General features: G+C 39.5%; 1 protein-coding gene across 4 annotated transcripts; it reads left to right on the top strand.

The window, feature by feature from the left end:
- The first annotated feature begins 44,589 nt into the window (after positions 1 to 44,589).
- LOC149246146 (HECT-like ubiquitin-conjugating enzyme (E2)-binding protein) lies at positions 44,590 to 168,880 on the top strand. Of its 4 annotated transcripts, none has more exons than XR_016266520.1 (5): positions 44,590 to 45,331; positions 68,846 to 68,927; positions 119,138 to 120,148; positions 139,982 to 140,079; positions 144,225 to 144,388. XR_016266520.1 is itself a non-coding variant. In XM_089457836.1 (5 exons), exons 1-5 carry the CDS (start codon positions 44,896 to 44,898, stop codon positions 168,259 to 168,261), a joined length of 2,073 nt encoding a protein of 690 aa, XP_089313962.1. In that variant the 5' UTR covers positions 44,598 to 44,895; the 3' UTR covers positions 168,262 to 168,880. The 4 variants fall into 4 exon arrangements, 3 of the variants coding, with proteins under 3 accessions (XP_089313962.1, XP_089313964.1, XP_089313963.1); XM_089457836.1 differs by lacking the exon at positions 139,982 to 140,079 and adding an exon at positions 168,102 to 168,880 and having other exon boundaries at positions 44,598 to 45,331; positions 144,225 to 144,608; XM_089457838.1 differs by lacking the exon at positions 139,982 to 140,079 and adding an exon at positions 168,102 to 168,880 and having other exon boundaries at positions 45,196 to 45,331; positions 68,803 to 68,927; positions 144,225 to 144,608.
- Positions 168,881 to 288,358: the final 119,478 nt, after the last annotated feature.

Raw genomic sequence — 288,358 nt, forward strand, 5'->3', positions numbered from 1 at the left:
ATATCGGTGATCAGCATATCGCTCGGCCCGATCTCATCGCAACTCTACTCCGACTGCCTCCGATGGCCACCACCGATGCGATTAGCCGCTTAGATCTGGGCCGTTGATCGGCCAGATCTAACGGCAGCTGTGCGTTGCCATGTTTATGCTTGCAATACTTTGTTTTTTCACTGTTTTGGAGTGTTTTAGCCTCCCAATAGTGTTTTTCCGCCCTTCCAAGGGCTCTCCTCCCTCACTTGTTTCAATCTTTGGATGATCTTAAGCACTTTTGAAGAATTAGGGAGTGCTTTGGAGCATATTTGGATCCATTTGCATGATTTTAAGCAAACTTTTGAGACTTTGGGAGTGTTTTGGATCCATTTTTGGGCCAAACACCAACAAAGCTAACAAGTCCCAAGTGGGAGATTTTTGGGTGTGGAGCCTGATTATCTTCTTTATTCAGAGGTATCACCACATTGGACCCCAGTTCGTAATGTGGTGGCAACACCGCCCGTAATATTTGCGCAGTAAGGGTGGTCAATCTGGGTCATTCATTATGCGGAGATCTGACGGTAGAAGTTATGTTTAATTTAGGATTTTTTGCCCTAGAAGGCAACCCCTCACTATATATGAGGGAATTGTATTGTGTCTATGTAGATCTATATTCTGAGTGAGAAAGAGAGAGGAGATTGTGTGAGAGCAAAGAGGGAATTACAACGGATCTGTTGTAGGTTGTATCTCTTCAGTTTGCTGGATAATATAAAAGAAAGGACTGGTTGTTTCTCCGTGGACGTAGCCCAAATTGGGTGAACCACGTATATCTGTGTCTCTCTTGTTTTATGTGTTTTCTGTGTTTATAATTCTACAATATATTTTATTTGTTCCATTGCTCTGTAATATATAATTTTCTAACACTCTAGACTAACTGAAGGGGGCAAAATATTTCAGCAAGATCGACTTGAAATCAAGATATCATCAGGTACCAATCAAACCCTCCGATGTGTGGAAGACTGCCTTCAAAACCAAGGAGGGCCTTTTTGAATGGTTGGTTATGCCTTTCGGGTTGACGAATGCTCCTGCAACCTTCATGAGGCTGATGGATGCCATCTTGCGGCCATTCACCAACTCATTTATAGTAGTATACTTGGATGACATCCTGATCTTCGGCCATAGTTGGGAAGAGCACCTCCACCACATCTGACAGGTGCTCCAAACACTGCGGCAACACAAGCTATGTGCCAATTTGGAGAAATGCACTTTTGGCATGACACAGGTTCAATATCTGGGATACATTATTGATGAACGGGGGGTGCATGTGGATCCAACCAAGATCCAAGTCATTTGGGATTGGCCAACTCCAACCATGTTGACAGAGCTCCACAACTTTTTGGGTCTTGCCAATTTCTACAGCAGGTTCGTGTTGGGATTCTCTCATATCACTCGACCCTTGAGTCAAGTCACCAAGGGAGGAGAGAAAGCAAAATTCTTTTGGTCTGAATCTCAACATAAGGCATTCATAGAATTGAAACATCGCCTCTGCTCTGCATCAGTGCTCACATTACCAGACTTGCAACAACCATTTGAGATCGAGGTAGATGCCTCTGACTATGCTATTGGGGCAGTCCTTACTCAACAGGAGCATCCAGTGGCATATCACAGTGAGACACTTTTAGACACAGTCCGAAAGTATCCCACTTAAGACAAAGAGATGTATTCCATTGTGCAGGCCTATCGACAATGGAAGCATTACATTTTGGGGAAGGAAATGGTTATCCACGCAGACCACCGTCCCTTGCAGTTCATACAGACGCAAGGGAAGTTGCAGAATGATCGCCATCAGAAGTGGTCCACATACCTGCAATAGTTCCATTTGAATATCAAGTATAAGAAGGGCAACACTAATAATGTTGCAGATTGCCTCAACCGACCACCGATCATGGCATTAACCACCGCGCTCAACTCTTGTGGGCATGAGACTTCTGATTGGACACTTGTTTACAAAAGCGACCCAGAATTCGGCCACACATATCAGACGCTCTTGGAGAGTCAACAAGTTCCAGATTTTCACCTCCAGGATGCCCTATTATGCCACCTAGGACACCTTTATGTTCCTTCACGCAAGTGAGCCAAGATGATTTGGGAAGCACACTACAGTCGAGCTGTTGGGCATCTCAGGGTCGAGAAAATGGTGGCAGTACTGTAGAAGTATTTCTATTGGTCGAATCTTCGACAGAATGTCGGGAAGCACATCAAATCCTGCACTGCATGTGCCATTGCCAAACCGACAATAAAGAAACAAGGCCTCTATACTCCGCTACCTACCCCTAGTCGACCTTGGGAATCCATCTCCATGGATTACATCTTAGGCCTTCCTTCTACTAAGCATGACAATGATTGTGTTTTTGTGGTTATCGACAGATTCTCGAAGATGGCCATTATGGCTGCCTACAAGAAGAATATCACAACGGAAGCCACTGCTAAACTCTTCTTTGAACGAGTGTGGGTACACTTTGGGATCCCACAGTCTATCATCTCAAATCGGGACAACAGGTTCCTTAGTACATTTTGGTCCAGTCTCTGGTCGATGCTGGACACCAAGCTCACTAAGTCCATAACTTTCCATCCCCAAACTAATGGCTAGACAAAGGTCGTCAACAAGATGATCATACACATTCTGCACATGTACAACTCAAAGCATCCACGCACATGGGATGAGAGCCTCCCCTATGTCCAACACAGCTATAACCAGGCTCTCCACAACTCGACTGGCCACAACCCTTTCCAGGTGGGCTTAGGATTCCAACCACTGTGTCCCATTGATGTGGCCATGCCATTCGCAACTGCTCAGGTAGATTCAACTCATGTACAGTCCGAAACCAATAAGGCAAACAACTCCATTGAGCACATCCAACATATCTGCCAGCAGGTCCACGACATTTTGGAGAAATCAAATGCCAAGTACAAGCAGCAACATGATCAACATCGGGTGTCACACAAGTTTTAGGTGGGCGACAAAGTCTGGTTGCATTCGCAAAAGGAACTCCTTACCGGAAACTCAGACCACTCCGATATGGTCCTTACACCATTACAAAGGTTGTGGGAGACAATGCATTTGAGCTCAATATTCCCCCATTCCTTGGCCTGCACCTAGTGTTTTTAACGTGGACTGCCTTCGACCATACTTCCCGCCATTGCTAGACACATCAGACATTTAAGAACAACTCACACCTATAGAGTTAAAATCCAGATTGCATAGAACAAGCCACAACTGATCAGATTAAGGACACGCAGATCAAGCACACTCGCCAGCAGACGATCCAACTGTATCGAGTTGTCAAAGCATACCAACTCCTTCACTAGGGCAAGTGGCTCACCAGGGACCAAGTTCAACAGAAGTTTCCCCATCTCATGGAGGAACTCAACGCATTGGGGAACATTGCTTCCTGGGGGGGGGGGGATGATCTAGGTAGATATTGGTGGCCACCCGCCAATTCCGCTTAGACCCCCACCATTGTTTCTTTACTTTTTTTTTTTAAGTTTCCTTAATTTTAGCACAATTTACTATTTTTAGTAGTTTTTTGGGTCCTAAACTTCTGGAGCCATTTTGAGGCCCTAAACGACGTTTTTTGGAAAAATTGGGAGCAACATTGCTTTTAGATTGATGTTGCTGAATCAAAAGTTGTAGTCCTCGGATATATCTTTCTAACGAGGTATTGTGTGCGTCAAACGAAGATCGTATGCCAAAGTTACGACCCCGGGAAGTTGATGTACCAATTTACCCAAACGGGGCTCACAATTTGGCATTTCATCTCTTAGGGTTAGGTTTTTGGATGTTTAGGGTTTTCCATTGTTTCTCAACAATAAATAGGCCTTCAAGCCTCATTGTAAGATAATTCAGAGGCATGTAGTTGCCACATCTCTTCTAAGAGATAAGCTACCATCGCCCGAGCTAGTCTTATTTCCATTCTGTTTGTAAGCATATTTCAGTGTTTGATATTAATGAAATGAAGTGTTATTTCTACTGCATCTTTTTATTTATGGTTATATCTGTAATTTGTTGCGTTCCTATTTAAATCCGGATCAACAGAGGATGCCATTGCGCATAATGGGTAATAAAGGGTTTGGTTAGCTACTAGTCTCCATCCCCCACATTCCCTATTAAAAATTTGGCTCTATCCAAAAAGAATTTGGATTGACTAAGAATTATGTTTTGTCCAAACAAACAATTATGATTTTCCTTTCGTCAAAATAAAACTACCAATAACTTATTTTTTTCAATTATTTTTTGGTTGTAAATGATAAAATATATACATTATATCATTGGACATTTCAAATCGTTATCATTATTTTTCATAATTTAGAATAAGAACAATAACATGTGAAGGAAAAATGTATTATATCATAAATTATATAAACTAAAAACTAATAATTGAAAATAAATCGATTATCATTTTATTTTAAAACTTAAATTGCAAGTAATATTACATTGCATTAATAAAAAAATATAACTCATACAAATTAAAATACAAAATCATAAAATTTGTTTAAAAAATGTGGATTTATCACTAACCATTTGTAAAGTTCAATATTTTTTAAAGCCACTTGTGTCACGATAAGACAAGTTTAATCTCAATTAAAACCATTTGTGCAAAAGGTACATGATAGTTTACAAAACGGGTGGCTCTATATATATATAACCATTTGTAAAGTTTGACTTTTGTCAAAGTTACTTTTGTCCGATGAATCGTAAAGTTCAATCTCAATTAAAACATTTGTGTGCAAGGTACGTCATAGTTTACGAAACAAATGACTTTATAAGCGCGCATGAGTGCGCCCGCATATATATAGGTAAGTTGTTGGAGTAATTTGAGTTTGAGGTCCAACATAAAATTTGACAAATGTCATTATAACACCATGAGTATATCCAATAGTCAATGATTCACATATACTAAGAATTTATGACTTAGCAAGAGCTAATATTCCAAGAGGATGGTGGAGTCTACTCCTCCAGCTTTATCACAATGGGTCAAAGATGCCTCCCGTGGGATTTGAAACTAGGTGGAGGGATCCCCTCGACATAGTTTCAAATCCCATGGGGGATACATTTGGCCCCTTGTGATAAGGCTCAAGGAGTAGGCTCCCCCACCTTTATGGGTCCTTACCCAAATTACTTCAACAAATAATCAATTCATTATAATAAAATTGATCGATCACATTTTGAATATGATTAATGATATTAGACACATTTTGAATCTACATGGTATAGTTTGTAAATTTTCACTTTATTGACAAACAACTTTTAAGGTATCTCCAATGGAATTGTTTGTGATATTTGAAACACTTTTGTTTAGTTTTAGTGGCATCTCCATGTGAAATCATTATGTTGAGATGGATAGTTATACTAGAGGAGTTGGTAGTAGTTAGGTATTTAGTCATTTATAAGCATTTGCCAATATTAATTTTTTGTTGTTGTTAGTGTATATTACATTTAGTATAACATGTCAAATGCTTATAATATATAAGAATATAATGTTAATTACTTTTAAGAATTAGCATTCATACTTATGTCATATTTTAATATTAGTAATTTTGTGGAAAATTGGAATTTTGGATATCATTCTTAAAATGAAATAGGATTTGAAAAGCAATTAATTGTTTATGATTATTGGATGAAATGTGATGGTTTATAAAAGGAAGTAATGAGTGTGCTATATTAGTTATGAACAACTAATAATCTTCCTCTGGTTGGAGACACATTGCTACAACCTAGAAAATGTAATAAATTACACATTAAATAGGAACAAACAAGAAAAACTTTTTAAGTAATATACATGATGTGATTAATTAACTAATTAATTAATGAAACCTCAATTGTTTTTTAGTAAAGGGGATTATCTACATCACTCTCATGTACGTTGGGACTCCCACATTGAATATATTGGTGGATAAATAGATTTTTCCATTGGCAATACCCATTGCATTAGTAGTAGTTGTTTAAACATGCCTTGCCTAATTTTTATTACTATTATTAGCTTTATTTTTAAATTTATAATTAAAGCCATGTTTTATAATGTTTTTATTTCTGAACTATTTTTAATTACACCAAAGGTGCTTCTTTGTGGTATTGGGTTAGGAAGACATTGTTCATCCCAGCCAATAATATCCATCCATTTTTGCCTGCCTCCATCAAACCATTTTTGACCACGTGGCACTCTGAATAGTGCAATACTAAGAAAATGACACGTGTTTGCATGACGTGACGACAAGGTTTGTCAACACTTTGTGCTCATGCATAGTTTGTGAGTAATGCGCTGGCCTCATGACACTTACATTGAAGAGTTTGGTAGACCTTATGCCCATGCATTCAACAATGGGTTGTGTTCATGGCAAAATGATCTCTCCAAATCTTCTATTCGTGGCAAGATGATCTCCTGAAATCTTCTATTCCTTCGGTGTACCTTTGAAGATGATCTCCTCAAATCTTCTATTCCTTCGGTGTACCTTTGCACCTTTAGGGAATTGAATCGGTGACTTCATATCAAGGAGTGCCTTAACATATCACTGGATCACTGTTCACAAGACGTGTGGACAATTTTTTTTTGGATGTAATTTGACTAAGTGAAAATGTTTTAATTAATAATAATAATAATAATTATTATTATTATTATTATTATTTGTTTTAGTTTATTTTATTTCTTAATTTATTTTTTTTGTGTGTAACTTGACTTAATTAAAATGTTTAAATAATATGACACAATAACATCTCTTCCATATTAGGTTGGTTATTTTTATTTTTGTCTAATTTGACTTAGTCAAAATGTTTACCTAACATACCAAGACAAGACAACATCTTTTCCATTCTAGATGGAGAGCTAGCGCAATAACATAACACTAGCCTAGCCTAGATCCATCTTAACTCCAGATCTACAAATCAAATCTTTTTTACTCTAAAAGAGGTTTGTATCTCAAGAGATTTGATCCCTTCCAACCCTTTTGGTAGATCTAGAGTTAAGAGGGATCTATGCTAGTTTAATTCCCCCTTTAAATAGGCTATATTCCACATGAATACCATGGGTCAATAACATGGGTTCTCTAGAGCTCAAAAACCACTGTTAACTTGACCAAAATAAATATATACTAATTAAATAAACCTATTCAAATTTAATATATATATATATATATATTAAAAAATTTATTTTAAATTTAAATTTATTATTATGTAATTTGATATATATATCATTTGTTTTTTCATCTTTTTCATATTGTGTTGGAGATTGTGCAATAACTTTATAATATAAGTTGTTTGTCATAATTAAATTAAAATTCTAAAAATACTATTTCATAGAAAAATTAAATTAAACTCTAATTGAAAAAATTGTAGTCTAACTTATAGATTAAATGACTTTTTTCAACACATCTTTTCTAGTTAATTTTAATCAAAATCGAACAATTTATTTTTTTAATCTTGAATTTAAGTTGTTTAATTTGTAGAATCTCATTTTTAAAACGCTGAATCTATTTATACATCTAAAAATACATTTTAAATAACAAAAAATCACCCGATGCTATGAGTGTTAAGTAGACTATTCAAGATGGCAACCAGACCCCAAGTGGCACGCTCTCTGGAGCAGAGGAACTTGGCCCAAAATAACCCTGTTCTCTTGGCTGGTCCTGCATAATAGAGCGCTTACTTGGGACAATTTACAGAGACGGGGTTTCATCGGGCCCTCTCGATGCGCCCTCTGCGAGAATGATCAGGAAACGCTCAATCACATTCTCAACACATGCCCCACTGCTTGCGCTCTATGGGATGATATGGCCTTTGTATTCAGACAATCTGACAGAAACAAAAACTTGATCTGCCTCACCCTGAGCAATTGGCGATCCTCCATATCCCCCAATAATCTGGTCAACAGGGCATGGAACCTCATTTCGGGAGCCATGGCATGGATCATATGGAAAGAGCGAAATGCTCGAATCTTCAAGAACTCAGCGATGACAGTGGACAGGCTAACAGGAAAATTGTGGCAGCTAATCACAGAATCGATCCATGCCATGGACATAATGCCGCAAGAGGGGAACACGTCTCCGAACGACCAAAGGATAGTCCAAATCCTCAATCTCAAAGCCCGGACCACTCCCACAGGACAAATGGGGTATGCCTCCATTTCCATCATTCAAACTGAACTTTGATGGGGCATTAAAGCAAAACCCGAGAAAAGCTAGGTATGGTGGAGCAATCAGGGATCACACCGGGAACATCCAACTTATCTACCATGGCAATCTAGGCACAAATACCTACAAATTTTTCACAAAAATAGAAATACCTACAAATATCTCTAATTTTGAAAATAAAATTTTAGGAACTCATTATTTACAAGCAGTTCCAACAATTCACCATCTAAGTTTTCTAGCATGTAAGTGTTATTTCCCCTTTCTTCTATAATCTTGAAGGGGCCGAACGATAGCAGATCAAACTTCCCATGTTTGCCTTTGTCTTCTCGTCGGACATCCCACCTGAGAACTAAATCTTCTTGTTGAAGAGGTATGTCCTTAGTGTTCTTGTCAAACAGACATTTCATCCTTTGCTGGTAGTTTGGCAAATTGGTCCCCACATGCTCTTTTTTCTCGCACAGCTCCACCAACTTATTTATCTTTCTAGTCAAGGTGTTTGGCTCTTCCTCGACTTCTTGTAGTGTAGAAATTTTGAATAATATGACACTTATTCACAGAGATTATCCCGATTATACACTATTGCGGAATACATGCATAATACATAACCTCCTCTACGTTGATAATCAATTTTGCGGAATTAAAAACAATGAAACATCAATCGCATGCGCACATTAACATAGTATGTAATCCGGGGAAAGCATACAGCTGAAAACCCCACACTATCTGTATATTATAATGATAGAGAACATGTAACAATACATAGTAGAATACTCCTCACAAGTACTCAGTACAATCTCTACTTGCTACACATAAAACTAGCTGAGATCTGAACAAGTCACAGGTTCAAATCTCCTCCGCTACTTTGCCTGCCTCCACTGCGCAATCCTGCATAAGAATAGATGAGAATGGCTGATCCAAACTCGTATTTCCCTTGGCTAAACCACACAATCCTCATTGGCAATACTCAATCCATTGATTGTGCAAATCTCATGCACAACTATAGTCACAACTGATAGCAATCTCAACCTCTAACACCTGTCTCCACTGAACTGTCCATGCACTGAGTTAACTGATGTATTCTTTAGTTGCTTTATGAGTTAATAATTAGTGAATTAATTAATAATCAATTCACACAACTCATCACTAGTGTATTCTTTAGTTAGACTAAATACAACTAGTTCAACTAAGTCAAACTGAACACAACTCCATCAACTCCACATCCAACTCCACAGAACTCACATGCATGAGTTCTAACTGAAGTCCTCCATGCAATAGCTCAACTAACACATAAGAAACCACGTGATTTCTTTTGTCAGATGCATGTGCCACATCCGTAGCTCGAACTAAAGTGCTCCAAGAGAATAAGATAATGTTTAGAGTCCAAATATTACTAAGGGCTAATAATATTTGATTGTTTCTATTTTTAGCCTGGCAGTCTAAAAATAGACTCTTATCACTCTGCTGTGAACCAAAAATAGAAGTCCATCTATTTTTCCCAACATGACCAATCATCCATAAATAGCATCCTGCAACTCATAGACCATGATCCATATGTCTAAAAATAGACTTTGCGCCAAAAATAGCCTACGGGCCCACTTAGTGAAGGCGACTCCTTTCCACTAAGCTCCATCATCTTGTTGCATTTTCAACACTCCCTCTCAACAAGATATGGATTATCTGCAACCCCTATCCTGTAACTCTGGATTGTTCTGCATGCAACACATTTGCCCAGTCCACTTGCTCCAACAACACTTGGAACAAAAACACTCCCAAATGACCACTCTAATGGGCTAGGAACATACTCTGATGCTGAAGCTCTACCTGCTGCTGACAAGTGCTCCCTCTCTGACATTTGCGCTACTGCAACATCTCCATGCATATCGCACCATTGCACACTTCTCTGTGCCACCTAGCACTGTGCAAAACACTTGTGCCTCTCGCATTGCTGCAACCTACTAGCTATGCGCTGTCCTGGGATTCCCTACACTGCCGCTCTCTCTGCTACTCCATCCGCATCTATCTCTACCCAATCAGTCAATTCTTGCTACTCCACATCGGGGCTCCCATAGCAAGGTCTCATCCAAGAGGTTGGGTACCTCAAGGATCCTGCCCCTCTTCCTTGGGACGATCAATCCACATCACCCCACCTCCTAGCTGGAGGTATGGCTGCATGCGATCCCTCAGCCCACCTGGCTCGAAGTTTCCCCCTACTGGAGGTATCTGCATGAGTAGATGTCTCTACTCGATCTCCTCTCAGCTTCCCTTGTTGTGGCTGCTCCACAACCTCCTGAAGTTGCTGCACCAATCGTGGCTCCTCCACAATTGTCTGAGACTTCTTCTGGCTCTGCATATTGAGAGGTAATATACGCTCCCTCTCAACCACCAAGTCTCCATCAGTTGCCTCGCTGCTCAAGGCTTTGCATGCATCTTGAACCTCAAGAACATACAGGTTCTTGACCCGTGAACCAATCTGCTTCACCTGTCTAGTGATGATGTGTCTAAGGAAAACCTTTCCCTTACTGAAGACTACATCATAGACTCTGTCTTCCAGCATCGCGATCGACACCAAGTTTCTCTTCAGTCCTGGTACATACTTGACATCGGTCAAGGTAAGGCGAGCTCCATGCTCCCTCTGAAAAATAACCGTGCCTACACCTGAGACACTATACTTCTCATCATTACCCATCGCTATGAGTATCTGGAGATATTTCTCCTCCAAAGTACTGAACCAACTCTTGTCACCAGTCATGTGGAAAGAAGCTCCACTGTCAAGAAACCATCCACTTCCCACCATGGATGAAACCATGCATGCGAAGAGTGTGAAATCCAACTCAAATTGTGAAGCAAGTGCCTCACCTTCAGATCCTTCCCCGGATCCCTTCTTGGATTTCCTCCGTGGACAATTTGCAGCATAATGGCCCACCTCATGACAACGAAAGCATCGCACTTTCGATTTGTCAACCTTCTTCCCATCATTGGAAGAATTGGATTCGGAAAGAGAACCCTTCTCCTTCCCCTTTTTTGCTTTGGCAGCCAAAGCACAATCTTCTTCATCAGATGCCTTTGATGAAGATCCGTCCCTAGTATTCCGCCTGATCTCCTCTTGCACAAGATCTGACCAAAGTCTCTCCCATCCTGGCAATTTCTCCCGACCATTGACAAAGTCCTGATAGGAATTCCAACTCTTCGGAAGACCAAGGAGGGCCAAGCTCACCAAGTCCTCATCATCGACAGTCACCCCCACACTTCCCAGCTCATCCCGGCATTGGGTGAACTTCGTGAGATACCTGGGCATACTGTCTCCATTCTCACACTTAATGTTTCTGATTTTATCCTTGAGCGCCAACTTCCTCTGGTCGCTCTTGCTTTGGAATAAATCTTTCAACGCTTTCCACATCAAGTATGGAGAAGCCTTTCCATGCAGGCTGGATACAATGTGATCCTTCACGCCCTCCAACAGAATCCTTCGACACTTTGTTGTCTTCTTTTGCCAAGCCTCAACGTGAGTAGCATCAGTAGGCTTTAGGACCTCAGCCTCTATGAAAACCTTCAACGCATTATCATCTAACACGGCCTCCATCCTGTCTTTCCATGCAATATAATTCGAGCTGCCTTCAAGAGCATACTCCAATCGCAATCCGTTGAAAGACATTTCAACTTTGACACCAAGAAAACAATCCTGCAAATTCGAATTCCACCAGCTCAAAACTCAACTGCTTCTCATCTAAAATTCGTGAGAACAAAGTATTTCTCGTACAGAGATTGACTGTATGGGCTTTTACCGGATATCTCACCTTCCAAAGGAAGGATGAATCCAGAGGCTACCTGGCCCAATTACAGACTCTGCCTGAAGAAATAAAATGTAATTGCTTTCTGAATAATAGATCTGATGATCAACCTCGCTCTGATACCATGTAGAAATTTTGAATAATATGACACTTATCTGCAGAGATTATCCCGATTATACACTATTGTGGAATACATGCATAATACATACCTCCTCTATGTTGATCATCAATTTTGCAGAATTAAAAAACAATGAAACATCAATCGCATGCGCACATTAACACAGTATGTAATCCGAGGAAAGCATACAGCTGAGAACCCCAAACTATCTGTATATTATAATGATAAAGAACATGTAACAATACATAGTACAATACTCCTCACAAGTACTCAGTACTATCCCCACCTGCTACACACAAAACTAGTTGAGATCTGAACAAGTCACAGGTTCAAATCTCCTCCGTTGCTTTGCCTGCCTCCACTGCGCAATCCTGCATGAGAATAGATGAGAATGGCTGATCCAAACTCAATCCTCATTGGCAATACTCAATCCATTGATTGTGCAAATCTCATGCACAACTATAGTCACAACTGATAGCAATCTTAACCTCTAACACCTGTCTCCACTGAACTGTCCATGCACTGAGTTAACTGATGTATTCTTTAGTTGTTTTATGAGTTAATAATTAGTGAATTAATTAATAATCAATTCACACAATTCATCACTAGTGTATTCTTTAGTTAGACTAAATATAGTTCAACTAAGTCAAACTGAACACAACTCCATCAACTCCACATCCAACTCCACAGAACTCACATGCATGAGTTCTAACTGAAGTCCTCCATACAATAGCTCAACTAACACATAAGAAACCACGTGATTCCTTTTGTTAGTTTCATGTTCCACATCTGTAGCTCGAACTAAAGTGCTCCAAGAGAATAAGATAATGTTTAGAGTCCAAATATTACTAAGGGCTAATAATATTTGATTGTTTCTATTTTTAGCCTGGCAGTTTAAAAATGGACTCTGATCACTCCATTATGAACCAAAAATAGAAGTCCATCTATTTTTCCCAACATGACCAATCATCCATAAATAACATCCTGCAACTCATAGACCATGATCCATATGTCTAAAAATAGACTTTGCGCCAAAAATAGCCTGCGGTACCACTTAGTGAAGGCGACTCCTTTCCACTAAGCTCCATCATCTTGTTGCATTTTCAACATGTAGCAACTTAGCTACTGGCATTGCTAATTGGATCGAGAAGATAACAACCTTGCCATATACTAGCTGAAAAGGTGATTTCCTAGTAGATCATTTCGGCGTTACACGGTTAGCCCACAGAGAAAACTTTAGTTCGAAGTCTCAGTTCCTTTGATTTTCAGTGATGATATTCTTTAGAAACCTCACCACAGTTTTATTAGAAGACTCATCCAAGCCATTCCCTTGAGGGTAGTATGTAGTGGAGTGTCCAATAATGATATTGAATTTATGGCAGAAGTTGGTGAACTTGGCAGATTTGAAGACCTGTGCATTATTAGTGATGATTTTAAAAGGACACCCAAAGCGGGATAGTATGTTTTCTTCCATGAATTTTATCATCACTAAGTCAATAGCATTTCTTGCTAGGATAGCCTCTATCCACGTGGTGAAACAGTAAGTGGTTGTTAAAATCCATTTGTGTTGGCCACTAGATGAGGGGTTTATTTCTCCAATGAAATCCAATCCCCACTATCTAAAAGGCTCCTCTACATGCACAGGAATCAGGGGGGGAGGAGCAAACAATTGGCATTTTCGGCATGACCTGACCTGAGAATAAACATCTCCAAATAGCGTGGGCCAGTAGAATCCTACCTTGAGGATTTTTTGTGATGTTTCCTTCCAACTGTGGTGTCCTCCATAAACTCCCCCATGGAAATCATTAATCATTTCATGGGTTTCTCCCTCCACCAAACATAGTAGCAATACCCCCAACGGATCCTTCTAGTAGAATTGTCTTTTGGACATAATGTATTTCTATGCTTGCAATCTTAGACTCCGATATTTAGATATATCTAGTCCCAACGAGCATCTTAGGAATAAGAGGTAATGAACAATGTTCTTATACCTGGGTGATCCCTCATATTTGGCATAGATCTTCTGCTCATCTATTTTAATTCCGCTCTGGTGATCCTCTGGTCTGCCTTCCTCTGTGATCAGGCTTATCCCTAGAGCTTGGCAGTTGGATTCAGATAAAATCTTGGCCAACCCCTAGCCTTTGATGAGCTTGGTAGGCTTTATTTCTAACTCATATTCTTGTATTTTAGCTATCCATCTACCCCTCTTTCCTTCGTTGTCTCCTTGCACTAGGATGTCCTTGACTGCAGTCATTGGGACGAACGTTGTGATTCCTGATTGCAACACATACATGTAGAATGACTTCAACGCCTTGATCAATGCATAGGCTTATTTCTCCAATATATTATACTTCAGCTCAGTGTCCCTTAGGACTTGGATGAAAAATGCAATGGGATGCTTGTAACCTTATTTATTTTTCTGTAACATCACAGCAGCAATGGTATGTGGAGAGGCGAAAGAAAAGACGTAGAAAGTCACTGAATAGTCGGGGCTGACTAGCACTGGGGCCTCAGCCAAAGCTTCTTTGATCCTAGTGAAAGAATCATGGGGGATAGAGCTCCACTTAACTTCATTCTCCTTCTTGAGCATGTTTGTGATACCTTTAACTATCTCAGAATAGTTGGGTATGAATCACATTAAGAAATTTATCCTCCCCAAAAAGGCTTGGACTTCTTTCTTGTTTCGGGGCAAGGGAATAAGGTTGATGGATTTGACTCGTTCAAGATAAATATTTACTCCTTCCTGCATTACTATGTGTCCAAGTAGCTTCCCCTCACTCAGGGCAAACTAATATTTCTTAGGATTCAGGGAGAGGCCATACCTCGTGCACTTCTTGAAGGTAAGCTTTAAATGGAGGATATGCTTTTCATCAGTCTTAGAAAAGACCATGATGTCGTCTAAGTAGACTACCACGAATTTATCTTGCTCGCCCATGAAAGCTATGTCCATAGCTCTCTGAAATGTGGCCCCTACATTTATCAACCTGAATGGCATGCGAGTGTACATGAATGTTCCCCACGGGGTGGTGAAAGCAGTCTTTTTCTGCTCCTCAGGGTGGACCGCCACTTGGTTATATCTATAGAATTCATCCATCATGGACATTATGGCTGCACTAACTACCTTTTGCAATATATTATCCATGTTGGGCAGAGGGTAGTTATCTCTTAGAGATGCCCTGTTTAAATTCTGGAAGTCCACACATAGCCTTCTCTCTGTTCTTTTTCTAGACAGGGACCAAATTAGCTACCCACTTAGAGTATTTTAAAGGTACTATGATATTAGCCCGCAGTAGCTTCCTTACCTCCTTTTCAATGGAGGGGAGTAAGAGTGGATTTATATGTCTGAGTTTTTGTTTACATAGCTTTATCCTACTCTTCAAAGAACTCTTATGGTGAATAATATTTGTATCAAATGATTTCAAATCATAATAATACCAAGAAAATATAAGTTTTGAATATATCTAAATACCTATGTCTATATTGAAAGGGGATTCCTTTGGACAACCTGATCGTCTAGGGTTCCTCCTCTGATCCGATGTTGCAGTCTTTTACTTTCTCACCCTTCTATGGGGCCATTGGTTTGGACAATATGTCATCTTTATTGAAAATTCTTTCTGGTGGAACAAATCCATGAGGGATGGTGTTCCCTTTTAGTTGATTTTTTTTTTTCCCAGCCATTGTCTCTTTCCATGAAATGCCTTCTTGTTCTGCTTCTTCTTCTTCTTGATTGATGGAGGAGTGGGCAAACTCCCCAATGACTTCTATGAATCATTTTGCCTTCTCGCCATCTTCGAATACCTGCCAGGGTTTAACATTATTAGGTATTGAAGGCATGTGTCTGACTTCTATCTCATATCTGAGGAGTGAACTTTGTGGGGGCCTGAAAGTGCTTGCAGCTACCGTAAGAGAGTTAGCCATTCTGTTTTCCTCCTTGAGCAGAAACTAGATGTTAAAGGCCAGGAAGAAATTGTCGATTAAGTCCCACACTTCATTTTGGTACGTCCTCATCCTGGGGTGTTTGTCTTGGCATTGGTCTCAGATCTTCCTTACGATTAGCTCAGAGTCTCCATAGACTGATAGGCATTAAATGTTCACATTTCTTGCCATTTGTAACTGCAAGAGCAATGCTTCGTACTTCGCCACATTGTTGTTTGCCTCAAATTCGAGCTTGAAAGAGAGGGGTATCATGTTGCCTTCCGGAGATACCAACAATATTCCAGCTCCATTCCCATATTTTGAGTTTTCTCCATCGAAGTATAATTTCCATACTTCGTTTTCATTTGCTCGCAAGTGCTCTGACTGCCTTGTCAGGTGTATTGATGTTTCCTCTAGGAAGGTATCATCCTTTTCTAGGAACAGATAAGAGATGTCGCTATCCTTCCCATGCACTGGGGAGTTTTCTGAGCCTTTAGCTGGGGTCACAGTTTTCACAAACTTGGATTCTTTGTATAACCTCCTTTGCTCACCTCCAAAAGTGGGAATGGTGGCATAAGTCAGATCTAGCTTGATAGAGCCACCCACCTTGGAACCCTAAGATCTGGATAAGAGCATTCCAAAGCGAGGAGGTATATCAGCCACCACTATATCCATTACCACACTCTTCACTGAGATCTGACCCAGGTTTACCAACATATCCTTTATCATTCCTAAGAATTTGACTCTCTTGGAGTCAAAGGAGTACAGGTCCTTATATGGTCTGGTGATCTCTAAACCCACTTGCCCCATTACTGATAGTGGAATGAGGTTGTGCGAGGCCCCAAAATCTAGTATGAAATTATGCAAAAAAAGGTCATGGATCACCAAAGTCACATAGAACGACGCATTAGAAGCGTCCAACTCTTCCACATGTGGCTCGAAAACAACCTTGGGCCTCTCTTCTTGAAGGTTCAAACTATCATGGGATAGTGTAGAGGTGGTTGGATGCATGAATTGAGAGACTTGAGCTTTGAAATGAGGCTTCTTTATAATCTCAGTCAGAGGAACAAGAATTTTTACCTTTTCCATATCCTTCTCGATATTGAATGTATGTTGGGGCTTTTTTGTATCTCCTGGCTTTGTTCTTTCTCCCTCCCTACAAGCAGTTGTTGGCAAAATAGGTGCCTCCTTTTCTGTGTGCCCCTTAGGACCATTTCTCTCCTTATTTGCAGGGACTTTTGTCTTGGGTGGGTCAGGATGGAGCTTACCTTTCCCTTTGTCTGGTGCCAGAGGAACCACTTGGGGAGCAACTTCTCCTTGTTGTTATGGTTCTCTCGTCCTCTTCTTTGAAGATCTTAGATTATACTTATGTTGTGGATATGTTTGCATGAAATTTGAAAACTATTTGCATGCGTTGGTAGGCAGTCCTGTGAGAGTGACTTTGAGTTGTTGGTCGCTCCCTTGCCCATAGCATGAGAGTGACTAAGGGCTAAGAGCTGCAGAATATCAGTGTGACCCAGGGACAGGTTGTTTGAGTAGTTGACTTGTCTCCTGAGAGGTCTGTTGATGATGTTGGATGATTATATGTGTTATTCCGTCAGTCCCACTTCCTTAAGGTGACATAGGAGGTCAAATCTGATTGTAGAAGCATCTCTCTTCATGTTTACCCCAGTTGGCTTGGTTTTTTTGGGTAGACCTGGGAGGGGGTGTTACAAGCTTTGGCATGTACAGTTGTATCCAAGCTCAATAAGGGGGTTAACTAGGACCCTTTTAGGTGGTTTCAAACTCTAAAGTGGGGGACATGTCCATGGTACATCCATCAAGTGGTATGTGGCACATGATATAATGATGGGATGGAGTGGGGCATCATGGGAAGGCTCCAAGCCACATGCCACAGTACAAGAGTAGATACAATAGGTGAAGCCCACACTTGGGTATATGAATGTAGGAGGGAGAAATCGTGGTACATGAGTTACCCCGACCTTTTTTCTTACACCCTTATTCATATGCCTTTTGCCTTTAATTGATTTTTATTCATAAATTTTGGGGGCTCCAGGGGTTGAGAGCATGATGTGTAGGATATAACATCAATTACCCTCTTAAGGTGGGGTAATTCATCACCCACTAGGGGTTGGGACAATCATGGGTTCCTTAATGATAAAAGGGGTCAATATGAGGGACCCTAGGAACCAGGGTGACAGCCATAATGATAGGGGTAGATCTCTTGTTTGGAATTTTCTCACATGATAAATATGTATGTCCCAACCATCTTTTGAATTTTATGGTACATTTCTTGTTAAGAGTAGCCAAATTGTGCTTTTTCCTTCTCTTTTTAGCTGCATCAATCTTCGTGGCATCGTTCTAGACCCAAACCAAGGTGTTGGAAAACGGGATGGGAAAGCTAACTCCTTATGGAACAAATGTACAAATGTCGACCTGGATGGGAGAAGTGATGAATGGGTTAAATAAGTGGAGGGGATGTGATGTATATGGTGTCAGGAAGTGGGACCACGCAACCAAAATAGAGTTTTTCCATTTAGTGCCAACCCTAAAGTTAGTAGTCAGTAAAGGAGAAGCTCGAACCTTGACCTCTAAAATTGCATAATTCATCCCTCAAACCTAGCCTCAACTGTGCATTGTGCAGTCTCTAAGCTCAAGCCAAGCCCTTGATCTCCTGATCTGCGCGATTGCACAAACACCAGGTCAACTCTACCTCCCAGAACTGCATAATTGGCTAAAACTGTGGAAAACCCCTCAGCCCAACTCACTGAGTCTCAAAATTGTGCAATCTACATGCCTAGTCCAACCTGAACTATGCATTGCACAGTCTCAAGGCTCAAGCTTCAACCCTGAATTCCTTAGTTGTGAAACTGTGCAGTCATTAAGCCCCTCCCTCAGCCTGTCACCCAGTTCCAGCTTAGTTATTGGATCAACATGCAACATCTTAGACTAGGGGTTTATCATATTAATGTTGTCTTGTCATGAGTGGATTACAGATTTAGGTACTCTAGCATGTTATGGAAAGATGATGAAGAAGGATATGGAGGAGGAGGACATGCTATAAGATACCTAAGGAGTTGAGGAGATGAGATGATTATCAGGAAAGAAGACGAAGGAACGCAAGACTATAACAAGGATGGAAGATCAAGACCACATTGAAGACTCCTTATCTTCAAGTCATAAGGAGGAGGAAGAAGAAGAACACGCACCATCTTTTCAAGACAACACAAAGCAAGCAACAACAAAGAATGACTTGACATTTCCATGTCATCATGCAGTCTGTGTCATCAATGTCATGTCATGAGTCATCGTGTTCCACATCATTCCGTGGAATATACGTAGTTCAATATTGGAGAAATATAATGTAAGGTGGAAGTCCAAAAGTCATTCATGTAATGTGAAAAGTCATGTAGGAAGTCGAAAGTTCATAGAGAAGTCGAACAATAATGAGGGTTGCCTAAGAGTCACAAGGGAGGTGAAGGATCTTCCCATTTGTTATATATACACCCTCATGGTACAAGCAAAGGAATTTTTGCCTTGGCTTCTACCATAAGTCATCAAAGAGACAAAATTAGTACTTTTGGGGTGAAAGTCGTGGCTCCGATGCTCGACTATTGGGGCTAGTAATGCTCATTTTATTCATGTATCTTGGGAATTTTACTTAATACTTGAAGCTTGACAACTGACATATTTTCATGCATAGATTATGAATATTTGTAAGATTTTTCTATGAATATTTATGATTCATGTTTCAGTTATTTTAGTGCTTATCTAATTGAAGATGTGTTATAATGGTTGTAACAATTGTCACATCTATGTGAACTATTATGCTTGATGTTAGGCAGTTATCTTTTCATTTGTGTGCGCTTCTACTAGGGTGGTACTATTACCTATCTTTTAGAGGCTCACCTTTCCTCCCTCTGTAGTAGAAAAACTCGGATACACCTGCAACCGAATATTCACTAGGAACACTTGCTTTTCACAAAGGCACATATATGCTTCTCTCTCTTGCCGATAGTTAAATACAACGAAAATCTATAATAAAATATGGCAACTGGGCTGATACTCCAGATGAGGCTCCTATGCCAAACGATGTGAGGTCTAATTGGGAATTCACATCAAGGAGACCCCCTTGGTTGACAGATTTCTAGCATTGTCAACAAATGGCGCTATAAGGAGGGCTAGATGACAAGTTGTGCATGTTGAATCTGTTCTGAACCTCTGATCTAAAATGTCTCATCCTTAAATCTTACTCCAGGGGTGTTTCTCTAATCTATCCATTTGTCAATTTTCAATCCCCGATGAACCTTTTTATCACTTGTCCCCATTGAAGTTTGATGGTGAGGATGGAACATCCATAACTGAGCACATTCATAATTTTCTTAAATTTTGTGAATATTATGGAATCAATGATGAATATGCTTGTGTGGCTTTCTTCCTCACCCTTGAAGGTCGTGTTAATCGATGGTGTTATACCTTACCATCTGCTTCCATCCATTCTTTTCGTCATTTCCTACAAGAGATTTATCAAGCCTTCCATATGTATGATTACCGAGATGTTCTTAAAAGAATTAATCAATTAAGAATGAAGCCTAATGAATCAGTTGAGGATTTCTCTGATCGATTCCTTCACCTTTGTTGTGAATTTCCTAAAGAAGATACAGATTGGGATTTCTTCAAACAAAATTTTCAGTGCTTGGTTCACATTTCTTTGCACAGTGAACCTAAACCCCTTGGTGTTTCTACTTCCCTAAATCTTATGAATTACGAGACACCTCTAATTTTATAGGAGCAATTCACTACTCCTTTTGTTCCTTTTCCTCCTCCTTTTCCAGTTCCGATGAGGGTGCCTCTGCGCAATGATAAAAAAGTTGGGAAATTTCCAGATCAAATTCCTAATCCATCTCTTCATCCTCCCTCCTCTTTTCATGACTCAGATCTAATGGAAGAAACACTGGAATGGCTCATGGAGCCTAGGGCGAGGGCTAATTATTTCATTCCTCAAGATGAAATTAGCACTCTTAAAATCAACCTTGAATCTGGTTCCATTGAAAGTGTTACTTTTTCAAGGGACATGTGTCATCCTCTATCATATACATTTTATGACTTTGCGTATCATGATCTGCTTAACCAAGTAACTCTTTATGCTCTCTTGATTTTCGAGTTGTTGGTTCAAATTGCGACCAGGTTCAAGGCAGTCACATTACACTAGTAGAGGGGGAGGAAAGTGGAGAGACTATTGATCTCTCTTCCCTTTTTAAAAGTCCCCCATGTCAAGACAATGCGCTTCCATTCTTGGATATTTTCACTCTGCTAATCTCAGTAGTGAATCAAATGCAATCAATTCTTTCAATCAACCCATAACCTTGGGAACCAATCATTTTGATGGTGATGACTTTGTTGATATACGATCACGAATGCCCAGTTGCATCAGTTGATCTTTTGGTTTCTCATGAAGATTTTAATTTAGTTCTAGAATATGATATAGTGAAATAAGATGTTCTTATCGAAACTTCCTCTTCATCTCACTATCCCTCGTGCTCTACCATTTGTGATTCATTTATTTGTGACGGAGACACTCATGCTCTTCAAGTTCTTCATTCGACGAGTTAACTTCTCAATTGACTTAAGGTGGTAAGGTTATCCATGATGAAAATGAAAACAATCAAATCATTGAGTACTCTTCCCATCCCTTATCATCTCTTATCTCACATGAAGAAAACTCTTCAAATCATTCCCCCAATTCATTCATCTTCGAATTTGCGATCAAAAGAATATTTCAATTTGAGTAATCTGGTTGTTGAATTTGAAAAAATCGATCAAATCAGTGACAAAGATGATTTCCATTTGGTGAGAATTGGTCTTATTGACACCAGTGATAGCAACTATTCTCACATCATGCATGATCTGCTTCAATCTTCAGGATGTGATTTTACAGTCCTTGAAAAATTTGGGACTTGTTAGGAAGTAGAGGCACTTCAACTTCCGTTGATGGTTATGTCAGGATCTTGTGACTCTGGTAAGCACTCCGAACTAAGTCAGATTTGGTTTCTCTCGCATAATCCTTCTCTTTGCATGGTTTCACTCGATGTAGATATCTTTTTGAAAGATGTTTGGTATTTTTCAGATGTAATATTTCAAACTTTCAATATTTTGTTTCTGATCACATTCAAGATTTTATTTCATGATTCATCTCCATGCAAGGCTCTTGCATCAAACTTGAGTTTGGAATGTGTATCTCTCATAGAGTCACGAAACTATGAATTTGACCATCTCAAAGATCGTCTTTGGCCAAAGGAATCATATCAATCATATTTATTTCATGATGAGCAGCTCCTAGTTTTTCTTGTGAACATCATATCGAGAATCTTGTTCTTCATCGCACCTAAAATCCTCTTGAGTGAATATGAATGCATGAGTTATTGTGTGAATCAAATTCTTCTCCGTTCACTATATTCTGACTAGTCTCATATGTTTGCTATACTAACTTTCCTTTTCACTTCTTTCGATGATTACGATGCTAGTGCAGTATGTTACAAGCTACAAAGAAATAGTTATTACATTCATCACACGAAGAAGATGATTCTATTATTCAGAGCATTTGTGAAGATGTTCAAACTAATCTACCTTTGTTATTTTCTAAATCTCATGCCAAAAACGGTCCATCTGATCATGATATTAAATTTCATGTGTTTTATCATTTTGTTGCCAGTATATTCAATAACCGTTGTTTTACATCCTTTAATCTTCATGGCTCAACATATTCCTATTCGGATACTTGTCGAGCAGTTGAGGCACTTCAACCTTTGTTGATGGTTATGTCAGGTCCTCACTATCTTGGCATGTCTATTGAATATGATCAGATATTTTTTCATCATAAGATTCTCATCCCGATACCGCGCTTTTATTTGAAGATTCATTGTTTCAAAGTTTTCAAGGTTTTCAAGAGAATTGTTTTGAATTTCATGATCCAATCGTTGAATCGTTAGAGCAATATTACTTGGAAAGCTCCATTGCAAATAATAGGTTTCATCCTTTTCTCATGCTTGCTAAGCAAGATGACACAGAAGAAGGTGCATTCACAATAAGTTTTTGAGGTTTGTTTGATTATGGTTTTTGTCGAAAAGGTAAGAATGTGAACTGGTTAGAAGTAGTGGTTGTGACACACCTTTCTGCCCATAGGCAAGACCTTCTTTTTGTTATGCAAGTTCTTCAATCTCTTATCTTTTCTCTTGCACATTACTTTATATCAGTTTTAATCGATCGCATCATTATGATTGCAGGTTGGGAACAACTATGGTGGCTTCACTTGAAATTTCATTATACATGACCCTAACTTTCTAATTGTTAGGTTAGGAGTAGGACTAGTTGCATTCTAGTTTCCCCTCCCTTACACTCATTCTGAATTTGTTCTCTTTAGTCTTTCTTGTGTTTTTCTATTTCTGTCTTACATCGTGTTTGGGTTAGCCTCCCTTTGTTTGTGCTTTGGTTTTTCTTACTTGTTCTGTCGTGTCTTTTCCTTTTGTTCTATCAATAAGACTTTGCATGAATGGTTTCCTATTTGTGATCAAAAGATAATGTGGCAAAATAGAAAAGGACTTTGTGACACTGCAACATTTGGCTAACTCTCTATCCTCCTTTTATGTCTTGGTTACATCTATTGGTCATTGAAGTTCTGACGAAAAATATGATTTGTCCGTAAGGAGAGTTTTGTGTCAAACCATGATACCTATGTCTATTATGAGAAACCTTATGCCCGCACTTGGTTCTTTATGTTTCAGTGTTTTCACGCTTATCCAATACGTAGAGGAGGAAAATGGGAAAATTTTAAATGAGCAAATCTAAATCAGAAGTCTTTATATGCTTCTCTGAAGGAACAACCTCTTCTGCCTTCAATAAGTCAGGATTCCTCTTTTGCCCATAAAATGAATAAGTGAATATCCACAGTCCTCTTTAAATATAGAAATAAAGGTGAAATAAGAGAAAGACTTCCTACGTAAATAGGTGAAGCAAGCAACTCCTCCAGGGTACTGTCGAGGTTCGTTGACAACAAAGCAATGTTTGTGTTCCTGTAGTGACTCCACCGAGGTACTGTCCAGGCCTGTTGGCAACGAAGAAACACCAAAGATGAAAAACCATACTCTGGAAATCTAAATCTCGTGAGCTATACTACCCTTTCCCATTTCAAACATTATGATATCACAAATGTTATGTTTGTGTTCAACCGAGAAGGAACCAAGGGGATCATGTTTATTCACGTGGTAAGTAGGGAGTCCAAAGTAATCTGCACAATGAATCAATACTCCGTGAATAACTAAGACCCTATATAGAAGAACTGGCCAAGGTAGAGAAGTTGGAGTTCTTCCAGTGTGTCACTAGGTGTTGTTGCTGCGACAACCACCCTCCAAAATTTTACCTACACTTGAATTCTGGAGCCTACTGTGGATCTTGCGATCAGTTGTTCTGTATTCACTTCTTGGTCAATTAATGCTTTTGAGCTCCCTTTTGGATTGGAAGTGTCGAAGTCACTTTCTCACACATGCCCAATCTGTAACAAGTGCATGGGCGCATTCTTTTATGCAAGCTTGAACAAGCATAACATGGTCCATCAAGATTGTGCCCATGCGATGTCCAATCCATGTCGACAGTCAGTGCGCATTAACATTGACAATTTCTCACTTCTAGCTGCGTTTGTACTTCTATTTCAGTGAGTTTTGCAAACTTTCGCTTCACACACCTTTGTTTTAGCGAGTGTCATCTTCATGTTTTCGGTTGTCACTTCTACTTGATTTCCCTTTAATTAGTGATCCAAATGGATCCTAGAATACTCTTTAAGTCTTCAAAATCATTCAAAAGATCAAAACCATCGCATAAGGGGAACCTTCAAAAAGGCGAAAAACACTATTGGGAGGCGAAAAACACAAGAAAACAAGGAAAACAGGGTTATCAGAGGCTTCAACAGTGAATGCACAGGAGCCATCGAATCTGGCCGATCAACGGTCCAGATCCAATCGGCAAATCGCAATCGCGGTGGTAAAGGGAGGCTATCGACAGAGACCCCATGATATATGCGACTGCGATGAGCGGGGTCAACAAGGACCGTCGATCAAGCGCACAGATTGAAGGCCCACGTTGCATCGCAAAATCGCTATCAACAATTACAATGGAGCGGGGTTATATACATATACATATATGCGATGCAATGGCCGGACCCAATAACAATTATAAACGAAGTTTGATATATTTTGAAATCGGGAAACGTCAATTTCCTTTGTATTTGCGATTTTTGTTAAATAAACGAATATAAAGAATCAAGCGCTGATGCGATGAACCAGACTTGAAAAGGGTTTATTAACGTTGTTGAACACTATTTCAAGCTTGATAAAGCGGGTTTTTCAATGTTTTAACGCATTTTTAATATGAAAGGGAAATAATAAAACATGTAGGATTTCGGGAGGACCCAAAGGCAGTAAGTGGTTTGGGCCGGGTTCCACCCGATCCCATACAATGGCTTCCATGTGTCCAGGTTGAGGAGAGAGAAAACCACCCTCATTGGGCGGTTAACCCTCATACGAAAGAGCCGCCCGAAATGAACCACAACCGTTGGATCTGTATCTCCCAGATCAACGGTGGAGATGTGACGTCGATGTATAGGCGGATTCCATAGGAGTATAAGGCAGATTGATGGATATTTGAAGTCCTATAGGCAATGTTTGGCGGACTTTTCCTATGTTTGACTGTATTTCTCTATGTAAACAGAGAATGGCCGTTTCAGGGATTTCAAAGGCCCAATGCACTCATCCATTGCAGAACAGGTGCCTACCTCCCCTGAATGTGTTATGCAATGATTGTTTAACGTTAGAAGAGGGATTCGAGTGGACAAGGGCCGGGAGACAGAAAGACGAGAAGGTGAAATGAACAGACAACACAGATTGGCTTTAAAGCCACAGACAAAGAGCAAACAAGGCAAGCAGTATGGAAGGCAGTGCCAAGATAGAGCAAAGACAGAGATAGAGAGTGATTGAGAGAGTCTGTGTACTTAGAGAGGCTTGAGAGGTTCAAGCAAACTCTTGTTGTTGTATCTATTGTGTGTTGAGTCTCAAATTGAGCTCATACTGTTGTAAAACTCTGTTTGAAGACATAATAGAGAGGTCACCACTGTAGGTTGGACCAGGAGATGTAGCCCAGGAGTATTGGGTGAACTCCTTATTAAATTTGTTGTGTTTATGTGTGTTGTCTATTATGCTTCTTTATTGCTTCATTGTGTGTGTATTTCGCAATCTTATCAATCCCTTGCATAAAATAACATAGGAAAATCCATGCACATGAATCTATAATACCTTAATAATTATCTTAGATCTCATTCCCAGATCAAGTGGTATCAGAGCTTTAGGTTTGCTAAGGTTAGACAAGCTTGTGCTATATTGTTGAATGTTATCTAGGTCAAAGATCAAATTAGGAAAGGGAGAATTGGTTGAAGCTAACCCAGAAATTGGTAGAGTCTATCCTAGGAGGAAAATGGCAGAAGAAATTCCCTTGGAATCAGACTCTCAGTTCATGGACAGTTTCATGACCATGAGAGCCATGGTAGAAGAGATGTAACAAGAATTTAAGAAAGGTCGAGGTGAAGATACTTCAACCTCCAAACAAGACAAAGGAACAGAGGAACCTATTCTAGATGACCGTTTTGAAGGCAAAGGGAAAGGAAAAGAGCCTCCTCTATCCACACATCCTGATAACCCTGAAAATAAAAAGAAGAAAACATCTTTGAATAAGTTAGATGTAAAATTTGATTTGCCAATATATGATGGAGAATTAAATGCAGAAAAGCTAGATAACTGGATTAGACAGATTGATGTGTATTGCATGGTGCATAACACTGATTCATACAGGTGTAAAATTCAGTTGGCCAGCCTATGACTTGGAGGAACTGCCTTAGTATGGTGGGAAGGCAGGACACAAGCTGATTTGAAGAACCATGGTAAAGTTCTTTCTGCCTGGAGTGAATTTGTTTTTGCCATTAAAAAACAGTTATATCCACCAGCTTATATGCAACAAGCTATGATGATGTGGCAAACTCTTCGCCAATTAAAGGGGCAAAGTGTACAAAGCTACACCCAAGAATTTAGAAAAGGGATTTAATTCTAAGCATTTCTTTAGAATCACCTGAAACTTTGTTGAAGTATATAGGTGGTCTACATAGTTATTTGAGGCACACCATTCTCATGTTCAATCCTATTAGCATAGATGAGGTATCCGTTCAGGCTACACATCTAGAGGCTATAGGCAAGAATGTGAACCCAGAGATTGGGGGATCATCAAAACTCATTGCAAGCAAAAACAAGGAAAAGAGGAAGCAGAAATGGAAAGAGAGGAAGGCAAATTCTGTACAGAAAATAAACCTTCATGCACTCATTGCAAGAAGGATGGACATGATGATGAACATTGCTGGTCTTTGCATCTGGAGCTGAAACCCAAGAAGTTTGATGGCAAGAAGAAGAAGACTGCTGCTGCTATACAGAAGGATTTGGGGTCAGACTCAGGTGATGAAACAACAATCACAACTACAGGTATAAAAGGTAAAAATTCTGAAGCATCTACTAGTAATTCTGCACAAACTATTGATAATGAAGAAAATGAGAGGAAAAGACATGAGATTTTTCATATTAGAGTTATTTCCAAGCATCAAAAGATTGATACTTTATTTGATAGTGGCTCACAAGTAAACTTGATTTCTGAAGCAATTGTAAAGAAGTTGGGATTACTAACCACACCTCACAAGAAGCCATATCCATTAGGTTGGGTATGTGATAAAGCAAAGCTACAAGTGACTAGACAATGTAAACTTAAGTTTTCTTTTGGGTCAGCATTTGTAGATGAGGTTGAGTTAGATATCGTTCCTTTGGATATATGTGGAATTGTTTTAGGAAGTCCTTACTTGTATGATAGAAAATCCATTTTCTATAGAGTTGAAAATAAGTATCAACTCACCAAAGATGGAATAGAATATATTGTAAGAGCTCATAAACTCAAGAATAATTATACTCTCATAAACTTAGGGCAGATGAAAAGAATTGTAAATTCATGCAAGAAATTTTTACTGATGGTTGTAAAGGAAAAGAAACCTGATAAAACCAATGTATTTGAGGGTTGTGATGCTAAACAGAAAGTTGATTTAGAAAAAGTTGTTTCAGAATATGATATCCTATTTCAAGAACCTAAAGGTCTGCCACCCAAAAGGGAAATTGTACATGATATTCATTTGCAGCAAGATGCTCCATTGCCTAACATCGGAATGTACATGTTATCCGCTTTAGAGAATGCAGAGATCAAGAAGCAAGTACAGGAGATGCTCGACAAATGGTTCATAAGACCAAGCACATCACCATGCGGATCTCCAATCGTGTTGGTGAGAAAGAAAGATGGTTCATGGAGGATGTGCATTGATTACAGAGCACTGAATAAAATAACGATCAAGAATCGTTATCCCCTTCCTCGCATTGATGATCTATTGGATCAGCTGAAAGAAGCTGTTTATTTTTCAAGTTGAACTTACGTAGTGGTTACCATCAGTTCAAAGTAGCAGAGCAAGATGCATGGAAGACTGCTTTCAAAACAAAGCAAGGGCTATATGAATGGCTAGTTATGCCTTTTGGCTTAACTAATGCTCCTGCCACTTTCATGAGAGTTATGAATGATGTACTCATGCCTTTTATTGATGATTTTGTAATTGTATATTTAGATGACATTCTTGTTTTCAATAAAACATGGGAGGAACATTTGAAGCATGTAAAGAAGACTCTAGATGTTTTGAAAAAAGAAAATCTCTATGTTAAGTGATCAAAATGTGAATTTGGCAAAACATCTTTGAATTATTTGTGCCATATTGTAGGGGGTGGTGAATCGAAGATAGATACCTCTAAGGTCGAAGTCATTGTAAACTGGCCTAAACCCAAGTCTGCTACAAAAGTTAGAAGCTTCCTAGGAGCAGCACAATGTTGGAGAAAGTTTATTGCTAACTTTTCCTTAATTGCAGCTCCATTACATGCTTTAACAGGATTGAACAAGGTGTTTCAGTGGGGAGGCAAACAACAGAAAGCCTTCGACACGTTGAAAGAAAAAATTAGTACAACACCAGTACTAGCATTGCCAGATCTTCAAAGACCATTTGAGATCGAAACAGATGCCAATGATTATGCCATGGGAGCAGTGTTGATCCAAACATGGTAAAACCATATGCTACCATTATGAGACATTTAATTATGTAGTAGTTAATTATCCCACATATGATAAAGAATTGTATGCATTAGTACAGAGTGTAAAGAAGTGGAAACATTACTTAATGGGCAAAGAAACAATTATACATACTGACCATCAACCACTTCAATATTTGCACTCACAAACTAAATTGCAGCAATCAAGACACTATAGGTGGATGGGTTTTCTACAACAGTTTCATCTAGTCATTAGATATAAGAAAGGCATACACAATAAAGTTGCAGATATGTTGTCCAGACCAATCATAAATGCATCTACTATACTTAAGCATAACTCAGTAATGAATGAAAACTACATTGAACAATATGCTCAAGATATAGACTTTAAAGATGTATATGCGACTTTAAGTCATGGCAAACAAGTAGAAGAATTGGATTACTATGTCAAGGACCAACTCTTGTATCATTTGGGAAAGCCATGCATTCCACAAAGTGAAGAGTTAACATAATTAGGGAAGCACATACTTCCCTGATATCAGGTCATTTTGGTGTAAGTAAAACAGTTGCACAACTATAGAGATTCTGCTATTGGCCAAAAATGCATGAAACAATTTCTAGATATGTAAAAGGGTGTACCATGTGTGCTAAAAGCAAGCCCAGCAATAGAAAACTAGGCTTGTACACTCCACTTCCAGTTCCTTCTCGTCCTTGGGAAAGTGTTTCCATGGACTTTGTTGGGGGATTGCCAAAATCTAGAAAAGGTCATGACTATTTATATGTTATTGTGGATAGGTTTAGCAAAATGTGTATTTTAATACCTTGTAACAAGCAGATTACAGCTGAACAAACAACGAAGTTGTTCTTTTAGCATGTCTGGGTGAATTTTGGGTTACCCACTTCCATTGTATCTGATCGAGATTCCCAATTTATTGGGAAGTTTTGGTCAAGTCTATGGGAATTGATGGACACCAGACTGAAGAAGAGCATAGCCTTTCATCCACAAACAGATGGCCAAACAGAGGTGGTCAACAGGACAGTGATCCAGTTACTCAGGGGCTATTGTAGCAAGCATCCTAAGCTTTGGGATGAACACTTATGTTATGTGCAACATGCTTACAACCGTGCTAAACATTCTTCTACACAAGGATCTCCTTTTGAGTCTTGTTTTGGTTTTATACCAAGGTCTCCCTTGGATTTTGTCTTTGAAAAATACATAGCAGTTGATGGACACAGCGATGTGGACAAAGCAACCAGGTTCATTGAACAGATCCAAGAAATTCACCAGGTAGTGCAGGAACAGCTGGAAAAGAGCCAAGCCAAGTACAAGGCAAGGCATGATAAGCATCGGATGGAGCATAGCTTCCAAGTTGGTGATCAAGTCTGGCTATATATCAGCAAAGACAGAATGCAAGGTGAAGGAAAGAAGCTGAAGCCAATAAGGTATGGGCCTTTCAAGATACTTGAGAAAATTGGTGAGAATGCTTTTCGCCTTGATTTGCCAGCTTACATGCACATCTATTCAGTGGTAAATGCAGAAAATTTAAGACTGTTTGAACCTTCATTAATTGAAGATCCCGAAGAGCAAATTCAATTGCCTTCTATTGATGATTTGTTGCCTGAATATCTCAATGAGTTGCAGGAAGATACAGTTATGGACAGAAAGGTGAGAACCACATGTAGAGGGGATGTCGAGCACCTAAGAATTGGACTCAAAGGTTCAAAACCGAGCAACGCTCGATGGATGGAAATTGGGCAAGTGAGGAAGTTGTATCCTCACTTGGTTGATGCTTAAAAACCAACTTTTGGTGGTCCAAAAGCCTTTTCAGTGGGAAGGCGTGATCCAAATGGATCCTAGAATACTCTCTAAGTCTTCAAAATCATTCAAAAGATCAAAACCATCGCATAAGGGGAACCTTCAAAAAGGCGGAAAAACACTATCGAGAGGCGAAAAACACAAGAAAACAAGGAAAACAGGCTTATCGGAGGCTTCAACAGTGAATTCACAAGAGCTGTCGGATCTGGTCGATCAACGGTCCAGATCCGATCGGAAAATCGCAATTGGCGGTGGCAAAGGGAGGCTATCGACAGAGACCTCATGATATATGCGACTGCGATGAGCGGGGTCAACAAGTACCGTCGTTCAAGCGCGCAGATCGACAACCCATGTTGCATCGCAAAATCGCTATCGGCAATTACAATGGAGTGGGGTTATATACATATACATATACATATATGCGATGCGATGGCCGGATCCGATAACAATTATAAACGAAGTTTGATATATTTTGAAATCCAGGAAACACCAATTTCCTTTGTATTTGTGATTTTTGTTAAATAAACAAAATATAAAGAATCAAGCACCAATGCCATGAACCGGACCTGAAAGGGGTTTATTAACGCTGTTGAACACTATTTCAAGCCCGATAAAGCGGGTTTTTCAATGTTTTAACGCATTTTTAATATAAAAGGGAAATAATAAAACAGGCAGGACTTCGGGAGGACCCAAAAGCAGTAAGTGGTTTGGGCCGGGTTCCACCCGATCCCATACAATGGCTGCCACGTGTCCAGGCTGAGGAGAGAGAAAACCACCCTCATCGGGCGGTTAACCCTTGTACGAAAGAGCCGCCCGATATGAACCACAACCATTGAATCTGGATCTCCCAGATCAACGGTGGAGAGGCGACGTCGATGTGCAGGCGGATTCGATATGAGTATAAGGTAGATTGATGGATATTTGAAGTTTGATAGGCAGTGTTTGGTGAACTTTTCCTGTGTTTGACTGTATTTCTCTGTGTAAATAGAGAATGGTCGTTTCAGGGATTTCAAAGCCCGATGCACTCATCCGTTGTAGAACAGGTGGCCACCTCCATAGAATGTGTTATGCAATGATTGTTTAACGTTAGAATAGGGATTCGAGCGAACAAAGGCCGGGAGACAGAAAGCCGAGAAGGTGAAACGAATAGACAACGCAGATTGGCTTTAAAGCCACAGACAGAGAGCAAACAAGGCAAGAAGTATTGAAGGTAGTGCCGAGACAGAGCAAAGACAGAGACAAAGAGTGATTGAGAGAGTCTGTGTACTCAGAGAGGCTTGAGAGGTTCAAGCAAACTCTTGTTGTTGTATCTGTTGTGTGTTGAGTCTCAAATTGAGCTCATACTGTTGTAAAAATCTGTTTGAAGACATAATAGAGAGGTCACCACTGAAGGCTGGACCAGGAGATGTAGCCCAGGAGTATTGGGTGAACTCCTTATTAAATTTGTTGTGTTTATGTGTGTTGTCTATTATGCTTCTTTACTGCTTCATTGTCTGTGTATTTCGCAATCTTATTAATCCATTGCATAAAATAACATAGGCAAATCCATGCACATGAGTCTGTAATACCTTAATAATTATCTTAGATCTCATTCCTAGATCAATTAGTGTCATTTTCATGTTATCTTCACCCTGGCATGTGTTGTTTTCACTGTCGTTTGCATATCACAAGTGTTGTTCGCACTTTTATTTTTATATAGCAAGTGTCATCTTTTGGCGTGGGAATTGTCACTTATCATGTAAAGTGGAGTTTTGGTTTATTTCAATGGAAAATCTTTGAGATAATGAGTTGTTCTTATCATATAGACATGTTCCACACTCTTTTCCAAAGTTTCAGAGATTGTCACACAAGTGTCATCATTGTCGTCGCAAAGTGTATTTTTAGTGTCACACTTGTCATAAGTTGCTGCAAAGGTTGTCACACTAAGGGAAGTATGTATTTATGTGTTCCAAATGATCTATGTTGCATCGTCAAGTACTCTAAGTGTGTGATCACAATTAAGCCTTATCACTGTTCACATCAACTTCATCGATCCCACACTTAGTCGAATTGCAGAAGATCTCAAGTCACTTAGCCTCATCTGACCCTCCTGAATTGCGCATTGCACAATTCCAACACTCAAGCTACAACCCTGCCTCTTAACACTGCAAAATGTGTAGTTCCTACATCCAGGACTGTGCACTGCACAGTCTTAGTGCCCAAGCCCAGACCTTGACCTCCAAAATTGTGCAATTCAACCCTCCAGCCTGGCCTCAACTGCGCATTGTGCAGTCTCTCGGCTCAAGCCCAACCAATGATATTTTGAGATACACAATTGTGCAATCACCATATTAGCTTTGCCTCCCATAACTGCACAGTTGGCTGAAACAATGTAAAACCCCTCAACCTGACTCACTAAGTCTCAAGACTGTGCAATTTGCCTGCCCATTCCAACCTGAGCTACACATTGCGTAGTCTCAAGGCTCAAGCTTCACCCTTGACTGCCTGAGCTACGCAACTGCACAGTCACTAAGGCCCTCCCTCGACCTGTCACCTAGTTCTGACTTAGTCAGTGGATCAAATGAAACATCTTAGACTAGGGTTTTATCAGACTGATGTCATATTTTCATGAGTTGATTGCAAATGTAGGTACTTTATCATGCTATGGAGAGATGATGAAGAAGGATATGGAGGAGGAGAACATGTTATAATACACCTAAGGAGTTGAGGAGATGAGATGATCATCAAGAAAGAAGACGAAGGAACATCACACTATAACAAAAGATGGAAGATCAAAACCACATTGAAGACTCCTTGTCTTCAAGTCATAAGGACGAGGAAGAAGAAGAACATGCACCATATTTTCAAGAATACACAAAGTAAGCAGCAACAAAGAATGGCTTGACATTGCCATGTCATCAGTGTCATGTCATGAGTCATCATGTTCCACATCATTCTGTGGAAGATGTAGTCTAATATTGGAAAAATATAATGTAAAGTGGAAGTCCAAGAGTCATTCATGTAATGTGAAAAGTCATGTAGGAAGTTGAAAGGTCATAGAGAAGTCGAACAGTCATCAGGGTAGCCCAAGAGTCACAAGGGAGGTGAAGGATATTCCCATTTGTTATATATACATCGTCATGGTACAAGCAAGGGACTTTTCACCTTGGATTCTCCCGTAAGGCATCAGAGATAGAGAGAGTTAGTACTATTGGGGAGCAATTCGTGGCTCCAATGCTCCACTATTAGGGCTAGTGATGCTCATTGTATTCATGTATCTTGTAGCCAACTGCACTAACCAAGACTCTACATGCACTTATTTTCTCAAAACACACTTATCCACCAGGTCAGGGTTAACACAACTGTAATTAGATCTAGACTCAATCAAAATAGAAACAACTTGATCACAAAGCTTATCGTCCATCTCAATAATAGATGCCTAGTGATCCACCTGCCTACTATCAAATGTTGCATAGATCCGAGGAATGCTCTTCCCAGCATCCCCACGTTTTTTTTTTTTTGCATTGTACATTTGAGGCCTACCACCCTAATACGACAGACAATCCTTCTTGAGATGCTCCTTACCACATATCCAACACTGCAATTGCCCCCCCCACCGCCTCTATTCTGCTGTGACCCATGTCCCTTATCAACTGCATTAAAATTATTGTAAGGAACAAAATTCCCTTTCTCACCTGCATCCTGAGGTCTTGTTCATTTTGGTGGCCATTTACCTTTAGTTTTGTCATTCCCTTTCCAACCTTGCTTAGATTCAGTCTTACGCTTCAATTGCTCGTAACAATGCTTCAATTTCCCAATGACTTCTTCTAGTGACTAAGGCTCATCCTACTCAATACGATCCTTGAATGTTAATGTTAACCCACTAACAAATCTCTAAACTTTGGCTTTCTCATCCTTAAGATACGATACATACCTCAGTAACTCCAGGAACTTAGCCATGTACTCCTCATCTGTCATTGATCCCATCTTTAGCTCATAAAACTCCTTAGCTTTATTGTCATAATACCTCTCTGACAAGTACTTCTTCAAAAAAGCCTTTTGAACTGATGCCAACTCAAGTCCTCTTTCCTAATGTCTCTGACCCGCTTCACATCTTCCCACCAGATGTCCACTTTCCCTTTGAGGATGAAAATAGTTATCTTGGTCTTCATGTTCTCGATGTAATCATGCAACTCAAAGAACTTCTTCATTCCAAGCAACCATCCCTCTGCATCTTCTGACTTCTTCAATTCCCCATCAAATGTAGGTGGTTTGGCTTTCTTGAACTCATCCAACAGAAATCCCCTATCACTCCTCCTGCAAGGATGATAGCGATGATGACCATGATACTTGTCTGAACCATAACTGGAGTAAAGCCCATGTCCATTATTTTTCCTATCAGGTGTATTTAAGAACCTGCCATCTCTAACTGTGTCATCTTTATCCAACCTGTGACCACCATGATACCTACTACCATATGCTCCATTAGTCATGTCCTCATGTCCATAACTGATTTGTGGTTGTCCATGTCTCTGCAAATGTGAAAAGCTATGAAGGATGACTGCATTGACCTCTAGTTGTTTCTTCTGTGCCCTGGCAAGTCTCTCTTGTGACTTAATTATTCTATCATTATCTGCCTTGTAACTTCTTATATCGACCTTAAAAATTATCAAAGTGTTTACTATGTCAGGAGAGTACCCATCACCATGTTGTTCATCTGATATGTAGCGAGAGTCTCGTGAATTCTAATCCACCATTTTGCTAGTCATATTTGATCCTCTTCTTCCTGCAAGTATACAATGTCAGATAGACTAAACATAAACATAACCAACATAGCTTAGTATAGTTTAGGGGAGGATATCTTGTCTGCAAGATCAACTAGATTAGCACGATACATGTATAATCATAATCACATCAATATACTCACACCATGCATGACAATACTAATTGCATAACATGATGTCATGCACGACAACCATAACCATAACAATGCATGCATAACAAACACAACTAACACATACACAATCGACATGCATGCATGATAAACACATTCCGCCCATTTAGTCCAAGTGTTGAACATGGGAGTTCTAATACCACCCTATAACACCCTCCTCCCACACTTACCCAAGTTCATTGGTCCACTGAGGTAAATATGTGATGAAGAGCTACTATGATATGACTCAACCTCCTAGGTACAGTTGAGGAAGTGGAATCAATAAACTGGAACTTTACTGACCTTCCTCATAAGCTATAGGACCCCCAGGAGCTAAACAACCACTCCAGGTGCCCAAACCCTGAGCTAACTTGCTTCTTCACTGACTTGGACTCCTAGTCGCTCACATAACAAGGCAAGCCAACGATTGTAAGCCTCCAATCACATGGATAACCCTGCCTCCCAGCGACTGCAGTCTAAATTACTCAGTTCTGTGCATGTGACCTCGAGATCTGAGCCACTTTTTCAGGGCTAGGATCCAGACCTCTGCCCAGAACTTGATAGAACTTTCCATAGTGATGAATGAGACAAGGACAAAGACATTAATGTAAAACTTAGACAAGAAATTGACCTAACAAGGCCTAACCATGACAAGCATTTTGTCAAACACATAGTGAACATGTAGTTTATGGGTCATAATTACATATCTGATCATATGGTCTCATACTAATATGAGAATCGTTAAGAAGGTCTAATGTCCTCTCACAATAGTTGCATTATCATCTATTAGGTTATACATTCATTAACCATTCATTTACTAATCAAAACATGATGAGAGTCGTAACTAAAGTCTGTCATAAAACCATGCTTATAACCAAAATAATAAGAATGATATAACAACCATCAAAGCCACATAATAACAAGTATAAATACTCATGAAATACAAGAGGAAAGAGCTCTTATTAACATATGAAAATCCAACCAAGATAGGGACTTCCACGTACCACCCGACCATAGATTGGGTTGAACCAAATCTTTCTTTCAGCCAATCACCCTCGTGCCATATTCCAAGCATGAATGTGGGACTCACAACAAAACAACCAGGCTTCCTCAGGCTTTACCGCATATCCCGCCATTACTAGTCAAGGTATTTCTAGGCCTGAAGCAAGCACCTACCCAACCAAGCTTTACCACAATCCTGCCATTACCAATCAAGGGATTCCTAGGCCTAAACAAAGAAACATACACTATCAATCTTTATCGCAATCTCGCCAAAATAGGCCAAGGGATCACTAGGCCCTAAACAAGCATGGATTCATCTGGATTTCTTCACCAATACCTTGACGAATTTTCCTGTCTACACTCTTAGGCTTTATTGTGTATCCCAACATTACCAGTCAAGGGATTCCTAAGCCGTTAGGGAACTTTTTTGAGACCACCCCACTCGGTTCCAAACCATATGACAATCTAAGGCTCAACCAATGAAAGAACCCCATCACACCATGGCTATCCAGAAATGGAAAGGCAAGGCTGGAACCACTATTACACCTGGAAAAACCCATGACATTGACAATGAGAGAACCAAATACACACATGCATGCCAAATCTAGTAAGTAAATCATACATGCAACCTAATACTTGCAAAGTAATCATGTTGTAGTCGCTTGATCCAACTCTTCCTTGCTTGATCTTTACTTCCCTTTGCTTTCTTATCCTTCCTTTTGCCTTCCTTTCTCCAATGCTAGAGTGCTCCAAGAATGCTCTAAGTGTGCAAAAGTATAAGAGAGTGAGAGAGAGTAGAGTGAGAGCTCCAAAAATGAACTGACAAAAGATGTGAACTAATCCTCGTAAGCTTTTTATCAACGAGACCTCTAGTTTCTTCAACTTCCACTATTTTTCCTTCATTTTCTCCTCACATGCAACCTATGAACTTTCACTTTCCTTTTCTCCTATTTTCCATTATTTTCATAAATAAATGCCAACTAATGCCTCTTTTCCTTTTCAATGCCCTTGTCATTGCCTTTGTCAATTTCCTTAGCCATAATAAACCAAATGAACCCCACTAGGATGTTTTTCCCAACATTCAGCTTGGAATAAGTGTCCCATGACCTTGGTCTTATTATGTCTTTATTAACTTTATTACTTGAAATTTTAACCCAGGTCTGTTAGAAAATCAAAGAAAGGATGTTGAGGAATGCTACAAAAACTTGGGCAAGCAAGGGTTAAAAAGATGAAGATCTCAAGGGCTCAGAATAAGATACCCATACATAGGTTAATATGTGAATTTTAGTCCCCAAAATCCCCCCTAGGGGATACAACCTTATCCACGTAGATATGAATAAAAATAAGTGATTATGCTGAAATCTTCTGCATAATTGAATACTAAAGGAACATCAAAGATAAAACTAGGATGAGTGGGGTGAGAGTGAATCCTATAGGATTTAGCAAGACACCCTAAAGGAATATATTCTTAGAGTATAAGGGAATCCACCATCAACTTTGCGAAAGTGATTGCTTTGAGGAGAGGGATGTTTATGGTGAAGGAAATCAAAATAAAACATTTGATCACTAGAAAGGACTCCCAAATTATCGCAAGAGAATACAAGAGAAGGCAAATAAAATCCACCATTAATGTCTCCCTAGTAAATTGGAAATGATCTTATTACTAGAATGAAACACTTTTATGTTACCTTTCTTCCCAAAGATTTTGTTCAATATTAAGGTTAACTAGTAAAGTATTAGAGAATATTGAAATTTGGGAGCAAATTTAGATTGGGGTATTGAAATGGTGTGCAGTAAGGGAACCTTTGAAAGAATACTCCAAATGCTTAGGATCACATAAAATATTATCCATGAGTAATAATCATAGGGTCACTTCAACGTATTGGAGTATTTTAATAGAAGTGTACCAATACATACCACAAAGTTGAGCACATCAAGGATAATTTAATTATCATTGTAAACAATGAGCATCACCACCTACCTTCAGGAGCATGAGATATTATCACACCGTTTGACACTAGAGGGTCCCCTAAGGAAGCTAGGCAAATCAAATATCTCAAATAGATCCCACGAAAGTCATTCTGATATCAACATATAGTTTTTGTGCTTTGGTCCCTTTTGCTCACCTTTTTATGGTACCCATGAATTATCAAATGAGGTGTCAATGTTGGATGTATGAATCCATGAACGAGGCTAGATACTTACATGTTGTCAATGCTTTGAATTTTCTTAGCGTTCCACGAGGATGCATCCCCCGATGTGGGGGGCCCACACTCACTCGCACCATAGGGACGAGGAGGCACCTAGAGAAATGTTTCCCCATGTCCCACTTTGGGGGAAAGTTGGGGAAACATTTCACTAGTGTGGGGGATGTCTGTGTACCCCCCTCCCTTACACGAGGGATGCCTAGGTGCCATCCACCTCCTCCCCATATTTTTTTTTTCCAAAAACCCATGAAGATAAAATTAAAGATAAAGATAGAACTTTGAGGGGTGTGTGACCTTGGTATTAATGGAAATATTAAATTCTTAAAGTAAAATGATAGAAAAGGTAAAATAAAGATAAAAATGGTAATTTTTTGACCAACAATCCATGAAGATTAAAAAAAACATGGGGGTAGGGCTTTGAGGAGTCTATGACCTTGGTCATTAATGGAAAATTGAATTCTTAAAATGAAATAATAGGAAGGATATGATAAAGGGGAATGTTGATAAATGAGAATGAGGTAAAATAATGGAGAATATCAAATGGGGAATAGAAAGGATAAGATACAAGAAAATGTTGATAAATGAGAATAAGGTATAATAAAGGAGAATGCCGATAAAGGGGAATGCCACTTTTACTTACATTTTTAACATTATCATTAATTGTTTCAAGATGTTTGAGAGTGGTTCCAACCTCATCAAACTAATATGGAGAAAGTAGAATTGCATATCCCGTTTAGAATTCAACAAACTTAACAATTTTTAGGATTTCAAGGTTGGTAGGACTATAATGTTTCCATCGAATTGTACAAAGATGAATTTGCATAGGATGATTTGTAGATTTGACAATTTATCATTATCATAATTTTATAATTTTAGAGATGCAAACCCCTTTGTTATGGACCTCAATGTTCTCTTGTCCTATCTAGATTTCCCTAGAACTTGGGAGTGCTCCCACACATTTCCCTTATGCATCTCCCCACTCTCACGCTCCCTTGTCTCGGAAACTTGGTGGAACATAGAATTTTCCTTATTCAATAATATATAAGGTGTTTATTTATTACTGCAAAAAATAAATGTACATGTAACTAGATTAATAAAACATCAACAAATGGTTTAAAACTTTATTAATTTTATTACAAAGAAATCTATAGCTCCAAAGATTTTTTAAGGAGAATAGTGTTCTTAAGATTCAAGTTAATTTAATATGTTTGTTGATGTTACCTTATTTTTATAAATATGCCACTTTCACTTTTAACCAAATTACAAATAAAAAAATGATGATCAATATACATTTTTTGAATCATAATGAAGAAAATTATTATCATGAAATGAAATCTTATGAAAAATCTCTCTCTCTCTCTCTCTCTCTCTCTCTCTCTCTCTATATATATATATATATATATATATATATATATATATATATATATATATCTATATATATATATATATATATCTATATATATATATATATATATATATATATATATATATATATATATATATATATATATATATATATATGCGTGCGTGTGTGTGGGGTAAACACCCACACAATCACGACATCAAGCCCGTAATGATCATCAACATGCAGGGCATAAAACATTGTCTCTTCCACAAGCTAGAACAAAATAACTATGGTGATGAACAGAGCAAAAGATGGTCGTGTAATTAAGAATCAAAAAGACCAACATCACAAGTGAGTAATGCCAAAACCCAAACAACAAACTTTGCAGACAAGAGCACCGTGAATCAATCCACTCAACTTTACTTGAAACTAGCAAAAAGAAGGGACAAAGCAATATGTCTAATTCGTTGCCCGTAACGAGCGAGTGTCGAGCAAGAGCCATAAATCAAAACTAGTGTGAGATAAGAGGCGATGAAAAGCAATTGATAAAATCCACGAGCGAGAGCCATTATGGCCAAAGAGGCAACAAAGACCAACCAAGTAATGTCCCACAACACCATCATTGTATTTCTTGACCAAAAACATGAAGAACAATTGATATGGTAGCTATTCTCGGGGAGAAGACAAAAAAAATCAAAAGCATTCAAGATTATTAATCTGAAGAGATAAATGTAAAATTTTTAGTATTATTAATAGGAGGATCAGTAGTGCCTCCAAGAGGGTTCGACAGGTCCCTTGAAGTAGAGTTTGATACCACATAACCTTCCACCCTACTTAGACGAACATCAATATCATCAATGCAATATCAAATATTCCTAAGAAGTTGTTTTAATATCCTCCTGCCCAACAAAGAGTTTATAATTGTCCACTTGTTTGTCTCTTAAAACCATGCGAAGAAGAGTATCCAATTGCTGGTGAACCGAGAGGGAATGTAGAAAATACAATCTCCTCTTCCTGAACCTTCTTGAGTCTGGGAGCCATTGTAAACCCTTGCCTCCAATTTATGAATAAGAAAAGTAAGGGCATTCTCCAAACTGCTGCGAGTCCAATTGATGAATTTCCTTTCAAATTTTCAAAGGGACAAAATCAAAATACGATGCAACAAATTCCCAAGTGAAGAGTCACTGATGTTGAGGACCAACATGGCTAGCTTCCCTTATTCGACTTGCCTACCTTTGATGAGGAGGCATGGTAGTTGAAGCTAGAGGGTAATTCTAACCACTCAAAATAGAGCCTAGACCAATTCAAAAAACACAAAGATTACACACTAAATTGGGACTGACAAGGCCAAATACTAACAAGTTGTCACCCCAACACCCTAAATGAAGTTCAACATCAAATGAAACAAAGACTTCATAACGCTCACAATGCACCATGCTTAAATTCCACAAACTTCACTTATATAATAAACAACACTCAGAGAAAAAAGGCAGTGGAGGCGCAGACCCAATATATCAAAATGAAAACAAATGGAAAGGAAACCCAATTAAGATTGCAAATACCCAATTCCCCAAAACAAAAGATAACCTGAACTTGTAGAGGGGGACATAGCCCAAAACCCAAAATTGGTTGAACAACTCTAAGCATAATAGTAAAACCCTCGCACTAGTACCAGACAAAAATTACCTGGATACCAACAACTGCATACCAATACGGGACAAGGAAATGAGATACCTGTAGATTCATGAACCTGAAGAGTCGAGATGGAAAGAACCACCACTAGTTCGAAGACTGGCCTGCATTCTGTAGAGTGGAGGAATAAAACGAAGAACGTTGATTGGACACAATCAATAACATAACTAAAACTCATGATGAGGATGCCCTTATAACATCAAAGTGTGAAATGCAACCATCAACCACAAAGCAAAGGCCTGCCACTCCCAATCCCTCAGAATGCACTCCACCAACAATCCTGAAGCAACAATGACAACTACCAACAACAAACTCAGTAAGGGCCTTCACTCTCGATCCCACCAGATTCTAAACACCAAGAAACCAAAGGCAACAAGGTGAGGAGGACTCCTCACCTTCGTTGTGCTTCAACACAAAATTCTGCCACCCTAGCTGTGTTGCATTCATGTATTTAGGTTGACAAGACATAGGTTGACGAACCTGAGCCCGATTACCATTTTGTGCCATGCCATGTTAAAAAACGGACAAATGGGAGCCCGTCACCTCGTTCCTCATTAACAACCATCAAATATCTTAATATAATAATAACTCGTAATTACAAATATTAAATAAATAACCACTCCAATTTTGAGATGACTTATCATTAAGACTATATGTTTCCTCGTAAGAGGTCATAGGTTCAAATCTAGAGTGGGGTAGTGGGTAGAGTATGTACACCTTTGTAGACTTTAGTTAGTAGTCAAATCACTATACAAAAGCAGGTCCCTTATCCAACAAACAAGGAAATTAATACACCAAAGATTACCAACCATAGTAACATAATGGTAACGAAGAACATAGGCATATCAATATAATTGAATTTTGGGTTTTAAATAAACAAGTTTTTGATATAATCCCTTTTTCCTGTATTAATTTTTGAAATTATATATAACAAACCAAAATGCACCAACCGACTAAAAAAAGAAAAAAGGAAAAATCAATAGGTTTGTATTAAAAAGTTGGTTTACATATGTCTGAAAATCTGAACAAAAAACAGTGATATCCATGACAGATTTCTTCCAAAATTCAACATCAACAGGTTTTTGTGTTTTGTCCCACATGGAGACCAAAACCAAAAGTGACACAAATAAACATACTGTCTAATCACTAAAACAAACATAACTATTATAAAGTTCTCATCATGTCAAATTTACTATCTTCAACATATTAATAAGAGCTCATGAATAATAAATCTTGTTAGTGTTTTGTAGTTTGCCCATAACACAAGCATAATACTTGATATCTACCATATGGTATGATAATGATCATCCATAATAGAGTTTTGCTCCCTAAATATATGGGAAAAAGTTACCCTTTTGAAATGTCAGTCAATATTTCGATTCTGCGCATCTAGTTGATTAATAGAGGAGCCCTGAAAGAGGACTTTTTATTGATCCAATCAATAGTGACCTTGGAGTCCTCAAACACATACTGAGCCTCAATAAAAAGCCATCTAGAACATAATAATAAGCCCCATAGTGCAATGATCTTTGCCCTGGAGTTTATTCCTGAGTCGTTGTTCCAACTAAAAAGATAGTATAGCTTTGAGGATAAGATAATATAAGCTCCACAACTACATATATTTAGTTGTGCTGCCTCGTCAAAGAATCCAACAAGATATTTTCCCTTCCAATTTTTTGGTTGAAAGCTTCTATTTTTTCCCATTTGAGCCACAAATCCATATTCCTTGAAGTATGCACATATACTATTGCAATTTCTGTCAATATCATAAGGAATATAGTCAAATACGAGAGCATTCCTACATCTCTAGATGCCCCAAAATTTAAAGAAGGTGTTCTAACTTCCTTGTACTTCGTTTTCCACTCAAGGCATTCTTCAATAGAGGGATAGATCCATGCCACATTGATGTTTAATCTTTGTTAAACACCAATCCAAATGGCCATGACATATAGATGCTTGAAATAAATGAAAAACATCCTCATTTTCATCATGACACATAATACATTTGTTGTGGAAAACCAACTTGCAAAGATTCTCTCATGTAAAAATATGGTTTTGCCACACCAACCATCTGAAACATTTGAGTTTCAAAAACATATCCCAAGACCATCTGAAACATTTGAGTTTCAAAAACATATGCCAAGACCATACTTTCCGGAATCATCATTTCTCTAATGAAACCAATTGTGTAAAAGATATATGTCTATAAACCTCCTCGAAAGAAATAAGTCCCTACTTTGTCTTCCCACCCCATTTACAAGAATTAGCCTCGTTCCTAAATGAAATGCCCTCCACATATAAATTAGAAACATATTTATTCCATATCTCCGCTTATAAACCCAACTCACGAGAACTTATCCATTTTAATATATATACCTATAAAACCAACCAAAATACATCGAACGAACTAAGATTTCTGATATTAATATATATAAAATTTAATAATTTGCCATTACGATTCTAATAGCTTGTAATTATACAGTCTCTTGGAGGCAGTTGTTCTACCTAGAATCGGTCCAGCAGTGATTCCGAGACCAAGCATCACGAATAACAGGCCTAGTTGATCCAGCCACCTCCGTGAGTGAGTTGAAGAATCTGAGTCTTGATATCGAGACTCATATCCAGCAGTTACGGGAAATAAATATTTGTGTGGGGTATTCAATCTGCGAGAGGAACTCGAAAGAAAACAAGAAATACGTCTTCTGTGAAGCACGCTACTTGAACTGGAGCGAATGGGTAATAATGACAGAAGTCCACAGCAATGGCAGTACTCGTGGGAAGCACTATCCCATGTCAAAACCCTTCGCTTATACTTATTTCAGCCCTCAATATCCCCTCAAGCCCAATGCCTGCAGCTGAGTACATCGCTGTGTCCTCCAAGTGCTCACTTCAACGGGTTATCTCTTCTCATAAAATGGACAGAGCCAAAAATTCCTAATGGGGGTTCTGTGCAGGTGTTCGTGAGGGTACCTGTACCACCTGTCGTACTGGACCATTCAATCCCCGTCCAAGCCAAGGCAATGTCTGATCATATTGAGGTTAAGTTAATGCTCATGCTTCCAGTTGATCACCCTCTTGTAAGCAGCCTCTCCTCTCTTATGGGGACCAATGATGGAGTTTCAGGAGACCGGCAGCAGGAAAAACTACCACCATTCTCGCTGGATAACGGTCAGTTAATTTTTTTAATTTAATGTTTGTGAATTTTTTGTTGTTGTTGCTGTTTTAGTTGCATTTGTGAAACAAATATCGGGTGGAAACATGAAAGTTTGCTTGAATATACAGTGCTGACTGCTGAACTCGTTTGCATTTCTTAGTAACTTTGAAATTTAAAATGCTCTTTGGATGCGCATCTCCACACACACAGAAGGGGGAGGGCAGAAGTCATGGAGGAAGAGGAGTGAATGGAGAAAGAGATAGAGGTCCATTCCAAAAATTTAACCCTAGATTTGGAGGAGCCAACAATAGAAACGGGATGTTGGGGGTCACGAGGGATTTGACGAAATCGTTTTCGAACCTGGAGAATCTTTATACTGTTTCGGTCGCGATCGTCAGGTCAAGCGTTTATCATGGGGAATTCAGGGATGAGAACCCACTGAAATCATAATTCTGAATAAAGTCCAGATGTGAAGTTCACGAGCCATCACCAAGAGTAGAGGAAGCCCTTTATATGACCCAAAGTCAGGTCAGAAGGTTTTGTGCGCACCCATGCCTCTCGTTGAGTATGAAGCCCGTAGACGTGGGATAGCGTGACAGCATTGGCAAACAAAGGAAGTTCGGAAGGGAATCAAGTTGAACCTGAAGGAAGTAGTCAGTCTGCTCAGCAAAGGCTAGAGTCTGCTTGCGATGGTCGGAAGCCTGAGGAAGTAGACAAAGGTTCCTCTGTTAAATGTTGTTGAAAACCACTCTGTTTCTTTTCAGTGTGAGTTTGGTTTGGAGAAACTGTCTTTAGAAGACTTGGTAGGAGGAGGAATAAGAGCTTGAGAAGGGAAGGGAGGAAATTTAGGAAAAAATAGTAAGGCAGAGGGAGGATCAGGAGGAAGAGGAGGAAGAGGAACTGCATTAAGCTATTGAAAGAAATAATGAAGTTGATAGTTTGGGAGGACATGGTCATAGACCAGGCCATCTCTATCGGGAAACAACCCTAATTGAAAAATTCCATGGCAGCACAGTCTGTTAAAACTCTGTCCAAGTGAGTAAACAGGATTTGGAAGCAGCTATTGGGATACTCTCCAATCTTCCACATTCTAGCCAAATGACAGATTACTTTTATAGTTGAGAATGGTAGGGAGGAGGAAGTTATAGGCGGGGAAAATGGTATTGGGACAGTCTTACTTTTCATGAGTAAGAAAAATAATAATGCAACGAAGACTTCAATACACGACGATGATCTTTGGAATCATTACAATTGTTGACATGTATCGATTTTTTTAATAAAGAAACTTTCATGGCTTTATCCATACTTCCATTAAAATAATGGTCCAAACTCAGACAACGTGCACTGCCCTCTTCTTCATTACTGACTCAAATCGAGGATTAAGATCCTCAAATTATAGCTCTTTTTTAGCAAAATGCATCTTGATCTTTTGCTTTTGTTGTGGAACTAAAGTTTCATCATAAATTACCAACTATGTTTCTGATAACAAATACAGGACTTTGGGATAAATACACAACGAACATAAGACTTTCAGATAAATACTTTCAAGGACAAAGGAAAAAATACCTGGAAAATGCTAGTTTCCAAGCTTCTGTTGCTTATATTGACAATGGAAGACCAAATTCTTGACTTGGATATCATGTTGTTGCTACCTTAATATCTAATATCAAATTCTATGTGCTTCTCTTCCATTTTTTGGTTGCTTGCCTTCTTTGTGATTTACATTACATTGTAATTGACTTTTACTGTACTATTAACCCTACGAATCAACAATTTATATGATAGTGCTGCTTGCTTTGATCGAGTTGTGGTTTATTCCCACGATAGGATGAAAGTAACCATGATGTCCATAAAAAATGCTGTGTCTAGGCCTACGCTATGTGGGAAACCCCCCACTTTGCTCTCAGATCATGCTTTGAGTGGGAGTGCGCATGACGTTGTTCCTATATTGCTCTTCAGGTGGGAACATATGATATTGCTGCTTGCTTTGATTGAGTTGTGGTTTGTTTCCACTATAGATTTCTCTTGGATGAAAGTAACCACGGTGTTCATAAAAAATGCTATGTCTAGACCTAAGCTATGTGTCTAGAATCTTAGGTTCTTGTAGCTACCTGTAGCCCCTCTGTTAAAGTTGGCAACTAGGGCCAAACTCCACATGGGTCATCTTATTTATGACAACTGATATTTTTCTTGGATTCCTCTCTCTGAGAGGTGTAGGATCGATCTAGAGATCATCCGATTCTGACATGTACAAATGAAGTTATGAATTTATTTTGATTATGGACAAATTGTCAAGGTCGGCCAACAAACTTATGTAGGCTTAGAAGTCCAACAATCACGTCTATTCATCCTCAACGTTTGCTATAAATACATGATGCCTTGTCCTCATTTGGATACACTCATCTACACATCTCTCTCTCTCTCCTCATTGATTGGGTACGCTTTTCTGGGCAACATCCTTCTCCACACGTGTGAAGGAAAGAAGGACAAACTTTATGTTTTGGGCGTTGACCAAGTTTGACCGAATTTTAGACGCTGTTTTTGGGTTGCGTTGACCTCCTTTGATTGCATTTTTGTGAAGGCTATCTTTGTTTGGGTAGGCCACATTTCTGGGCACAAAAATTGAGGCTAAACGTTGACTGCGGCTAGGGTTGACCACAGGTAGACTGTTTGACCAGACTTTGATTGGGCTGATTTCAGACTGTTTTGAGCGGTTGATTCATCTTGCTGTTTGGAGGCTGAAGTTGACTGGAGTTGACCAAATTGCTGAGGGTCAAATCTAGCCTGTTGACTAGCGTTGGCTTTTCTGGTTAGGGCTCTTTTGTTGCTGTTATAAATTATCAGATTTGTAAATTGTACTCTCTCTCTGCTGAACTATTGAAGACTATAAGAAGAATTGATCAAGGGTTTCCCCACATTGGGGTTTGTCCATGGCTGGTGCCACATCTTGTGTCCTCTTGTCTTGGCTTGTCTTCTATTGTTTATGTTTATGTTCTATCTGCATTTTACTATCATGTTGATGTGATTGCTAAACTGGATGTTGATATTGGGCTAATAAAGAAATTGAAGTAAAATTGCTCTAAAAGCATAAAACATACCATTGTTGCATAAAATTAACATGGTATCAGAGCTAAGGTGAAGACAAAGCCCAAGCAAGAGTGAAAGAGCAATCACCAAAGACAATTGGACAAGGACAAAAGACTCAATGGGTTCCTCATCCTACTTCTCGGCTGAAGACAAGCTCCATCATGTGGGACATCTTCGTATCTTTGGATGTCTCACATATTCTTTTATCCCCAAGGAGCAGAGGACGAAGCTAGAACCCATGGCAAAGTAGGGTATCTTTATGGGTTACAGTGAGACTTCGAAGGCTTATCAGATCTTCATTCCTTCTAAACGTAGAGTGGTGATTAGGAGGGATGTGAAGTTTGAGGAGGAGAGTGCCTATCGGAGATCACGAGAGTATGATGAGAGAGAGTCCCAAACTTCTCAGCAGGGAGGTCAAGTACAGGGAGCAGGACCTTAGGGTTTTGGATTGACTGGTATAGGAGGTACTTCAATGTCAGTGACATCTGGGGCAGTAGTGGCGAGTTCACTGAGCACTTCTTTAGGTAGTCCACTGGTACAAAGTTCACATGGCACTTCAGCTGACACAGGCATAGGTGCCAGTACAGGTTCTTCGAGGACAGGTGCTAGTACAAGCACACCGGGGTCAGTTGGCAGACCTTCAGGTTCACCGGATTGGGGAGCAGAGGATGAGGTTCCCTATGGGGAAGCTTCTTCAAGGAAGAGGAGGCCTAAGTGGCTTCAAGACACCTTGAAGGAAGCGGAGCCCATTGGTCCTCCAAAGAGGGTGAACAGGGAGAGTGTGCCACTTGAGAGGTTTTGCAATTATGTAGTCAAGGCTACCAACATTGTTGACTCTGAGCCTACTAGCTATGAGGAGGCTGCCAGCCAGGAGGTATGGAGAGAGGCTATGGTGGAGGAGTATGCCTCTATCATTAAGAACAATGTCTGGGAAGTGGTGCCTAGGCCTGAGGGCAAGTCAGTTGTGACTTCTAGGTGGCTCTACAAGATCAAACATGTTGCAGATGACAACATTGAGAAGTTCAAGGCGAGGTTTGTGGCTAGAGGGTTCTCACAGATAGAGGGAGTTGACTATGATGAGACCTTCACTCCCGTAGCTCGGTACACTCCTATCTAGTCCCTTATTTCTATTGCTGCAGAAATGGGCTGGCAGATCCATCAGATGGATGTGAAGACCGCATTTCTGCAATGGAGTTATAGAGGAGGAGGTGTATGTTGAGCAGCCACAGAGCTTTGAGGTACTTAGGCGGGAGACCCATGTATGCCAGTTGAGGCGAGCACTTTACGGACTTAAGCAAGCTCCGAGAGCTTGGTATTCGAGGATTGATACTTAGTTGCAGCAGAGGGGTTTCACAAAGAGTGATGTAGATCCGAACCTATACTACATTGTTGTAGGGGATGATCCGCTCATTCTTGTGTTGTATGTTGATGACTTGTTCATTACTAGGGCAAAGAGACTGATTAGTGGTTGCAAGGAGGATCTTGCTATGGAGTTTGAGATGAAGGACATTGGGTTGATGCATTACTTTTTGGGGCTTGAGGTGTGAGAGGAGGAGGGGCATATCTTTCTGGGGCAGGGGCAGTATGTTGTGGATGTGTTGAGCAGGTTTCACATGGCAGACTGAAGACCCATGTCTACACCTATGATCACCAACTGGAAGAAGCTTTATGCTTTAGATTCTAGTTTGGTGGATCCCACATTGTATAGGCAACATATTGGGTCCTTGATGTATCTGGTCAACACTAGGCTAGATATATGCTTTGCAGTGATCACACTTAGCGAGTTCATGGTTGAGCCTAGGAGGGTGCAATGGGTAGCTGCAAAGCACATTCTTCGCTACGTGTAGGGGACTATTGATTATGGTCTGGACTATAGGCGGGAGATGGAGTGAGGTTGGCAGGTTACACAGATTCAGATTGGGCAGGGTGTGCTTCTGACAAGAAAAGCACTTCAGGGTGTTGCTTTAGATTGGGTTCGACAGTTGTGTCGTGGTTCAGTCGAAAGCAAAAGTCAATTGCTTTGAGCTCTTCTGAGGCTGAGTATATGGCTGCTAGCTAGGCTAGTTGTGAGGCCATTTGGCTTCACAAGTTGTTGTATGGCCTATTTGATCAGGAGTTGAGACCGACGGTTATTCACTGTGATAATTAGAGTTGCATTAAACTCACGGAGAATCCATTGTTTCATGACAGGTCAAAACACATTGACATCAGATATCATTACATCAGGGACTATGTTGAGAATGGGGCAGTGAAGCTGGAGTATATATCAACAGATGAGCAGGTGGCTGATGTTCTCAGGAAGTCCTTGCCAAGAGGCAAGCATATCCATTTCAAGGACAAGATGGGTGTGGTGAGAAACGCTTTCCTTGGTAAGAGGGAGTGTTGATTTTTAATGTACCTTGGACAAGTGGTTTCCCATGGTTAGTCTCTACCTAGGGAAAAATGTCCAAAATAATTCTTTTCTTAAGTGTGACTTTGTAAAGTGAAAGTGACTTTATAATTGGTAAAGTCAATGTTAAATTATAAAGTGAAAAGTGACTTTAAACATAAAGTACAATGTGGGGTAATTTATTTAATGGGTGAGTTAAAAAATAGAAAGTGAGAATTAAATGCATAGTTATTCTCATCCTTTGATCTCAATGAATCTGAGCCATTAGATTTTAGGGTTGCCCAAAAGTCATTTAGGGAAACAAAAGGGGGGAAAAGAAAAGAGAGATTGCATTCATTTTTCATGAGCAGATTGGAGAAAGGAGGCTGAGAGCTAGAGAAAAGTTCTGAAGGAGAAATTTGTTGCAGCAAGTTGAAGGAGTGATTTGTAGGCAAAGTTGGGCATGTAAATCTAGCCATAGAAGACAACGGAAGGTACAGTACAAACATCATTTAATGCTGTGAGCTGCACACCTTTCGAGAGAAGTTTTTTTGAAAAAAAATGTGTACAATAATACAGAAATCTGTATCCGTACACTACATATTTTCAACTTCAAGTGGGCACGATTTTCAAGGAGTTTTGGGCTGAAGAGATAAGTTGTATTTTGCTGTTTTGTTTTGTCTGCAAATGTATTTTTTCTGAACTTGAAAGATAAATAAATTTGAAGAGTTCTCTAACAGGTTTTCCCTGGAGAAGATTGAAGGGTTTTTGCCTGGATCTAAGTTGACCAAGAATCTGCGTTTATTTTTATGTGTGTTGCTGGTTTGTTTATGTCCATATTTATTTTCAGCATGTGTTAACAATGCCATGTGTTTTAATATGAAAATTTCATTTCCAGAATTGTATATGTTGAATGTATGTTTATGGGTGTTGTCACAAAGTGTCTAGGCACCACGACATCACTCAGAGTAAGGGCTGTCACTCTCGATCCCTACTCACTCCGTTTAGACTCTCTCCTAGGCAAGTCAAGGGGGGTAGTCCCTAGGCAAGTGGATGAGGATAGCCTGTGAAAAACAGGCTCTAGGAGATTTTAATGATGGACAACTTGTTGAAAGTAAACGAATCTAGATTAACTTAGATGAATAGATTAAACGCTAATGTAACCAAGACGCGACCACAAGATAGAAACAATTATAGACCTGTGCCTTTATGCTCAATTAACCATTAAATAAAACAAGCTATCCAAAGAAGACTCATTTGTGTGGCAAAGCCACGATCATGAACAATTAGATGTAAAATGCCCAAAAAAGCTAACATGCAAGAGATTCAAGATTTAAAATAATTTTCATTAAACGCCCAGATCTAGATTCAATTAACTTTCTTTAATAGCCAAATATGATTTAAAATGTTTATCGCACCTTGACCATAGAAGAATCATAAAAATTTATGATTTAGTAGTTAACATCAAAAACACCAAAGGACTTTAGATTAGTGTTTTAATTGTTCTTTAGGCGATAACATTAATGAAGTAAAATGAATCAACGGGTTAAAAAAATTCGAAATTTTTAATTGGCCATAGGCCACATTAAAATTTTTAATGCTTAAGCGAAAACCCCGTAATTTGTTTCATTTTAAATTTGTTTCAGAATTTTTTTAAATGTTTAGTATTTAAAAGTTTTTATATTTTTATATTTTTAAATATTTTAGATTTTTCAAGTTTTAGGATTTTTAAGATTCTCTTTAAATTTTTAGGATTTAAATAAAAAATAAAAAGGGAAAGAATCAAATATCAAAAAGGTTACTTTTTTGAAAAAAGTTTTTATTTTTATTTTTTTATTGTTTTAGATTTTAGAGCTTTAAAGCCTAAATAAAAACAATCAAAATCGAAATCATAAAAAAAATGAAAACAAAATTAAATTTGAAATAAAAAGAAAAACTAAGAAATACGAAAATCAAACTATACAAACCTAAACTAAAATGAAAAATTAACTAAATCTAAACCTAAAAATCAAATGAAACTAAAAAAGATATATATATATATATATATATATTTTTTTTTTTCTTTACATATGCCTATCTTAAGTATATACAAACCTAAACTAAACAAAAAAGAAACTTAACCTAATGTATAACAATAAAAATAAACAAAAAATCAAAATATATGTTAACCCCAACCTAACCCTAACTTAAAAATACAATACAAAACTAAACTAAACGAACGCATATATACAAAGTAAAAAAAAGGGTCAAATGTCTCTTATGTTTTTTGCAGCTGCAGGTTTTTTTTTTGGTTGCAGGTCGACGGATGGAGGAGGGTTCAAGCTGCGGTGATGGCTTAGAGCTTTCAGCCAGTGTTTTTAAAACCGGAACCGGTGACCGAACCAGTCCACCTAGCTAACCGGTTTACCGACTGGAACCGGTCTAACCGGGACTGGTTTGGTCTAAACGAACCGGTTTTTAAAAAATACATTAAATAATTAATTTTTAATGAAAAAAAACTATTTTTAAGATGTAAAACCATGATTCCAAGCCAATAGAGACAAAATATGCAAAGTTTGCTCATTTATATACCATGCAAAGGTGAATATATCAAAATGGCACCGAGTGCAATACATATCATCGACAAAATAGCAAAATACATAAGAAATGAGGCTCTAAATGGCCTATAAAGTCCAAAAACAATGCTGCAAGCTATGAGGCCATTGGCCTACTACAAGTCTACAGTGTACACATGATCAATCATCAAGATCATCACCACTACTAGACACAGGATCATCATCAGGAGCTACATAGACATCATCTGGTTCAGAGTCTGAGGATGCCTCTGCCTCATCTGCAACATCAGTATCAATGCCACCAATGACAATAGAAGTGGACCTAGTGGAAGCACGAGTTCGTCGACCTGCACGACTAGTGCCTTCCATTGGTTCCTTGCCTTTCCTTGATGCCGCTACTGATCCTGGTTCTGATGCCGCCACATAATCTGCCTCATCCTCCGCTAAAGCCATGTCGATATCAAAATCAGCCTCAAACACAGGATCTTCAGTCTCCTCCACCCATTCTGATGTTGGATCAATATCGTCCAACACAATGGGATCTAGATCAGGTGATTTGCTCATCATTTGGTTCCTCCTCAGTCGAAGGTTGTATTGCACAAAAACAAGATCATTTAACCGTTTTTGTTCCAAACGGTTTCTCTTCTTCGTGTGTATGCGCTCAAAAACAGACCAATTGCGCTCACAACCTGAAGCACTGCAAGTTTGATTGAGGACTCTAATTGCAAACCTTTGCAATTGAGGACACTGGCCACCAAATGACTCCCACCAATGTGCTGCAAAGAAAAAGACAATAATTAGTAACTTAGTTTATAATTTGAATTGTAAAGAACGTAAACAATTTTAACTTGAAATGAAAAACAAAATGGAAATTGGAATTGCTTACCTGGTTGGTCCACATCTCTTGCCATCTTTGCCAAAAGTACCACTTGCTTGATTGAAAATAGTAAGCTGTCTATGTATATCCAACTGGTCTACATGGTTAGGGACCATGCGCTCCAAGCAATCAATCAATCCAGCTCTGACCTCCCCATCATGCTGATCTCCTAGCCGATTTTTATAGTGATACCTTGGGTTCAAAAAATACCCGGCTGCATGTATAGGACGATGGAGTTGATTGTTCCATCTGTTATCAATGATCTCCCATATACGGCCATATTTAGCTAACCTGTCATTGTAAGCTGCCCGTATCTGCTCCTTTGCCTGATCCATAGCTTCATAAATGTAGCCCATGGCCAATCTTTCCCCATCCACCAACCTTAGCACCTTAACAAGGGGCTCGGTAATTTTCACAAGCTCTACAGACCTTTTCCAAAAATAAGTGTCTAACACTTTCTTTTTGGTGTCTTTTCCATCTGGTCTACGAGCCCACCGAGATTCAGACCATTCATCAGAGGAAAACATTTTCTGCAAGTTTCTATGTTGACCATTGAGACATTGCAACGTGAGGAAGTGAGTTGCAAATCTCGTAATTGCAGGCCTAACAAGCTCTTTGCCTCCAGTGTGTTTCCTCATTAGGCTCAATACCCATGAGTGGTTGTAAATGTATTTTGTAATGCACTTGGCATGCTCTACAGTGTTTTTTACCCACTCCACCTTGCCTATATCCTCAAGCATGAGGTCTATGCAATGTGCAGCACATGGAGTCCAAAATATGGTCTTATATTTGGCCTCAAGCATCTTTCCAGCAAGAACATAGTTTGAGGCATTATCAGTGATGACCTGCACAACATGCTGCTCCCCAACTTCCTGAATAATGTTATCCAAAAGCTCAAATAGAAGGCTTGCATCCTTTACCCTATCAGATGCATCAACTGATTTCAAAAACATGGTTCCTTGAGGGCAAGAAACAAGGAAATTAATGATAGTGCGGTTCTTTCCATCGGTCCATCCATCTGACATAATGGAACAACCTGTTTTGACCCATGACTCTCTAAACTCAGTCAAATACTCATCAATGGAAGATATCTCTTTTTGCAAAAGAGCTCCCCTCAAGTCATGCATACTAGGGCCTTTGAAGCCCTTTCCTGCAGCTATAACAGAGTCCCACATAGCTTGGTAATAAGGTGAGCGAGCAGCATTAAATGGGATATCTGAATCATACCACCATCTAGCAATGTATTGGTGAGAAGTTTCTTTGCATTGTTTTTTCCAATGCTGATCCAAAGTGGGTTGAGAACTTGGCTGGGAGGAAGTGGGATTAGATTTAGAAGAAGCAATGGTGGCAGAAGATGAGAAATAACTTTGGATGTTTTGTCTCTTTGGTCCTTTTGATGGTTGGCCAACTCCAACAGAAGGATGAACATAGTGAAAGGGGTCATTGGTGGAAGGGATAGAAGTGGAGTCTTGAATCTCATAATCATCATACCCACTCTCTTTCATGGCTTCTAATAATTCCCTCTTCCTTGCAATTTCATCTTGGATGGCCTTCTCCCTAGCCTTATCCTCATAAAATTTTTCAAGCTTGGCAATGTATTCTGCCCTAATAGGACCTAACAGTGCATTTGGTGCATCACATGGCTTTACTTGGCCTCTTACCCCAGCCAAGTGTTGTTTCAACCTAAGAATACCCCCACCTCCAATAGATTTATGGCATAATTTGCATATCATTTTTCCCTCAACTACATCACAATGAGCCCATGCACTGTCCTTTCCTTTTGGAGCCATGTTTGCTTGAAATAATAACAATTTGCAAATAAATCTGCCATTTAAAAAAAAAATTGCAGCTAAGGAACATGGAAAACCAATGATAAATGTAGGAAAAAAAATGCACATGCAAGCTACAAAATTTGATAGCATAGAGCTAGAGAGTTCATAGGCTTAGCATAGATGATAGATCATTGAAATGAGAAGTTTATAGCACAAAAAAATTAATTCATGGACAGCAGACCCAAATGAGGAATTATCAAGTGCAAATCCTTACCTGGAAATGCAAAGTAGCTCCCTTAGCCTCCTCTTGATGATGGCAACTCCACTGACAGCTACACACTATCTCCAAAATAGCTCCAACTCCAACTCCAAGATGACTACTTCAGCAAAAACTCCACTCTCCAAGCTCACAAACAAACTCACAAACACTCACAAACACTCCAAATCAGTTGTGTGAGACAAATGAGAGTGAGAGGGGTGTCTTATAGCAAGTGTGAGGGTGTTTTTGGAGGGAAAATCCCTTTCCCTCACCCCCAAAAACCCTAAACCGCCCTCAGCTGCAAAAAACCGTGCGCTTTTTACCTTGACCGGCGGCCTGTCCCTAAACCGGCCGGTTTAGGACGGAACCGGCCGGTTAGCAATAAACCGGCCGGTTTTGACCTAAACCGGCCGGTTTTTACCGGTTAGGTCTAATTTCTGGGCAAGTGAGGCTTCTAACCGGGTTTTTTCACCGGTTCTGACCGGTGAGCCTCCCAACCGGCCGGTTAGGCCGGTAACCGGTCAGACCGGAACGGTTTTTAAAACTATGCTTTCAGCAGGTCGTTTGACAGGGTTATGGCAACAGAAATGGTAGCGAATATGCGTGGAAGGGAAGGCAGGCCAGATGGGGAAGAGGAAAAGCGATGGCAGGTCCGACGGAGGGAAGGATGAGGAATGCAGGTTAGACGAAGCAGGCATCGTGCAGTTGATGAGGATAGGTGGCTCGGATGTGCGGATGGGGAGCTGTAGCGATGGACAACGATGCGTGGATGGGCAACGGATGAAAACACTGCGGGAGCAGCGAAGGTTTAGAGACAACGTGGAAGGGATGGAGGTTTTAGCGATGGAGTATGGCAACGTGGAAGGGATGAATGATGGGAGTGTGCAGCTGTAGCAATGGACAACGAATTGAGGAGAGATGAAAAACAGAGGTAAAGAGGGCGAGATTAAGATTTGAAGGCAGAGAACAGAGATATGGCAGTCGGACTGGATGCCAGAGGACGAGATAGGAGCTGCGTGAGGGTTAGCAGATTTGGGAAATGTAGGCAAGCAGATAGCGATGATAGGCAGCGTATAGATGCAGAAAATTGATGGCAGAAGGGAGGATGCAGGTTGGGAAAGAAAACTTGGATTATAGGTAGAAATAGCAGCAACGAATTTGATGCAAGAGGATGAGAAAATACAGGGTTTGGTGGCAACGAGGGTCCTGTAATTTTTTTTCGAAATTGCACAATAAACCTCAAAACCAGGCAGCCAATCAATCTGCAAAATGGTGGCCCAAAACTTCCACCAGAACCTCTAACTTTTTTTCCAAAAATCTTAATTAAACTTTTAAATCGCTCTGCTTCAAATTTCTTTGAAACCCTTTTAAAATTTCCAAATTTAAGTTTTCTTTTTTTAAAACTCTTGGATTGCAAAATCTCTGGATAGAAACCCTGCAAAAAATGATGCTGATGGACCCCCAAAGATCCAGATCTTACCCTTCAGGGCTTAGATCTGGACTTTGCACAGCTTTCAGCTTCAAATCTACAGCTACAGGACAACAAGAAACACCCAAACAATATATACAATGACCCAAAAAACTAAAACCCCGAAAACCTAAATTAGAAAACTGAAAATAATTACAGATCTATGTACATGAATGGCAGATCTATCAGATCTAGGGAGTGTGAGCCCAACTCCGCTCTCAGATCTGATAATTTGAGGCCCTCAATAGCCAGATCTATCGATTTAGCACAAAAAATTTAAACATTTTGAATTTTAGAGGAGGTACTGAGCTCAAAACCCTTCATGCATCACCCATAAAAAATATCATATGATAAGCCCAGGATCAAATTTAAGCTGGGCTCTTCAAAAAACACGGACCAGGAGTTGGCTGGTTCAGCCGAGAACTTCCCTGAATGCCCGATGATCTAATAATCAAGGATTTCCTGCAAAACTCAATTTAACCATCAAGATAGAGTGAGAACGATAATAACATTCAGATAAATAGAGATACCTGCTATTATATTCAAAACTCAAATTATCATTCAAACCCCAGCGACTGAGCAAGATACCTATGCTCAAATCACTCTTCAGAAAGCTATCATCAATGGCTAAAAAGAAATCTATGCATGAAAATGACACATCTTACAGTATTTCCATGAAGAGTAACACCAATAGAAATTAACCCTAAAGTCTTTCTTTATTGCTCATAAAAAGATTACAAGAGGGCTTTTCGCTTGGTACATGATCAAAAGATCGGATGAATTGACTGACAAATGACTTCCTATTTAAAGATAAATCCTCCAACGACTAGTTCGAGTGATCTTTGTCAAAGCAATCTCGACTGTTGATGAGGATTAAAATTTCTTTTAATTTCATCCGTCGAAATTTTAAATTATTGAGGAAATTCAAAAATTTCAATTAAATGCATTTTAATTAATTCAAAAATTAATTTTTTTGAATTAATTTCCTCAAAATTTTGACTTTGACTTAACCCCAGGGACCAAAGGCTTAAAATTTAGCAAAATAATTAATTTACCTTAGTCCCTGGACCTCTTAAACTTTAATTTTTTTTAAGAACCAACGAATTTTGCCTTTGGAGAATTTAAATTTACCTAGGACCTAGAATTAATCAAATTTTTGGCTTAGTTTTTTAATTAATTTTGGCCAGAAAATTTAATTAATTAACCTATGAGGGGATAAATTATTTTTTTAACCCTCAAGGCACTTTACATCATGATTTTTACATTCTTTACATCTTAAGGGGAAAACCCATTTGCAAAAGACCCTCACAGACTACTCAGTTCTGTGACACAAAATATAATCTAGCAGATCAAACAATTTGTAATAAAATAACCTAACTAAATAGTTAGGATTATTCTCAAATCACTTTTACATAGACTCGATTTAGAACACTAGCGCTCCCCTCAGATCCCAGTGACAAGATCCATTCCGGCTTTGGGGTAAGGCTGAAGGAAAACTCTACCGACCATTCGAGAATGGATTAGTGAGACAAAAAACCTCCCGGAATGTAGATCGTCACCAGAAAAGTAGGTTTATTTAGGGGATTACATACACGGCACGAATCTGCTGAGATTATTTACATTATACACATGCAGACTCGGTTTACATTATAAGATGATGATCAAGCTGATGATGATAGTTGGATGGCACGAACACATCGATCAGGCGTTATTCCTTTTGCGAAAAAAGGAGGTGTGCTGCTATGGGTCGTTGACACGTAGTGGTCAACATTTGGCTCTACTTGGGGACACGTTGCGGCACTGGAGGAATGTGAGAATCCAGAATCTGCATCCATGCAACACAGAATTTAACATAAGTAGCGTCCATCCAAAAAATCATTATATAACGTTAAGCACAGGAAAGATATAAGCTCTTCATTTATTAACTATAACATGAAAAATAAATCTAATCCTAAAACAGAAATGAAATGCTGAAATGACAAGGTGTAGGGTTAGAAATACAATACATCGAATGCCTCATGGCATTAGATGCGTTCAATATAGTGCATACTGAGCATTTGCCTGCTTTAGGCAAATCTGTCAGCTGTTTCTCAGATGTGCCATGTTCAATCCTACACATGGTAGGACTTCTTCCTATCCAAAAATCAAGCTGCTCGCTGCCATTTGATGCATCAAATCGCTTTCTCATTCTCTTTTTCTTGCGCTTTTTCTTTGTGGCAGGCTGTATCACTGATGACGTGGAACATTCTGCTTCAAAACTCTCAGATGAAGTATATAAGATATGCGTGACATGTCTTTCTTCATTTTTTATCTGATTCTTATCAATTTCCAGTTTATCCGGGTCACCTTCAATTAGCCACTTTTCAATTGAACAAATGACCTCATAATAAGATGGAGCTTGCTACAGCAGACAAGGAGGCTTATGATCTGTTGACGTTTCCTTGTTTCTTTCATGCTCTGACTGATGTTGAAGTTTCTGTACCTGTATTGTTATGGCGTCCATCTGGCTAGAGTGTTCAACCTTCATAGCATTGACTTCCTTGGCATGGTTTTCCTCCATGGTCAATAACTTATTCTGGAGACATATCTGACCAGCTTCCACATCTTTTTTTACTTTTTCATTCATTGCCTTCATGCCCATGAAACAATTTTGCATATAGTTTATCTCTTTCTTATGATTTGCTTGCATGGTAGCTAACTGATTATTATAATCGAATGTCATGATGGTCATTTCTTCATCCATAGTTAATAAGTTTCTTTGCATAGAATTAATTTCTTTGCCATGATTAGCTTTCATGGTTTCAAGTTCCTTCTGCCTATCGGTCCTCATATCCTCCATATTCTGAGCACACTTTTCTACTACGGTGGTTACGTGATCGGAGTGTTTAATTTTGATGATTTCCATCTCCTCATCACGTTTTTCCAGTTGAGTGTATAAAGTTCTCATATGCTTGATGAAATTAGTTACAACTTTTTCTTGATTAAGCTCCATATTTTTTACCAGCTGCGTTTGACTGAACTGCATGTCTTTAACCAACTGCTTTAGTTCTTCTATAATTTGCTTATCATTTTGCCTTTCATTGTGGACACTGATTTGACAACTTGTCCCTGTTTTTCCACTGTCATGGATTTGACTTGCAACGGTACAAGTGGATGGCACATTCTGATATGGAGAATTGTCTTGAAATCTTTCATTGACGGCTGGATCCTTGACAAGATTACTTTCATTCTGTTGCATAATTTTAGGGGCACAAGGCGAGCTACCTTGATAACCATATCTATCTGTAAAAGCATTGACAATGTCTTGTAAAGAAGCAAAAGAATCTTCAGGACAATTATTAAACCAATTCAGAGCATCACCCTCTAAAGAAAAGGTAAATAGACACATTTTAACATCTTCATGATCATATTGGGGAGAACGACAATATCTGAGTATTGTATGAGTAAATTTGCATAGATGCTTTCTAACAGCGACTAAATCACCACCCGAGAACAAAGACAATTTATGGATGGCCACTTCCGGAATATCATGGAGAAAATTAGTAAAATTACACGGGGTAAACGAATCATCCATGATGAATTGCCTGAAGGATTAATGAGGGACCAAATGGATGATAGAGAGAGACCCCTGTTCAAGAAAATCAAGAGATCCACTAGAAGTGAGCTTCTAGTAGAAATTCTTGTAAGAAATGGAAGAAATGGAGTCGCCCCTTGAACATGAATCTAACTTTAGGATCCAAAAAGCAACAAACAACCGAAAATAAGGGAGGGCTTCTTGTGTGAGAAATAATAGATGGAAGAAGTGGAGTTGCCACCCAAACAAAAAACGAACCAGAATGTGTAGGTGTTAAAAGTGCAGATGAAACAATTAATGAGATGACGAAAGATAGGGCGATGAAAAGATCAAATGACGCCAGGAAATGTTGTGCCGCTTGACAGGCTAATGAATGGCGGAAAAGATGAGATGATTAAAACGATGTCGAAGAAACCAAGGACATAAAAAACTCTGTCCCCGGTGGCAATGCCAAGGAGTGTTGACTTTGCCAGCTCAAATGAGAGATGAGAAAGATGAAAGATGAATGTCGAAGAGCCAAGGCCCAATAAATTGGTCCCCGACAGCGGCGCCAAAAAATGTTGTCGCACAAAGTGTCTAGGCACCGCGACAACGCTCAGAGTGAAGGCTGTCACTCTCGATCCTTACTTACTCCGTTTAGACTCAAGTCAAGGGGGGTAGTCCCTAGGAAAGTGGATGAGGATAGCTTGTGAAAGCAGACTTTAGGAGATTTTAGTGATGGACAACTTGTCAAAAGCAAATGAATCCCGATTAACTTAGATGAATAGATTAAACGCTAATGTAACCAAGACACGGCCACAAGATAGAAACAATTATAGACCAATGCCTTTATGTTCAATTAACCATTAAATAAAACAAGCTATCCAAAGAAGACTCATTTGTGTGGCAAAGCGACGATCATGAACAATTAGATGTAAAATGCCCAAAAAACCTAACATGCAAGAGATTCAAGATTTAAAATAATTTTCATTAACCACCCAGATCTAGATTCAATTAACTTTCTTTAACAGCCAAATATGATTTAAAACGTTTATCGCACCTTGACCATATAAGAATCATAAAAATTTAAGATTTATCAGTTAACATCAGAAACACCAAAGGACTTCAGATTAGTGTTTTATTTGTTTTTTAGGCGATAACATTAATGAAGTAAAACAAATCAACGGGTTAAAAAAAATCGAAATTTTTAATTGGCCATTGGCCACATTAAAAATTTTAACGCTTAAGTGAAAACCCCGTAATTTGTTTCATTTTAAATTTCTTTTAGAAATTTTTTAAATGTTTAGGATTTAAAAGTTTTTAGATTTTTATATTTTATATTCTTAAATATTTTAGATTTTTTAAGTTTTAGGATTTTTAAGATTCTCTTTAAATTTTTAAGTTTTAAATAAAAAATAAAAAGGGAAAGAATCAAATATAAAAAAGGTTAATTTTTTGAAAAAAAGTTTTATTTTTTTTTAGAGCTTTAAAACCTAAATAAAAACAATCAGAATTGAAATGTTGATAAAAAAAATGAAAATAAAATAAAATTTGAACAAAAAGAAAAACTAAGAAATACGAAAATCAAACTATACAAACCTAAACTAAAATGAAAAATTAACTAAATCTAAACCTAAAAATCAAATGAAACTAAAAAAGATTTTATCTTAAGTATATACAAACCTAAACTAAACAAAAAAGAAACTTAACGTAATGTATAACAATAAAAATAAACAAAAATTCGAAATATATGTTAACCCCAACCTAACCCTAACTTAAAAATACAGTACGAAACTAAACTAAACTAACACATATATACAAAATAAAAAAGAAGGTCAAATGTCTCTTACGTTTTTTGCAGTTGCAGGTTTTTTTTTTGTTGCAGGTCGACAGATGGAGGAGGGTTCAAGTTGTGGTGATGGCTTGGAGCTTTCTGTAGGTCGATGGACAGGGTTATGGCAACGGAAATGGTAGCGAATATGCGTGGAAGGGAAAGCGATGGCAGGTCCGACGGAGGGAAGGATGAGGAATGCGGGTTAGACGAAGCAGGGAGCATGCAGGTAATGAGGATGGCTGGCTCGGATGGGGAGCTGTAGCGATGGACAACGATTCGTCGATGGGCAATGAATGAAAAGACTGCGGGAGTAGCGAAGGTTTAGAGTTAGCGTGAGGGGGATGAAGGTTTTAGCGATGGAGTATGGAAACTTGGAAGGGATGAGCAATGGGAGTGTGTAGCTGTAGCAATGGACAACGAATTGCGGAGAGATGAAAAACACAGGTAAAGAGGGCGGGATTAAGATTTGAAGGCAGAAAACAGAGATATGGCAGCTGGACTGGATGCCAGAGGACAAGATAGGAGCTGCGTGAGGGTTAGCAGATTTGGGAAATGCAGGCAAGCAGATAACGATGATAGGCAGCATATAGATGCAGAAAATCGATGGGAGAAGGGAGGATGCAGGTTGGGAAAGAAAACTCGGATTGCAGGCAGAAATGGCAGCAACGAATTTGATGCCAGAGGATGAGAAAATACAGGGTTTGGTGGCAGCGAAGGTTCTGTAATTCTTTTTCGAAATTGCACAGTAAACCCCAAAACCAGGCAGCCAATCAATCTGCAAAATGGTGGCCCAAAACTTCCACCAGAACCTCTAAATTTTTTTCTAGAAATCTTAATTAAATTTTTAAATCGCTCTGCTTCAGATTTCTTTGAAACCCTTATAAAATTTCCAATTTTTTTTTTTTAAACTCTTGGATTGCAAAATCTTTGGATAGAAACCCTGCCAAAAATGGTGCTGATGGACCCCCAAAGATCCAGATCTTACCCTCCAGGGCCTAGATCTCGACTCTGCACAACTTTCAGCTTCAGATCTGCAGCTGCAAGGCAACAAGAAACACCCAAACGATATATATAATGACTCAACAAACTAAAATCATGAAAACCCAAGTTAGAAAACTGAAAATAATTACAGATCTATGTACATGAATAGCAGATCTATTAGATCTAGGGAGTGTGAGTCCAACTCCGCTCCCAGATCTGATAATTTGAGGCCCTCAACAGCCAGATCTATCGATTTATAGAAAAATTAAATATTTTGAATTTTAAAGGAGGTACTGAGCTCAAAACCCTTCATGCATCACCCATAAAAAATATCGTATGATAAGCCCAGGATCAAATTTAAGCTGGGCTCTTCAGAAAACATGGATCGGCCGAGAACTTCCCCGAACACCCGATGATCTAATAATCAAGGATTTCTTGCAAAACTCAATTTAACCATCAACATAGAGCGAGAAAACGATAATAAAATTAAGATAAATAGAGATACCTGCTATTATATTCAAAACTCAAATTATCATTTAAACCCCAGCGATTGAGCAAGATACCTGTGCTCAAATCACTCTTCAGAAAGCTATCATCAATGGCTAAAAAAAATTTATGCATGAAAATGACACATCTTACAATATTTCCATGAAGAGTAACACCAACAGAAATTAACCCCAAAGTCTTTCTTTATTGCTCATAAAGAGATTACAAGAGAGCTTTTCGCTTAGTACACGATCAAAAAATCGGATGAATTGACTGACAAAAGACCTCCTATTTAAAGATAAAAATCCTCCAACGGCTAGTTCGAGTGATCCTTGTCAAAGCAATCTCGACTGTTGATGAGGATTAAAATTTCCTTTAATTTCATTCGTTGAAATTTTAAATTATTGAGGAAATTCGAAATTTTCAATTAAATGCATTTTAATTAATTCAAAAATTAAATTTTTTGAATTAATTTCCTCAAAATTTTGAATTTGACTTAACCCCAAGGACCAAAGGCTTAAAATTTAGCAAAATAATTAATTTACCTTGGTCCCTGGACCTCTTAAACTTTAATTTTTTAAGGACCAACGAATTTTGCCTTTGGAGAATTTAAATTTACCTAGGATCTAAAATTAATCAAATTGTTGGCTTAGGATTTTAATTAATGTTGGCCAGAAAATTTAATTAATTATCCTATGAGGGGATAAATTATTTTTCTAACCCTCAAGACACTTTACATCATGATTTTTACATTCTTTATATCTCAAGGGAAAACCCATTTGCAAAAGACCCTCACAGACTACTCAGTTCTGCGATACAAAATATAATCTAGTAGGTCAAACAATTTGTAATAAAATAACCTAACCAAATAGTTAGGATTATTCCCAAACCACTTTTACATAGACTTGATCTAGAACACTAGGACTCCCCTAAGATCCCAGTGACAAAATCCATTCTGACTTTGGGGTAAGGCTGAAGGAAAACTCTGTCGATCATCCGAGAATGGATCGGTGAGACAAAAAACCTCCCGGAATATAGATCGTCACCAGAAAAGTAGGTTTATTTAGGGGATTACATACACGGCACGAATCTGCTGAGATTATTTACATTATACACATGCAGACTGGGTTTACATTATAAGATGATGATCAAGCTGATGATGATAGTTGGATGGCACGAACACATCGATCAGGCGTTATTCCTTTTGCGAAAAAAGGAGGTGTGCTACTATGGGTCGTTGACACGTAGTGGTCAACAATGGGAAAGGGCATTTAACTGAATGGGAGTTATAAGGTGAAATTAAAACTGGGTTGGGATTGCAAGAAACTTTTTAGTCATCAAATTTTAACAAAACCGTGACTTTAAGAGATGAAGTGGCAGAAATAATTCAGGCCTTGAGGCTAGTTACCAGTGTTGCCAACATCCCGATTTTATCTCAATTTTGTGATTTTCTGGCTTTGCTGATGTTTGCTGATTTTTACTGATATTTTCACGTTTTTTATGGTTTTTTGGTTTTCTGGACCCTTGCCGATTTTATCTCGATGCTGATGTTTGCAACATTTCCCATTACAAAGGTTATTCCATGCTTTAATAAATTATAATGTTCCTATTATAGCTGAGGAGTTAAGTTAGTAACTTTATTTGATAAGAAATTCATGTTATAAAGGTATCATGACCTATTGTTGATAAAGTTATAGTTAATAATTTGATATTGGTGTGATCCAATCCTATCATCGAGGCTATGGAAATGACTGACTGTTGAAATACACATTGATTCGAATGGTTCTCTCTCTATTGTTGGCTTTGCATATTTTGCTATTGTGTCTGCAATTTCTGTTATTGTATTAGAGCCATAGAGTCAAGAAGATGATTTTAGGAATCACGATGAAGAAGCTGAAGCGTTGTGAGATTGCATAACAGAGAGTCAACTCTGGAAGGTAGCACAAGTTGGAGACTCTATGAGAGAATTGGAAGTGCTGGTACAAGTTTCAAGATAGGTGCAACACAATTCAAGGTGAGTTTATGGTGAAATTCAAGTGAAAGCATGAAGTTTGAGGAAGTTAACATGCACACTTTCCACAACAGATCTTGGGCACAACAAAATGTATGCATGTATTCCAAGGCAAATGTTGGGCACACATATTGAGGTAGAGGAGTTTGCACAATGAAACCTGGGTGCACATCTCAAGCTAAATATTCTACATAATGAAATATGAAAATAATTCCCAAAATAGAAGATTTGCTGTAGAAACTATGCACAAATGCACAATTCTCGAGGAAACAGATTTTGGAAAATAGAAATATGAAAATAATTCCCAAAATAGAAGATTTGCTGTAGAAACCATGCACAAATGCACAATTCTCGAGGAAACAGATTTTGAAAAATAGACTTTGTGCCCAGATTTTGAAGCACAATCTCCAGGCATTCTTTTTTCCGAAACCCATACTGTTTTTAAAGTTTCATGCAACTTAGATCAGATATCTTTTTTCAGTGTGCTCCTCAGCAGTGTTTTTTGCCCTGTTTCTGGTTTGGCAATATTTGGTTGAATTGGTAGAAGAATATAAAGTAAATCATAATAGACCAAATTTAATTTGGTGGCATTGATTTATGCTGAGGAAAAGATTAAAAAGTTTCATAAACCACTATACTAAAGGCTAAGCCTTGAATTTTGTGTAATAAACAAACTGGACCTTTACAAGATGCCTGCAAAAGGTAGATAATTACGATGCAACGTTCTATTAAGCATGATATTTTGTGGAGTCTGAACACAAGAAGTCAACTTTTAATTGGAGAAATAAGTTTTTTTCTTTTTATAGAATGGTATGATGAATCTTTTTTAAAGCTACGTAGCTAGTGAAAATTATGCCTTAAAAAAGAGGAAATGCATATTATTTCTTCAATTATTGGCCTCATTCTTCAAACAATATTTTGAGGGCTATAAAATTAATCACCAAGCTCATTTGGAATGAAATGAGGATAAGCCAATATGAATGATTTCAAGAACATACCAGTTTGAAAATGAGATCCAGTTCAGAAGTTTGTAACTAATATTTTGCTTTTTAAAGTATTCTAAGTGCTGTGGTCATAGAAAGTTTGAGCCTCACCAGTTTGTGTAAACTCTCCATTTATGTTGATACCGCGACTCCAGCAACATATAGCTTGGTAAGTCGGTGAACGATATAAATTGGATCATTATATTGTTTGTCATCCATCTCGATGTTCTAAGTTAAAATGAAAAATCATTTGAGAAAAAGCTACATGACTGGTACATGCAGACACAGAACATGTATTTATATTGGGTGGGGTGGGGGTTTATGTATATGTATCTTTTTTCAAAGAAATATAATCCCTCACTCATCCATGTATTAATCATTCCAAGTGAGGATGCCGGTACCTTGCTAGTTCCCTGTTGAATTCCCACCTTCCCTAGTTTTCCCAGATAGAGAAGGGTAGAAACTGTCAGCAAAAATACCAGCTGATAACCACAAAGGTCTCAATGGGATTTGATCCCAAGAGCTCTCTTTAACTTTGCATACAAGCATCTATCAATTGAGCCAATTGAGCTAACCTTTAGGGCTTTACTATAAATAAATAAATATATAAAAACTAAATAACACTACAGAAATAAAACATAGACATGAATATGTAATTTTTTCACCATTAACAAAATATAATTATATCAAACATGTCAGGATACACATGAACACAAATTTTAACACTTTTTTGATAATTTGTAAACATTCTGTGCTGTCCTTTGTTGGACATGTCAGGGTCTGTGCTGTCCAAAGTGTTGGACATTGTGGAACACGTGCCCCACATGTGTCTAGCATTGGGACAGTGAGTGTCCAAGTATCTGACACACTGGGTATGCAACATGCAGCGCTGGGAGGGCATGCCCTGATTCAGAGAAAAAGATCAGTTGCAGCACACATTATTGTAGGTCCTAAATATTGAAGTCATGAATCTGTATTTGTAATTTTTAATAGTGAGTGTGAAATGATGATTTTCTAAATTACTCTACTGTGCGAACTAGATAAAAGTCCTGTTGGCAAACCAACTTATGTCAGCACTGTAAAAATGCATTGTCTTATTTACTTAGATCCAAAACATTTGGTCAATTGACTTTCCAGGTTTTGAAATATCACGGTTATCTGTTTCTTGTGAAAATTGAAATATTATGCCTGTGAACGAAATTGAAGTTTCAGAGTGATATAGCTCTATTTTAAGTTTTTTCTAAAATGCAGCAGGCAGGTTCATGTTCAATCTAAGTGAGAGTTCATGATCCAGATACACGATTTCTTGCAATGGAAGGAGAAGTTCACTTTTACTGCAGGAATTGTACAGCAAGGCTTACTAAAGAACCTCTCAGGTAACTGCTTACCTTTTATGTGCTGTGATCAGAGTGCAAATTATTTTCTTTTACTTAGGATTTGAAAAATTCACAAAATCTTTTCCTTTCATTTCAAGTGGCACCTGGGTTCATTAGTGACTCAAGGTGGAATCTTCAGAGGTGATCACTTGGTGGTTATGTAGATAAAAATGATCCTGGAATCATGCTTTTCTGTACAGGAAGAGATGTATGAAGTCACTTTTGTACAAAAGAACTTCAAAATTTTGGATTCTCCAGTAATAAAATGAAATGCTGAAACCCATTTCAACAATGGGAAATTTTTTATGAAGAATCTTCGGCGAAAATCACATAGAAAAACTTATGTCGACGCGTTTCGAACCTTCCAGTGCGGTTCATCATCAGGACAAGTTGAATGAGCAGATCTCATTTAGCACTTTAAATAGACAGGGCAGAGAATCCATGACTCAACGGCTAAAACTAAAAAATAACAGCTAGAAAATGATAACGGTTAGTTTGACCGAGATGGAAATTAATAATAATAATAATATTATTATTAAAAATATTTTCTTTTAAAATAAAATTGATAATCAAAATTAATAATTTTAAATATGTTGAATTTAATAGTTAGTTATACATAACAAACCTATTATTATTATTATTATTAATATTTTCTTTTAAAATTAAAATTACTAATAAGAAAATCAATAAATTCAAATATGTTGAAATTACCAAAATGCGTTTTTGGAATGCAATATAATGCTATTTGCTGTGGAACGTAATGTGGGATTTATTATAAACCAAAATATCTGGAATATTCAAAGGTGACCACTTCTTGGTTCTGCGGAAAAAGTAGTCCAGCAAGCATGCCTTTCCTTAAAGGAAGGGATGCAACAAGACAGTTTCGTACAAAACAACTTCAAAAGCTTGGTTTGTCTGTAATAAAACGATAGAGTGCCAAAATCATTTCTACAATGGGAAATACGAAAATGAATTTCTGGAATACAACAGAATGCTACGAGGTGTTTGGCATAATGTTTATGGCTTTTAAGTTTTAACAGATTCTAGTCTGTGCCTGTGTCATTTCCGGCGATCAAGGATCATTTTTTGTTTTGGTTTTTCGTTTTTTTTTTATCTTTCACTGCTTCCTGGTATTTGAGAAAAGCCAAGTTTTATTGCCTTATTCATGATTGTATCTGTTCATGGTTTAAAATGTTTTCCTGAATCTACAGATCTATCAAGCTCCAAGAGGGATCAAATCTCTTGAGGTGCAAACCTTTCCTCAAGTTTTGCACTCAAAAAAGAGGTTTGCTCTTTTAGAGATCTGATCCCTTCCAGCATTTGATAGATCTGGAGTTAATATGGATCTAGGCTGGTATTTTAGTATTCTGGAGTTCAAAATTCTAAAAACAATTTGCTTCCCTGGTAACTAACCTTTGGAAGATATTCATGATCAGAAGAGGTAAGGATCCTAGTGGTTGGTTGAGACTTGAAACATTCACCAGGAACATTCTTTCTTCACATTTTCATCACTTTTTGAAGGTTCATGATTATTTTTTGCACAAACTAGATATTTCTTAGCATCCATCATATCATAGTGAAAATGTGTTTTGAGCCTCATCAGTTCTTATACTATTCACCAAAGAATTATGGCTTTTTGCTATTGGGTGCATGCTTTTTTTTCCATGTAACAAAGCATCCCACCCTCCAGTTTCTAGGTAAATTTAAGATATCCTTCATGTTAATTTTCTGGCCCCAGCCACTGGCAATTTATTCTTGGGTAAATACCTTGCCGTAAATTTATTAACTGCATTTTTACCGAATAATAGCACTGCTGAGATTTTTAACAGTTAAATAAATAGTAAACAGTGGAAAAAAAACCAATTTTATGTACATGCACAGACATAAAGTATGCCCTTCAAATCTGCTGTTTCATTAATTAAATTCTTCAGCATACAAGGGCTTTCCCAACTGGGAAAATAGATGCCTACTGAAGAAAAATTACAAACAACAAATTCTAGAATTTTTCCAGCTGAGAAACTCTTTCCTTAGCTAATTTTGCAGCCGTACAGCCTGCTGCCCATTCATGCGTGACCATTCAGGGTGGTTTTTTCCCCTTGTCCACACATGTTGACTATACGATCCTGTCTTTGCTGCTGCAGACCTGCCTGTGCCATATTGCTGCCATGCCTGAGCCTTTTCTTGCCATTGCCAATGCTCCTACGGCTTCCTGCCCGTGCTGTATGACCTCTGCAACTTGCATCTGTGAGTTGTACGGTCTCCTGCTACAAAATGACTCCAGGTCAGTCCTTTGATAGTGAGGAGCAGAAGGCTTCAAAGGATATGGGTACAGATGCCTCTAGTCTATCTGTTCATCCTTCAGACTATCATGAGGAGTCAGTAGAGCCAGCAGACCCAGTGGACCAGCCTAGGGATGTTGCAGAGATCAGGAAGAGGCCGGCATGGCTTCGTGACACTCTGTAGGATGCAGAAAGACATGCAGTTCCCATGGGTACTGTTAACCACCACTAGTGGGTGACCCCATAGGAGAAATTTTCTCCTAGATTTGTCTTCAGCCGACAGCCAGCAGCCCTGACAGCCAAGAACCCTGATAGCCACCAGTGTAGCTGATATTGTGCCAGATGTCTCCACTCCCTGAGCCAGTGATATATCCCCTCGCCCATCCGTCGAGAGCGTATGTTTGAAGGTGGGCCATCCAATCCTAAAGGTATGTCTTTCATTGTGCAATCAGATGCTTATGATTGTTTTTCTTGGGCACACTTCGGTATGGATTATTGGGTGACTTGTAAGGAGGAGGGGTTTCCACTATTTTCTTGTTCCCTCACCTTAACTCGGGGGTTAATCCTCAACCCTAGTCCCGTGGGATCTGCCCCAATGGCTTATAGCTTTAGAATGAGCAGCACTTGGGAAACCCTGATTTTGCTAGCGCGGTCCCATTTTCTTGTTCCACATTTTTCACTCCTCTCCGCACATTACATGTCCTATTCATCATCTTCCCTCTTTGGGTCCACATGACCACTGGGTCCACAAGGCTTTGGTACTCCCCCCTCTGCTTGTCCACATGTCTGGGTTGGGCCTGGAATGACGCCCTGGAGGTTGATGTAGCTAAAAAAAAGGTGAAAGCATATCATGGGCCCATTCAAAAGAAAATATTACGACAAAATACAAAAGATGGCCGAGACAATAAAATTTAGCATGTGGGAAAAGATCCTAGCTCTACCCCTTATCATTATGGCCATCACCCTGGTTCCTAGGGTCCCTATGAGTGCCCCCCTTGCATCATTAAGGAACCCATGTATGTCCCAACCCTTGGTGGGCAATGAACTGCCCCACCTTAAGGGGGTAATCTCTGCTATATCATACACATCATGCGCTCATCCCCTGGAGCCCCGAATAGTAAAATTAAAGAACAATCAATAAAAGGAAAAAGGCAAATGAAGAGGGGTGGAAAAACAAAGGCCGAGGTAACTCATGTACCTCGATTGCTCCCTCCTACATTTATACACCCAAATATGTGGACATCCCTCATCATTACCACCCTTGAGCCCATGGCATTTGGCCTTAAGACGCCTGTCTCCCAATCCACCTCATTATTATCCACACAGCACCTACCACTTGAAGGATGTACCTTCAACATGTCCTTCCCTTTAGGGGTTGGGAACATCTAATAGGGTTGTTTATTAATCACTCCTACTGAAGTAGGTAACACTATTACATGTTCAAAGGCCCAAATTTGGAAGGGAAGCCCATTATGAAGTGCCATTTGTGCCCTAGACTAACCAGCTTGATTCACTTAGATGCACTAATGAATGATTGTACCTAAACGTGAGGAGGAGATGTTGGAATTATTGAGAGGGGGGTGAATCAGTGTTTCCCTTATTTTCACAATTGGTTAGTTACTCTTTTTAAACATTCAGTGCATCAAATAAACAAGAAACATCACCGCATCAGTACACAAGAGATTTGCTCAACAAGCTTTGGTTATGTTTGGTTTACATACAAATTTACCAGTTGAACTGGAAAGAAGTAGAAGACTCCCCAAGGGTTTTATCAACAAGGCTGGAAGGAAGCAAATGCTCCTTGGATGAGTTTGGGCTCCCCTACCAGGGACAATGACCCAACTACAATCAACTCCTTATCAAGATGCAGCCTCTACTGCTGCCCTTCATTGCCACTGCTGTCCACTGTTGCTGCTGCTGCTGCTACTTGCCACTGCTGCTATTGTCTACTGCTGCCTCTTACACTGTTGCCATTGCTGCACTACTGCTGTACTGATGCATTACTATCCACTGCTTGTCACTGCCCATTGCTGCTGCACGAGTGCTATCACTCACGATTTCCTCTGTTGCTACTGTTGCCACTTACTGCTGTCACTTTCTTTCACAAGGTCATTGTTGTATGTGTCATACAATCTTACTATCATGAGTTATATGTCACTGTCACAAGGATTCATCTCTCTTAGGTCACTTTCTCTCTGCCATATAGGACACTATGATATCACTGTCTCACTGTCTCATTGTCATTGCAACATAGGAGACACTATCATGCTACTAAAATCACTGTCATGTCAAATCAAAGACACTGCGACTCATCATGGGTTACTGCCATCAAACACATATATCAAGTCATGTTGTTTCATTGGATCGCTGCCATATCATAGACATTGTCATGTCTCTGTCATATTTTATAGGGATTCTGCCAACACAGTCATAAGCCATTAAGGTCACTGTCGTATAAATCACTTCTATACATAGTTACAACCATATTAATTGATTTTTATGTATAAAACATAGTTATTCAAGCTCAGTGTCATATAGGACACCGTCACACATCACTGTAACAACCACTGCATTCCTACTACTCTTACTGTTCATACACAAGAAGCTATATAGTCACAATATGCCTGTCAATTATAAATGACTACAATACAAACTCTAGCAAGCCCTAGCTTCTGCTCAACACTTCATGTCAACAAGCTAATGCCTCACGCAATATCGGAACATAGACTTGGAATGTGCTCCTTGCATATCATATGCAGATAACCATCAACTTGTCCATTCATAGCAACTCTACTTGGTCTGTCGTTCTTTTTAAGCTACGTGCAACAGAACACATGCACTTCGTCTCTTCACACAGACAACTAACAACTTTCTCATTAACTTGCACTAGTTTATTGCACCAGAGACTAAATTAGTGCAGGAAGAATGTATCACCAAAACCACTGGGCTTACGCACTGTTAGGAAGATTACAATCAAAGTCATCAAATGTCGCTGTCATCATCAATAAAATGTCGTCAAGGTTTCACTATTGTCATACAACTAGGTGACTGTCACATTGATTATTGGCTCGCTGTCATAAAGCCTGCTGTAGCCAAGGTCTCTATTCACAGTCAACAGGGTCACCATTTTATTGTCAACAAGGTCTCTGTTTCTATTGTCAATAGGGTCACTGTTTTACCATCAGTTATTTCACTGTCATCTATCAAGGTCTTGTCACTGCTATAAGCAAGTTTACTGACATATAAATCATTATCTCTGTTATACATCATTAAGTCTCTTTTGCGAGGACAATGCCATACTTATCACTTGCTAGCATATATAAATTATTGTCAAGTCCTTCTCTACATATAACACTGCTTCAACATATGTCGTTGTAGAAATAGTCCTCATGCGAGTCACAAAGATTCATTATGAACCATAGAGATTATGTACGCCACAAAAGATATATATGCAATGTATAGAATGTTCCATAAAAATTATGCGACTTTCAGAGGATAAATATGTGATGCACAGAATGAGCCATAGAAATTATGTGAACGTTCAGACCGTAGATAAATATGCGAGCCTCAGAATCAATTCAGCCAAAGAGAATGTAATGTGATCCACGGTGAATAGTAGTGTGCCATACAGAGAAGCTGCAAGCCTTATAATGTGAGCTACTATTGTAGAATGTAAGCCACGAACCATCATAAAATGTGAGCCATAGATTTGGTTTTTGAAGAACGAAAATGCATGAAATGACAGACAATGATACCTGAAATAAAAACTCAGCGAAGACACAAACACATCGTTGATTAACCAAGCCACAGATGTAATACGGACCGAGCTTCAGAATTTAGACCAAAAAGGAGATCAATCTGTCCATATAGTGCTCAGATGCATTGCACCTGCAAAAAGACATTGAACCCCATGAATTCCATCCAAAAACCATACTGTTGAGATCCGTTATATAGTTTTTGGATGGTATTTGTTACCCATCACCCGTGGGTAGTTTCCATAGGAGAAAATTTTGCTCCTAGATGGTCCTTAGCCGTAAGCCAATAACCCCTTGCAGCCACTCAATAGCTCTATGTGTCACTATCTCCGCTACCTGAGCTAGTCGCATGCACCCTCGCCCATTTGCTATGATCATATGTTTGAATGTAGGCCTTACAACCCCGAAGGGATGACTTTTCATTGTGTAGTTGGGTATTTTTGTTTAATTATCATGGATACTTATGGGCATGGATTAGTGGGGGGATTCGACGGAAAGAGTGGGCTTGGCTTGTACTATTGTCTCCTCTGTCCAATTTGATGGTTAACCTTGTATCTTAGTCTCGTGGGATCTCTTTTATTGGCTACTAGCTTTAGGGGTGGCACTACAAGAGAAACCCTGATTTTGGCTGCGTGGTCTCGCTTCCCGACACCATATACATCACTCCCCTCTACTCATTATAACCCCATTCACCATATTTCCCATCCGGGTCCACATTTGTCCATTGAATCCACGAGGAGTTAGACTCCCCCTCTCCTTGTCCACACCTTGGGTCAGGCCTGGAATGATGCCTCGGAGGTTGATGCAACTAAAAGAAAAGAAAAGCATAATTTGGCCACTCTCAACAGGAAATGTACCATAAAATGCAAAAGATGGCTGGGACATACAAATTTAGCACGTGGGCAAAAGCCAAACATGAGCTCTACCTCTATCATCATGGCCATCACCCTGGTTCCTAGGGCCCCTCATATTGGCCCTTTACATCATTAAGGAACCCATGATTGTCCCAACCCCTGGTGGACGATAGGCTGCCCCACCTTAAAGGGGGTATTCACTGCTATATCTTACACATCGTGCTCTCATCCCTTGGATCCCCGAGCACTTACAAAAGAAAAATCTATAAAAGGCAAAAGGCATATGAAGAAGGGTGGAAAAACAATGGCAAGAGTAACTCACGTACCATGATTGCTCCCTCGTACATTCATATACCTAGGTGTGGGCTCTCCTTATTTTAGCTACCCTTGTACTATGGCATGTGCCTGGAGCCGTACCCTAGTGCCCCACTCCATCCATCATTATCTCACACACTGCCATTTGATGGATGTAACATGGACATGTCACCCCCTTAGAGGATGAAACCACCTAATAGGGTCCTTGGTTAACTATCTTCTTGAACTTGGAGACACTTGTACGTTTTGAACCCTTTTGAAATTTGATGACTAAAAAAACTTTTCATGCAATCCCAACCCGGTTTTAATTTCACCTTCTCACTCCCATTCAGTTAAATGCCCTTTCCCATAAACATATATTCAACATATAAAATTCTGGAAATGAGATTTTTAGATTAAAACACATGGGACTGTCAGCACATGCTAAAAATAAATATGGACATAACCAGACCAGCAACACACATAACAATACACATATTTTTGGTCAACTTAGACCCAGGCAAAATCCCTTCAATCTTCTCTAGGGAAAACTTGTTAGAGAGTTCTTCAAATTTATTTATCTTTCAAGTCCAGGAAAAATACATTTGCAGACAAAACAAAACAACAAAATACAACTTATTTCTTCAGCGCAAAACTCCTTGAAAACCATGCCCACTTTGCCTCAATTTCCGTGCTCACTTGAAGATGAAAATATGTACTGTATGGATACGACTGTACGGACTCCGTACAGACTGTACGGATTTCCGTACTGCTATACAGGATGTACGGATTTTTTTTTTTCAATTTGTTTTTGTTTTTGTTTTCAAAAACTTCTCTCGAATGGCCTGCAATTCACAACATTAAATGCTGTTCATACTGTACCTTATGCTGTCTTCTATGCCTTGATTTCCATGCCCAACTTTGCCCAGAATTCACTCATTCAACTTGCTGCAACAAATTTCTCCTTCAGAACTTTTCTCCAGCGCTCAGCTTCCTTTCTCCAATCTACTCATGAAGAATGAATGCAGTCTCTCTTTTCTTTCCCCCCTTTTGTTTTCCTAAATGACTTTTGGGCAACCCTAAGATCTAATGGCTCAGATTCATTTAGATCAAGGGATGATAATAAATGTGCATTTAATTCTCACTTTCTATTTTTTAACTCACCCATTAAATAAAGTACCCACATTGTACTTTATGTCTAAAGCATAGTTTTAAAAACCGTTCACAAAAACCGGTAACCGGTCAAACCGGCCGGTTAGCTAGCCTGCCGGTCGGAACCGGCCTAAAAACCCGGTCTGAACCACCATGTGCCCGTTTTTTTGACCTAACCGGTAAAAACCGGCCGATTTAGGACGAAACCGACCGGTTTGTAGCAAACCGGCCGGTTCCGTCCTAAACCGGCCGGTTTATGGCAAGCCCACCATAACTTGCAAAAAGCGGTTTTCTGATTGTGGTTTAGGGGTTTTGGGGGGGAACTAAGGGTGTTTTCCCTCCAAAAACACCCTCTCCAAGCTTATAAGAGGCCCCTCTCACTCTCATTTGTCTCACACAACTGATTTGGAGTGTTTGTGAGTTTGTTTGTGAGCTTGGAGAGTGTTGAGTTTTTGCTGAAGTAGTCATCTTGGAGTTGGAGTTGGAGCTATTTTGGAGATATGTAGCTGTCAGTGGAGTTGCCATCTTCAAGAGGAGGCTAAGGGAGCTAGTTTGCATTTCCAGGTAAGGATTTGCACTTGATAATTCCTCATTTGAGTCTGCTGTCCATGAATTTTTTTTTATGTGTTATAAACTTCTCACTTCTATGATCTACCATCCAGGGAGTCATCATGCCTCCAAAAGCCAAAGACACTGCATGGGCTCATTGTGATATGATTGATGGCAAAATGATCTGCAAATATTGCCAAAAATCCATTCAAGGAGGGGGTATTAACAGGTTCAAGCAACACTTGGCTGGGATAGGAGGCCATGTAAAGCCATGTGGAGCACCAAATGAAATAATAGGGCATATTAGGGCAGAATACCTTCAGAAGTTTGAGACTCAAGTCACTGAACCAATAGAGAAGTTTGTGACTGCAAAGTTTGGGAGTCGAGACTCAACCGAGTTTGATCATGATGACTGAGACTCACGAGAAGTTTCAACTTCAAGTGATAACGTTGATCACTATTATAGTATTACTATTATCATATATGTAGAGTCTACACTGAAGTCTTGTAGTAGGCCACTGGCCCCATAGTTTGTAGGCTTTGTTTTTGCACTCTAGAGGCCATTTAGAGCCTCATTGCTTATGTATTTTGTCGACGATATGTATTGCACTCGGTGCCATTTTGATATATTCACCTTTACATGGTATATAAATGAGCAATCTTTGCATATTTTGTCTCTATTGGCTTGGAATCATGGTTTTAAATCTTAAAAATAGTTTTTTTCATTAAAAAATAATTATTTAATGTATTTTTCTAAAACCGGTTCGTTTAGACCAAACCAGTCCCGGTTAGACCGGTTCCGGTCGGTAAACCGGTTCATTAGGTGGACCGGTCCGATCACCGGTTCCGGTTTTAAAAACTATGGTCTAAAGTCACTTTTCACTTTATAATTTAACATTGACTTTACCACTTATAAAGTCACTTTCACTTTATAAAGTCACACTTAGGAAAAGAATTATTTTGGACACTTTTCCCTAGGTAGAGACTAACCCATGGGAAACCACTTGTTCAAGGTACATAAAAATCAACAAAGCCCATTATGGAAGGGCATGCCACTATGAAGTGTCCACTTGGTTCCATGATTTGTAAGATCATTTACTCAATTACACTAATGTTTGGTTGTATTGAAAGGTGAGGGGACACATTGGATCTTATACAGGATTGCAGGTGGGTCTTTGTCTAGGGTATGGTCTCCCTATACAGGGTACAAGCCCAACAGAGGGCCATATTGGCATTTGTAGGGTGAGCGTTGAGATCCACGGGTCTCCACCATAGCAGAGAGAAGATTGCCACTTCATGGGATCTCTCAGTTCCACTTGTTGCTTGCTCGTGTTCCACCTATTGGACGATGATGATGCACCCGAATCACCTTGCCCAACCGGCTCTACTCTTGCACCACACACTTGGCAGCTGATCTAGGGCCCAGATGAGGATGTGTCTCGCCATGAGAGACAATGGGAGGGATTGCATCGTTCTTCCAATTCTTACAAATGGGGTACAATCTTGTTCGACCCATTTGGAGACCCATGAGGATGTTTTGTGCCCCCATAACCACTTGGGGGCACCATAGTTTATTTGCTTGGATATCAAGGGCCAACCCCTTTATCACTATGTTTGGAGCTCATTCATTCATCTTGACACACATTGGACTCCACTAGGCCTCCTCAATGGCCCTTCAACCTATTGTATCTATTATTTTTCCCTCTTGGGAGGTTTATTTTTGTATTATGGAGCTATCTTGGTGGGCTTGTCACCAAGGAATGTTATTTTGGCACATTATTTTATTAGTTGGGGCATTATTAGGCCTTATTAGGCAAATCAAACGCCTTAGGGAGGATATTTATTGATGTTATGATCATTTCATTGATCATCACTTGGTTTTGGACTTATATCTCTTTTTGAGAATTTTGCTAGCCTTATTGATGGCCGAATCAGAATCTTGATGCAATTCGATGCGTGGAAGAGCTTGTCTTTAATCTTGGAGCTTCGATTTTTGTCTCTATTGATGATTGGAAGATTTCATTATTCTTGTAGTTTTCTTTTCAGGTTTATTTCTCATGTCTTGCACTTGTATAATGTATGGAAAATTTTCGCTCATGAAGCTAGTGTAACTGCCTTAAATTAAATGTGAATTTGTTTACCTTGTCTTTGTGATGGATTTTTCATAGGTTCATGCGAAGTATAGTGAATGATTGTCCAAGGGGTATATGATTGCCTTGATAAGTCATCAATTGCAACATCAAAGAAGTATAAATTTCCCTAGTGACCTAGTTGTTACTTCTAGGGCCATGCAAAGTTGCTGGGGAACTCCTTGATTGGGCATAAGCATCCTTAAACATTGAATCTTACTGACTCCATTCTCTTAATAGGCTAGGCACTGGTGTAGTCCCAGGTGGTCACCAAATGAACATCTTTCTCACCTCTTTTTTTCTTTCTAAGCCCTAACCCTAGTAGGCTTCCTAGGGCATCACATAAAATCCATTGTAGGCATCCAAAGCTGATGAAACTTGGTCAAGAACTGCGCTGGTGTGTCCTTGAGAGGTCCTCCAATTTTCAAGCCATTCTGGCAGTGGAATCTCAAGTTATCCCAAGCCCTAGCTCAAGAATCATTTCTCCCTAGGCTTCCTTTGGTTAGTGGCTTCATTAAGGGTCATTGCATTGAAAATCCAAGTCAAATCCTATCTCTTTGATCCTTTTCTCCTCCCTCACTTGGTCAAGTCCATTTGTTTGAAGTTCCACCCCAAACCCTTGACCTCGTTTGGGTCCACTAGGGCTTCTTTGTGGTCCCGCAACCTTGTCACTCCAATTTCACAAGGATTGCTTAGAAACCCTATTCTTCTAGGATTCTTAGGTTTAGGGCACTTACCAAGAGATACTCCTCAACCCTAGGTCTAGGTCGCCCTCTAGCCCTTCTTGGAGAGCCTTTCATCTTGCTTCTAAAAAGCTATCCCTATCATTAGAGTCTCTCCATTGAATAGGCTCTCGGAATCACTAACTTTACACCATTGCTATATTTTGCTTAGTGATTTCCTTAATACTGGGACTCCTCCCATTAGTGAAGGTCTATAAAGAGCAAAGAGATTTCGCTGAGGTGACAGTGGGCTATTGGTCCATTGCTGCCACTTGACCTAGTAGTAGCTCTATAGGAACCCCTGCTAGGTTGAGTGGTAACAGTACCAAAATGGGCAATTGACTTCGTGATTAGGAGGGAAAAAATTCATTTCAAATTTAAATTTTTAACAATGAAGCCAAACTTTTGAGCCCTTAAATTCGAAATTAAATTCTAATGTCTTATAAAGATTAATTTGATTTTCAATGAGAAGTCTTTTGACCTCATGGTCAATTAATATTAAACTGCCACATCAACTACCTTTGGGGTTTTTGCCCACATCAAGGGGCTTGAACCTTTGACCAAGCATATCTCTCCAATCGTGAGGCTGCTCGTGATGATCCACATACCGTTGGAATCGACATGACGAATAGAATCTAATGGCAAGTGTCTCCAAGGTAAATTTGGTGGTCTGCATCATCAAAATCATCAACAAGTGTGGGGTATGTCCATCGTCCAAGGAATCCAAACCTTAGAGATAGGGTTTTATAACAACATCATCTCATCCATGCATACCACATAACGAGGACATCAATGACGATATCCTACACATGCTATGACATCCCGTGCCTGCACCCGCTTTGACATCAATGACAACATACTCAACAAGAGACACATTGGATCTTATACAGGATTGACAGGTGGTTTCATCATGGGTTGGGCAACTTAATTGGGGCCCAAGCTCACCAGAGTATCATATTGGCACTTGTAGGGGAAGCATAGAGAGCCATGGGTTTCCATCATATGACAGAGCATTATCTCATGCCATGGATAGCCTCAGTGCCTTCAGCAACTTGTTCATTGCCCCATATTATATGCAAGATGATGCACTTGAACCATCAGTGCCCCCAACCGGCTTAGAAGTAGGTTTGGTAGCTGATCCAAGGCCCAAAGGAGGTTTGTCACATCCTTGAGACATGGCAGGGCAAGCACCATCTTACGTGCCCTCATTTGGAGCAGTCTACAAACTTATTTTTCATCAAGAGACCTATGAGACCATTACTTGTGCCCCAAAGCCACTTGGAGCACCACATGATGTTTTGCTTAGAGTTTAAGAGGCCATCCCCTTAACTATCATTCATGAAGCCCTCACTCTCACTATGGCACCTTGAGGACTCAATGAGGCCCTCTAATGGCCCTCCTCCACCATGATTTCATCATTTCAGCGCATTTTGGATGGCTTATTCTTCAATTTATGAGCTACTTGGTGAGCTTGTCACCAAGGATATGTTATGTTGCACGTTAAAATAATTTTAGGGGCATCTTAGGTTAATTTGAACTATTAGATGATCATAGAAATAGAGATCTCTCCCCTTGAGAGAGGATCATCATCACACTTGGATCTCTTTGTAAAAGAATTTAACACTTCTTTCTCTTGGATGAAATTGGATGTCTTTGATGCTTTTCAATATCTTTGGGAGCTAATTTTGCTTTCTCTTGGAGCCGCTTCTTGATCTTTGGATTGGATATATCTCTTGTTATCTTGTAAGCGATTTTGTTGAAGGTTTTCATGAAATGATGTCTAACGTGTGGAATTATTGCAACTAGCTAGTTCTTTTGTGCCCTAATTTATTGAAAATCATTGTAAATATTTTTGAATTGTGAAATTGCACATGTTACTCATTGAGTAACAAGTAAATGAATGTTCCAAGTCAATTGAAATTTGATTTTCTTCCATGAACGTCCGTAGATCTTGGGTGGGTAATTGTTGAAAAGTGGTTGCTAGGGCATCACTTTTAAGTTTTTAGCCTCCTTGAAGATGAATCATCATTGACTCCATAGCCAGGGGAAGTAGGCACTGGTCCAAGGAAGAATTGGTGGTCGCCCTCTTTCTTTCTCTTTTTCTCCTCGTAAAAATTTTCTGCCCCTCCTAGATGGCCTACTTAGGGCTCCTTGAGAATTCCATTAGAGGAGGGATTTTTCAATTCCATTTGGACAAGAAACTATGTTGGTGTCTCCTCTAGGGATTCTCAAAGTTTCAAGGAATTTCCACAGTTGGTTTGCGAGAAAACTTGAGCCCTAGCTCTCACCTTGAAAGCCTATCTTGAACGTCATAGGTTGAGAGGTCTTCTTGAGTGTCATTTTCACATAAAACTCTGAGAAATAGATCATCCTTGACCCTTTCCCTATCCTAACTTGACCTAGTGATTGATTATATTGGAGGAATTCCTCCCACGATTACTCATGACTCACAAACCCTAGGACTTGTATAGGTCTCTCTAGTGGAGCGAAAGCCCTATTTTGAAGAACAATCATCTTGCAAAGCCCCTAGAGAGGTGTTGCATCACCTTGGATGTCTTGATCCTGGATATGCTCATCATCATTGAATATCTATAATTCTAGGTCTTTACTCTCCTCGTAGGTATTTCTTGGAGAGCCTTTCCTTCATCAAACCATAATAAAGCCTCTCCCTTGTATGGCGCTTGGGAATCACTTCATACCTTATCATTTATCCCATGGTAACGAACCATCTTGATTCACGAGTAGCATAGCAATATTAGCATGCATACGAGGCATGCATATGATAGCTAGTAATGTAATGATCCACCTTGAGTTATCAAGAGCATGGAAATATTAGCATGCATACAAGGCATGCATATGATAGCTACATATTCTTGTATTGCATGCACGACACTAGTAGGCATACTAACTAATTATGGAAAGCGTCCAAGTATAAGGTAATGAAGTTACGTAAATACTAATGTACCAGAATCTAATGAATATTTTTTGTGAAGTACTTATACGACCATCATAATATATGATTAATGCATGCAATGAATTATGCAATAAAAAAGGGGATTGAAATCTATATATATATATGTTCAAAAGGACAAAATAATATAAACCATTCAATAATGAAAACCCAAACAAATTCAAGTATGAAAAGTTATTAAATGTATAAATTTATTAAAAGGAATAAATAATGTTACCAACCACATTAAATAAAGGTAATAAAACATTGGAAGTAATGTAGGGACTTAATGATCATAATGCCACTTAATAAAACAAATATCCTACCTACCATTAACTTAATAATATGACTGCCTCTAAATTTCAGAGGGAGCATGTTGGATGCAAGGGCTCGCTCCACCTGTGACAGACTCAAAGCCCTTATTTTAAACCTGGACATGAAGACGATGGGGGAAGGGGTGAAAGGGGGATGTTATAAGGGAATCGAAGAGGACAAAAGGGGTTCTTGGGGGGGGTTCTTAGACATATAGAGAAGGAAATTGAAAGAAACTTGAAAGTCATAGATAGAGAAGAAATTTGAGCAGTTGTTCTTGAAGATCTTGGGCACGGGAGCCAAATTACTTCAAATTGGAAGTATTTTGGAGTTGGGTATCGAGACATGCAAATGATAGCTAGTAATGTAATGACCCACCTCGAGTTATCAAGAGCATGGTAATATTAATAACATGCATATGAGACATGCATATGATAGCTACATATTGTTGATTTGGGGTAGCATCGGATGTGCTCTAGCCGCGAAAATTGGTGGAGAGGCTAAGGCACATGAGATCTCCAATACCCAGAAATGGTTTGGGCAAATTCTAAACAGTGTGGGAGATATTAAAATAATTAATATTTTTAATGGAGTCCTTAAGTCTAAACTTAGGGAAAATAAAATATTAATGTGTATTAATATAAAACTGTGTTAGAAGGGTCCAAAAGTCATGGATCAAGGCAGAGTTAATCTTAGTTGTTCATTAGGACTTAATCTCGGCCGTTGATTTGTCAACGAGAAAAGCATATAAGGAGGCTTGAACGTCACTTGGAGAACACCAAAGTGATCAGTCATTCTATTCTCTAGAGCGGGGTTTGCTAAGAGAAATAGAATCAGTGATCAACAGCGAGGGGCAATGAAGACAAAAGCAGAGAGGCAAAGAGACAATACCGGGAGGATCAGCGCAGAAGCCGAGAGAGAGGACGCAGAGCCAGCTAGAGGCCACACAGAGCCAGCTAGGGCCCACGCAAAGGCAGCCAGGAGCTGCGCTGCCTCAGAGAACTAGCGTGGGTGACGCAGAGGCTCTAGAGGTTGACGTAGTGCCTCCAGAGGTTGACGCAAGGGTTATTGGGCTGACACGGTCCCTAGAGGCTGACGCTGGGGTTTTGTGGGGCAGATTGGAGCTATGAAGCTGCTGGAGTGATTATCTGGGGTTTCAACTGGAACATCTGTCTTCGACTGAGAGGTACTGCCACGATATTTCTCTGTTGGGTGAGCCGGTTTTGGCACCCAGATTGTATTCAAAAACCGCATAATAATAAAACCCTCAGATAGCTGCACCAGTTTTCCTGCATTGGGTTTTTCCGTGGACATTGGTCCAAAAACAACGGTGTCACTTGTGTGCTTGTTTTGTTTCCTTCAGTTGATGATCTGTAATGTGTTGAGCATGTACTTGTATTTATTTCCAGTATTTACATGGTAAATGACTTGTTAATTAATATAACAAGTAGGTAGGAATAAATTAGTAAAGTACATGAAGGGTTTCTAATAGTTAGACTTAGAAATTCCAACATGGTATCAGAGCGTGGTTGCAGATCACAAGAGAACTGAGGACATCAGCTGAGCAGAGCAACAACAACAAAAAACAGTTGTCCCGAGTGACAGAAGTTGTTTCTAGCAGAGTAGCAACAAGGAAGGGGTGACGCAGTGCCTGCGTCATCAAGATTGAGCCAAGAAGAGACTAGCGTAGAGACTAAGGATGGCAGAAATAGCTCATGCAGAGCCACGCAGAGACCAAGAGGATTGACGCAGTTGGCTAGGGGAGCATGTCAACCAGTACCTGATTGCGCAGAGGCTAGGAGCTCTAACCTTCAATTTGCTGGGGTTTAGGAGGCTGTGGGTAAGTTGCAGAGTGGTGCTGGTGGGGTACTGTAGTCAGAACAATACCTAACAGGGCAAGGCCAAGGAGGATGGAGTTGCTACCGAGGATTTCTAGTCGAGAAATCCGGATCAGTGGTGCAGCTGCACTAACAATCGCATTGGGGGCATCTCGACATTGGCAGAAGGGTTTCTAGGAGGGAAATCGAGGCTCAGAGGGAGTCATACGAAGAACTTCCAGGAGGGAAGTAGAGGAGCAGCGGGATGACATTGAATGGGGTAAGAGACCAGAACAGGTTGGACGGAGCGTCAAACTTCGTAGTCTGGAAGGCCATAATCTTATCCGTTCTAGACAGGAATTGTGTCAAGCACTTCGCCTTGAGAACGATAGTGATTCCAGTTGGCCCAGCTGATAACGACAATTACGAGGAGGCAATGGCAAGGGCCAAGAGCATCATCCTTGGCGGGGTCAAGGACCATGTAGTACCACATATTGCCGAAAAGGACACGACAAATGAGATGTGGGAGGCCCTAAAGAAATTGTACCAGCATACTTCTGTGCAGAGAAGGATGTTACTAGAAAATCAGTTGCGGTCATATCAGATGCAGAAGGGAGAACATATCGACACCTTCCTCGGACGATTGAAAGAGATCCGAGATCAACTGACTTCCATAGGGGCCACGCTGGATCAAGAATTGATGGTGAGAACAACCTTGAACACAGTTTATGAAGATTGGGAGGTGTTTGTCCAGAGCATATTGGGCAGGGTGACCCTTCCAGATTGGGAGGAAATGTGGGCGGCTCTTTGCCAAGAAGAGATCAGAAGGCTGAGCAAGGCGGGAAGCAGCGACAAGGGGATCAAAATCAAGAAGGAGGAGGAGGTGGATGCTGCCTTAGCATCAGAGGGAAAGCAGGAGAAACGAAAGAAGAAGGACCTCTCCAAGGTCAAATGTTTCCACTGTGGGGAACTGGGTCATTATGCGACCTAGTGTCTAAGGAAGAAGAACAAGAGAGAGGCCTCCAAAACCAAGGCTGCGCCAGCAAGGGAAGAGAAGGAAGTGGAGACAGACGATGACTGTGCCATGAGTGCACACACACCACTTGAGCAGAAGTGGGGAAACATTGAGCTGTAGTCAGATGGACTACAGACAATGAGGGGCAGGATGCTCGAGGTACCTAGCCTCTTGGATTAGACCTTGCTATGGGAGCCCCGAAGAGTAGCAGTACCAGAGGACGTCAGTAGAGACGGATGCAGATGGAGCGACAGTGCAGGATTCCCAGGACAACGTGAGGTAGTAGTGCGAGAGGCACGAGAGTGTTGCACCAGTGCCAGATGGCACAGAGAGGTGTGCAAGAGTGCGAGATGCATGGAATAGTTACAACGGCGCAGAGGTCATAGAGGGAGCACTTGTCAGTGACAGAGGGAGCTTCAGCATCGGGAGTGTTTCTAGCCTGACGGAGATGTCAGAGTTGGGAGATCAATTACTTACTTCTTAGTAACTGAGTTGCAGTGCAGCAGTTAGCAGTGGTAGTGCTATGGGCAACAAGATGCAACATGATGAGAGGGGTTGCTGTGCAGATGCAACAATCGCAGTGGCAGGGCCATGGGCAGCAGCACGGATGCAAAGGGAGCTGCCGTACAGATGCAACAGTGGTAGTGGCAAGGCCATGGGTAGCAGTACAGGATGCAGTAGTGCAGAGGATGTTGGGCAACAAGCCTAGCATCGGCACATCAACCGATGCCGGATGATCAGGGTGATACTCAGTGAGGAGTATTACTAGAGCATAATCCTCGCTAAGAGGGAGTGTTGATTTGGGGTAGCATCAGATGTGCTCTAGCCACGGAAATTGGTGGAGAGGCTAAGACACATGAGATCTCCAATGCCCAGAAATGGTTTGGGCAGATTCTAAACAGTCTGGGAGATATTAAAATAATTAATATTTTTAATGGAGTCCCTAAGTCTAAACTTAGGGAAATTAAAATATTAATGTGTATTAATATAAAACTGTGTTAGAAGGGTCCAAAAGTCATGGATCAAGCCAGAGTTAATCTTAGCCGTTGGTTAGGGACTTAATCTCGACTGTTGATTTGTCAACGAGAAAAATATATAAGGAGGCTTGAGGGTCTCTTGGAGAATCCACTAGAGTGATCAGTCATTCTATTCTCTAGAGCGGGGTTTGCTAAGAGATATAGAATCAGTGATCGGCAACGAGGGGCAGTGAATACAGAAGCAGAGAGGTAGTAGCGGGAGGATCAGCGCAGACGTCGGGAGAGAGGGACGCAGAGCTAGCTAGAGGCCACGCAGAACCAACTAGGGCCCACGCAGAGCCAGCTAGGAGTTGTGCAGTGCCTCAGAGAGCCAATGTGGGTGACACAGAGGCTCTAAAGGATGATGCAGTGCCTCATAGGTTGACGCAGGGCTAGGAAGGGCTGACGCAGTCCCTAGAGGCTGACGCTGGGATTTCGCGGGGCAGATTGGAGCTGTGAAGTTGCTGGAGTGATTATCCGGGGTTTCAGCCAGAACATTTATCTCCGACTGAGAGGTACTACTGCCGAGATTATTCTCTGTTGGGTGAGCCGGTTTTGGCACCCAGATTGTATTCAGAAACTCTATAATAATAAAACCCTCAGATAGCTGCACCTCTTTTCCCGCATTGGGTTTTTCCGGGGACATTGGTCCAAAAACAACAGTGTCACTTGTGTGCTTGTTTTGTTTCCTTCAGTTGATGATCTGTAATGCGTTAAGCATGTACATGTATTTATTTCTAGTATTTACATGGTAAATAACTTGTTAATTAACATAACAAGTAGGTAGGAATAAATCAGTGAAGTACATGAAGGGTTTCTAACAGTTAGGCTTAGAAATTCCAACACATATGCATTTATCGCATGCACGAGACTAGTAGGCATACTAACTAATTATGGAAAATGTCCAAGTATAAGGTAATGAATTGAAGTTACGTAAATATTAATGTACCAGAATCTAATGAATATTTTTGGTGAAGTATTTATACCACCATCATAATATATAATTAATACATACAATGAATTATGCAATAAAAAAAGGGGATTGAAACATATATATATATATATATATATATATATAGGTTCAGAAGGACAAAATAATATAAACCACTTAATAATAAAAACCCAAACAAATTCATGTATGAAAATTTATTAACTGTATAAAGTTATTAAAAGGAATAAATAATGGTACCAACAGCACTAAATAAAGGTAATAAAACATTGGAAGTAATGTAGGGACTTAATTATCGTAATGCCACTTAATAAAACAAATATCCTATCTACCATTAACTTAATGATATGACCGCCTCTAAATTTCAAAGGGAGCATGTTGGATGCAAGGGTAGCTCCACCTGTGACCGACTCAAAGCCCTTATTTTAAACTTGGACATGAATATGGTGGGGGAAGGGGTGAAAGGGGGATGTTATAAGAGAACTGAAGAGGACAAAAGGGGTTCTTGGGGGGGTTCTTACACAAACATAGAAGGAAATCGGAAGAAAATCATAGATAGAGAGGAAATTTGAGCAGTTGTTCTTGAAGCTTTTGGGCATAGGGGCCATATTACTTCAAATTGGAAGTATTTTGGAGCTGAGTATCAAGATTGTGCCCAGATTGGCAGCGAGGTTTTGGTCTTTTGGTAGCGGGAGTAGATTGGGAGCTACAACAGCGCGAGATCGACCTTAAACTCGGAAGCCAGGTATGTATTTGTGAATTAAAGTGATAAATTCGGTTTAAATTATAGCTGGTAAATTCTGTAGAATTTGGAAATTTAATTGGGTTTGCTCATTAAATTATTCTGGTGAAATTTTAGAATTTAAGCTTGAATTTGGCCACTAAACCCATCATTATTAGTGATTTCCTTCATGTCGGGACTCCTCCCATTGATTGAAGTTTGTAAAGAGTAGGGGACACTTACTGAGGTGATAGTGTGTCTTTGTCCCATTTTTGTCATTTGGTCTAGTAGATGTCCCATTGGTACCCTTCTTAGGACCCCTGTTAGATTGTGTGGCAACAAGTACTTTTAGGGAGAGCATACTGTTAATAAGTGGTTGTCGTTGATGTCAAACCAAGCAACACTGAGTGTTGCCCCGCCCTTTTTCACTCAATATGACGTGGCAATTCTTATAATCTCATGTTAGGATCCTTCTAGATAGATTCTCCTCTACGAGATGTTTCTGGTGGTATATGGCATACCATGTAGTTCTTCATGGTTTGAAAGTTATTCAAGTTTGAAGTCAGGGACCCCAATCAATGGGCTAAAACTCCATAGGGTGGTGTCATGGCGCACTTTTATTGTTTAATGATCACTAAATATCTAAAATAAGGGTTATTTATTATTATTAATGGGTTCATCTTGTTTTATACTCGTAGGAAGTTGCTTTCGCCAATTAAAAATGAAAGAAAGCCACATTTATCCTCCTTAGGGCTACCGAACTTCCTCACTTAGAACACAAGGCATGTGTTATTTAAAATTGAATGTCTTAAGCTCTTATGGAGCCCCTCCTTAACAATCAACGTCATCGATTTTAGAAGTCCCTTCCATTTAAGCCTTGTATATAAAAGAGAGCCTTACTCTTCCATGAGGTATGCACTACAACAATTAATCTTAAAAGAACAATTATGAAATTCTACCACCACCCTGAGGCAGAGAACACATGAATAATAGAGGGTTAGGTTTCGGTTCCTCTTGAGCTTGGTGATTCGTTTTGCTTGCAGGGTGCTTTGCAAAGGAAAGCAAAGTCATTTGGCGCATGTTGCAAGCAACCATGGTGCAAGTCTAATTACTTCGGCCCTCATCTAGGGCACGATTTTTAAAACAGCTAAGGTACAAAATTTTGTTTGTCATCCTTTTGATTGTGTCTTGGAGGTTTGTTAAAATTGGCAACTAGGGCAAAACTTCATGTGGGTCATCTTATTCATGGCTGATAATATTTTTATTAGATTCCTCTCGTCAAGAGGTGTAGGATTGATATAAAGATCATCCGATTCCGATAAGTATTCATGGAGATATGAATTTATTTTGATTATGGAATTATTATCAAGCCGACCTACAACTCATGTAGGCTCAGAAGCCCAACAATCACATCTATTCACCCACCAACGTTGTGTATAAATATAAGAGGATTTTTCCTCATTTGGACTCACTCATCTCATCACATCTCTCTCTCTCTACTGCGCAGATATGAGTCTCTTCTCTACTGCGCTGAAATGGGTCTCTCTCTCTCACACGTTTGAAGCCGGAAACTGAAGCTGCAACTGCAGAAGTAAAGATTGACTTGCGTGGCCTAGAAGATCTCCTCTTTGGAACTGCGCTGTAGGTTCATCTGAACCTCCTTTGAAAGCCGCAACTTTTGGTGGTGGAATGAAGTCAATTCGACGAATGGTTTGCAAGATATCGACTGCCCTAGTTTGAAGCCGGAAACTGCTGAAACTGAAGTTGCAACTGCAGAAGTAAAGATTGACTTGCATGGCCTAGAAGATCTCCTCATCTGAACTGCGCTGTAGGTTCATCTGAACCTCCTTTAAAAGCCGCAACTTTTGGTGGTGGAATGATGTCAATCCGATGAACGGTTTGCAAGATATCGACTGCCCTAGTTTGAAGCCGGAAGCTGAAATTGAAGCTGCAACTGCAAAAGTAAAGATTGACTTGCGTGGCCTAGAAGATCTCTTCATCTGAACTGCGATGTAGGTTCATCTGAACCTCCCCTGGAAGCCGAAACTTTTGGTGGTGGAATGAAGTCAATCCGACTGTCGGTTTGTGAGATATGGTCTGCCCTAGTTTGATAATGAAGCCGCTAATGCTGATGCTACTGATCTAGGGTTTGCTACTGCTGATATGAATCAAATTTATTGTACTATTTCTCTCTGCTGAATTATTGAAGATAAAAGAAGATTTGATCAAAGGGTTTCCCCACACATTGTGGGGTTTGTCCCTGGCTAGCCGCCACATCTTGTGTCTCTTGTCTTGGCTTGTTTTCTATCGATCGTTTAATGTTCTATCTGCACTTTACTTTATGTACATGTGATTGCTAATCGATGGAATATAATAAGAAAAAGAAGTAAAGTGTTATAAGCATAGAACATACCATAACTTAACAAGGTTCGATCTTTATTACAGGTTATCTTGAAAAAAAGGTGAAGGAAGGATAACTAGCTAGTTAACAAAGTTTGTCTACAATCTTCAACAAATGGTAAGTCTGCGTAAATAAAGTTCGGACCTGTTGTATTGTCTTCAGTCTTGCGTAGGAGTATTATCTAAGGCTTTTTGCAATTTCAAAGGTTTTTGTCATATTTTTTCTTTTATTGGTCGGGATCTGCCTTATATTTTCTTGCAGCTAGTAAACACTTGGTTCTAGGTTCATTTTACCCTTTCGCTTGGGGTTTGAGTCTCACTTTAATTGTAGTACAAGTCTTAAATATCATATCCAGTTTGAGGGTGACCTTACATGGTATCCTACAACACATTTGCTTGAACAAAATTAAAGTCCAGTAGCTTGGGAAGATAACCTTGCATGCTTAAAGCTTTATCATCAAGAGTAGAGCATTTCATCATCTCCAAGTAAATATGCACAAAGCCAATGATTGGTTTCAAGTTTTGTTGAAGTAGTAAGTTGTTGTGATATCTCCAAGTAAATATGCACAAAGCCAATGATTGATTTCAAGTTTTGTTGAAGTAGTAAGATGTTGTAGTACCTCCAAGTGATCTAACATTCATTCACCAAGCAGTATAACTCAGAAATTGTGTAGTAGCAATAATGGGTTCATTTAACAAAGTGAAGATTACTTCCAATCAGTGTTCCACGAGGATGCGTCCCCCAGAGTCGGGTGCACGCACTCCTTACAACCCACTCACCCGAGATGATGGGAAGTTCAGGGGTGCGTTTCCCCACACACCCCTTTTGTGGAGTCATGGGGAAACATGCGGGGGGGGGGGGGTGTGCGTGTGCATTTTCCCAGTGTGGGGGATGCGACTCAATAAAAGGGGTGCTTATGGGCGTCCCCTCTCGAATTTGTCTAATAACACGTAATATTTTTTTTTTTTGAAAATTTATCTTAGATGATCCAAAAATAAAATATTATCATAGGTTATAAAGTTGGAATAAAATAATTATTAATTAAAGATATTAAATTAATAATTATTATTCCAGAATGTTTAATTATTTAATTGAGACATTTAGAATTAGTATATTGTTGTAACTAGATATGACTCTCCAAATGTGTCGTATCTTAGGCTCTATTTTAGGAGATTAGTTAGCTAGTTGTTTTGAATAGCATTTATTGTAAATGGACACTTGTTATTTAATAAGTGATCCATAATTAGATCTAGTTAGGACATTGAGCTTATAAATAGCTCATTGCAAGAGTGTTTGGTTGTTTGGGTGTAAACTCTTGTTTTTCTGATTAATAAAATTACGTGTCTGAGGACACTTCTGCCATTATTGTGGTATCAGAGCTCCAGTAATGCTGCAGTGGATGTGAGGAGGAGATTCCAGCTCTACAAGTTTTTGGAAAACTCCATTAAATTGATCAGTGAATGATTGGTATGAATTTGTCCAGTTTTATGTTCAAATGAAAAGAAATTTTATTATTTTAGTGATTTTAGATTATTATTATTATTTTTTTTTAAATCTGAAAATCAATTGTAAGAATTACTGCTGCCACTGTGTACTGTCAAAGTGAATGCCTGACCCATTTAAAGAACACATTTCGGACCTGTTCCTTCGATTCCTGGTCAATGCGTGGAGAGCTCGATCCCCGCTTCAAGGCTGTAGAAATAGACGCAGATTTCTAATGTAGATTGCATTCAATTCTGAATTTGTAATATAGCATGCGACATTGTATTTTAATGACCAGTTTACGTTGGAAATTTGTATTGAAGTCTGAGTTTAATCTGCATCGAAGGAGCTTGTAGTCTGTGTAGGGGAGTTAGCGAATAATGCGTTGAGGATATACTCATAGGGTTCACTGCTAAACACGATCAAGGGGAATCGATTATGGAGAGAAAATGGATCTGTGATCTGCGCGGGTGCCTTACATGAAACCTCATTGTAATTTCTCATAATTTCTCATCGGAGTCGCAGAGTTCTCGATTAGTGCCATCGGTTGAATGTGTAACAATAAGGCATCCATTGACACTGCTGTAAACATTACAACTTGGACCCTTGTCCTCTGCGAATCGCGTGATGGGCATAAATAAATCGACCTCCATGTGTGGGCTGGGTATTGGAAATGAAGGAAATATAACAAGGTTTGGAACTCTGCACGTTTGAAGTTGAACAAGGTAGCATGACCAATTGACATCGTCTAGTGGTTAAATAATGCAATGGTAGTTTGGATTTCAGTGGTTCAACCAAAACTTTTGTTGGTATTATTTTCAATTACTGTTAGTGCGTATAATCCCTGAAACACTGCGTTAAAATTCCATGCATAGTCAATTTTCTGTGCATTGGGTTTTGTGTTGTTGGTGGTCAATACAATGTTGAAGTGTCGATTGAATGGAGTGTTGTAAAAATTCTTGCTATTGCTCTTTGCGTTGATATCCTACCTGCGTTGGAATGCTGCATTGATTAAAACATGTCATTCTTGCAAGTTAAATCCCAAACATACATTAATTCCAGTCAAGAAGAATAGACCGAATTATGCAATTCGTGTAGAGGTTATGGAAAGAGCAAGAAGCCAGAGTGAGCCAGCCTGCCAGCAAGAAGCCTGCTAGCAAGAAGCCAGAGTGAAGCCTGTCAGCCTGTTAGCGTGAAGCCAGAGTGAAGCCTGTCAGCTTGGATCATAAAGTTTTTTTTGTAATATAATGCATATTGTATTTTGGAGAGATCTGGTGATTTTTTAATTTTGGGAATTTATTGTTTGTGGAGTAATAAGGTGATTTGTAAATTTTTGGAGTAATAAGGGGATTTCAATTGTAATTTTTTGAAGGGATAAGTGCAACTCAAAGTAATTTTACTTTGAGGGGGGGTAACTTTTTTTTACCAAGTTTTGCAAGAGCATCGTTGTAAAAGTCAAATTTTGAAAGTTACCTTGTAATTTTTGAGAAATTGACTAGAGCCAAGTGCAAAGCTCAGTGATTTTTCTCCTGCTTCAATGATTATACGAGGGTCAAGGTCAAGCCCCGATAGATTGTTTTTTTTTTTTTGGTATTGTGTAGTGTGTTGCGTGGTTTTTTTTTTTTTTTGGTTCACTACTGGTTCACGGATACCCATGGTCAGTGGGTCCGCTACGTCCAGGATTGAACAACGCTATGGTGGACGCCACCCGAAGGGGGTCACACCCCTCGGCCTATTTACTGACCTGACCCCAAGAGCTTTTGGGTTTCGACCCTGTGACCTCCCATTGGCGAGGCCCCGACTTGACCGACTGAGCTAACCCTTGGGGCTATAGTGTGATGCGTGTTGTGTTGCCCATCTTGACATTTTTTGGATTCTCTGTGCGAAGCTTCAACACTACAATGTCCAAGTTAATTAATTTGTTCTCTGATTCCGACAAACTTGAAGGTAAAAAATCCTATAAAACATGGCACTGCCTCATCGAAAGCACTCTCATTTATAATGAATTATGGCAGGGTATATGTGATGGTGATATTAAGCCAAATAAACCCACAGATGCAGCTTCACTAGCAAAATGGGAAGTTAAGAATGCCAAAGCCTTAGCTCTTATTAAATCTTTTGTCAATGATGAAATGTATGTCCATATAGAAAACGCTATAGATGCGTGGTCTGCTTTGAAAACTTTTAAAGACCTCTTTGATACTCAGCCTGAATCAAAGAAAGTTGATCTACAATTAAAATTGTTGCAACAAAAATTGATTGAAGGAGGTGATGTTCTTGAATATATCTCAAGACTTTAAGAATATTAGGCAGGAAATTGTCAATGCTGGTTTTCGAGCAATAGATGATAGTTTTATGGTAACAATTGTAATTGCTGGACTTCCTTCTTCCTACACGCATTTTTTGGAAACCCTACAATTAACGAGGAAATTAGAGAAACTAAAGTTTGATGAGCTCTGTGAAATGTTGACCCAACATGATAAAACCTTTGGGAAGAAGAAGAAAGTTGGTGAAGATGTTTTTTTCACAGAGGCCAGCACTAGTAAATCATCAACAGACAGTTCTCGAGGCAGAGGGAGAGGGAATTTCAATAAGAATCAAGCAACACATAATGTACAAAGTCGAGGTCGAAGCCAAAGTAGAGGAAACAACTTTAATAGAGGCAACAGTTCAGGAAGGAGTAATTTTCAAGGAAGAGGAAACAACCAAGGAAGAGGCAATTTTCAAGGACAAGGAAATAATAATAAAGGTAGAGGACAATCTCAAAATAGAAGTCAAAGCAGAGGCAAAGGACAATCTTCAGGAAGAGGAAGAGACTTAAGTCAAATTGTGTGTCGAAGATGTAACAAAGTTGGCCATTATGCTGAAGATTGTCGAACATCTCTTAATAAAATTCCTAAGTTTCAACAGCACTCAACGCAATTTGCAAATGATCAAGATGATGATAACTTAGAATATGTTTTTACTTCCTCGCCAGCATCACAACTTTCATCCCATCTTAGAAGTGATTATGAAGATGTGTGGATCTTGGATTCAGGGGCAACTCAGCACATGACTTGTCGACGTGATTTTTTTGGAATTTTCAAGATTGCCAACTTAATTCCATTTTTCTTGCTGATGATACAAAACATACTCCTTATGGAAAAGGAGCAATTAAAGTTTTTCTCCCTGGCATTGGAGAAAAAATGATTTCCAATGTATGGTATGTGCCAACTTCTAAGAAAATTTGCTCTCTTTAGTCACGATTCGACAAGCAGGACATCAGGTAATTATGGAAGATGGTTTAGTCAAGATTAATTCAGTCAAACAGAGCTTGAAAACTGTCATGACAGGTTATGAAGATGGAAAACTGTTAAGGATGAAAGGGACAGTTATTCCAAGGCATTTTGATTTTGTAGGGGCAGTCACTACATATAGTCTTTCTCAATTGCAGAAACAAGGAATGGTTAAAGGACTTCCCACTTTCAAAAGGGAAAATGCAAAATGTGAAGCTTGCATTTATGGCAAACAAAGTCGAGAAAGTTTTCCAACAAGTTCATGGCGTGCAAACAGGCGGCTACAACTAGTTCACAGTGATGTTTGTGGACCACTACAAACTTCATTTGGTGGATGCAAATATTTCTTACTATTTATTGATGATTTCAGCATAATGACTTGGGTTTACTTCTTGAAGAACAAGACATAAGCATTTGAGAAGTTTAAAATTTTTCGCCAACTTGCTGAAAATGAAGTCAAAGAAAAGATAGGTACTCTGAGGACAGATAATGGGGGAGAATTCACTTCAAATGAATTCAAAACTTATTGCAATGAAAATGACATAAGACGACATCTTACTAATGTTTACACTCCACAGCAAAATGGAGTAGTCGAAAGAATGAATCGCATCTTGTTAGGAATGGCAAGATCCATGTTAACTTTCAAGAGGTTAAGTCCAACATATTGGGTAGAAGCAATACATAGAGCTGTCTACTTAAGAAACAGATCTCCAACTGCTTCTTTAGACGGAATCACACCTTATGAAGCTTGGTTTGGTTTCAAACCTCAAGTTAAACATCTTAGAGTTTTTGGATCAGTATGTTATGCCTTAGTTCCAAAAGAAAAACGAACTAAGCTTGACTCAAGAAGTTTGAAATGCACAATGATTGGCTATTCTGATGAGAAGAAAGGGTATCGTCTTTTGACCAATGGAAAATTTATTGTGAGCAGGGATTTCATTTTTGATGAAACCGAGAGTAAGAGTGCTGAAGAAATCGAAAAGCTTCTTCATAAGTTAGAAACTAAGGGCAGTAAAAGAAAAGGAAAAATGCAAAGTCAACCAACTTCACCAAATTGGTATGAACTTGATTTTCCTTTTTCTGAAGATGAATCATCTAGTCCATCAACTTCAACAACATCATCTGGGTCTTCTAGCAGTTCATCCGCATCTCCAAGCAGCAGCAGTTTTTCTGACAGTGATTCTCCAGATTCTTCACCTGAACGAGGAACATCAGTTTATATTAATCCTCTTTTCATTCAACTTTTGAAAGATGTAAAGCCTGATGAGTAGAATAAAACGGGCACTAGAAGGGCACATAGAAGTGAAGGCAATTTTGCCTTGATAGCAAATGATTTTACTGAACCTTCCACATACAAAGAAATAGTAAAACATAAAGAATGGAAACAGGCTATGGTTGAAGAATATCAAGCAGTAACTGATAACAACACTTGGAAACTTGTTGATTGTCCACAAAATGTTAAACCCATAGGATGCAAATGGGTTTAAAGAATTAAGTATAATCAAAAGGGAGAACTTGAAAAGTATAAAGCACGACTTGTCGCAAAAGGTTTTGCGCAGCGGGAAGGCATTGGTTTTGAGGAAACGTTTGCTCCTACAGCTAAATGGAACACCATCCAATTAACACTTGCATTGGCCGCTCAGAAAGGATGGAGAGTTCATCAAATGGATGTGAAAAGTGCTTTTCTCAACGGGGATTTACAGGAATAAGTGTATATGACACAACCACCAGGTTTTGAAATTGAAGGACAAGAACATAAAGTCTGCAAATTGATCAAGGCTTTGTATGGATTAAAACAAGCTCCCCGAGCTTGGTATGCAAAGATGGATGAATACCTTAAGAAAGTTGGTTTTCAACGAAGTGAATCTGATGATACTTTGTATGTGCGACAACAGGGAAAATATCTGGTAATTCTTGTTATGTATGTAGATGATTTGATCATTACAGGCAACCATGATGATCATATTGCACAAGTGAAAAAGGAGTTACATGTAGGTTTTAAGATGACAGATTTGGGATTACTTCACTACTATCTTGGAGTTGAAGTCTTCCAATGTCCACATCATATTTTCATTTCTCAGAGTAAGTATGCAGCAGAGGTTCTTCAGCGCTTTGGCATGCAGGATTGCAAGCCCGTTCTCACTCCCATGGAGCAAAACTTGAAACTTTCAAAATTGAAGGGGGGAAAAGGTGGACAGTACAACTTACAGACAATTGATTGGCAGCTTGATTTATTTGAAAAAAGCTCATCCTGATCTATCTTATGCAGTCAGTATTCTTTCACATTTTATGCAGGAACCACGAGACAGCCACTGGAATGCAGCGAAAAGAGTTCTTCGATATATCCAAGGAACAAAAGATTTTGGTCTTCTTTACACAAAGACTAAAAACTTTGTACTTGGTGGATATTCCGATGTCGACTTTGCTGGAAGTATTGATGATCAAGCATCAACATCAGGTTATTTAATGAACACGGGGTCAACAGCAGTGTCTTGGAGTTGTAAGAAACAAGCTACAATGGCCACTTCTTCAGCATAAGCAGAGTACATTTCAGCATGGGAAGCAGCATGTGAAATTGTTTGGTTGCGCAGAATTTTGCAGGACTTGGGCATTTCTCAGGCAGAAGCTACATCATTATTCATTGACAGCCAATCAGCCATCAAACTTGCCAAGAACCCAGTTTTTCATTCAAAGACAAAGCATGTGGACACCAAGTATCATCATATCAGATCTCTCATTGCCAAAGATGTCCTCAAGCCAGTTTATTGTCCTTCCGAAGATCAAATCTCCGACATTTTCACGAAACCACTTGGCAGAATAAAATTTACTAAGTTCAGGGATGAACTTGGTATTTGTTGTAATGTATCTTTGGATCATAGGGGGGAATGTTAGATGATCCAAAAATAAAATATTATCATAGGTTATAAAGTTGGAATAAAATAATTATTAATTTAAGATATTAAATTAATAATTATTATTCTAGAATGTTTAATTATTTAATGGAGACATTTAGAATTAGTATATTGTTGTAACTAGATATGATTCTTCAAATGTGTCGTATCTTAGGCTCTATTTTAGGACATTAGTTAGCTAGTTGTTTTGAATAGCATTTATTGTAAATGGACACTTGTTATTTAATAAGTGATCCATAATTACTAATTAGAGGTAGTTAGGACATTGAGCTTATAAATAGCTCATTGCAAGAGTGTTGGGTTGTTCGGGTGTAAACTCTTGCAAAATCAAATATGTAATTGTTTGGTTTTGTTTTGTTTTGTTTTTTTTTTTGATTAATAAAATTACGTGTCTGAGGACACTTCTACCATTAATTAAAAAACCTAAAAAAAGAAATAAAACAAAAGTTAAAAATAAATAAATAAATAAAAAAGTTAAAAGTTACCTATTCATTTCCCAAATTCTCTTGCCTGCCGTCAAGCTCTGCTGAGTGCTCTCTTGCCACCGTTGAGCTCTACTCTCTTGTCTGTTGTCGAGCTTTTCTAGAATGATGAATGATGAATGATATGGATCAATGTATTTGAATATTTCATTATTGAATCTCATGTAATGGATGAATGATGAATATGTCATATGAATGATGTAAGTATTAAAATGAATGATGAGGATAGATAAATGTATGTCATTATTTAATTCAATTATGAATTTAAATTTTATGTGTACAAAATTAAAAATTATATACCCTGATGCCCCCCTGCACCCTCCAAAATTTCCCTAAAATTTGAGGGTACTCCCACACGTCCACCCTACGTGTCTTCTCGCACCGGAGTCTTGGTGGAACATTGCTTCTAGTCATCAAGTCATACATTGTCTAGTATTGTTGATTCATCAAAGCAACACTACATTTGACAAAGCATATCAAGATAAAGGCAAGTATTCAAAATAAGCTATTATCAAGGCCAGGGTGATACATCAGCAAGGACAAATGTTAAAATTGGCAACTAGGGCCAAACTCCATGTGGGTCATCTTATTAATGGCAGCTGATATTTTTCTTGGACCCCCCTCATCGAGAGGTGTAGGATTGATCTAAAGATCATCCGATTCCGATAAGTATTCATGGAGATATGAATTTATTAGTGTTATGGGACAATTTGTCAAGGTCGGCCAACAACGAAATAAACCCCACTTGTGCTCAACGTTTTAGTATAAATAGAGGTGGCCTTCAAGTCATTTTTACACACACTTGGGATCTCTTTTTCGCTACATGTATTTAGGTTTTAGTGCGAGAAGAGATCCTAAGGGATAACGCTGCCCTAATGGAGAAAGGCTCTACGTTGCCCTAATGAAGAAGCCCTAACGTAGTTAATCAAAGAAGGCTCTACGCAGTCAAAGGGAGACCCTCACCACTGTCATGAAGGAGATTGAAGTAGGATCCCTCGCTATCTTATAAGGGTTTACTATATGCCCTAAACTGCTATGCGTTCAAGACCTAGCCCTAGCCCTAGCCGCATGTCTAAAGGGAGATCTATGTTTTGAGGCCACAACATGGGAGGCTAGGGCAACATGGGTTGGAGGACTGTTTCATGGGTTGAACAAAGTCCGAAGTCTGTTGTAGGAAGCCGTGATGCTTGTTGTGCCAGGCCGAGGCCTTGGGAGTTGAATGCTAGCTTGTTTAAAGGCTAACAGATGGTTTGTATCATTATTGGAGGGTGTCGTGAGCAACACTAGTGTTGTGTGGTAGGCCACATGCCATTCCACTACAACAAACCTAGCATGGGCAGATTTGAGGGCTGTCTAGAGCCCTTACCTTCAACGTGGAGGAGCATCTCTCCTTGCCTAGTCCGCATTTTTTGAAGGGCTGTTCGAGGACTGTTGAGAGGAACTTAGGGCTGCAGCAGTATGCCCAAGTTCCCTAAACAGAATAGTCAGGAACAACAAAGTGTCAAGCAGATTTGAAGCAGTGTTAGAGGTGCATTGGGTCAAGGATATTGACTAGATTTGGATCAGACTTGGAACAGCCTGTGGGAGCCACATGTTGGGTCAACATGGAGTGTTGAATACCCCAAAGGAGTGCAGCCTGATGTGATGAATGCTGTGACATAGACAACATAGTATATGACAGCTGTATACATAGTACAACATAGTGCTATCAACATACAGTGATGGGTAGCAATGCAACATAATGTAAAAAGGGTGCAGCATGGTATGATGCATAGTACAACACTATGTATGATGCAACTACATGGTTGGATGCTACATGTCTTCATGCAACAGTTAAATACAACAAGCTTATACATGGGACAACTGCAATGACACTAGGACAGCTGCAAGTGGGACAACTGCAAGCTTGGTGACACATGGGACAGCTGCAAGCATGAAGAATCATGGACAACAGCAACATGGTAAAGCATGGACAACAAGTACAGTGCAACAAGTACATTGGGACAACAGTAAGCATGGTGCAACAGTGGCACTATGTACAACAGTGCTAAACACTGGGACAACAGCAGCATGAGGTCCAACATTGTGATGATGGGTGCAACATGGTGCAACATGGTGAGGTGTAGCATGATGACGAGATGCAACACTATGATAGGTGAAGGAGTCACCTTGGAGAATCAGTTGAAGCAACATGTCTTCAACTGATCTCATGTATCATCATCCTAGGAGATGATCTATGCTCTTATCTAGATAAGTCAAAGTGTTGACTTCTGTTGTAAATGTACTATCTCTATCTCTCTCTCTCTCTACTGAACTATTGAAGATCATATAAGAAGAATTGACAAAGGGTTTCCCCACATTGGGGTTTTTCCCTGGCTAGCGCCGCATCTTGTGTCCTCTTGTCATGGCTTGTCTTCTGCAATTTATATTTATGTTCTATCTGCAGTTTACTTTAATGCTGATGTGCTTGCTAATTTGGAATAGATATTGAGTTAGCTGTGAAAATTGAAATAAATTGCTCTAGCATAGAACATACCTAAATTTAACAACAAAACATCTTTATCATTTCACAACATTGAAGGAAGAAAAGATACATCAATCTCATCTCCAACATCAAAACATTGTGTAATAGGTCATTGTACAAGTTGTTGTGTTGTCCAAAGTTTTGTAAATTTTGTAAAGGGTTTGTACTATTGTACAAAAATTGTAGAAGTATAGTTGGGATAAGGGGTTTGGTTTGCAGTTGGGACAAGGTTTTTGGTCCTAGGGTTTGTTGAGTCAAGGGCAATGGAGTCTAGAGTTGTTAGTTAGTCAAAGTAAAAATCATTGTATATCATTGTAAGTGGACCTTTCTCCCTAGTACGAGAGTCCACAATTTTTGTATTTAATTTTTGTCTTTTTAGGGTGGTAGGGTGGTGCTAGGGCAAGTTGGTGTTTGCTAGGGTGTTGGTGCATCCATTCAGCGGATCGCTGTAAAACCTTATTGCGTTGGGGTGTCCTTCCAGTGGGTGCTACAGGAAAATGCTTTTCTAGAGTTCTATGGAGTTGTACCTTTCTTTTTAGTTGGGGCTGAAAAGTGTAAAAGAACTTATTAGAAAAACATTTGGTAGTTTTTGACCCATAGAGGGTTTTTCACCTAAAAATTCTTGTGGTCATTGTGTTTTGTTTATTTACTATTTTTAATATTGCTGAAGAATAACTAATGCTTTGAAAAGATTAATTAAATACTAATTGATAAGAAACACTGATTCACCCCCCCTCTCAGTGTTTCCAACATAGACGACCACAAAGGTTCTTGAGTTGTACGGCATTGATGAGCCACATCATTGATTCCAAACCTTCCAATTATGAGGAGGCAACAAGCCAACAGGTTTGGAAGGATGCCATGATGGAGGAGTATCGATCCATCATGAAGAATGATGAGTGGGAGATAGTTCTGAGACTAGAGAGGAAGTCAATAGTGTCTTCCAAGTGGAACTATAAGATCAAGCATGCGACAAATGGCAACATCGAGAAGTACAAGGTGAGGTTTGTGGCGAGAGGGTTCTTCCAGGGAGAGGGAGAGTGAGAGGACTATGAGGAGACTTTTGCTCAGTCGCCAGGTACACTTCCATCAGGACTATTATTTCTCTTGTTTCAGTTATGGGTTGGAGGTTACATCAAATGGATGTAAGGACCGCGCTCCTCAATGGTGTGATTGAGGAGGAAGTGTACATATAGCAACCTTAGGGTTTGTGATACATGGGAAGGAGTCCCATGTTTGTAGATTGAAGAAGGCTTTGTACGGACTCAACCTTTACTCCAAGGTTTTTGATGGTGATCCTTTGATCTTGGTGCGGTATATTGATGATCTGTTCCTTACTGGGGCAGTGAAGCTCATTGTCAGGTGTAAGAGGGAGTTGGATTTGGAGTTCGTGATGAAGGATCTTGGCTTGATGCATTATTTCTTGGGATTGGATGTGTGATAGAGGCCATGTGAGATCTTCCTTGGACAAGGGAAGTACATATTTCAAATCTTGATGATATTTGGTATGATGGACTGTAAGTGCATGGTTACACTTATGGTGACAAATTTGAAAAAGCTAAGCGATTCCGCTTTATACTCAAATTTGGTGGATCCCACCATGTAGAGGCAATTGATTGCATCCTTGATGTACCTGGTTAACACCAGGCCAGATATTTGCTTTGCAGTGAGCAACCTAAGCTAATTTATGTTTAGTTGAGGCATGTACATTGGGTTGCAACGAAGCATGTGTTGAGGTACCTGCGTGGTACTATTGGATATGATCTGAGATATGTCTTAGGTGTGAAGTGTGGCTGCAGGGATATGCTGATTTTGATTGGGCCGGGAGTGTAGTGGATAGAAAGAGCACCTCAGGTTGCTACTTCAACTTGGGGATTAACTATGATATCTGGTTTAGCAAGAGACAAACTTTTGTCGCACTTAGTACAGTTGAAGTGAAGTATATCGCAACGAATGTCAGATGTCAAGAGACGAAGCTTCTTGCAGGGCTTTTTGATTAGGCGCTAGAGATGAACTTGATGTTGGAAAATGTAAGTAGGTTAGGTCTTCATTAAATGTATTTGAGTTATCTTGTAATGTACTTGTCAAAAGAATAAAGAAAAGAATTCTTATTATTATTATTATGACTTGTTAAAGCATGGGTTTCATGCTTGGGTCATCATGTTTTAGGTCAAAGTCCCCATTGAGGACTTCGAGGATTTATTCTGAGTCAATAGAGTCATTGTACTTTTAAAGAGACCCTTCTTGGGCTTTTGAATCATGTAAACATATTTAGTATTGAGTCAAATGTAATTTATGTGTCCTCCACACCAAGTCGGCCTAAGGACATCAATTCAACCTCCCTTGATGCCTATACATAGAAGCAAGTCGAATTCATTTGGAGGAGACCATCTCAAGCAAGTTTGATATCTCTAAGGAAGCCAAAGAAGTGCGAAGTGAGTCTAAGGAAGCTAAAGGAAGTGCGAGTTGGGTGGAGTCTAAGGAGAAGAAGAAAATCAAAATTTTGGTGCCTCTTTTTGTTTTGTGCCCTAGTTTGGGAGATCGAATTCTTCCAAGTTTTGTTGATGCCGGAAGTTGCCTGATGCGGAAAGATGCTTCATAGTCGAAGTTGCTGGAAGAGAGGTCAAAGATCTGGGAGGCTAACTTGGTGTGGAGGGAAGTTTGGTCTTTGTCTAAGGTGAGTCTCAAATAATACTATTGAAAGGAAGAGAATTTCGACTGGGTTTTCCCCTCGAGGGGCGTTTTGCGCTGGCATAGTATTTATATCTAGTGTCCTGTTTTATGTGCTTTTGCTTTGGTAATTGCGTGATGAACTAAAAGAAAGAAGATATAAAGAGAACCTAATAAGAAGTCAAGAACATCTTAAGTAATTATCAAGTATAAATAAATCTTTCTTCCTTTCTGATTTCCTAACATGGTTTCAGAGCTTTGGTGAAGAAGGAAGAAAAATGCAGTGTCAAGCACTTAATCAAGGAACAAATCAAAGGGGTTATTTCAAGGAAGAAGTCACTATATTCAAGGAATATGTGTAACACAATCAAGGGAGAGAGCAAACTTGAAGGAGCCTCAAACTATAGGTCTTGGAAGAAGAGGATTGACCACATCCTTGAAAAGAACAATGTTCCAGAGTTGGTCAAAGGAAAAGTAAAGAAGCCTACAAAAGATTCCAGTGATGCTGACAAAGTAAAATTCAGAGAATTGGAATTGGTGGCCATGACTCTAATGGTAGGAGTAAAGGAAAATCTTGTCCCATTTATAGCCAACATCAATCATGTTCAGGAAATGTATGAAGCCTTGTCAAAGTTGTTCACTATTAAGAACATTGGTCAAGTGGTAAGCTTGAAGAATGAACTAAAGACCACAAAGATGACTAAAGAAGATACAATGGCCTCCTTTTTTGTGAAGATAGCAAGAATCATAGATGATCTTTTGGCCATTGATGAAATTGTTCCAGACAAAGAACTCATGATCACTGCTCTATTAGGATTGCCACCTACTAGGGGTGCATTTACTGTAGGTCTTAACAATTGGAAGGAAGCTCCCATTTTTGAAGAACTGTGGACTTCCTGCAGTCAGGAAGAATTGAGGATCTCATTAGTTGCCAATTCTGAATGTTTCAAATGCCTACATTGCTCAACATAAAGGAAAGAAATCGAAAGGACCAAGGAAGAATGTTGACAAGTCTAAGGTAGAATGCTATCAATGTCATAAGAAGGGTCACTACAGGAGTGATTGTCCCGACAATCCAAGAAACGAGAAGAGAGAAAGAGATCAAGCCAATGTTGCTGAAGAGGAAGACCTAAAGAAAGCCAAACCTGAAGAATCTGACATAAGGGACTTACACTACTAAGTCCTTTGCTTGTAGCCTTAGATATCTTATTTTATATTTTTGATGTTTTAGAATTTATAGGTTTTTAACATGTTTTTGGAAAAAGACATTTTTTGTTTTTGTAAGTTTATAGGTATCCCTCAAGCTTTGGAGGGAGCCCCCAACAACTCCCAAAGATAAGTATCTCATTTCCTTTCAATTTTTGGTTTCATGTACTCATTTAGTTGTGATTATATTAAATACTAATCATCATTCTCCCTCTATTGTCTTGATTAGGAAAACATCTGCTATATTCTCAAGGAGTATGAAAGAGGACCTCTCAAGACAAGGTTTGTCAAAGAACAAAGGTATGCTTTAAAACATTGATTTCTTTATAATAAATGTTTATTCATTTGACTATCTATTACTAACATTTGTGACTAGCCACAATGAATCATATTGATTCTTATCTTGGGAGATTCATCACTTGGTAAATCTACCCCACTCCTATTCTTAATTGATATTATAGAAGTCTAGACAGGTTCTTTGGAAAACCCTAACCTAAGGATACGCTAATGTGAATGTCTGAAACCCTAAACTGCTTGGGGTTATTGTGAAATCCTATTTGAAGTTCTTGTTGATGATGTCATGTTTGGATTTCAGTATAATCATGAAATGTTAACTTAGGGTTGAATGATAAAGTCTAAAATCTTGGACCTTTGAAGTTTTGGTAATTTTGGGTTTGCTATGTTCTTATATTGAAACCCTAACTCATTAGGGTTTGGTGGAATGTGTAAGCAAGACCCTTATAATGTCTTAGAAATGATTTCCTTTGAATGTGTGTTTTTCTGATGAAACCCTAGTTTGTTGATATTTGTGAAGTTGGGTTTGACTAACTCATGATATGAAATGCCTATGCATGATGATGAAATCCTAGATGTATGAGCTGAACTATTTGTCGGTGGTCATGAATGATAGAGTTTGGAAACAAGCTCTAGTCAAAGTTTGTCTTTCTAGGATGATAGTATTTGTGAAATTCTAGGGATTTGGAGTTAAACCTTAGTAGAAGTGAAAATCTCTGATGAATGATAACAATATGATAATTTGAAATTTGTGTAAGATTGTTGAAATTTGAGTTTTAGTTGGAATTGATGTTTGATTGAAAATCTAGGATTTGCAACTAACCCTAGTGGAAGCTGGTCATGTTAATGACTAAGCTGTGATTGGTTTTGATTGATTCTCTTGTATGAAATCTAGGATTTGTATGAAACCCTAGTGGAAAATCTAACATATGAATATTGGCAGTTGTTAGATGCCTTGTAAATCTATATTTGTTTGAATTGTTTCTAGGGTTTGCTATATGTTGTAGTAGGGTATGTCACACCTTTGAAAGAAACATTGAAACCCTAGATGGAATGAAAGTTGTTATGAAGCAGTCTAGGGTTTATGACAAAGTCCCTAGCAAGATGTTGAAGAATATATGTTTCTTCTTTAAGTTTGGGTATTTGATTGAAATGCTTATGTAATTTTGATATGGCTAACTTCATGCTTCTATAGTTTTGGTTGTACTTTCTATCTAAGATGTGCAGATAAACAATCTTCAATATGGTGAAGATGTTTGATGTGATAAGCATGATGGGGATGATGATAACTATGATGAAAGGGTGGAAGCCATGAAAGGTTCTCCGATGACGAAAATAGAAGAGATCTCCCTTAGATTAAGACGGGGTTTGGATAAAGCAATGCTCCCTGGTTGAGAGGGAGGACATAACTTGGTTTTGATTGAAGAATGAATTTCGGAAGATATGTTGCTGCATGAGAAGTAGGAAAGGAAAGCATATGATCGAGGAATCTTTTGTTAGAGATTCGGTTGATAGTCCTACTATGAAAGGTTGAGAAGCAACATCAAGTTCTCTGGAAGACCCCGAAGGTTTGTATTGATTATGTACATATGAAAGTATATTATTGATTGGGGTTGTGTTTGTACAGGTGAATCTCTCGAAGGTTTTGATAGCATGTTGGTTACCAATCAGTTTGATTGGGAGAGATTGGTTATCCTTGATTTGCTAGTTCAAGGAGTGTTGAGGCTTTGTGAGGGAAGCATTGCTCGAGAGGACATCTGTCCGACACTTTGTGTTGATGTCTAGGTCCCGAAGTTGGAAAGGTGGTGTTGGTTATAGAGCTTTGTTTTTGGATACACACCTGGATTTTTGGGTTGGTGGTTAGCAAGTAAGCCCGATGGTACCTAGAGAGGCTGAAAGCTCAAGTCCATCTTAGTCCCACCAGGATAGATTGCCCTGGTTAGGAATCTAGTCCGTGGCATTGCGGTGCCTAAATTGTTGAGAGATCAATGGATAGATTGACCTTGTCAAGAATCTAGTCCATAGCATTACGGGGCCTAAAGTTCTTCATGGTTCATGTTGTACCTTAAGAAACCAATTTCCTGGCTGTGTAGAAATTGTGCTTAAGACATTAATGTTTATAATCATTGTCACTTGCTTGCCCCTTAATTGTATGTTGTATTCTCAAATGAAGGACCTGAAAGACTTGGTTTTAAACCCTCAATACTTAGGTGACATGAAAATCTCAGAATGCCATTTGCTTGTTGAATATAAATGATGAATGAAGAAAGCTTGAAGAAGTCATAGACAATATGCTGTTTTACACAGAATCTACTACCTGTGACACTTTGAGAAGTTAAAGATAATATGTTGTCTTACATAGAAACTACTATCTGTAACTTAGAAGAATTGCAGAGGTGGGAACTTCAAGTATAGGGGTCATAGACAATACGCTGTTTTACATAGAATCGACTATCTATGACACTTGGAGAAGTTAAAGATAATATGCTATCTTACACAGAAAGTTAACTACTATCTGTAACTTGGGAGAATTGCAGAGGTGGGACTTCAAGTATAGGAGCGCTCTTTTAAGGGATTTTAACTTCATTTACATAAGCAAATAAAGACTTGCAACTTCATTACCATACTTAAAGGAAGAAAACATTTGATGACACATAACAGAGAAGTCACAAAATCATACCCAACATTGTATGGAAAACTTCTGGTTCTTTCATTAATCAATAATTGTATCAGGCATACAGTGGCTTAGTCTCCAGGTTCTCCAAAATTCGAACCCCTCTCTGTAAATTTTCCTCTTTTTATATATTATGAGACGGTAATCACCAAAACTGTCAAACTACTTAACTATTCTCCTAACTGTCTAAAGTAAAAATTATTACAGAGTATTACATAAAGGGTAAAAGACACCTCATTCTCAAGAAAATAAAATAACAGGAAGTAACAAAAATTAGAAGGTGATGGCTGTTCACTGTTCGAATCTATAACTTGAGCCTGTGGTTCTCCTGATGTATCATTGTGTTGCTCTACAATCCATTAATGGAGAGTGGATGAAGTGGCGGGGTATGGTGAGTGACATGGGCGATTAACAGATGAAAGCAGTGGAAGATGTGGAATGAGCGACGTGAGGCGAAAAGCTTTGGGAGCTCACTGCGGGGGTAAAGAATGTACGAGAGCTTTCAACAAGGTTGAACCTCCGCAGTAATTTTAGGCCACACATTGCGGTCAATCATGCTAACGTCACGGTCAATTGCAGGGGTTGAGCTTTAATTAACCTTCATGCTCATTGCTTCCCCGCAACACACCTCAACATACTTATCAAGCTATCGCTTGATTGCGCCTCTTGAACTTGCATGACTTTTAGACAATGGCAAACCTTCAGAACTCAAAAGAATTAACACTCTGGTTCATAAACCTGTCGTGTCCGCCTTTTCAACGCCCCTTTGACTCCCATACAGACTCGATAGGAAATAAAAACTGCCAGTTAATAATTTATTAGGTCTGATTTTAAAGACAAAACTCGATTACTTTTCGACCCGATATTTGGCCCGGACTTCAACGAATTAAACTGTATTTGATACACCATCGCGTCCGATCTCCGAAATAAACCCCATTCTAGTTAACTACACGATTGCCGTCGGATCTGTGGCCTGTTGATCGGATGACCCAGATCTTCTCGCGGGTTTATCACTTTCAAAAGCCATTAATAATATAAAATCAACCATTTCTTTCATATTTTTGTTTTTTCTTTCATTTTGTGATAAAACTGACAATAAAACTTAAATAACAATGGATGCTACAACAGTTCATATAATTGAGATCTTCCTTATACTTGTATATGATGAATACCTCTTTAGTTAAGAGGGAGTGTTGGAAAATTTAACTAGGTTCGGTCTTCATTAAATGTATTTGAGTCATCTTGTAATGTACTTGTCAAAAGAATAAAGAAAAGAATTATTATTATTATTATTATGACTTATTAAAGCATGGGTTTCATGCTTGGGTCATCATGTCTTAGGTCAAAGTCCCCATTAAGGACTTCTAGGATTTATTTTGAGTCAATAGAGTCATTGTACTTTTAAAGAGACCCTTCTTGGGCTTTTGAATCATGTAAAAAGGTTTAGTATTGAGTCAAATGTAATTTATGTATCCTCCACACCAAGTCAGCCTAGAAGAGGTCAAGTCGGTCTAAGGACATCAATTTGACCTCCCTTGAACCCTATAAATAGAAGCAAGTCGAATTCATTTGGAGGAGATCATCTCAAGCAAGTTTGACATCTCTAAGGAAGTCAGAGAAGTTCGAAGTGGGTCTAAGGAAGCCAAAGGATGTGCGAGTTGGGTGGAGTCTAAGGAGAAGAAGAAAAACGAAATTTTGGTGCCTCTCTCTCTTTGTTTCATTCCCTAATTTGGGAGATCGAAGTATTGCAATTTTTGTTGATGTCGAAAGTTGCCTGATGCTAGAAGCTGCTAAATAGTTGAAGTTGCTGGAAGAGAGGTCGAAGATCTAGGAAACTGACTTGGTGTGGAGGGAAGGTTTGGTCTTTGTCTAGGGTGAAGAGTCTCAAAGAATACTATTGAAAGGAAGAGAATTTTGACTGGGTTTTCCCCTCAAGGTGGGTTTTGCCCTGGCATAGTGCCTATATATGGTGTCCATTGTTTTATGTGATTTTGCTCTGGTATTTGCTTGATGAACTAAAAGAAAGAAGATATAAAGAAAACCTAATAAGAAGTCAAGAACATCACAAGTAATTATCAAGTATAAGAAAATCTTTCTGCCTTTCTGATTTTCTAACACTTGATACATTGTGATAATCAAAGTTGTGTCAAGCTTTCAGAGAATTCAATATTTCATGACACGTCGAAGAACATTGAGATCAAATATCACTTCATTCGAGACATGGTGTGGAAGGGAGCAATGAAGCCTTAATACATATCCACAAATGAGCAGACTATGAATATTCTCACCAAGCCTCTGTCTAGGGGGGAGTTTGTATACTTCATAAACAAGCTTTGCATGATGTCGAATGGCTCCCTTGTTGGTTGGGATTGTTGATGTTTTTGCAGTTTGCAACATCGGGTAGACATTCTCACATAGAGGTCATGATGATTTGACTAGGGGGGAATGACACATTCACCCATGGGGCCATGTTGATTCAACTAGGGGTGAATGGCCCAAGGCAGTCTTTCTCCCATTAGCGCTGATGTCTGGCTCGGGGAGATTTGCCCACGATACTCACTTTGCTTTCTTCAGGATGTAGTGATGTATTTTTATAGAGCGGGTTTGATTTGCTTATTTAACGAGGTTTTTCACCGACTAGTGGAATAAACATTTCTAATCTATTGTTGGGTTGTAATGTAGGATCATTAAGTAAAGGAGTTCCTTTTTGATGAAGGGCTTCTTAATGGGTCTCCGCTCAATATTAGAGCTTTATATAAATAGACATGCAGGTGAGGAGTATTGATTTTGGGTAACATCGGATGTGCTGTAGCTTCAAAATTTTGTGGAGGGGCTAGAATACATAAGATCTCCAAGACCCAGAAATCGTTTGGAGAAATACCATCCGGATTGTGAGTTATTAAAATAATTAATATTTTTAATGGGGTTCCTAAGTCTAAACCTAGAAAAATAAAAATATTAATGAGTATTAATAAAAATATGGGTGAGAAGCTTCTAAGAGATGAGGATCAAGTCTGTTTTAATCTTAGCTGTTAATTAGGGACTTAATCTCGGTCGTTGATTCATCAATAGGAAAAGTATAAAAGGAGGCTTGAGGGTTAGTTGGAGATACACCAAGTGATCAGTGAGTTCGATTTTTTGGGGGCGAGGTTTGCTGAGAAAATCGAATAGGTGATTTGAGTTGCTGTGAGAGGGGCAGAAGCAAAGATTTTGATTGGAAAGGAGTTTCGAGCCAAAGAGTACCAGGCAGAGAGGCAGAAGTAGCATCGAAGATGCAGCGCAGAGGCATACGCAGTCCAGGAAGGGGCTCATGCAGTGCTGATGCAGGCCAAGAGGGTCTCTTGCAGTGGCAGTGCAGGATATTTGTTAGAAGTTCGAGATTTTGCCGGAGAAGCGAGGTTCTGAGCCGGGAGGGTAGAACATTAGTCTTCTTCCAGCAAATCGATCCAGCTGAAGGGGTGACGCAGTCTCCTAGAGGCAAGACGTTGGCCCAAGCAGTGATTGTGTTGGGATTTCGCAGTTTTTGTTGGAGTCAGGCCACTCAGTGGATCAGTTGTGACTTGGAGAACGAGGTAAACCCTCGTATGTATTTCTTGCTTCTGTGATTTCTCTGAAAGGTTAGCTGATGTGAGAGGCAACCTGTTGTACTCAGATTCTGCTTGCTTAATAATACAGACCCTCCATCTGCTGCATCGATTTTCACGCATTGGGTTTTTCCGGGGACGTGTTGTCCAAAAATAATAGTGTCCCTTGTGTGTTTGTCTCATATATTTTTAGTTTATGATCTGTATGTCAGTGTAGTTTGCAGTAGTGTTTTTCATTACTGTTTATAAATTTAATAACTTGTTGAATGTAATAACAAGTAGGAGATGATAAACCAATGATTGCAGTAGGATTTTTGATATGTAGATTCATAATTTTTCACAAGGAGACACTCATCAACATAGCAAGCTCATTTCATCTTTTCTACTGGAGGAGAAATTCAGGTAAGGAGAAATTTATTCATCTTTTGTCTTTTCGTCATCATTTTATCTCTCTCTTGGAGGTCCCACATGTGAAGAATTTGACTAAGATTGAGGAAGTTTGACTAGGTCGCATGTGCGAGGATTGACCACAGTTTGACTTAGTTTCACCAGGCTGTGTTGCACACATTTTTGTCAAAGTTCCAAGGAAGCGAACGTGCCCAATTTCTTCAACGTGATTAGGTCATCTATCAACAATTTACATGTCATTGTAAAACCATTCTGCAAGTTATATAATGTAAATGATCTTAGTAAGACATTGAATATATGTAACAACTTAGGCGAGGCTATAATTTTGATAACAAATTTCATCCTGGGAGGTTTTTTAACCTTGCTGGTTACCTGTGTTTCTAGACACGGCTAATTAGAAGAGTTTTTTCCCTCCAGTTTAAACCCCAAAGCTAGGGTGAAATTTATTGTCAGAATCTTAGGTGAGTCCTAGTGTTTTTAGTTGAGTCTAATGTAAAAGTGATTTGGGAATAATTTAAGTTACTTGGCTTAATTATTTTATTACAAATCACTTGGTCTACTATATCATAATGTGTCATAGATGGGTTATGTGTCTTGAGGGTATAAGCCAAATGTGTATTCCCCCTTTGAGGGTTGTAAATGTAAAATCTTATGTAATAGAGGGTGGAAAAATAATTAAATCCCCTCATGTGTAAATTAATTGTCCTAAGCCAAAAAAATAATTAATAGAGTCAAAATTAAATTGTCTTAGGAAAAATAATTCTCTAAGTGGAAAAATTCGTGGGTCCCAAAGGAATCAATTTTTAAAGCTCCTTCACCAAGGAAATATTATATATTTCAAGAAAATTTGGACCCTTGGACCTTGGTGGTTAAGTCAAAGTCAAAATTTTGAGGAAATTAGCTCAAAATAATTAATTTTGAGCTAATAAAAATGGGATTAAATGATAATCTCGAAAATTCCTCAAAAATAAAAAATCAAGGGCCAAGATTAAAAGATCTTAATGTGTTTATCAACGGCAAATATTATTTTGACAAGGATCAAAGAAACTAGCCATTATTTTTCCACTTGGAGGATAAATCTATAAATTAGAGTAATTTTAGTCTCTAGCATCTTGATCTTTGGCTAGAAAATTGCTGCTGAGGCAACTTTGTAACTATTGTCCCGTTGGGAACGATTTTTTTAATCATAATAAATACTTTGGGCTTCAATTCAAGGTGTTTTTGCTTATTGATTTGTGGTATGTGCTAACTATGGGCGTCTCTATGTTGTGCCGAATATTGGTAAGATTTGTTTTTCATTAGATGGAGATAAAACCATATTGTTGATAGTTTTGGGCTAATCTTAGGTGGTTTGATTCCCCATGTGATCTAATAAATTATTTTTGAGATAAATTCGTAGTGCTTGCAGGTACTTCAGTTCCTGGCCTCCAAGTTCACAAACTTGGGGCAAGAATCACTATTGCTTGGATTCCAAATATTTATTTGGTGGATTAAATATTCGCTAAGCTTATAATATACATTGGGGTTTCTAACGTATTTTTAGCCATTCTTCAAAGGAAAAAACTCCATAATAATATTTTTTTCTCAAAAATTTAAATTTTTTCAAAACCTTTGTATATTTGTAGATCTTGTGAATAATTTTGTAAATATAATTTGTAAATTACTTTTTCTAACTTGGGTTTTGGGTTTTAAGTATTTTTGTATATATTTGGGGTTTGGGTGTTGTATTTTCATTTTTGCAGGTTGGATCAAGGGATCAAGCTCAAGAAGAGCTAGATCTAGGTCCTCGAGGATAAGGTCTAGTCTCTTGAAAATTTTTGCAGGGCTATTCAGTAAAGGTTTTGCAGCAGAATTCAGATCTAGAGGATTTTTTTTTTCGAGACAAGGGTTTTGCTTTTCAGCCCTCCCGGGACTAGATCTGGCCCCTTCAAGGCCATTGTCAACCTCTTTCTTCCCTGCGTTAGCCCTCTGATCCCCTGTGTCCAAACTTTAGGCCTCTCTGAGGCTTAGAGGCTTGGGCTTCCTCCCTTCTCCCCTGCGTAGAGGGTTTAAACCTTTTTCAGGGCTAGTCGTGGACTTTTTTGGCCTCGACCTCCTGAAAAGGGTTTAAACCCTTTGGAATAATTATTGAATTATTTATCCTGTTATTGCAATAATTGTTAAGTACTCTTTGCTCCAAGACAATTCACACTAAGTACTTAAGTATCTTAAGCAATCTTAACTCAAGATAATTTCACTCGTCATCATTGCATAGCATCCTCGATCTAGCTTGCATTAAAAATTACCTCCTAGCGTAAGCTAGGTTGATAGAAATCTAGGGCAACCCTTATCACCTAGCTTGAAGGGCTTGACAACTCTTCGGTGGTTAACACGGTGACTTTGTAGTCGTCAGAGCCACAGTCTTTGCAGAGCCCGAGGCATTGGATGATAGGAGCACAACAGAAGGTATCATTAATCAGGGCCTAGCCTGTTTCCTGTTGGCCTCCTTCTCACAACCTACCTTGGAGCCTAACTTCAAAATAGTTAAGGGAAGACCATACTTAGATTAGGCATATAATTAAAATCAACCAAGATCACTGCACTTCACATAGGTCCTAGGACTTGCATATCATATAGGTTAGTTAATCATTCAAGCAGCGGGTGCCCATTCGGTCACTTGTTTTTTTTTAATTTCTCATAAGCAAGAATTGTGACTCCATTAAAGCACTGGTCTCATACTTAAAATCTAATCTAATAATTAATCTTGCTAAATTTAACCAAGTAACTAGGCCACTCATCTATGTCTCCCGAGCAAGTTGGTTCCCAACTCGTTTTCCTTCATCTCATTTCATAAGGACTACCCCCCATAGCCTGCTAGTGGAAGACAAGCTAGAACCATACTTAGATTAGGCATATAATTAAAATCAACCAAGATCACTGCACTTCACATAGGTCCTAAGACTTGCATATCATATAGGTTAGGTAATCATTCAAGCAGCGGGTGCCCATTCGGTCACTTGTTTTTTTTTTTTAATTTCTCATAAGCAAGAATTGTGACTCCATTAAAGCACTGGTCTCATACTTAAAATCTAATCTAATAATTAATCTTGCTAATCTTAACCAAGTAACTAGGCCACTCATCTATGTCTCCCGAGCAAGTTGGTTCCCAACTCGTTTTCCTTCATCTCATTTCATAGGGACTACCCCCCATAGCCTGCTAGTGGAAGACAAGCTAGAACGGAGTAGGCGGGGATCAGAGTGATAGCCCCTGCCTTGAGTGGTTGTCGCGGTGCTTGTACAATTTTGGTGACAATAGGATGCACATGTGATAATTAACCACAGTGTAATCAAGTTTGACCAGGCCGCACGTGTAAGTGTTTGACCGCAGATTGCAGTTTGACCAACGTTGACAGTGTTGATTTTGATTGGTTTGACCAGCATTTACCAACAACTGTTTGACTAGGTTTGACTAGTGATTTGACTTGTAATGTTGGCTCATATTTCTAGACAAATTTGTGATTTGTAAACCTTCCTGAAAAGACAATTTCTCCTCAAGAAAAGATTGTTGGGTTTTCTCCTGGATTGGGTTTCCTAGGTGAAAAATATTGTCTGCTATGCATGACTGTCTTTCTATGATCATCTATGTTTCCACTGCATTTACTGTTGATATCTTTTATAATTATTCAATGATATCAGTGGCATAAGAAATGCTATTTGAAAAATCATTAGAAAGTAATTATCAGATCAGAAAATTGTATTCTACAACACATGCTTTAGAATTTCAACAGTTGGAACTACTCTCAAACATCCTGAAACAATTAATGGTAATGTTAAAAATTTAAGTTAAAGGGTGAAAATGGATGAAAGATAACATTACCATTGATTACCAACATTGCCAGGGTTGAGTTAGGTCTTTTTGTTTGGGTTTTGCGTTTAGGAGGGGAAGGGTTGGTTTTATGGCGAAGGGGGGCTGTCTTGGGAGGAAAACAACCCCTGGTTTCCTCGAAAACCACCTAAAAAACTGCCAGTGGGGGTCTTAGACTCCCCCACATATGTGAGATCTAACTGGGCAGGTTAGGGTTGGAACTGGCTGGTTAGGGACGATTTGTGTTGGTTAGGTACTAAACTGGCCGGTTTGTACCGGTTAGGTACCAAACCGACTAGTTTGTACTGTTTAGGTACCAAACTCGCTGGTTTGGTACCTAACTGGTACAAACCAGCCCTCCAACTGGATTTTTCTACCAGATTGTTACCTGGGCCTATTTGACCGGCTGGTTTGATCAGTTTCCTGTTTAGACCGGTTGGTTTTAAAACTGTGTTCTCATTGCTCAAGAAGGGTGTAGTATCTCAAGGAATATCAAATCAAGCAATAAGAAATAATATGCCATGAAACCTATAGAAACAATGTAAGCACACTGAGCCACCAATGCACAATATCGAGGAACAGCAAATAACCAATATTACTTGAGAACAACGTTTGGTTGATGGTATTCCTTTCGTGAATGTGCTAGGGGTAATCAAGAGTGCACTATTCTAAACAAAACCCCTTGAAGGCTCCAAACAACACTAGTGCATGATGCAAGATTTGTACAAAAAGTGCTAATTCATAAGCACATATGCATTCCAAAGCACTAATACCTTGTCACTAAAGTAAAAAAATCTTCAAAATGCAGCCTGCTTGGGTACGGTCTTCGACTTGGGACAATCCTCATGCTATATGAGGGGTAACACAGCCAACTTGGATTCTAGGGGTATTGATGGCCATTCTTTATACCAGGAGCCTTGAATGAAGGGATGAAGCATGCTCAACAACAGACCTTCTATGTGGCCAAAATGTAAATGGTTAAGTTTTAATACTATTTGATATCCATTGCAATTCTTCATGTGGCAGAATAACACACATTCCTGGTTCATCGATTCATGGCTCAAACTCATCATGTTCATCATCACTCATTTCAAGTCAAAGTGAAAGTGATAAAGTAAAGAGATATGTGATCCCCATTAGGAAATGCCACATGATCTTGTTTCATTGATTCATGGCTTGAACTCAGCATGTTCATCATCACTCATTTTCAAGTGAAAAGTGGAAATGATAAAGGAGATATGTGATTCCCATCAGGAAATATCCTGGATGATGCATCTTTATTAAATGCAATTCATGCAGGAATCCTGTCTAAAGTTCCCGCTTGATATCCCTTGGGTCAAATGTTTATCCACTTTGTTTCAGGGCGATAGCTAGATGGAAACATAAATCGTTAAAAGTCAGCAGTGAGCACATTATGATTTCTGAATTTTGTTTATTATTAATAGAGGTCATGCTCGATTGGGTCTTGTCTTACAGATTTTCACAAGACATTCGGGATTAGAGGCATTAGACACAGATATTGATATAATGACAGCAAGGCACATCTTCCCAGAAATCCTACACTACCAGACCACAGGGATGTTTTTGCAAAATTCCTATGGTTCTTTCACCTCAGTTCTCAACTCACCTAATTTTAGATCAAAATTTTCCATCTCTTAGTTCTAGCAGTGTAGGGTTATCTTGTACTGGTAATTTGTATTTGGCTTATGATGGATACTCTGTTGCAGTGCTGCTGTCCCTTATAATGTTGCATCTTTTAAAACTCCTGATTTTTTTTTCTTTTTTTTGGAATACTTGATGGAAACAATTCACATCGAAAGTTTATTTGGGATTACAGCTTTTAAGCAACTTTATATATGAAAATATGTGAATGTTTGGAAGTTTGAACTTTGAATGTTATCTGATTTTATTGACTCTATGGAGGTTTTGTTCTTTTGCAGATCCTTTAAGGAATTACCATCTGTCAACTGGCGTGACAGTGCTGATAATTGGTTTGGAACATGTTGCTGCTCATTTGGAGGAGTGAGTCAGTCTCTAGTTTCTAATTTTGAGAAGTTTTCAAGTGTTTCCAAAGGAACATGCTTTATAGGGTCAACTTCTATTTTAGTGCATGTAGATGAGCTTGCAAGCAATGCTGTCATTGAAAGTGGCAAAACCTTTGTACCAGATAATGGTGAAGCCATTGGATTTATTGTAAAACGGAATAAACTTCTTCAGATGAATACATCAAGTCACAATGCTATAAGAAATGTTGGCAATTTGCATGATGTTGGGGGTAATGGCGTAGCTAAATTAGAGAAGAAAGATTATAAGAATAGCCATGTCCATGTTTCAGGCTCTTTGCTTGGGCTAACTAAGACAGAAAATGCTAATGCCATCTGTGATCAGGAATTGGAAACTATGGCATCTGCTAAGAAAAATGAAATGGATATTCCAGCATCTGATTCTTCTGGTCTCCGTCCTATTGAGACAAGTTTGTCGGAAAGTGTTGCTGAGGCAACCTTTCAACCTTTAGAGAAACAATTTCATAGAATTCCAGCACTGGGAAATCCCATACAGAATGACAGGAAGGATTATCTTGCCACTGATTCTGGCTTGCTGGCAAGTTCTCATGACACCTTTAGTTCATATGGAATCAAGAATGCTCTACATTGTTGTGGCAATAACAATTCAGAGAATGTATCTCTTCAGCAGCTTCGAGTCACTTCAGAACCTCAGAAAGATGAGACAACTACAGGAAGCTTTTATCTTGGAAATGGATTTATGATGGGACCTCCTGATGTTTCAGATACTATAAAATGGGTTGCGGTACGGTGTTCTTCATGTTTATCCTTGATTGGTTTATATCCTGATGTTAAAGGCAAACCTTGCTCAGCTAGTGAAAGCATCCAGTTATTCAAATGCCATATATCAACAAATGAAGCTGTTGGTGGACCCAATGATGTTTTCAGGTCAGCAATATATGCATGGCTCTAATTGAAATTTTTTATTTAAATGCTTGTTTCTGTTTCTGTAGCTTTTCTGTTTCCAGGTAATGTGTCCCTTTGAAAATCCACATGCACTTCCTCTCATTTCAAGGATGGTATCCATGATAAACCCTAGATTCTTCAGGGCACCAGGCCAGGTCAACAACAGGACTGAAAGCCATTGCAACAGGGTACTCATTATGAGTTCAACATGTCACTTACAGGATTAAACCCTGGGTGGGCATGATAATACTCCATCACAAACCTGAAATCCAAACCTGAAGGTCAAACCTGATAGAATTCGAAGCTCAAGTCGAACCTGATCGAATTCAAACCTCAAGTCGAACTTGTTACCACTCAAACTAGCAGGGGACCTGTTAGTTCTGAGATGTAGTGCTGCTATTTTAACGGAAATGTCCCCTGTTTTAGCTCCGACGGTCCACGTCTCCTCTTGCTCTGCTTTGGCCATAAGCCGGACTTTAAAAAATTATACACCCGCGCTCATAAATATCAGCGGGCCCGCTCTCGGTTCCTCTCCTTTCCGCTGCACTCTCCATTCTCCGATCCCCGCCGTCGATCTTCCCATTGATCTGATGGTCCACACTTTATTCGACTAACGATTTACGCTCACCCGCTCCGACCAATCACCATTGTTTATTTCCGCCAGAGCTAACGGCTATCGCACATATCGCTCGGGCAACAAGTGAGAGGGATACCCACCCGATAAGGCGGTTTCCTCTCTCCTCCTTGGTGCTATGTGTCACTTAATAAGTGGAATCGGGTGCCAATCCGAATTACCACTTACCTATTGTGATATCGCCCGAAATACACCTTTTGCTTTCAAATCTGCTGATGCGATATCAATTCCTCTATCTTTGTGATATGATCCTGTCCATTGATCATATCGATCCAACGACCCCGTATCCCACTTCCCACCAATCACTTGGGGAGGAAATTTGTTGGCTCTGTCAGTGTTTTCTGACAGTTAGACAGTTGAACTAAAATAACGGAATATATGGTCGAAAGGGGAAAAAACAACAGCACGATGTAGCCGAACCAACAGAAATGGTCATGGAATATCGCTGGCAAGAGCGAGCCACCTGATAGCGCGACAAAATTACCAGAATATGGTTACTGTGTTGTTAGAAAAAGAGACCTCTGAGCTCATGTTTGTCTAGTTATGGCATTAAGTAGTTGAGAAGACAGAGGGGATAGATTAAGACATCTCGAGCCTTAGAGGGTTCGAGAGCATTGTAAAAACACTATAAATGGTTGAAAGTTCGAAGTATCAAGGGTTCAAATTTCGGAGACTGTGAATACTCTATTCCTCCCAGCGTGTCATCTTCATTCCAGTGATACAAGCTTCTTTTGCTGTTACATGTTCAATCGCCATCTTCTCCTCTGTTCTAAGCTTGCACTTGAATGGGATATTCATGTTTTCTTCTGTGTCGAATGCCAGATAACTGTTATCTTATCTCTGCGTTGATAAATTAGATTTGTCAGCTTCATTTACTTTCTGTAACTAGCCATTCATATGTGTTTATGTATGTATCTGTTGGTACAGTCAGGATTCTCCATCTGTTCATTGAATCTATAAACTATTGAGCATTAGTGGTCGAAAGCCTTGTGAAGCTGAGGGTGTTCATGCATGTCTTGAGTGAAAACAGAGTTGAAACAATCATCTGACTTTATCCAAACCCCAATCCATTCCAATAGTTCAGAGAATGATATTGAAGATTTATATGTTTCCAAGCATCTCCGAGCTACAACCTAGGAGAGTTTCTTGGAGTGCTAACATAATTGGCGCCGTTGTCGGGGACTATGTCACAGGGTTCAGCGAACCTGAAGCTTCAGGTTCGAAATTCGGCGAACCTGTAAAAAAATTTGCAGTTCGTTCAGGTTCGCCGAACCTGAAAGTCGAACTGAAGGCGAACCTCAACGAACCCGAACCCTGTCGAACCTAAACGAACTTAAACGAACCTGAAAAATCGAACCTAAAAAATCGAACCTGAACGGATTTTTGAACTCGTTTTGGGTTGTCTCGGTCACACTTCTCCCTTTTCTGAACTCGTTTTGCCGCTTTGCGTTGTCTATAGTCTAGCTCACGTTTCTACGTTTGAAGTGAATATGCTTGGAGACAATAGGTGACAGGTCAATAAATAATGAGTGTAATAGAATATATTTACGTTGACCACCGCCGATATAATCATATAAGCATGGCTGGGGCACTGTAAATCAGTCATTGACTGGGCTTCGGGTTTTCAAGTTAATGTATGCATAAGATGACCGCACTGCATTTACTTAATTAGAAATTTAGAACCTATCTGGGTTGATCCTTTGCTCTGGTGTCTGCTGTTTTTTTTTCAATTTTCAGGAGATTCATTATGCACTTTTGCATAGACAATTTTTATTCATATACTTTCCACTGTCCAGTGTCATAAGTTTCAAGTTTTCAACATGATAGTCTCAGTGAGAAATTTATATGAGACATTCAGAAGGGTGATGGCCCTCTAACTGGTGATTAAATTGGGATCTCTGGCCTTGGGAATAAGTTCGATGATTGTCATCTCCGATAGGGATATGGTCAGCTCAGCCAATGCCAATGAATGATCGCATTCTCACTTGCACGTCACTCAATTTCTCCGGGATCATGCCCACATAAGTTCACATGGCCATCCTACATTTTTTGTTCATACCTTGTGACTTAAATACCTTCTTATAATCATTTGACAATTTTTTTTCAATGTCTGCCTGCTGGGTTAAGTTTCCCGTTCGTATTTTAAGGGTCAAAACATTCTCCATGGCTTCCTTTGAGGCCAGTGCTTTCAAGAAATATTTTTGGGGCATATCCTTAGTTTTCAGGCTTCCAGTAGATGGAGAAATGTATTGACTGGTGGTTTGACAGGATTATCACAGCTAACACTTGAACAGGTCAAATTCTCAAGCTGTCAAAAGATAAAATATGCTGTTCTGAAAGCATAGTTCTGACTCCTGAGTCCTGACTCATAGTTCATCTATGAATATTAATATTTGTTTTTTTATCACGGGTCATGTGTAAATTACTAAATAGTAATATATATCTCCTCTTTACTTCAATCAGATTATTGTATTGTCAAGTTTTGCTACAGGGTGTTTACTTCTCTTTAAGTCTGAACATTGCTTCCATCTCCCATGGTCCTCATCATCTCTCGTCACCTGTTAATGCATCTCCCTAAATTGAAATTATGGTCAAAGTTTCAAACATAAAGTTTTCAATAATTGCTTTGGTTGATGCACGCTGTTTGTAAAAAAGTTTCAACCAAAAAAATATATTGTTTGCATTTATTTTATCATTGCAAATTTTGATATCAAATTAATCATGTCTATATTGGACGCTAGCCATAATGGTGAAATATATACATCAGATCCGTGACAGTGTTGTGGAGTCCCTACCCACCTACCTGACCAAGATATTTGGCCTTCAGAATTGTGATCCTATATGAGGATGCCACTGCTTTGATGCCCTGATTTATAGATAGCCCATGGTGCATGTTGCAGATTCTCTATCTCCCTGCCTACCCACCTTACAAAGAGTGTTTATGGATCGATTTTGAATTTTCTATTATTTTGTCATATATATATATATGTATTGAAAAATATGTATAGTCGAACCTCCGAACCTCATTCGAACCTGATTAGAAAATTCGAATTCGAATCGAACCTAATCGTTGTCGAACTCGAATTCGAACTCGAACCGTGTGACATAGGCCGAGGAGAGGAGATTGAAGCTCAGCTTCCCTGGGAGACAACACAGATCTAACTTTGATGATAGGCAAACTCTGGACACTATTTGGGTTGTAGTCATTTATTTGGCGACTCTACTAGAGGACGAACTTTTGGTGACTCCACTCCATAGTTCTAGCTCAGTTTGTGAGGCATACTTGGGGAAATCCTCAGAAGCCACGAGCTGACCCAGTACTTGACCCTAAAAAAATCATCAAAGAAAGAAAGGCGTTGCAGAAAGGAGCATCACGTTCAGGTAGCTCTAAACATTATTCTATATCTTTTCAAGAAAATCTTGTAATAGAACAAATACATGTTGAGAGTATAGCATCTAATACTAGCAATGAAGAAAAAATCTCAGAGATTCATAGAGCTCCTTATTCTTTAGGTTCTTCTTTCGTTGTAAGCCCAAAGGAAGCCTCTCCTCCTATCCATCATACTCTTTTAGTCATATCAGTCACTCCTCAACCCTCTGTCATTCAGACTTCCAGTACTCTTATAGCCACCATAGCTATGGTAGGTCCACAAGCACCTACCAAAATGGAAAGAATCATAGCTGCTAGGTATGGACCTCTAGTACTGCCCACTCCTTTGAATGCCACGCCTACTGGAGAATATCAGAAGTATATGCCTAAGTTCACTGGGACTGAAGGTGTTACAACTGAGGAACATATTGAATCATTCTATAGCTATGCTGATAACCTGGACATTAGTGAAGCTGATGTATGGATGAGAGTCTTTGTCCAAAGTCTAGATGGAGAGGCTAGAAAATGGTTCAGAGAATTGACCCCAAGGTCTATAGTAGATATTGAGGCTTTAGATGATGCATTCCTAAAGTATTGGGGGGATAAGAAGGATCTTCTCTACTACCACACCGAGTTTGGGAACTTAAAGAGAGAAAAGGGTGAGTTGTTGTCTGATTTTAATAAGAAGTTTAACCTCATGTACAACAAGATACCAGCTGAAGTAAAACCCACCACCACCTCTGCTAAACTCACCTATGCTAGTGCCTTTGATTCTGACTTTTGTCTACTGTTGAGGGAGAGACGATGTGCTGCCTTGGCTGATATGCAAGATGCAGCCTTGGAAGTAGAATCAAACATCATGGCTGCGGAGAAGCTCAAGGGGAATGTTGATAAAAGGAGACAGAGGAGCGAATCTTCATCATCTTTAGATCCCAAGAGAGATAAAATGACCAAGATGATAGAGTCATTAGCCTCTGAAATCTCCAAATTAAAGGTTGAGCAACACCCTGGGAAAGGAAGAGTTCTTAATACCTTTGCTCCTAGAAATCCAAATCCATATAAAAGAGCTAATGAGCAGTTGCAGATTTTGCAAAGAAGCAAAGATGCCAATGAAGACCAAAGGGTGAAGACCCCTTTCCAGAATGTAGTCATGGAAGAAGAGCAGTTTGAAGAAGATGATGAGATCCATTATCTGGAAGACAAAGGCAGTGCCTCCTTTTTGACCTCAGCTACCTATGAAAAGTCATTATTCAATGACCAGATCAACCAAGAGTGGGATGGTGGAGCTGTTCTGAAAACTGATGATCAACACAGATATGATCTGAGGTCGAAGATGAATAATGCCAAGGAAACTCCTGTTCAAAGAGCTGCTGTCCCTGCAATATAGCAAGCTAAAAAGCAGAAATGATCAGCAGTTGATCCCATCATCCTCAAAGCTCCAGCTCACGAGGTAAGAGGCCTTGACAAGTCTCCTTCTCCTTTCAGCTTTGAATCAGAGATTCAGAAGCTAAGCATACCTATACCTTGATTGAACCAGTGAAGAATGAGTCCTTCAAGAGATCTATCCTCTCGCCCTTGAGCCTAAAGCCATCCAAGCCTCCATTGACTATGTAAATCTGCAAGACGACAAACCAGTTGTTGTTCTCAGCCCAATGATTGAAAATTGTGATGACAACTCCCCATCATTCTATGTCTCTTTGACTATTCATGACAAAATCCTTCACAACTACCTTCTGGACACAGGAGCCAGCTTAATCTAATGCCCAAGGCTGTCATGGATGAGTTGGGTCTTGACATTGCCAAGTCTTATCATGACCTATTTTCTTTTGACTCTAGAAAAGTGAAATGTTTGGGGTTAATCAAAGACCTAGCCATCACCTTTCCTCAGCTGCCCATGAAGAGCATGATGATGGATATTGTGGTAGCAGATGTACCCCCCCAAGTTTGGCATGTTGCTTTCCAGAGGTTGGATCAAGAGATTAGGTGGAACATTGCAAAATGATCTGTCCTATACTACTGTCCCAGTTTTTGGAGGTGAGAGTAGGAGATTATACAGAAAAGCTCAGTTGGCTTATATCATCAGTGATGAAAGGAATCCCACTAATCATCCCATCTATGCTGTCAACACTGATTTTGGAGCTTGTATTCTTCAGATTGAAGAATCCCAGTTGGCCTCCGTGTATCTTAGGAAACTGGTTTGCTAGATCACAGAGGAAGAAAGCCCACAAATTTGGGACATGTTCTTTGATGGAGCTTGCTCTAAGGAAGTTGCAGGGGCAGGTTAGTCCTTGTGCCCCCCACACAAGAATGCATTCATTTATCTTTCAAGTTAACTTTTCAGGTCACAAATAACATAGCAGAGTACGAAACCTTGATATTGGGCTTAAACGTTGCTAAAGAAATGGGCATCAAAGGTTTGAAGGTGTTTGGAGATGCAGACCTTATCATTCAACAGGTCAACAAAACTTTCCAAGCAAAGCATTCAAGGTTGAAAGCATACAGAGATGAGGTATGGAAGCTCGAGGGTTCTTTTAATAGTTTCAACATTTCTTACATCCCTAGAATGAAGAAACAACTTGCTGATTCCCTTGTTGTGTATGCTAGCACGTTTATTCCTCCTAAATTGACTTATGAAGTTTAGGTGAAATATAGACCATCTCTGCCTGACAATGTCAAATACTGGAAAGTTTTTGAAGATGATGATGAAATTAATAGGTTTTTACAAGTCATTGATGAATTTTTTGAAATGCACATTGACTAAGAAAACAAAACCATTGAAGAATGCAACCAGTCCAAGCTAAAGGACGAGATTGGTCAGGATAGCATTGTTCAGCTGCCTAGTAACCATATACCCAAAGGATTGGTGCCCCTAGAGAAGCTGTTTGATCATAATGATGTACCTTATAAGCCTGCCAAAAAGGAAAATGAGTCTGCAGTTCATAGACATAATGTAGGGAGTCCAGCCCATCCAAAGTACATAAATCTGTCCACTCACTTGTCTTCTGCCCAAAGTTCTGAGTATTGCACCCTGATGAAACAATTTGCTGATATTTTTGCTTGGGAGTACAGTGATCTTAAGACCTATGACACCAACATCATCCAACATAAGATTCCACTGGAGAAGAACACCATCCCTTTTAAGCAGAAATTAAGACCTATCAGCCCTCTCTTATTGCCTTTGATTGAAAAGGAAATCAAGAAGCTGTTGGATGCCAAGATCATAGTTCCCCTAAGGTATTCAAAGTGGATAGCTAACCTTGTGGTAGTAAGAAAGAAGAATGGAGAAATCAGGCTTTGTGTTGACTTCAGGAATCTGAACAAATGCTCTAAAAAAGACAACTACCCCCTGCCTAAGATGGAACACTTGCTGCAAAAAGTTTCAGGGGCTAGAGTCATGTCTTTCTTAGATGGATTTTCAGGTTACAATCAGATTGCTGTACATCCAGAAGATCAGGAAAAGACCGCCTTCACTACTCCTTGGGGCACTTTCATGTACTCCAAGATGCCTTTTGGACTGATGAATGCTGGGGCTACTTTTCAGAGGGCCATGGACATAACCTTTGTGGGAGAAAAGGACAAGTTTGTCCTTATTTACCTTGATGACATAACAGTCTTTTCCAGCAGTCACGAGGACCATTTGCAACATTTGAAGAAGGTGTTTCTAAAATGTAGACGGTTTGGAATTTCTGTGAACCCAAAGAAGTCATAGTTTTCTCTAGAAGAAGGCAAACTTTTGGGACATATTGTTTCTACTGAAGGTGTGAAGATCGATCCAACGAGAGTTCAAGCAATTCAGACATTGTCCATCCCAAGGTCGAAAGGGGACATTCAATCTTTCATGGGAAAGATTAACTTTGTCAGGAGGTTTATTTCAAACTTTACAGAGCTAGTGAAGCACATCACTTCCATGTTGAAGAACGGATCAGAAATAAAATGGACAGATGGTGCAAGAAGCTCTTTTGAAGCCATCAAACAAGCTATCATGGAAGCTCCCACTCTAATCAGTCCAGATTATACCAGGGAGTTTTATATCTTCTCTTTTGCCTCTTATGATACACTTGCAGCAGTTCTATTGCAGAAAAATGATGAAGGTATAGAGCACCCTATGGCCTTTTTCAGCAAAACTCTGAGGGAGACTGAACTAAGGTATGACCTTATTGAAAAACAAGCTTATGCTCTCATAAAATCTTTAAAGACATTCAGAATTTATATTTTGCATTCCAAAGTGGTTGCGTATGTACCTTCAGCTTCAGTAAAAGATGTCCTAACTCAACGAGATATTGATGGAAAGAGAGCTAAATGGATTGCAAAATTCATAGAGTTCAACATAGAGGTGAAGCCCACCAAGCTTGTCAAAGGCCAAGGCTTGGCTAAGCTTATGGCTGAGGAAAATTGCAGTTTGTTAGACATCAATTGCATGGGTTCAAATTCAGGTGGTGAGCGGATAAGGAGGAAGCAGCAGAAGAGCAAGAGCAGAATCAGTCTTTGGTTGAAAATCTAGCCACCTGTGAATGGTATTCCTGTGTAGTTCATTTTTTGCAGAAGCTAGAAGTCCCTCCAGGGCATAACTCAAGTCAAGCCCGGGCCATTAAGCTCAGATCAACCAAATTTTGCATTACTAAAAACCTGCTTTATTTGAAAGACCCATCAGGGATCCTCTTGAGATGTCTAGACAAAGGGAAATCTGTGGAAGTCATGCACCAGTTCCATTCTAGCATCTGTGGAGGGCATCATTATTGGAAAACCATAGCCCACAAGATCCTGAGAGCTGGGTATTATTGGCCTACTCTATTCTCTGATGTGTTTTCTTTTGTGAAGTCTTGTGACAAATGTCAGAGGTTTGCAGGAAGACAACAACTAAAATCTTTGCCCTTGAAGCCAGTACACGCAAATGGTCGCGTCCAACAGTGGGGCTTGGACTTCATAGGTGAGATCAATCCACATTCCAGTGGCCATCACAAATGGATCTTGGTAGCCACTGATTATTTCACCAAATGGATTGAGGCTATACCCACTAAAAATGCTAATCATCAGGTTATCATAAAGTTCTTGAATGAGAATATTTTCACTAGATTTGGTTGCCCAACCAAACTAGTCACTGATAATGCAACAGCTTTCAGGGCAGAAGAATTGGTGGACATGTGTGAATCCATGAGCATTCAGTTGGTGCATTCTACCTCATATTATCCTCAAGGCAATGGCCTGGCAGAATCGTCTAACAAGAGTCTTGTAAGGATAATAAAAAAACTGCTGGAGGACAACAAAAAGAATTGGGATTCCAAGTTGAAGTTCGCACTGTGGGCTGACAGAGTTACCAACAAGAAGTCCATAGGAAATTCTCCTTTTAAGTTGGTTTATGGCGTTGATGCTCTTTTTCCTATCCAGCTGATTCTCCCGGTGGCCAAATTCTTGCAAGAAGAACAAGATGAAGATAACGACATTGCGAGGAGAATGAGTAACTTGGTTGAATTACACCGGATCAAAGAACAACTGGTTGAGAAGTCAAGAATTCATCAGAAGAAGATCAAAGAAACCTTTGATAGAAAGGCAAAAATGGACAATTTTCAGGTTGGTGACTGGGTTCTCGAATGGGATGCATTGAAGGAAAAGAAGGGCAACCATGGTAAATTTGATGCCTTATGGACGGGACTGATTGTCATTACTCAAGTTCAGATAAACAATACTTTCATTCTGCACAATTTGGAGGGGGAAGGTGTTTTTGATGGCCCAGTCAATGGGCAGTTTTTGAAAATTTACTTCATATGAGGCTTTAAGGCCTTAATATTGTAATAGGTTTTTTCAATGTTTGTTTTCTATGCAAATAAACTCCATGCCCAATGGAACATTAGGAGATAAGTTTGTTTTGGTTGTTACTGGAAAGGCAGTAGTCTGTAGTTCTTGAAACCTCACAGGGAGGCTTTCATCCCTAGAAGGAGCCAGTGTTAGCCCTGAGGTGCAGTGCTGCTATTTTAACGGAAATGTCCCCTGTTTTAGCTCCGACGGTCCACGTCTCCTCTTGCTCCACTTTGGTCATAAGTCGGACTTTTAAAAATTATACACCTGCGCTCATAAATATCGGCGGGCCCGCTCTCGGTTCCTCTCCTTTTCGCTGCGCTCTCTATTCTCCGATCCCCGCCGTCGATCTTCCCACTGATCTGACGGTCCACACTTCATTCGACTAACGATTTACACTCACCCGCTCCGATCAATCACCATCGTTAGATCATTTCCGCCAGATCTAACAGCTATCGCGCATATCGCTCGGGCAACGAGCGAGAGGGATACCCACCCGATAAGGCGGTTTCCTCTCTCCTCCTCACTGCTACGTGTCACTTAATGAGTGGAATCGGGTGCCAATCCGAATTACCACTTACCTCTTGTGTTCTCGCCCAAAATACCACCTTTCGCTTTCAAATCCGCTGATGTGATATCAATTCCTCTATCTCTGTGATATGATCCTGTCCATTGATCATATCGATCCAACGACCTCGTATCCCACTTCCCACTAGTCACCTGGGGAGGAAATTTGTTGGCTTTGTCAGTGTTTTTTGACAGTCAGACAGTTGAACTAAAATAACGGAATATATGGCCGAAAGGGGAAAAAACAACAGCACGATGCAGCCGAACCAACATAAATGGTCATGGAATGTCGCTGGCACGAGCGAGCCACCTGACAGCGCGGCAAAATTACCAGAATATGGTTACTGTGTTGTTAGAAAAAGAGACCTCTGAGCTCATGTTTGTCTAGTTATGGCATCAAGTAGTTGAGAAGACAGAGGGGATAGATTAAGACATCTCGAGCCTCAGAGATGGTTGAAAGTTTGAAGTATCAAAGGTTCAACTTTCGGAGACTGTGAATACTCTATTCCTCCCAGCGTCTCATCTTCATTCCAGTGATACAAGCTTCTTTTGCTGTTACATGTTCAATCGCCATCTTCTCCTCTGTTCTAAGCTTGCACTTGAATGGGTTATTCATGTTTTCTTCTATGTCGAATGCCAAATAACTGTCATCTTATCTCTGCGTTGATAAATTAGATTTGTAAGCTTCATTTACTTTCTGTAACTAGCCATTCATATGTGTTTATGTATGTATCTGCTGGTACAGTCAGGATTCTCCATCTATTCATTGAATCTATAAACTATTGAGCATTAGTGGTCAAAAGCCTTGTCAAGCTGAGGGTGTTCATGCATGTCTTGAGTGAAAACAGAGTTGAAACAGTCATCTGACTTGATCCAAACCCCAATCCATTCCAATAGTTCAGAGAATGATATTGAAGATTTGTATGTTTCTAGGCATCTCCAAGCTACAACCTAGGAGAGTTTCCTGGAGTGCTAACAGGACCTAAAGGGGCAAATGCTAGACCAAGGGCAACAAATGGAGACTTAGCCCACTGTCACCTCAGCTAAGGCTCCCTACTATTTACGGACTTTCACTAATGGGGGGAGACTCGGTATATTATGGAGTCACCAATGAAGGATAAATCGATAAGTGGATGTGTAGTGACCCATAGGAAGAGGTTGAAGAATAGAGCTTTCTTGCTTTCTAAGCAAGGCGCAATGTCTTCTAGGAGAACCTTGCCTTCCAAAGCAAGCAAGCCATACATTTGAGCCTCCCATGTGAATAAGCTCCTTATGATCACCCCTCACCCTTTCATTGATCTATTCATCTCGTGGTCCTTGTTATACCGGTTCTCCTCCCATTAGTGAAAATCCATAAAGAGCAAGGAGTCTTAGCTGAGGTGACAATGGGCTAAGACTCTGTTATTGCCCTTGACCTAGTAGTGACCCCTTTAGGATTCCCTTTTAGGTCCCCTACTAGTTTGAGCAGTAACAAAACCTAAAGCTGAATTTGATAAAAAAATTGAGGGTTGGGCTTATGGATTATAACTACTTGACATTATTGACTTCCCTTTTGAAATTTTGAAATTTGAATATGTTTGTCATGATGTTGCAATATAGTTGTATTGTAATTTGTATGTTTAAATTTTGTGATTTTTCAAAGGTTACAAGTATTTGACATTATATACATTCTTTTAAATTTTGAAGATTAAAAATTATGCCATTTCTTTTTGCATTTGCAAATTACTATGGTGTATGTGTATATTTAACTAATGCCATCAATAATTAGATGTTACTATGATTAAGTTATTCATGTATGCTTGCTAATAATAATTCTTACTCATATGTGTTTATTGCTTGATTTAGTTTTTTTATTATTTTATGTCATATATATATATATATATGAAAAATATGTATAGTCGAACTTAATGCCGAACCTCATTAGAAAATTCGAATTCAAAGCGAACTTAACCATTGCCGAACTCGAATTCGAACCCAGACTGTGTGACAGCTTGAAATACACATATGGGTTAACAAAGTGAAGGTTTTTATTTTTGATGTAAATATAAATTAGTGATAAATGATATTACTACCAGAGACTAAGGAAAATGTGATGGAAGAGGGATACATGTCTGTACTTGTCATCATGAATATATGTGTGTGTATTTTTATGGTAGAAGAAAAGATATTGGTATTACAAAAAATACCAACACAGATATAGCATTACATTCAACTTGAAGTTTGTGTGCCACGACAAACTGTAGAGAAACCAAGAATACCAAAAAATCACCCTTTCTTTTTTCTTGATTAGAACGGCATATGCTCAGTTTGAATAGTGCTTTTTCCCTTTTTTCTATTATAGTGCATTCTTGATCTCGGATTTATGAAATTATGATCAGTTCTGGATATATGCACTGCAGGGGGTTGATTTTCATTATTGATTGTTGCAAACATCTTCCAACTTTTCTAATCTGGTGTTGGAGAGTTAAGTGATGTGGCCACATGATCAATTGCTTTTATTGATTATTCCTTTTGGGATGGGCTCTGGGATGTCTTCTGTTAGATCTAGGTGTAGGATCCGGGATTCCTTCTCCTAGCTCAATCAGATCTGAAACAACTGGTTCCTTAGTGTGATCAATCTTGGTGGGAATGCCTGCTGATAGGTGGTGCCCTTTTGGATCCTTCTACCATGAGTACTTTCAAGGTTTTGAGGGCCTGTTAGTGAAATCTGGGCAAGCATCCATGGCATGACCATGCTCGAAGCATGTTTGACATTGAAAAGCTAACTGCCCAAATTCTATTTTCTGAGTCCATCATCTACCTTTGCATTCTAAAATGATATTTGCAGGATGACCAAATTGCATATTAACCTATTCACAAATTCTTGCACGAGAGAGCTTGTGAATTTTGGACATTTCAAGTGAGTTAGATAGATCTCCCTATAGAATTCCTTATCATTATCACTTCTAGAGATTTGACATGCCTATACTCCAAATTTAGGCCAGGAAGCTGTACGCATATGGGCTCAGGTGATTGAAATTATGAATGTGGATCAAACCCTAGCTGCCAAGGTCTCACAGACAGAGATGCACTACCCCAAACCCCTTTCGTTAATGACATGGGCTCTATTGAAGGGATCAATGTATATTACGATGGAAAACATCCTTGCCTAGGGGTGGGTAATGACAACTTTTGTCTAAAGAGCTTTCCAAAAACACAAAACCCACTTCTAGAGATCTTGGAGTGTGTAATGAACAAAGTTCATATACTTAGAGGAATGCTCTGATACCAATGTTACGAACAAAGTTCGTATATTGCAATAATCTTCAAAACACTTTAAAGACAAAATCATCCATTGTAGGACAAGTAATTGTATATAAGAATATTTGAATACAAATGAGATGATGATGAATGTTACAAATAATGCCTGCTTATATACCTAGGCAGGTGCCTCTTCATGAATGGTCATGTCCTTAAGACATGCCTTTTCATTACTAATGACTATTTAGTTAACCTTATTATGATTATATTTGTTTACATTTAATTTATTATTTTTATATAAATTATATTCATAACATTGCCTTCCTCTTCAAAAATCTTTGTCCTTAAAGCTTATGGATGAAAGGGCTCAATTTCTTTTCTTGTTTCGAATATATTCTCGTCTTAGAACTTTCATCTTTTTGATACAAGACGATATGATCCTCAGAGTGAGAAACAAAATTGTCGGACTGATAATGCATTTGACCATCCTAGATTAATCTTCTATGGAATATTCTGATCACTGGAAATTCATAATGAGTTGTTATCATAGGACTGGATTCTGCAAACTTGAGTATTCCTTGGAACATAAATATGTTGTTTCGGTTTTGAATGGTTCAAATATGTATACTGACTTAGTTGTCTGATTTTGTGATTCGAATGTCGATAAGGAGTTCTTTTGGTTGGACTTTCCCTTATCATGTGTGTGGCAATTTCCTATTTTATTTTAGATACTGTTGTTGTTGAGTTGGTTACTGAATCATCACTTGGAATTTCCATTGTTTGAACTGCAACATCTGAATATGTTTTAACTTCTATTGGTTTCTCATCTTCTTGAGTTGTGATATTGATTGGATTGATATTTGTTCCTTTATCTTCAACTTGGACTGTTACGACTAGAGACTTCAATACTTCTTGAGTAAGTTGTTCTAACTTGTCATTTAGTGACTTCTTGTCACTTTTAAGCTTCTTTATTTGCGTAAGAAGGTTTTGATTATGATTCCTTAGACGTAAAAGCTCTTCGCTTTCTGGATTGTTGACTTTATTCTTAGTATCCTCCTCATCTTTTAAACTTTTGATTTGTTTTAATAACCTTTGGTTAAGGTTATTCAAGCATAAATTTTCCTCCTCTTTTTCTGATAGACTTTCGTTGAGTTTCTTTTCTTGTTCTAACTAGTGTTTCTTAGCTTTACATTTTTTGACTTGTGTAAGTAGTTTCTAATTATGCTCCTTCTAGCTTGAATTTTCTTTTTGTTTGTTTGTTGGATATGACTTATTCAAGCTCTTTTTGCGTTTTTGATACTGTTTTTGGATTCTCTTGAAACATTAGTTTCGAAATATCCTTAGGGTCTTTTGATGAAGGCATTATCAGTTCTGATTTCATTGTCATGTCTTGGAATGTGACCATCTTCTTCTTGTAAGGGAACATAAAGATATATATATATATATATATTTTTTTTTTGTGTTTAACATGAATGTACCTAATTCCTTGAACCAAGGTCGACCGAGAATTATGTCAACCTCTTTGTCAAGCATAGTTATGACACAAAATTGAGATATGTACTCATAATGATCAACTGTCACTTGTAAATCATTAATTTCATACCCTTTTTCGCTAAAAATACCTTTTCTTTCACCTATATTTGGCTTTGGAACTAATAGTTGATTCGCTAAATTAATATTGATGTAATTATTCTTGGCTCTTGTATTAATAGCAATACTAAGTTCTTTCCTGTAGACACACCCCTTTAATGTAAATAATCAAAAAGCTGCAATTGGAATACCTTTATAGGAGTATCTTCCTTGCTTTATTTCCAAATTAGAATCCATTTTTTTTATAACTCTTTTATTTATTTATTTATATATAATCCTCTTTGTTTTTTTTTTTAAATACCTTGACTTTAATTTTTTAAAAACTTACTCCTTTTTTTTAAAATATACCCCCTTTGTCCTTATATATATATATATATATATAAATGTAACTTTTTTTTTGTAAGCTACGGTGTGACCTTTTCTATTATATATTGCAACAGTAAAACCATACAAACGTACGAGACCTCAACCTGCCCCGCAGGGAAACCGGGTCTGTTGGTCTCTCATAAAACATTGTTTGAGAATGTTCACTTGTCCACTTTGAGAAACAACATATCAAAAAGCATAACAGTTCCATATCTACATTTTGTCTCTTAAAGACTAGTCTTAGATACATAACAAAACTACCATACAAACTGGTTCACTACAACTTATCACAAAATTCAAAAAAATAGCTGGGTAAGACATTCAGTCTACCATGATTTCTTGCTTGATTTCCGCCTCATGCTTCACTTTGGTAAGCTCCTTCAGCATGCTGCGAATTTCCTCTATTTTGTTGTCCTGCTTCTGTATCATGAGCTGCAGACTGGTCATCTCTTTCCTCATGTCCGACAAACCTTGGGCTATCTCTGTTATCTCAACAGCGACCTGCTCCATTGCTCTGGCTAACAAATGTTTCATCACCCAATACATGTGTAATGCCTGTTTATATAGCGTTAGTCGCCCTCTCGTATTCCCGGGATCCGGAAGCAAGGTGTTCCACTCCTCCATTTCTGGATCGGAGGGTTCGTCCAGAACTCTGTTTTCCAGCGCGTCTATAATCCTCCTGATGTCTTCGTTGGTCTCTTTGCCGTAAGCTCTCTCCGCCTCCTGCGCAGCCTGCCCAATGGAGCGACGACCCCTCTTCTGCTGGTTCGAGGCCGGAGTCTTCGGCTCACAGTGGTCTGCCTGCCAAGATCTTCCACGTCCCCTACGCCTCCTTCCTTTTCCTCTTTTTGCCGGTCTGCCCCTGTTATTGCTTCTGCTGCTTTGCCCTACTTCAAAGGTCACCCTCGCCCTGCATTCCTCCTCCCCTATCTCCATTTCCCTTTCTCCGGAATTATCAGTTTCCTCCGCTGTTTGCTCCTGCTCTCTCCGGGTATTCCTCCTTTCTCCCTCCTTCACCTGCCTTTCCCTTCTTCCTCCCTCCGCCATATTGCTTTGACGTCATTTAAGTCTATGATCCGAGTCTCTCTGCCAAACTCCTCTGTCCTTCGCCACCTTCCCAGGTTTCCAATTATCTGTCGTTCTACCTGCTTCGGTTCTTAAATGAATACCGCCACCTAGCCCCTGTTGCAGCAGATGATCGCCGCCGATCCTTTCACCTGCCATTTCCATGATTCGATCTGCTCCTCGTCTTGGTATGCGTACTCCTCTGCAAGCCGCCGCCGTTAACCTGATAATGATAGCCTTGATGTGTGGCGTGTGCTGGCCAAGTCCATATCTCATTACTGCCTTGAACTGGCCGTATTTCTCCACCCCGATCGGGGAGTAACTTAACTCTTAACACTTTGTTTTTTTTTTCAATATATGTATATAATATAACTTAACTCTTTAATTATATATATAATATAATATAATTATATAATTATATCATTTATTATTATATAATTAAGTTTGGATCTTAACCCTCCAATTATATGCAATTATGGTTTGATTAAGGGTTACACCTTATACGTGTATGAGTCACGGTTTTTCACTTCAGAAAGCGACCATAGAACTATGCAAATTGCGAAGGGAAATATGGGTAAGAAATGGCAATGATACATGGATGTACGATGGTACGGTTGTATGATACACTGTTTTATTTTTATTTTTTAATTTTGCAGCTGTAAAGAAGACAAAACAAGCAGTGGTAGAACTCAGAAGGAAATAGGAGAGGGACAGGCATACTGTGTCAGGGGTTGGCAATGTTAATTTGTGTTGTGGCTGCAACAATGTCTCATTTGGTAGAGCGAGGGAATGGCCGATCAACAGGCGAGTCGGGTTGTAGTGGTAGCATGAGAGGATGGAATGGCGACTGGAGTGTGCAACGCCGTTTGGAATGACTACTGGAACATTACAACAACATATTGATGACGATGCACAAAGGGTGTCCAAATGAGGTTGTTGGGTTGTTGGTTGGCAGTTTAGTCGACGACAATGGTACTCACGTGGAGGTGTTAAGGTCAGTTGGAATGAATCAACGGGGCAATTGAGCAACGACCCAGGTAAGTTTTTATTTTAATATATATAACTCTTTTTTTCTTATATATATATTTTTATTTTTATTTTTTATTTTTTATTTTTTATTTCGAGTTTTATTTTGATTTTTTTTCTATGTTTTTTAAAGATAATTATTTTATTTATATAATATTTTCTTGACTTATTTATTTATTTTGGATTTTTTATAATATATATATATATATATATTAAATGGCCATGGGTTTGATGGTGAAAATGGGACAATCTCCATAAACGATATAGGGAACTGCTTCGATCACAACAACAAAGTTGGTGGAAAGTTGATGGCCAAAGGCTGGATTAGACTAGCTCTTTGCAGTGGTTAAGCGGCCAAAGGATCGAATAACTTTGATACCAATGTAATGAATAACGTTCATATACTCAAAGGAATGCTCTGATACCAATGTTATGAACAAAGTTTGTATACTGCAATAATCTCAGAACACTTCAAAGACAAAAACATCCATTGTAGGACAAGTAATTGTATATAAGAATATTTAAATACAAATAAGATGATGATGAATGTTACAAATGAGGCCTGTTTATATACCTAGGTAGGTGCCTCTTCATGAATGGTCATGTCTTTAAGACATGCCTTTTCATTACTAATGACTATTTAGTTAACCTTATTATTATTATTATATTTGTTTACATTAATTTATTATTTTTATATAAATTATATCCATAACATATATTCATAACAGAGTGAGTGCCATAAATTGTCAGGTTTGCATGTTAATCTCTTATTGACAAAACAAGAGATTGCTTGTTGTACACATTCTAAGTGCATTGAAACTTGAACCCATGAGGGCTTTTGCCATCTTCTCACATTAGAAACAATGTTGGTAGATCAATAAGAGACCATGGGGATGGTAGTTTCAAGCTTGGATGCTAACTATTCCACTTCAATAATAGTGTTTGCACTCCTCGCGATGTGTTCTTGTTGCTCGATTTTCCCTTTCTTCTTCTCTAGACATTGGTTGGTGTTGAAAAATGTAACCAGTGTCAGTCTTCATAATTGTATTTGAGTCATGTTGTAATGTATTTGTTTCATGCTTGGGTCAATGATTTTTAGGTCAAAGCCTCCATTGTAGGTTTCTAGGGTTTATATCAAGTATTATTGTCCATGTCATAATGTAATAGACACTTCTTGGGCATTATCAATAAAAAAAAATATTTGTATGCGAAATAGGTCATTTAGGCGTCCTCCACCAAGTTTGCCTCAACTTGGACAAGTCGGCCTAATTAAGAGGCAAAAACCACTATATAAAGGCAACAACTCAACCTCATTTGGAGCACATCAATCACAAGTTCAATCTGCAGTTGCTGGAGGCATAAAAGGGTGCGAAATTGAAGGAAGAGGAAGGAAACCCTAGTGAAGGAGAAGGATGCCTTTGTCAAGCATTGCTTCTTCCATCTCTTGTATCATCTCTTCTATGATATGACCTATTGTTGTTGTAGCCATGGTTAGTGTTGTAGGACCTTGAAGTGTTTCTTCTTGGAGCATCTCTCTTCTTAGGGCAATCTCGAGCATAGTGACATTTTCGATGACAATTGTAGCATTCAACATCTCTATCTCGTCTTCTTGAGTCCTTGGAATCTCAGTTGGCTTGAGGAGGTCATCTTGCATTAGATGGCTTTGCCTTTCGTTTCTTCTTGTTCTTCCTCTTCCTTGAGCAACAAAGGAAGTAGGCTCTCCTTCATTTCCACTTGATTGCATAGAGAAAGTAGCTCATCAAAAGTAGGGATCCTTTATCTATTGTTGATAGAAGTAATGAACATGTCCCATGATGAAGGAAGACCACTAAGGGCAATCATCACCAATTCCCTGTCAGGTACAATTTCTTGAGCAGTCCATAGTTGATCCGAAATTTCAGTGATTCTCATGAAGAATGATTATATAGTCTCTCCTTTACGAATGATTGTATAGTCTCTCCTTTACGCATCTTAGACCCCTTGAGTTGATTATTCAAATCCATAATGTGGCTCAAATTGTTCACTTCATACATGCCAACGATCTTATCCTACATCTCTTTGGAAGTCTTCAAAGATGAAATATAAACAAGTAGATGATCTCTTAAAGAATCAATAATGATCTTCTTAGCTTTAATCTCACCTTTCTTGTACTTGGATTTGGCAGCTTGGGGAGCATTTTCTGGTGGCGGTGAAATCTTTCCCTATTCCAAGACGTCATACTCATCTAAGGAAACATTGATCTTGGTCTTCCAAGCTGCAAAGGTAGATGCATCAACTAGCTTTTCATTATCCTTTAAGTATGAGGTAGACATTTTTTACCAGACCAAAAAAATCAACTACTAGAAGATGGATGCTCTTGCTCTATGTCTCTTGGGCTTATCTTCACCTCAACTCTGATACCATGTTAATTTTTCATCAAGAATTGTTCTATGCTGCAACTATCACTTCAACAATTTCCAATAGCATCCAATTTACAATATCCACTTCTTCAATTAATCGGTAACAATAGAGCAATAGTAGATAGAACAATTATACAATATGCGCAATGAAAGACAACCAGGAGACAAGAAACACAATATTTGGTCAATGACCAGGGAAAAACGCCACAAGGGGGAAAACCCTTTGCAATTCTTCTTCTATTAGATTGTCTTCAAATGTTTAACAAAGAGACTATATCATCCAAGAGTAAAAGTCAAGATTTGACTAGCCAATATCCAAAACCAATATCCAATATGCAACCAAGCCAATGTGCCATGCAATTTGTCCAAAAATAGAGACAAGAGAGAGAGTCAACATAAGTCATCTTTTGTGCAAATCTGTCCAAGCCAACAACAGTCAATAGCAACAATGTGTGCCCTAAATAGTTAACAAAATAGTCCTCCAAGAGCTCGGTCAAAGGTCAATAAATTCGGCCTTCTTCACTAGTCAACTAGGTGTCAAAACAGTCCAAATCTGAGTGGTCAAACTTCTGTCAAAATAGTGATTTAGCCTGCGGTCAAAGTTTGCAATAGGTCTGCGGTCAAAGTGCCCAGACTTCCTTGGTTTTTGTGCCAAAGAATGCGGCCTGCCCAAACAAAGATACCCTCAAAAGATCAAACCAAAATTCTGTTGAGAAAGTCAAAGTCAATGCTGGTCAAAGTTACAGTCTGCTTCAGATTTCGGCCACCTGTAATTTCGTCCTATTTCTCCTTCGCACCTGTAAGAGAAGCTCTGCGATTTTTAGATAGATCGAACCCAAGAAGAGAGAGAAGATTGTGGGATGAAGTGTGTCCAAATGAGCATGAGGTGACCTTGATTTATAGGCGTTGGAGGAGGGCTAATTAGCCTCTTAGGATGACCTGAACAAATATGCCAATGTGGGTTTTCCATAAAAAATATATCTTTCCTTGTCCAAATTGATTGCTCCAAATGTCAATTTTGGTCCTCTTGGAAGGAGGAATTTAATGCAAAGGTTGGAATTTGTCACTGAGCTGCCAAATTAACATGCGAGGTAAGAAACATCTAAATCTGACTTGGACATTCTAATGCTTCTGAGCTTGTCCTTCAACACCAACTTTCTGGCCTCGCTCGAACCTTGATAGAGACCAATGATGGCAGTCCATATTTCTTCTGCTTTTTTCTTCCCACGCAGGTGAGGGATAATGTGGTCTTTTACTCCTTCCAAGATAATCCTTTTGCCTTGGCATCCATCTTATTATGCTAAGCCAACTGCTGAGGATCTGACGGTGCAACTGGGACATTATCAACAAATTCCCAAACCCCTTGTTCCTCCAAGACCACTGCTATCCTTTCACGCCACGAACAGAAGTTGGACGCGCCGTCTAGTTTGCCTTCAAATCTGAGACCTTGATATGCCATACTGCGAAATCGAACTACTGAATACAGGTCACACTGTTAGAATCAATGTGCACTGCTTAGAACCCTAGCGGCCAAATCGATCTGAGAACTTGCTCCCTTGGAATCACAAAAACTGCTCATGAAGGTAAAATCTGTGCTTGTTCTTCAATCACAAAATGAGCTTTTATACCATGTTAGATTTCCTTAAAACCCAGTAAAACTGATTTGCAATTTCTAAGTGTAAAAACCCAAAAATATAAACAATTGGTATATTGGAAACTTAAATCACAAACACATTTAGTTTTCTAACTTAATATGCACAATGTAAAATAAACCAGAAGACAAACACATCAACCATAGAACACACGATATACCTAGGAAATCCCAACTCTAGGGAAATTCTGAGCACTGTGTATTTTATTATTCTTTTGCAGCAAAAGATTTTCTTCTGAGAATTACAAGGGAGAAACTTCCCAATTTATCGCAAGAAAAATACTCGTCCACTCTCCAGCTAAATCGAATCCCTTCATGCACATTGGATGTGCGAAATTCCTGCATAGACCAACAATGTGATCCACACGTGCGAATAGACCCTCTGCGCTGGGCTGTAAAGGCTTGACTCTCTGTCAATTTCCTTTGCTTGGATGCTGAGTTCTACAATCGGCTTAAACCCTTGCTTTTCCTTCGCTGCTCTTTCACACCTTCTTGTGCTCAACTAACTTGCCACCAACTCGCTCTATTTCCTCTTATAATTTTGACCTCAACCCAAATCTCCTTCTCAATGGCTGAGATTAAATCTTGATCCATGGATGAAATTAAATCATAAGTTAACTTAGGAACTTCTACTTTTTCCGAAGTCTAACTTTAGGAAATAGTTAAGTAAATTAATATTCTGCTAAAGTGGCTGTCTTCTGTGTTCTTCTGCTAGCCTTAGCACTTAGACAATCAGAACACTTCTTCTCTCCTCCAATCAACACAATTAATTAAGGAGGAGAAACACCCACTAGAAAATTCATAAATACAAAGGAGTTAGTCTTTAGAATCATTTTGATTATCGTTGAATTGGATTGATTTGTCTCTGTTTTTCTTTGAGCCTGAGACTTTGAGGGTTTTAAGATCCCTTTCTCTTCTATGATTAGTTTCGCTGGAGGCGATCCCACCCTACCGAGTCACCCTCCTTGTTCTGGTACAGGTCCTTGGAGCAGTCGGGCTTGACTTAAGAATCGAAGATTTTACCTGTTCTGGCACAGCATAATTATTGGAGCAAATTTGGCTACTGGCTAAGAGGTTTCACTGACAGCTTCGTTAGTCAACAAATTCGGCCCTAAACAGCGGAAGCACAATTGCTTCTGTTTATGTCCTGTGAATTGAACTTGATTCCGTGATATAGATGGGAGAAAAGGAAAGGGATATGATTTATTGATTTGCTACTTAAGATATCACATCTGACTGTTTCCTTCTTAAGCAGCTGTTCTATCACTTATAGGTTGCAAATTTCTTGGCTTGGAGATTTGTAGCAAGTCTTTCTTCAACTATGGTGAAGAAAAAATATGGGGCATCTGCATGGGGCGGTTTACTGTAATCTTTTTCTTTTGATCATTTATCCAGCTTGAACTTCCCCTTTTTAATTCCATCGGAATGTATTTCATATCCATATTGGAGCTGTGGCCTGATATCTGGAACTAGAGCTGTCCTGTGATTTACAAAGGTCCTTCTTGATGATGAGGATGCTACTTCCCAAGCTTTCTTTTTCTGAGTTTAAGCATGATGTTTTTTTTTCACCAAATAGCAACCTTCTCCAGACATAATGGCAAGATCTGGAAACTTGTGTGCTGGGTGGAAATGCTGTAATTTCTGGGAGATGTCTCTTAAGCTACTGTTATAAATACAGTGCCTTCACTGCTGCCAATAATGCCTGAACATGTTCCAACATCAATGCAATACATATGTGCACCCATTAGATCTAGTCTGTGTTGTTATTTGAAATAGATGGTATCTAAGAACCAACTAGTGCTGAAGCATATTCCGTTTTAAACTTGTGCACAATGAGGCTACTGATACTAAGACCAGTTTACCCTCACTATCCAATTACCAAAATGGATTTTATTGATTGGCGAATATGCTACTCCACATATGTTATGCCTTGAAATGTTACATGTTAACCGTCTTTGTCAATTCCAATTATCAGACAAAAGAACTCCAAAGTTCATAAAACAAGCCAAAGGATGACATCCTATATCCAACGTGCAACTCTGCTATTCATTGTCTGCAACTTACTGTGCTACCAGCTGAAAAGCATAAAGGGTAAATAAGGTGTGCATTTTGAGGGGTATCACACTGTCCAAGGATCTTCAGTTTATTGTGTTAGTATTTTTTCTGTTAACTTCTTATTTTCTAGTTTATGAACATGGGCATTAACCAATATGGTATTTTGATGTCTGCCTTTTGGAAAGGGAATGTAGGAATGTAGGATATTTATTGTATCCAACTGTTTTGGTTATGGATCTTTTTTCATTTCATTTATCTAAAATAAAAATGTTTTACTAACCACCACTTTCTGTTAATAATAGGAAACACACCCTTCAGAGAATCTTGGTAAACCAACTTCAGGCTAGTGCAGAGGATGAGTCGTCATACAGGACGGTGATACGGAACCTAAACACAAAAATTCCGATGTTGCAAGTGGTCCTTCTAAATGTAAATGCATGGTTTTGTAGTGGCAATTGCTGGGAAAGGATCATTCCAGGTGAAAAAGCTACATATTATACGGAAATATCAATTGATAGGTCAGAAGTGTTTTGTGACGATGTCTCTAAAGGCCTAGATGGGACAAACTCAAGACCTTTAGTAGTCACTGAAGCTGGTGCAACGGAACAATATAATTGCAAAAGCTTGAACCCCGTTGTTAAAGTGCTGTTCTCTGATTGTAGCAGCTTCACACCAGATGAATCAAGGTCTGTATTTACATATGAACTAATCTAAAATTTTTCATTGTGCACTTTACATCCTTTCTCTTTTATTCATAATCTAGTTAATATTTTGTGCATTCCTAAAATTTATTGGTTATGCTCACAAGTCTAGTTTTCAGCAGTTGCATTCATCATATATCAACTTTTTTTGTGTTTGCCTTACACTTTCTTAAATGAGTGGTTCAATTGTAATTTTCTTTTGAAATTTTCATGCTACTGAAGTTTGAGCTGTTTTGAAGAGCTATCTTGTATTACTTGATGTCATTTACTCAGTTAAGGTGGAAAGGAAATGTTGGATACACTGGGGGGGGGGGGCGCGGCGGTGAATCAGTGTTTCTTAGCAATTAGCGATTTATTAATCTTTTTTAGAGCATTAGTTAATCTTCAGTTATTATTATTATTGTTCAGTAAGAGCAGTAAACAACAATGCAAACTAGAGACAGTAGGCACAAGATTTTTAGGTGGAAAACCCCCTTTGGTTCAACAACCACCGAACGTTTTTCTAATAAGTTCTTTAATCTTTGGCCCCAACTGAAAAGAAAGCTACAACTTTCTAGAACTCTAGAAAAACATTCTTCTTCAGCTCTCACTAGAAAGACGCCCCAACACCCTGGTTTTATCAGCAGTCAGCTGAAAGGATGCCCCAACACCCAAGTGAGCCACAACTCACCTTAGCACCACCCTACCACCCAGAAGTGTTTACAGGCCCCAACTTGAAGATGACTTCATTCACCAGCCTAACACCACCCTACCTATAAAGAATGGATAAAAAATGTGGACTCCTGTACTGGGGACAATGATCCACATTACAATGATTTTCAATAAATGATAGACAATACTAGGACCTACCCTTATCCCGACAAACTTGACAATAGAATAGACTCTCCCCAATAATGCCTTTACAACTCTAGGCAATTTGACTCTTTTTACAATGATTTGACAATGCTTCACAATATATAGACAACAGTTGATGATGGCTGTTATGTCTTCAAAGAATGTCTCATTGCAATGCTTCCTTTAAGAGATATTGATTTGACACTTCAGACTCTTGAATGCTTGCCTGGTGTTGTCCTTAATCTTCTTCTACCTGCATGCAAATTGCCCAAACGAAACCCAATCCCAAAGCAAAACAAAACACCCTTCACTTACCTTTGCCTGCAAAACATGTGTGAGTATAAAATAATGAATATACAAAATTGAATGCTTCAAAACATACCTGAATTGTGCTTGAGACTTGCTTATTGTTGTTTTGTTCTTGGCTTGTTCAATTACTATCAACAATCTAATATTGGACAAAACTGTTGACCAGGACAGACCTAATGAATGCTTTCAATTCTACCTAGACCTTACCACAAATCGTGAAAACTACACAAGAATTCTAATAACCTTTAATTACACATTTTATGCAGACCCTAATCAATGTGACAGATTTTAATGCAAGGTGTGCGACAAATTTTAATGCAAGGTGTATGACAGATTGTAATGCAAGGTGTGTGACAAACTTATCATAAATGTATGACACACACACACAACTAGACAACATAAACTACTCACTGTAGTGGAATGCCCTAAGAGCCTTAGAAACATATGCTTATGTACACAATAGTCCTAATGCATATCCTCACAAGATTTAATACACATGCACCAGGAATATGGCACTAGACTTTATACCACAATCCTAATTACAACAAGACCTATACAACAGACTTAGAATACAATGCCTTAGCCTTGTTGAACTAGACCTTAAAGAAAACTAAACAATACACTTGTTTACACCTCAGACCTCAAGAATATTCACAATTTTATGTCTTGATTAAACCTTCGACGCACCTCGCACTTGAATCAGGCTTGTGGATGATACCTTTAAGAGCTTGGATGGCCTTCCAACTGGTGCTAGTTCCTCACTGGTTGTTGATTGATTCTTTTCAAACTTTATGCACCAAACATCATTCAAACGTCACAAAGGTTTCCTTAAAATGTCATTCGCTGCCCTAGAATGAATGTTACAGCCTACGGTTAGGTCTTCATGTATTGATTGAGAGCTTGAGTAGCCTTCCAAACACCTCACTGCCTACATAAGTCTTTTAAAAACCATACAGGTCTTGGTTCATCAAGATAAGAGCTCGGTCCATGATCATTAGGTAAAGTCAACACAGCTTAGGCCTTCGCTCGCCTCTAAACAACTTTGCTGCTCCTACTCCAGAACTTCTGTAGCATACAGTGCCTTAAAAGGAGATTCCACAGGTCTCGGTCAAGGCATACAATAGTTCAGGTCAGTGAAAAACATTATCCAAACAACGATATAAAAACCTTCCTCGCACTGCCACTAATCTCTGTAATTAAAATGTTCAATGAAGCCTGAATTTCAGAGGAGACCTCCTCCTTTTATTAGACGTTAAGCACTTCCATTCATTTATGAGATAGAGAGTAGTTTTTATAGTGATGGGTGACCGTTTAGGATAAGAAGAGTAGGGCTTCAAAAGTTGATCGTTGGGTGTTAAGGAGGGGCTTCTTAATGTACGTTGTAGGAGTAATTGTTAATTTTGGTATGTTCTATGCTTAATAGTAATTTACTTCAATTTCTTTATTAGACCAATATCAATATCCAATTTAGCAATCACATCAACATGATAGTAAAATGTAAAATGCAGATAGAACATAAACATAAACAGTAGAAGACAAGCCAAGACAAGAGGACACAAGATGTGGCACCAGCCAGGGACAAACCCCAATGTGGGGAAACCCTTGATCAATTTTTCTTATATTCTTCAATAGTTCAGCAAAGGGAGATAATACAAATTTACAAATCTGATAATTTTTGACAGCAGCAGTAAAGGCCTAACCAGAAAAGTTAACGCTGGTCAAACAGGGCAGAATTCTTCCTTCAAGAAGCTCGGTCAAACCCACTCAACTTCGGCCTCCAACAGCAAACCCAAACAGTCCAAAACAGCCCTGAAAAGTCCAGTCAAATGCTGGTCAATGAAAGTCAAACTGCAGCCAGCAACTAGGGCAGTCAATGCTGGTCAAACCAGAGGTCAGATCACCCTGGTTTCCATGCCAAAATCTGCAGCCTGCCAAGGAGAAGAAGCCACACAAAAAGCGCAGTCAAAGGGAGGTCAATGCTGGTCAACACAGCCCAAAACAGTCTCCCTACAGCTCGGTCAAACCTGGTCAACACAGTCAAACAGAAAAGTCTTCCTTCCTTCGCACGTGTGAGAGAAAGCTGCCAAATTTGCGTACCCAATCAAGTGAGGAGAGAGAGATGAGTGAAGATGAGATGATGGAATAATGACTTGAGGTCTCCTCCTTTTATATGCAACGTTGAGGATGAACTGGGGGTAAAAATGCTTGTTTTGATTGCTGGCCGACCTTGACAATTTGTCAATAATACAAATAAATTCATATCTTCATTTTTACATGTCGGAATCGGATGATCTTTAGATCAATCCTACACCTCTCAGAGAGAGGAATCCAAGTAAAATATCAGCTGTCATAAATAAGGTGACCCATATGGAGTTTGGCCCTAGTTGCCAATTTTAACACTTCCTCTCAACTAGGGAGAACTCCATCTGCTAATCCATCTGCCAGTCGGTACTATCTCTGCCATCAATGCACTGCTCTACACTTCTCTACTCTTCTCTACTGAACTATGAAGAAGAAGAAGTGATTGAGAATGTATCATACCATTCTCTACTGGCCCGAAGTCAGACCCAGATAAAAGAGAGTGTCTCTTACCACTCTTACTGACCTAAAGTCAGTTCCAATAAAGAGCGTGTCATACCACTCTTACTGACCTGAAATCAGTTCCAATAAAGAGCGTGTCATACCACTCTTACTGACCCGAAGTCAGTTCCAATTGATTCCAGATCAATATCATCCTAGCATAGGGAGTACGGTAGTATACGATATGTCCAATGGTAGTACTATGGTCCCTATCCTCATTTCCCTACTCATTGGCCAGATGAGAGGTACTTCCCATGAGTCCCAGACTGCATGGGTAGGATGTCCCAGCAGGAGAAGGATGAACCACTCATCCTGCCTACATATCGCCATGGGGTATCATAGGGGAAGGCTGAATCATTCACCCTGTACACAACAAACCACTAGGGGAAGGCTGAACCACTCACCCTGTACACAACAAACCACTAGGGGAAGGTTGAACCACTCACCCTATGGTTGCTCATTGCTCCAAGAAGTACCCCAAGCCCTCGGAGCTCTCAGAGCTCAATGTCTATATCATACAGGACCCTCAAAAGAGGGTCTCTCCATGACTCATAGTCATTCTTGGAAAGTCGAGAACTTGACCTTTCCCAGGGGCTTTGTCAAAATTTCGGCGACCTGCTTATCAGTGCCAATGTGATGGAGCCTTATTGCTCCTCGTTGTACCATATCCCGGATAAAGTGGTACCTGATATCTATGTGCTTGGAGCGATCATGAAATACGAGATTCTATGATAATCAGATCCCACTCTGGTTGTCGCAGAGGATCACGATGGTATCCAGCACATGTCCAAACAGCTCACTGAAGAGCTTCCTCAACTAGACAACTTCACAGGAGGCCATACTCGCAGCTATGTATTCGGCCTTAGCGGTGCTCAAAACAACCGACTTTTGCTTCCTACTCATCCAGGATATTGACGCAGAACCCAAAGAGAAACAACACCCAAAAGTGCTCTTGCGATCCACCACACTGTCGACCCAATCAACATCCGAATAACCATGCAGCCTCACATCTCCGGCAGTGTATTTCAGTCCATGAGTGATTGTGCCCTGAAGATATCTCAGAAGATTCTTGGCACCAATCCAATGTATATGATGAGGCTCAACCATATATTAGTTCAACGAATTAACTACAAAACATATATCCAGACGGGAGTTCACCAAGAACATCAACGCTCCTATGAGTGGACGATACTCAGAAGCATTTCCCAATACAGGTCTGGCAGCACTACCACATAACTTCTTAAAGTTAAGTTCCGTCGGGGTAGTCACAGGCTTGCAGTCCACCATCCCAAATCTTTTCAATATTTTCACCACATATTTTCCTTGAGATAGGAAAATTTCTCCTGGCTTTTGCCAGACCTCCAACCCTAGGAAGTAGTGCATCAGTCCTAGGCCTTTCATCTCAGAGTCAGAAGCCAACTCCCTCTTACATTTGTTAATGAGAGGGTCTGCACTTGTCAGAAAGACGTCATCCACATAAAGTACCAGTATGGGAGGTTTATCATTTTCAACCTTCAAGTAAAGGTTTAGATCGACTTCACTTCTAGTGAATCTCACCGTCATCAGACAACTATCAATCTTCTCATACCAAGCCTGGGGTGCTTGCTTCAAGCCATAGAAAGCTTTCTTCAACCTGCATATATGAGATTCCCGATCATGAACCTCAAACCCCTCGGGTTGTTCCACATAGACTTCCTCTTTAATCGAACCATGCAAGAAAGCGGTCTTGACATCCATCTGATGTAGGTTCCATCCTTGCGAGATAGCAAGGGCTATGATCGAGTGAATGGTGGTGTATCGGGCAACAGGTTCAAATATCTCATCGTAATCTATGCATTCCTTTTGAGAGAAGTCTCGAGCAACAAAGCGAGCCTTGAACTTTTTTGCGCTTCCATCAACTCCATGCTTGATTTTGTAGAGCCACTTAGAGGTGACAACCGATTTGTCCTAGGGTCTAGTAACCACATCCCAGAGATCATTATTCATTCATAGCATCCTTCCATACTTGTTGCTTCACGACTTCTTCAAATGATGATGGCTCATTTTGAATGATAGTGCTCATAATGGTCAAGTATCCTTGATACCTGTTCGGATTCTTGTTTTCACGGAAAATCCCCCTTGATGCAATATGTCTTTCGGCATCTTCGAGAGTCTCACTAAGCGATGAGGGTCTCTTCTTAGAGGAGGGCTCTGGAGGAGGAGGATCAATAAGATCCATAGGTTCATCAACATCTGGCATTGTCTCATCCTCTTTTTCACCCTGTTTTCCGGTGTCAGCTTCTTTGTCCTTCCTTGGAATCAGAAGTTTGTTGATCTTGTTGAGGGCCATATCTTCGTCAAAGGTGACATCATGACTTATCTCAACTTCCCTTTGACCAGCCACATAAATTCTATAGCCCTTAGAATTTTCTCTATAGCCCACAAAGATTCCTTTCTTCCCAGATGCACCCAATTTGCTTCTTTTCTCTTTCGGCACATGAAAATATATGGGACTTCCAAAAATTCTAAAATGAGAGACATCGGGTTTCTTACCAGTGAACATTTCTTTGAGAGCCTTGGAGTCCAATGCTTGATGAGGGCATCAGTTTTGAACATACACGGTGATATTCACAACTTCGACCCATAGAAACTTTGGAAGCCCTTGATCATGAAGCATGGCACAAACAACTTCCACAATAGTACGATTCTTCCTTTCAGCCAATACATTCTGCTCGAGAGTGTATGGTGTTGTGGTCTCCCTCTTAATGCCAGCTTCTCTGCAATAGTCATGGAATTCATACTCGGTCCCATTATCAGTCCTCAATATCTTGATTCTATTCTCGGATTGGTTTTTGATTGTGGCTTTGAAGTGACGAAACCAGGTGAACACTTCATCCTTCTTTTTCAAGAAGTAGATCCAAGTCTTGCGGGAATATTCATCCGTAAAGGTGAGATAATATAAGTACCCTCCCATAGAGTTTACGGGCATCATACCAGATATGTCGGAGTGGATCTACTGCAATATATCTGTGGTGTTGCTATTACTTGAGGGGAATGGTCCCCTTGTAAGTTTTCCTTCGGCACATCCCAAACATACACCTTCATGCTCTACTTTGAATTTGGGCATACTTGTCACCATTTGTCGCACATCGGGTAGAGCCTTATAATGTAGATGGGCAAACCTCCGGTGCCGTAGCTCAGATTGAAGAGATGCATCGCAAGACATGGCTCCTAATGGACTTCCTCCAACTTGATATAAAGTGTCAACTCGAAACCCAAGATTAAAAACATTTTTAAAATTTCTTTTCCAAACACGTTCCTTTCCATCGATGAATGCCATCTTGTATCCTTTGTCTTCCATTGGCGAAATGGATACCAGGTTCTTCTTGAGATCAGGTACATATAGAACTTCTTGTAAATGAATTGTGTTACCTTGATTCAATTGAAGAGTAACATTCCCCACTCTCTTCACGGGATAGGTGGCATCGTCTCCAAGAATAATCTCTAAGTTTGTCTCTTTCTCTATCAGATTAGAGAGAGCTTCCTTGTACCCAGTGAAGTGCCTAGAGGCACCACTATCAATAAGCCAATTCCCCAAAGTGTCCGGAGGAGAGGTAGTGGAGAGGGCTGATATAAGACAGTATTCCTTTTGCTTATTGTTAACAACATTTGATTCTTCATACCCGGAGTTCCTTGCTTTCTTAGAGGGTTGACCATTTCTTTGATTTGCCGCATTCCTTTTTCCTTTGCCATTGAACCTGCCATTCCGTTGATTGTTGTTGAAGTTGCCCCTAGAATGATTGTGATCATCATCATGTGATGTGTCTCTTCTATTTGGACATTCCCTTGCATAGTGGCCAAACTTATTGCAAACAAAGCACCTTTCCTTCTTTCCACCCTTAGATCCAGGCTTTCCATTGAAATGACCTTTAGACCTTGCATTATTTCTCCTTTTGGAATGAGCGGAGAAAGCAGTGGGGTTTCCTCTATTAGAAGGCATTTCTTGCTCCACCATTCTTGTTTCTTTTTGAATGCATCTCGACATCAATTCTTCAAACCCTAGAATTCGATCATTATTGAGAATAATGGTTCTAAATATATACCACTCGGGTGGGAGTCCTCCAAGGGTAGTGGTAGTAAGTTCCTTGTCAGGAATGACGTCTCCAATCGACAGAAGATCATTCTTGATCTCAGTGATCCTTAAGAATTAGGATTGAATATCCTCGTCCTTGCCCTTCTTAATATCCTTCAATTTATTTTTGAGAAATAAAATTTGATTTGCATCACTAACCTTGAACATGCTGACCAACCCGTCATAGATCTCCTTGGAGGTGTTTAGATTAGAGATGTAGGCTACCAAACATTTGTCAATGGAATCTCTGATAATCTTCTTCGCTTTGATTTCAGCCTTGTTGTACTTGTTCTTTGTAGCAGCTGATGCATTTGAAGGAGGCTTAGGGATTTTACCTCTCACATAATCCAACACTTCTTGTTCTTCCAATGTTAGATCAAGAGACATCTTCCATCCATGATAGTCAGACTTTTCACGGAGCTTGTCTTCTGTCGGGAAGTGGGATGAGGAACCCATTGAGCCTTTGCCCTTCTCTAACTGTCTTTAGCGATTGCTCTGTCATTCTTGCTTGGGCTTTTGTCTTCACCTCAACTCTGATACCATGTTAATTTTTGGTATGTTCTATGCTTAAGACTCAAGAGCAATTTACTTCAATTTCTGTATTAGCCCAATATCGATATCCAATTTAGCAATCACATCGGCATGATAGTAAAATGCAGATAGACCATAAACATAAACAGTAGAGGACAAGCCAAGACAAGAGGACACAAGATGTGGCACCAGCCAGGGACAAACCCCAATGTGGGGAAACCCTTGATCAATTCTTCTTATATTCTTCAATAGTTCAGCAGAGAGAGATATTACAAATTCACAAATCTGATAATTTATGACAACAACAGTAAAGCCCTAACTAGAAAAGTCAATGCTGGTCAAACAAGGCAAAATTCTTCCTTCAAGCAGCTTGGTCAAACCTAGTCAATTTCAGCCTCCAACAGTAAACCCAAATAGCCTAAAACAAACCTGAAAAGTCCAGTCAAACGTTGGTCAACGAAAGTCAAACTGTAGCCAACAACTAGGGCAATCAATGTTGGTCAAACTAGAGCTCAGATCACCTCGATTTTTGTGCCAAAATCTGCGACATGCCAAGGAGAAGCAGCCACACCCAAAGCGCAGTCAAAGGGAGGTCAACCCTGGTCAATGCAGCCGAAAACAATCTCCTTGTAGCTCGGTCAAACCTGGTCAATGCAGTCAAACAGAAAAGTCTTCCATCCTTCGCACTTGGGAGAGAAAGCTGCTAGATTTGTGTACCCAATCTAGTGAGGAGAGAGAGATGAGTGAAGATGAGATGATGGAATAATGACTTGAGGTCTCCTCCTTTTATATGCAACATTGAGGATGCACTGGGGGTAAAAACGCTGGCCGACCTTGACAATTTGTCAATAATACAAATAAATTCATATCTTCATTTTTACATGTCGGAATCGGATGATCTTTAGATCAATCCTACACCTCTCAGAGAGAGGAATCCAAGAAAAATTTTAGCTGTCATAAATAAGGTGTCTCACATGGAGTTTGGCCCTAGTTGCCAATTTTAATAGTAATTCGTAATATATATTTAGAATGTTAGATATTTTAAAATATGTATCTTTTTATTCTAAGGTAAGTGGACGACTTTAATATTCCTCCTAACATTTGTATTAATATTTATTGACTTAAATTATTTCTTATTAGTGACATATCCTAAATAACTCTTAATAAAAGCCTTAAATTTGATGCTAATAGCAAACAAACCAATGATAGGCTTAGTGCATATGATCCAACCTAGATTATGAAGTCAATGATTGATTTATCATCTTTGGTTCTTCGAGTTACGCAACTTAGATGTGGTGAGATTATGGTGATCAACAATGTCATATATTGACAACCGTAGGAGGTGTCAATGTCACTACCTCTTGGGGTTTTAGCCCACAAAACTGGGTCTTCAATTTCAAACTCAATTCTCTCAAACCAAGAGGAACTATAGGGCGTACCATACATAAACAGAAACATCTCGTCGATGAGAATCTATCTAGAATTATCTTGACACGAGATTCCATGAATTGCCATGTCAAATTTGCCATCGAAGATCGGGGTAGGTCCTGGTGTTGCTTGGGTTGGCATCAATGACAACCACCTATCAACAATCTCCCCCCTTGGCATTGATGGCAATACAAGTACTCCCCCTCCGATCATAACTCCCCCTGACACCATGCTTCTAACCTTCCTAACACTTTCTCTCCCCCTTTGACATCACTAGAAAAGGGTAACTCCCCCTGACAACCTACCTCTCCTGTGGACCTGTGACTTACCTTAACTCCCCCTTTCTTCTTGACTAGATAAAATAATAGTCTAATGGGAACTTAGGAGAATCCCAAGCTTTTGGTGAAGATACTCAAATGTTTCACGCGGTAAAGGTTTGGTAAAGATGTCAACGATTTGTTCTTTCGTCCGGATGTATTCAACCTCGATGTTTTTCTCGACAATGTTCTCTAACAAAATGGTACTTGATCGGAATGTGTTTCCTTTTTGAATGCATCACAGGATTCTTGGAGATACTGATCGCACTGGTGTTATCTCAGAAGATTGGAATGGGCTCATCAAACATCACTTGAAGATCGTGCAAGTTTTGTTTCATCAAAAGGACTTGGGTACAATAAGCTGCTGTTGCTATCTATTCTGCTTCTGCTGTGGATAATGAGATTGAAGATTGCTTCTTGCTCAACCACGAAACAAGACAACCACCTATATAGAAGGCTTCTCCACTAGTGCTCTTACGATCATCAACAGTCCCTGTCCAATTTGCATCAGTACAAGCTTCGATGGTTAGCTCATATCCTTTAGGATACCATAGTCCATATTCTGTTGTTCCCTTAAGATATCGAAAAATCCTTTTTATCGCAATGACATGGGATTCCTTTGATGCTGCTTGGAATCTTGTAACTTGTCTAAGTGCCTGCATCACATCTGGTCTAGAAGTTGTTACCTATAAAAGACTACCAATCATAGATGTATACATCCTTTGATCCACATCTTTGGATGAGTCATCTATGCTCAACTTGCAGCGTGCCACCATTGGGGTGAGAACTGGCTTGTAATCTTCCATTTAAAATCTCATCAACATTTCCTTAATATATTTGGGTTGATAGATAAATATTCCCTTGTTTTGTTGAGATATATGAAGTCCCAAAAAATATGTCAACTCACCAAGTAGTGACATCTCGAACTCACTCTGCATATTTGTAGCAAACTTTTTACTTAACCTGTCATCTATGTCACAGGGTTTACCGAATTTGAACCTTGAGGTTTGAAATTCGGCAAACCCAAAAAAAAATTGAAATTCGTTTAGGTTCGATGAACCTGATAGTCAAACCTTAACGAATTCAAACTTGATAGTCGAACCTCAAATTTAAACCTCAACGAATTCGAACCTGAAGGTGAACCTAAAGACAAACCTGAAGCCCAATTGTATAATTTTTTTTTGGGGTTCAAGGTTAGATTTCGGGCTATTTTTGTTAGCTGCTTTAAAGTTTATGGGAAAAACCATGGGCAGCGCATGGTTTTCTCTTGTTCCGCTTCCCACCAATTAGTTTCCCGTAGTGGACACTGGTTTGGCTTTATTTACCATGTTTGTCGATAGATTTTCACAAGCCAACTTCACTCTGAGTGTACTTGCTCTATTGTGCTCAGTGTTGCCGCTGCGTGTTGTATTCTCTACAATTACCTGAATTCAAGTTCTAGACGTTGCTTGCCCCCATCGCCCGGAGCGTGAAGTTAATAGTGGCCGTGATTTGTGGCTCGTGGGTGCTCACTACTACTCATATAGTTTTATTGATTGATTTTGATTTTTTATTATTTTATGTCATATATATATATATATATATATATCTATATATATATATATATATATAGTCGAACTTAATGCCGAACCTCATACGAACCTCATTGGAAAATTCAAATTCGAATCGAACTTAATTGTTTTCGAACTCGAATTCGAACCCAAACCATGTGACATAGCCTGTCATCATCACTCCGAAAGATTATATCATCCACATACTCTTCAATAATCGTCAGATTATCATGTTCAATCCTTACATAAAGGTTGCTATCCACACTTCCCTTCTTGAATCCTTGCTGTTGTAAATTCTCGTCAAAACAGGCATACCATGCTCTGGGTGCTTGTTTGAGACCATACAACACCTTCGTTAACCTGCAAACATAATCTTTCTTGTCAGTGAGCAAAAATCCCTCAGGTTGTTCTATATATAATTCTTCTAATTCTCCATTTAGAAATGTTGATTTCACGTCCATTTGATAAACTTTGATCTTTCTCGAACCCACATAAGCCAAGAACATCCCTGATAACTTCTATTCTAGCAACGGGAGCAAATGTTTCTTCAAAATCAATTTTTTCAACTTGTGCATATCCTTTGCAAACCAACCTTTCCGTGTTCCTAGTAACTGTCCATCCTATTTTAACTTGTTCCTGAAAACCCATTTTGTCCCAATGACATTTTTATCTTTTGGGTGTGGGACCAATTCCCAAGTGTCATTCTTCTCAATTTGATCCATTTCTTCATTCATAGTAGCTGCCCAATATTCATCTTGACTAGCTTCTTCAAAATTGTTTGGCTCAAATGTAGCTAAAAGAGCAAGATGGGCTTGTTGTGGTACATGAAGTTGTCGATTTCTTCTAGTTCCTATTCCTTCATTGAGATACCCAATGATCTGATTTGATGGATGATTCTTTTGATACCATTCTTTGGGGGTGTTTGGGGGTGATTCTTGTTCAACTGGTTGTTCATCTCTTATCTCTTCCTGGTTGGTAGTTGTTTCCTTATTCAATTGTGCTTGCTTTAGGACTTCTTCTTTGACCTTTTTTGGTTTTGACTCGTGTATCTTTGATTTTCTTGAAGAGGAGCTTTCCTCATTAACCTTTGAGCCATAATCTTCATTAAATGTTACATTGATGCTTTCAACTATTCATTTAAGTCTCTGATTGTAACATTTATAAGCTTTTCTTTTGCGTGAATAACCAAAAAAAAAACCTTCGTCTACTTGAGAATCAAACTTCTTGTTTTTTGATCTTCTCTTTAATGCAACATTTGCTTCCAAATACCCTAAAATATTTGACATTTGCTTCACTCATGATTTTTATCACAAAGGTAGGTTTACACTTTACAGGTTTATGGAGCTTTGGGCTTATGAGCTCACTTGATGATTTTGATGCTTTGGTTAATAGTTGATGAGATGATGTAGCCATGGGTGTCTTGATGGCGTTTTGCTTTCTATACTTGCTCATCATAATGAAAACATTGCGCTTGATCACGTAATATTCTAGCCTTCATTTTTGCTAGATGATTGGATAAAAGGATATATGATTCTCTTGATGGAACACCCTAACACTTTTGGGTTAGTTTGGTACTACATAGACATCTTCATTTGGTTGGCATCATAATGGGATAGAGCGCTTGACGCTTCCCTTGTCTTTCAATTATTTTTACCTTCTTTTTGGGGTGATTTTACATGGTTTAGCATCATTGGAGCATTGGTGTGAGTGCCCTAGCTTATATGGAGGATCTTCACATATGGTGTGTATCTTCATTTGTTTGGCATCATTGTTATGGATATTGCTTGGCATATAACCCATCTTTTTCATATGGTTAATATTTTTGATGAGAAAATCCTTACTCTTATCAATGTTTTCACAAATGGATAAGATTAAGCTTGGTTGATAGACTCCTAGGACAACCCTCTCTCATCTAGCTTGAGGGATTCAACCCTTCTTAGTGGTTAACACTATGACCTTGCAGTGGTTAGAGCCACAGTCTCTGCAGTGCCGGAGGCACTTGGTGGTTGGAACATAGGGGGAGGTATCGTTAATCAGGCCTTTGCCTGCTTCCCATTGGCTTCCATCCCACAACTTACTCTAAAGACTGTTTCTCAAAACAATTGAGGGAGAGGTTCAACTTAGAATAAACATTTAATCCAAAATTTACCAACATTCTTGCATCACACCTAGCTCTTTCTTGTATCCCATATAGGTTAGTTTATCATATCAAGCAATGGGTGTTCATTCGGTTACTTGGCATTAATTTACATTAAGCAAGAATTGTGACTCCATAAGGCACTGGTCTCATACTTAAAATCTAATCTAATCATTAATCTTGCTAAATTTAACCAAGTAGCTAGGCCACTCATCTATGTCTCCCAAACAAGTTGGTTCCCAACTTATTTTCCTTCACCTCATTTCCATAGGGACTAGCCCCCATAGCCTGTTGTTGGGAGACAACTAGAACGGAGTGGGTGGGGATTAGAGTGACAGTCCCCGCCCTAAGCGGTTGTTGCGGTGCTTGTACAATTTGAGAGACAACAACTCCCAAGCAGGAGCTTCAGCCATGATCACAACTTGAGTCTCGACCTGGTGGTAAACAGGCCACACATTAGGATAACCAGGAGACATTACATGACGAGGAGGAGAGACCAGGACGAGTGGAGGTAGCCACTCAGCTAGTGACTCAGAGAGCCAAGTGGGCTGAGAGGTTGACTCAAGAGGCGTAAGAGCGAGTTGGGACTCCTAGCTCAATGTTTAGGAAAAACAAGTAGCCACAGAGATACACCAGATATATGGCATTGATGACCGAGTTGTTGGACATGTTACCACTCAAACTAGCAGGGTCCTCGGTGGGGATCCTATAGGGAAACTACTAGGTCAAGGGCAACAATGGAGCGATAGCCCATTGCCACCTTCGCTAAGGCTCCCTGCTCTTTACAGACTTTCACTGATGGGAGGAGACTCAGTGTAAGAGGAATCACAATAATGGATGTGTCAATGAGAGGATAAAGGGTGATTCCCAAGGCCTATTCGTAAGAGAGACTTAATTATGTGGCTTTCTTGCTTGGAAAGTAAGGTGATAGGCTCTCTAGGAAGGGGGGCTAAGAGGATTCTCGAGGCTAGAGTTTGGGAAAGTATCTAGTAAGGATGATTCCTAGGCTTAGAAATCCTTATGGAGACTTAGTCTTTATGTGATCTTTACAGAGTTGGAGTTGTAAAGTTGTGGGACCACACGGGACCAAGTGGACCCAAAATTAGGTCAAGGAAGTGGAATTGATCAACCAAGGAGGGGCTTGACCTAATTAGGGAAGAGAAGAGGATCAAAGGACAAGTTTTCTTTTCATATTTAGATGCAATGATCCTAATGAGGTCACTAACCCAAAATCAACCTAAGGCAAGAAATGGTCTTGTGGTTAGGGCTTGTTATATCTCATGATTCCATTGTCAGAATTGCTTGAAATTTGGAGGACCTCTGGAGCAAACCACAATGCAGTAGTGGACCAATTTTCTAGGTTTTGGGATGGCTACAAATGGTTTCGTGTGATGCCCTAGGAGACCTTCTGGGGCTAGGCCTAGAATTGGAAGAAATGAAGCAAAGAAATGTTATTTTGACCACAAAAGGGATACGAGGATTAATGCCTTACTGGTTGGGCTTAACGGAGTCAAGATACACACAGATCATGAAATTTTATGAGTTAAGGAATTGACCTTTGCTAGCCTCTCCAAGGGCAGCAACTAGATCAATAGAGATTTATACTTCAAATTTGCGAAGGAGATATTTTCGAGGTCTTTAACCTAAAAGGTGTCTCTAGGAACATTCGCCCAATCTCTCAAAGGTCAACGCATGCATTTAATCACTTATTCAAGGTCCCAGAAGAATTTCTCATTACATTTAACCCATACAAGAATAAATATAACAACATACATGCATTAACCAGTGAGATAACAAGAATAGCATCAAAATTTTGACTTACATGAGAGAGAGAGTATATCCATTTATCAACTTCGCATTAGAGAAGATCCAAAGACAATAGCGAAATCCAAACAACATAGTGCATCAAGAAAAGCTCCAAAAATTCATCCAAACAAGAAGCGCGAAAATCTCATAAGAGATACCAGTGTTGAAAATATCGGTATCGGCAAAATATCGGCGAGGGTCTAGAAAATATCTTATCAGCAATATCGGCAAATATCGGCAAGCATAAAAAATGCATAATATATTCATTTTTTTTTTCTTCAGATTTCTAAACATATAAAGCAATAACAACATGAACTAAACACATTGGCACATAAATATGAAGAAGGCACTGATATATATGATGTCAAATAGAAATGATACATCAAACTTCAAAGGCGATACCAAATCCTGCTAATCCCTAATAATTTTCCAATCAAGGACTCAAACAAAATAACATCACATATCCTGCTGATCCCTGATAGTGATAATTGTCCAATCAAGGACTCAAACAAAATAAGTTCACATATATAAAACCAATGTTCCACCAAGGTTCCGGGACGAGGGGGCACGGGAGCGGCCTATGCAAAAGCTCCCTACCATTTTTTAGGAAACGTGGGGGAGCGTCAGGGTCTTAAAAATTTATAAATATAAAATATAATTTATTAATTGAGTCCACTATGACAATTTGGTTTGAATTGAAAAGCTGCAAAGCATGATCATTGATATGAATATCATTTGACATTATCCAAATTTATAATATCATATAAAATAATAAATTTAAAATTCTAATTCAGCTTGGTCAAATTCTAATTTAGATTTTGGTCAGACAGAGGGAGAGCTTCAGCTTGATAAGGTAGCCACTGAATTTTGTGAAATGGTAAATGAACAGATCAAGAACACTGCATTGGCAACAGAAGGTGCAACTACAATGGGTTGTCCAACTGTATTGGATCCAACAGCTAGAAAGTTTGTTATATTATATATAATATAGACAGTACACCATATGCTAAAAGAAGAGTTTTAGTTCCAGGAGAGATGAGAAGATCACATGAAAGAGTTTCTGACAGTTTACTATCAAATGACATTGACTGCAGGATGACCATCTGCGAACCAACTTGGGTGACCAACGATGGCATGGATAATTTGTCTACCTTATTAGAGCAATGCCATGCAGTTCAAACTTCAAACTAGCAGTGTATTTCAGGGGTGAAAATAATTTTCAGACCTGAGAATTCAAGCTGAGCCACTGTGCTCTGTGTAAATTTTGTAACTGTATAAATTCATATATAACGACAGTTCCTGAGATTTCTTGTTGCCCATAGTATTTTGTCATGCTTGCAGTAAACGCATGTTAGTCTATAGTCCACCCAATTATTTCCCACATGACATAGGTGCTGCTTCCATAGTTTGTATGTCAAATGTCATGCAAATTAAAAACACAAACTGAATGTCTCATATTCTTTGCCTGTCACTCCAGTTATCTCCCCACTATAATCCAACCATCACTTGAGAAAAAAGGAGAAGTTTTAAAAGGGAAAATTCATGTACGTGCTATATGGTCCAACAAATTTCCATGATACTGACCCTCTAAAATAACGCTTGTTAAAACCAAAAGACAGCACAAGACGTTATCCCCATACAGAACATGAGTAGCTTTTTACCACTTTAGGTCTATTAAATCATAAACTATAAGCAAGGCCATTTTTTTGGGAGCGTGGGGAAACGTCCCCTACTCGTCCCCAAGTCCCCAGAGCGCGGGGGAGCGAGGAAACTAGACCCCTAGGGGGGGGGGCGAGTCCCCGTGGAACACTGTATAAAACTTTAAAAGTATTTCATCATCATGAGTTATAAACTTATATGTAGCAAAAGTTGCAAAACAAATAAAACTAGCAGCTATCTATCTGAGACCATTGGCCTCTCCCTAGCAGCTTTCTTTCTGTCTTGTTCAACAATTGCTTCACGAGATTTTTGTGTAACCTCTGCACTAGAAACCATACAAGGCATTACATCTGCATCATATGTAGAGAGTCTAGCCAGATGGTATTTCAAACATGTAACCCCTCCTGACATCTTGTTCCCACACAAGTTGCATGATACATATGCTTGATTTGCCCCACCAACAGCCTCCCCATACTCCCAAAATGGGTTCAAGGCTTTTGGCATATTTGACATTTGTAGTGAACTAATTCAAACCTAGGGCACAAAAAAAACAAAAAATTGGCATTAAACCCCCCAACACAAAATGAAAAAATAATAAGTAATAACCACCTCATTCAAAAAAAATTACCACATTATTTGCATTTTGCAATGTGAATGAAAAATGGCAATAAGAGGGTGCATAAGAAAGTTGAAAAAAAATGAAGCTTGCTGTCCAAATATGGAGAAAAGTTAAAACCCTTGCATCGGTTCATGGGCATGAAAATCATAGCAAATGGAAAAAAACAAAGAAACAAAATGTTGGTAGGCAAAGAGGCAAGCAAGAATAACCCTAAATCTATGAAAAAATCATTAACATAGGGGTTTTTAAGAACATACCTGTTAATGGAAGAATTGAAGTTTGTCTCACTATTCTTCAATCTTTGATCCACAAAAAAATCTAGTTGGTGGTGATAATCGTTGTTTGATCCTCAAACCCTCCTTGACAACCACCACAAAACTCTTCTCCTTCCTTCTCCAACACTCAGAAACAAAAATGAAGAAAAAAAACCAAGTTTTCCTTTTTCTAGCCACGGCAAAACACGCCTGGCGATATTTTTTATCGTTGCGCGATATTTTACCGATATATCGCCGATATCTCGGAAATATCGCGATATTTTCGGGAGCCGAAAATATCGCGATATTTTCTCGGCGATATTTCGGCTCGCCGAAAATATCGCGATATTTACGCTATTCGGCGATATTTCGCCGATATTATCTACACTGAGAGATACTAATCCAATCCAAGTGGTGATGAGAGAATGAATCACCCCTCATCTATTTATACAATCTTTAATGAATTTGAATGGCCTAATTTGGACTAATAATGCCCCTAAAATAAAATAATGTGCCTAGTAACAATACTTTCGATGACAAGCCCACCAAATAGCTCAATAACATAAAGATAAGCCTCTCAAGAGGGCAAGACGACCAACATAATGAGTCGTTAGGCCATTGAGAAGGCCAAATGAAGTCCAAGGTGTGCCATGATGAGAGAATGGACTCCAAACATAGTGGACAAGGGGTTGGCCCCTTGTTTTCCAAGCAAAAACCCGTGGTGCTCCCAAGTGGGTGTGGGGGCACAAGGACATCCTCATGGGTTTCCAAGTGGATAAAAAATGCCTGTAGACCATCTGTAAGGGATAAGATGACAACATAAGCCCCCCCTCTGCAGCGAGAGACATCCTCTGGACCCGCGAACGTCTGCCAAGTATATGGTGCAAATATGGAGCCGACTGGGTATAGTGAACCAGGTGCATCATCCTCATCGAAAAGGTGGAACACGAGCATTCAATGATCGGTGTTGGGGATCTATGAAGTAATCTTTGCTATGGTGGAGGCCTATGTCTCTCAACGCTCACCCTACAAGTGCCCATGTGGCTCTCTGGAGGGCTAGGACCTCGTATAGGGAGACCAATCCCCAAATGAAAACTCACTTGCAATCTTGCATAAGATCCAATCCGTCCCTTTGCCCTCAAATACAACAAATCATTAGAATAATCAAGTAAAATAGTTTACAAATCATGGAATCAATGAGACACTTCATGGTGGCATGCCCTTCCATAGTGGGCTATGGCATGTACAAGTGTCTCCAAGCTCAATAAGGGGTTAGCCAAGGACCTTATTAGGTGGTTCAACCTTTAAAGGGGGTGCCATGTCCATGGTACATTCATCAAGTGGAAGGTGGCAAGTGACATAATAATGGAACAAAGTGGGGGTCAAGGGAATGATCCAAGCCACGTGTGATGGGACAAAGGGTAGCTATAATGAGGGAAGCTATAAGTTACCTTGACCTTTGTTCTTCCACCCTTCTTCAAATGCCTTTTGCCTTTTATTGATTTTTCTTCGTAATTGCTCGGGGCTCCAGGGGATGAGAGCATGATGCATGGTATATAGCAGTAGGTACCCCTTTTTAAGGTGGGACATTTCATTGCCCACCAGGGGTTGGTACAATCATGGGTTCCTTAATGTGGAGGGGGCTCATTTAGGGCCCATCGGAACCAGGGCGATGGACATATATGAGGGGTAGAGCTTAGGTTTGGCTTTTGCCCACGCTAAATTTGTATGTCCCGACCATCTTTTGCATCTTGTGGTACATTTTCCTTGTTGAGAGGCCAAATTATGCTTTTTCTTTTCTTTTTAGTTGTATCAACCTTTGGGGCATTATTTCAGGCTCGACCCAAAGTGTGGACAAGGGGAGGGGGAGGTTAACCATGTGTGGATCTAGTGGATGCATGTGGACATGGATGGGAAACATGATGAATGGGGTCAAAACGAGTGGAAGGGATTGATATATATGGTATCAAGAAGCGGGACCACACAAGCAAAATCGGGATTTCCCATGTAGTGCCAGCGCCAGAGCCAATAGCCAGTAAAGGACATCCCACGAGGCTAGGATACAAGGTTAACCATCAAATTGGGTAGAGGAGACAAGACCACAAACCTAACCCACTCTTTTTGTTGAATCCCCCCACCAATTCATGCCCAAAAGTGTCCATGAAAAGTAAACAAAATCACTCAATTAAATCAATGAAATTCATACCTTTGGGGTCGAGAGGCCCACCTTCAAACATACAATCATAACAGATGGGCGAGGGACCACATGGCTAGCTTAAGTGGAGGAGAAAGTGGCACATCGAGCTATTTGGTGGTTGCAAGGGAGTTGGCTGCCAGCTGAGGACCATCTAGTAGAAAAAATTTCTGCTATATATACTACCCTCCTATATAAGACAAAAATATAATTCTGGTTAGCAAGAGTGGGGTTGATCACCTCCTTATAACACCTTAGCTTCCTTTTCCCCTCTAACTTCTTGTCACGACACGACTTATCCTTAAATTGGAAGTAATAGTGTTTTTAATATTATCCTTATTCTCCAAGATGATCTCCTCCTTTATCCCCAAATGGTCGAGCCAGGACTGGGCATCCTTATGCCACCTTGCTTGAGCCGAAGGTGGGGGTTTTGACTAGAGTTAGAAGCAATTTTGGGGAGCCTCTTGGCTTCCACGTTGTACAACTTCTCATACATCAAAGACCTAAACATAGGCATGCTTTCAATGGGTGGAAGACTAGCTTCATTCAAGAGAAAAGGGTAGGGAATATTTCCTTTAATCTTGGTTGTAAGTTACAAATTGGTTTTTGATCATCTCAATCTTTCTCCATGATTCTCTAGATATACTGCAGCCCCACAACTCACATCCATATAAAATAACAAGGGTGGCGAGAGCCTCGAAGAGGAATTTTTTTTACTCCAAACCAAAAGATCTGTCAACTTACAAATGTTTTCAAGCTCATAGTAAGCTTTCCAACCTCCTATAATCCTTTTCTCAATTCTATAGTTCTAGTTGAGATGATGGTGAATGTCAATATATAAATATTCGTATGAAGAAACTCTCTAAGTAATTGTTATCATAAATGAAATTATCGTAGTTGATCTTTTTGGATTTAGTTATCATGAGTTTAGTCCTTGCCAATATTAAGTTTTAACAGTCATACTCATCTTGGAGCAGTAATCATGGAGGGTTCTAAGTTGCTTGTCGAGATCATCAACGATTCTAGCAAGAAGAACGATATCATTAGCATAAGGGAAAAGAGTAATGACTATACCACCGAGCTTGGGTTCCCTCACAACCAACAACTTCTAAGCACTTTTAGCTTATCAATGTAAATGCCAAAAAGGGTAGCGGATAGGGGACATCCTTTCTTAACATCGATGTTGCATTTAATCTCTTCAGACCAACCCTCAGTGGTATTAAGCTTGGCAATAACATTCTCATATGACCTAGTTAGAGCAACCCTCAGTGCGAGAGGAACCATTATCTCATCGAGTCTTTGCCATAACTTCTCCCGAGGAACTTTGTCGAAAGCTTTTCTAAAGTCAACAAAAGAACATAATAGATCAGTTTTGTATATAAATATATAAGTTTATATAATTTAACTGTCAATCACTGAATGGTATAAATAAAAAATTAACATATCAAAATTGTGAAGATAAAGATAAACAAATAGAAATGAAAATATTATTAGAAAAAGTCGTGTTCTATGTAAATTAACACAACATGACTTCGAACTTCCTCTCAAAGCTAACTTGACCCGTATTGGTCTCTCCCTCGTTGTCAAGTTTGACATTCAGAGACAACATCCTATTATTGCAGGTAACTTGGAAATTTTCTTTTAAAGCGAGTAGGTTTTAACCTTTAGGATTTTATTGTTTTTTATTTTTTTAGTTTTATTTTTTTATTACAAACTTCTTTGAATTTCTTGTGATTTCGTAACGAACTTGAAATGAATTTCAATAGAATTTTAGAGGAATTTCGTGAAATTATTCACATTCATGTTTGGCTTCTTTGTGTTCGACTTGAGATTTGCAAACCTCATCGAATAAATGTGCCCATGAATGAAATTCAGCGAACCTCTTTGAATTTCCTGTGATTTCGTAACGAACTTGAAATGAATTTCAATAGAATTTTAGAGGAATTTCGTGAAATTATTCACGTTCATGTTTGGCTTGTTCATGTTCGGCTTGAGATTTGCGAACCTCATCGAATAAATTTTCCCATGAATGAAATTCAGTGAACTTCGAATTTTATCAATTTTGTTTGCCGAACTGGGTGACTTATCCAAGAACAGTTCCTAGAATTCAAGTGGCAAGGGAAAATTAATAAGTTATATGGGTCAGAAACCTTATATCACAAGGTAAATCTGTACCGCTCCCAACTAGTGAAAAAAGGAAGTTTCAAAGAAAATCTGTTTACATATCAAACTCATTTAAGCAAACATCATACTAATGATCACCAAGACACCACATTCGTGACATGTTTTAGGGTCAGGTTCAGATTCTAGTTGGGCAACTATGAAAATCACATAAAATTCAAATTGTACAATGAAATGGATTAAAATTCAGCATTAGGCTCATCCACATATAATTCATTTTTGTTTTCCATTAAAAATGTATTTAATGACTGAAAACGACAATAAAAAAAATGTCGTGAGATTTGCCTTGAATTTCCTCTTTGTAATTTTGTGAACCCCACCAAATTTCTATTTTTTCCGAGATTCAGTGAACTTTGAACCTCATCAATAAAATTCCCGGAACGTTGCGACTTAGCACCATGTCACCCAAGGTTACTCTCTTCAGAGATTCTTTGGGGCCAAAGTATCTCTAAATGGGGAGGCATTGTAGCATATCATGTATGTATAAATTATATACTAACACTTTACATAAAATAATAATAATAACAATTTAGTGACTAAACGATGTAGCCCTTCACCTTGTGACCAGTCAACCAGTCAATGAATATATCTGGCACAAGTTTTTGTAAATCATCATCAACCATTTATTCGATAATATATTTTATAGTGTAGATATATCTGTGCATTTGAGTAATAGCACCATTTGTGGTTATTACACAGGTAAACTCAATACAAATTAAATTCAACTAATCTCAAATACTATTCATGTGCTTATGATATGGAATAGCTCTAGTTTGTGAATCTCTAAATATTATGTATTGAGATTCTTAGAAAGTAGCTGGTATAATATCTTGTTTCTTTTCATCAAACTGCAAATAAATGCACTCATAAGCTTGACTAATACAATATCTACATGAAAATTTTGGTAGCCTGTGTTAGGAATTTTATTCTATCTGTATGCTGATTTATTTCTTTGTTTTTAATACCAGGGCCATTAATGACTGGGCACTCCAAAAGCATGCAGAGGAAATATATATTCTAGAAGAGGAGATCAAGACGTTGTTAGAGGCCTTAATAGCTATGAAGTTGAGACTTCCAGCATCATGTAGCTCATTACAGGGTTTTTACTTGTCTTTTTTGGAGAAATAGAGTTCACGTGCTTAAAACATCAGAAATACAGTTTTCATGCAATTTTAAAAAAAGTGGAGTTTCACCAGATTTGTCTGAATTCAGCGTCACTGAGATATGTCGTAAGTTTCTATGTTGAGCCATTCAAGAGATGTTTTAATCGGCACATTTTTGCTTGTCACTGGAATTAGAACCAAATCAAAGAGATCTGATCGCTTTATGGAATTCCTTTAACTTGCTTCATATGACCTACTAACGACAAACCATTGAGCAAGGTAGGATGGTAACCATCGTTCTTTATTTGCTGCTACAGAAATGATTTCTTCTTGTCGTTTGATGGTGATCTGAGGTCTGAATTGGATGGAAGCAAATTTGTTGGGACTTGGGGCATGGTTTTGACAATTTCAATTCCTTGTAGTTTGCCCATTACATTTCAATTTTATCTGTTAGAATATGTCTTACATATTTGGAATTTGATTTTGTTTAAACTTTTAGCTTTTCCACTTTGTACTGAATGTAAGCCTGTCATTGGGGGATGGGCAGAGTCAAATCGTATGAAAATATACATCCGAAATTTAAGATGTAGTAACATTACCTCAAAGAAATGCAACTGATGGTGTAAATCATAATTGTTCTAACTTATCATAGAGTTTTGCTTGTAATGGATGCAAACCTTATCCATTCACCACAGTAATAAGCTAGTGATACTATCTTTCGAGTTTCTTGCTGGCTTTGATAGTTTGTTCTTGTAGAGGAAGGGAAAGGAAGTGCTTAGGAAAAAAAGCTCCTAAACTCTTGTTCAACATAGAACTCTAAATAAGCATGTTTGCCATTCCCAGCCTTGTAAAATTGGTTTAGTGTATTTAGTTTAAAAAAAAGCTCTCTACAACTTTTCTACATAGTCAAATTCCCAGAGGCCCATCATGTATAATAAAGCTAAGGTTGAATCCCTATTGACATGACCATAACATGCCATATATCCCGCTTCCTATGGGTATCATTAGACACTTAAATCTCTTTGGGTTATGGTGAGTAATATGAATAGTCAGGGGTCCAATAGACGTTGGAATATGAATGTAATGGACCATGGTCTTAAATGTATTTATATGTCTATTATTTTAATGATGAAGTAATCCATGGTTCTTTTTCAATCTGCTGTGGGCATTCTAACAGTGGTAATAGAGTACAGGTATTTTTAAGTCGTATTTTGCTCCTACTTTTCTGAGCTCTGCTTCTCCTGCGTTGTTAGATATCTGCTCCCATTTGCATCCAAGAATCTTCTGCATGCTGTCAGCTGTTTGTTTCTGCGCATTTGAAAACCTAGTTGTGGAGCAAATTAACATAGTAATTGACAGAAATGCATATATATATATATATATTAATACTTGAATGATGAATGTTACATAGAAGGACCCCTGGCTTATATACCGCCTTGGGCGCCTCTTGGTGAAAGGGATGATCTTCTGTTCATGCCCTTTTGCCTAATTAATCTATAATTACAAAATTATTAATTTATTACATAACAAGTTGTTTCATCTAATGCCCATTCTAGCAGTGGTATCAGAACAGGTTTATTCCTGTCTTGCCTGATTGTTTGTGAACTACAGTTTTGATACCCTCAACTTCGGGACTTTTTCTCCTCACCTCCACTCATCATTACTCAACCCTTGATCGAGATTGAATAGCAGTCCCAGATCCCTTGCCTGGAGAAGCAAAGCACGTAGAGGTATACATTATAGGAACAGGGGCATAGGTATAAGGAGTTGTTCCGCCTTTATTTTTACATACGTTCAATGCTGTGGCAAAGGCAGTTGAAGTTGCAATTATTATATGAAGCCTTTTATGCACCCGTTGATTCATCAATTGTGAAGCTAAGGCACAACCATCTCATCCTTTTTGGGAGTCTGTTGTTCCAATGCGTGCTTGTCTGCAGCCTATCAAAGTTCTGAGTGCCCCTTTCTTTGTGCACTCTTGCTTGCTACATTATTGTGTCAAAGAAGCCCTATGCTGTCCTCATCTTTTTGCTTGGTCTCACAAGAACCCATTTGGATTGAAGGGAGAATGTTAAATACCTAATCTGTTTGGGTTGTGGTGAGGAATATGAACAGTCAGGTGTCTAAGAGTCCTTGGAATATAAATCCAATGGTTGCAAAATGTATTTATATGTCTATTATTTTAATGATGAAGTAATCCTTGCCTATCTTTCAATCTGTTTTATGCATTCTAACAGCGGTGTCAGAGTTAAGTTCCAGAATCGATGAAGTATTAGAATTACTGAATACTCTAATACTCTCTACTTATGATGATACAGTGAAATTGACAAAGCCACTCTCGCCAATGTTCAAACTTGTTTACAAAATTCGCCAGATAAAATTGAATTTCTCCAGTGTGAGACACACCTCAAATGAGGTGAACTACAACAAAAGAGTGATCATTCTGGACTAGTCCTTGTTCAGAGGATTGACCCAGTGTAATTTTGAAAATGGTTAGTGTTCTCATCCTCGTGAAATAACCATAAGCCTTGAATCTTCATATCCCCTCTTGGAGTCCTCCCAATCCAGTAAGTTTCTTTTATTTTCCTCCAAAGCTGTTTGGGTTATGGTGAGGAATATGAACAATCAGAAGTCCAAGAGTCCTTGGAAGATGAATTCAAAGGTTGCAAAATGTATTTATATGTCTATTATTTTAATGATAAATTAATCCATGGTTATCTTTCAATTTGTTGTATGCATTCTAACTGTGGTGTTAGAGTTGAGTTCCAGAATTGATGAAGTATTAGAACTACTAAAACTCTAATAATTGTTGAGAAATCGAGAAGCTTGCATATTAAATTAGATTTCTCTTTCTTTGATCATTGTTTGTGAAATTTGTTGGTTTCTTATTAATTTAATTATGTTTTTCTTCATTAAACAATTATAAAATGTAAAAACATGATGCTCCAAGCCAAGGCAAAACCCCTCCAAGGGGAAAACCCAAAAAAATTCAATTCTTATATAATCAAATCAATGTGAGATATGCAAGGTCCATGACCAAGCTTCTAGATGCCAAGCCAAACCCTCTTGTTGCACAACAAATCCATCAACAAGAGACCAACAACAGATCTTTAACAAAAGATATGATAAGGTATAACTTCTTCGAACCCTTCTTCAACTTCAGACTTCAACCCTCCTTCTGCAAAGTTTTAGAACCAATCCAACAAATTTTGTAATGTCCAAATGAACTCAAATCATCCTTTATTTATACTTTTCAGAGGGGTGAGAATAGACATGTCTTTTGGGGCAGGACTAACTTGACAGGTAGGGTCGACTTGGCATCAGGGGTTTTTGACCCAAAATACATATTTGAAAATTCTTTTTCTTTTTTCTTTACAATAGGCCCAAGTAGGACTTTGACTCTTTGATTGATGAAATCCTAGAAACATGAGAAACATGCTTAACTAATAAAATAATAATATCTTGGGCATGAAACCCATTCTTGATGAATATTTTTTTCTTTTTCTACTTTTTGTTTTTTTACATAAAATATATAATGACATAAGTACAAAGATAATTATGAAGACCGCACCTAGTTACATTTTCTAACACTCCCACTTAACTAGGGAGGTATTCATAATTCCTTAATAGGTACAATGATACTTTTCAAATTGAAATATTCTCATAAAAAGAGTTGGATTGATAAGCCATTTTTAAGCATCAACATCATAACCAACATTGTCTAATAGCAACACAACAAGGCCTTGACTAACAAGCTCTAACTCTCCATAAGATTAAAGCACAATGTTGGGAGGCATACATTTGGACATCACCATAGCCTCTCAAGGCACATACTCCATTCAGATGTTCACAAGGTATGTTCTTCCATGACTATTCTTACCTTGGATTCCCAATCCTTAAATAATATCGGTCTTCTTTGACCACTCTTATCTTAGATACCTTGTCAGATTCTCAAAGAGTGTCGGTTCACAGGACTATTTCCTATCTTGGATTCTCAGTCCTCAAGGAGTACTAGTCCCATATGCTTATCCAATCCTCTATTCTCCCTCCTAGTGTGATGCACTAGACGTATGATGGTTAGTCCTGACGTAGTGTATGACACATATGGAGAAGATGATGTCCACCATCACTACCTCTCAACTAGGGAGGAGGTCCTTACTCCTCAAATATGGAGGGGATTTCTTACTCCCTCTCAATTGGGGAGACATCATCACAATCCTTAGTTGGTCTCATACTTCATTAATGCATCAACTATTTGTTCTTCTGTGGAGATCTTAGTGTTAGCTGCAAAGACTCCTATTTTACAATACATCATATCTGAGCTTCGACCTTCTTTTACATTTCATCTTAATGATAGGGTTTCTCAGCTCCCAACAACATCATGACATATGAAACTTGAGCTTCCTGGATCTTGTTAATCATCAAACAACATTGTCATCCACTGGTTCATCTGTCTCTACAAAGCGCCGAGCTTCCTCACAGTTGTTAGCACATGTCTTCTTCCTTTAGAACATAGTTTTGTGTCATACATCATATCAACTTTATTAATTCTACTCTCATGTTTATCCAAACCATCAATAATGCTATTCACGCAATCCATGTGTTCCATGATCAAATTACGCAGGTGTAGGTACATCATTATTAGCCATCAAAATATGTCAACTGTTATCCTTCCAGCCTTTGCACATATTTATGCAATATGTCTTTCTAAGGAGCCAAATCATATCTCAAACAAATCATCAGTATCGGACTTGCCAAATCATAATTGCCTTATATCAAGGTGTCAAATTTTGCTACTTACTCCTTTTGAAGTCAACATTCCTTTGCATGTTCTATATTGCAACAAGGTTTTGCTGCATCTTTCAATTATTAATGTGTTTCTGGAATATACTCATCAACTCGAAGTTTCAATATCATCAGAGTTCCTCTAACTCCCTCTTCTCATCATGCTCATCATTATCAAGGAGTCATCATCAAGCATGAGTCTTGCTTTACTTTGTTCTCGCATCCTCGTCTTGCTTACACAATTTTGACATCCTTCATTATGTGCCTGCAATTATCACCAACAAATAACAATGTAAACTTTGAAACGGGAACTATAAACTCAAAACGAGAACTCTGGCCAAAAAACCCCAAAAAAACATCAAAAACAGTGCTCAAAACGAAAAGTGTGTATACTGGAACGATGTTTTTATTTTTTAGGCGTCAATTTTGAACATGTTTTAAAATTGGCAGTGACTACAAAATTTACTATGAAATTTTCGTGCAAAATATAGCTTCAAAATGAAACTGATGACATTGGAACAATGAATTTTTTTTAGGGTCAATTTTCAGTATTTAAAAAAAATGCTAATAAAACCAAATTTCTATGTGTCAAACAAAGTTGTTTATGCAGGAAAAAACACACTAATGTTTTTGGTAGAATATCATTTTTCTTTCCTAAATATAAATTTAACATGTTTTCAACCATAACATGCTAGATACAAAAAAAATTGAAATTTTTTCAACTATAAAATAAAAAAACCATGACATTATGAACAAATTACATCACTAAATGCATTCAAAAGTCATTATTTGTATATTGAATAAAACATATTTTATATCTCTAATTTAATATTGCATTGTAGATATTTTAAACAATAAAATTTATCATAACTAAGACATATAATCCAACAACATAAAAATGCCTCATAACTTCTCATTTAACACCATATGGAAAACATTAATTTTATTTGAAGATACGATGCATACATCAGTTATATAAACTGTCTTAAACAACTATTCAAAATCACTCATGTTTTCTGGCACACCATCAGAATTCACATCTTCAGATGAGTGACTGGATGCTGACGAAGATGTTCCATATTCTTCTCTTTCATCAACTAGTGCCCCATCTGAGTCCACATGCATTCCCAACATTTCAGGTTTCAAAATTCTTCTAGATCTACGACTGGTTTCAGGTGACTCCCATGTCAACACTGTTCCTTCTGGGAATAACCTTTTCAGAATCTCTATCGTCTTGAAGCAAAGAGTTCCTCTCTTTGTTAAATTGAAGTCATAAACAAGTATGTCTACATCCTCCAATTTTAATATGTCTGTGCGGCGGCGATTTACATTTGTACCCTTTCTTTTTCTTTTTCCGCCATTTTTTTTGTCAACTGCCATCTCTGGCTTATACACACCATTGAATGGGTGTGTATTTGTGGCATACCAATGTACTTCAACACTTGTAACATCCTCATTTTCTGTAAAGACCTTTATAACTTTAGCAACCCAAAATGGATAGCCATTGGGATCTCCATCTGCTAGCACTGCAATCATGCAACCCTCCTTAATATCCTGTACTGAACCCCTATAAAGGTCTTCCATGGCTTCACGTTGTGCACTAGATCTTCTGGAACCAATATACATCTCTCTTTCCTCTGCCTGTGAAGAATTAATAATACCTTGAGATTGTTGCTGTTCAACAATGTTTACTTCCTCATGTTCATTCGACACATTATGTGGCCAAATAAATGGATTTTTCAAAGGTATATCTTCATTTATTGTTGTCGAAATGATATCACTTTGATTATTGAAAAACGACTCCCACCAAACTGAATCAACAATGTCAAAGTACTCATATGTATATCTAATACATTTTTTAATTTTTTCCAGGCAATCAGAATAATTTATAGCCCTGTTCTGTCTACGTGCATTCTGAACTTCACCAACTGATTGTAATAACAATATTTTTGATGCAAATATTGGATGATCTGGAATGAACTTCAAAAATTGCAATCCTGATGACGGTGCCCATTCTGTAGTAGTTGAATACTTCTTGCCTCATATTAGTGTTTTCCCATCAATTTTTTTGATATGAAATTGATGTTGGAAGCTAATGTCATTAAGTTGTTCAATGCATCTCCCCTCACCATATGATCCCAGAATAAACCTTCGCATGTCAATAGTTTCTTCCAACACATCAAAAGTAGGCTCTGACATGTATGATTTCTTAATACATTCAATTAGTGATGGCAAGCTACCAATTTCCTTCCTCCTCAATGTGATTGAAAAACGGCTGAACATCTGATCAATATGGTCATGAGTGTGCCCAACAAGAAGGAAACCAACCTTTACCTTCTGAAAAATTCCCAATTCAACAAGCATGTTTAGATATCCAAAAACAACCTGATTTTTGTTTTCACGACAAGTGTTGTCCAATTGTAGATACAAAACTTCAGGAAGATTACCATACCACTGAGAAATCACATCATGAATTATAGTTATGGTCAGATTTGCATCATTGTGAATATTTGGAGCTGTGAAGTACACCCTTGGCAACATTTTCCCATTGAAGACCATACAACCGACCAAGTGAAATTGAATAAAGTTTTCCTCCTATAAATTTTTGGATGTGCGAACAAAATGTGGTAAAAGTGTTTTCTTCTGGTCCATACCATCAATTATCAAACCCAAATATTTATTCGGATTATCATAGCACTTTTTTCGATGCTTGTGCAACTTCTTCCTTTCGTTTGTTTGTTGTTTGCGATGCTCCTGAAGTTGTTTGACAATTAAATCTACACAACATAAAAGAGATTCATTAAGAAATATGTTTTCATAGTTGATGACTATACAATTTTAAAAGTTAAAGTTATAAACGCTTACCTCTTTCTGAGCCTTCACTTTTGTCCCTTTCTGATTTAAGAGAAGCACATGTACTGCAAATCCCCATCCTTGTCTTCTTAGGAATATGAACATTGTTGAATTCTTTCTTCCATACCTTCACAAAATATTGATATGTAATAAACTGGCCATGTCCCTCAGCACCTTCTGCATATCCTTTGTATAAGTTGTAGATTTCTCGTCTTGAAAAATTATCTGGAATATGTATTGTCTCTCCATTTGGCATACACTCTCCATGCTTTGAAAAGAAATCTTTCATCCATGACATTGCAGTATTTGATAATGGACCAAACTGTCTTTTATGACGTACTTCTGAATAAAATGTGGGATCCTTTTCCAAATTTTCTTGAATTCTCGAGAGACGAAAATTCCCAATCGAATGAAACATTTTGAAACCTTTTCTACAGATAAAAAAAGTCCCAATATGATAATCATAACCTGACAATGTAGATTGCATGCACCCAACTAAATATGAATTTTGCATGCTTTTATTCATTGACAAATATCTCTTCCTGCTTTCTAATGCAAATTTGAAATCCATATGTTTCAAGCAATCTTTTTGGCAACATTCACTTGAAATGAGAGCACTGATAGAACTTCTTCTCGTCAAATATTCTGCTCTACCCCTTGTATAACTAGAACAACTTGCATTGATACGAAAAGGTCTGCTCCTACTCCTTGATACAATGTTTCTTGGCAACATCTCCATCATTTGATCATCATTTGTATAAGGCTTTTCATCATCATTAAGAGGAATGTTATCCACACTATGATCATCATTGCTTTTCAAATATTGACTTGGAGGATATTCTTCATCTTCTGCTTCTTCAGTGCTACTGTCGTAGTCCTTAGAATTCGGACTGAATGGAAAATCTGACTCGATGTTTAATGTATATTCTTCTTCATATGCATTGCCAGTGCTACTCTCATAGTCCACAGAATTAGGACTACGTTTGATCCGGATTTAAACAGGAACGCAACAAATTACAGAGGTAACCATATACACAAAGATGCAGCGGAAATAATACTTCATTTCATTAATGGAAAATACTGAAATATGCTTACAAACAGAAATGGCAATAAACTAGCTAGGGCGATGGTAGCTTATCTCTGAGAAGAGATGTGATGGCTACATGCCTCTGAACTGTGTTACAATGAGGCTCGAAGGCCTATTTATTGTTGAGAAACAATGGAAAACCCTTAACATTCCAAAACCTAACCCTAGGAGATGAAACGCCAAACTGTGGGCCCCGTTTGGGTAAATTGGTACATCAACTTCCCAGGGTCGTAACTTTGGCATACGATCTCTGTTTGACATGTACAATAGCTCGTTAGAAAGATCTATCCGAGCACTACCACTTTGGGAAGGACAACATTGGTCCATGGACGCATGTTGGCCCCAGATTTCCCAAAAAACGTCGTTTAGGGCCTCAAAACGGCTCCAGAAGTTCAGGACCCGAAAAACTGCTAAAAATAGTAAGTTGTGCTACAATTAAGGAAACTGAAAATGCTGAGAAAGACAATGGTGGGGGTCCAGGTGGACTTGGCAGGTGGCCACCAATATCCACCTGGATCATTCCTCCCCCCTTAGGAAGCAATGGTCCCCATTGCGTTGAGCTCCTCCATGAGATGAGGAAACTTCTGTTGAACTTGTTCCCTGGTGAGCCACTTGCCCTGCTGAAGGAGTTGGCCCGCTTTGACAACTCGATACAGTTGGATATTCTGTTGGCGAGTGTTCTTGATCTGTGTGTCCATGATCCGATCAGTTGCAGCTTGTTCCATGCAATCTGGATTTAATTCTGTGGGTTTGAGCTGTTCTGCAATGTCGGATGTGTCTAGCAATGGTGGAAAGTATGGCCGAAGGCGGTCCACATTAAATACTGGGTGCAGGCCAAGGAATGGGGGAATGCTGAGCTCAAATGCATTGTCTCCCATAGCCTTAGTAATGGTGTAAGGACCATATCGAAGTGGTCTCAATTTTCGATAGGCTCCAGTAAGGCGTTCCTTTTGCAAATGCAACCAGACTTTGTCGCCCACCTGAAACTTGTGTGGCACCCGATGTTGATCATGTCGCTGCTTGTACTTGGCATTTGATTTCTCAAGAATGTCATGGACCTGCTGGCGAATATGTTGGATGCGCTCAATGAAGCTGGTGGCCTTATCTGTTTCGGACTGGACATGAGCTGAATTCATGTGAGTAGCTGCAAGTGGCATGGCCACATCAATGGGGCATAGTGGCTGGAATCCCAAACCCACCTGAAAAGGGCTATGGCCAGTGGAGCTGTGAAGAGCTCGGTTGTAGCTGTGCTGAACGTAGGGGAGGCTCTCGTCCCATGTGCGTGGATGCTTTGAGTTATACATGCGCAGAATGTGCACAATCATCCTATTGACAACCTCTGTCTGGCCATCAGTTTGAGGATGGAAGGCTGTGGACTTCGTGAGTTTGGTGTCCAGCATTGACCAGAGACTGGACCAAAAGGTGCTGAGAAACCGACTGTCCCGATCTGAGATGATAGACTGTGGGATCCCAAAGTGCACCCACACTCGTTCAAAGAAGAGTTTAGCAGTGGCTTCTGCTGTGATATTCTTCTTGCAGGCCATCATAATGGCCATCTTTGAGAACCTGTCGACGACCACAAAAACACAGTCATTTCCATGCTTAGTGGAAGGAAGGCCTGACATGTAATCCATGGAGATGGATTCCCAAGGTCGACTAGGGGTAGGCAACGGGGTATAGAGGCCTTGCTTCTTAATGGTCGGTTTGGCAATGGCACAGGCAGTACATGATCGGATGTACTTCCCAACATCCTGTCGAAGATTCGGCCAATAGAAATAGTTTTGCAGTACTGCCACTGTTTTCTCGACCCCGAAATGCCCAGCAGCCCGACTGTAGTGTGCTTCCCAAATCATCTTGGCACGCTCGCTTGAAGGAACACAGAGGTGACCGAGGTGGCATAATAGGGCATCCTGGAGGTGAAAATCTGCAACCTGCCGACCCTCCAAGAGTGTCTGGTATGTGTGGCCGAATTCTGGGTCGCTTTTGTAGAGAAGTGGCCAATCAGAAGTCTCGTGCCCGCAAGAGTTGAGCACGGTGGTTAGCGCCATGATCGGTGGTCGACTGAGGCAATCTGCAACATTATTGGTGCTGCCCTTTTTATACTTGATATTCAAGTGAAACTGTTGCAGGTATGTAGACCACTTCTGATGGCGATCATTCTGCAATTTCCCTTGGGTCTGTATGAACTGCAGAGGTCGGTGGTCTGTGTGGATGACCGTTTCCTTCCCCAAAATGTAATGCTTCCATTGTCGGCAGGCCTGTACAATGGAATACATCTCTTTATCATAAGTGGGGTACTTCCGGACTGTGTCTGAAAGTGTTTCACTGTGATATGCCACTGGATGTCCATGTTGAGTAAGGACTGCCCCAATAGCATAGTCAGAGGCATCTGTCTCGACCTCAAATGGTTGTTGTAAATCTGGTAACGCGAGCACTGGTGCTGTGCAGAGGCGATCCTTCAACTCCCTGAATGCCTTCTGTTGAGATTCAGACCAAAAGAATTTTGCTTTCGCCCCGCCCTTGGTGACTTGACTCAAGGGCCAAGAAATATGAGAAAATCCCAACACAAACCTGCGGTAGAAGTTGGCAAGACCTAGAAAGCTGCGGAGCTCTGTTAGAGTGGTTGGAGAGGGCCAATCCCGAATGACTTGGACTTTGGCTGGATCGACATGCACCCCCTGTTCATCAATGATGTATCCCAGATACTGAACCTCGGTCATGCCAAAAGTGCATTTCTCCAAATTGGCACATAGCTTGTGTTGCCGCAGTGTTTGGAGAACCTGTCGGATGTGGTGGAGGTGCTCTTCCCAACTCTGGCTGAAGATCAGAATGTCATCCAAGTATACTACTACAAAGGAGTTGGTGAATGGCCGCAAGATGTCATCCATTAGCCTCATAAAGGTTGCAGGAGCATTCGTCAATCCGAAAGGCATGACCAACCATTCGAAGAGGCCCTCCTTGGATTTGAAGGCAGTCTTCCACACATCTGAGGGTTCAATTGGTACCTGGTGATATCCTGACTTCAGATCGATCTTGCTGAAATATTTCGCCCCCTTTAGTTGGTCTAGGAGGTCATCAATCCGCGGGATCGGGTACCTATTACGGACAATGATCTTGTTCAGCGCCCGATAGTCAATACAGAGTCTCCACGTCCCATCCTTCTTCTGTACCAACACTATCGGGCTCCCACAGGGCGAAGAACTCGGACGGATGTGACCTTTCTGCAGGAGCTCCTGAATTTGCCTCTTGATTTCATGGTTCTCCAGAATGGAGCGCCGATAAATTGGTCCATTGGGTAGCGGCGCACCTGGGGTCAGATCGATGGAGTGCTTGACTTGACAGTGCAGAGGAACCCCTGCCGGGGAGGTGAAGATGTCTTCGTACTCCACAATCTTGTCCATCTGTAGCTGCCGTGCAGAGGGACCCCGTTTGGAGGCCGCGGCCACTATCTTCTTCTTCCCTTGAGGGCGTATCATCAGGAAAACAAATTTTCTGGTTTTGGAAATGATCTTACTGCATTGTTTTGCAGTAATCAAAGAGATGGCGGCAGGTGGTGCTACCTCTGGTATCCTGAACAACTTATTTCCCAATGTAATAATAACAGCACGGGGCCTTGATTCATACACAGCATGTCGCTTCCACAAGTATGGTTGTCCTAGTAATACATCACAAACTTCAAGGGGAGCAATGTCACACAATACCTCATCCGTGAAGGGCTTGATGTTGTATGGAAGGCGACACTGTTGGCTCACGCGAAGATCTCGCCCTTGGTGAAGCCACCAAATGGTGTATGGTTGTGGATGTGCTGTGGTCGGTAAGCCCAACCGCTTCACGACCTCTGCCGAAATGAGGTTCTTTTGACTCCCGCTATCAACAATGAACTGTATCGGGGAGCCCTTTACCCACATCTGGGAGTGGAAGAGACGCTCCTCCTCCTCTGGATCTTCGGGTTCATTTTTCTGGATCTTTGCGGTAGCAACAGTGGCGCTGGGATCCGCATCAATGATCTGCTTCCCTTTTTCATACCCCTTATCGGGTTCTGACTCAGAGTCGGAACATGCATCTGATTCTGAAACCTTTAGCTCAGCCACCAGTGACTGCTTGGCCCGACACTCACTTGTGTTGTGAGTGGAGCTCTTATGGAACTCACACCATTTTCCAGTGTCCTTTCTCGGCTTCGCGACGTTGCTCTTTGCTTGCAGCTTCGGCTGGTTGTCTTGGGCTGTCCCGCCTTGGCTTTGTCCTTTGTTCTGTGGTTTAGGGGCACCTTTCCCCTGCTTTGGATTCGCAGATCCAAAGTCTCGCTTCTTTTGTTTAAACTTCTGTTCGACCTTGACGGCATACCGGTATGCTGCGCCGAGCGAGGGGATGTTTAGGAACTGTATTTCTTCCTGGATGTACTTGTGCAGGCAGCCACGGTATTTGAGTATCAAATGTTGCTCCGAATCCTTGATACCCAACTTTGTGCGAAGGGTATGGAAAAGATTGGTGAACTCCGGCACGTCTTGGTCCCTTCCCTGCCGCAGCGTGGTCCACTTTATGTATTCATCCTCATAGCTTCCGACAGGGTAGTACTGCTCCTTGATGGCATCCCGGAACGAATCCCAGGTGGGTGCGGCTGAAAATAGTGAACCAGTACTTTCATCCTTCTGCTCGCAGTAGGTTTCCCACCAGTCCTTGACGTGGGGGGCTGCTTTGAGAAGAGCAAAAACAATCTTTTCCCGACTCGAAAATTCATGAATAGAAAAATAACCCTCTAGCAGATTTAACCATTTATCTACGGCATCGGCGTCTATCTGACCCTCGAATATGGGGATTTCAAAATTAACTTGTACCTTAAAGGGTGTGGCGTTTCCAGAGGAGCTGCTGGAAGCCGATGCGCCGCTTCTGGGTAGCCGCTGAAGGATTTGCGCAAAGCTGTCCATCATCGCGTTCCGTTGTCACTCGAGCGCTTCTTCGAGCAAGATTTTGATGGGATCTCCTGCCCCCTCGTCTTTCTTCTCGTCTGCCATGGGAGGCCGTCGGGATTTGCGAGGCTGGTCTTGCAAAGGTTCAACCAGTTCAAGCCCTAACTCCTTATATCCCGACCTTGTTGGGGACATGCAAAGAAAAACAGAGAAAAAACAGACCGCTCTGATACCACTGATCCGGATTTAAACATGAACGCAACAAATTACAGAGGTAACCATATACACAAAGATGCAGCGGAAATAATACTTCATTTCATTAATGGAAAATACTGAAATATGCTTACAAACAGAAATGGCAATAAACTAGCTAGGGCGATGGTAGCTTATCTCTGAGAAGAGATGTGATGGCTACATGCCTCTGAACTGTGTTACAATGAGGCTCGAAGGCCTATTTATTGTTGAGAAACAATGGAAAACCCTTAACATTCCAAAACCTAACCCTAGGAGATGAAACGCCAAACTGTGGTACCCGTTTGGGTAAATTGGTACATCAACTTCCCAGGGTCGTAACTTTGGCATACGATCTCCGTTTGACGCGTACAATAGCTCGTTAGAAAGATCTATCCGAGCACTACCACTTTGGGAAGGGCAACATCGGTCCATGGACCCATGTTGCCCCTAGATTTCCCAAAAAATGTCATTTAGGGCCTCAAAACGGCTCCAGAAGTTCAGGACCCGAAAAACTGCTAAAAATAGTAAGTTGTGCTACAATTAAGGAAACTGAAAATGCTGAGAAAGACAATGGTGGGGGTCCAGGTGGACTTGGCAGGTGGCCACCAATATCCACCTGGATCAACGTTGAAAATGTGACTTACTTATTGAAGATGCTACATCCCGTCCTTTGTCACTGCTACCTTTATACTCATTAGAATTAGGACTAAGTGCATCATCCTGTCCTTCATCACTGCTGCTCTCATAGTCCGCAGAATTAGGACTAAGAGGACACAGTGACACTCTATTATTTTGAAATTCATCATCACGCTCTTCATAACTATTGCTCTCATAGTCCGCAGAATTAGGACTAAGTGGACACTGTGGTACTCCAATCTTTTGAATTTCATCATCCCACTCTTCATCACTGCTGTTCTCATAGTCCTTAGAATTTGGACTAACTCGACACCGTGACACTCCATACTTTTGAAAATCAACATCATGCTTTTCATCACTACTGCTCTCATAGTCCTTAGAATTAGGACTAAGTGGACACTTTGACACTCCATACTTTTGAAAATCAACATCATGCTTTTAATCACTGCTGCTCTCATAGTCTTCAGAATTAGGACTAAGTAGACACCGTGACACTCCATTCTTTTTAAATTTGCCATCATGCGCTTCAAAACTGCTGCTCTCATAGTCCTCAGAATTAGGACTAAGTGGACACCGTGACACTCCCTTCTTTTGAACTTCACCATTATGCTTTTCAAAACTGCTGCTCTCATAGTCCTCAGAATTAGGACTAAGTGGACATCGTGACACTCCCTTCTTTTGAACTTCACCATTATGCTCTTCAAAACTGCTGCTCTCATAGTCCTCGGAATTAGGACTAAGTGGACACCGTGACACTCCCTTTTGAACTTCACCATTATGCTCTTCAAAACTGCTGCTCTCATAGTCAGAATTAGGACTAAGTGGACACCGTGACACTCCATTCTTTTGAACTTCACCATCATGCTCGTCAAAACTGCTGCTCTCATAGTCCTCAGAATTAGGACTAAGTGGACACCGTGACCCTCCATTCTTTTGAACTTCACCATCATGCTCTTCAAAACTGCTGCTCTCATAGTCCTCAGAATTAGGACTAAGTGGACATCGTGACACTCTGTTCTTTTGAACTTCACCATCATGCTCTTCATCACTGCGGCTTTCATAGTCCTTAGAAGTAGGACTAAGTGGAATCTGTGACTCTTTATTTATTTGAAATTCTCCATCCCCTCTTTCATCAGTGCTGCTCTCATAGTCCTTAGAATCAGGACTAAGTGGAAGAAGTGACTTTCTATTCATAGTGGAAGAATTCCCGCTATGTTCATCAATATGAATAGAGTTGTTACGCGATGCAGAAGTTGATGGTGTATAAATCGAAACTTCACTATCAGAACAATCCATCCCTTTCAAATAGAAGATGTTGAATGATACAAATGGAGAGTCTCCTAAAGATATTATATAGCTTAAAGAATGGAATTTTCCCTCCAAAAATTTTCCCTCCAAAAAATTTCGCGAAAATATTTCCCTCCAAAAAGTTTCGCGAAAATATTTCCCTCCAAAAAATCTGTTAAATTTATTTACCTTTATTACTTTGTTCTACAATTTATTGGAAAATGTAAACTAAATTTTTTTATGAAATCATAATTAAAATTGTACACTACAACTTCTACAATTATTATAATAGTTAAACCATATAATATTCGCTTTCCAATACTACAATATTCACTTTAAAATATTTTAAAACAAATTATCCCACATTCAACCTGTTGTAAAACAAATCAACAATATTCACTTTATAATATTGTAAAACAAATTATCCCATATTAACTGTACAGTAAAACATCCTTGTAACTTCACTTACATATTAAAATTTCATTATGACTATTATTAACATCACATCCAGGTTTTCTGAAAATCGTTGAAAGAGGTCGTGAATTTGTGGAGCAGCTAAATCGCTATCAACAACATAATCAACGAAGAATTCTCGCAATTAAAAGGTAAGTTAATTTTTTTTCTTGAAAACTTTCATATTAAATTAGTTTCATGAAAAATCGTGAGCATGGTGGGCCCGGTCAACCTCATTTTCTTAACACCAGTGGGTGCTCCACACCCCCCCTTGCCTGCTTGCCCGCCCGCCCGTCCGGCCCCTCCAGGCGCCTTAACAGCGCCCCCCCTCACCCGCCTGCTCGGCCCCTACGGGCGCCCTGACAGCCCCCCCTCACCCGCCTGCCCGGCCCGGGCCCCCTCATCCGCCCGGCCCACACACACCGTCCCCCCTCACCCGCTTGCCCAGCTCGGCCCGGGCCGCCTAACTTGCCCGCCCCACCCCTCCGGTCGAACCACCGACGCCCCCCTCACCCGCTCGCCCGGCCCGGGCGCCCTCACCCGCCCGCCCAACCCCTCCCGGCGCCCTCACCCGGGCACCTCACCCCTTCGGGTGGGCCACCCACCCCCGGGCGCCCTCACCCGCATGCCCCACCCACCCCCGGGTGCCCTGACCCGCCCGCCCGCACGGCACGGGCGCCCTGACCCGCCCACCCCACTCGCCCGCGGGCGCCCTGACCCGCCCGCCCCACCCGCCCCTGCACGCCTCGACCGGCCCGCCCCACTCGCCCGCGCCCGCCCCGACCCGCCCGCACGTTCACCCCACCCGCCCACGGGCGCCCTCACCCGCCCGCCCGCCCGCGGGCGCCCTCACCCGCCCGCCCGTCACAACCGCCCGCGGGCGCCCTCACTCGCCCGCCCGCCCGCCCCACCCACCCTCGGGCGCCCTCACCCACCCGCCCGACCCACACCCGGGCGCCCTCAACCGCCCACCCGCCCCACCCCCGGGCGCCCTCACCCGCCCACCCGCCCGCCTCACCCGCCATCCGCCCGCCCGCCTCACCCACCCTCCGCCCTCGGCCTCAACCGCCGTCCGCCCGCCCACCTCACCCACCCTCTGCACTCGGCCTCACCCGCCCTTCGCCCGCCCGCCTCACCCACCCTCCGCCCTCAACCGCCCGCCCGACCCACCCCCGGGCGCCCTCACCCGCCCACCCGCCCGCCTCACCCGCCCTCTGCCCGCCCGCCTCACCCACCCTCCGCCCTCGGCCTCACCCGCCCTCCGCCCGCCTGCCTCACCCGCCCTCCGCCCTCGGCCTCACCCGCCCTCCGCTCGCACGCCTCACGCACCCTCCGCCCTCGGCCTCACCCGCCCTCCGCCCGCCCGACCCACCCCCGGGCGCCCTCACCCGCCTCACCCGCCCTCCGCCCCCCCGCCTCACCCCCCCTCCGCCCTTGGCCTCACCCGCCCTCCGCCTGCCCGCCTCACCCACCCTCCGCCCTTGGCCTCACCCACCCTCCCTCAGCCCCATGAGCGGGGCTAGTGCAGGCGCACCCGGGCCGCCCGCGCCCTCGCCCGGCAGGCAGGGCGATTCCCGGAATCTCCCTGCCTGCCGGGCGAGGGCGCAGGCGGCACGGGTGGCGCCTGCACGAGGGGTGCTGTAAGGCCCTCATGACTCGGGCAGGCGCGCGACAGATGGGCGCTCCGTGCACGATGGGCGAACGGTGAAAACAGGCGGGCACTCCGTGCACGACGAGCGGGCACACACGGGTGCGACGAGTGGGCGACCTTACATCCGGCACTTATGCGACTCGGGCAGGCGTGCACGATGAACGAGCGGGCGCGCGGTGGGCGAGCACACCTTTGGTGCGACGAGCGGACACGGGTGCGACGAGCGGGTAGAGGTGCGATGGTGGGCTGAGCCACATATGCGACGAACAATGCGACAAAAAAAGGTAACAATGCGACATAAGCGAGCAACACTTAAAATAAAACTAAGTGTTGGCTCATGATTTATATGCGATGCTTAAGGGAGTTGGGCCGACTTGTATTAAGGCATATTTGGGGCGTTGAGCAAAGGTTATGGGGGTCGGCCTTAAGGCTGGACACCCCTCCTAAACCTCACGCAGATTGTGTATATATACAATGAGACTTGAGCTCATTTGCACCATCGAAGATCAACAACTTCGCTATCTCTTCTACGATTGGAGCAGGGGTAAAAAGGGCGCAGTTGAAGTGCGCATATCTCATGCGCTGAGATAGAAGTGCGCAGATTTTACCGGAGCTTGACGTGGGTTGACAGTGGACGGTTTTAAGGCAGTTTTGTGCAGAACTGAAAGGAGGAGTTCTTGGTGTCTCGGGTGAGCACCCTCCTACCGTAAGAGGTTGGCACATGGTTGTAAAAGGCTGTCTTTGCCTTGATTGTAAATATTTCTAAGTGTTGGCTTGGATTTTGCCAAGCACACTTGTATGATGTATTATTGAAGAATTGTCATAATATATTGTTATCGGGCAGACTTGTTCGGGAGTTGCCCCTCCCTTTATACTTGTGTGCAATTGTTATTGTCTTGGTTAATTGCATATTGGATAATGAATGAGTATGGGCTTCATTAAGTATAAAGGCTAATGCATTTTACTTGGTTGCGAAACACAAACTAAGTATGCTAATGTGAAAAGGCGTAGTCCATGTGCACGAGTATTGTTAAAAAGAAAGTGCACGGTGGTGCCGCACCTCGCCGGGCACGGTTGGAAGACTACCGTAGGCTTGGGGGCGTGACAGGTGGTATCAGAGCTCGGTCTAGAGCTGGTGAGCAGGGTTGCTCGTGACAGGTTCTTGCAGGTGAAGGAAACCGTTTCGCACGAAGTGGAACAAGGGTTGGTTCAGGTTGCAGAAAGCTGTTGAATGGTTGAAACTAGATTGCAGAAGAGCAAGAAGTTGTTAGAAATGGCAGCTGATTCTCAGGCTGGGTCTAGTCACACAATGAAGGACACAATGAAGGATACTACTCTTGGGTTCATTGAAAAGGTGATTGAAAAAATGGAGGCTTTGGAGACTTCTTGGGATAAAAAGATGGACTCACTTGCTAGAGAGAAAGAGACCAACTTGAAGACCAAAGAAGAGCTTGAAGAACTCCGAGTACAACATGATGAACTCCGAGCACAGTATGAGTACACTGATCTTATGTGTACACAACTTGAAGTAAGGGTCAAGGAGGTTGAAGAAGCAAGGGATCAGGGTCTTGCAGAGATCGTGAACTTGAAAGGAACTCTTGACAAGGTAAACAAATCTCTTGATGAAGCCAAGGATGAGATTGCGGTATTGAAGAAGGCCGTGAGGCATAACTCAGTTGGAGGAGTGCCTCATGTGAAAGTCAAAGAACCAGAATCTTATGATGGTACAAGGAGCGCAAAGACTCTTGGCAACTTTCTATGGGACATGGAACAGTACTTGGAACGGTTGAGTCTACCTGATGGTGAGACACAAGTCAAGGTGGCTGCTCAGTTCTTGACAAAGGATGCTAAGATGTGGTGGCGAAGGAGGATGGATCAGATTGTCAATGGCAGTGCTGATGACATCACTTCGTGGGATGACATGAAGAAGGCTTTGCAGACCCATTTCAGTCCTCAGGATGAAACATGGGAAGCAAGGACGAAGATCAAGTTCATAAAGCAAACCGGAAGCCTACAAGCATACCAGCGAGAGTTTTCAAGTGCAGCTATGGAACTTCCCGACATGGCGGAGAGGGACAAGGTGTTCAACTTCATTATTGGGTTGAAGCCTTGGGCGCGCAATGAGGTGAAGAGGCAGAAGATTAGAACACTTGAGGAGGCTTTTGCTGCGGTTGATAGGTTGGTGGATCATTACGATGAGACTTCTAATGAGAAAAAGAAGTCCGACAAGCCAAAGGAAAAGAAGAAGGATGATGCTTCGAAATCGGATGATAGTCCGAAAGCAAAGAAGCCTTTGAAATGTTGGATATGTGCAGGACCACACGTGGTGAAGAATTGTCCCTCTAAACCGAAGGTGGCCGCTGCTGCACAATCTGATGATGATGATAATGCTTCTGTGGGGATGATGTAGATACTTGGTGCTTCTGCTACTACGGAAGTGACCTCTAGAAGAGATCCAGAAAGAAGCAGGTTGGAGTATGTTCAGATGAAGGTTGGAAGTGCTGATGTACTCACTATGGTGGATAGTGGGGCTTCACACAACTTCATGAGTGAAGATACTGCGAGAAGGATTGGGCTGAAATTTGTAGCGGTAAAGGCACAAATGAAGACATCAAATTCTCCTCCTATGGGGATTCTTGGTATAGCAGAAAAGGTAGACACTATACTTGGTGAATGGACCGGGAAGGTGGACTTCACTATAGTGCGGATTGATGACTATGAAGCTATATTGGGGATGGAATTCATGAAACAATTTGAGGATATGGTTGTACCACATTTGAGGAAACTCTTCATTTATGATGGAAGGGAAGATGTACCCATTGGTGTTCCAACCATTGGCGTGACAAAACCTGATCATAAATTAGGAGGAATGCAGATGGAGGATAAGGAGAAGGTGAACAAATGGTTGTCCACTGTTGAGGCAAAGCTTGTGGAGCAGTAACTGGTCGTTAGATCACTTTCAGATAGCATCTTGGACTTGTCAAGAAGGCTAGAGCTAGTGGAGGACGATGATGATGATGAGGTATATGTGAGGCCGAATATCCAGAAGGAAGATCGGGAGGCATATCTACAAAGGATGGAGATTGAGGATCCTGATAGGTGGATTGAGTTGATTAGTGAGGGAGAGCCTTCAGGCTCTACTCCCTCTACATCTTCTTAGATAACATAGAAGATGGGGCTCATTGTTAGCTGCTCATGGCAGTGAGCCCTTAAACATGGTTGAGCAGATATGATTGATGGTGCAAGGATGGCTTGGCATCAAGCATCATGACATGTTGCAGATGGATGGAGTTTCCATGGACCTGAGCATGGATCGTAGATTCTTGATGAGTCAAGGATGTGGCTGATGTTTGAAAAACAGTTGATGAGGACATGAGGATGTTCACTCTCATGGATTGGGCGTGATGGTTGGATTAGCTACCCAACTAGTTCAGACATGGGGTCGCGAAGTGTACAGAGATGTGTTGACATTATGCTGGAGTATCATGACATGAGTTCACATGATGATCATTGAGATGACTATTGATATAGTGTGGAGATGAGTTGTTGACACATGGTTGAGATGTGTTAGCACTTGTTGACATATCATGGGCAGTTTTGCACATGGAGATGATGACATGATGGAGATGGAGCTTTATATATGTTGCAGTGATGTTTGCCTTATATGGAGAAGTCCACATCATGGTTAATGATGATCTTGGTGGAGAGCTACCGGGATGGTATGTTGTCGAGGACGACAACGATTTCAGGTGGAGGAGGATGTAAGGCCCTCGCGACTCGGGCAGGCACGCGACGAATGGGCGCTCCGTGCACGACGGGCGGGCGCTCCGTGCACGACGAGCGGGCACACACGGGTGCGATGAGCGGGCGAGCTTACGACGGACCTCCGACACTTATGCGACTCGGGCAGGTGTACACGATGAGCGAACAGGGCGCGCGGTGGGCGAGCGCACCTATGGTGCGACGAGCGGACACGGGTGCGACGAGCGGGTAGAGGTGCGACGGTGGGCCGAGCCACATATGCGACGAACAATGCGAGAAAAAAATGTAAAAATGCGACGAGCGAGCAGCACTTGGAAATAAAACTAAGTGTTAAGCTCACCATGTTTATATGCGATGTAAATGGAGTTGAGCCGACTTGTGTAGAGGCACGATTGGGGCGTTAAGCAAAGGATATGGGGGTCGGCCTTAAGGCTGGACACCCCTCCTGAACTACGCATAGGATGTGTATAAACACAACAAGGTTGGAGCTCATTTGTACCATCGTTGACCATCAAATCAACTCGCACTTCTCTTGGGGATTAGGACAGGGGTAAAACAAGTGCGCATATCTCATGCACTTCTCTTGTGAAAGGCGCAGATTTTACCGGAGGTCGATTCTAAGGTGTTCAAGGTGCGGTTTGGTTGCAGATTTGTGCCGGGCTTGAGGTAGTGTTGTGGGTGGTCCGGGTGGACATCTTTCTACCGTGCAAGAGTGCACAAATGTTGTAAAGGCTGTCTATGCCTATATTGTAAATTATTCTAAGTGTTGGCTTGGATTCTGCCAAGCACACTTGTATGATGTATTATTGAAGATTATCATAATATATTGTTATCGGGCAGACTTTACCGGGAGTTGCCCCTCCCTTTATACTTGTGTGCAATTGTTATTGTCCTTGGTTAATTGCATGATGGATAATGAATGAGTATGGGCTTCATTAAGTATAAAGGATAATGCATTTTACTTGGTTGCGAAACATAAACTAAGTAAGAACAAGTGAATTAGGCGTAGTCCATGTGTACGAGTATTGGTGAAAAGAAAGTGCACGGTGGTGCCGCACCTCGCCGGCACGGTTGAAAGACTACCGTAGGCTTGGGGGCATGACAGTTGGTATCAGAGCATGGCAAGTTTGGGAGAAGGTGAAGGGAAGCTCTTGCTTACCTTATACAGGTTGAAGAGGTTGGGAAAAGAGAATCCCCGAATCCGAGATAAACTTGAAGTCTTGGAGAAAAACATTGAAGGGGAGCTTCTTCAACTCGGTTGGACATTGGGGCAAGGTGAAGTTGCAGATTATGCAACCCGGGAAGAGGAAGCCATGGTAGAAGAAGATGCTGCAGACTTGACTATGATGGAAGTCATACTTGAGAATGATCAAGTTGAACCAGGATCATACAGTTTGTCAGCATGGAGGGATGAGGACACTCGTATGGAAGAACACCATGATGATGAAGACATGATGGAGGATGAACTTGAAGCTGTTCAAGTTGGACCAGGATCGTGCAGTTTGTCAACATGGATGGATGAGGATACTCATATGGAGGAACCTCATGACAATAATGATGAAGTAAGTATTGGTACTTGTGTTTCATTTGGACATTTGGGAGATGGACCGTTTGCAGGGAAGGGCAAAACCAGTTTGCCTATGCTAGGGAGGATCTTACCATGGATGACTACAATGGAACCTTGTATGGAGAAGCAAGGATTATCGATCGTTGCAGGACTTGTTGGGGCTACTTGTGACCTTATGGTTGAAGGTGCAAGGACCCTTGACAAGGGTGGAACTTGATGATCGTTGTGGATGATTGGGTCATGCTTTAGCCACTTTGGCTAAGTGCCCGGCATGACTCATGGACAGTTGAAGAGGGCACACACTTGTGATGTTTTGGGTGGACTTCTCATGGCCGAGACCAAGAGATAGTCTTGGTGGACACTTTGGTGGAGGAGCTATGATGGAGGGAATCATGACATGATGATATGGTTGGGTGACCGAGTTCACTAAACCGAAGATTGAAAGACTTGGATGGACTTGTGAGCAGCTATGAAGTATTCCTACTACATGGGGAGCTGAGGCATTTTGTATGCTTGCTGAGGTGTTGGTTGGGGATGGTTTATGGAGCTCATGATGACATGAGATTGTTGTGACTTTTAGGGACTTCATACATGGTGGACTTGGAGGATTTGATGCATTAAGGAGCTGAGGTCAGGGGACTTTGATGCAGTATGGGATGCATACTTTCAAAGTACATGTATGGGCATGACTTGGAAGAGTGACTTGATGTGGAGGATCGATATGAGACACTTTGGAGTGATGAAGTTACGATGATGATGATGCCTTGGTGGCTGCACTTGGGCATGGGTTGAGCTGAGACTCAACTACTTTACTCACATGATGATGTTGGGATAGATGTGGCTGTTCACTTGCACAATGACACCAAAACATCATGGACAACATGTTGCAGATGAGGTGGATGGAGTTCCATGGACCTGAGCATGGATTATGGAGATAGATTCTTGATGAGTCAAGGATGTGGCAGGATGTTTTGAGAAACAACTGATGGTGGCATGAGGATGTTCACTCTCATGATTTGAGCGTGGCAGTTGGACTGGCCATCCGACTAGTTCAAGACATGAGGGCATGCAGTGGGCAGAGATGTGTTAGCATTATGTTGGAGTATCATGGCAGCAGTTCACATGAGGACACATGATGAAGACAGGAGGTCAGTAATCATGGATCGAGATGACATCTGATGGAGAGCATACCGTGGAGACCTTGGTATGGTTGTCTTGGTGACAGTCAGTCACTAAGGTGGAGCGTGATGGAGATGGAGCTTTATATATGTTTGCCTTATATGGAGGAGTCTACATCATGGCTGATGATGATCTTGGTGGAGAGCTACCGAGATGGTATGTTGTCGAGGACGACAATGATTTAGGTGGAGGAGGATGTAAGGCCCTTGCAACTCGGGCAGGCGCGCGACGAATGGGCACTCCGTGCACGACGGGCGGGCGCTCCGTGCACGACGAGCGGGCACACACGGGCGCAACGAGCGGGGGAGCTTACGACGGACCTCCGACACTTATGCGACTCGGGCAAGCGTACACGACGAGCGAACAGGGCGCGCGGTGGGCGAGCGCAACTTTGGTGCGACGAGCGGACACGGGTGCGACGAGCGGGTAGAGGTGCGACGGTGGGCCGAGCCACATATGCGACGAACAATGCGACAAAAAAATGTAACAATGCGACGAGCGAGCAACACTTGGAAATAAAACTAAGTGTTGAGCTCACCATATTTATATGCACTGCAAATGGGGTTGAGCCGACTTATGTAGAGGCACGTTTGAGGTGTTGAGCGAAGGATATGGGGGTCGGCCTTAAGGCTGGACACCCCTCCTAAACTACGCACATAATGTGTATAAATACAACAAGGTTGGAGCTCATTTGCACCATCGTTGATCATCAAATCAACTCGCACTTCTCTTCGGGATTAGGACAGGGGTAAAACAAGTGCGCAGAAAGAGAAGTGCGCATATCTCATGCGCTTCTCTTGTGAAAGGCGCAGATTTTACCGGAGGTCGATTCTAAGGTGTTCAAGGTGCGGTTTGGTTGCAGATTTGTGCCGGGCTTGAGGTAGTGTTGTGGGTGGTCCGGGTGGACATCTTTCTACCGTGCAAGAGTGCACAAATGTTGTAAAGGCTGTCTATGCCTATATTGTAAATTATTCTAAGTGTTGGCTTGGATTCTGCCAAGCACACTTGTATGATGTATTATTGAAGATTATAATAATATATTGTTATCGGGCAGACTTTACCGGGAGTTGCCCCTCCCTTTATACTTGTGTGCAATTGTTATTGTCCTTGGTTAATTACATGATGGATAATGAATGATAATGGGCTTCATTAAGTATAAAGGATAATGCATTTTACTTGGTTGCGAAACACAAACTAAGTAAGAACAAGTGAATTAGGCGTAGTCCATGTGTACAAGTATTGGTGAAAAGAAAGTGCACGGTGGTGCCGCACCTTGCCGGCACGGTTGAAAGATTACCGTAGGCTTGGGGGCATGACAAGGAGGATGTAAGGCCCTCACGACTCGGGCAGGCGCGCGACAGATGGGCGCTTCGTGCACGATGGGCGAACGGTGAAAACAGGCGGGCGCTCCGTGCACGACGAGCGGGCACACACGGGTGCGACGAGCGGGCGACCTTACATCCGGCACTTATGCGACTCGGGCAGGCGTGCATGATGAACGAGCGTGCGCGCGGTGGGCGAGCACACCTTTGGTGCGATGAGCAGACACGGGTGCGACGAGCGGGTAGAGGTGCGACGGTGGGCCGAGCCACATATGCGACGAACAATGCGACATAAGCGAGCAACACTTGAAATAAAACTAAGTGTTGGAACCTTTATTTATATGCGATGCTTAAAGGAGTTGGGCCGACTTGTATTAAGGCACAGTTTGGGCGTTGAGCGAAGGTTATGGGGGTCGGCCTTAAGGCTGGACACCCCTCCTAAACTGCATGCAGATTGTGTATATATACAATGAGGTTTGAGCTCATTTGCACCATCGAAGTTCATCAACAACTTCGCTATCTCTTCTACGATTGGAGCAGGGTAAAAAGGGGCGCAGTTGAAGTGCGCATATCTCATGCGCTGAGATAGAAGTGCGCAGATTTTACCGGAGCTTGACGTGGGTTGACAGTGGACGGTTTAAGGCAGTTTTGAGCATAACCGAAAGGAGGAGTTCTTGGTGTCTCGGGTGAGCACCCTCCTACCGTAAGAGGTTGGCACATGGTTGTAAAAGGCTGTCTTTGCCTTGATTGTAAATATTTCTAAGTGTTGGCTTGGATTTTCCCAAGCACACTTGTATGATGTATTATTGAAGAATTTTCATAATATATTGTTATCGGGCAGACTTGTTCGGGAGTTGCCCCTCCCTTTATACTTGTGTGCTATTGTTATTGTCTTGGTTAATTGCATATTGGATAATGAATGAGTATGGGCTTCATTAAGTATAAAGGTTAATGCATTTTACTTGGTTGCGAAACACAAACTAAGTATGCTAATGTGAAATGGCGTAGACCATGTGCACGAGTATTGTTAAAAAGAAAGTGCACGGTGGTGCCGCACCTCGCCGAGCACGGTTGGAAGACTACCGTAGGCTTGGGGGCGTGATAGGCGCTGTAAGGCCCTCACGACTCGGGCAGGCGCGCGACAGATGGGCGCTCCGTGCAGGATGGACGAACGGTGAAAACAGGTAGGCGCTCCGTGCACGACGAGCGGGCACACACGGGTGCGATGAGCGGGCGACCTTACATCCGACACTTATGCGACTCGGGCAGGCGTACACGATGAACGAGCGGGCGCGCGGTGGGCGAGCGCACCTTTGGTGCGACGAGCGGACACGGGTGCGACGAGCGGGTAGAGGTGCGACGGTGGGCCGAGCCACATATGCGACGAACAATGCGACAAAAAAATGTAACAATGCGACATAAGCGAGCAACACTTGAAATAAAACTAAGTGTTGGAACCTTTATTTATATGCGATGCTTAAAGGAGTTGGGCCGACTTGTATTAAGGCACAGTTTGGGCGTTGAGCGAAGGTTATGGGGGTCGGCCTTAAGGCTGGACATCCCTCCTAAACTGCAAGCAGATTGTGTATATATACAATGAGGTTTGAGCTCATTTGCACCATCAAAGTTCATCAAAAACTTCGCTATCTCTTCTACAATTGGAGCAGGGGTAAAAAGGGGCGCAGTTGAAGTGCGCATATCTCATGCGCTGAGATAGAAGTGCGCAGATTTTACCGGAGCTTGACGTGGGTTGACAGTGGACGGTTTTAAGGCAGTTTTGAGCAGAACCGAAAGGAGGAGTTCTTGGTGTCTCGGGCGAGCACCATCCTACCGTAAGAGGTTGGCACATGGTTGTAAAAGGCTGTCTTTGCCTTGATTGTAAATATTTCTATGTGTTGGCTTGGATTTTTCCAAGCACACTTGTATGATATATTATTGAAGAATTGCCATAATATATTGTTATCGGGCAGACTTGTTCGGGAGTTGCCCCTCCCTTTATACTTGTGTGCAATTGTTATTGTCTTGGTTAATTGCATATTGGATAATGAATGAGTATGGGCTTCATTAAGTATAAAGGCTAATGCATTTTACTTGGTTGCGAAACACAAACTAAGTATGCTAACGTGGAAAGGCGTAGTCCATGTGCACGAGTATTGTTAAAAAGAAAGTGCACGGTGGTGCCGCACCTCGCTGGGCACGGTTGGAAGACTACCGTAGGCTTGGGGGCGTGATAGGTGGTATCAGAGCTCGGTCTAGAGCTGGTGAGCAGGGTTGCTCGTGACAGGTTCTTGCAGGTGAAAGAAACCGTTTCACACGAAGTGGAACAAGGGTTGATTCAGGTTGCAGGTGACTTGGTGAAATATGGAGAAGGCTGAAAAGGCAGTGATGGTAGATGAACCTATGGAAGGTGAGTCTAACCATAATGCGGTTAAGGCTCTCCGGTACGAAGTGTTGGAACATATGAGTCGATTAAGTTCTAACTGGGTTGCGATGAAGGCTGAGAACATGAAGATTCAAGAAAGCTGTTCGGAACTAAGGAGGGAACTTGAAGAACTCAGAAGCCAATGCGAAAGTACGACAGATGTTGAACTCAATGAGTTTGATGAGGAAATCCGACGAAGTGGACTTGGTCTTCAAGAGCTCTTTGATGAAAGAGCCCGGTTGAGGAAGGAAAGGGCCAAGGTGGAAGCCGAAATCAAACAAGTTGAGGAAGAGATAAGGAAGAAACTTCTTGGTAAGAAGGTTGTTGTGATTGAGCAGGAAGAGCTCGACTACATTGACAGGTTGGGAACTCACTACCGAGAGCATCCATAGGACATTCAGAAGTTTAGTTCCATGGACTTGGTCAATGGACACTTGGTTGGTACACTTGAGCAGGACACGGTGGAAGGAAAGCTTGAAGCAAGTCAAGCTAGACCAGGGCCGAGTTCCCTAGAAGAGCCAAGCAAGGAAGTAAAGTACCTTAAGAGGAATGTCAAGAAGGAGCATAAGCCTATTGACACTTCTGAGGCCGAATTCTTGAAGAAGGTTGCTGAGATAAGGCGCAAGACAAAGCCAATAGAGGAAGATGGTTCCTTGAAGTTAAGTTTTGTGCAGGTGACCGTGAAGGGAAAGAGATTTGCAGCTTTGATTGATACGGGGGCTACTCATAGCTTCGTAAGCAGGAAGGCAACAAAATCTTTTGGAAAGAAATCAAAGATGGAGAGGGAATGCAGTGCTTTTAAAGCAGTTAACTCTTCCATTAGAGCTGTTGATGGTGTATTAAAAGACACTCAGGTGAAGGTAGGATCATGGTTCAGGAAGTTGGATTTGAGAGTTGTGGATATGGATGATCATTCTATGGTGTTGGGGCTGGACTTTATGAGGCTTGCACAAGCCATACCGATGATGACCCGGGACCTTCTCTTGATCACAGCTGAAGGGAAGAACATGATGGTACCGATGAATAGAAGAAGTTGCTTGGGGTATAGACCAAGGATGGCTTCTATGACTTTGTATCCCAAAGATCCAAATGTGAAGCATGAGGATGTGGAGCAAAGGGGACTTGGGAGTGTGGTTCAAACAACGAAGGAAAGGAAGCTTGTTGACTTCGTTGCAAGAGCTGGAAAGAAGAATGAAGAAAGTGAGGGGAGAACCTCACGAACATGGAAACACTTGTTGGGAGCATCTTCTACTAATGATCCTCACAATGGAGTTGCAAATGAAGCAAGCCCGAGTGCTACTTCAAAAGCAGTGGTTGATGAAGGTTACGAGGGTAGAGATCCTGCCGGGATAGTGGACTTTTGCAGATATGCTATGGGCATATATGACTTTCAGTTGACAAAGGACAAGCTAGGTGAGCTTGGATGTACATGTGAAGAGATTGAAGCTGTGCATAGCTACTTGAGGACACAACATCAATCTGACACATGGGTGGATGAGAGTCAGGGAGGAAACTTCCTGGCCCTCCTTTCTCTATAGATAACCTTGGAGGAAGGTTGATGTGGAGGCCTTGATAGGGAGGAACCACATCAACTTTACAAGGAGCCTTGGGGGAGGCTTCTTTATGACAGATGAGAACTTGGATGCAGATGATCAAAGGTTGGGATGGAGTCTACATGAGTTGGACATCATGGACAGCTAGAGTCATGGACATCAGGTTGGCTATACGAGACATGTTGCAGATGAGATGAGGACTACTTCATGGACCTGAGCATGGATTTACTTACATGGATGGATTCTTGATCGAGTTCAGGATGTGGCAGTATGTTTTGAGGACCGACTGATGGTGACATGAGGATGTGCATTCTCATAGTTTGAGCGTGACAGTTGGACTGATCACCCAACTAGTTCAGACATGGGGTCGCGAAGTGTACAGAGATGTGTTGACATTATGCTGGAGTATCATGACATGAGTTCACATGATGATCATTGAGATGACTATTGATATAGTGTGGAGATGAGTTGTTGACACATGGTTGAGATGTGTTAGCACTTATTGACATATCATGGGCATTTTTGCACATGGAGATGATGACATGATGGATATGGAGCTTTATATATGTTGCAGTGATGTTTGCCTTATATGGAGAAGTCCACATCATGGTTAATGATGATCTTGGCGGAGAGCTACCGGTATGGTATGTTGTCGAGGACGACAACGATTTCAGGTGGAGGAGGATGTAAGGCCCTCACGACTCGGGAAGGCGTGCGACAGATGGGCGCTCCGTGCATGATGGGCAAATGGTGAAAACAGGCAGGCGCTCCATGCACGACGAGAGGGCACACACGGGTGCGACGAGCGGGCGACCTTACATCCGACACTTATGCGACTCGGGCAGGCGTACACGATGAACGAGCGGGCGCGCGGTGGGCGAGCGCACCTTTGGTGCGATGAGCAGACACGGGTGCGACGAGCGGGTAGAGGTGCGACGGTGGGTCGAGCCACATATGCGACGAACAATGCGACAAAAAAATGTAACAATGCGACATAAGCGAGCAACACTTGAAATAAAACTAAGTGTTGGAACCTTTATTTATATGCGATGCTTAAAGGAGTTGGGCCGACTTGTATTAAGGCACAGTTTGGGCGTTGAGCGAAGGTTATGGGGGTCGGACTTAAGGCTGGACACCCCTCCTAAACTGCACGCAGATTGTGTATATATACAATGAGGTTTGAGCTCATTTGCACCATTGAAGTTCATCAACAACTTCGCTATCTCTTCTACGATTGGAACATGGGTAAAAAGGGGCGCAGTTGAAGTGCGCATATCTCATGCGATGAGATAGAAGTGCGCAGATTTTACCGGAGCTTGACGTGGGTTGACAGTGGACGGTTTAAGGCAGTTTTGAGCAGAACCGAAAGGAGGAGTTCTTGGTGTCTCGGGTGAGCACCCTCCTACCGTAAGAGGTTGGCACATGGTTGTAAAAGGCTGTCTTTGCCTTGATTATAAATATTTCTAAGTGTTGGCTTGGATTTTGCCAAGCACACCTGTATGATGTATTATTGAAGAATTGTCATAATATATTGTTATCGGGCAGACTTGTTCGGGAGTTGCCCCTCCCTTTATACTTGTGTGCAATTGTTATTGTCTTGGTTAATTGCATATTGGATAATGAATGAGTATGGGATTCATTAAGTATAAAGGCTAATGCATTTTACTTGGTTGCGAAACACAAACTAAGTATGCTAATGTGAAAAGGCGTAGTCCATGTGCACGAGTATTGTTAAAAAGAAAGTGCACGGTGGTGCCGCACCTCGCCGGGCACGGTTGGAAGATTACCGTAGGCTTGGGGGCGTGACAGGCGTCCTCGTGTAGGCGCCACCCGGGCCGCCCGCGCCCTCGCCCGGCAGGCAGGGTGATTCCGCGAATCGCCCTGCCTGCCGAGAGAGGGCGCGGGCGGCCCGGGTGGCGCCTGCACGAGGGGGGCGCCCTCGTGCAGGCGCCACCCGGGCCGCCCGCGCCCTCGCCCGACAGGCAGGGCGATTCCGAGAATCGCCTTGCCTGCCGGGCGAGGGCGCAGGCGGGCCAGGTGGTGCCTACACGAGGTTGGGCGCCCTCGTGCAGGCGCCACCCGGGACGCCCGCGCCCTCGCCCGGCAGGCAGGGCGATTCCCGGAATCGCCCTGCTTGCCCGACGAGGGCGCCGGCGGCTCGGGTGGCGCCTGCGCGAGGTTGGGCGCCCTCGTGCAGGCGCCACCCGGGCCGCCCGCGCCCTCGCCCGGAAGGCAGGGCGAGGGCGCAGGCAGCCAGGGTGGCGCCTGCACGAGGGGGGGCGCCCTCGTGCAGGCGCAACCCGGGCTTCCTGCGCCCTCGCCCGGCAGGCACGGCGATTCCCGGAATCGCCCTGCCTGCCTGGCGAGGGCGCGGGCGGCCCGGGTGGCGCCTGTACGACGGGCGCCCTCGTGCAGGAGCCACCCGGGCCGCCCGCGCCCTCACCCGGCAGGCAGGGCGAGGGCGCGGCCGGCCCGGGTGACGCCTGCATGAGGGGGGGCGCCCTCGTGCAGGCGCCACCCGGGCAGCCCGCACCCTCGACCGACAGGCAGGGCGATTTCGAGAATCACCCTGCCTGCCGGGCGAGGGCGCGGGCAGCCCGGGTGGCGCCTGCACGAGGTTGGGGAATCGCCCTGCCTGCCGGGCAAGGGCGCGGGCGGCCCGGGTGGCGCCTGCACGAGGGGGGGCGCCCTCGTGCAGGCGCCACCCGGGCCGCCCGCGCCCTCGCCCGACAGGCAGGGCGATTTCGAGAATCGCCCTACCTGCCGGGCGAGGGCGCGGGCAGCCCGGGTGGCGCCTGCACGAGGTTGGGCGCCCTCGTGCAGGCGCCACCCGGGCCGCCCGCGCCCTCGCCCGGCAGGCAGGGCGATTCCTGGAATCGCCCTGCCTGCCGGTCGGGGGCGTGGGCAGCCCGGGTGGCGCCTGCACGAGGGGGGGCGCCCTCGTGTAGGCGACACCCGGGCCGCCCGCGCCCTCGCCTGGCAGGCAGGGCGATTCCCGGAATCGCCCTGCCTGACGGGCGGGGGCGCGGGCGGCCCGGGTGGCGCCTGCACGGGGGGGGGCGCCCTCGTGCAGGCGCCACCCGGGCCGCCTGCTTCCTCGCCTGGCAGTCAGGGTCGCCCTGCCTGCCGGTCGAGGGCGCGGGCGGCCCGGATGGCGCCTGCACGAGGTTGGGCGCCACCCCGGCCGCCCGCGCCCTCGCCCGACAGGCAGGATAGCCCTGCCTACCGGGCGAGGGCGCGGGCGGCCTGGGTGGCCCCTGCACGAGGGCGCCCTGGCGGAGGGCGCCTAAAGGGGCGGGTTGGAGCGGGCGGGTGAGGGGGTGCGCGGTGTGCGGGCGAAGGGGTGCGGGGTGATGGGGTGTGGTAGGGAGCTCGGGCGGAGGGGGGTTCGGGTGAGGCAGGCTGGTGGGTGATTGCACCGGGCGGGGGAGGGCGCCGGGAGGGGTTGAGCGGGTGGGTGAGGGGTGCATTATGGGGTGCGGGGTGGGCGGGTTGGGGGAGAGGTAGGGAGCCCGGGCGGAGGGGGGTTTGGTTGAGGCGGGTGGGTGGGTGAGGGCACCGGCGGACGGGCGGGCGAGGGCGCCCGAAGGGGTGAGGGCGCCGGGAGGGTTGGAGCGGGCGGGTGTGGTGGTGCGGGGTGGGCGGGTGTGGGAAGAGGTAGGGAGCCCGGGCGGAGGGGGGTTCGGGTAAGGCGGGCGGGTGGGTGAGGTTTTCGGGTGGGGGGCGATTGTTGATTAAAATTTATGATATGTTTTCGTTGTTACTTTAAGTCAATATGTTTTTATTATTTACTGATTTATGTGTTTCTATTTTTCAGGAAAATGGCATCAAAGAGAATTTCAGTGAATCTTTCTGGACCAAAGACTCATAAAGGTGCATCTAAAAGAAACATTGGTGAACGAACTCCACCTGAGCTCATGACTACAAATCTTTCAAGTGCCTCAAGTGATAAGAAGATGATTTTAGACTGGAAGAATTCGAAAGAGGTGAAATTTCCATCAAGAATGTGGTATGTGAAAGAAAGAGAAAGCGCAAATGTGAATATATATCTATATATCGATATACCGAATGATGGTGGAATTTTTGAGGTGATGGGAAGAGTCGTAGATATGTGTTCGATACCGAACATTGAAGTTGTTTACGTGCTTACAAAAGCTCCCAAGTCACATGAAAGGGTTAAATACCAACTATCATATTCATTGTATGACATGAGCGAGGTATCTACAAAGTTGTGTAGTCAAATCGTAAATGAGATGAAAGAAAGCATCATAAGTATTATTATTTATATTTGTATTTTGCGTTTTTTAAAGTGTCTCACTATATTTTTTAACTTTGTTTTTTATTGACATATGATATTTTGTTTGGCAGAATTTCGTTGAAAGTTGTTCAACTAGGTTGGTGTTATAGCTCCAAATCTCACTCTTATGGTTTGTGATGCTGCACTTATGGCCTAGGGCAACCCCTCCTTCCAGACCTGGTCCAAAAATTTAAAAAACAATGTTTTATTCCCTATACGCGACTTTGCCCTGTATTAAACGCGTGTATACGCGGGTCTGTCATACCCAACCCGCGTGTATCTATTAAAACACTTAAAAAAATATAATTTCCTCTTTTTCGGGCGGTGATCGCGGGTTTACCTGCTGGATCACCTGTTAGTGCCCGTGGCCCAACTGTTCCCAACCAACTCCTAACTAAAAAACTACTTTGGAGAGGGTATAAAAAGACATCAAAGGGAAGGCCAAAAGGGAGAGAGAAAGGAGAGCAAGATTATTATGCTGAGATTTTTCCCTTAGACCAGGTCTGAAGTCCTTGGTGCATTCTGCACTTCCCCCATTTTGCATAGGAAACCCTTGTTTCCATGTGTATTGGTGATCATTCATCCTTGACATCATCATTGAGTAAGACTTGGAAGGAGCTCTTGTTGGAGGCTGGAGGCTGGAACGAATCCGGGAGGAAGCTTGCTTGGAGCCTGCTGAAGGTGTTCAGGTGATATCTTTCCGATATATGTACTTTATTTGCCTTTATATATAAAGAAACACGTCTTTGTTCCCGAATAATCTTTCTTTATGCTTATGAGATTCTTGTGTTGAATTCTTATGAAAGTGGTTACTTAAAGATTTTTTATAACTAACTTTATAGCATAAAGATGATTTATATATAAACTTCTATACATGTACTGTTGTGTTCTTTGATTTGTTTGTCTTGCAGGTCAAAGAAAGAAGAAGGGAACTCCAAGAAGGGTTTGCACCCTAACGGTCTTCTCGAACGTAGGACCTTAGGTATGTACCCTAAACATTAGAATTTGCTTAAAAGTAAAAAAGATGGCTGTGTGTGTGTGTTTCTTTGTATAAGCAATTTTCAGTCTGGTAGAGTCTTAGCCCAAAGGACTCTAGGGGTACTTTCCCTTCAACCAGAATTGGCGACTCCACTGGGGACAACACTCTTGTTGTTCCTAGTTTGGGTAGTCCTCAAGCCAATCAAGGCTCAGTCCCTCTGTTTGTTGGTTCTGACTGTCTGATATTTTCTTGAACTCCAAGCTTTTCCAGTTTTTCAGTTTGTGTTTTTTATTTTTCTTGAAAGACTTCATATACGCACTTTTTCTGGATTACAGAAGCGTATATATGCAAGTTGCACTAAGTAAACCCGCGTATACGCAAGTTTCCTTAGTTACAGTCGCGTATACACGCATTCTGCAAATAATTGCAGGCGCGTATATCACATAATTTTCAAGATTTATAATTTTTCTTTTGCTGAATGTCTGTCTGGTGGTTTGGGTCAGTTTAAAACAGTCAATTCCCAGTGACAGTTCTCTGTTTAACAGGGGGCATCTTGTTTCGAACTCTCTCTAGTTATAAGGAGTGCTAGTCTTGTTTTTCGTTGATTGCAAGCGTCATTGATTTTTGACACACAAGATTTCTGTTTAAGAATCTTGATTGCTCTGTTTCGGCAGAGTGGGAAGATTGTCTTCAATCTTTGTGTCCATTTTGTTTTCATGACATTTGTGTTTGCTTAACGAAATCATTTTTATGACCATTTGCTCCTTCGTTTCGGGAAATTTGTTTGTTGCCATTTTCCTTGAAACTTGTCTTTTGATATTTTGGACTTTCATTGCTGCTTTTGATTGTCAAAAGCGTTTTCGAACACATTTTATTTTTGTTGAGTTTTCATCATTTGAAAGGTGTCAATTCACGAAAGTGTTTGGTGGCTTGTTTATCAATCATTAGTGTCAGTATTGTTGAGAGTTTTCCTTTGAAAAAGACTTTTTGGTTTGATTGAAAGAAAATCTTTTGAAAGTTTTTGAGTTTCGCTTTCTTAAACTTGCTTCTCATCTGATTTCCTTTTTTGCGAAGTGAAAGTGCTTTGTTTTTTATCTTAAAACTTGTTTTTATTGTTTGGACGAAATGATTAGTAACAAATCATCTTCTATCTAAGCATTTTAGTGGCAAGACAAAATTTGGTAAAGCAGCAACTGTCCTTTTTTGTTTTTAGAGTAGTCTTTGAATCTTGCGTCCACATTTAGTTCTTGCATTAGGCTAAGATTTTCCTCCCTTTTTATGCATACATAGCTTTGTTAGCTTTTGTGAGTGTGGAGTTTGAAAAGAAAGCAAAATTTTTTGTTTATATTACAAGTGCCTTCTGAACCTCATAGAAATTGCTATTCATCGAAAACAAAAGTGCATGTGCATGTAGCTAGGTTTTATTAATTTCTTTTGCGTCCATAAAACACCACAAGTTTCACCTCCATTACCTTTGACTTAAAGAACAGCCTAATAAAATCAAGCGCTTAATTAAAATCCACTAGAACTTTTTGTTTTAGTTATTACACCAACAAGTTTAGGATTTTAGGGCCTTGGATTAGGCGAGTGGAGAGTTAACTCTCCAAGGCCACATAAAACGTCAAACATAAGAGTCTGATTAAAGAGAGTAAATCCAATAGCGTTAGGAAGACCAGGAAAGCTCCGGATCTGGGAGTTAAGCACGAGGGTCTGTGAAGACAGGGAAGAGAGATACCCCCTCTCCTACTTGTCCGAACTTACCTCACGACTGTTCCGCCTGGCTTCTGCGACGAGTTGGTACCCATAGTTGCCTCTCCTAGGGATCTGCATAGGTGGCTGCGGAGGGGAATCCCGTGGCACCTGAGGTCGACGTTGTATCACTCTCGACAGTACTTCCGGAGGGCACCCTTGCGAAGCTTGGGGGCTTGCACCGGCGCAGGCTGTTGTTAGGAGGTCAGCGTAACTTCCTCTGTTACCTTCGCTGATAGGACTGGGCCGTCATTATCCCAGACTATCTTCGGAAGGCCCCTGACTCCGCTTTCTTGTATTTTGGTGTCCGGTCCTCATCACCCGGAGTGGAAATACTTGAAAGTTTTTTGACTAGCTGTATCTTTAGGGACTTTATAGTGAGTGCTCTTTGCTCCTTGTATATAGTTGGCTTTAGGTATTTTTGTCTAGTCACATTTGGACTTTGTGGTCTGAGTGACTGGCTTACCGCTCTACCGATCTTGAAAGGCTTTTGGTCGTTCTTTCGGAAGTTGTGGAGTTGCCTCCTCAAGGGCAAAGGTTTTGATTGCTTATCCATATTCTTTGAAGAGTTATTTCTATGTTCCCGCAAGGGAAAGGGTCTTTGGATCAGTTAGATATGGCTAATATTCCTGTGGAAACCAACCAAGGTACCCTTCCAAAAGGGGATCCTTGTGCTTTTCCTTTCTTTGGAAACGTTGGTACTCCCTTGATGGCCACTTTGAATATTCCTGGGTTGAATGTTGGACTACCCGTTTGGCTGTGGTCCACTCCGAATATTCCGAATGCTCTTGAAGCTTCTCAGATGAATGCTTTATTTCAGGGGCATCATATGGGTGCTAATTGTTCATCTTCTTTCAAAGAGAAATCTGGGATTCCTTCTTCTTCTCCTTCTTGTAATAAGAGATCTAAAAAGAGGAGAAAAAGGAAGTCAAAGAAGAAGAATAATTCTATCCCTTCATCTTCAACCTCTGCAAGTCATGTTGGAGATGAGTCTTCAGCCGCTGCAAGTCATGCTGGGGGCACAAGTCTAGTCACTGCAAGTCATACTAGCACTTCATCTTCAACCTCTGCGAGTCATGTTGGAGATGAGTCTTCAGCCGCTGCGAGTCATGCTGGGGGCACAAGTCTAGTCACTGCAAGTCATACTAGCACTTCATCTTCAACCTCTGCGAGTCATGTTGGAGATGAGTCTTCAGCCGCTGCGAGTCATGCTGGGGGCACGAGTCTAGTCACTGCGAGTCATACTAGCAATGAGTCACCAACCTCTGCAAGTCATGTTCAGGACTCTCCGCAAACCACTGCTAGTTATGTTGGTGGAATGGAGGTTGATAAGAAACCTGGACGTAGAAGTTTTAAACCTAAGTTCCCTTGTAAGATATGCAAGGGAGACCATCTTACTCATTTATGCCCTGGTATTCCAGAGGTTCAAAGGATATGGTCCGAGTCTGAAAGTACTTCTACTCCTACACTTGATATGGTTTCTCATCAATCCCATCAACCATCAGTTGAAAATGTGGTAAAGCCAGTGCAATCGCTGGCCGATTACACTCCTCTTTTGGGGGGTGAAGTGCCTAACAAAAGAGTCTGTTTGATCTCTAGTACAGAGTCTTCTAGTATAGGGGGCATTCCGGTTTCTTCGAATGTTCCCCCTCCAAGTTCTAAGAGTGTTTCCTTTGATTGGGATAGTCTTGTTGAGCCTCGTCTTCCTTCCGCTGTACCTTTTCAAATAAAGGTCAGAGTTAATTCCACAAATGTCTATCGATGTATGGTGGATGAAGGATCCTCTACAAGTATTATATCCTCTTTGACTTGGAAAGCTTTGGGTTCCCCAAAGTTGTTGACAGCTCAGAGTCAGTTGTTAGCCTATGATAGAAGGCCTGGTGAATCTATGGGTGTTCTTCCTCAAGTGCCTATCACTTTAGGTGGGAAGACTGTCTTAATCGATATGATGGTGGTTGATAGCCCTTTAGACTTTAATATGCTACTTGGGCGTGATTATGTCTATGCTATGAATGCTGTGGTGTCTTCACTCTTTCGAGTAATGTGCTTTCCTCATAATGGGAATATTGTCACTGTTGATCAGCTTGCATCTGACAATCACCACCCTAATTCGACTTTACTGCAGAATGCCCCTTGGTTTGTTCCAAGTGTTCAAGTAGACTCTACCCCGCCACAGGTGAATTATGTGGCATTGAGTTCTCAATGTTCAATCGCTTCTAAGAAGGATCCTTTGACTTATTATTTTCCTTCTTGGGACTTGGTCCCGACAGTTGACCGAGAGATTCTTCCTATAAGGACATGGGACCCTTTAATTCCCTCTTTTGATCCTTGTAGTTCTCATGATTTCTTAGAACTTGTTTTGCCTTCACAGGAGGAACTCTTTGAAGCCATGAGTTATGACTACCAAAGGAGCCCTTGGCCTGAGCCCTGCAAGGGGTTTGTTCAACAAAACTATTATGCGTAAGCCGCAAGGCTGCGTGGTTCCCTGTACCATATTGTATATATGAGGTACGCATCTTCAAGTTTTGTATCTTATAACACAAAGATTTTATATGAAGTTTATATGTGGGATGTATTAACTTCGTGTCTAGTGTTCCTATTTATGTTTACAGAACTTGGAAGATTTCTCCTCTGGAAGTTTATGGTTGGTCCGTTCTGACAGGTATTGGTTCTCGAACTTGGCATATAGGTTAGGTTTTTCCGCCTGCATTGTGCATTTATCAGTTTCCTTTTCCATTTTGGCCTTAGGATCGACCCCACCAAGTTATGATGCGGAACCTTCTCATTGCTTAGAAGTATCATGACTTGTGTGGTAGAGCCTACCTTATCATGGGTGCCCTAGTTAGTACCTGATTGTCACTTGGCACTCATGCTGATTTTTTGTCACTAGGCTCGGGAGTCCTCTGTAGTCCCGCCATGACTTGTGCGTTGAAGACTCATTCCTCTTTGCTTCCTCGCCTCGTTCTGGCCTTATACCCTAGAGGCTCCTATGTGTGTTGAATTGTACTTCTGCATTGCATGTTGACCATTTGCACCTTTTGGCCTAGAGCCGGCTTCACTTGGACTCGTGTTTAAGCCCACTTTTGACCATGGCGTCTGCAAAATCAACCTTGCATACCCTTGACCTCTGCAGCTTGACATACCCAGATCCGTGGAAGGGACATACCTCTGAGTGTCACTGACCAGTTTTTCACCTCCCTGCATTGAGCATAGGAACGTTCCTTTCCCAGGAACTAGATCATCTGTTTCACCGACACTCGTTCTTTCCACTGTACCATAGCATTCTTTTATTCTTTTTCCGGCTTATCAGAAAAAGACAAAAAAATTAAATATTCCAAAAAGAGCGGGAACAGGGACATTATTTCCATTTATTGTTGGCAGCTAGAGTCAGTCGTGTCGCCCTTGAACAAAGCACTCAAAACAAAGTCTCCTCCGTATGGGTGGGATTTAGTTTGACTTAGGTAAGCCATAACCTTGTTATCGAGTCAGTCCTCCCCCGATTGGTTATCTCTTCCAATCATATGGAGGGTTCGTTCGTGCCTCCTGCATGACGAACTTATACAGATTCATTATATGCTGTCACATAGTCACATTGAGTCGTGCTTTTGTTCAAGGGAAGTTAGCCTGAGTCGGCCTTTCTGCGGTGTCTCTTGACTCATTTTTCAGTCGGCCATCCCTGGTTGTCAGTGTCATGTCTATCATCACATCAGTTATATTGGTCCTTCACTCGTGCCGGTTTGAGAAGGTCCCCATTGACTTCTTGCTGGCGGGTCTTGTCCTTATCGACGACGACACATTGCTCTGAGGGCAGACCTAGAGACCGCACCCTGGCCCTATTTTCATTATTGATAGGTCACCTTGTGCTCAGCATCGATCAGTATCATGGGTCTTTGACTGAGTGGTTTCCCTTGTGTTCGACATCAGCATACATTATCACACATTGGGATTCGTGCAGTACCTTGGTTTCCATTTGACCCTATTGGTGGATACCTCGCCTCTGTGTCAGCTTTCATTATTGGTTGGTTCAGAGGGTTTCTGCCGTGCGCTAGCCACATCTTGTGTACGCCGGAAACGTACTTCGGTTGGGTTACTACATCTTTTTCGTCCGATTCCTTCCACATTATTGGCCTACGGGTTACACTCGCGCTAGATTGATGGAGGATGCCTTAATGCCTTCCTTCTAGCGGATCTTTCCCTATCGACTCCGACTCATTGCTCTGGGGCAAAGATCTAGAGTCCATTTGGCAGTACCTTGGGGTTTGCAGTCATTAGTGGCAGATTCCTCGCTATCGACAGTGGGAAACCATCATTGTCTCCTGATTGATAGATTCTTACAGGTGTTCGACTTCAGCTCATCTATTCACACTTGTTAGATTGTACTGGGTACCTTGACGCTCATTATCATTATCGGTGAGTAGTCTCGCATTTGTTAACGGTATACATCAATGACCGGTAATCAAACGATTTCTCACATGGTCGACTTCAGATCATTTATTCCCATGGTGTAGAAATGTACCACGGCGGTCGGTGAAGACCTCAGGTTGTATCAGCATTCATTGGTTCACTTGACAGTTGCTCCTGTTGCTGCTAGTTGATACCACTCCACCTTATATGTTGCAGTCAGTCATGGCGACATTCTATATGCTGGCACCTGAGTTTGCAGTGTAGTACCATCCTATTCCATCATGTTCAGTTGGTACCTTATGGGATCAGTCGTTGATTTCAGTGATCCGTTGCATCTTTCAGCATCATTGACAGTTTTATATGTGATATTCAGACATGTACTTACTCATTATGATCAGATGATCCATTATGTATTTTACAGTCATTTATACTTGTATACTTAGTGGATCCGCTTGTACTTGATATGCGGACATGCTTTACTTTTCCTGAGCATGGGTATGCCTGCCTCAGACAGTGTTTCTTTCTGATCTCCTTTCGGTGGCTTGGCAGGCTGAATTCTGGTGAAGTCCTCCTCGGTTTTTCGGCAGAGTTCCTTTCCTTGTACTTACTTAATGTATTTCGGCCATCATGTTCCCCTTCTGATCTCATACATTAGGGGGCATCTGTTATAGCTCCAAATCTCACTCTTATGGTTTGTGATGCTGCACTTATGGCCTAGGGCAACCCCTCCTTCCAGACCTGGTCCAAAAATTTAAAAAACAGTGTTTTATTCCCTATACGCGACTTTGCCCTGTATTAAACGCGTGTATACGCGGGTCTGTCATACCCAACCCGCGTGTATCTATTAAAACACTTAAAAAAATATAATTTCCTCTTTTTCGGGCGGTGATCGCGGGTTTACCTGCTGGATCACCTGTTAGTGCCCGTGGCCCAACTGTTCCCAACCAACTCCTAACTAAAAAACTACTTTGGAGAGGGTATAAAAAGACATCAAAGGGAAGGCCAAAAGGGAGAGAGAAAGGAGAGCAAGATTATTATGCTGAGATTTTTCCCTTAGACCAGGTCTGAAGTCCTTGGTGCATTCTGCACTTCCCCCATTTTGCATAGGAAACCCTTGTTTCCATGTGTATTGGTGATCATTCATCCTTGACATCATCATTGAGTAAGACTTGGAAGGAGCTCTTGTTGGAGGCTGGAGGCTGGAACGAATCCGGGAGGAAGCTTGCATGGAGCCTGCTGAAGGTGTTCAGGTGATATCTTTCCGATATATGTACTTTATTTGCCTTTATATATAAAGAAACACGTCTTTGTTCCCGAATAATATTTCTTTATGCTTATGAGATTCTTGTGTTGAATTCTTATGAAAGTGGTTACTTAAAGATTTTTTATAACTAACTTTATAGCATAAAGATGATTTATATATAAACTTCTATACATGTACTGTTGTGTTCTTTGATTTGTTTGTCTTGCAGGTCAAAGAAAGAAGAAGGGAACTCCAAGAAGGGTTTGCACCCTAACGGTCTTCTCGAACGTAGGACCTTAGGTATGTACCCTAAACATTAGAATTTGCTTAAAAGTAAAAAAGATGGCTGTGTGTGTGTGTTTCTTTGTATAAGCAATTTTCAGTCTGGTAGAGTCTTAGCCCAAAGGACTCTAGGGGTACTTTCCCTTCAACCAGTTGGGAGGCATTCATTTCATTGAGAATGATATCATGAAAGTTGTCAGCAGTTTTTACTCAGTGTCAGAAGAAAATATGGAAAAAAGGCAAAAATGAAGTAATTGATAATGCTACAAAACTACATCCAAAGAATCAGAAAAAAAGGTCTCTGGTGGATAAATCTAGTAAGGGTAAACACGTTACTTTTGAGAACGATGAAGTTGAAATTGACGATGAAACATATGTTGTCATTACTGAAGATGACATTGGAACTGAGAAGAGCCATAAAAATCCAAAATTAACAATGCCCAAGAATAACTCTGGTGGGAATGTTATGACCAAGAAAAGTAGAGTTGATGATTTTGAAGCAGTCATTACAAGCAGTCAAGAAACTAGTGAAACTTCAAAAGAAAGCAGAGAAATCATTACACCGGGAGCTGATTTAGAAGATGGCATTATCAAAACAAAACAAAATGTCATTCGAGAGAATTTGACAAAGAGAAACTTAATTGATGGTGGTCTCACATTTCAGCTTAATGTCAGGCAAACGTATAAAGCAAGTGAAGGACAATGTCAATATCAAGTTAGAAAGCCACATCATCTGCATGTTCACAACTTGAAGACATTGATGAGGTACAATCCATATGCTCATGTGGTTAGTTATGTGCTTCTTGTTGATCCACTTCAAGTTCCCAACAAAGAAGCATTTGATAAGTCAAAATGTTTTGAATACAATTATTATGTGCTTGGGGGGAACCATTCTGTAGAAGCTCAAAGACAATTGATGGAGGAATATCGTAATAACCCACGTTTTGAAACAATGAAATGTATCATTTACGCTGGTTTATCTGATACAGAAGCAAAGTTAGTGGCATGGGATCATAATTCAGATAATGAATATAGGATGTCTATGACTTTCATCCAAAGTGTTAGATTTATTCATAGTGAATTTGAAGAAAAATGTGGTGGGGATAGGACAAAAGTTACTGCAGAGTTCCGAAAGGAATTTTGTATGGAAATAGGATATCAAATTGAAGAGAAAACCAATTCAAAAGGTGGAAAGGGCAACAAACATAGTGATTTATTCAGAGGTGTTGATAACATTTTCCAATTGGCATTTAGAACTGGAGATGTTTGGAGGTTGATTGATGAGATTTTTGGCATGTGGGAAGACATTGCCATTAAAAACCAGAAGGTCAAAAAGTCTAAGCCATTCATATGTGGCAACAGTAAATTAGCTCCTGAAATGAAGCATCTTCCAGACGATATGACTATCACACCTTGGAGGGCGATGCAAGGAGTGAAAGATGAGAAAATTGTCAAAACAATATTATCTCGTGTGAGGTCAGGGGAATTATCATTGGAGGAAATGTTTGAAGAATTTCAAAAGTAAGTTTCTTGAAATATTCTTATTTATTTCTAGATTATAATTATATTTTAAATAAAACATGTTGTCCTTGGTAGTATTTGTTATACATATCATTATATTAACTTTTTGTTACTTTATCTATGCAGTCACAAAGTTTACATGAAAATTCAAGAACAAATGGTTAGATTGTTGAATGAAGATAGTTGGGATGATGTCGTACGCAACTATCCAGATTCAAGTTCTACATCAACATTAAAATCTTTTTATCTTGCATTTAAAAAGGTATCTTGATTTATACATTCATTTTTATTCACCTGTGTACTATTTTTAATTTATAACTTACACATATATTTGTTTATTTTACAAAAGATGAGGAAGGATGATAATGGAGTGCCAGATAGTTTCAAAACCTTTATCGAAAAGATAAAGATCGAAAGACTGAGGAAACAACGTATTAAGGATATTCAACTTGATCCAACTCTTAATCATTTCATTTGGAATGGGCTAGACACTATTCAATATCAAGTAATACAAGGCGACTGTGAAGACATTGCTAAACTCATACCTAAAAGGGATTATGCCCTAGTCATTGCAGATACTCCCCATGGTTTCAATATTCCAAACATTGACTATGATAGTGACCCTTATACTTATCAAGCTTTTAGTAAAGTGGTTGCGGGATTTGTAGAAGTCACATCATCACCATTATGGAGATTTGTGACATTTCATTAAGACACACAATTGGCAATGATATTGTCAATCTTCAAGGGGAAAACAAATTCAAGGATGCAGCTTACATGGTAAGACGTTTAAAATGTATATTTGATTAATGTTGAAAAATTTATTTATGTACAAGTTAATTTAACTTTTACTATTTCATGTTACAGGGAAAAGCCAAATCTTCTTCACAATGAAGATCAACAATTTATAAATGATTGTGAGTTCATTCATATTGATAGTTAGGCAAAAGATGATAGCCATATGTCTATGATTTTTAATCGGGTAGACAGAAAGAGTCATAGCCAAATACTGAGTTATGATGCTGTTGTGAGAAAACTAACATATGAAGACAAAGAAGCAAAAGGAGAGATAGTTAACATTTATCAAAAACCACAGTTATTGATTAACTATCTTATAGACATTTGTTCAAATGAAGGAGATTGGGTTTTGGATTTATTTTCTGGCTCAGGTAAGTTTTATTATATGGAATTGAATTTCAATATGTTATTTTTTTAATTAATATGTCATTGTACTAATTTAGTTCATTATTTCTTTTGTGCTTGAAAATTAGGTACAACACTAGCATGTTGCCTTCAAAAAGGAAGAAATTGCATTGCAATTGAAAAAGATCCAATACAGAGCAATTTCATTCAGCAAAGAATTAATGCTCTTCAATTTCTTCCAGATGCAATGCAAGAAATTGGGTTGAAGAAAGGGGACTTTAGTGAATCACGTGTGGCAAAAAAGGCAAAGGAACCCCAACCACCATTACATGGAATGTTTGGAAAGACATACATTGGGAGTTTTGCAGACATCAAAGACCCATTAGAAGAGGAAAATGAGCAAAATGAAACAAAAAATATTGTGGAAGAGGACAATGATGAAACTATAGAGGACGAAGAGTTTGGATTACGTGACATTGTTGATTAAATTTAAGTTATGCTTGTAAATCAAGCTTTGCAATGTTTTGACTTTGACATTTTATGAGAAGAATAAACACTCAATTATGGTTGTTATACATTCAATATTGGTAATATGTGATTTTTGCATTGATTTTTAAGTTAATCATTATTTTTTGAAAAAAAAGTGATTTTTATTATTTTTTTGACATGAAATTCATAGAAAAATCTATCATTTAACCATTTTTAGTTAAAATTATCGTATAAAAATTGTGATTTTGACATGTCAATTCTAACAAAAAATTATCAAAACGTGTAGTTTTTTAGTTATATTTATGTTAAAAATGGTTATTTTTATGTCCATTGTTAAAAAATATTGTTTTTTAGAAACAATTATTTCATGTCGATTGAAAAATTAATTAAGGATGTATAAATATGTAGAATATCGAAAAGTCTAAATATCGACCTTCTAATTTAAAAATGCAAAACAGTAAAAATCTCACGATTTTTTTTTTAAATTATAATAAAAAACAGGAAAATGTGAAGAAAACGACCACTTCAAAAATTATCAAATTACTAAATAATTATTTACATTTTATACATTAAAAAATTTAAAGCCAAAAAACAGGGCTTTTAAAAGAGGAGTGTGATGCAGAATGCTCACTTTTTAAAATCAGCATGAAAATCACTACCATTCTAAAACGTGATGTACATAAAAAAAACTAAAGTGCCAAAAACTATGCTCTAGAAAAAACATGTGCGTTCTGCATCACCCATTTTCAAAATCAGGTCACTTTTTAGCTATCTCTACGAAACAGGTAACAATATCAGTTCCCGTTTCAAAGTTTACATTGTTAAATACAACCAAGCAAAAATATATAAAGACGAGTGTGATGTTAAATATGTCAATCTAGGCTTTCTATGATTTCTCAAAAGGTATTTCTAGGGTTCTAGTTACAAAACCTATATACTCCTTGACTTAACCTTTATTAGGGTTTTTACTTTTATCCAAGAGACCCATTCCTAGTGGCTTTGACTTTCAAAACTAGGGTTTTGATATCAGAGAACATATAGGCCTGCAAACCCTATAGAACAACTCCCAAGAGCTAGGGTTTCCTTAGAGGGAACAATTAATTAGGTTTAGGGTTTTCGATCCTAGGGTTAATCCAATCTGAACAAGGGTTTAGAAAACCTAAATGCCATGAGTCTTCAAGACTTCCCAAGTTTACAAGGCCTACAAACCATAGGTTCTTAAGATTTGTAAAACATGCAAAGGAACAACTGCAAAATCCTAGAAAATATTGACCCATAAAATGCACATAAAAATTTCACATACCTCTGGGACCTTACCATACCTTTTTCTTTGGTCTTGATCAACTTTATTTAAAAGAGAACTTCTAAGCGCATGAATGAGCTTCATCGATATTTAGATTTAGTACTACCATAGGTTACAAATAATAGTCAAGGTAACATATTCCAAGCTTTCTTCAGTGTTTGTGGGAAAAGTTCCCTAATGTAAGGGTTGACAACCTCAACAAAGCAGAACAAGATAATCAACAAAGAGCAGTCAAGCAAGCACGTCAAACATATGAATTACTATTCGTGGACTTGGAAACATACCTAGAGGTACTACGTTTGATGATGTTCCCGTAGGGTCCAAACCCTCTGCTTCCTCCAGAACAAGCAGGTCTGCAAGTCAATTCACAGAAGCATATACATAATAGATAATTCAGTGTGCATACATAAAATATATGTTAGATCATCATCTATAAGCATACAAATTACTATACATGAGACAATAGCATATCAAGAACAAGACATGAGCTTATTTATTGATTAACAACAATAGGTACAAGAAAGGTACAACCTGATCCAAGCCAAAGCATCGATAGGTCCTTCTTCCGGATCCATCCAACCCAAGCCACGAAGACATCCTCTCTAACAAGTGCAAGGAGATGCTATAAAGATGATGAACATCTTTGCAAAATAAACCAGAGTTTCCATAGAGATTGGGAGTGTAGGAGGCACGGGAAAATCAGACTTGATCTTGGAGAAAAATGGGTATAATATCGATAACCCTTTTCTTATGTCCTTTAAGCCTACCCAAGGGGTGTATATATACCACTTGAAATTAGTTAATTCAGTTATGCTACGAGCTCCTGTAGGTGGGCTCTCGGTAAAACTCGTAAACCCGCTCGAAAAATAACATATTGTTTTATTTTTTCATATTTTAAAAGGTATACACGGGTATAGAGTTATAGTACCTATGCATGTACACACTTTTGTGTGGGCAGAGTCGCGTATGGACTTAAAAATATTGTTTTTAATATAAGATCAAGTTTGCATTTGAAAACGCTGTCTAGGGCCATATAAGAGCATCAAGTCTACAAGAGTGCTAAATGATGCTATAATAGATGCCCCCTAATATATGAGGTCAGAAGGGGTACATGATGGCTGAAATATATTAAGTATAGAGAGAGGAGTCATCCGAAAACCCGGGAGGAGATCACTAGATTCCAGCTCATCGAATACTTGTGGAAGGAGTCAGAAAGAAAACTCATGTCTGAGGCGGGCATACCCATGCTCAGAAGTAATAAAGCATGTCTATTAATCAAGTATAAAGCGGATCCAGAATGTATACATAAGTGAACAGAAGGAGTTGTAGAATACATAATGGATCATCAGATCATAGCCGCAAAAGAACACAACGGAGCTATGTCTCAATATCACATATAGAAGAACATCTGATCAATGATGTAAGCAGGCTCTCTGATCAATGATCTTGCATAACTGATCCTCATAAAAATACCAAGTCATATAGGTGGAATGGTGGTATTGAATAAACTTGGGTGCCAATATATAAGATGCTACTATGAAGGACTTCAACATATAAAGGTGGAAGGTGTCACTGGCAAAAAACTGAAGGAGCTATCAAGTGCACCAAAACGTTGACACAACCCGATATCTTCACTGACCGCAGATGGTACATTTCTACACCATGGGAATAAATGAGTTGAAGTCGACCATGAGAAATCATTTGATTATTGGTCATTGATGTATACCGTTAACAGATGTGAGACAACTCACCAATAATGATAATGAGTGTCAAGGTACCCTAGTACAATCTAACAAGTGCAAATAAATGTGTTGAATTCTAGCACTTCAAAGAATCTGTCAATCATGAAACATTGATGTATTCTCATTGTCGATAGCGAAGGAGTCTGCCACTAATAACTGCAAACCCCAAGGTACTGAAAAAAGGACTCTAGACTTCATTCCTAGAGCAAGTTGGAGTCGATGGGAAAATATCCATTGGAAGGAAGAAATTAAGGCATCCCACATCAACCAACGCGAGTGTAACCTGTGGACCAATAATTTGGAATAACTCAGACATAGAGAGATGAAGTAACCATTTCAAAGTACATTTCCGACGTACACAAGATGTGGCTAGTGCACGATAGAATTCCTATGAACCAACCAATAGTGAAAGCTGACACAGAGGCGAGGAATCCACCAATAGGGTAAAATGGAAACCAAAGTACTACATGAATCCCAATGTGTGATAATGTAAGCTGATGTCGAACACAAGGGAAACCACTCAGTGAAAGACCCATGACACTAAGCGATGTTGAGAGCAAGGTCACCTATCAATGATGTAAATAGGGACAGGGTGCAACTCTAGGTCTACTCTCAGAGGAAATTGTTGGAGTCGATAGGAGCAGAGCCACCAATAAGAAGTCCATGGGGACCTTCTTAACCAATGCGAGTGAAGGACCAAATAGATGGTGTGATACTAAAGATAACTTGATAGATCAAGTATGGTCGACATAAATGAGTGAAGAGACACCACAGAATTACCAACAACAGGTACTTACCTTGAACAAAAGCACGAATCAATGTGACTTTATGGCAACATAAGATAACTTTGTATAAGTTTGCAATGTAGGAGGTATTAACAAACTCTCCATATGATTGGAAGAGATAACCAATCAAAGGAGGACTGACTCACGAACAAGGTTAAGGCTTCCCTAAAGCTAGACTAAGTCCCATCTTGATGGAGGAAAGAATTATTGTAACTTCTTTGTCAAAGGGCAACACAACTGAGTCTAGCTACCATCAAATGGAGAAAAATCATGTTCCCACTCTTTTTGGAATATTTGATTTTTTTGTCTTTTTCATTTTGAAACCTTGAAAAGGAATAAAAGAATTCTTATAATACAATGGAGAGAACGAGTGTCAAGGGAAAGTGCACTATTTCCTAGGACTAGAACAATCCTATGCTTAATAGAATGTGGTAAATGCTGGTCATTGACACTCACGCTATGTTCTCTCCATGGAAAAATAGGTGTCAAGTAGCAAAGACTAAAGAATGAATGGTTTGAACTTGCAATAGGTCATGATCAAAAGTGGCTTATACACGAGTCTAAATGAAGCCGACCTAAGGCCAAAAGAGGTACAAATAGTCAAAATGCAATGCAGTAGTACAACTTAACACACGAGAGCCTCTAGGGTATATGGCCAGAAAACAACGAAGAAGAAGAAGAATGAGGCTTCAACGCAAAGTCATGGTGGGACTAAATAGGATTCCCTAGCGTACACAATACTTGAAGCATGGGTTACATAGGTCAGCGAGGATATAATGGGGAAGCCCATGGAACAAGGCTCTACCACTATGTTATGATTTTACAAGATGAAAAGTGAGTGAGGTTGAAAAATAGCAACATAATGGGGTCGAATTTATGGCAAAATACCGTAGTATGAGGTCAAGAAGCATAATGCAACAAAAAAGTGATATGTATTAACCTATATGCTAGTTACAAAACGATACCTGCCACAATAGGTCAGCAATCGTGGAGTCGAAGCAACGGAAAAACATCACTAAGTCTTCGTTACCCTGAAAAATAAACTCTCCCAACACTTCAAGCAAAAGTAAAATGTTCATAATGTTAGGATATTCCGACACATAGGAAATAATTAAGTACAAATTAGTCTAGTGTATAGTTAGGTAAAGTGTGTTTCTTTAGTATGTACTTTTTGTAACTTACAATCCGACGGTCATGATATGTTATAAATATGAAGCGATCCGACGGTTCATTCTCTCCTCGGTATTACCGACACTTGATTCATGGCTTAACACCTGATTGGTCCATGATCTCTATTTAAAGAGCATGGATGATCATTTGTTAGGTGACCGTTCATGAGAGAAGCTTATGTAATTTTTTTTTTTTTTACATTAATAAATTGCCTGAAGTCGCTGCGTTGGCTCAGACCGTGGACTGTTTCCCTCTTTGAGGGTTTTAACAACGTCAAGAATACTAGTGTACTGATATGTGATCTATTTGTGAGCGGTGTCCTTTGGTGTTCTATCTAAGGGACTTACCCTGTAAATTCTTACATGGTATTAGAGCTATTCAAGGGCCGCATCCGTTGGTGAATCAAATCTGAAGCTGGTACAATTGCATCCAACTATCATTTCCTAAATCCACTATTTTTGTCCACTTTCGGGCTAAGAGGATTGCTCTATTGTGTTGGGAGCATCTACTCCAGTGAGGAACCCCTTTCGTTTCACGCGAAAAGGTTTCTAGTAGCCTTAGCTACATCATTTTTAAGATCTAGAGGTATACATCGTTTATTTGCAATTATAATTATTTATCTCTCTTTTTAATTCAGTTTATAGGCCTATATAATTTTTTATTACCAGATATATACCTTTCATTTCTACGTATGCTCTTTGCTTCGTGACTCTGTGCAATTTGGGCAAATCAGAAACATAAAGAAAGTTTTTTTCTCATGCGTATGCCCTTTTCTATTGCGCCTTAGGGTGATCTTGGAAAATCAGAAACATTGAGGAAAAGATTTAGTTTCCGGCCAAATCTAACTTTAAGTCGGAAGGTTTGGATTACTTTTGTTGGTTTGTTTTGGGTTGTGTGTTTTTTTTGTTGGTAAAACATGGTTTTTTTCAAACAAACACGCACTCCAAAGCTTCAATGAGCAAAAAAAATAAAAATCCTCATCTTTTCCAAAAATTACTAACCTTTTAAACTAACTCACTTGGTCGAAAGTTACTTTATGATAATAGAGGTCTTGGGTTCAAGTCTTTATTTTTGTTGAGTTACTTTTTCAAAAAACACATGTAACTTATGTTTTAAAGTTACTTTATGTATAAGTGTTCTCACCCATTCTAAAAGTTGAGTCACTTATAATACTAGTCACTTTATCTTTTATTCAAGTTACAATTTAGTGGATAGTTTATAAAGTACCTTTGTAAAAGTGACTTTCACTTATTTATAAAAGTGGGTCACATTAGTAATATTTTTTTAAAAGTGAGCTAATTAGATTAAGTTTGGAAATGAGAGATTTTTTTTTTTTTTATATAACATTATGATTCACTTTCCAACATTCACGTGGTTCGTTGGCATCTTCAACAATTTTTCTTCAAAAAGTCATAACTTTTTCATCCGGAAGCCGTTTTCAGAGCCCTTTTTTTTAATGAGCCTAATTTTTTGAGATATTTCCATTGGAACACTTAGTTTCAACATCTACAACTTTAGTTTCTTTTAAAATGGAAAGTCCATGCCTAGTTATTCTTGATAGCACCAACTACTTCCAATGACTATCCTTCATTGTGAACTTACTTAGAAGTAAAGGTCTTTATATAATAGCCTTAGGCAAAGAGTCTAAACCTAAACATGAAGATAAACAATCCAAATGGGAAAATAAGCAAGATCAAGCACATGGGTTGATAGGGATGTTTATTTCTCCAGACCTTAGATTCCATATTGTAGAAATTGATACCCCCGATGAAGCAATGAAACAACTCAATAAAGTTTTTGGAATTAAAAATGAAATTAGAGCCCATCAAATGGAAAATGAGTTGCTTACATTGGACCCCAATATTTTTTCTTCCATTGAAGATTTTTTGTCCAAGTTCAAAACCCTTAGACTTCTCTTGGAAGGTATCAAAGTTAAGAAAGAAGATGGTAGCCTTATCTATTCCATTCTTACTAAGTTAGGACCAACCTACTCTGTGTTTGTTTCCACCTTCCATTCTACTAGAGAAGCCTTTATTTCTTAAGGACAAGGCTAGAAGTCCCCCTCTTTTGATGCCTTTTGTGATTCTTTAATAAGAGAACAAGAAAAAATCTCACATCTTGGTCTTCTTAATACTGGAAACTCTTTTAAGAAAGCCTTAGTAGCCCAACAACAACCAAGTTCAAAGAATCCTAAGAAGCATCATCCTAAAAAGAATGGTCCTAAACCAAACAAGGGTCCTAAGCCATTTAAGTTCCAAAATTAAAAATCAACTCAACAAAATGATAAGACAACTAAAATCAAAGGGAAAAATACTGATATACATTGAATCTTTTGTAATCGTGATGGCCACTTAGAATCGCAATGCTTTAAGAAGATGAAAACCTTGGAAGCAACAATGAAGAAGCATAACATCCATTTGGAGTAATCTTCAACTTCAACTTCATCTTCAGGAATAACACTTTTTACATGTAGTCTAAGCATCTTGATCTGGTTGTGCACTAAATGTATCTTCTTCTTCTCATTCTCATGAGTGGCTCATTGATTTTGGAGCTTCTTATCACATGAAAAAAAACAAAGCCATGTTTTCTTGTTTACATGATTGTAACACCAGAAATATATATGTTGGTGATGATATATCTCTTAGTGTTGTAGGGTCTGGAACTATGCATCTAGACAATGATCAATTTAATGATGTATTATGTGTTCCTACCTTATCCCGCAACTTTCTATTTGTATATCAGATAACTCATTTAGGTGAAGGTAAAACCGTTGAATTTTCACCTCACAATGTTGTAATTAAGGACCTGAGGGATTCCAGACAAATTTTAGCTACTAACATTGTTGATGATTCTACAAGGATGTATAAGGTTAAAAACTTTGGGTCATCAACTCTTCCATCGGTATTTGTTGCTCTTCATGATGACGTGAACAAACTTTGGCATGAGCGATTTGCTTACTTAAACTATCACTCCCTTCAAAATCTATGTAAGGAAAATATGGTGATAGGTCTTCCTATGGTATCTTGCAGAGATTGTATTTGTTCTGGATGTGTACTCGGAAAACATTATCGAGATAGTTTTGAAAAACATGTCTCTTGGCACACCTCAACCCCTTTATAGATTGTGCATAGTGATTTATGTGTTCCACTTCTAGTTGTTTCATTCTCTGGCTACAAGTATTTCTTAACTTTCATTGATGATTTCTCCAGACGCACTTGAGTATACTTCTTAAAACTCAAGAGTGAAGTCTTTATCATGTTCTTCGCCTTTAAGGTCTTTGTTGAGAAACAATCTGGACATCAAATTCTTAAGCTAAGATCTGATAATGGCAGAGAATATGTTAACAACAAACTCATCAACTTTTGCACTGAGCATGGAATTCAATTAGAACATACTATTCCATATACTCCACAACAAAATGGTGTCGCTGAAAGGAAGAATTGCACCTTAAAGGAAATGGCTAATTGCATGCTTCAATCTAAAGGACTTAGTCTTAATTTTTGGGCAGAAGCAATTAACTGTGCAAATTACATAGTAAATCACACTCCTACTAAGAATTTAAAGAATATCACCCCAGAAGAAGCATGGAGCTCAATTAAATCATATGTAAGTCACTTTCGTGTTTTTGGAAGTGAAGAATGGGCCCATATTTCAGATGAGAAACATAAAGCCTTAGAACCTAAGAGTGAAAAATGTATTTTTGTTGGATATTCTGAAGATGTCAAAGGATATATACTTCTTCAACCTAAATCCAAAAATGTTATCATTAGAAGAGATGTAAAGTTTGCTGAAAATATATCAGCCTACGAGCCTAGTTCGACGGACGGGCCACCTCTCCCTATCCCTTCTACTTATGAAAATATTTCTTCTTTAGATGATGACAACGAGGATGACAATCCTCCCCCACCTTCTCAAGATCCTCCTTCAGCTCCTCAACTTCCAAAATCGGGCTGTGCTACTCAGGATGCAGTAGGTGCTCTTGCAGGTGATCCTACAGATCAACGTCGTACACATTCTCAGTTCGATAAAGCCTCTTCTTTACTCGCTCAAGCTTCAAAGAATTATGATCCTGACACCTTTGCAGAAGATTCAGACAATCCATATTGGGATGCAACTATCAATGAATTATATTGGTCATTATTGGCAAATGATACATGGGATATTGTTCCTCTTCCAAAGGGAGGAAAACTTGTTTACAGAACCAAGTTTGGACCAGATGGAAAAATTGATAAACATAAAGATTGTCTTGTTGCTAAGGGTTTTTCACAAGTTGAAGGCATTGACTATACTGAAACCTTCTCCCCTGTTGGAAAAATAAACTCTATCCACCTTTTTCTTTCCCTTGCCGCCTCTTTCAAATGGGAAGTCCATCATATAGATGTTAAATCTGCCTTCTTGCATGGGGACTTGCATGAAAAAAATTATATGGAACAACCTCCCAGATTTATACAAAAAAACTCTATCCTTCTATGTCGGCTTAAGAAATCCATTTATGGTCTCAAGCAAGCCCCTCAGGCTTGTTATGCCAAAATGGATAGCTTTATTTTAGATACTGGCTTTTCTAGGTGTCATTCTGACAACACTGTCTACAAAAAGAAAGTGGGTAAGTCTCTTATCACTCTTTTTCCTTATTTTGATGATCTTATCCTTAATAGTAGTGATCCCAACCTTATAAACCATGTGAAGTCCAACCTTAAAAAGCATTTTGAAATGATAGACTTAGGACACTTGCATTATTTTCTTGGTCTTCAAGTCTTGCAATCCAAATAAGGTATTTCCCTTTCCTAGTCCACGTATGCTTGTGATCTTCTACACCACTTTCACATGGAAGACTGTAAGCCAACCCCTTCTCCCTTTCAGTCTTGAGCCAAACTATCAGTCACTTGTACTTCCCCTGAAGTTGATGCTACCTTATACTGTCAGCTTGTTGGAAAACGTATGTATTTGACCCATACCTATCCTGACCTTTCCTTTTCTGTTGGCCTTGTTGCTCGATTTATGAAAAACCCACATGAAAGTCAATGGAAAGTAGCTAAAATAATACTTCGTTATGTTCAAGGTACAATTTAGTTTGGGATTCATTAAAGTGAGAAAGCATCTCCTCTATTGGTTGGTTTCACTGATTCTGATTGGGCTGGTGACCCTAATGGTCAGAAGTCTACTGCAGGTTATGTCTTCACTTTTGGTTCTGGACCTATTACATGGGCTTGCAAGAAACAGAGTGCCATTTTTTTCTTCAGCAGAAGCAGAGTATCGTGGTGTCGTTGAAGCTAGTAAGGAAGCCCTGTGGCTCGTTAGATCTTGTCAGAGTTTGGTTTTCAACGGCAACATCCGATTACACTTTGGTGTGATAATCAAATTTCCATTCAACTATGCAAAGATCCAATCCAACCTCAGCGTAGAAAACACATTGAACTACACATGCACTTCATCAGAAAGCTCATTCATGACCATGTTCTTGAAGTGCAATATTGTTCAATTGATGATCAAGTTGCAAACATATTTACAAAGGCTCTCACTAAGGGGGGTTATGATCTAATGCCACCTTCCTTCTCCTATTGTGTCATATTTGTACAACCTTTAATCCTATCCCAAGTTGTTCTTAAGGGGGGATGTTAGGATATTTTGACACATAGGAAATAATTAAGTACAACTTGGTCTAATGTATAGTTAGGTAAAATGTGTTTCTTTAGTATGTACTTTTTGTAACTTACAATCCGACGGTCACGATATGTTCTAGACATGAAGTGATTCGATGGTTCATTCTCTCATCGGTATTACCAACACTTGATCCGTGGCTTAACACTCGATTGGTCCATGATCTCTATTTAAAGAGCATGGAGGGTGATTTGTTAGGTGACTGTTCATGAGAGAAGTTTATGTAAATTTTCTTTCTTTTACATTAATAAATTGCCTGAAGTGGCTGCGTTGGCTCAGGTCGTGGACTATTTCCCTCTTTGAGGGTTTTAACCACGTCAAGAATACTGGTGTACTAATCTGTGATCTGTTTGTGAGCGATGTCCTTTGTTGTTCTATCTAAGGAACTTACCCTGTAAATTCCTACACATAAAATTATAAAAATTAAAAAATATTGAACTTTAGAAAAGTTGGTTTTAAAAATTTGGCTATAAAAGAACTTTTTGAACTCACCCAAATCCATTTTCACCATCCAAGTGTTGAGAAGAGGGCTCTTGGAGCAAATTTGGGCAAACCGAATCGATCAAATCCACCGACGAATTCATCACATATGTTCTCTAGGTAATTTCTATCCTTAAACTCATTCATATGATCCAAAATTTCATGATTTCAAATCAATTTTAGGGAGGGATTTTGTTTTTAAATGATGCTCGACGTGTACGTGGGTTGAGAACTTGAAAACCACGTATAGAAATCCCTATACACGAGTTTTCAAAGGAAAAGCCATGTGTATATGCGACTGTTCTTTACCTAAGTAGCATACACGCAGAGTAAAAAAAATAAAATAATTTCTAATGGATGAAATATTTTAATTTTGTAGGATGTTGATCATTTGGAGAGAGAGAGCATACTGATGTTGATAATGCAGTCTTAGAGGATCAAGAATCATTGGATGGATTAAAAAATTGCAGATTGCTCAAATTCTTCATGATGCCCAACATGAAAACACAAACTCGATTGGTAGTGATGTTAGTTTATTATTGGGACCTATAGAAACAACTATTTGTTATAGATCTTATGCCTTTACAGATCGAAGTAGAGGATATCTACTTCATAACATGGCTTTCCCGAAGGGGAGAAGCAGTTGACCTGAAAGGAAAGGCTCATGGAGGCCTTAACACTGTAGATTATATTAACGTATATTGTTCACCAAATACTAACGAGGTCAGATCACAGGTTATGGTCAAAGCAATCATGAACCTGTCAATCAAAATCATCCCCCTTATCATTGCTAAGATAGCAGGTTCAACCTCACAACATCAGGCTTCACGGCTTGCTATGTTCTTGGCAGTAGAATGTCTAAGGCCAGTAGTTTATGATTGGTGTACAACTCTCTTGATCAACATGAAGAAACAATTGACTTCAGTAAGACAGGGTAAAAAAAAATCTCTATGGTAGCATCCTTTGCTCATTTTTCTTTGAGCGAATTCCAATGCTATGCGTTGCGGGAGAGATGCAGAGAGAGCATCAAAAGATTCTGAGAGTTCTTCATGCCATTCAGAGGAACTTGGAGAGTTTGACTCGCCAAGTTCCCATGGCAGCGATGGAGGATCTGCCTAAGGCTATACAAAGACAAGTGGTTGAAATACCACGAGAGTGGGTGCGACTCTTCTGACGAGTGGCAAATTCCACCATCTTCTTCTGAGATGCTCATCCAAGGCAGGGCCTGCAACCTTATATTTTTAGATGACTGATATTTTTTTATATATGGACATGATCAGGCTTAAGCCCTAATTTTGTAGGACATTTGTCCACATTTTGTAATATTTTGACATATCTTATCTATCTTAATATAAATATTTCGTGATGATTCGATCATATATACAAATGATTTTGTGATATTTTTGATTTAATTTGATGAATGATTAATGTGCTAATCCAATGCTTGGTTAGCTATAAAATTAGCGAATGCATTATCTGATCATTGAATATGAATGAAAGTATTAAAAGTAAATGATCTTTGCAATAATCTCAACCAGTTGTGAATCGAAATCAACCACTAATTATTCAATACCATATGATATTGCTTCATATAATAAATTGATAATGACACTGTATTCCACCATATTATTAGAAGAATAACCAATACATATGCCTCTTGAGACTAACAACCGACCAAATGGATAATAAATTACCCAAGAGGCGAAAGGTAAATTCCGAGTATGTCTGCTAGCACCATCTGCGAATGCTAAATACACCAAATCACTCATCGAAACCTGTCAAGGAAAATAAAAAATATCATCATCACCATGAGACCCATAGACAGAAACAAAATACTATGTACAATATTTACAAAACAAAGCAAATGCTAGGAAAAATCCTAGGCATAATACTTCTTGAGATATTCTTCAGCGGAAGAATCAACTCCGATGAAGATAACATTAGGAATCTTGGAGATGTTCACTGGAATAATTCTCGACATGTTACCTTCGGCATAAATATGTGATGAAGCCAAAGGGTTATGAAAATTTCCAGTAGAAGAAGGACTAGACAATTTTGATTCAACTTTATGCAAGTCAGGGAGAAAATAGGACAGATGATGCAAGTCATCCCACAATATTTGTACACTAGTCATTGCTTCTTGAATTGGCTCATGGATGGTAAAAAAATATCAAGGAAATCCATAGTTGAAGTGGAATCAATGGTCCAGACCGAAGCCACATCCCCGTCTACATCCTCTGATGGGAGAGGGATGGGATCGGGATCTGCAGAACCACAATAGATTGATACGCAATTTCCACTGTACATATTGGATAAGCCATTCCACATATCTGCACCTCTTCTAATGCGGCAGTAGGAGGGGGAAAGGGCCAATGATCAGAAAAATAATGAGTTCTAAAATAACATTGCCAAGGAACGATCCTGGAGGATGAAATTGCATTGACATGAGCCACTGGAGATGTAAGATCAAAAGTACCCATCAAAGAAGAATTCTCGACAGGCTGCTTGGTATTCTTTACCAAGGGAACAATTCAGTCAGTAGATGCATTTGTATCGTTAGGAGAATAAGCTAACTGATCAAGTGTAACAATTCTCCCTTCATGAGGGAAGCATAAGATGCGAAATAAATATGAGACAATGGCATCCATTGTGTAAACCCATTTGTGACCTAACAAAAGATTGTAATGAAGATTGGAATCAACTATATCTACTTCCACATTAGCGACCTTCCCCCCTACACAGATAGGGAAGGAAGGTAGAATCTCATGAGTCCTATGAGAATGGCCATCGAATGCAGTTAAGAGAGTAGGAGAGGGAAAAACTTCAGGTGACCCAATAGCCTTACAACATGACATAGACATGATGCGTGTGGAAGCCACTTCATCAACTACAGTTCGAAACATGGTCTTCTTCTGATATGTAGATTTAATTATTGAAAATGAAATTAACTCAAATAGATTACAGAAAAACACACATAAAAATCAGACACAAAATATTGGCGGAAAAAGGCTGAAGCCTCATGTTTCTCTCTCACTTTCATACCTTAAAAAATTGAATATAGTGTTACAAATAAATAGACGAGAGATAGTGTTCTCAAGATAGTGCGTGCTATCTTAGACACTTTTGGTTGAGATAATTTCTCCTTTGGTTGAGATAATTTCTCACCAGACACACACCAATATAGGAGTTACCTAAACTAACTCCTATCTTAGAGGAACAACCCAAGAGTTAGGCACAATTTCCTAACTTGGAATATTTAATTAATTAATTTATTTTTGGATTTATTATTGTTTTATGAGAGAGGCTAACATTCCCCCCTTCAATGATAAATCCAAAATAAGAACGATGAACCATCTTCCAAGTTCTCATGTTGATCCTCAAAAACATTGCCTGAAAAACCGCCAAAACTGGATGCTGGAAAAAAACTCAAATCTGAAGAGAACATGAATCAGCTGCTTGATTCATCTCTGAATGTCGCTTGACAACTCCATCACGTGCCAAGGCACAAAATGATCCAACTGTCCTTTGTTTGAAAACAGCATCCGGTGTCCACCGACACAATTTGATGAACGCCCACTGGTGTGTTTGCTGATGATGATTGCCCACTGGCTGAAGATGTCGAAAAACAACTCAATGTTGTTTTTGCTATGATGAAAGCTGCTCACCACTGCTTTGGCTATCGATCGCCCACTGGCGAATTTGCTGATGCTCACTGCTGATGACAAATGCCCATTGGCTGATGAAGATGCCCACTGGCTGCTTCGCTGATATTTTCGAGACTTTCAGTTTGACAACCACTTGTCAATTTCATTGAAATTTTCCCCCCTTTGTCAGCTGAAAGGAGAGACAATCTTCTTCAAAATATATTTGAACTCCCCCCCTTCAGGTGTAGGAGAGTTTCACTGTTGTACTCCCTCGTTCAATTGCATGAGAGTACCATCATCGGTTCACTGCTGGCTGCACTATGTGTGATTGTAGTCTGTTGTAGAACTGAGACAATCTTTTGACTGTGGATGACCATTCCCAAGGATCGATCCATTCATAATGTATCTTCAATCTAGTTGATTTGTGTTGGTTGCTACATTTTTCTGAAGAATGATTGGGCTTGCCACAATGGCAACAAGGATGGAAATAAAAACATTGATCTTCCATATGAACGGTTCTTTGGCAATGAGAACATTTCGGTTGGACGTTAACTTCAGCTTGCATGCTATTTTGTTTGTCTGCAATTTTCTCAGAACCTTCTGAGGTGTGTTGTGCAAGAAATCCTGCACTGATGAACTTAATTGGCTTGGAATAATCTGGGATATGTAAGTTGGTGTCATCAGAGACATATCCTAAGCCTCGTCTATTCTTGTTATTTTGAATTTCTTCCCAGGGCTTGATGATGGGTTTGGAAGAAATTTGAATTTGATCATGAAAAACTTCGACACTTGAAGTTGTTGGGATGAATGAATTATCATCTGGATGGTTCAAAGACTTGAAAGTATCACTCTTTTCTTGCAATTCATTCCTTTGAAGTTGGGACTCAAGTTGAAGAAACTCAATGGTTTCATGTGTTTGTTGTAGATGCCGTGAAATATCAGCAAGAGTTTCTTTGCTGATGTGCACCATGTCTTCATCACTGGAGATGATCAAACCGTGAAGAATGTTTAACAACTGAATATGTTGCGCCATCTGAACTTGCTCACTTGAAATCAGGCTCTCTTGTCGTAGATGGTGTGCTTTGAACCGTTGCACTTGATTTGTTACTTGGATGACAGGGTCGCTTGCTATGGGACTTGAACGGCACGCTCGCTTTATTTGTTGCTTATTGTACTTGCTGAGAACAATTTCTAGAGTTGTAGAACTTTCTTGCTTAAACTCTGGAATTCACGCTCGCTTGATGACGATCGCGTTTGTGTGAACACTCACTTGCCTTACTTGATGACTTCACGCTCACTCGAATGAATAGCCACGCTCGCTTGATGTCGATCTCAACTTGCTTGATTGGTGTTAGAGTTGAACTTGTTTGGTTGCTTTGATGGTTGCTGCAATGATCTTCACTCTGGCTCGCTTGAAGGTTTGAACTTTGTACTGTTTTGACGCAAATTGCTTGAATGAATACTCACGCTCGCTTGCAGGAGATGTGAATTTGTTGCTTGTTTGCTTTAGAGTTAAAATTTGTGCATTCACTTGATTCTGCTTAAAGGAAGGGTGTCGAACACTGTCGAAAATGCACCCAAAAAATGCTTAATGATTTAATGACTCACTACAATGAATTCAATTTGACTCAATTCAAGACTTGGGTGTCGGTTCAACCGAGAATGCACCCTTACAATTCAATGTAATTCGAGTTTGATTACAAGTTCAATAATGTTGATGTAGACTGTGCTCTGAAATGTTGAAGTTTACAGATTCATTGACTTGAATGTAGTGATGTAGACTTTGCTTTGAAACGCTGGAGTTTACAGATTCATGAACTTGATTGTATTGAGTGAAATTGTTTGTTGAGGTAGAATACCGATGTTGAAAACTTTGATTATTTGTTGTAGTGATGCAAATGCATGTGTTGAGCTTAATTATCCTTCCTTGAAACTATTTTGTTACAAGTGTTGTGCTTTCTTGCATTGAACTTTATGTGTGTTAAATGAGATCATTTATGTGTCAAAACTAGACACAAATCAAAAGCAACAACATGAAGCCATAAAAACACTCCCATCACAAATACACATGGTGTACCTAAGATCCCCTTATTCAATTTCGGGCAGATCTAGGACACAATCACCACAAATAATATGTCTTTATTGAGTATTAAGATCATCAACCTTTCATCTTTTACAACATTGCCATGGAAGCTTTCTCAAACAGTGAAAATTTGACACTCACAAATTTTGGAAGAAATTGCTTTCAAAAACCTGACTCAACCTCCTACACCAATGAGCCTTCCACTGAAAAATTTATCACTCCAAAGATTTCAAAACATCACCCTTATTACTCCATGACAAAGCTTTATCATGATTGGAAATCTTGAAAAAAAATCTTTCATAACTTTATCTCTCCAAAAGCTCCATAAAAAACTCTACTTTATCATCCCACTTAAAAATGAATTTATCATTCTTTTATGATATCACTTTATAAAAGGTGAATTCACGTTTAGTTCCAAACTAAACTTTTAAGTTTAATGCATAAAGTAAATTCTCACCATTCAAACCTTGAATTTGGCGTTCACAAAGAGTTCTCCACCATCGTTAAAACTCTCTCCACGTGAATAGTACCCTCTTCTCTTTAAAACACGTCCTCCAGTTTTCTTATTTATCTTCACGGGATTTATTGACAAAGTGTTTTATGGTGTTCGCTCCAGGTCAACAATGGCAGTATCACGCCAAATACTCGACGCATATCAATCAAACACGCTGGCTATCCTCCACGCTCCTCTTCAACGAAGTAGCTTTTTGAGAGGCTTTGAACGAGGATAGTCTGCCATTGCTTCTGATTTGGAGAGCAGAGCATGTGTGGATTGCCCGCACAAGATATTAGCAGATTGACCGAAAGGTTCTGTAGTTGTTGAGTGCGCCCACATAATCTAAATGTGCTCTTTCCACAGAGGGAGAGATGCCTTGTTCTCAAGACGGTGGATGGAACAACAAACAACAGTCCACATGTGCAAGTGATTGATTGTCTCAATAGCTCGAGATATCTATTTTAGCTTTGTAGAACAGAGATGGGTTTTACCAAATTCACTTTCGCCATCGCATTTTCTGGTGCAAGAAATAATAGGAAAATCCATATCGTCACATCCTTTCAATCTAAACGCTTTAATGGAGTTTTCAGAACCATTACGAATTCTCAGCCTCAGCCTAATGGTGACCAAAACCCCACTAAAAGCCTGGGGGCTCGAATGATTTTTGTCGGGCAAGAGCTCAAGAGCGTTCAGAAGCAAAAAACAGAGAAGGGTGTCGCCCTCCAGAAGCTCAGGGCATGGAGGGACAGAAATTCAGTTGTTTCTGCAACTTCTAATTTTCAGGAATGCTCCGTGGTTTTGAAGGTTGAAAAAAAATAGATGAGAAAGAGAGCATAAAAGGTCGATCATAAAATGGAGAGCCAATGTATGAAAATTCACCGATGTTGCCTGAGCACAGAGACCCACCTCATGAAAGAGCTTCAGAAATTTACTGAGCAGACAGGGCACAACATATCCAACCCTTCACTTTTGCACTTCAATATTGTAGTGGATTCACACTTCACACCAGGTCGATTCACTGAGTATCGAGTCCGATGCAGCTGCGCTATGCAAACCATCCAAAGCGATGAATAATTCCCGATATTTATTGTGCTTAGTGCACACAAAGAAATTAACTGGAGCGATTATCGCAATTCTTGATGTGTCTTCCTCTCGAAGAAATCTTAGCTACAATCCATTCTCCAAGATCAAAAACTGACAAGCTAACCACTACTCTCAACCTTCCTCTGATACCACATATTGAAAATGAAATTAACTCAAATAGATTACAGAAAAACACACATAAAAATCAGACACAAAATATTTTCGGAAAAAGGCTGAAGCCTCATGTTTCTCTCTCACTTTCATACCTTAAAAAATTGAATATAGTGTTACAAATAAATAGATGAGAGATAGTGTTCTCAAGATAGTGCGTGCTATCTTAGACAATTTTGGTTGAGATAATTTCTCCTTTGGTTGAGATAATTTCTCACCAGACACACACCAATATAGGAGTTACCTAAACTAACTCCTATCTTAGAGGAACAACCCAAGAGTTAGGCACAAATTCCTAACTTGGAATATTTAATTAATTAATTTATTTTTGGATTTATTGTTGTTTTATGAGAGAGGCTAACATTAATCTGGAAATCCGTGCGATGAGGGAGTCTAGTCTTAACATTTGACATATCAAATGTGAATACCATAGAATTATTTGGGTCTACTGCTCCGATCGCAGTGAGAAAAACACTCCTATGTGTAGGACACGATTGGAATACCTCTAATTCCAACATGGTATAGGGACTCTGAGCTAAATATTTGACAATAGAGTAGTTCTGAGCAACCCTCGCATTGGGATTATAGGTCGAACGTGTTATCACTCTATAATTTTCTTAGGTTGAGGAAGAAAACTACAAAGGTAACCATAACACCACTTTTAAAGCTAGGATCTAGCCCTTCCAACTTTAGAGAGGGATCTCTCTATAAGATTTAGATTTTTGCTTCAGATTTTAGGCTAGCTATTTGAGTTCAAGATGGGTTTTTCAAAGGTTTGGTTGAAACATGCACGAAAATTCCATTGTGAATGGAGTCATGAGTCTTTGGGTGATCAAACACAAAAATGATAGAGTAGTTGTAACAGGGTAAGATAAAAAAGCTTTTGGATCTTTTAAAGTATTTTTTGAGTGTATAGAATGAATATGATTTAAGTTCAATTAAATATAGAGCATGCTGGGATGAATTCTATACTTAACATCAGAATGAAAACATTGATATTGTTTACAAGCTAGAGCAGAGTACACTTAAGAAAATTCGACCCTTTATCTTCTTGAAACAATAGAGATTGAAAACATATGGAAAATGAGAAAATAACAATTTTACATGGGAAAGTACATCACCAATTGTTTGACATAGGAATCCTGGAACAAAACTCTCTGTATTATTTGTAAATTGATCATTTCAATACAATGCACAACTTACATCAAAATATAACTCCTTTCTTCATACAAGTTCCAACCTATACTATGTCTTAATACAACATATTTATAGATTTCTTATTAAACTAACTTCATATTCCAAACAAGAACTGATTACAAAATAATATTTGATAATTTTTGGAAAAATCCGAACAATAAACTAAAGATAAAATCAATTGCTAGAAAACTGCAGGAAATCTGGAACTGCTGGAAAATATTCATCTTTCAAATATGGAAATTGGTTTTTAAATGTTGATCCTTTGCCTTGGAATATGAAGAAGTTGAAGTTGTCTTCACAAAACCTGCTGGCTGCCCTCTCAAATCTGATTAACTTTGCTACCTGAATCAACTAGATGTCCCTTTGACTGCTATTTCTGAGCCAAAAAAATTGAAAATAATTGCATATTTATTGATGTTTTCTACCTACTTCATCAATAAATTATTTGTGTTTTGGAGCTAAATCAATTTTTTTGTGTTGAAACTTTTTCCCATAGTCTTTACCTTGATGATCTTTAAATACTTCATCATTGTCACAAATATTTGGGAAGAAAATATTTTGAATAATATTTCCAAATATTTTTCTTAAATTTGTAAATGAATTTCATAAAATAAAATTTTCGAAATATTTTATTTGAATGATTTAATAAACTATCCTCTTGTTTTGAAATCCATGTCTTGTTTTTAAATCCATGCCCTGTTTTTTTCCTTCCCATGGATTCTAAAAACCATGTCTTGTTTCTCCTTCCCATGGATTTTAAAAACCATGTCTTGTTTCTCCATGGTTTTTAAAGTATTTTTACTTTCCCCTTTTACTCTTGTAATTTTTTTTGGATAAGTATTTATCCAAATTTCATTTCTCGTGCATTTCTCCTCTTTATACCATAGCAAAAGCATTGAATCTTTTGTCTTTGTCAAAGTTTCGTTTTTACTCACCCTCCTTTTATTTTCACCTGTAACCTCATTTACTTGCACCTGTAAATTCATTTCATAAATATATGACCTGTAAAAATCCTTTCACCTCAGTCGCATTTTACTCAGCCTCCATCAGTAAACTCATTTCATAAACATATGAAATTTCCCTTATTTCCTTTCCCGCCACATTTTATAAAATTCGAATGAATATGAATAATGGTTTTCAGGGGGTGGGGTAGGTAGTAAGTGGTTTAGGAGTGGGGTACGAAATGAGTGAGAGTGGTAAGGTAAAACAACTTTTTCGGGGGGGTGGGGGGTAGGTTAAAAATCGAATAAGAAACCCTCCACCCCCTCCCTCGAAATTCATTAATAACCATTGATTAATTTTTGTAAGTGGTTTAGGAGTGGGGTACGAAATGAGTGAGAGTGGTAAGGTAAAACAACTTTTTCGGGGGGTGGGGGGTAGGTTAAAAATCGAATAAGAAACAGCCCACCCCCTCCCTCGAAATTCATTAATAACCATTGATTAATTTTTTACACATCTCGAGGCATGAAAGTTTAAGGTATGAAGTGCGGGGTGGGGTCACAACTTTAGTTTGAATTTTCATTTTGACTTCAAAATTTATGATTGGCTGAGGGATGAAAGTAAATGTGGTTCTAATGTTTTAAATATTTGGCTGCTAAATTTTTTTTTTTTTTTTTTTTTTTTTTGTTTTTTTTTTTTTTTGTGTAAGCTTGACAATACGTTCTTTTTTTATTAATCATATATAGGTAGGTAACAAAAAATATTTCAGGTGGCCTCAACTTGCCCGAGGGAAACCAAGTCCGTTGGACACCAATCAACATCATATGCCGTCCAAAATTTAAAGAGTTTGAGAATATCCATCCATGCTAAATAAACTATTGTATCTACTATATGTTTAATCATTCTACTAACGAAGTAAATGCTATCTGACAAGATCATTATAGTAACAAAAAAATGCATTACTTCAAATATAATCTTCTTTCAGTCATCTGATGATTCAATGGGAGCCGGGTCCTTAGCACTCGACCCATGCATTTCATTCTGCAGTAGGCTTTGAATTTGTTTCTCCATTCGACCTAAGCAGACATTTTGATGATATTGCTGCACCTGTACAACCTGAATCTCCCTTTGAATATCCTTTAAACTTGGCCCCTCTTGTTGTGTTTGCTGTGGTTCCTCTAGAGTCCTGTTTGCTGTCATTTCCCTAGACAGCAAGTTCTTCATCACTCGGTATAGCTGGATTGTCTGTCTAAATAGCGTTTTCTGGCCTCAGGTGTGTCCTGGATCTATGAGCAAGGGATCCCATTCCTCCATTGGAAGCGGCTCTGTCGCTGCCTTGGCGTTTAGCTCCGCATCCCATGTTGAAATTATGGCCTTAACTTGTGCTGGAGTTCCCCCATGGTATGTATGCATGAGGTTATGCATGTTTTACTCTCCAGTTTTTTAGACCCTCTTCCACTGGGTCATGCTAGTTGAGGCAACTGACATTTTCTTTTTGTTGTCTATCTATTTGCAATCACGACGAACCCATCTTCTTCCTGGTGCTGCTTCCACCTTCACCATTTTTCTTTCACTCAAAGTTTCTTCCATCCACAACCACTCACGATTTCTTTCCTTGTCCTGGAGTAGGAGCACCAGAGTCATAAGTGGAGGAAAATTAAATAAACCTGTAAGAGTAGCATAAGAAGAAACATTATAACCAAACCATATGTCAATATTGGCCTTCGGCCATTCCATGTGAAACACTATTACAAAGTCTCGAGTCCGGGTTTGAGGGAGATGAATCGACTTCCCCCCAGTCCCTTCACAACTTGCCTTCAACCTTACTATGCCTAGATGTAAGTGATTTTCATTCCTCTGCCTCTTAAATCCCCCCTTAATGTGACTAGCCCGCTGATTTCCTGTCTTAGGCCCAACGACAACCAAGTTTACAGAAAAGCAGGGTTTGGGATGCTCACGAAAAAGGATGCAAGTGGTTGACCCAGTTCTAACTGATATAACAGGCCGCTGAGGTCTGGAGCCCTCGGTTCCTCCCTCCTACCCCTCTGGTCATTGAAACTACCTTGCAACCCAACTTTAACTGAATTGGCTGAGAGAATGGTGAAGAACATACCCAAGACCTCCCCTTGGTCAGTCATTCAACCCTCTACCTTGCTATGTCTTCGGTTCCACTGGATTAAACTCACTATGGAATAATTTCCAGCCGCACTAGGTTCGAGTCCCCAATTCCTGGTTATTTCCCCTCTGCTCCAAAGGATTACCAGGAAGCCAAGCTATGGATGGTTGGTCAAGCTTACCGACTGTGTGGTGCCCCGACTCCCCGTTCCTACCCAAGTGGGTCTGAAATTCACCCAAGCACCAGAGTAAGCTAGACTAGACAGACATGAAAACGTTGTGAATCCCAAACCCCCCACTCGTTCCTCTCTGTCTCTAAGAATTTCCAGGTGACCACAGGCCCTCAGGGGAGCCTCGACCCCTTCTTAGTCCCAGACATCTGGTATTAATGAAAGAGGGAGCGAATTTCATGACCTAGGAGCCAAGAGCCACCCCTAACCCTCCATGGATCCCCTTTTTCCCCAACAGGTTACCATATAATGCAAAAATTAAAATACCAGACATCAACAACAGAGAAATGAACCAAATTTCTTCAGAAACATTCGAAACCACCACCATTTGTTGCCAGACTAACCTCCATTCTTGCAGCATTGACTCCATATTAAGACTAATCCAAGCTTGAATTACATACTAGTTTCCTTTCGAGGCATTGGTGGCGTCTTCCTAGTGGTGACGACAATCCCTCCTCGCGCAGGAAAGTTTCTCCCCCAGCTTCCAGTCTTGTCTCCCGCTTCCAAATTCCACCTCCAACCTTGCATGCATGCTCTATTGTTCCTCACCGCCTTGCTCCTTGATTAACATATGAACTTCCATTTTGTTTTCTTGAGGTGTTCAACACCTGTTGCCTTTCTCTCCCGATTCCTCCTGCCTTGCGCTTGTGGGGTCCTTGGGTGGGCCGCCCACTAGCCATAGCCACTTGTCCCTCATGCATGTCCATGATCCGTGGATGGATCTCCTTTCCCATCACACCCCGATCAAGGGCCCTGTCTTCCTTCCTTGTCCTTTTCCAGAATCTCCCTCTGGGAATTCATCCATTCTACCTAGTTTATCTCATTCCTGGGGATGTATAGGTTATTTCCCAGATTACCGCAACCCCAATTTGCTAGGAAGTCAGCTGCAACATTCCCCGAATGACGTACATGTGCCGGGATAAGGTATGCTATCTCTTTGACGAGGACCCATATTTCCTGGACTAACCTTGTTGTGCTCCAACTCTTGCTAATTTTTTGCCAATGAGTACCTTGCTGAAGCTTTTTAACAATATCTATCACCAAGGTAGAGTTTCCTTCCACCACAAATTTATGAAATCTTTCTCTTCTTGCGATTTCCAATCCATGTTTAAGTGCATTGAATTCTTCCTCATTATTGCGCATGATTCAACAATCCATTGGAAATAACCATATTGTTTGACCATGGTGATCTCTAAATATACCTCCAAATCCGGTTACACCAGGGTTTCCTTTAGCTACTTCGTCAAAGTTCAATTTTATGAATTCCTCAGGAGGGAATGTGAAGTGTGAGAGGGCTTGAGTGGGGGTAGTTTTTAGTTTCCATGAGTTTGGAATTAGCATTTATGGTGTCAAATTGAGCATTGCCAAGATTCGACCCTCCTCGGGCGTTGCTTCCGAGTCCTTTGGATACCATTTCTCTGCAAGAATTGTTTCACAGATGTTTTGGTTGATGATATTCCATACTTCCACTATTGTATTTTTTTCATCCTTGAATAACATCCGGTTCCTTTCTTCCACACCGCCCAAAGGAGAAATCCTATGAGATGTCCTAGGCACGGTTGAGGATGGGGCTCTCATAGATTTTCCTTCTCCAATTTTCCATTGTTTCCTTTGTGCTTGAGCAATCTCGATCTGAATGGCCAAAGAGGATTTTGTGATTCATCCATAGTTGGTTAGTAAAGGTGCATGAGTTCAAGAGGTGCTCCATCGTTTCCATTTGGGACTCATGCATGCAGCAAGCTGAAGGTCCCTGAACCCCTCGTTTCTATAATTGGTCCCATGTGAGAGCTCGGCCATGGAGAACCACCCAGAGGAAAAAATATACCTTCGACCATAACTGTCCCTTCCATATTCTTCCCCAGATGGGTGAACATTGCTGCTGCTAGTGTTATGCTTTCAGGTGATAGCCCTCCTGTATTGTAAACATGCTTTTAATCCCGTATCCCGATTTGATGATGTCTGTTCCTTCAGAGATCGTTATTCTTCAGGAATTGACCTCTTTGTCATATGCTGCCCATTGGGGAGAGTCTAGTGCTTTGGGCCAGTGCTGTCTCCTTTTCCACTCTCTCCATGTTGATCTAGCATCCACTTCCCAAAATTTATTCACAGTTTGGTTTGCTGGTCGATTTGTGAATAGGAATATCTTTGCTAGGTCCTATCGACTAAAGAGTTTTTCCCTCTACTACCAAGAATCTTTCCAAACTCTTGCCTTATCCGCCCTGATCTTCCAGAAGGTATGGTTCGTTATCATATCTATGTTTTCTGCTGCCAAGTTCCATATGGTCGATCCCCTTGTATTTTCCTGAGTTCTCAGTCTCCCTTCTGTCGTCATCGACATTCTGTATTTCCTTTCCCAAATTAATTTCCATAAGTCATTTCCTCCCTGGATCCATCTCCACCAAAGATTTTCTCCCATGACCTGGTTTAGAATATAGGGGTCCCTAAGGCCTAGACCCCTTGTTAGTCTGGGCTTAGTTAACCAGTGCCAAGAGAGGAGAGCCCATTTCTTGACGTTTTGGGGTCCTTGCCATAGGTATTTTCTAAAGATATTTTTCATGTCATTGCATAATGTTTTGGGTATTGCTAGACCTGAAAGCTGGTAAATGGGGATTGATTGTAGCTCTTCCTTTAGAAGGATAACTCTGCTTTCCAGGTGAAGTGCTTGAAAGGTATAGTTTTGAAGGCGACCTTGAATTCGATCAAGGAGAACCTTCTAGTTTGATACTCAGAGGAGATTGAGAATTATGGGGATACCCAAATATTTCGAGGGAAAGGTACCTATTTGAAACCCCATTATTCTAGCTAGGAAGGCTTGAGATTGGATAATTGTGTTAAAGAAAAAGATATATGACTTTTCTTTATTGATCTGAGTTTCTGAAGCATTCATGAAATATTAAAGGATAACCAAGAGATATCTTGCTTCTCTGAGGGTGGCTTGGAAAAACATCATAATGTCATCAAAAAAATGTTGATGAGTTAATGGTAGATCATTCCCCCACATTTGAAGTCCTTTAAATTGTCCTTCTTGGACCTTCGCTTTGACATATCGCCCCAGGCCTTCAACTACTAATATGAACAAGGGGAGACAGGGTCAGCTTGTCTAAGCCCCCAAGTGGCATTGAGTGTCTCGGTGGGGGCTCCATTGAGAACGATGGATAACACAAGGGTCAATATAAAAGATGAAATCCAATGTATCCAGCGGGGATCAAAACCAAAGGCTTTCAATATACTCAGAAGATGGGTCCAACTCAGGCGGTCATAGGATTTAGACAGGTCCAACTTAATCATCATACCTTTAGATTTGAGGCTCTTGAGGGAGTGGATGGCTTCTTGGGCTATCACTATGCCATCCAAGATTTGGAGGCCTTTGACAAAGCCAATCTTCTCTTGGGAGATTAATGCTGGGAGGATCAGTTTGAGCTGATTTACCATAATAGTTGAGAAGATTTTATATATGAAATTACACAAGGATATAGGACTGAATTCTTAAGGCTCTTCTGAGTGATCAGATTTAGGAATTAAAGCTATGAAAGTAGAGTTTAGGGTTGGATGTACCTTTCTCATCCTTCTAGATTCTTCAACTACCTCCAGTATGTATTTACCTAAAATAGGCCATGCTACTTGAAATAATTCAGCGGTAAATCGTTCAGTCTGAATGCTTTTTTTTGCCAGTCCTTTGACCACATCCTCCACCTCTTCCAAAGTGACAACTCTCATTAGGGCCAAGTTTTAATCCCTACTGACCAGTTGAGGTATATGCCCGGCTATCCGGTCAATAACTTCTAATCTATCAGGCAACAGTTCTGACCTGATATTTTGGAAGTGGTTCACCAACATATTTTCCATCTCTTCATTTTGTACCAATCAGTTTCCTCCCGGGTCTAGTAGTGAGAATATTTGATTATATTGCCTATGTTGTATCATGGATTTATGGAAGAAGCGGGTGTTTATTTATCCCTCCCAGAGCCATTGAACTCTCGACTTTTGCTTCCATAATTTTTCTTATTGTTTCCTCCTTTCCTCAATCCTGGTAAGAAGTCTACCTTCTTGCTCCACTAAGGAGCTCAAGTGACTGTTTGTTATCATTTGTTATTGGACTTGTTGCATCCATACCTGGAGCTATTCCTGATAGTTCTGGATGTTACCAAATTCTTCTTTGTTCTATTTCTTAATCTTTTCCTTTATCTCTTTCAGGTGTAGATGGAATGTATGCATTACATTTCTCCCCTGTTTAGTACTCAAGGTCCACCAATCCTTCACTTTGTCAGGGAAGGATGGATCGTGTAGACAAAAGGCTTCCAACCAGAAGGGCCGGTTTTGCTGCCCCTGCTTCAGGTCTACTTCCAACTAGATAGGCCATTGATCAAAGCCCATGTGTGGCAAAATTGAGGATTCGTAGTAAACATCCTTGCTTATCAAGCCTTCGTTTGCCAAAAAACTATCTAACATTTATGCTACCTGACGGGCTCCTCCCCTTCGATTATTCCAGGTATGTGTTCCATTAATGGTTGGAATGTTGACCAACTATAGATCCGCTTGCATGTCCCTGAACTGTTCCATTTCTGGTTCTTCTCTCCTTGTCCCTCCTTTTTTCTCTGCTAGTGAAGTTATCAGATTGAAATCCCCTCCTATCAACCATAATTTTTCTATATGCATTTGAATCAATTTCCTTATACTTTGAAGGAAGCTTTCCTTCTCTCTTGGAGTGTGAGGGCCGTATACCGCTGAGATAAGAATCCATTCCCTGGTTCCAATGTTGTGAAATTGACTTGTCAAAATGTATGACATTCTCATCTAATAATCTATCATTACCTTTGCAGGATTCCACAATATTGTAATTCCTCCTGCACTTCCTTTTGCATCGATTGCTACTGCTTCATATTTGGGTTTAATTTTTCTAAGAATATCCTCTATTTTCTCCCCTGATACCTTGGTTTCCTGGAGAAGCATGATCTGTGGCTTCTCCTTTTTCAATTTGTCTGGTAAGTATCTTTGTTTGTATCGGCTGTTAAGGCCCCTCACATTCCAAGAGATAACTATCATTGGGAAACTTTGTGGAGTTGTTGGAATACCGTTGAGAGCAGTATTACCCTTCCCCTATTAACTAGAATCTCTCCCATTATTTGTATTGACTCCTGTAGGTTTCTCCATCCCCTTTTCTTCCCTCCTTTGCTTCAAATTTGTTGTTCCTGTGAGTTGTCTTGTTGCATGCCTAGTTGTTTCACCAGATCTCCCTGCCTCTGCCCTTGGTTAGCCATGTATTGCTGGAATGTTTCTTTATACAATTTCTTTTGGTCCTCTGGGATGAATCTTTCATCTAGGTGCCTCCATTCATTTAAGAGTCTTTTTAGAACCACTTCCTCCATGCTCAACTCTTCCCTGGCAACATCGACTTCCATTGCAGTGAGATCTATTGGTTCCGACTCTTCTTTCTCCGTCAAATATATCTAGGATTTCCTCTTTGGGGTGATCATGGATTTGGCGGGATTGCTTCCCCTGTCCCTATCTTGATTCTATGTTGGTTTAGTATCTTTTGAGGTTTCCCCTTCCTCTTGCAACACCTCATATCTATTATTGTTTTCCCTTTGATTTTGGTTGTTAGATCCTAAGTTCTGCTGCATCCTCGTGTTCTTCCTTTTGTGCATGACCTCTTTGAACCCCTCATTTATTTCATATGGGGGGTTCTTTTCCTGATCCTCCTTTAGGTCTACCAGGCCAGCCTGGTTCAACAGGAATGCTTTGTAGAGGTGGCCATACTCATGACACAGACGATAGAGAAAAAGGATGTGCTCCTAATCCATAGTTTGTTGCCAAACCTCTTCTTGGTGGTCTAGTTCCCTTGAGTCAAGGATGGGCTCCAAGATATTCATATAGACAAAAATTCAGACATAAGAGATGTATCTTCCCCTGCATGTGGATTCTTCTATTTTCACAAATCTTCCTATTGAGTTACCAATGCCTTCCAATATTTCTGGATCCCATAAATCCATTGGGAGGCCGAAGAGGCGAACCCAAACAAGGGCTGTCAGGAATTGCTCCTTGTATGGGTTATAACATTCCTCCCAGTATCGCATGAAGAGCCCTGAATTATGGTAAAAATATGGACCATTTAAAAAAACCCTTTCCTTATCTTGTAGGTTCGAGAAGATTACTGTAAAGAATTCTCTGGCTCCCAGTTTGAGTTCTATATGACCTTTTGGATGCCATTTTTGCTATATCCATTTTATCAAATCCTTCTCTGTGGCCATACTCCAATGAATTTGTATATCATCACATGGTCCTTCATGTAATTGCGATATTTTTCCAGTTTTTCAGTGGGATTACAAAACGGGGTTTCTCTGTTGCACAAGGCTGACATTACCCACAACTTCTTGCCTGCCATCAGGCTCCAAGGACAGGACCATTTTTAGGGATTGAGGCTTCAGGGGGATTGCACTGGTGGCAAGCTTTTCCACCTGATTCACCGACAGCTACTCTATGGTAGGAGGGGATCTCACCCCCCCTCTGGGGCTTGCATCGCCTCTGTCAGATGAAGGCTTGGCGTATTTAGGAAGAACATTTAGGGTTTGTCGACATACTATAGGTCACCAAACCCTAGCTTGCTTGCATCGATTTATCCGTAGGATTTAAACTCGTCTTTTTGTTTTTGACCCAATGTCGGCATACCGGCCTCTATCAGGGCAGGATCTTCAAAGGGGTTCAAAATGATCGAATTATTGCGCCCTTACAGCACGCAGGATAAAAAGATGATACACATCGCCTCTACAAGGATATCATTTTTAGGCCTCGTCTCCATCCATGAGATTTGGTCCGGCCTCCCTGAGTTCAATTTATCCCTTCCCCCGCTCTTACTTAGTAAAATAGCGTCAGAATTCGTAGGAGCTACATCCTTTTTCCGTGGTAACAGAAATGACACCGTGGTACCGTTTACCCTGCCCTGCTCCTTCCTACTGAAATGGCTTGTTCCATGGTGGTCCGATCCCTTGGCTGCTAAGTTATTTTTGTATTAAGTTGAATAATTCAAGTAAATAATTTTACAATCAATAGATATATATATTTTGTAAAATTAAAACTCATTTAAAATAAAAACTATTAAACATAGCTTAGAGACGTTTCATCATTTAGCAATGGAAAGGGTTGTTGACAACTGGCTTACGACACCCCACTGATGACCCCTTAGGGACCTTTGTACAAAGACAATTTAGACTGTAAGAACTGGTGAATTTTTAGGTTAAATTTTACCGGCTGATTCCCATAATAAATAAATGGACATATAGATCCTTATTACCTATATTATAGGACCCTTACATAACGTTTTGAGGAGCCTTTTAGTATCAAAGGTATCAACTCTATTGTGGGCCTCTCAATATGAATAGGTTCTGAGGTATCAAAAGTGGTTTTAGCTTTAGAAGGTTCTGCCTCTCTGTAATATGAGCTCTTGTTGAAATATCAACATGAGACTTAACCATATATACATTTGATGTAGATTCCCCATCCTGGTTTCCCCTTGCAGGGGTTCCAACACTAGCATTAGCGCCAACAAATAGTTACTGCACTTGGGGAAAAGGGTTGGTAAGCACAATTTGGGAGCTAGAAGAACCTTGATGAGTTAACATGTGTTAAGTGTGCTGAAAATTGGGGCAAATATGGGTAAGGTGATCCCCATTGCATAACTTACATGGGAACTTAACCTTCTTCTTAAATTCCTTTTTTCTCTCACCAGTGTCATCACTAGGTTTATTAGCATTTTTGTTCCATCCCACGTCCCTTCTTCTTCCCATCAGATTGTTGATTTCCTTTGGGATTGGAAGACTAGACAATGTTAACTACCAAAGGTTGAGAAGTAGCTGACACAAATGTCATAGTTTGTGTTGCAGAAGAAGATTGTAATGACAATTGTTGTAATTGATTCAATAAACTAGCCGCATTTCTATCGATTGATCCTATAACTCCGTCGACATGGGGCCTACTTTCAACTTGGCAACATTGATTTTCAATCTAGGATCATGAGGCAACATATTATAGAGAACTCTCGACTGGGATTAATGAGCTCTAATTGTTAGGATATGAAGATAGCCTGTTCTTCAGTGAAAACCCCAAAATTGACACACCCTTAGAAATATCCGGTTGCAATGATTTCAAAAACCATTCCAGAAGGAACTCATCAGGGATATAGGCCTTTATCATTCTCTTCCTTCTGCACCACTCTTGAATGTGGTCAGAAATATGTGTAACCTTGTCTTGCTCAAAATTTTCCAAAAGCTCAGTTCCGATGTCGTAACAGACATGAAACTGAAAATGGTTTAGAAACATTGTGGCTAAATAAAAAAACGTAGAAAATGTACCCCCCCTTAACTCGATGTACCATTTAACCGCATTTCTAGTTAAAGTGCATTGGAATAGTCTCAACCTAATTGAATAATTAATCAGGGAGTTTGAGGAGCACCATAAATGGAAAGTGGTTATATGGTCGGCTGGATCCTCACCAGACTTCCCTTCAAATTTGGGAATATCGAACAAAAGTTTAGTAGGGACCGGAGGCCAGGCCAGGTTATAACAGATCATATCATTCATTAATTTCGAAAGATCTGGCAAATTAAGCATTGTCAAGAATGGTAAGCGCAGAGGAATAGGATAATTCCAAGTGGAATTTCCAACATTTGAAAAAGCATATCCTGGATTTTGATAGGCACTAGACTGCCAAGGGCTACTCGTAGAAACACCTGAACCATAAGGAAAACCTTGTAGTCTAGGGGTATACAGAGGGTATCCACCCCCTACTGCAGGGTTACTTGTCATAGGAAAACTTCCTCCTAGCGGAACATTATATGAAGGGAAAAGCCCCTGATAAGGATTTCATGCACTAGCTAAAGGAGGAAAAGCCTATGAAGTACCAGAAGTAGGGAAGGGGATAATCCCCTACTGACCAAATAGATGGGAAATATTCCCTAACCCAAAACCACTCATAAAAGGATACGCCAAGCTGTGGTTCCCTTGAAAAGGATTAATGTTTTAAGCATGACCAGAGAAAGGCATTGATCCTAAATTCAACGATGGATCGGAAGGAGGGACATGTCCACTTCCAAATTGAAAACCTTGTAAAGGCATGGAACCAGTAGCCATCGAAGTCATAGATGTAGAAGAAGTAGAGGGTAAAGTTGAAGACAGCGAGAGAACCCCACTAGATGGCATTATGAAATGATAAGATCCCATGAAAGGAGCTGAAGGTTCAGTGCCCCCACTCGGAATTGGGATGGAGGTAGAACCAAAAGCTACCGTACTAGGTGTAATAGTAGATATAGGAATAGTACCTCCTCCTACAACTGAGGAAGGAGTATGTATACCAGTAGTATTGACAGAGTCACTAATATTGGCCATTGAGAAGAGTCAGACGACCTATGCGTCGGAGTACCCACATAGAAAATGACGTAAGGAAGATGAGAAGGAAGAGGTTCCTTAGGAGTCTCAGGAGGCTCCGAAACGTTTTTAATTTCTACTTCGTCTTCCGACTGAAGGAGTACTCTAGCAAGAACAAGAGAATTTCTGTTCAGATTATGGACTAGACTAGGTTCACCCTGTGAAATGAGAACCCTTAGAGAAGGTTCCGTCTCCGCTGCGTTAGCTAACTTTGGTTCAAAATCATGAGAATAATTAGTCATACCCCTTCTAGGTGAAGGCTCAACACTCGCATGTGAAATCCCATGAAGCCTTCTAGACTGAAGAACCAGTCAGTCAACCACCTTTAATAGATCAAGAGAAATTAGAGACTCAAAACACCTATGGAAAGCTAGGAGCACACATCACTCACTAAAAATATCCTAAAGATACAACCAAGCAAACAACTTTTGGGTATGTCCGCTCCAGGTGATTAGGACCAGACACCAAAATAAAAGAAAGTGAAGATAAATATATCCCGAAGGTAGTTTGGGATGATGAGGGCCCAAGCCTACAAGCAAAGATATCAGAAGCAATTACATTGACCTCAAGACAATTCCACTCTTTAATAAACTTTTATACTTTGAGTTCAAGTGGCCTTGGAGAGTTTTCTCTCCACACACCTATTCCAAGGCCCTAGACTAGTTGATGCTACTATGACAAAAATAAAAAGTCTAACTCATTTTAATTAATTTATTATTTTAGTTGCTTTTTATTTAGGACAAGGGAAGTGGAAGTGCAACTGATGATGTTATGACGAAAAATAAATCAATAGAAAACCTAGGCTACATGCAAATGCAACACTTATTTTTCCTCAATGAAAGCGATTTATACACGAGTTATATGAGAAATCTAAGAAAGAAAAACTATTTTTCTTTTTATTTTTTAATACTCACACTTTCAACACCTAATGAAAAACTAAATGATGTCTAAAATGCAACTTACCCTAATGCACAATAGAATGAAAATGCAAGATTCAAGTAAAGCTGAAAAACAAACAAAGGTGAACTCAAAAGCAAAAGCCAATTTATTGAGCAAAAAGAATAAAATGTCAAATAAGAAACACTCCTTAAAGGAAAAACACTCTTAGCCCTAAAGCAAGAATTCACACTCTTGCTAAAACTCAGGAGATTGAAAAGTAAAAAAACCAAAGAAAAGAAAACCAAGTCAAGTGTTTTTCTTTTTCTTTAGAAGATTTTAAGACTAAACGTTTCAAAAAGTGAAAACAAACATAAAATTCAAGAACAAAAAAAATAAAAATAATCAAATCCCACTAGTCATCAATGATCCCAAAGATTAAAAAAATAATGTGAATAAGAGACTAAAATACTTTGAATGATTTGGCCAAGAAGACACAAAGGATTCTGGAAATTAGAAAGATTCCAGAGAACTAAAATCTCTCATTTACCCAAGAATTGCAAACACCTTTCTCAAACAAACAATGAAAAGAAAAAAACCAACCAACTTCAAGAATGTAAAAGAAGAAATCAACAAGACTGGGTTATAAACAAGTTGCAGTAACAACCAACTGTCTCAAAAGCACATAACAACTAGACACTTCTTAAAGAATGAAACACAACTTTAGATATTCAAAAACTACAAACCCTAGGTTGACATAGGCTTTTAAAAAAAGAGATGGAAGAAACTGACAACAACTGATAAAAAGATAATTCCAAGCCTCATTTAAACTAGAAAGACACAAGCAAACATGGTCAAACCCCCAACAAAAGCCAGAAATGAAAAAAATTAAAATTTTCAGATCTGTACGTGACTGTGTGACTTCAGAACCACTTATGTATGTGATTGTGTCTGAAGAAAATAGCATATACACAGGTTTATTTGGAAGAAAACATGTATATATGCTACTGTCTATAATAAAAGACGCGTATTAATGGATAACTAGGAAAAAATAAAAAACACATCCCTGATCCAAGAGATCAATTTGAATGACCAGATTTCTTAAGAGTCAGGAAGGCTGGAAAAGTCAAGAAACAGTAGACCAAACCCAAATAAAAGAATAAAAACCCTTCTTGGAAATACTTGATGGTATTCCCCAGTGGAGTCACCAATTCTGTTTGCGGGAAAAGTTCCCTAAGGTAAGGGTTGACAACCTCAATAGAGTAGAACAAGATAATCAACAAAGAGTAGTCAAGCAAGCATGCCAAACATATGAATTACTATACGTGGACTTGGAAACATACCCAAAGGTCCTACATTTGATGTTGTTCCCATAGGCTCCAAATCCTCTGCTTCCTCCAGAACGAGCAAGCCTGCAAATTAATTCACAGAAGCATATACATAATAGATAATTCGATGTGCATACAGATGTTAGATAATCATATATAATCATACAAATTATTATTCATGAGACAATAATATATTAGAAACAAAACATGAGATTCTTTATTGATTAAAAGCAATAGGTACAGGAAAGGTACAACCTGATCCAAGCCAAAGCATTGACAAAGCCTTCCTCTGGATCTGTCCATCCCGAGCCATGAGGAAAACCTATCTAACAAGTGCAAAGAGATGCTATAAAGATGATGAACATATTTGCAAAGAAAACCAAGGTTTCCATAGAGATTGGGAGTGCAGGAGGCACGAGAAAATCAGACTTGATATGGGAGAAAAAAGGGTATAATGTATATAGACCTTCTCTTATGTATTTTAGGTCTACCCAAGGGGTGTATATATACCACCTGAGATTAGTTAATTCAGTTGTGCTACGAGATCCTGTAGATGAGATCTTGGTAAAACCCGTGAACCCTTCCCGAAAAATAGCATATTATTTTATTTTTTCATATTTTAAAAGGTATATGCGGGTATAGAGTTATAGATCCTGCGTTGTACACGCTTTTGTGTGGGAAGAGTCTTGTATGGATTTTTTTTTTTTTTTTTTAATATAAGATCAAGTTTGCATGGGAAAAGGCTGCCCAGGGCCATATAAGAGCATCTAGTCTACATGAGTGCTAAATGATGCTATAACATTTAGGTCAACTTTATTGTATATATCCTCCATTTATGTAGTTGAAATGAGGAAATCATCATAGCTCCTCATACTTGTGGTTCTCTTGGTCTTTGATGCTAGATTTACACTTAGAGACAATTCATTCTTTTGTCCACCGATCATAGTGATTTTATTGAATATAGTACTTGCGTTGTCCCTGTCCAGTATGATCCATTAAATAATTTGATGTCATAGAGATACTAAAATAATACTTCGGATTACAGAAACAAGTGTGATGGAGTTCTATCACATATTATAAGTGATATCATGTAGTGAGTGAGAGTATGTTCAAGTGCGAGATGATGGTTCTATGTGTTGAGAAATTTATAAGGCAATTAATCAGGATGATTTCTCTTAAACTTGATAACTACTAGTGACGTCTTTTTACTTTTTATTACTTATTAGCTTCTTCTCTTATTATTATGTTATTCTTATCATAAAAAAACTACCAAAACAATAAGATCAACAATACACAGGATATAGGCTGCAAGCCAGGGCCAAAACCTCTCCACTTGAGAGGAAAACCCACAAATCTCTTCTCTTCTTATAGATTATTCAAATGATGAATTCCAAGACCTCTAGACTAATAAAAATACCCTTCCAAGACCAATTCTGACCTTCATGATGATGTGATTCCTTTTTCCAAGTCAAACCCAGTAAAATCTCTTCCATCTACACAACTTCGACCCCTAGCTATAGAATTTTAGCGTCAACTGCAGGTCTGAAAGTTTTGCCCCCCGCAACTGTTATTGCCTCCACACGTGTTAGAAAATATAGGTCTTCCACAGCGTGCTTTGACCTTCGCTTGAGTTTCTCATTATTCTAGGGCTTGAGGATGACCTAATAGACCTTCCTTCAACCTTCTTCCTGCAATTTCTGCAAGACCGATCTTGCAGCAACAAAACCCTAGACTCCTTCCTTTGCACGTGTGAAAAGAGAGAGAGAAATAAACTAAACACTTGTCCTTCGTCTGTCTCCTTCTTCGCTAGCCTTCTTCTTTTACTTTGCTTAATTGGCGAGAGAATTAATGATGTCCCAAGGAGACCGAGTTCCCTCCTATATATAAGCTTCCAAGGTGGACGAAATTCTCTAATTGAGGTCGACTTCTTAGTTGCCAGGACGACTTGGTCTTGGAGGGTATTTTGACACTTTTAAATACAAAAATGATTATTTTTACAAGTTACAATGTGCCTAATGGCGTCTTCTTCATATGAAGATGATTCTTTTTACTTCTTGACCCTAGGACAAACCCTAGAAGCACTCAATGGGTGCTTGAACTCTAAAATAAAATACCTTGAGAATGAATCCCATGCTTCGAAAATAACAATAAATTGTTTTCTTTCATTTTACAATACACAAGAATCGAAAGTACATTTCATATTTATGAATACTGAACCTAGTTACACAATATTCAACACTCCCTCTTAATTAGCTAGGTATTCATATAGGGTACATGGACATTCTCAAACTGACTAGATATCATAAGAAGAGTCATATTGGTAAGCCATCTCTTTGCATCATTCCAAAGAACATTGTCACATAGCAAGACCTTGACAAACAATTCTATCTCTCCACAATATCAGAGGACAATGCTGGCGAGACCAATAACTGATAGACACCATCATCATTGTCTCTCAAGGAACATACCCCACTTGGGTGTTCATAGGTTATGTCCTTAGAGGATAATTCCTATTTTGGAATACCACATCCTCAAGGAATTTCCTATACAACTACTCTTATATTGGATTTCCTACCTTATCCTTAATGAGTATCAGATACCAAATGCTAACCCACCCCTCCATTCTTGCTTCAAGGAGTGAAGACAATAATGATGTGTCTATCTCCCCCTCTCAACCAGGGAGGATATATCAACTAGTCCAAGATTTCCTCTCAAACACACAAGCTTCTTATTAGGAAGATATTTTTCAATATGTCAGAACTTGTTCATCAGTGGAGATATACCATAGTTGGAACACTCCATCCTGCACCAACTTTCGAATGTAGTAATACTTTTTATTTATGTGCTTTGTCTTTCCATGAAACAGTAGGTCTTTAGACAACCTTATACAATTGGTGTTGTCACAATGTATCACCGTAGGGTCCATCGGTCCTTCAGACAAGTCGGACAACAATATCCTCAACCAGACAACAATATCCTCAACCGGACAACAATATCCTCAACTGGACAACTTCTTTGCTTACTTCACAGGCAGAAATATATTCAGCCTTAGCACTACTCAAAGAAATTAATTCTTTCTTTCTACTCATCTAGGATATCATGGAGGATCCCACGCTAAAAGATCCTCCAGTAGCGCTTCTCCCATCCATCTCACTGCCTCCCCAGTTGGAATCTGTATATCCAATCAAGTGGACATCATTCCCCTTATCATACTTCAGGCAATAGTGGATTGTTCCTTGCAGATATCTCAGTGTATGCTTGCCTACTATCTAGTGATAATGCTTGGGATCTACCTGGAACTGTATGAGAACTTTTATTGCAAAAAAAATATGTTCAAGTATTTACCAAATACATCAATGAGCCAATCAAATTTATATACCTTATCGGATCCATCAGAATTTATTCAAAACTTCTTAGCCTTTTCAAGTTTTTGACCATAGAGGCTGTCATAGGTTTGAAATCCATCATGTTAAACCTTTTTAGCACCTCAATCACATACTTTCCTTGACCTAGATAAATCTCATCAGGTCCTTGCAAAACTTCCAACCCCAAATAATAGTGCATCAAACCTAGATCCTTCATATCAAATTCTGCTACCAGTTGCTTTTTGAACTCTTAAATATGACCTTCTACACCTGTCATGAGAATATCATCCACATATAGAAGAATGACTATGAGCTCATCCTTCACAACCTTGATATAGAGATTTAGATCAACAAAACTTTTCAATAAGCCCAATTTTTGTAGGTATGCATCCATCCTTGCATACCATGCCCTTGGTGCTTGCTTAAGGCCATACAATTCCTTCTTCAACCTATAGACATAAGTATCTCTATCTTTTACTTCAAATCCCAAGGGTTTTTCTATATATACTTTTTCATTGACAGTTCCATTCAAGAATTCTATCTTGACATCCATTTGATGGATGTCCCATCCCATTGATGCTGCCAAAGAGACCAAATCATATACTTGTATACCTTGTGGTAGGTGAAAATGTTTCTTCATGATGCCTTCATGTTGAGAGAAGCCCCTAGCCACAAATCTTTCCTTATATTTATTAATACTTCCATATGTTGCATGTTTAATCTTGTAGAGCCACTTGGAACTTGTTAGGTCCCTATAATATTAGTGATCCCCCATTACTATTGTCGTTGTATCCCTTATTGTTATTATTGTGCCCCATAACATCCCTCTATTGTTATTTTTGTGCCTTTATATTATAATTGTTAGGTCGACTTGGTTATATTGTGACCTCGTAGACTCCTATATATAGAAATGAGGTTTTTTCATTTGAATCATCTAAGAATTGTTCATTTGTGTAATGTAAAGGAGGTTTCCCCCTCGAAGAGGCTCATTTCTAAGGCATTGATCTATCTTTTCTATCTTTTTTTGAGGTGGTTTCATAACATTTGGTATCAGAGCTTTGGATTCTAGGGTTTCGCTGCTCCAGCAGGTCATCATGCCATTTTCGCTATAATTTTTTTTTGCGACGTTTCAGAAGCTAAAAAAAAACCCATTTGTGCCGAAATAGTTCTAAACTTTGGGTCCAAATTTTAGAGATTTTCTCGCTATATTTGCAGAGATATGATTTGAGGAAGTTGGTGTTTTTGCAGACCCCTGAATTACATTCCAAATAGGTGACCTGGGGAAAATCGTCATAACTTTTGTTTTGAGCATCAGATTGAAATATCGTAAGAAGTTTCAGAAAGAGGACGGCCTCTAGTTTTCTGTGTATCAGTTTCAGGTACTAAGGTCGAAACAATGACATGTGGCACGTCGTACAAGTTCGCTCTACTGAACTAGTCTATAATAAGGTCACCGTGGGAGATTTGGCATAACTCTTCCTTGGAAAATCCAATTTTGATCAGACTGGTGGCATTGGAAAGAGGACATAGAGGGCTACTGCAGGTCACGATTTCAGAACTGGGAGATCCAAAATTGCAGAGGTACATCAGATTCAATATCGAACTGCTACAAGTGAAAAAAAGGTGTGTATTTTTCAAAATTTTGCATAAGCTTGGTTTGGAAAATTAGTTTGAAGGAATTCAAAGGGCACAGTGAAGCATTATTATCGATAATTGATGCCCCGAAGAAAGAAAATGGAAACACCTAGTAAGCAACCTGAAAGTTCTAGCATGAGTCATGAAGAAGAGGAAGAAATGCAACATGATATATCAATATTACGAAACCAAGTGCAACAAATTTCACTCGCACAAAAGGTAACGGAAAATAAGATGGATGGTTTAAAGAAAGGCGTAGAAGCTAAGATGGATGGTTTAAAGAAAGGCGTAGAAGCTAAGATGAATTACTTGGAAGCTAAGATGGACGACATGGAAACTATAATGGATGGTGTGGAAGCTAAGATGGATGGCATGGACGTTAAGATGGAAGCTAAGATGAATGGCATGGACGCTAAGATGAATGGCATGGACAATAAGATGGAAGAATTGAAGATAAATTTGAATAAGTTGCTACAAGAAATGGTCGCTAATGGTGAAAGGGTAGTAAAGGAAACTCATGATGAGATCAAAATAAATGTTAATCATGATTTCATAGACTCTAATGTTGGATTGAAGACCCACCCTGTTCCAAAAATCGATATGAGGAAGTTTGGTGGCAAGGATCCTGGAACACGGACACTATAGATGGAGCAATTTTTTGATCTCCATAATGTGCAAAAGACACAAAAGGTACGTATTTCAACTTTATATTTGGAACCAAATCAGTTTGTATGGTATCGATGGCTTTGCTCTCGTAAACAAATTGTCATTTGGGCAATTTTTACAGAAGAAATGATAGCACATTATGAGGATACAAAAAGCAACACCTTTTTTAGCCAATTGATAAATATCAAACAAAAGCGTTCAATGATGGAGCAAATTGAGGACTTCCAAAAATTGAACCTAAGGGTAAAAGATATTCCAGAAGAGCATAAGATTGATGTGTTCATAGGGACTTTAAAAGATAATATCCAACATGAGGTTTGCCTTTGGGAACCTGATTCATTGGAGAAGGCATTCAGGTTAGCAAGAAAAATGGAAAGCAAAATTATGGCAACCAGGAAGCCTACCACTCACAACTATAAAGATGGAAGTGTTGCTGCCCCTAGCCTTCCACAACCTACAAGGTTGACACCACAAAAATTGGAAGAAAAAAGAGCAAAAGGGCTTTGTTACAGTTGTGATAACAAATACACTAAAGGTCATAAGTGTGCTGAGAAGAAATTATTCTACATAGATTGTGAAGAGGATGAAGAAAAGGAACAAGAAATGTCAAAAGAAGAGGATATACTCTAGGAACAAACCCTAGATAAAGAAGAAATGAATCCGACCATATCTTGTAATGCATCGACTAGAATTACCACTCCTCAAACTATCAAGATAGAAGGACATATCAAGAAGAAAAAGGTAATAGTGTTGATTGATTCGGGAAGTACCCATAATTTTACTCATTGTAAGATAACAAAGGAATTGCATTGCTTCCTATATCCAACACCAGTCTTAGCTACACTAGACTTCACAAAAACCTTTATTGTGGAATGTGATGCCTCAGGAAATGGAATCGGTGCTGTTTTAATGCAAGAAGAAAGACCCATTGCTTTCAAAAGTCGTCCAGTCCAAGGTAAGTATTTACACAAAACTATTTATGAGAAGGAAATTTTGGCAATACTACATGCACTTAAGAAATGGTGACCATACCTAATGGGAAGACACTTCAAGGTAAAAACAGATCATGATAGTCTTAAATACTTTTTAGAACAAAGATTATCTTCAGAAGAGCAGCAAAAATGGGTCACAAAAATGTTGGGTTATGACTTTGAAATCATCTACAAAAAAGGGAAGCAAAATGTTGTGGTAGATGCACTCTCAAGAAAGGATGAGGATGTGGAAGCATTTCTTTGCGCTATTTCTATTATCCAACCAGATTGGATAAACGAAGCAAGGGATGAATGGAAGAAGGTTGAGGAAGTGTGGGAAATCATTCAAAAGATACAACAAGATCCCAGTACATATGATATATTTATCTGGAAAAATGATGCGTTATGGTACAAGGATCGGGCATACCTATGTAAGAAGTCCCAACTCAAACAAAATATTCTTAGGGAATTGCACACCTCTCCCTTAGGAGGACACTCAGGATTTCTAAAAACCTACCACAGGGTTAAGAATGATTTTTTTTGGGATGGACTTAAATCGGATATTCAAAAGTTTGTGGCGGAATGTTTGGTTTGCCAACAAAATAAAGTTGAAACAATTAAGACTCCAGGACTATTACAATCTTTATCCATTCCAAGCCAACATTGGGAGGAGGTTTCAATGGATTTTATCACAAGTTTACCCAAGTCCGAAGGAAAGAGTGTTATCATGGTGGTAGTGGACAAACTTACCAAGTATGCACACTTTTGTGCATTATCTCATCCATTTAAAGCGAGTACAATTTCTACTGCATTTATGGAAACAATTCAAAAGCTACATGGAAACCCAAATATTATTGTAAGTGAAGAGATCCCATTTTTACTAGAAATTTTTGGACAAAATTATTTTCTTGTCTTGGTACTCAGTTAGCTCATAGCTCATCTTATCATCCTCAATCTGATGGGCAAACTGAGATAGTAAAAAAATGTTTGGAAGGATATCTTCATTGCTTTGTGTCTGATAAATAGACACAATGGGTCAAATGGTTGCCTCTGGCTAAATGGTGGTATAACACTTCCTTACATACTGCAACAAAAATGACCCCATTTATGGCACTTTATGGATATCATCCACCATCCATCACATCATATTTAAGAGAAAATTCTAAGGTTCAAGTAGTGGAAGATCACATCGAGCATCAACAACAAGTTCTCCAACTCTTAAAGGATAACCTCACCTTGGCACATAATAGAATGAAACAACAGGCAGATCAACATCGCAACAAAATAATTTTTTATGTAGGTGATTGGGTATTCCTACAATGCCATATAAACAAATGTCCCTCAAGCAAGCTAAGAAGGATAACAAATTGTCACCAAAGTATTATGGCCTGTACAAGGTGTTGCAAAAGATAGGTACTATGGCATACAAATTGGAGCTTCCTGCAGCTTCTTGAGTACACCTAGTTTTCCCTGTTTCATGCCTAAAGAAGGTTATAGGTGACAAGCTCCTAGTTTATACAATATTGCCAGAACTTGATGAGGAAGGAAAAATCATATTGGAACCTGAAGCAGTCAAAGAAACAAGAACTCGAAAACTATGAAATAGATCAATTTCAGAGTATCTCATCAAGTGGAAGAACTTACCCGTTGAAGATTCCACATGGGAGGATGAGAATTTTATACAAAAGAATCCAGAACTACTCAAGCATTGAGGACAACACTTTTTGAAGGAGAGGGGCATGTTAGGTCCCTATAATATTAGTGATCCCCCCATTACTATTGTTGTTGTCTCCCTTATTGTTATTATTGTGCCCCATAACATCCCTCTATTGTTATTTTTGTGCCTTTATATTATTATTGTTAGGTTGGATTGGTTATATTGTGACCCCGTAGACTCCTATATATAGAAAGGAGGTTTTTTCATTTGAATCATCTAAGAATTGTTCATTTGTGTATTGTAAAGGAGGTTTCCCCCTCGAAGAGGCTTATTTCTAAGGCATTGATCTATCTTTTCTATCTTTTTGTGAGCTGGTTTCATAACAAAACTTACCACAAATTTGTCTTCAAGTCTAAGTACGATCACCCAAACTTCATTTTTCATTATTGATTGATACTTTTCATTCATGGAATCTTTCCATTGTTGATGTTTGACAATCTCTTCAAAGGTGGATGGTTCAGCTTCTATTAATTTCATCATATAGGCTACATACCATGGATATACTTTGGGCTTCTTACTTTCCATAAATGTGCCTTTGGATGCTCCATTTCCTTCATCTTGAAGGGTATACTTCAACCAATTAGGTTTCCTTTTTGCTTTCAGGGATGATCAAAGGTTGCATAGGTTCATTGGGACCTTAAAATTTATGATTTGATTTCTCTTCCTCCTTGGTACATTCTTCTTCAAATATTAGCAGTTCTTCATCATCATAGTCCATTGGGAGGTCCTTTCATTTCTTGAATGCAATACTTTAATTAAATATCACATCTCGGCTTACATCTATTCAACGTCCTTTCTTTATGTACATCCTATATGCCCTTTAATTATTAGTCTATCCAACAAATATTCCCTTCATGCTTGTAGGATCCAACTTCTTACTTTTATCCTTCGAAATGTGAATATAGACAGGACAACCAAATATTCAAAGATGGTCCATGCTTGGTTTCTTCCTAGTGAATGCTTCTTCAAGAGTCATGTTGTCTAGTGATCTATGAGGAATTCAATTTTGAACATATACAACTGTATTTGTTGCTTCTCCCCACAAAAGTTTTGGAAAGTCTTGATCATGTAACACAACTCTTACAATTTATTCAATAGATCGATTCCTTCGTTCAACAAATCCATTTTGTTCGGGATTATATGAGACTATCAACTCCCTCTTAATCCCATCCTCCTTATATAAAGCTATGAGTTCCTTTGAAGTGTATTCTCCTCCATTGTCAGATATTAGAACCTTTATTCTCCTTTCTGTCAGGTTATCTACTTTAGTTTTGAATTCTTGAAATTTGTTCAATACTTCATCCTTGGATTTAAAAAAATAGATCCGAGTTTTCCTTGAATGGTCATTAATGAATTTTACATAATATAGATTACCTCCAAGACATTTTGTAAACATAGGACCACAAACATCAGAATGAATGAGATCTAGAATTTCTTTTGACCTTGAAGCACTGCTTCCAAATGGTCTCTTAACATTTTTATCTAATTCACATCCCTCGTATACTCCTTCATGATCCTCCTTGAGTTTAGGGATTCCATTAATCATTGAATTTAGAGTTGGTAAGATTATGTAGTGAAGGTGACCAAACCTTCTATGCCAAAGTTCACATGGAATTACTTCAATGTGAACCAAAGCTTGAGAGATAGGAGTTAGAAATTTGTAGAGTCTTCCTTCATGAACCCCAATGATATTTTCATTTTCAATACTAGAGTTTTTATCCCATACTTCAACCTTTCCATCTATAAAAGCGACTCTATCTCCGTTATCTTCTAGACATGAAATAGAAAGTAGATTATTTTCCAAACCTAGAACAAATATGATGTTGTTGAGATGAATATTTCCTCCATTCTCTAGATCCAGCAAGGTTGATCAAATTCCCCTTACTGGATATCTCTTCTTGTCACCAAGCTCAATGGAGTAAAAATATTTTCCTCTTGATAATATATTTAGTTACTTGTATTCACCTGTCATATGTCTTGATGCTCCACTATCAATTACCTAAATATTCTTATCTTCAAATGTGCCAGTAAGTGCTGAGAATAACCATTCCTCCTTTGTAGAAGTCTTGGTCCTACTATTCTTGATGGATAATAGGAGATTCCATAATGCCTTGATACCTTCCTTGAGATGACTTTCTACCATAGAAAAATTCGGTTAAGCACTTGTTCGCGGATGTAGTGATCTTCATCATGCCCTTTGCCAACCTTAGCTCTGAAACCATGTTGAGAAATCTATAGGGAAAATAATTAGGATGATTGATCTTAAACTTGATAACTGCTTGTGATGTATTTTTAATTTTTCTTACTTATTGGCTTCTTCTCTTATTATTATGTTATCATTATCATCAAAAAAATACGAAAACAAGAAGATAAATAGTACACATGAACACAAGATATAGGCCGCATGCTAGGTCAAAAAATTCTCCAATTGAGAGGAAAACCCACAAATATCTTCTTTTCTTATAGATTCTTCAAATGACGAATTCCAATACCTCTACACCAAGACAAATACCCTTCCAAGACCAAGTCTGATCTTCTTAATGATGTGCTTCCATTGTCCAAGTCAAACTTAGTCAAATCTCTTCCAACTACACAAATTCGACCCCTAGCTACAAAATTTTGGCCTCTACTGTAGGTATGAAATTTTCGGTCCCTGCAACTATTGTTGCCTCCACACGTGTGAGAAAATCTAGGGTTTCCTTTGAATTTTGCGCGAGTTTCTCCTTTTTCTAGGGCTTGAGGATGACCTAATAGACCTTCGTTCGACCTTCTTCTTGCAATTTCTCCAAGATCAATCTTGCAGCAACAAAACCCTAGCCTCCTTCCTTTTCATGTGTGAAAAGAGGGAGAGAAATAACCCAAACGATCGTCCTTCATCCTTCTCCTTCTTCACTAGCCTTCTTATTCTTCTCCTTCTCTTGATTGATGAGATAATGAATGATGTCCCAAGGAGGTTGAGTTCCATCCTATATATAGGCTTCCATGGTGAACAAAATGCCCTAATTTAGGCCGACTTCTTAATTACCAGACCGACTTGGACTTGGAGGGTATTTTGACACTTTTAAATACAAAAAATAATTCTTTTTACAAGTTACAATGTGCCTGACAGGGTCTTCTTCATATGACAATGACTCTTTTGAATTCTTGACCCTAGGAAAAACCCTAGAAACACTCAATGGGTGCTTGACCTATAAAATACAAGACCTTGAGCAAGGAACCCATGCTTCAAAATAACAATAATGATTTTTCTTTCATTTTACAATATACAAGAATCAAAAGTACATTTCATATTTATGAAGACCGAACTTAGTTACACATTTTTCAACACGATGATTAGTCATGAATGTGAGCTATAGGTTATATAATGATGATGCCATCAATTATTATAGAGAGAGACCATTGTGCATGAACATGTGATGCTATCATAGGAAATGCAAGCCCCCATTGGAGAAATTTTGAGGTAAAAAATGGGCCTCAAAACAAAAATGTAAAAACAAAATCAACTTTATTATAACCAATAGCATTCAAGATGATGATGTCAACCATGGGGGATGATTCATTGTTTTTGGAGTAAAAATTAAAAAGATTAAAAAATAAAAAATAAAAAACTACTTTTTCAACTCATATTTTCAACTTTTTCAACTCATTGGATGAAGAAGTTAATTCCTCATCTAAGGAGAACCGTGTCTAATACTTTCGATGGACCCTGCTACATAAAAAATGAGAAATACATGAAAAATGTGATTGCAATAACTTTTGTTGATGTATTTCTCATTTTTTAGGTAATAGGGTCCATCGAAAGTATGCAACATGGGTACTCCTTCGATGAGAAATTAAATTATGCATTTGAAGAGTGCACCCACTCAAAATTTGAGTAAAACCATAGGGAGATAAATTGAAAATACGAGTTGAAAAAACAATTTTTTTTCCCTCTAAAATTTGATGATGTGATCTAATATTATTTTATTATTTCCACTATTATTTTATAATATTCCTTAGGAGGCCCATTTTAGACCTCAAAATGTCTCTAATGATATCAAATGGATATGACTTTTATGGTAAGTGCGAGCGACCTCAAAAGCAATTCACAAACAACAAACAACTAAAATTGGATGAGTCATGGTTATGAATTAATGTTTTTACGTCAAAAAAAATTCTAAGATTTGATACTTTATTACTGAGCCATCATGATTACTAAAGAGGTAGATCTAAATTTTGTATGAGCCACAACAAACTACAAGTGCCAAAGCGGTGCCAATCCATGATGCTAGATCGTGCCACAAAAATGAGTGAGCTTTGCATATCAAGCTAGTCACTGTAATGTACTGTCACTATGCTGTATGTAAATCATATTCCTTATATACAAAGGGAGACTCAAGCTATATTCAACTAGATCGTGATACGCGCCACATTATCCCGAGCCTATGAAATCCTAGAACCGAACCATTGATAAATTCCATATGTGATCTTTAGTTAAGAATAACAAGCCATGTATAGACGAGCTTCAATAGAAGTCTGAGATCTATTACAGAAAACTGAATCTCATAATGGTGCCATGCAAAATTGAGTCATTAGTATAACCACAGGGAGACAGAGTCAAGAATTATGATGCCTCATAGCCAAGAATTATAATAGCATAGAGTCTCGATGCCTTTGAGTAGATTAAGGCAAGAATCACGATGCTACAAAATTACAATTCCTTTGTGTGACCATTGTGAAATGTCATTGTATATATGCGAAGCCACTGTTGATGTGATCACAAATAATCATTGTAATAGAGAAAATGCAACCATAGAAATGCGAATGCGATCTACTAGAGATATCAGATATGAGTGATTATAGTGTAATTTTCCTGCAAAGTACATACATTACAAAATGCGAGTTGCAGATGTAAACTATAGAGTGAGCTAGGATATAATGACAATGCCATTAGGTATTAGATATCATGCCACTGTAGATATGTGATTACCGAGAATTATAGATTGAGCCTAGAACTTTGTATGTTAATCCACTGAAACTTGCAAGGTCAACAATGAGTATAAAATAAACCATTAAACAAATGTGAGCCCAGGAATGCGAGTTTCCCAATCTTCCAGACAATGTCTTATGAGCCTTTTCACATAAAATGATAGGGTTACCACAAATATGTGATTATAGGAACTTGCGCGAAATTCATGTTAATGAGACATATACAAACAACATACAATTATAGCAAGTGTAGGCAATGATAACAAATATGAGCCTTGCCCTAGGGATAGAGCAAAATTATGATACAAATACATGTACTGAGATTATATTCCTTCTAGATCAACGAGTTATACCAAGAAAAAGTGAACCACGGTAAGATGTGTGAGACATCGTAGCATCAAAATTTGATCCATAAGCCAACATATAGTTATCTTCAAGCCTCTTACTTTATACCTTAGCTCTGTAACTGTGTTGAGAAGTCGGGAGGCTTGCATATTAAATTATATTTCTATTTCTTTGATAACAATTTGTGAAATTTGTTGGATTCTTATTAATTTAATTATGTTAATCTTCATCAAACAATTATCAAATGTAAAAACATGAATATCACAATACATAGGAAACACAAGATATAGGCTCCAAGCCAGGGAAAAACCCCTCTAAGGGGAAAACCCAAAAGAAATCTCTTCTTATAGAATCAGATCAAAGTGAGATATCTAAGAACCATGACCAACCTTCTATATGCCAAAGTCAAACCCTCCTTTTGCACAATGAATTCATAAGCAAACAACCAACAACAGATCTTCAACAAAAGATATGATAAGGTAAAACTTCCACAAAGCCTTCCTCAACTTTAGACTTTGACCCTCCTTCTGCGAAGTTTTAGAACCAATACAATGAATTGTGTATGTCGAAATGATCCCAAATTGATCTTTATTTATACTTTTAGAGGGGTGCGAATAGAAATTTCTTTCGGGGCAGGACCGACTTGGCATCTAGAGGGGTTTTTGACCCAAAATACATATTTAAATAATAGGTCCTAGTAGGACTTTGACTCTTTGACTCATCAAATCCCAAAAGAATGAAGAACATGCTTAGCTAATAAAATAATAGTCTCTTGAGCATGAAACCCATGCTTGAAAAACATTTTTTTCTTTCTACATAAAATATACAATGACATAAGTACAAAGATAATTATGAAGATCAGACCTAGTTATATTTTCTAACAATACTCTCTACTATTGATGACACTATCAAATTGACAAAGCCACTCTTACTAATGCTCAAAATTGTTTATATAATTCACAAGAGAATATCAAATTCTTCCAGTGTGAGACACAAATTTGACGAGATGAACTACAACAAAAGAGTGATCATTCTAGACTAGTCATTATTTATAGAGTTTTCTTAATGTAATTTTGAAAACACATAGTGTTCTCATCCTATTGGAATAACCTTAGGGGTTGAATCTTCATATTTCGCCTTTTGGAGTCCTCCTAATCTAATAAGTTTCTTTTATTTTACTCCAAATCCATGCACTGGGCATTTTATTCAACATTAAAATATAACCTAAACATAAGAATACACCATTATAACCTTTTTCATACAAATACTATATTTTGGATTCTACTTCTATCAATTGTTCCTTTGAAGACTAATATTTTCCTTGGCCTAAGGTAAAATTGCCTTCTTGAGTCTTTTGAAATATTCTAAAACATAAGACATTATATACTTTTAGACAATGGGGAATCATCTTTGACCATTGTCAAAAATTGCTTTTCCTTGATCCATATGGGATTAAATTCAAAAGGGAAGACTAGATTATTCTCATTCTCTCTGAATTGGAGAAATATCTTAGAATGATTAGAGTAACAATTAGATTCAACCTAAATAATTTATTCCATCATAATCTATTACAAACTACTTAGAAACTAAGAATATATTGATCCTTTTGGAAATTCCCTGATGCTCAGTGTCGATATTGGCATTGACCTTATAATATTGTCGTATCCATTGTTCCTTGAAATGTCCTTGGTTGCTCTGGAACTATGATAGGGCATATTAGACCCAATTTTAAATGTCACTGTAGTTATTATATTATTGTTAATGCTTTTTAGGTTAATTAATCATGGATTAATTGACATTTTGTAAATAAAGTGGATTGATTTGACATGTTGTTGGATTGTAATAAAGTTCAGGCAAAAACCAAAGGTGGAGATTACCCCCGCCTGGATCAACGACGAGGGATAAATTTCAGACCCCCCCGCACTATCAACGTTTAACCAAGGGGGGGGTCTGAAAAGAATATTTTTGAATACTTCCTACGAAAATGTGGCATCTTTTCAACCATTTCGGGGCCCCTCCTCTAAAACCATAAACAACCTATCCCCCCTCAAAAACCACCATCGCACTCCTCCCTCCTTCGTCTCGTCCCCGCATAATTTTCTCATTCCCACTTGTCCTCCATTCTGCCAGTCAATTATGCTCACATTTCATCCCTCCTACCATCCACGTCGCCTCCCCTACATGTCACTCGACCGTTAACTTTAAAATCATCTGCCAAATTTCAAAATGAACGTTAGATATTAAATCCCTCCCGCCGAACGATCCGTTCCTAATTAATGTCCCGCTCCCAAAATGGTAATAATTTCATTATAATGCCTATTAATTTTGTTATAAAATCCCTCAAACACCTGATTATTTTCCCTTTCTACTCTTATTTGAATTGTGTAGGTCAAGCTCAAAGTATTTTGAAGTTACCAGCACTATTTGCAAGCCATTTCTCTTTGCAATTCCAGTTAAACAAACAGTCTGGTAGCTTTGATCCTCCATTTTTCCTGGTAGCGCTGCTCCTCCATTTTTCATGTGTAATTCTCTATTCCTCCATTTCTCCTCTATAATTTAAAATGTCATCACAAAAGGGAAAATGAAAGATGCCCAAGGAGGATCCCATGGTAGCCCTTGTCCCTGATCTAGATAAAAATCCCTTGATTGATACCAAATATAAAATAGCTGAAACCTAGCGTGAGTTTGACCTATATGAGCTTCATAATTGGGTAAAAAAAATTAATTAGATCAAAGTAATGATTTAAGTATCTGGGAGTCTTTCCTTCCTCAGTTTACCTTCCCTCAAACTCATTTTTTCCCTGAATTCTCTACGTGGTGTCATCTCAGATACCTCCCCAACCAAAACATAGTAATTACTCAGAACAATGAGTTCCTCTTTTCCATTTCCCCAGGAAAAATTTTATAAGCCTTACAGATAAATCCCTAGGCCTCTCTAGATCCATTTTCCACTGATGCACTAATGGAAATATATAAGAAACTTACCTTCCCCCAACGAGCCCACATTTTCGAATGCTTTCTACCTGAAAATGCTGAGTTTCCTAGGAAAAATCCCCCATAATCTGTTTCTATTTTCCCAGAAATGTCAAGACAAGTGATTTCTATGGTTACTCAATTATTCGGTTATCATACAAACCAATGGTTTGATCAGATAGTTTTAGGATTTTTATCAGTATTTGCATTTGGTCAGAAGCATTCAATTTTTTTCAATTACATCCAATTTCTATCAGATATCACGCATGAGCAATTTCTAAAGTTCAAAGCTGAAGGTGTGTTTAAACACTAATCAATTTTGGTTTATCTAACGTTATTTTACTAGGCAGATTGGTTCAAGTTTCAATTACAGAAGATGGATGATCAATGTACCCAATTATCAATGATTCATTGAAGTTCTCTAGTTAGAAGAAACTCAAAAGAGTATACATATAATAATTTTATAGATAAGTTTCTTCATATATCCTTATGTTTACTATAAAGTGATAGTATACTAAGAATTTCACGTTTTGCACCTTTTAGAGCAGTCAAAGGTTGGAGACTGGTATTTATACCTGAACTATACAAAAATCAAGATCTATGTGTGTGAACTTCCTCCCTACAAATTACCAGTGTTTGTGCAAGTGATAATTTTTGCCTTAGAATATGATAGACAAATGTTGAACACGGGTGAATTACACTTTGTATCAAATAAGAAGAAGGCACAATTTAAACTAAAGGAAAATGTAGGAAATTCAAACTAAGCTTCACATGATCTTATGATCCTTTAGGGATAATTTTGAAGCTGAGGTTTGAACATAAGAGCACTCCATATGAACATACACCTAGGCTATAGATAGAGCAATATTCGAACCAAGAGAAGTGGACAGAAAACACATTATAGGAGGTTGAAGAGCAGTTAGTTAGTCAATCTTCTTTACAAACTCCTATTCCTAAAGAAAAAGAAATTAAGAGGCCAAGGGAAAGCATGTCCCCTATAGATTCAGAAACTCAGGCTGCATATGTCCTTATGTTTAAGAGAAGAAAGAAGGATCCACATACCACTGCCAAATATGATAGTAAACTGATCCTCAAGTGATCACTATTCAATAAGAATCTTCAGAAGAAAGGGATGCACATGAGAAAAATATTATGGTTTTGACACGCACTCCTAGCACTTCTTTCCCATATGTAGAAGAGAAAATTGAGTTTCCTATCTCTTCTACCTCTCATGTTCCACCAAAGCAAAGTATGTTTACAAGGTATAAGGAGATCAAGTTGACGAATGAAGCTCTCAAAGCTTTAACATACTCATAATTCTGTGACTCAGAAAAGGGGCAGTTTCAAATGGCCTTTTTGGAATCCATAGTGCCAGCCCTCAAAAGTGTTGAAGATTATAAGGCCTCCATATTTTCAGTTGATAACCGATTAGATCGATTTTCATAAGAAATCATGTGAGATGATTTACTCTACACTAAACAACTCAGCCATGGCTGCTTCTAAATTGCAAACCTCTTTAAATAATATGCACTCAGTTGAACACTGAAAGAATGTCTTCTCTGGCCAAAGAAACCAAGATTAAGTCTTTAGAAGATTTATTTATTAAACTAGGATATGACCTTAGTGATGTCAAGGTAACTCAGGAGATAATCAAGAACAAGAATGTAGATTGAGGGAAACAACTTAAGCTCCCAACTACAGAACACCCTTAGGCTAAGGAAGTCACCAGTCTAGAGATGGAGAAAGAAAATCTATTGACAATAGTAGTGGAACAAAATGTTCAAATCCAAAAAATGGAACAAGACATGGAAGCACTGTTAGGGTCCTATAATTTATAGTGATCAATTGATGATTATCTGGTTATTTATTTTGGGAATCTGCTGGTAAATTTTAGACTGTGAATCACTAGGTGTCATAGCCTAAAGGTTTGTTTGTCCAAGTGTGTGCAGTAGATCAGTGAGTTTGTAGTTTATGAATGGGGTGATTTCAGCAGTGTTTGTATACAATAGATCAGTTTAATTTAAATCCTCTTCAACAATTTTCAGTTTGGTTTTAGTATCAATCAGTCTTTGGGAAAGTGCAAGCAGTATGGTTTCATATTTGCAGATTACAGGTTGATGAACTGACTCCAACTATTTAAAAAGAATTTGTCACCTTCCTACAATTTTATCCTTACCCTGATAAATTCCTTCCTTTAGACATCATTTCATCTAACCCTTTCCATTTCTAAACCATGAAGTTTATGAGGTTTTTGTAAATATCTCGAATTATTTTTAAAAAGTTTTTATTTTAAATAAAATCAATTATATATATATATATATATACATAATTATTTATTTAAAACCTTAAAACTTAGATTAAAAATAACAAAAACCAAATATCTAAAATATAGAAACCTCATTTATTTATCATATTATATATGTCAAGTCACAAGTCAATTCCATAAAGTCAAAGTAAATTATATCCCCATGGCACATTTAACTATTAAATCACCCTAATATTTCATGCCTTGAGATATGTCCAAAATAAATCGACCGTTATTGATGGATTTAGGAGCCCTGCATTTTCAACATAAACCATTTACTACCTAGCCCCCTCTAAAAACCATTAATTGTATTGATTTGAATCTTATGATGTATGGCGGGAAGGTCAAGGTCAATGGTTCCGTTTCATTAATCGAATTTCTTTGGAGTTGAAGCTTGGATTCCTCTGAATCTTGGGTGATATATTTATAAAATAACTTTATAAATGTTAGGCTAAGTAAGGCCATATGGCCAAAAATTGTAAATTGCCTCTGGCTATCTTAGAGTATAGACCAAAGTCGCCAGAGAAATCGAAAATAATTGGGAGAAAGAAGGAACGAAAAGAAAGTTGGGGCCAGTATGGCCTTAGGGAGAGCATAAAGAAGAAGAGCATAAATTTAGGGGGAGTAGGAAGAATAAAAGCATAAATTCAGGAGGAGCTCTTCCACAGGGAAAAAATCTCTTAAACATTTGGTGTAAGTATTTTCAAGTTTCTCTGGCAAAAACATTAGTTGAATATAATTTCCCTGTATCAAACATTAGTTAAGTCTACTCCTAATTATGTTAAAAAAAAGAAGAAAAAAGGGAAAAGAAAAAGGGAGTTTGAGATAAAATTTATAATAAAAAGAGGGATCGATACGTATAATCTGAGATAAACAACTATTATATTTTGAGCCAGTGAACAATTTTTGCAGGTCTGGAAGTGTCATGCGGTTATATGAACATGAGAAGAGCGACTAAATTTAACTATTGGCAGCAATTGAAGTACATAACTTCTTTGGCGTGTGGCAAAGGCAGAATCTTCGATTGTTGCAGTTCGATGGGTACCATTACAGGTGCACAACATGACCTTAACTTTTACTCCAATATAAATTTCTCTGGTCAATTTTGATGTAAGCCCAATAAAATATCAATGGATTTACCAAATTAGGCAACGAAGCTGGGTGATGGTATGATCTCAAAGATTTTGAATGCACTTATTTTATTTTGGTAGTGGAACAAATTTATTTTTGGTTGATATGGTTAATATGAATACGAGACGAATCTCAGTGCATGTTAGTATGATCGAAAGTTCTATGCCATGGTGAGAATCTGTTGATATCATCATGAAAATTAATTGTAGTTATAAATTTTCTTGAGAAGGACGCTTCCTTCATGGAGAGTGGAAACGCATACCTACTCTATGGAGGCAACAAGGGCTTGAGAGCTTCGTTTGACTGTGGTCAAAAACAATTATGGACTGCGCGACATTTTTCTTGTAAATTGATTAATGGCCCAAGGTTGATATGGACTTCATCAAACAAGTCTATTTGGGTAGTTTGATGAGCACAATTTAGTCATTTCTGAAAGTGCCAGAAAGGGATTTGGAGACTGCGAGGAGAAATATAAATCACACTTACACGATGATTGATCAGAATTCTGAAGCGTTTTTTATGGCAACAAAAACAACACCAGTATATTTTGGCAAATCTTGGAAGAGATACAGAGAGACTACGAGGCTGTAAGCTGCACCCAACTCTTTGGACAGAAGCTCACAAGTTCCTACTAGACTTCATGAGAGAAGATAACTTGTGCAAGGTGCACTATACTGCACTATTTCCCATGGGAAGTTCCAAGAAAAAGGTGTCACAGTTCAAGGGTATGCATATGAAATCAAAGCACAATATAGAAGATATTTTATGTGCGCAATCTCTAGTCAATGTTCACCATGTTGAAGATATGATCAGAACACATGAACGATACCTAGAGGAACAAGCAAGTATAACAAAATATTTAAGTAAAGATGTAAATAACGTAAGGAAGCTTGTGGATGACTGTGTGGGGAGCTAATTATCAGCTTCAGTCAGACCTCATGATGTAGTGTCTGCACTTGGTCCTATGTATCATGTTCATGATAGAAGCCACTTTCCAAGAATGGAAGCATACATTCTTGCACTGTCTAAATTATTTGAGTTTTTCCAGGCAAAGAACCAATGGATGAGGGAAGTTGTTCCTCTGCTCTATGTACCGTTTCTTTGAAAACTAAACACTTAACTGGACAGACAAGCAAATTCCTAGAAGGTGTTGATGAAAATATGGTTGATTTTCTTAGAGTAATGCTTCCAGATACCATACCACTAGATACCTCTATGATGGAATTACGGAGGGAGGAAGTTAAGGTTTCCATTGAAGCTAGTTCTTAGAATGCGAAAAGTGCAACACAATCAGATTATAATCTTGCAAACAATAATGTACCTCATACTTTAAACATTCACTGTCTGATTTTGTTGGTCAAATTGGAGGAGAGAATAATTTTGCATCAGATGAAAAATATGACCATTTGGTGTTGCAAAATACATTGTAAAAGAAAAAAAAACACGTCAGTCTGCTGAAATTGAAACGAGGTTGGCTGCACTTTTAGAAGATGTTTTGTCTCTAAGAAGGGAGTTGGAAGTCAGCTTAAAACTCTCGGACGTATCTCAGATGAATTGCGCCCATTTAGAAAATTTCTTAAACAAATCAAGAGAAGAATATTAAACAATCCTATGTGCAGCGGATCGTAGAGCCACAGAGTATAATGCATTGCGTGCATCAAGTGTGAAGTTGTGAGCATTGTTAGAAAGATTGAAAAATTGCATTGTTGCTCTAGTTACAGGTGCAATAGGATTTACCAAGTCCCTTCGTGCTTTGGTCGTGTCACTCAGCAATTCTACGGTTGATGAAAATAAAGTTGATGTTGGTTTGCGCAAAGGTGGAGCTACCTGTTGTGTACGTGGTTGTTGCATATCATGCCGAAAATATGGTGATGCGGGATGTAATGAGTCTACAATAGATAAGTTTGAGTCGAGCATGACGAGACCGATGAGATATTTTGATTATTTCTATTGATAAAGAGAGTGGTCTCCCCTTTTTGGGGAGGCATCAGGATTTTTCTGTGCAGTCCCTCAAGAGGTCCAAGCCTATCAGATGTCTAGAATACTTCTGGTCAAGCGATGTTGAATGAGGTGGTGGCATGCATTTTGTTATGTAGAAGGCACACTCTAGAGGATATGTCAGCGAAATGTGAAATTTGAAAATTGTTTGCATGGTCCACCAGGACAACAGATGTAAAGGAAATATTTTGTTATTGTTCGATATGCCAATGTACATGACCATAAATGTTGTATTGTTTTTCCCGTTGCCTTTTAAAATTATTTAAAATTATTTATGGAATATGCGGTGAATTTCAAATTTTATGAAGAACCCTATTATGCAATGTATTTGGCTACTTGATGGAATAATGGATGCAAATCCAGATGATAAGAAAATAAACACTGTTGATGTTCAAAGAAAAGCCAAACAAGAGATGCAGCGTTACTTGAGGACTATGAGAAAACATGTTGTCGGTCTGTATTAAACAGTATGATGAGATTTAAATTTGTTCATGATGTCAGAGAATTAATCTTATGAGGCCTTGTAATTTTCTGTTATGTCAAAAACAGTAGTGAGCATCATAATGTAAAAAAAATCAGGTCCATAGAGTTTTCATATGAAGCCCTCTAAAAATTATTCAAATCGTCTGGTCATGTCATGTAAAATCATTGGTTGGTAATATGAAAGTAAGTAGAGTCATATATTAGTCATATGTGCTTGTTACAACCATAAATGAGCTGCCATATGTATCAGTCATGTTGTGTGGATTCAGTCCTTCGTTCCATGAGGTGTAGCCTTCAATAAGAAGGAAGGCATTGATTGTAGGATGATGATGTTGACTTCAGTTGGAGTACATGCTTAGAGGGAGCATGTTTGTTGCGCGCTTGGTGATTAGATTTAGTTTTGATGTTGTTGCTTGATGGATATGGTTGGTCATGATTGTTGATATATATGTGTTGGTTGAACATAGGATGATGTTGTTGTTCCTTAAGTTTAGGATCAAGTGCTAGTATTGTTGATGGTTATGATATGCTATTGCTTGGGAGGATTTTGTTGTTGCTACACACACTATGTTTTTGATTATGTGATTGTTTTGTTGTTTCTAAGTTGAGTGTTGCGTTGTTGTTGGTGATGGAGAGAGTGTTGATGCTCATGTTGTTCTGTTGTTGGTCATTTTGCTACGGCTACTTATGATGTGTTGCTAATGATGATTATGTTGTTGTTTAGGAGGATGTTGTTGTCATACTTAAATAAGGAGCAAGAGAGAATGTTGCTTCTACTTCAGGATAAAGTTATTTATGGTTGTTGCTGCTTTTTGAGACACAACTCATATCCTGGGGGAGTTATTGACGATCAATAAAGTTATGATGCTACTGACGGGTTTTAGCCCTTTTCCATTGATGTTAAAGGGGGATACCATTAGGAGATCAATTTTAGAGACCAATATTAGTTGGTTGCCATCAATTCCAAAGGAGATTATTGGCATTGATGATGTAGTTGTTGGTTGTGCAGTATTTTTGGTTGGCATTGATGTCAACCCGACAGCCTGTTGATTCATGAGTTAAAAATGATTGTGTTGCAGGTGACTTGTGTGGTTGGTTATGATAGATATGTTTGATTTATGTTTTGGAAGCATAAAATGGGTAATGTAGGTTAACATGTGATACAGAGCATTAGTAACGCTGGTCAGGGCCTAGAGGATAGTGTTATAACGTTGGAAAGAAGAGTACAGGGGGTGTTACTCTATTTGATCATTTTCTATGGTTTACTTACACATCATGCATATTTCATGACTAGAGTATTACCATGGTACATGTATTCTTGGTATTGACATAACCATGGTATTTTCCCAGGGTATTTGTTTGGATATTACCATGGTACAATGTCCAAAGTATTGGCATAAACATGGTATTTTCGTGTGGTATTTGTTTGGACATTCCCATGGTATAGGTGTCCTAGGTATTGACACAACCATGGTATCTTCCTATGGTATAGTTTTGAAATTATTAAGGATAATTTGGCATATACTTGTGAAAAATTATTGAGTTTATGGATTGATGGTGTGTGGGTGTGAGAGTGTGCTACAATGTTCCATCTAGCATAATGCATATCTATAGTTGTGTGGAGTTAGGTGCAAATCAGATTTTATATTCATATCAGAGAGGCTACTGGGTTGCTCATGTTGAGAAGATTTTTGAGAACCCAGTTTGAAAATGCATGAAATGTGGTTCACATGGAGGTGTTGAGGGCATTGAGACTCATAATAGATAGTGTGTAGAGAAGGCGGGGGCCTTCTAGCAAACAGATCAATGCGGGAAGCAATTTCTCCGGAGTTTACTAGAGTTGGGTGAGGTTCATTGGTTGTGGTGGCCTCTATTGAATGGTGGTTCGTAGAGTTGTGAGAGAAGCGTCTTTCCAACTAATTTTGCTAGCAGATTGTCTTAGTGGTTAAGTCTTCCATCTACTGGGTGGTAGCTCCTCTATGTAATAATTTTTTCAGTATAATAGAATATTTGAGAAGGAGCAATAGGGAGTGGTTTTTTTTTCCTGGATATGGTTTTCCACTAGAAACATTGTGTCCTCTTATGTGCATGGTTTATTATTGATTCTTCATGGTGTTTTTACTTTGTTGTTGTAATGATTCTACATGCTATTAATTTTGTTTTGATGTTGGCTCACTAATCATTTGGTTTTTTAGTAAAAAGAATTAAAATCTATAGAATCACAGTCACAATTGATTCACCCCCTCTACTCTTAGTAGTAATCTTATTTCCAACAATTTTGATCAATTTAGTCATCAAATTTGATTTTTAATCTTCCCTGACCACTACATTATAATTAAATTGGCAATCTAGATTACAAAATCATGATTGGGCTTTGAACATTCTCCTGCTACCCAATTCAACCTTCTTTTATTAAATCTCTAAACCTCCTATGTAAATCTCTCCAACATTATCAGACAAAAATGGGAAAATTGTTTTGTATACAACCATCCACTTTCTTTGTATATATTTTCTTTATTATTTTCAATGCAACAATATGGATTCCAACCATGTTTCCACTCACTATTTTTTGTTTTTGGTTGCCTTAAATGTGCAAGTGAATTTCCATTATTACCTAATTTTGGAGGCTTGGCATTTCACTAAGACAAAGTAAGAAGCTCATTAAATCTTACTGATTTTCAATGTTTCTCTTGTCAATTTTATGAGCATTGAACATATTTTGTTTCATTGTATAACTACTTCCTGAAATTAAATTTGATGTGCCATTAATAGTAGTATGTCCTCTATATTTTCTATTGACTTCAACAAGTGTTGATGCAAACTTGTGAGAATTAGAGTTGAAGTGTGTTGTTGAGGTTGTAAATTTGTCGCTGCTTCAGAAAATATTGCACTTCCATTAGGATCATCAACAATAGCTTCATTATCCATGTTATAATTCCTTATTTCCAAGACATCCTTTTCTTTCTCAAGTCTCGTGGTTACAAAGATTGCATCAACCCATTGACAAGTTCCATTATTTAATGGAAACTTTTCCTTAATTTCTTACAATATTTCATTTCTCTAATCATATTAGGAATATACACAACTTGTCATATCCCGGTAGCGGTACTTGTAACTTCTTAATCAATTTGAGTTTGTTGAATCATGGAAGAGGAGTCTTCATAGCAAGCCACCAACTTTAATCTATTATGTTTTTTTTATATGATATTCTAAGGAAGAATCTTAGATATTTACATGGTTTGAAGCATCCTTGTAATCACATATTCATAGAAGATAAAAATGTGCAACAATTCATTATAAAGGTGTAAACCATGAAAATTTGTCGTTGATTAAATTTCAAATGGCACCACATTCGTTCACAACTCTCTTTGGGTACTTCCATCTTCCCATTTAAAAATATCTTTCACTTATCAAAGCATTTGGAAGCTGTAAGATAAAGTTGCAAGACCATAATATTGCTAATCTCCTAGAATTTGGTTGATAAATCTTCAACAATATAGCTTTGCAAAATTCTACTACAACATCGACTTCAACTAGGGACAATGTCTCACTTGCGGTTGCCTTAATTGGGCTATGGAGTCAAATTTTTTAATCTACTTGCAATCATTTTTTAAAATTCCGAACATTGAAATCCCTTTGAACCTTTATTCTCTGGAAATATGATCCTTATTCTTTAATTTTTAAATTGAAATAAAAATTCTACAAATTGGAAGTGAAATACTTAGCAAGTGAGCTTATTTATGTACAACAACCCTACCTATAAATAGTGATGATTTCTGTCAAGTAAAATCAGCCTTCCAGTGGTACCGTGCCAACGTTTGAGTGTTGAACCTTATACCAGCTTCTTGTTCTTGGCTTTTGAAAATAAGAGCAGGCATGAACAATAAATTTTTTTTGATGAAAAATGTAACACATACCCCCATAGTGATGTTTGTTGTTGACCAAAGAAAAATGCCATATAGTCTACTACAAAATCATGAATCATGAAAAGTATCATAAAAAAATATCTAGTTATAAGAATATTTTTCTGTAAGGTAACTATCATCATGATAATTTAGGGAATTTATACCATCCCCATTTTTAAATTCTTCAACTTTGAGTTCTTCATGAAAAGATTGTTGGGTAATCACCATAACATTTTTAAATGATAGTCCCATGCTTTCTCTTGAAAAATATACTTATCATTAAAAAAAATTGGAACCTCCTGTTAACCATCTCTTCCCCATTTTATTGTAAACAAAATTTGTTTGGGGACTTGTATCCAACTCTTTGGCAGATTCATATGAATGATAAATAGGGGCTTCTTTAAAATTGAAAGATTAAGTTTTATTTGAAGTAACCTGCACCTGAATACTTCTTCATTTACAAAACCATGTGAGTGATGGAATTTGCAGTAGTCTTCAAATAATTCATAGGGCATTTCTATGAGATCTTTTTAAGAAAGAAAAACACAATTAGAACGTAGGAGAACAACCATATTTCTACTTTCATCAAGAACATCATCTTCTTTCATGAATTATTTTTTGGACAACTCTTTAATTTGAAAAGACTCAAGAAAAGTTTGCTTTGAAACATACTTACACCCATGTTTTGTTACATCCTCTTGAACAATGATTTCTTCACTAACAACTTCTTTACTTATGCAAGTCCATGACTTGGGTTGTGGTTGTTTGAAAATACCTTCTTATTTCTCAATACTTTTGTCTATGAAAAAACATGTAGGGGGACATGTATTTAATTCTTCTTCTGAACCATCCAGATCATAAATAAAAGCATGCTTGAAATTAACAAAATAAGACTTGTAAAAATTAATTTGTAGTTGAATATTTCCTCCAGCCACAAGTGATATTAGTTATGAAATATACAACCATCTTCAAGAAATTCAAGAGGTTGGTCCACGCTTTCTCCATACTACATGACATCCTTTTGAACGATAATTTCTTCATATTTTATTATTATCAAAGAGTGGTTGTTCTTGGTGCAGGTCTACATCATCATTTTTAACAATTTTTTCTTCACTCCCAAAAGAAATCGACAGGTCTTCCTTCAAGGTGGTTATTAGGAATGTTAGTTTTTGTAGCATCAGATGTATTGTAGCCAAGAATTGTTTTGGAGAGGTTAGAATACATGAGATTTGCAAAACCCAAAAATAATTTTTGGAAATTCCACCTAGAAGTGTCTCAATTATATTATTAACCAATTTTTAATATTTCCTAAGTCTAAACATAGGGAATATTGTTAATTAATCAGTATTAATTAAGATAAGGTGTGAATCATCTAGAAACTCACTCAGATTGACCCAAAAATGATCCTATCCATTGATTAAGTTTTAATCTTGGTCGTTGGTGTTCCAATAGTGGATTATAAAAGAAATTCGATGTGGTGATGGGGATCATCCAATGAAGATACACAGTTTCCGAGGCACTTTTATTTTCTTAGTAGCGTTGAAAAATGTGTAACTAGGTTTGATCTTCATTACTGTGAAATGTATTCTTGTATATATAAAATGAAAAATAAATTATTATTATTGTTAGAGCATGGGTTTCATGCTCAAGTTCTTTTATTTTATAGGTCAAACTCCCATTGAGTGCTTCTAAGGTTTGTCCTAGGTATAAGAGTCATTGTCATATATGGAAGACCATATGGGAACATTGTAAATTATAAAAGAAAAAATATTTTGTCTTGAAAGTGACAAAATACCTCCAAGATCAAGTTGGCCTACATGAAGAGCCACATCCACCCATGAAGAAGCCTATATATAAGAGGAAATCATCCTCCACTTGGATCATTCATTCACTCTTATCTTATTCAAAGAAGGAAAAAGAAGAAATTCAAATAAGGAAGTGTGAAGAAGATAAGGACAAAAAATTCGAAGTGTTTGGGTCTCTCTCCATTCTTTTGGAAGTGCAAAGTTAGGGTTTATACATTTGGCTAGTATGAGGTTCAATTTTGGAAGTAAGAGAGAAGGAAGGCAAGAAAAGGTCTCTTAGGGAATCTTACTATCTCTAGAACTCAAGTCAAGAAAAGTGAGGTCAATGGGAAGGCAGTTAGAGGGAGATCAAAGTCTCCTAGAGAAGAGGCAATTGCTAGGGAGCATAATTTCAGATCTACTAGGAGGTCGAAGATATTTCAATAGGAGGCTGAGGAAGACTTGATCTTGGAGGGGATTTGTCTAAGTATAGGTCATGGTATTTTTCAATTGAAAGATCTAAAATATAAGAAGATATTTTATGGGTTTTCCCCTCAAGAGGAGGGGTTTTGGCCTTGGCTTGCAGCCTATATACTGTGTCATTGTTCTTTCTACTTTGGTAGTTGTTTGATGTATTGCACATTGGAATAAGAAAGATCAAATAATACGTAAAAAGGTATCATGAACAGTTATCAAGTTAAGACACTTAACATATACATTGCCCTATTTAATTTGCTTCATGGTATCAAAGCTTTGGTTCTCTAAGGGAATCATGAAGAACTCATCTACAATGAAGAAGGTCATCAAAAGGATTGCAAGCCATCTCAAGAAAAGTATCAAAGAAGTATGGAGTCTCATATTCTATATAAATAAGGCATCACTCAAAGAAAGTGATGAGGGACTCTTCTCGTCTTTCTTTGGGACATTCCAAGATGAACACATATGGGTGATTGGTAGCAGTGCATCAAGGCATATGACTAGTCACTCCCACCAATTGAAGACCTTGTCAAAAGGGAAATACGCATACTCTGTGGAACTTGGAGACAAAAAAAGATATCAAGTGAAAGGCATTGGATCATCATCCATAAGGCTCAAATATGGAAGCAACATCCACCTCAACAACATTCTATTTATTCTAGGTTTGCACAAAAATATACTTTCTATTTCAAGCTTAGAAGATAAAGGAGATAGAGTAGCCTTCGTTGATGGTAAAGTAGTTGTATTGGAAAAAGGCTCAAGCATACAACAAGAAAAAGTGATTGGCATCCGAGAAGGAAGGCTTTACATATTAATATCTCTTGTAGACCATGCCCTAGTCCACATTGAGATTAGTCCATGTGAACTTTGGCACCGAAATTTTGGTCATTTACAATTCAAGATACTTCCAAATATAAATTCCATAGTAGATGGAATACCAAATCTAAAGGAAGATCATGAAGGTGTCTGCAAAGGATGTGCATTGGGAAAAATACCAAGAGACCATTTGGAAGTAGTGCTTCATGGTCGAAAGAAATATTGGATCTTTTTCACTCTGATGCGTGTGGCCCCGTGACTCTAAAATCACTTGGAGGACATCTTTATTATGTCACATTCATAGATGATCACTCAAGAAAGACCCGAGTTTACTTAATTAAAACTAAGGATGAAGTATTTACTAAATAATAATTCAAATTCAAAGTGAAGAACCTTATAGAAAGAAGAATAAAGATACTAAGATCTGATAATGGAGGAATATATATATCCAAAGAGATTATAGCATTCTGTAAGTAATCAAGGATTAAGAGGGAGCTGATAGTTCCATACAATCCTGAACAAAATGGAGTTGTAGAAACAAAGAACAGATCCATTGAAGAAAGTATAAAAGAAATGTTACACGATCAAGATCTACATAAATTTATGTGCGGTGAGGCAACAAAGACAACAATCTACATACAAAATCAATGTCCTCATAGATCTCTAGACAACAAGACTCCGGAAGAAGTGTTCAATGGGAAGAAGCCATTTGTCGATCATCTCTGGATCTTTAGATGTTCTATGTATATTCATATACCAAAGGACAAAAGAAAGAAGTTGGATCCTTCTGTTGTGAAAGGTATATTTGTTGGGTATAGTAACACATAGAAAGCCTATAGAATCTATATGAAAGATGGAAATAACATTGAAGTTAGTCGTGATGTCATATTTGATGAGAGCATAAAATTGAAGAAATCAAAAGAACTTTATATATATTCTGATGATGAAGAACTTCCTATATTTGAGGAAGAAGTTGATAAGGAAGGAGAAGGATCTCACCATGAGGAAGAAGAACCTAGTGAACCTGTTCAACCCATGGTAGTTCAAGAAACAAGGAAATGACCTAATTGGTTGAAGTCTACACTACTTGATGCAGAAGTTCATATGGAAGCTCGAGGATCATTTAGAGAAAGTAAAAGACCCAAGATATATTTTGGGTATGTTGTATACATGACAAAATTAATAGAAGTAGAACCATCCACCTTTGAAGAGGCTATTGAACATATAGAATGGAAGGATGCCATGAATGAAGAATATCAATCTATATGAAGAATGGAGTCTGCGAGTACCTAGGCCTGAAGACAAATATGTGGTTACTTTTGAATGGGTCTATAAGATCAAGCATGCAACTAATGGAAGTATAGATAAGTATAAAGCAAGATCTATGGCTAGAGGATACTCTCAACTTGAAGGCATTGACTATGAAGAGAAATTTTCTCCAACTATAAGATATAAAATGATTCGATCATTAGTCTCTCTGGAAGCATCGATGGGGTGGAACATCCACCAGATGGATGTCAAGGCTGCGTTTCTGAATGGCACTATAGATGAAGAAGTCTATATAGAACAAACCTTGGGGTTTGAAGTCAAATATAGGAAGGCATATGTTTTCAGATTAAAGAAAGAATTATATGGCCTCAAGAAAGCACCGAGGGCATGGTATGCTAGGATGGATGCATACCTACATAGATTAGGCTTCATGAAAAGTTATGCTGACTCAAACCTCTATATTAAGGTTGTAAACAATGAACTTATTGTTGGGTGTGGAGCCTAATTCTATTATTTATTGATAGGTATTTGTTTCAGTTGGTTGTATACCACGGGAGGACTGTAAACCCCTCCACTTGGGGGGGCGGGGTGGTGGGGGGGGCATTCCCCCGACTGGGAGGTTCGGGGGCAGTGCCCTTGAAGCTAAGAAAATAGATGTAAAATTGCCTTGTAAAATGTTGTAATTTCGTAGTCAATTTGAGCCGTTCATTAGGTGGATGATCTGATGGTAGAAGTTATGTTTAATTTAGGGTTTTTTTTTCCCTATAAGGAAACCCCTCGCTATATATGAGGGAATTGTATCGGGGCTGTGTATATGTGTATTCTAAGCGAGAAAGAGAGAGGAGATTGTGTGGGAGCAAAGAGGAAATTGCAGTGGATCTGTTGTAAGTTGTATCTCTTCATTTTGTTGGATAATATAAAAGGAAGGACTTGTTTTTTCTATGTGGACGTATCCCAAATTGGGTGAACCATGTATATCTATGTCTCTCTTGTTTTATGAATTTTTTGTGTTTGTGTTTCTGCAATATTTTATGTGTTCCATTTCTCTGTAATATATAATTTTCTAACAGCTGGTATCAGAGCCAAAGGTCTATTTGGCTGATAAACTCACAGGAGAGAAGGGTTCCTAGTTCGAGTGGGAGCAATGGTACAAGATGGTAGGTTTAGGGTCGAAAATTTTAATGGCCAAAACTATTAGCTGTGGAAGATGTAGATGGAAGATTATCTGTATCAGAAAGATATGTACCTATCATTGAGAGAAAAGACAAATAAGCTGACAAGTATGAAAGACACAGAATGGGATATTCTCGATAGAAAGGAACTTGGAACAATATGCTTGTGGCTAGCAGCATCGTTAGCCTTTAAAATTTCAAAGGAAACAACAACATAGGGTTTAATGTCGGCACTGGACAAACTATATGAAAATCCCTCGACCTAAAATAAGGTATTTCTTATTAAACATTTATATAATATGAAGAAGTTAGAAAGTGGATTTGTTGTTGATCATTTAAATGAATTTAATATGGTTACCAGTTAAGTTTTGTAGGGGTAAATTTTGATGATGAAGTTAGGGCTCTGTTATTTTTGTGCTCATTACTAGAAAGTTGAAATGGTTTGGTTATGGCCATTAGTAACTTTGTCTATGGATCTAGTACTTTAATGTTTTATGATGTTTTTGGTGCAATTATTAGTGAGGAAATGTGATGGAAAAGCTCCGGCGAGACATCAAGTAATGCTTTGAATGCAGAGACTAGGGGAAGAAAAATGGAAAGAGGAAAGAGCCCATGATATCATAGTAAGTCAAGGAAAGGAATATTCAACTCTAGATCGGGGATAGTGTGCTGGAAATGTGGGAAGAAAGGACACCTGAAGAAAGACTGTATGTCTCGGAAGGGAAAAGAAGGAGATGTGCAGCAAGAAAACAATGATGAAGCAAATGTGACAGGTGATGTGTGAAAGATGCACTGATTCTTTCATTAGAAAATATTATTGATGTCTGGGTGGTAGATTTAGGGGCCTCATTCCACGCCACACCTAATAGGAAAAAAATTCATGATTCTATTCAAGGAGATTTTGGGCAGGTTCATTTGGGTGATGATAGACCCTGTAAAATCATTGGAATGGGTAAATTTTTCATAAAATAGAAGAATGGAAACCAATGGCTATTGAAGGAGGTAAGGCATGTTCTATATCTGAATAAAAATCTAATTTCAATAGGGAAATTGTGAGGTGAAGGTTGTGTAACTAATTTTATATATAAAACTTAGAAGGTCACTAAAGGAGCCTTGGTAATAGAGAAAGGAGAAAATGTTGGTACATTGTATTTATGCAATGGTATTTCTAATTTTGTTAACACTTTAACCTCTACACGAGAAGATACAACATAATGGAATCATAGGCATGAGTGAGAAGGGGTTGAAGATTCTTCACTCAAGAAATTTTTTGCCAAGTATGAAGCATGTTGATTTGGAATTCTATGAAAATTGTGTTTATGGAAAATAGAAGTTGTGGCTTGGGTGCAGGTGATATGGACAATCTCGCAAATCTGTTTGAAATTTCTTCAATACTAGGCCAAATTTCTCTTTCTCCTTCAATTGACATATCAGTCACCTAATGTTAAACTGACAGCCTCATGGGTTTTTTTCCAATCACCCCAACCCTTGTAAATTGATAAACAGAGCCTCTGTTCCTATCGGAACCGTAATTCTGAAGGAATTACCCAAAAAAACTGTTGGCACTTTAACACCGTCGTGGCTCTCAAATAGTCTTAGTGTAATTTTCAAAGAGATTACACTATCGGTGCTCTTTTCCAAAGAATTTGCGTTAACCGCAAATAACACTATCGGCGGTTTATAATCGACTTTCAAACTCTCCTTCCTCTGATGTGATAACACGTGCTCTCGGAAATTGCTATCGCAACCTTCAATGCACCTATACTTAGTTCCTTCCACTCTGGGTTTATGATGTGATCATCCTTGCGGACCCGACAGCCCTTTCCGCTCTTCTCTATAATGTTTCGGGTCCAAGCTTATCAAGGTTTCGAACTTCGGCAGTTCCACAACCCTTTTTGCTCCTCTTGTGATTATGCGATGCGATAAAGGGTTCAGACCTGATGAAGATGTAAACTAGACTTAATAATATTTTAGATCTATAAACTCATTCTGGACTAAGTAGTTCATGATTCCTCTGTGTAAATAGAACTTTGGCCAATGGAATTCTATAAGGCAATTAAAGAGGCTTGCGCTCGATAGTGTGAAGGGAAAACACAATCTAAGGCTTCAACCAAGATATTAATTGGGAATAAAACTAATTCACCAATATTCAAGCTTAGAAAAAGACATTAAAACTGATACATGCATATAATTAACATTCAACACAGAATCAAGTGCAAATACTCAGAGAAAGGTTTCTTCAAAGGATAATGCTTTCGGGCACCGCTCCTACTATTAACCCCCCCTCTTTTTATTTATAATCAGTAGATAAAGCCTTCTCAGCCATTATCCTTTACAAAAGCATGCTTTTACAAAGAGTGATTTAAAGTGTAAAGCTTTGTTATAGTTATCCACAAGCAATGATTTCAGCATGATGTATTCTTAATTCTATTCTTATCCTAAACTAGGAAAGCATGAAAATTGCTGGCTAAAGGACCCCACTCCCTTGCCTGTAGTTTTTTTTTGTATTTTTGGAATATGTTTGAGGATTTTTGCCTCTAAGTCACATGCTCCTGCATCAGACTCTCAAGGACAAAATTATTCATGGGCTCCTGTCCATGAGTTCATCTACAGAACTGCTTAGTTTCTGTGGCATGTTTTCTGTAACCCAAGTAGCTTCAGTGGTCGACTGATTGTTAATGGGAAAAGTGTCTATTCAGAACGACCCTATCCCACTAAGGTGTGACAGTGACCTTAGAAACAAACAGAGAAAACTACTTTCCTATTCTTCTTTATGAACTATAAATGAAGAGGAATAGGATGAACCAACGTGTGTCTTGCGCTAGTCCTTTGATCCAATATCTCTCCCCTTTGACAGCTTCCCGCTACCTGCTCCCTTACTTGCCCAACTTCACCAAGTTCCTGTAAGATCACAGAAGAAGAAAACTACACAAAGACATGGATTTATATTCATAAATAGCTTAGGATTAGATTTAAGCTAAACATACAAATGTAACAAACATCAATGATACATAAGCATGTAGGAGAAACTCAAATAGTTTTATTGATATAACAAGAAGATCCAGGAGGAGTTACAACCGATGTCCTAATCCAGCATCAACCTCCCAGCACAGAAGCCCCTCTTCACCTCCAACAAAGCATAAATCACCCAATACTCTGATATCTATCTCAAAACCAACAACAATTCTCTGCAATGTACAAAATTCCAGCCTCTGGATCTCTGGGATGAGGGATCCATATATAGATGTATGCAAAGAGGATGAGTCAGCTTATGATTTGACTAGTGTCTTCTCTCTGTCAGTTCTTGCTTCCACTTGGAGACTGAGAGCCTCTTACTCATCCTTGGTCGAACTCAGTGAGGCAAGTGTCATTGGGGAAGATTCTAGAAGCTTCCATTGTCTGTCCACCTCGCGGAATGACACTACCATTTGTCATTTCCCGCTAAACGCACCCTGGTAGTGCATTTAGGTGCATTGCAACACACCTAGCTAGTGTATTTGGGTGCTATGCAACGCAGCTAGCCAGTGGAGCAGCTGAAATGATCCTGATTTGACTGATTATGAGCAGTTTCTGGTGGAGAACTTCTGGGAGAAGCTGTAACTTTTTGACCTTGTTCCTTTAGGAGTCGGAACAACACTTTTAGGGACTTAGGATCCCTTGGTTTATGGACATTTCATGCTTACAGCTGTAAGGCATAAAAATGTCTATAACAGTTGCCCCCTAAAGTATGAGGCCATTTATCGGGTGAAATGCTTTATTAGGAGGATCCGAAGTTCTTTCAATGCTGGGAGGAGACCTGTAATAAGATACAATACAATACATTATCTTCATACTATTTTTCATGATCTAGCTGAGGCGGGCATTCCCATGCTCAGCTTTATAAATTCATTTTCATGTACATAGGACAGACAATCGTCTGATGGTAGACTGATGATTCTGATAGAGCCATCATCCTTTTGGTAGGATGATTATCTGTTCTACAATGCTGTACATTTCAATGTCTTTATTTTTCCTGAATATATATCGCAGCTCGGATGGATGAAACTAGATCCGGGGTCTTCAATCTCGTCCGATCTTCACTCGAAGTACAAGTCGATCTATGTGAGAAATGTTTTGAAGTCGAACATGGAAAGACATCGCTTGATTACCGGTCAATGATGTAAACTGTTAACAAGCACGAGAGGAATCACCGATAATGATGATGACCCTCAAGGTACTGCAGTACAATTCACGTGGTGTGAATAAAGGATTTGGCGTCGAACACCACGCAAAATCTTTCGGTCGAAGGTCATTGATGTATACCTGTCGCCAGAAGTGAGAAACTTGCCATTGAGGCATGCAAGCTTCAAAGTACTGAGTGGGGTGTTCCTATCAACTTCTTGGATAATGAGCTGATGTCGACAAGAAGCGATCCGTCAAAGGAGGGCCTTAATGAATCCCACATCAATGACACGGAATGGAGCAAATGATTTTGATGGAGGTGAAAACAATCTGATGATATATGGTTCAGGACGACGGTCATGAAAGAATGAAGTATAATGTATGGTAGTGGATGGGACACGGGTGACTTCTCTGGATGACTTCTCTTGAACATGTCGGCGACACTTATGTGATGGATTGGTAGCATTTACCCCAAATGTGGATGGCATGGCGTGACCATGGTGATGTGACCGGTGAATGAAACAACCCAAACCGACTAGGACATGGAGTGGAAGTGTCATGTTCAAGAGCGACTTGCTACCAATAAAGATTCTTTGAGTTTTCTTCCCAATTTTTCCCCAGTCATTGTTGACCAGTACCTCTTTATTTTTGTCAAGCTTGAGGAGGATAACATATGCTTGTTCTATAATTTGCCCTTCGGGCAAACCCATCGCTATGTTTTAACGAGCCTAGCGATAGTGAAACTCGTTCTCGTCTAAAGACAAGTTTGTCGCTATTAATCTTTTTAACGAGTCTAACGACAAAGATAACTCGGTCCTTTTCATTTTTAGAGAGTCTGAAAAGGTACGTAAAGTTAACTCCAAAATTCCTTTTTCGTCATCTAATCCCTTAAGTCCGAAAAAGTATAAAACAATACAGAAGGGATGAATTTTCGATAGTTTTAACGAGCCGAACAAAACAAGCGCTCGATCTTTTTGTGCAATAATCCCTCAGGTCCAAAAAGATTAAAATCTAGAGGAGGGATGGCACTTCCGGTCGCTTTAACGAGCTGGAAGGCCGAAAATCGGCAATCTTTTCATATTTTATGAGTTAGTTGAAAAGAGCTTAAAGAAGACTCGTCTTTTGAGGAACGAGTGATAAAATGGGTAGCAGCTGATTCCAGGTAAGGGTTGGAATTTTCCAATCACGGCAGTGTCACAAGGATGGCTAGTGAAATCACTCTTCGTAGCTGTTCCTCAAAATGGGTAAACAATCAAGTGGAGGTGAATGATCGGCCAATGGAAAAGTGGAGGTGACGGTGCAAACACGACCAAGGCTTTAATGGCTGAAGTGCTACATTCACGGTGGTTATTTACCGGGGAATAGTTCATTTTTTAACGAGCTTAAATGCGGGTGGAAACATTTGCTCATGTCTTATGTTTATTTTTTAACGAGCTTGAACTATGTGCTAAAACTACTCGATTAGATGGTCTTGTTTTGATTTTTTACCATAAATAGCTTTGTCCTTCCAAAGATAGTGCTGTATTTTCAACTGCTTCATCAAACTAGTCAGAAATGAACAATATTTGCTTGAAAACGAGATTAAAACGCTAATATTTTATTTGAACTACGTAAAAGTAATCAAAAAGTGTTTTTTACCTCTCATTTTACCATTTCATTTGAACTTGGTTTGTTGGAGCTTTGGAGGTGATTTTCCCCCTCGATTTTCATCAGTTGATTTCGGGAGATTCTGTGGACGATTCTTGGCGCCGTCTGGACCAGGTAGGAGCTGAACCTGAGATCTTTCATTTCATGGTTTCCATTTTGCTTTTTGACCCTGATTTCCTGCTTTTCTGAGCCCCTGGGGTTTGAGGGATTCGTTCTGGCATCAACGCACCCCCAGTGTATCGAAACCTGCATTGAATGCTGGCTTGTATGAAGGTAGTTTGACATTCAACGCAGCTAGAACACTGCTGCAGGTGCGTTGGGCGCAGAAAGGGAATTTGTTGCACAATTTTTGATGGAATTTTTGCCTGTTTCTCACCAAAATCAAGATCTAACTCCTCTCTTGTTTGTTTTTTCAGAGATTTGGGAGCAAGATGACCCTTACATGGCGAGAATGTGAGCATGAAGAGGAGGACATGATTGCCCTACATGATCCAGTTACAGTGAACGCGCTGCGGAATTGTGGCTTGCTGAAGTTCATCCACATTTCTAGCATGAGACAACAGATCAACTTACTGCAGTATTTGCTCGATGCTTGGGATCCTATCAATCAAGTTTTCCAGATTAGGGGTAAATCTATCCCCTTGACTGCAGTAGACATTTATTTCTTGACTGGTTTGTCGAGACGGGGTGCCCCCATCTCTTTGTTAGGTTCGGCCCGAGGAGGCGATTCTGTGAGAGATTATGTCTGCTGGTATTGTAGAGAAGGATCTCAGCCAAGTAAAGACGGCAAGATCATTATCCGTGATGTCACTGACAGGTCCCTTAGGACTATCCTGTTTACTTTTGGTAGGATGGCCGGTAGTGCGTCTCTTCATGTAGCCAATAGATCCTATATGCAGCATGCCTTGGAATGCCTCCAACCGAAGGTGTTCAACTGGTGCGACGCAGTACTTCTTGTGATGAAAGAACAGTTGACCAAGATAAAGAACGGGAGGTTGAAGAACTTTGGGTTCGGTTCTATTTTGACCGCCTTTGCCTTGGAGAAGATACCACTGATGCAGCCGCAGTACATTGCACTCGATTTACCTTCTCCTATTGAACCACGTATGCAGAGATGGGTTGACCATATGTCTAGGCATGCTGGCCAGTCTCAGATTTCATTTCCTGATACCTTCTTCAGGTGGTTTGATCGTCAGGAGATGATGTATGCCGAGTATCCATATGCAGGCATGGACTTCCGGGGTGATCCAGATTTAGTACTGCCGGATGGCGAGCAGTGGGGTGCTATTGGTAAAATCTCTGACCATATTGCTGTTTACTGCTTTTGTTTATAATGTCCTTGTGCTTTATTCTATCAAGACTTTAATCAAACTCATGTGTACATGCAGATGTTGGTCCTGTTCGTCCAGTAGTTCGCCTGAGAGTACCAGCTGTTGCTCCAGCAGGAGAGGCTGCCGGAAGAGCTATTCTTCGCGACCTTGATGTGGCCGAGACTCTCTCAGCTTTACAGGAGAAGATTGAGGGCATCACTCTTGGTATACTAGATGTGAGGACCGACGAGCTACCTTTGCAGTTACAACGGCATACTACTGGTGTGCCCAGACGATGGACCCGTCTCTTACGCATGATCGCACAGGCTGTGACTTGCTATCACGAGCATCATTAGACTAGGGTGCCCCCTAGAATTTTGAGTTTTTTGGTCGTGTGACCGATTTTGTCTTGGTTACAGAACATTATGTGTAAACCATAAACAGATATATATATTTTTGATTTTCGGGGTTTTATTTTGGTTGAGCTATATGATCCACATGTAAA

This window comes from Pinus tabuliformis, chromosome 7, assembly GCF_031772625.1.
Source record: "Pinus tabuliformis cultivar Carrire ecotype Pingquan chromosome 7, CPIR1, whole genome shotgun sequence".
Lineage (NCBI taxonomy): Eukaryota > Viridiplantae > Streptophyta > Pinopsida > Pinales > Pinaceae > Pinus > Pinus tabuliformis.

What these genes read in the sequence shown, in the direction of transcription:
- LOC149246146 (XM_089457836.1), top strand. Translation starts at nt 44,896, where the DNA reads ATGGGTAATAATGACAGAAGTCCACAGCAATGGCAGTACTCGTGGGAA. An exon ending in ACCATTCTCGCTGGATAACG is followed by an intron (nt 45,332 to 68,845) that starts GTCAGTTAATTT and finishes TTCATGATCCAG; the next exon opens with ATACACGATTTCTTGCAATG. An exon ending in CTTACTAAAGAACCTCTCAG is followed by an intron (nt 68,928 to 119,137) that starts GTAACTGCTTAC and finishes GTTCTTTTGCAG; the next exon opens with ATCCTTTAAGGAATTACCAT.